General features: G+C 43.7%; 3 protein-coding genes and 1 pseudogene across 7 annotated transcripts; 2 read left to right on the top strand and 2 right to left on the bottom strand.

The window, feature by feature from the left end:
- Positions 1 to 15741: 15741 nt before the first annotated feature.
- Positions 15742 to 83590, bottom strand: vps35 (VPS35 retromer complex component). Its single transcript, XM_070898058.1, has 17 exons — positions 83470 to 83590; positions 70660 to 70758; positions 65844 to 65940; positions 64262 to 64385; positions 63324 to 63506; positions 53500 to 53713; positions 50598 to 50681; positions 41559 to 41668; positions 41337 to 41433; positions 36093 to 36241; positions 35707 to 35914; positions 33335 to 33490; positions 29857 to 29979; positions 23577 to 23756; positions 23008 to 23247; positions 21950 to 22093; positions 15742 to 19205 (listed from the first exon to the last, which is right to left on the bottom strand). Exons 1-17 carry the CDS (start codon positions 83470 to 83472, stop codon positions 19026 to 19028), a joined length of 2391 nt encoding a protein of 796 aa, XP_070754159.1. The 5' UTR covers positions 83473 to 83590; the 3' UTR covers positions 15742 to 19025.
- Positions 83591 to 83819: 229 nt separating this feature from the next.
- On the top strand, positions 83820 to 110982 carry orc6 (origin recognition complex, subunit 6). 2 transcript variants are annotated; one of them, XM_070898057.1, is made up of 7 exons: positions 83820 to 83908; positions 98379 to 98508; positions 99409 to 99572; positions 106034 to 106123; positions 106844 to 106956; positions 107047 to 107118; positions 107660 to 110982. In XM_070898057.1, exons 2-7 carry the CDS (start codon positions 98461 to 98463, stop codon positions 107785 to 107787), a joined length of 615 nt encoding a protein of 204 aa, XP_070754158.1. In that variant the 5' UTR covers positions 83820 to 83908; positions 98379 to 98460; the 3' UTR covers positions 107788 to 110982. The 2 variants fall into 2 exon arrangements, with proteins under 2 accessions (XP_070754158.1, XP_070754157.1); XM_070898056.1 differs by lacking the exon at positions 83820 to 83908 and adding an exon at positions 83918 to 84098.
- A 253-nt stretch (positions 110983 to 111235) lies between these two features.
- On the bottom strand, positions 111236 to 222873 carry mylk3 (myosin light chain kinase 3). Of its 4 annotated transcripts, none has more exons than XM_070898055.1 (13): positions 222714 to 222873; positions 161125 to 161218; positions 158676 to 159174; positions 156072 to 156574; positions 155850 to 155955; positions 153836 to 153929; positions 145227 to 145336; positions 142949 to 143090; positions 139112 to 139182; positions 124856 to 124984; positions 121319 to 121471; positions 117802 to 117934; positions 111236 to 116504 (listed from the first exon to the last, which is right to left on the bottom strand). In XM_070898055.1, exons 1-13 carry the CDS (start codon positions 222804 to 222806, stop codon positions 116430 to 116432), a joined length of 2202 nt encoding a protein of 733 aa, XP_070754156.1. In that variant the 5' UTR covers positions 222807 to 222873; the 3' UTR covers positions 111236 to 116429. The 4 variants fall into 4 exon arrangements, with proteins under 4 accessions (XP_070754156.1, XP_070754153.1, XP_070754154.1 ...); XM_070898052.1 differs by lacking the exon at positions 222714 to 222873 and adding an exon at positions 171391 to 172176; XM_070898053.1 differs by lacking the exon at positions 222714 to 222873 and adding an exon at positions 171391 to 172176 and having other exon boundaries at positions 117802 to 117931.
- LOC139279044 (transcription initiation factor IIA subunit 2 pseudogene) lies at positions 148094 to 148410 on the top strand (annotated as a pseudogene).
- Positions 222874 to 233354: the final 10481 nt, after the last annotated feature.

The following is a 233354-nucleotide window of genomic DNA, read 5'->3' as shown; positions in this document are numbered from 1 at the left end:
GTATATCACCATTTCTCAACGTTGCTAGGTCAATATCCTGGAATTCCCTAGCTATCAGCATTGTGGGAACACTGCCAGAGTTCAAGGAGAAGATCAACGACCACGTTCTTGGGACAACTAACGTTGGGAAATAAATGCAGCTCTGCTAGTATCACCCATATTCCAAGAAAATAAAATCTTCGAGCTATATTTTCTGCAACTATTGTGGAGTATTTTTTCGCCTTTTAATCTATATTTTATTTGTGTAAATAGGTACCATAATCATATAATTTCAGGGGGCATTTCGTTTGCAATTTGATATACATGGACCATTTTCAGAAAAAAATACTTTCACTACAAATTATCCATGTAGGAAAATGGCTTGAATCATATACAGAATGTAAAAGGCAATTTGAGAAATCACATTGCTCATAAGAACCAGCATATACGCGACTGATGAATGTTTATCTTGAGGATAGGTTATATTATCTGAATTGGATTATTGGATCAAACATCAGCATAATCTGTGTTGATATTGTTTCATTAAGAGAACAATTCTAGACTCAAAAGAAATGGATAGAGAAGGGGTAACAGTATTTGGAAATAAAATCAGAGCAGCCACAATCTAAATTTATTGCTGCCTTTTAGATCTTGCGATTATCCCAACCCTCAGGTAAGATAATAACCAGACCTTCAAAAACATAGAAACATAGAAAATAGGTCATTCGGGAATGGCAGGAATCAGCCATTCGGCCCTTCGAACCTGCACCACCATTCAATAAGATCATGGCTGATCATTTACCTCAGTACCCCTTTCCTGCTTTCCCTCCATACCCCTTGATCCCTTTAGCCGTAAGGGTCATATCCAACTCCCTCTTGAATATATCTAACGAACTGGCTTCAACAACTCTCTGCGGGAGGGAATTCCACAGGTTAACAACTCTCTGAGTGAAGAAGTTTCTCCTCATCTCGGTCCTAAATGGCTTACCCCTTATCCTAAGACTGTGACCCCTGGTTCTGGACTCCCCCAACATCAGGAGCATTCTTCCTGCATCTAACCTGTCCAGTCCCATCAGAATTTTATATGTTTCTATGAGATCCCCTCTCATTCTTCTAAACTCCAGTGAATACAGGCCCAGTCGATCCAATCTCTCCTCATATGTCTGTCCTGCCATCCCTGGAATCAGTCTGGTGAACCTTCGCTGCACTCCCTCAATAGTAAGAACGTCCTTCCTCAGATTAGGAGATCAAAACACAGTATTCCAGGTGAGGCCTCACTAAGGCCCTGTACAGATGCAGTAAGACCTCCCTGCTCCTATACTCAAATCCCCTAGCTATGAAGGCCAACATACCATTTTCCTTCTTCACCACCTGCTGTACCTGCATGCCAACCTTCAATGACTGATGTACCATGACACCCAGGTCTCGTTGCACCTCCCCTTTTCCTAATCTGCCTAATGAGGAAGGACATTCTTGCTATTGAGGGAGTGCAGCGAAGGTTCACCAGACTGATTCCCGGGATGGCGGGACTGACATATCAAGAAAGACTGGATCAACTGGGCTTGTATTCACTGGAGTTCAGAAGAATGAGAGGGGATCTCATAGAAACGTTTAAAATTCTGACGGGTTTAGACAGGTTAGATGCAAGAAGAATATTCCCAATGTTGGGGAAGTCCAGAACCAGGGGTCACAGTCTAAGGATAAGGGGTAAGCCATTTAGGACCGAGATGAGGAGAAACTTCTTCACCCAGAGAGTGGTGAACCTGTGGAATTCGCTACCACAGAAAGTTGTTGAATCCAATTCACTAAATATATTCAAAAAGGAGTTAGATGTAGTCCTTACTACTAGGGGGATCAAGGGGTATGGCGAGAAAGCAGGAATGGGGTACTGAAGTTGCATGTTCAGCCATGAACTCATTGAATACGGAGCAGGCTCGAAGGGCCGAATGGCCTACTCCTGCACCTATTTTCTATGTTTCTATGTTTCTATAATTCTTATGTAGAATTCATACAGGAGAGAAGCTGGAAAGGGAAAACTCCAGTGACTAACATCAACATAATAATCCCCTTAAAATCCATTATTACAAAAATATAATATATAAAATCTGTGCAGATTCGTGCACTGGATGACTATTTGGGTCAAAAAGGTTGAGTCATTCATCTGTTCACTGATCCAACTTGACTCAGCCATGCATAACTCAGACAGACACAACACCCATACTACAGCGTGACGGCCCCGACCTTCAAGACACCATCAGCGATAGGTCAGGGCCATAAAAGGAGCGGCGAGCGGTGGCGGCCATGTGCAGCGTGGCGACATGCTACTGCAAGGTACAGCAGGAGCTGGTGCAGGACAGCAACGGCAGCGAAGAGGACAACTGGATTGGATGTTATCAAGGTCCAGGTTGCTGATTGGGCCGTGGGCAGGTACAGCAGGAGCGGTGAGTGATCGTGGAGCGACGTGATCGGAGCCCAGGAGAGGCAAGAGTACGGGGCCAGAAGAGGTGAGGGCCCAGGGGCAGCATGAGCCAGTCCACACTGGAATATGTGTGTGCAATAGGCCCGTGCAGCAGAGCAGGTCTCCAGTCATCTTGGTTAATCCTTGTCACTAGACCAAGACATAGAAACATAGAAAATAGGTGCAGGAGCAGGCCATTCAGCCCTTCTAGCCTGCACCGCCATTCAATGAGTTCATGGCTGAACATGAAACTTCAGTACCCCCTTCCTGCTTTCTCACCATACCCCTTGATCCCCCGAGTAGTAAGGACTTCATCTAACTCCCTTTTGAATATATTTAGTGAATTGGCCTCAACTACTTTCTGTGGTAGAGAATTCCACAGGTTCACCACTCTCTGGGTGAAGAAGTTTCTCCTCATCTCGGCCCTAAATGGCTTACCCCTTATCCTTTGACTGTGACCCCTGGTTCTGGACTTCCCCAACATTGGGAACATTCTTCCTGCATCTAGCCTGTCTAAACCCATCAGAATTTTAAACGTTTCTATGAGGTCCCCTCTCATTCTTCTGAACTCCAGTGAATACAAGCCCAGTTGATCCAGTCTTTCTTGATAGGTCAGTCCCACCATCCCGGGAATCAGTCTGGTGAATCTTCGCTGCACTCCCTCAATAGCAAGAATGTCCTTCCTCAAGTTAGGAGACCAAAACTGTACACAATACTCCAGGTGTGGCCTCACCAATGCCCTGTACAACTGTAGCAACACCTCCCTGCTCCTGTACTCAAATCCCCTCGCTATGAAGGCCAACATGCCATTTGCTTTCTTAACCGCCTGCTGTACCTGCATGCCAACCTTCAATGACTGATGTACCGTGACACCCAGGTCTCGTTGCACCTTCCCTTTTCCTAATCTGTCACCATTCAGATAATAGTCTGTCTCTCTGTTTTTACCACCAAAGTGGATAACCTCACATTTATCCACATTATACTTCATCTGCCATTCATTTGCCCACTCACCTAACCTATCCAAGTCACTCTGCAGCCTCATAGCATCCTCCTCGCAGCTCACACTGCCACCCAACTTAGTGTCATCCGCAAATTTGGAGATACTACATTTAATCCCCTCGTCTAAATCATTAATGTACAATGTAAACAGCTGGGGCCCCAGCACAGAACCTTGCGGTACCCCACTAGTCACTGCCTGCCATTCTGAAAAGTACCCATTTACTCCTACTCTTTGCTTCCTGTCTGACAACCAGTTCTCAATCCACGTCAGCACACTATCCCCAATCCCATGTGCTTTAACTTTGCACATTAATCTCTTGTGTGGGACCTTGTCGAAAGCCTTCTGAAAGTCCAAATATACCACATCAACTGGTTCTCCTTTGTCCACTTTACTGGAAACATCCTCAAAAAATTCCAGAAGATTTGTCAAGCATGATTTCCCTTTCACAAATCCATGCTGACTTGGACCTATCATGTCACCATTTTCCAAATGCGCTGCTATGATATCCTTAATAATTGATTCCATCATTTTACCCACTACTGAGGTCAGGTTGGCCGGTCTATAATTCCCTGTTTTCTCTCTCCCTCCTTTTTTAAAAAGTGGGGTTACATTGGCTACCCTCCACTCCATAGGAACTGATCCAGAGTCAATGGAATGTTGGAAAATGACTGTCAATGCATCTGCTATTTCCAAGGCCACCTCCTTAAGTACTCTGGGATGCAGTCCATCAGGCCCTGGGGATTTATCGGCCTTCAATCCCATCAATTTCCCCAACACAATTTCCCGACTAATAAAGATTTCCCTCAGTTCCTCCTCCTTACTAGTCCCTCTGACCCCTTTTATATCCGGAAGGTTGTTTGTGTCCTCCTTAGTGAATACCGAACCAAAGTACTTGTTCAATTGGTCTGCCATTTTTTTGTTCCCCGTTATGACTTCCCCTGATTCTGACTGCAGGGGACCTACGTTTGTCTTTACTAACCTTTTTCTCTTTACATACCTATAGAAACTTTTGCAATCCGCCTTAATGTTCCCTGCAAGCTTCTTCTCGTACTCCATTTTCCCTGCCCTAATCAAACCCTTTGTCCTCCTCTGCTGAGTTCTAAATTTCTGCCAGTCCCCGGGTTCGCTGCTATTTCTGGCCAATTTGTATGCCACTTCCTTGGCTTTAATACTATCTCTGATTTCCCTAGATAGCCACGGTTGAGCCACCTTCCCTTTTTTATTTTTACGCCAGACAGGAATGTACAATTGTTGTAATTCATCCATGCGATCTCTAAATGTCCGCCATTGCCCATCCACAGTCAACCCCTTAAGTATCATTCGCCAATCTATCCTAGCCAATTCACGCCTCATACCTTCAAAGTTACCCTTCTTTAAGTTCTGGACCATGGTCTCTGAATTAACTGTTTCATTCTCCATCCTAATGCAGAATTCCACCATATTATGGTCACTCTTCCCCAAGGGGCCTCGCACAATGAGATTGCTAATTAATCCTCTCTCATTACACAACACCCAGTCTAAGATGGCCTCCCCCCTAGTTGGTTCCTCGACATATTGGTCTAGAAAACCATCCCTTATGCACTCCAGGAAATCCTCCTCCACCGTATTGCTTCCAGTTTGGCTAGCCCAATCTATGTGCATATTAAAGTCACCCATTATAGACCTAGCTCTGTCAAGCCCGTGTGGTGGCTGATGTGCAACAGCCACCACACGTTAAAAAAATCCACGCACAGGCATCTTCCACCTTTCAATATGTAGTTCAGGACCTGGAATATTAGGTCCTTCATTGAAACACCTGTGAACTCATCCCTTTTTGGTGTGGAAGAAAGTCATCCTCGTTTCGCGGGACTGCCTATGATGATGTTGACTACAGCCTACTTGACGCCACCACCATCAGATCAGAAATTCTACTTCAGATATTAAGAGACGATTTTAGTTGTCCACTGTATGTCATTGAGTATCCTTTATTTAACAATTTTGTCTCAGATTTTAATTTGTTTTAAAAAGTTAAGAATAAGCTTGGATTCCTAGAAACAAGAAAATGCAGACACTAAATCTGAAACAAAACAGAAAATGCTGGAAACACTCAGCAGATCAGCCAGCACCTGTGGAGAGAACAGATGAGTTGTTCGTTGTTCATGGCACCTGAGGCTCAAACATATAATACACCTAATACCAGTAACTGATGAATAATGCTTCTTGTTCTTGCAGTCACTTTGTTAGAACATTCTATCTGAATTTGATGGTTTAAATGAGAACAGCCAGTTGATTAACAATGGCCGTGAATTGCTTCTCCAGCATATTTAATAGAACATTTGATAGCAGTTAGTTCCTTGTTTTTTTTACTTGATGTGCAATGTCTCAAGATAGTAATTCAACAGATTCCATGCAGGTGGAATAGAAATTTAATTGATATTTAGATCAGTGATTGATGTAGCTTTCTCTAGCAAATAAAATGTGGTTTCTGTTCTCCTGAACTGAGGAATATTCCAAGAATGTTGTATTGGAATTCAAATTAAATTTGTTCTGCTTTTCACTAGACTTTGTAAGAACTGATAGCAATAAGTAGATCTGAAAAACACCATAGGGGGCATTCATGAGAGATGCTCCCTACTCTGCCTTTGACCTGAGGTCTTCACCATAGATGCCACAAACTCCATGGCAGACTGCAGTACAGACAACCGTTGCTTCATGACATCACTCATGGGAGATGCCAGCATGTTTCCTGCTTATGGACTCCCTATGCTAGATTTTCTTCCACTGTGCCACCCAAAGTCAGGCAGGATAATAGATGAAAACAGGCAAAATTGAGTGGTGCAGCCTACCACCACATTCCTCTCCAAGCTCAATTTCCTTCCTTCTCTCCCTTCCCCACGTGCTTATTGCTGCTGCTCTGCCAACCCCAAGGACTGCCAAAAGGAAGGTGGCAGTGGGCCCTGCAGAAGCTAAGGCCAATCATAGCTTAAAGATAATCAGAAAGCTCTTTCTAGTATGATTGACATGTGTGATTGCCACTGTTATATATTAATGTAAAAAATATCTAGCCCAAAATAGCTTTGACTGATCATGACTAGGCATGGAGGGGGAAAAAATAATTGAGACTTCCTGTTTATCATCACTGCCAGTGACCCCATACATGAAAATTCTTACATGCAGATGTCAGCTGAGGACAGGATCCCTGTCAGCAATCAATGTCTGCACTCACACATTTGAAAAATGGCCACTAAGGTGAATTTGTAGGGCTGCTGCCACAAATAGAAGCGTATCCATCAATGGTTTCAGAAGTGGATGAGAGAAACGGAGCTGGAAATGGGTTTGATACTGGGGGCTAGCATCTACCATCATAGATTAAATCCTTTCTGACTCTCAATGTTGTAGGTGACAATATTAACTGACGGTATTTTACAAATTTAAAATTCATAGTTGAAACTTTATTCTCTCCTCAGGTGGGAAATATAACATGGTAAATTAGGTGTTAGCCTTGGCTCAGTGGTAGCACTTTTGTCCTGTCAGAGAGTCATAGGTTCAAGCCCAGCTCTAGAGGCTTGAACACAAAATCTAAGCCAAAACTTCAGTGCAGTACTGAGGAAGAGCAGCATTGTTGGAGGTGCCATCTTTTGGGTGAGATGTTAAAACGGGAGCCTGTTTGCCCTTTCAGGTGAACAAAAATAGATTCCATGGCACTATTCGAAGAACAGGAGAGTTCCTAGCTAATATTTATCACTCAACTATCAGAAAAAAAAATTATCTGTGTTTCTCATTGCTATTTGTGGGACCTTGCTGTACGCAAATTGGCTGGTGTATTTCCTTACATTACAATAGTGATTCCAGTTCAAACATACAGTACTTAATTGACTGTAAAACACTTTGGGACATTCTGAGGTTGTGAAAAATGCTATATAAATGCAAGTCCTTTACAATTAGAGTCCATTACAGGAAGATCATGCCCAGTAACTGATGAGGTCTCACTGCCAAATACAAATTTGACCCAATAATTTGAGAGAATTATTTGAGACTTAGACATCGGTCCAGCTTTTTAAATATGCTGTTTTAATTAAAATGCCTGCAAAATAAAAACATAAGAAAAAATGGAACAAGAAAAGGCCATCAGATTATCACGACTGTTCCCTTTATAAACTGTGTATAACCTACCCCATTAAGGACTTTACCCCACTTGTCCGATTTGCTGAGGAAAAGTTCTGCACAATACCCTGTCTTCCTCAAAAGTAATCAAGCAAAACTGCAGAATATTTATCCACCTCTACATTTCCATGTTCAAACCTGATGAATAAAATAAAGCAAATTAATTAAGCTGGTATTGATGCTGTTCACTTTCGGAATTGTAAATTCAACGTTAGTTTTTTGTTGGACTAATGTTTATTCATCAATCAATTCATGGTCTAATTACAAAAAATTACTTCAGTGGCTTTGTTGATATCAACTCCCAAAAGGTTTCCACTGACACATGTTTGGTGATTTGATAGTCTGATGTATAGAATTGAGTGAATATTTACAATTAAATATATATTCATGGAAAAAATAAAGTTCAAGTTTCCAATTCTATCTAGGTTTTATTATCTCTGACTAAATATGTTGCCTTTCAACAAAGTGACACAAAGCAGGAAGCTATGCTAGCACCATTGGTGGGTCTAGTGGAAGCTGACGCGGCTGCCATTGCAGACTTTGGGCTCCACAATGGAGATATTGGTAAATGAAATGGAAACCGGCTTTGAAGGGATTGGTCATCTTCTGGAACCTGCTCTCCCAGATTACTGTAAATAATGAGCCCCACCACCAAGTGAGTGGTAGGGACACAATAAGAGCAGGAGGTCAGTATATCTGCACATCCATTCCCCCTCAACCAGTCCCCACCATGGTGACAGCAAGTCAGCTGGGCCAGATTGCACCCAGGCCCGAGCACCCAAAAGTCACTGGCCCCACTTGAGGTACAGCGGTCTTCCACCAGCTCTGGGGAGCACCTCGTAGGATTAGTAGATTTTGGAAACCTTCTTTAAAGAAAAGCTCTCTGGCTTTATCATCTGGGTGAGTAATGAACAGAAGGCATTTACGTTTGGTATTAAATAAATCACCATCATCACATTTGACATTTTCATCTGCAGTGTGGTTGAATAACAGCTGAGTCTGCATGGTCAGAATGTCATCAACATAGACATGTTCTGAATGGTTCTTCAAAGCAGGATGAAGGGAGTGGGGAAAAATGTAATAAGGATGGTTACACAGCGGGGCTCTGTGCAATTTCTCAGGGGAGGGGGGTGAGAAACTCAACAGATTTGCTCAGCTAGGAGCTGATCCTTGGCTTCTCTAGCTGCAAGTTACAAATGTGACCCTCCTTTCTCTTTGCCCAGGGATTGCTTGTCTGATGACTAGGTCTGATGACTAGGACCTCATCTGATGAGGTCTTCCTCCTCCAAATGCAAATCCACCCCCAAGGTGGTCCAGACATCTAAACCGCTGCTTGAACAGTCCTAGCGTGTGCTCGATAAGGAGCTCGGTTATGTCCTCACTTTGATAAAACTGTGCTGCTTGGGTGTGGTGGGGTTGCACAGGGCTGTCATCAGCCAAGCCTGCAAGGGGTATCTCTTGTCTCACAGCAAGCATCCTGTGAAGTTCCTCCTAGGATCAAATAGCAGTGGGAATGGTACATGAAGTATAAAAGCAAAAATTAAATTGCAAATAAAAGCAAGTTATTATTTGAATGGAGAAAAATTGCAAAGTGCTGCAGTACAGAGACCTGGGGGTCCTTGTGCATGAAACACAAAAAGTTAGTATGCAGGTACAGCAAGTGATCAGGAAGGCAAATGGAATGTTGGCCTTAATTGCAAGGGGAATAGAGTATAAAAGCAGAGAAGTCCTGCTACAACTGTAAAGGATATTGGTGAGGCCACACCTGGAGTACTGCATATAGTTTTGGTATTTAAGGGTATACTGGCATTGGAGGCTGTTCAGAGAAGGTTCACTAGGTTGATTCCGGAGCTGAGGGGGTTGACTTATGAAGATAAGTTGAGTAGGCTGGGTTAATACACATTGGAGTTCAAAAGAATGAAAGGTGATCTTATCAAAACATAGAAGATAATGAGGGGGCTCGACAAGTTGGATGCAGAATGGATATTTCCACTCATAGGGGAAACTAAAACTAGGGGACTTAGTCTCAGAATTAGGGGCCGCCCATTTAAAACTGAGATGAGGAGGAAGTTCTTCTGTCAGAGGGTTCTGAATCTATGGAATTCTCTGCCCCAGAGAGCTGTGGAGGCTGGGTTATTGAATATATTTTAGGCAGAGATACACAGATTTTTGAGTGATAAGGGAGTAAAGGGTTATGGGGAGCGGGCAGGGAAGTGGAGCCAAGTCCATGATCGGATTAGCCATGATCTTATTGAATGGCGGAGCAGGCTCGAGGGGCCAAATGGCCTACTCCTGCTCCTATTTCTTATGCTCTTATGCAAGTCTGCAACAGCCTGCCAGGAGAAACACAGCCTCATCCTGAACTGCTACTCAGTTAGGTCCAAGAAGGTGAGTCTTGGCCTGCAGCGCCTGTGTGGTGGGTATGAGCTCCTGTATGCAGCCCCTTCACCTGTTGGCTTCTGAGCAGCAGTGGTTGCTGCTCCTCCTCCTGCTCCTAGTCTTGCTTCACCCAAACAAGAATGGCACCTGTAAGTCCAGAAAGGTAACAAGTGTAGAAGTCATAATCTGGAAGCTTGAATCAATTGAGTCCTGTATCCCTTGTACCACTTTAGCTTTTATAACAAAATTGTGTCCAAGGCAGGTGAAAATCTAGTCGTACTCCTTTTCCAAAAATGATTAAATCAAGTAATCATGCTTTAATTAAGCTCAGATTCTCCAACTTTCCATTTCTAATCCTACCTTTGGAAACTTCCAACAGCTCTTCTGATTTCCCCTCTCCCCCCACACCCAAAACTGTGGCATATAGATTTCAATGTAAGCAAATGCAAGGTTATCCACTTTGCACCTAAAAAGGTTAGAACAGGGTTCTTTCTAAATGGTGAAAAGCTAAAAACAATGGATACCCAAAGAGATTTGGGGGCACAGGTACATAGATCATTAGTTCATTAAAATGTCATGAACAGATAAAAGAAAGACGGATTTATATAGTGCCTTTCACGATCACCAGACGTCTCAAAGCACTTCACAGCCAATGAAGTACTTTTGGATTGTAGTCAATGTTATAATGTGGGAAACACGGCAACTAATTTGCACGTAAACAAGCTCCCACAAACAGTAATGTGATAAAAAACAGATTATCTGGTCATTGTTATGTTGATTGAGGGATAAATATTGGTACAACAATTTGTATTTATATAGCACTGTATATAATAATACATCCCAAGGCACTTCAAGAGTGTCACAAGACCCACCAAAAAATTGACACTGAGCCACACAAAGAAATTACGGCAGATGACCAAAAGCTTGGTCAAAAAGGTAGATTTTAAGGAGCGTAATAAAAGGAGGAAAGTGAGGCGAAGAGGTTTAGGGAGGGTGTTCCAGAGTTCCAGAGCTGAGGGCCCAGGCAGCTGAAGGCACAGCCACTGATGACTGAGCAGTTATAATCCGGGGTGCTCAAGAGGGCAGAATTTGAGGAGCACAGATATCTTCTGGGGGGGGGGGGGCGTTGTGAGGCTGAAGGTAACAGATAGGGAGGAGCGAGGTCATGGAGGGAATTATAAACAAGCATGGAAATTTTGAAATCAAGGCGTTGCTTAACCGGGAGCCAATGTAGGTCAGCGAGCACAGGGGTGATGGGCGAACGGGAGTTGGTGCGAGTTCGGACACGAGCTGCCGAGTTTTGAATGACCTCAAGTTTACATAGGGTAGAATGTGGGAGGCCAGCCAGGAGTGTGTTGGAGTAGTCAAGTCTAGAGGTAACATAGGTACATAAAATAATCAAAAAGGCTAATGAAATGCTGGCCTTTATATCTAGAGGACTAGATAGAATACAAGGCCTGGGGCGGGGTGGGGGGGAGGGCATAGAAGGTATGCTGCAGCTATACAAAACCCTGGTTGGACCACACCTGGGAGTATGAGCAGTGTTCTGGGCACCACACCTTAGGAAGAGTATATTGGCCTTGGAGGGGGTTCAGCATAGGTTTACCAGAATGATACCCGGCCTTCAAGGGTCAAGTTACAAGGAGAGATTACACAAGAGCTGTATTCCCTATAATTAGATGGTTAAGGGGTGATCTGATCTAAGTTTTCAAGATATTAAGAACAGATAGGGTAGATAGAAAGAAATTATTCTAGGACTAGGGAGCATAATCTAAAAATTAGAGCCAGAGCTTTCAGGAGTGAAATGAGGAAACATTTCTACAAAGGGTGGGAGAAGTTTGGAACTCTCTTCCGCAAACAGCAATTGATGCTAGATCAATTGTTAATTTTAAATCTGAGATTGATAGCTTTTGGTGTAGTCCAAAGGCGGGTTGGAGTTAGGTCGCAGATCAGGCATGATCTCATTGAATGCCGGAACAAGCTCGAGGGGCTGAATAGTCTACTCCTGTTTCTATGTTCCTATGGTGTGCACTCATTATCATCGGCAGTCCCTTGGAGTCAAGGATGACTTGCTTCCACATTAAAAATGAGTTCTCGGATGACTTAAGTCCAATGCAGGAGCTACAATCTCGGTTGCAGGTCGGACAGAGGGTGGTTGAAAGTACATTGGTTGAAGTGCCGTTTTTAAAAAATTTTTTTAAAAAAGTGTTTGGGTTGTCAGCGCTCCTTCTGCCGTATGAGTTTGGTCTCCGCTTGCTCCCGGCGAAGAGATTCGAAGTGTTCGATGCCCTCACGAATTATTCTTTTCCATTTTGAGTGATCTTGGACTTCAAGGAGACCTTGAGAGTGTCCTTGAAACGTTTCCTCTGCCCAGCCCACCTGGGGTTCGTTTGCCCTGTCAGAGCTCAGTAGGGCATTTGCTTTGGGAGTCTTGTACAGGCATACTGACGATGTAGCCCGTCCATCGGAGTTGATTGAGCATAGTCAATGCTTCGATGCTGAGGATGTTGGCCTGCACAAGAACAGTGATGTTGGTGTACCTATCCTGCCAATGGATTTGCAGGATCTTCCTGAGGCAGCGTTGATGGTACTTCTCCAGTGCTTTGATGTGCCTACTGTATATAATCCATGTCTCAGAAGCAGATCAGTTTCTTAAACAATAAGGGGATAAGGGGTTATGGGGAGCAGGCAGGGAAGTGGAGCGGAGTCCATGATCAGATCAGCCATGATCTTATTGAATGGCAGAGCAGGCTCGAGGGGCCGTATGGCCTATGCCTGCTCCTATTATGTTCTTATGAGGGCAGTTATCACTACTGCTCTATAGACCATGAGCTTTGTGTCGGTTTCAAAGTTCTGGACTTCACTCTATTCCTTAGGCGACTAAAGGCTGCGCTGGCACACTGAAGGCTGTGTTGGACCTCATCAATGTCGGCCCTTGTTGACAGTAGGTCCCCGAAGTATGGAAAATGGTCCACGTTGTCCAAGGCCTCATCATGGATTTTGTTAATCGGGGGGGCAGTGCTGTGTGGCAGGGGCAGGTTGATAGAGCATCTTTGTTTTATGGATGTTTAGTGCAAGACCCATGCTCTCATACGCTACGTTGTACGTATTGATGGTGGTTTAGAGTTCATCCTCCAAGTGAGCGCAGACACAAGCATTATCTGCATATTGCAATTCGATGGCAGAAGATGGCATGACCTGGGATCTGGACTGAAGGCGACGGAGGTTGAACAGTTTCCAGTTTGTTCGATAGATTATTTCCACTCCAGCAGGAAGCTTGCTGACGGTGAGATGTAGCATTGCATTATCTACCACCCTGTAAAGTGCTGCGATGTGTCTCTGAACATGAATACTACAGCAACGACATTTTTAATTGCTTATTTCTCAAGTACTACACATTTCTTCATTATATTCATGGATTACAGTAGCTTTAATAACATTTAAACTTATTTTATATATAGGTTTCCCAATGGCATATTGACAGTCATAAAATTTTACTTTATCCTTATAGTAACAGATTTTATTCACTAACCAAGTTAACATTGAAGAATTATCACACCATACCACACAAACGGTACAATTCACTAAGTTAGAGCTCCTGTGATATTACTCACTATAAAAGGAAGGACTTGCATTTATATACGTGCCTTTCACCTCAGGGCATCCCAAAGAGCTGTACAGCTAATTAAGTACTTCTGAAATATGGTGCGCACAGCAAGGTACCACAAAAACCAATGAAATAAATAACCAGATCATCTACTTTAGGTGTTAGTTGAGGGGTAACACTTGGCCAGGACAATTGGAGAATTCCGCTGCTCTTCCTCGAATTGTGCCGTGGGATCCTTTATGTCCACTTGAAGGAGCAGACGGTGCCTCATTGAATCTCTCAAGAATTCAACATCCAGCTGCAGATTTTGGAAATGCCATTGAAGAGAACAAACACATCAGCCATGACATTATCCCACCGCCCACAATGGGTGGAGGAGTCAGGGTTAAAGACTTAAATATGGGGAATGAGTCCACACGCCACACTCACCACTTTTTTTTTTAAAAACAGCTGCGGATATCAAGGCGTGCAAGCGTCCGAGTGTGGAGAGGAGGGACACTTCATCAACATTTCTAAATCGAGCTCCCACAGCTCGATTTAAAATTCACTGCTGCTGCCATGGGTTTCTCAGGGGTTGCGAAATCCGGCAGTGACAGGAAGCCAAGAAGCTGCCGGTTCCACAAGACAAGTGTCTTTTCCAGAACTCCTTGTGGACCAAGAGCGCTTTCCCAGCCAATCAAGGAAGCCTTCGGTTTTCACCCTGCCAATCACGGCTTCTCCTCCCCCCCACAGCCTGGATGGCCTCTCTCACCTGCCCCCACCGTGGTCTGACCTTCACCCCTCCAAGCCGCGATGTGCAATCTCTTTCTCCTGGAACACAAGCTGCGATGGTCGACCTTCAACCCCCCACCCCAAAGTTGCGATGACCGACCCAGATCCCAATTGCCAGGGACCATCCCCAAAGTTCTTCGGCTGTGTCCTCCTGCCGCTGGTTTTCCCTCCAAGCCTCCAACCAGGCTGTCAATTTGGCCAATCGCCAGGCAGGAAACGGCTCAAAAAAAATTATATAGTGATCCTGCTGTTAAGTTCATCCGGACGGCCAACTTCCCAGGCTTCCTGGGTCCTTCGCCCATTTTAAGCCTCCCCTGCACCTTGGCTACAAATATAGAGATCACCACCACCAGTGGGGGGGTGGGGGTGAAGACAATAGAGGAATTAGCCTCAAGAAACAGTGCGTTTGGCTCCAGCCTATCTTGTCAGAGCTTCCAGAGGTACTAGGCTTCTTCTGACAATCATTTACACCATTCCAAATTTCTGCAGTAGCAGAAGGCAATGCCTCACTGTACAAACTTGGAGGTGAGAGTAATGGAAAACCTGTATTAAGTGATTAGTTAACTGGATCTTGCTCATTCTTCCATTCATTAGTTTCAAGGCACTTGGTCAAAACTATTCCCATGACGGGTTCCTAGATTATGGGAGAGTGACACAAGTCTGCAGAATGGTTCTTCAAAATGTTTTATCTTGGAATGATGCCATTTCATGGGCCAATGCCCCAGTGGTTATCTAAATATAGGGTTGGTTGTTGAATTAAATTTTCCTTTCAAGTAGGCACTTGCACACAAAACACTTCAAAATACGATGATCTGCCACCAAAGGTAGCCCCTTGGAAATCAAGACCACTCTAAAAGGGGCACACAGATGATTATAACCAGACAAGACATCGAGTACCACAAGACCTTTCCATCACACTCGCCACCCCCACCCCTCCCCACTATTGTCAGTCTTCCATTCAGATTTTCCTTTTTAGTCTCACCATTTCAGCTTTGGGTTTCTATTACAGCTTTCCCAGCTGAACCTATATCTGAGATTACTAATCAGTCATATAACACACATGACCTGCTCACATGCTGTAACATTGATTCTCACTACTTCAGTGTCAGGCACTGTCCTGCCAAGTGATATCCAACATAATCCTTACACAGTACATTCCAAAAATATTCAGCATGTGCTCCTGTGCTTTTATCAGGATCCAGCTCTCAACACCATAAAGCGTCGACTAGACCCTAGCCTTGTACACTCTTCTTGCATTCTAATTTCACACTAGTTTACTCAACTGTAGTCCTTGTCTTATGCGGTCAAGAATGGTTTTGGTGGAAATATCCTTATTAACAGAATTTAATTCTAAATGTTATCAAACTATATTTTAGGCTTTTTAAAACAATGAACACTGCCAGCACTTGGTCAAGCATTTTAATAGGCTTTTTGTTGAATACATTGACCATAATACTCCAGTTAATTTACAAAGGAATTATAAAGCTTACAAGTATGTTACAGTGATTTCAAAAAGTATATTTCATTTCTCAAGTGGGGAAATGAATACATGCTCAGTTGCAAGGATACATGTATACAAATACATCATAAACCTCTGAATACAGGGAACACCACCCTTATCTCAATTTAGCAGCTCAAGATTTTACATGAAGTACGTGATGTGCCTAATTTTAGAATAAAGTCTTTATAGCTACTATAGAATTCAACATTACTACTACACCTACAGCAGAATAAGGAGTACACATTCTAGGAAAGAAGCAGTACCAATATCTAAATTAGACAATGCAATAGCTTTCAACATAGATTAAGGAAACTGACCGACAAATTTAGGAAGAAAAACACAAATTAGGGCATTAGAAGCAGTGTAATTCATGTTGAGTAACTCTCATCATCCTGCTAATCAAGACTTCCCTACCTTTTAAATGTGTGAAGTCTCTCAACCTAGCTCACCTGCTTAACTGCTGTAGAGTACAAGGCAGATACTGAAAGTGTGCCATTTGTAGACGTAGACAGACAATTGGAAAGCTTTAAACAAAAGTTGTTCTCAGGTGTTCAAACCTGTGAATTGCTATAGTTTGAGAACCTAGTTTCCAATCTTCCCAAATTGACCAATGTGACCCATCTGTAGTGACGTTTGAAGGTGTTTTTTTTTATATATACAGACACAAAATGTTGATAAGCTGAAGTCTCTGATCTACATTGTGTAAACTAGTTAATCCATCACTTGTTCTAGAAAGAACCATTTAGCACATTCAATGGGGTAAATTATTCATTAGTTTTGTAATCTCAAACTACAAGATTGCATCTTTTTACAGTGGTATGCAGCCTGCTATACTGTGGAATGAATTACTACTAAGCAGAACCCTTTGTCCTTTAGGTGGCAAACCAAAATGAGGGCAGGCAGAAACAATCGGCCGGGTTATGAATTGTCTCAAAAGGTGTATATATAAAAAAAAAAGAGATTTACATGAATTAATCAACGCTTTATACAAAAAATTGCCTGCCTGTAATCAAAAGTCACCAGAAACAGAATCTAATCTCTGCTGGTATGATTCATAGCTCCAGAAGACAATCGCCTTTAATTTTCTTATAAATTGATCAGTTTGATGTCTCATGTGGCACTGAACAATCACTAAGACAGCTGGAACATAACACTTTTGCAGTCAATCCTTGAGATCAAAAAAGGACAAGGTTCACATTGCTCTTGGCTAATGTAACGTTGGAGTGTTGGTCCTTCTTTTTGGAGGGTGTTCAACTGCATACAATACTCAGGTAAAAGCTAGAATGTTGCATCACCATCCATATTGTAAACTTTATACCACATTACAACTTTTATATTTCACACAATATTAATGGTTTCAATTAGGTTTGAATTAAAAAAAAGGTAGGGTCCGCTTTGTTTCCCCTCCCCCACCCCTGCCAATTTCTTCCCCAACTCTCCCAAAGTAGTCTACTCTTCATTGAATCATGGTTCAATGAGCTCCAGTTGCCTTTCAGTACCCCGTCCAAGTAGCCTTTAATCATGTGTGAGCATAGATAGTTAATGTTTAGCAGGTCATTTGACCACAGAGACATTAATCAAACCGAATCTTTTCTCACCAAAGTCCAAATATGTGCACTTCCAGCAGAGATTGTGGACAGCAACCTGGAGCAGGAAACCCTGCCCAATTTTTCTTTCCCCTAACCCAGGGAGCCATGGTTAATAGTAAAACTTCACCACTATCCCAGTGGAGAAAAGACTCACCAAACCAGGAACCTTCCTAGTCTGTATGGCTAAGCTACTCACTGGATAAGCGTGCTGAGCTTTGGCATTCTCCAACCCGTTTATTTTTGTTATGCACGAAATATTTTAAAGACTGAGATGAGCAAAAGTGATATGCAATGAACCATACTTGAAAAATTGGGTATGGAAAATTCATCTTTGTGAACTTTAGTTTCTTTCAACTGAAACACTATTTTTAAAATTTCCTTGGTTTCCCAGACAAAAACAAGTTGTGAAATATTCACTGAATGCTTCTTTAGATATCATACACACTATTCCCAATAAAAAGCAGAGGCAAAATACTTAGATAGCTCTTCATTATCCCAGAGAGAATTTTAGCTGGTTTTGCAAAATGGAACACACAAAATAAGACCAGTTTTAGTTCCTTTAATAATAGTTTGAGAATTTTGTCCTGAGTTCCAGTACACTAATCTCAATTGGCTAAGTTGTTCCACATGTTACAATATATTGCGTAAAGTAGGAGAAATGTTGCAACAAATCATGGCCAAGGAGGGTCAACACTTTAACAATCTAGTTTAGTGCAGTGCTGTTATAAATCTCTGGATTCCAAAGAGCAGTTATATTAACATATTATGAAGGATTGATGACTAATTAATAGTTAGTATAGAAAACTTGTTTAGAACACTTTCTGATTAAATACAAATTCTGACATGTTTCCTTACACGTTTACTGGGCAGATGTAATTTCTTGCTTTACAATTAGTACAGTTTAAATTTTTGAATTTTGAAAAATCAGATATAGTTACAATTGTTACACTGTACTTTCTGGAGCTAACTGGACCCATTAACCTAGATCCATATGATCTAATCCACACACTCCCTTCCTTCACAAACATTTATTGCTCTGTTCAACGGGATATTTTATAACTTGTATCTTGGGGAGAAAACATTTTCACACGTGCAGATAACTCACTCAAATAAAGCACTGGCTTTTAAATAAAGTGGCTCATACACAAAACTTGGTGAACCACTGCAAACGTTTAATGAAACAGCTAACTCTTATGCAATTTTTAGGCATTCAGCTATAGCGATTTTACAATTAAACTGCAAAACAGATAATTTAGTTTTTAAAAAACAGATCAATTTAGTCATCTTGATTCATCTTTGCTCAAGTTGAAATGCACGTGAATAAGTCATGCTGTGGAAGATAAAATAAAATCTTCCTTACTCACATCTTGAAAGATTTTTAGTTTCACTGGCTAAATTCAAAGGAATGTCTTCCTTGAAAGAAGTATTGGTCAATAGATAGAATATAATATATATATATATATGATACAATTCAATGGCAATCCTATTGTCTTGGCATGTCTAAAAGGCACATTCCATAACCATCTACGACAGAGAAGGAGGTGTGATAGTGATTTTAATTTGTTTTCTGGAATCTGTATAATTTGTGTGGTGCTAAGTTACAAGACAAGACCTTCATAAATTGATCCATCAGCTTCAGGTGATTCTCTCCTCAGACGCAGATGCTCCAGTGTGTTGTGAAAATGTTTGTTAATTTGCTCGGTTTCTTCACTGGATTCTAAGTTTGGAAGATCTTCTCTTATTTTTTGAATAAGCTGATTTAAGACTTGAATAGTCACCTGCAATAAAAGTTTGTAGGAAAAAGTCTGTAGTATCTACATTAACAACTTTGAAATATCACAAATTTAAAAAGTCTAAACAGAACATTCCATTGAGAAGCACCAGCCATATTTAAAAGGGACATCATCCATATTGTTGGATGGTATCGTCAAGGGGCAGCAGGTAATTAAGGAGGAAAGAGCCAGAGGTTGATCCTTTGGGACTATCCAGAAGAAACAGTATGCGTGGGAATGCTCTGGCTACAATTGGATAGATACAAGCAATGCTCTGGCTATGATTGTACAGGTACAAACAAGGGCAGTCCCATTGAGTTAGACAATGGAGGATGATGATGTTGTCAACTGTGACAAAGACTACAGAGAGGTAGAGAAGGATGATGAGGGTTAGTGCACCAGTCAGAGAGGAGGTCACATTTGACTCTGGAGCTGAGGCAGGGACAGAAACCCGATTGGTCAGATTCAAACTCCACTTACCCACAGTGAATCCATCCCCCTCTCCGACTACTCGACCTGAATCAGACCATTTCTGCAATCTTGGCATCCCATTAAGCCAAGCTTTAACCCCCACATTCTGCGCATCAGCAAGACCACTTTACTTCTACCTCTACACCATTGCCTACCACATTACTGAAACCATTTGGTACCTCCAGACTCAACTACTCTTACTCTTTGCTGAACTCCCATCTCCCACAATTTCCAGTTTGTCCAAAATGCGGCCACATTTTTCCTGTCCCACATACTGAGCCCTAACTCACCTATCACCCTCAACTCCCAATGCATACAATACAAAATCCCTCGCCACCACCTATAATTCCTTCTATAACATTACCTCATCCTATCTTTGCACCCTATATCACCTCTTGGTCACACCATTCCTGTGATGTCAGCCACCATTGGAATTCAGAGCCTTCAGCTGCCTCCATTCCAATCTTTGGGAAAATCTCTCTGCCTCTAAGCGTCTCTCCAGCTTTAAAAAAAATTATTCTTAAAAAAAAATCGCTCTTTGAACCCCTCCCAATTTCTTCCTTCCTGGTGCCCATTTTCATTACGCTTATTTATGAAGTGCCTTTGGTCTTTTTCTTTAAATACTAAAAACGCCATAGGCAAACTTTTGTACATTCTCAAATCTTTAAAGGGTTTGGAGGTGGGGAGAATTGGTGCAAGAATTAGAAGATTAACAATGCTGACTGAAGATTGTACTTTCCTCCCATTACCTCTTCTCTTCAATGCAGTGGCTCATGTTAAGGTATGGTTTAATTGGTGCTGGCAGCCTTGTCCAGGCAGCCATCGTTCATGTATGAACCAAGAAAATGACTGTCCACAGATTATACAACTATTTTGTTGTATCTGTAAAACAATAAACCGTTAAATCAAGTGCCCCATGGCTAAAAAGGGCAGGGGGGGGGGGGGGGGGGGTGCACTAAAACCGACAAACTTAAACAAATTAAACTTTAGTCAGTCAACTGGTTCAAATTAAAATTTGGTTGCCAGGGGTGATGATGAACTGCAGTCCCTCCGGCGCCCATCTCTTGCCACAGATTATACAACCAAGGGGGATGAGGCACAGCTGAACCGAATTCTGTTGTCCTATCTGTAGGGCTCAGTGGATAGTGATCAGGAATAGGAACCCAGGCTAATTCTCCCCACCCCGCCAAAAAATAAGTTCAAAGTGGCCAAATACTGCACTGCCCCGGCTGGAAAAGAATACACAACAGGTTTGTCAGCACATGGAGAGAAAAATTGATTGACTTTTTTTTTTATTCGTTCATGGGATGTGACCATCGTTGCCATCCCCAATTGCCCTTGAAGAGGTTGTGCTGAGTTCCTTCTTCAATCACTACTTCAGCAATTAAAAGTCAACCACAATGCTGGAGTCACATATAGGCCAGACCAGGTAAGGACAGCAGATTTCCTTTCCTAAAGGACATTAGTGAACCAAATGGTTTTATAAGACAATCCGGTAATTTCATGGTCACAGACACTAGCTCTTTATTCCAGATTTAGTTAATTAACTGAACTAAATTCCACAGCTGCTGAGATAGGATTTGAACTCAACTCCGGATCTTTAGTCCAGACCTCTGGATTGCTAGCCCCGTAACATAACCACTATGCTACCGTACTCATCACGCAGCAACTCCATCAGAACTGAAAAGGAAAGCTCGTTCTTAGGATTGACCAAAAGAGGGGAAACTACTTTGGAGGGGTTTACACCCCTCGTTTTCTATGACCTTTTCACAGCTTACGGCTCATTTATTACCTTCACTTATCAGCAAGTTTTAAAAAAAAAAATGCTTAAGCCATTAAACCTATTCTTTGTATTAGTATATACATATTTGACCAGTGACCTTTACTGCTTGCTCTCCCTTCTATTTATTTCAGCTATTTAAAGGGACTTGTCTGCCTTCCCTTCTCCATTTTAATGAAGGTTTCTACCTAAAATATTAACCCGCCATTTCTCTTTCCAGATGCTGATGGACATACTGTGAAATTTTCAGCTACTTAATTTATTCCAACATATGCAATGTTCCTTCTCATCATTATGATGGGTGAGATTAGCGGAGCACAGCCGCGTAGCAAACACAGCTCACACCTAGTCTGTATGACTCATTACAAGAGGTACTGCAGTTACCCAATTGACTGCCATTTGAAAAAGACTATACATGTTAGCACAAATTATCCTCCATTAAAGAGAGAGACAAGCATCGATGTAAATTATAACACAATAATCATTAGTTTAAGCTTACCGCCTCATTTTCTTTTTCATAAAAGTATATGTATCGATTAAGGATTTCAGTGAAGAGTTGTACTTGTAGCGATGGATCCATGCACTGATTGGCTATCTTCAAAGCCTTCTTGAGGCATTCCATCACTCTCTTGCCATCATGGATCTTTATGGGAAAAATGGGAATTAAACAATCCAATATTTTAAATTTAAACACATATCCAAAAATATTAGCAAAGTAACAATTTAATATTTTGGTCTACCAGTACTTTTTGTGTCCTTGGGTTATCCAAAAAATACACACCATTAGTGAACATTACTCGGAATATTCCAATACAAGAAGCATTTTTCCTCTTATCTCCCAAGGTATAGTTTTTATAAAGTCTCACACTTATATCCATGTAACAATTGAATTCCTGAAGATCAGTTGCAGTCAAGTACATAGCCTATAATGGGTAAGAAGAATATGCATACACTAGATGTTGCTAGACAAAGGTTGAACGACAACCAGGGCCCAAAATGCCAGGTTTCCTCAAAAGCATGGCAAAGGGCTCCAGTTCTATATTCTAACCAACACCTATATGTTTGGGAAAGATCGAGGTTGTGAAGAATAGTACTTCTGCAAACTATTCTCCTTGAAGGGAGTAAAGGGTTATGGGGAGAGGGCAGGGAAGGTGTTGAGGCCAAGATCAGATCAGCCATGATCTTGTTAAATGGCAGAGCAGACTCAAGGGGCCAGATGCCTACTCCTGCTCCTATGTCTTATGTTCTTATGTTCAATACTAATGCAACCTGAAATTTCAGTTTATAACAGAGAGGGTGACATCTTGAGCACAAAAATATGAGCATTTTGGAGTATGCAATCAAACTGACAATATTCTTGCACTGTTCAAATATTACTTCTTGTAGAAACTAAATGCAACTATGCACATGATGAGAATGAGATGCAATAAGCCTCTCCAATTTTTACAGCAAACTCTGAAACCAGGTTAATAAAAATGGTCACATTACATTTTAAGGAGATTAATAACCAGCAAACATTCAATGCTATACAAGTGTAATATGATGCTTATATTGTACCTCCTCTCCATTCTTGTCAGTGTTCCGCCCAGACCAAAACAAATGAGCACAGATGCTAACAGCACGGCACTGATCTGGCTTTTTAAGCAACTTAGAAGCAGCCAGTGCACATTGTGTCCTCAAAGGCTCATGGTTCTCTTCACTGAAACATTTCATTCGCTCAAATGTTCCAATTATCAATGTGATCGCTGCCAGCTGTGCCTTGGAATCGCTGATTTCATCTTCATACAAAGAGAAAGCCTAGAAAACAACATCAGTTTTAAAAAAAAAACACACCTCATCAATACAAGGTTTTGAAAACAGGTACGGCATATTATTCAGAATGCAGGGCTTCAGTGTAAAATAATGCATCAATGGTTGTTGCAAACAATTGTGTGCTACCATCAGTAATGCACCATACATAGGATCTTATTTTATTGGGAATCCTCAAGCGTCCTGCAGGAGGAACAGCCTGTCAAGTCATTTTACTTTAAAACTATAACCTAAAAATCTCAATCTCACTCATTTCCCCCCGCCGCCCAATATTTTTAAAATTCCTGTCACAAACATGAACAAGGGTTAATCTTTACCTGTGACATAAACTCGTAAGCCACGGTTTCATGATTCTCAAATCCAACATCCCCAGCTGCAAGTGCTCCCTGCAGAAATAGACGAAGAGGTAACTCTGCAAGCTCCGCTTTAATCAGGGCACTGATGGTCTGGTGGGCAAAAGAAAATATCTTCTGGCACTTCTTTTCCCATTTTTCATCCTGGCAGAAGAGATTAAAAAAAGTAAAAGCTCCAGTTATTTGAAGAATTAAGCTTTGTATCCAAAATTTAGAAGCTAGTCTTTTTAAAAATGGCGCTTTTCTTTGTGCCTTTATTCTGGTCGCAGGACTAAAAGTTAGGGAAAAGACTGCCTTTTGGCAATAATTCTGACATCACTGGTTTATTGACCTGCTATTTTTGCTCAAGGAGCTGGGTCCAAATCAATTGAAGTCACAAATTCTCAGTTTCAACCTCTGGAAGCATTACAGGAGAAAGACAGACTGAAATAATATCCCTACAATGAACAGGTCTAATCTTTAATTTTGTTATGTTTAAAAAAATGTATTTAAACATTTTTATTAAAGTGATAAAGGCAAACTGCAATTGACTACATTATTGAAACAAAACAACACACTTAATCCTCTTACCCACTTTTCTCGAACAGGTTATTGATCTTAAATGAAACATAGAAAATAGGTGCAGGAATAGACCATTTGGCCCTTCGAGCCTGCACCACCATTCAATATGATTATGGCTGGTCATGCAACTTCAGTACCCCATTCCTGCTTTCTCTCCATATCCCTTGATCCCTTTAGCCGTAAGGGCCACATCTAACTCCCTTTTGAATATATCGAATGAACTGTCATCAACAACTTTCTGTGGTAGAGAATTCCACAGGTTAACAATTCTCTGAGTGAAGAAGTTTCTCCTCATCTCGGTCCTAAATGGCTTACCCCTTATCCTTAGACTGTGACCCCTGGTTCTGGACTTCCCCAACATCGGGAACATTCGTCCTGCATCTAGCCTGTCCAGTCCTATCAGAATTTTACATGTTTCTATGAGATCCACTCTCACTCTTCTAAACTCCAGTGAATATAAGCCTAGTCGATCCAGTCTTTCTTCATATGTCAGTCATGTCATCCTGGGAATCAGTCTGGTGAACCTTCGCTACACTCCCTCAATAGCAAGAATGTCCTTCCTCAGATTAGGAGACCAAAACTGAGCACAATATTCCAGGTGTGGCCTCACCAAGGCTCTGTACAACTGCGGTAAGACCTCCCTGCTCCTATACACAAATCCTCTCGCTATGAAGGCCAACATACCATTTGCCTTCTTCACTGCCTGCTCTACCTGCATACCAACTTTCAATGACTGATATACCATGACACCCAGGTCTCGTTGCACCTCCCCTTTTCCTAATCTGTCACCATTCAGATAATAGTCTGCCTTCTTGTTTTTGCCACCAAAGTGGGTAACCTCACATTTATCTACATTATACTGCATCTGCCATGCATTTGCCCAATCACCTAACCTGTCCAAGTCACCCTGCAGCCTCTTAGCATCCTCCTCACAGCTCACACTGCCACCCTGCTTAGTGTCATCTGCAAACTTGGAGATATTACATTCAATTCCTTTGTCTAAATCATTAATGTATATTGTAAATAGCTGGGGTCCCAGCAGTGAACCATGCGGTACCCCACTCGTCACTGACTGCCATTCTGAAAAAGACCTGTTTATTGCCACTCTTTGCTTCCTGTCTGCCAACCAGTTCTCTTGCACGTCAATACATTACCCCCAATACCATGTGCTTTAATTGTGCACATTAATCTCTTGTGTGGGACCTTGTCAAAAGCCTTTTGAAAGTCCAAATACACCACATCCACTGGTTCTCCCTTGTCCACTCTACTAGTTACATCCTCAAAAAATTCTAGAAGATTTGTCAAACATGATTTCCCTTTCATAAATCCATGCTGACTTGGACCGATCCTGTCACTGCTTTCCAAATGCGCTATTTCATCTTTAATAATTGATTCTAACATTTTCCCCACTACAGATGTTAGGCTAACTGGTCTATAACTCTGTTTTCTCTCTCCTTTTTTTAAAAAAGTGGGGTTACATTAACTACCCTCCCATCCAAAGGAACTGATCCAGAGTCTATAGAATGTTGGACAATGACCACCAATGCATCCACTATTTCTAGGGTCACTTCCTTAAGTACTCTGGGATGTCGACTATCAGGCCCTGGGGATTTATCGGCCTTCAATCCCATCAATTTCCCCAACACAATTTCCTGACTAATAAGGATTTCCTTCAGTTCCTCCTTCTCGCTAGACCCTCAGTCCCCTAGTCTTTCCGGAAGGTTATCTGTGTCTTCCTCATTGAACACAGAACCAAAGTATTTGTTCAATTGGTCTGCCATACCTTTGTTCCCCATTATAAATTCACCCGATTCTGACTGCAAGGGACCTACATTTGTCTTCACTGATCTTTTTCTCTGCACATATCTAAAAAGCTTTTGCAGTCAGTTTTTATGTTCCCTGCAAGTTTACTCTCATACTCTATTTTCCCCCTCCTAATTAAACCCTTTGTCCTCCTCTGCTGAATTCTAAATTTCTCCCAGTCCTCAGGTTTGCTGCTTTTTCTGGCCAATTTATATGAGTCTTCCTTGGATTTAACACTATCCCTAATTTCTCTTGTTAGCCACGGTTGAGCCACCTGCCTAGTTTTATTTTTACACCAGACAGGGATGTACAATTGTTGTAGTTCATCCAGGTGATCTTTAAATGTCTGCCATTGTCTATTTACCGTCAACCCTTTAAGTATAATTCGCCAGTCTATTCTAGACAATTCACCTTTCTTTAAGTTCAGGATCCTAGTCTCTGAATAAATGTGTCACTCTCCATCTTAATGAGCAATTCTATCATATTATGGTCACTCTTCCCCAAGGGGCCTCGCACAACAAGATTGCTAATTAATTCTCTCTCATTACACAACACCCAGTCTAGGATGGCCAGCTGTCTGGTTGGTTCCTCGACATTTCTTCTAGAAAACCAGCCCTTATACACTCCAGGAAATCCTCCTCCACCATATTGCTACCAGTTTGGTTAGCCCAATATATATGTAGCTTAAAGTCACCCATAATAACTGCTGTACCCTTATTGCACGCATCCCCAACTTCACTACTATTGTTTGGTGGTCTGTACACAACTCCCAATAGCGTTTTCTGCCCTTTGGTGTTCGCAGCTCTACCCAGAGTCCACATCATCCAAGCTAATGTCCTTCTTTATTATTGCGCTAATCTTCTCTTTAACCAGCAACGTTACCCCATCTCCTTTTCCTTTCTGTCTATACTTCCTGAATATTGAATATGCCTGGATGTTGAGTTCCCAGCCTTGGTCACCCTGGAGCCATGTCGCCGTAATCCCAATTACATCCTATCCATTAACAGCTAGCTGCACAGTTAATTCATCCACCTTATTACGAATGCTCCTCTCATTGAGACACAGAGCCTTCAGGCTTGTTTTTCTTTAAACATTCTTTGTCCTTTTAGAATTATGTTGTAATGTGGCCCTTTTTGATTTTTGCCTTTGATTTCTCTGCCCTCCACTTTTCCTTATCTCCTTTCTACCTTTTGCTTCTGCTCCCATTTTACTTCCCTCTGTCTTCCTGCATAGATTCTCATCCCCCTGCCATATTAGTTTAAACCCTCCCCAACAGCACTAGCAAACACTTCAGTATGCCACTGAAAGCTTCAAGTACCTAGACATGGTGCTATTATTAGCCTGTTTGCTCATTACCCTCTGTTCTCACTGACCTACATGCCTTAAAGTATTATTCACTTTGGAAATTCAACCACCTTCCCGCAACAAGCTTCACAGATACACATGACACGAAGACAGGAACAGAGAGGTTAGGAGAGAAGACTGAAAGCTTTAAGAGATGGATTTTGAAAAGGATTTGTTCGAAGGGAATGAGGTATAGGGGTTTAGGGAATTTCAGAGAACAGCTGAAATCAATGCCACAAATGGTGGAGCAAGGGGAGAGTGCATACACAAAAGATCAGAATCAAAAGAATGGAGTTTTTGGGTGGAAGATGGGGTATATAGTGGAGAAGATTCAACAGTTAGGGTGAGCTGAGTTTTTGGATGGAGGGCCGAGTTCTTGGAGAGATTTAAAGACAAGGATTTTAAATGTAATATGTTGAGGGATGGGGAGCCAATGTAGACAGAGGGTGATAGGCAAACAGACCAGGATATATGCAGCTGAGTTTTGGACAACTAAGAGTTTATAGAGGGTGAAGGATAGGAGGCTAGTAAGGAAAACATTAGAGTAATTGATCCCAGAAGTGAAAAAAGCATGTACAAGGGATTCTGCAGCAAATGGACAGAAATGGGTAATGTAGCAGTGTGGGAAGTATGTAATCTTTGTGCTGGAGAGGAAATGTGGTCTGAAACTAAGCTTCAAGTTGAACAGGATGTCAAGGTTGCCAACAGTCTGGTTAAGGTGGACAGTGACCAGGAAGGCAATTAATCCATTTACTATTTGCTTTCAAAAGGGAATTGGATAAGTACCGGAAGGAAAAAAAATTGCAGGACTATGGGGAAAGGGCAGAGAAGTGGAACTAGCTGACATGCTCTTGCAGTGAGCTGGCACAGGTTCAACGTGCTGAATGGCCTCCTTCTGTGCAGTAACCATTCTATGATTCTACTACATACTAAGATACAACTGGGACTAAGTTGGGGGTTATAAAACTAGATACATCAATCCAGAGTTTGCACCACTCATACTTGTTTCAGGTTAAGTCCTCAAATTGAGAGTCGGACTGCACATTCATGCTACATTAACTCCTATAGAATAACTGGTGCCAAAGCAGTGTGTGAACTATGAATTGGTCAAGCTATTTACCAGTGTAAGTCAGATCACTGCTCAATTTAATAAACGCAACAGTGCCACTTAAGTACCATTCCATTTGCAACTCCTCAGATAATGAAGCAGTCCATTCCTGCATGCAGGAAGACCTAGACGACATTCAGGCTTGGACTGATAAGTGGCAAGTAACATTTGCGCCACACTAGTGCCAGGCAATGACTATCTCCAACTAGCGAGATTCTAAAATCTCCCCATGACATTCAATGGCATTACCATCATTGAAATCCCCCACCATCAATATCCTGGGATAACCACTGACCAGAAACTTAACTGGACCAGCCACATAAACACTGTGGCAACAAGAGCGGGTCAGAGGCTGGGTATTCAGCGGCGAGTGTTTCACCTCCTGATTCCCCAAAGCCTTTCCACAAGGCACAAGTCAGGAGTGTGATGGAATATTTTCCACTTGCCTGGATGAGTACAGCTCCAACACTCAAGAAGCTTGACACCATCCAGGACAAAGCAGTTCCTTGGATTGGCACCCCATCCACCGCCTTCAACATTCATTCCCTCCACCACAGCATGGCTGCAGTGTGCACCATCTACAAGATGCACTGCAGCAACTCGCCAAGGCTTCTTCAACAGCACCTCCCAAACCCACAATCTCTATCGCCTAGAAGGACAAGGGCAGCAGGCGCATAGGAACATCATCACCTGCAAGTTCCCCTCCAAGTCACACACCATCCTGACTTGAAAATACATCGCCGTTCCTTCATCGTCGCTGGGTCAAAATCCTGGTACACCCTCCCTAACAGCACCGTGGGAGTACCTTCACCATTATACTTGATGGTGCTGGCAATGTGAGCGAGACATCTTTAGTAATGTTTCAGGTTGCACCTGGGTTGTACTTTTTTTTTTATTCGTTCCGGGATGTAAAACCCAAGCTCTCTGTTCATCCACACCTCTGTGTCTTTTTCCAGTCCCCATCTCCCCCGAGCTCCTATTTCCCAGTCTCCATCTCATTCCTCCTCAAGTACACTATCTCACAATTCTCCACATTAAGTTGCATCTGCCACCTACCTATCTCCCCAATCCAGTAACCTGAAGTCTTTTACACCCTCCTCACGGACTGCCAGCGCTCTTATTTTTATGTCTTCTGCAAATTTTGAGATTGTGCTCCCTGTAACTGTTCAAATCATTCATATATACATTGGCCACCTGGACTTCCACACCCCCTACTGTATTACTTTAATAAACTGCTCAAGAAGATCTACCCTTCAGTATAATCATCTAAATCAGCAGCTTTTAAATCAGAATGACCAAGGTAGCATATGTCCTAGTCTAGGAAAAGGTCAATCTTAACCTGAGGTCTGATAATATAAACAGTGGGAAATATTTCTTCCTTGCTCATTAAAGTAACAGTTTTACATGCATTAAAAGCTTCTAGCTTACCACTTTTGAATTCTCTTTGTAGCAGAAGGCCAGCTGATAGGCAGCAAAGACCAATGGTGGTAAAGTGAAACGAATCCTTTGATTACCACCAGCACCAAAGTGTTTTCTGGCAGTGTTCAAAATCTGTTCAAAGAAAGATGAAGTTAAATAGAAATTTGTATGAAATACTATTTCATTTGAAACAAAGATGTACAACACTAGCTCTTAATTTGTACAGTACCATTTGATCTGATACCATACATTAGGTATGCACACAATTTTGGGAATAGCAAATTTACTTGGATTTCTGGGATGGCAGCTTGAACAGTGACGAAATAGAAATGCCATTTTTCAATTTTAAAATTTTGTTCAAAAGTGCCAACATTTCAGTTTTGTTGGTGGTCTGCAATTCTCCCACAATAGATTTACATGACATGCAACTACACCTACAAGTACTTTTATTTGAATGAAACTGTACATGATCTGTTGCTTTGTACTTTGCACCAATGACCCTAGACGCTGTCAGAACTACTCAACTGAATAAAGCATCTAATGAGGACAACACAATTATTTCTTAATTTAAACAGTAAACTACAGCTCCTGTGATTGCAATCGTACTGAGCCCACCAGCACCATTCTACAATGCTCTAAGTGACTGCAGCAAACACAGTGGCGTTAATTCAACAAACTCGATCTCACCATTGATTTTAATGGGGGTTGGAGCAATGATAATTACATGTTTAACTTTCTCGGCAAAGGTCTTTGTGGAGCAGCACAAAAGTCCCAGCAAATTATGGCATGGCGTATGTAATGGCATAAGTCACTCGTGCAATGTAGCTAAATGTACTGATGATACAAAGATAGGGGGGAAAGCAAATTGTGAGGAAGACGCAAAGAATCTACAAAGGGATATAGACAGGCTCAATGAGTGGGCAAAAAATTGGCAGATGGAGTATAATGTGGGGAAATAAAAAAGCAAAATTATTTAAATGTGGAGAGATTACAAAATGCGGTGGTACAGAAGATCTGGGGGGGGACGGGGGGGGGGGGTCCTTGTACATGAAACACAAAAAGTTAGCATGCAGGTACAGCAAGTAATTCGGAAGGCAAATTGAATATTGGCCTTTATTGCAAGGGGGGATGGAGTATAAAAGTAGGGAAGTCCTGCTACAACTGTACAAGGTATTGGTGAGGCCACACCTAGAGTACTGCGTACAGTTTTGGTCTCCTTATTTAAGGAAGGATATACTTGCACTGGAGACAGGTCAGAAGGTTCACAAGGTTGATTCCTGAGATGGAGGGGTTGTCATATGAAGAAAGGTTGAGCCTATACTCATTGGAATTTAGAAGACTTATTGAAACATATGATTCTGAGGGGTTTGGACAGGGTAGATGCAGAGAGGATGTTTCCCCTCGTGGGGGAATCTAGAGCTAGGGGGCAGAGTTTCAGAATAAGGGGTCACCCATTTAAAACTGAAATGAGGAGGAATTTCTTCTCGGAGGGTTGTGAATCTTTGGAATTTTCAACCTCATGAGAGCTTTGGAGGCTGGGTCATTGAATGTATTTAAGGTGGAGATAGACACATTTTGGGGTGTCAAGGGTTATGGGGAGTGGGTGGGGAAGTGGAGTTGAGGCCAGGATCAGATCAGCCATGATCTTATTGAATGGCGGAGCAGGCTCGAGGGGCCAAATGCCTCATGTTATGTTCTCATGTTATGTTCTCATGTTATGTTCTCATGTTATGTTCTCATGTTATGTTCTCATGTTATGTTCTCATGTTATGTTCTCATGTTATGTTCTCATGTTATGTTCTCATGTTATGTTCTCATGTTATGTTCTCATGTTATGTTCTCATGTTATGTTCTCATAATTTCCTGGAATTTCTGCAGAACTTGTATTCTAATGAAAGGTCACCAACCTGAAACGTTAACTCTATTCCTTTCTCCACAGATGCTGTCTGACCTGCTGAGAATTTTCAGCAATTTTTTGTTTTTATTAAAGACTAAAAGCCTCCAGTTTCTGTGTTGTACAACATCAATGGAGAGAGGGGGGGTAATCACTGTTGCCGCGCAGGGAAGGGAGGGGAAGGAGACAGTGGCTTGTTGCCGTGGAGGGAGGGGAGGGAGGGGAAGGAGACAGCGGCTTGTTGCCACGCAGGGGAGGGAGGGGAAGGAGACAGCGGCTTGTTGCTGCGGAGGGAGGGGAGGGAGGGGAAGGAGACAGCGGCTTGTTGCCGCGGAGGGGAGGGAGGGGAAGGAGACAGCGGCTTGTTGCCGCGGAGGGGAGGGAGGGGAAGGAGACAGCGGCTTGTTGCCACGGAGGGGAGGGAGGGGAAGGAGACAGTGAGAAGGGAAGCCTCAGTGCTGATGGCAATGTGGTTTTATTAAAAAATGTTCAAAAATTAAACAGCTACAAAGAACTACAAAAATGGCCGAGTGCCAATGTTTTTTTCCACTGAGCATGCGCGAACGCTCCAACGCGCACGCGCAGCGTTGCCGGCAGGAAAAAAAACTAATTTAAATAGTACCCGCCCCCTCCCACTTACAAAATCGGCGCGAGTGTAGGCTCCGCCCCCCTGGGCACCGTGCCAAACAGACAAGGAGCTGCAGAGCGCTTGAGAATAGCGCGTTTTTTTTCTGGCGCCGTTTTAGGCGCGAAAAACAGGCGCCCATTTTTTATCCTGTGGAAACTTGGGCCCATTAAGTCAGTTCAGGGTTTCAAATTCCTCATTATAATAATTGTCCACAACCACTCCATAATATAGTTCTGTAATTACACAACTAGAATCTTTAGCTACAAGTTATCTATCAGTCAAACTACCTGGCTGGCGTAGGACAGTGAATCTCAGTTAAAGTCCTAAAAGATAAGATTCTGAAAGTTACTTCAAACTAAACTGAGAGAGTAGCATAAGGAGACAGGGGTTCAAATAAATAAAATGCAAATTCAGGACTAATGTCAGGAAGTTCTTCAAACAGAGTAATCACTATATGGAATGTATTTATGGGTGGAGCAGTGGGTGAAAACCATAGAATCTTTTAAATAAAACAGTATAGGCAGTGATGGGGGAGGGGAGGGAGAAAAAGGGAACTATACAGACTTTGTGTTGGGTCATCTATATTTATCTTGGGAATCGCAAGCTGCAGCCTTAATTGGTGTTAAAACTTCTCTACTTTTAACAGACAAGCTTCAGCAGTTCAATTAAGTTAGTCTGCTCTACCTGGAGAGAACAATTTCTACAGGTATGCACAGCCCATCAACCAAATACTCACGAGCATTAAAATTGGTTAGCCAGCATCCAGATTGCCCTGACAGCTGGAAAGGAAAATCTTGTGGCAAGAAAATAAGAGTGGTATTTTATTGTGAGGAGGAGTAAAAGAAAAGATTTAACATAAAAGCCTCCTATAAAATCACGTTAAAATTCCTAGGTGTAATTAAATCACTCCATTAATTTGTTAATGGAAAGAAAGGTACAAGACTTGAATTCGGCAAGTTACATACCAGATACTGTTGGTCAGGATCTTCAGATTGAAATAAATGAATAAATCTACCAACAAGACTTTGCTCTTCAGCAAAATCTTCTGGGTCAGGATCTTCTGCTGGCTGATCTGGTTGATCCTGAATCAATGTTGACACCAGGTTCAATATAGCATCCACCTATATAAAGAGGAAGGCATCTATGAGTGCAGCATAGAAAATTCTACACAAGAACTTCACTTAATATGCATCACAATCACTATCCAAAAATAGACTCAAAATGCTGGAAACATTCAGCAGGTCAGGCAGCATCTGTGGAGAGAGAAACAGAGTTAACGTTTCAGGTCGATAACATTTCATCAACCTGAAACCTTAACTCTGTTTATCTCTCCACAGATGCTCCCTGACCTGCTGAGTATTTCCAGCATTTTATGTCTTTATTTCAGATTTCCAGCATTCACAGTATTTTACTTTTGTCTAAAAATTAACTGTCAGATAGCTTGATGTTCTTATGAAGAGCTGAGAAACATCTTTCACCTTCTCTCCAAGGAATCAAACTTCTACATCTGGCTGGGAATCAATTAACAGGTAATATTCATTTAGTAGCACTGATTTTGAAGTGTGTTCATAGACATGGCATTGAAAAGCAACATCGACATACATTTCCACAAAGCCCAATAATTCAATGCTTTCTCAATTTATCAGGCAATGACAACAAATAAGGTTCTTCATTTTATTATATTTACTTTCTGCCCCACCTACAAAAAGTCCAGATTTTGAAATAATTCCTGACCAGCTTTAAACTGACTGATTTGCCAACTATCACAATTTCCTGTCGCTACATCAGATTTAGTTTTGAGTTTAGTCAGTAGATCTTCCCTCATCTGCTCTCCAATAAATCAAAATATAAACATTTGTAGAGCCTTAATATGAAATTAGTGGTTTAATACTTCCTTCCCCCCCCAATTAGGAAAACTGTAAATGAGCAACTATTCAACTGTTGTGATCTTTCTTTAAACTTAAAAATTCCCCAAGACATTTTTAAAAAGCTGAAAAGAACCCATGAAATAAATAATTTTCACTTAAAAGTACTGAAATAGGCACTCTTCCGTGCTTTAAAAAGTTAACAAAAAGTTATTCAACATGGGCACAATTTTTACGAGTGGAAAAATAATAGTCGTGTAGTGAGCAAATCATTACAGCAACTGATGGGGATAACTGCATGCTCATTGAGGGGAGAGAGAAAGAGAAAAGAAAATTCCTAATTTTCCTTACTATTAATATTTCTTTGCACCATGCAGACACGTTTTATTAAGAAAAAAAACTTATGAAATATCAACAAATCTTACTGAATGAACAGCACTGCATTTTGCTGAAACAAATTTCACATCGGTTGTTAAATAATAGGGTGGATTATTTTCAGGTTGTGAAATGTAATTGCCGAAGTAAATAACTTATTTTCTATCGTGTTGCTCCACTATTTATTGGTGTATATATCATTAGAAATTTAAGAATGTATATATGATTTTATTGAGCACAACTGGCTAATATAACTTTCTAAATAGTAAATAAATGTGCCGTGATTACTGTAATTCTCAGAGGGAATCAATAATACTTTCAAAATTTAGAATTAAGGAAAATAGTGTTCAAAATGCTGAAAGTCTCATCAGGGAAAAAGTAGACTTACATTTATCTAGTTTGAATAACTTCATGTTAACGTTACAAAGCACGCAAGAGTGCCTATTTCAGTGCTACTGAAGCACTGAGGGGGAAGCAATTAGACTAATAAATTAGACACTGACACAGGTAATCCAGTAGATTAAATTCACCAGCCCTTTACTGACACTTCCCTACTTATTTCCCCAAAAGTTACAAACTCTTGTTTTTCAAGTTAGTTTGGATGGTCAGAAAACTCCCTAGGAGGATATTAAAGTTAATAACCTGTAAGCAACCAATTTTCAAAAATTGATGCTAAGAATCCTTAAAATTAGAAAGTATGACATTTGGTAAACACAACACAAACATATTTTTTTAAATGACTGATTTGCCAACATAAATTCAACTTGGGTTGTAAAAAAGTTAACCAGCTTTGGAGCGTTGTACTTTAAACACTTGTTCACACCAAGTGCAGATTTATCACCAATTTTTTTTTCAAAGTATCCAAAGTATCCCATTGTACACTAATATTTCCATTAGTCACTTTCTGAAAATCATCAAACTTCTAGATGAGCAAGCAATATTGAAAAACCCATCCTTCAAAAACAACAGCCAAGATACTTTTTAAATCAACAATTTTCTACAGTACCTGCTTTTGTCATCATTTTAACTCATCATAGTATTAAAATAAATTAAGTTGCTCCTCTTAACGATAGCACAGTATATACATTAAATCTTACCTGTTCTTGTCCGATTATCTCCGTATTGTACTCAAGCGCGTTGCTTAGTATATAACAGCTCATATTTTTGCGTGACTCATAGTCAAAGTATTCAAACAAAGGATGAAAGTGTTTCAACTTCAGTACAGTCAGGATGTTGTTATATGTGTCGATGGGAATCTTTAGAAGTCTTGTTAACTCTTTAGAAACAGCACTGCTAGTAGCAATACTAAACATGACGGGGGAAAAAAAAGGAAAATTTGATAATGAACTAATTTTCATGGCTATCGAAAGTCCCCATATTTTCTGTGTAACTGAAGAGAGCTACAGTTTAGAACAATGTGATATAGAAAACTTAAATTCTTAACATATGATAAAACTACATTTACAAATGAGAAAATACATACTGTTCAAGATTGAGTTTGTTGAAGATCTCCACAGTAGTTTCAAGAACTTTATCAACATAGTCCACCCGTTCAGGATAACACTTCATGGCCAAGTTGATAAGAGACACTTGTAAAGATACCACATCTTCAGATGGCATATCTTGTCTTGACTGAAAATGTAACCAAAATTAAATGAGAAAATATTGTCTTTTTTAGAAATAAAATTTTGGACAGCTTTTTAGTATATTGACTACTGGCATTATCTGCAGGAGAACATGTCAGACAGAGGAGAGTTTGATATGGTAATTGAACAGGATGTACTTCAATCTTGCACAAAAGGCTTATGTTCATGTTCATCAAATTGTCACATTTCCTTTCCTATTTTTATCTTTTTAGTGCACAAGGCAATTGGTGTAATGAGGTATAAGATTACACATTTGGAAGTAGTGCTGCATCGCTTTTCTTAAAGACATTCCCAAACATGTGGGTGCGTGGCCGTTTTAATTACCACACGTGCGCATATTACCACTAGAACACCATGGAGCCGGCTGCGCGAGACCTGCAGATAGCTGTGTGGCAACGCAACTAAACGTGAACATTGGCAGTCACCATGGCAAAGCATTCCATGCTCCAACAACAACAACTTCTATTTATATATCACCATTAATGTAGTAAAACATTCCAATGCGCTTCACAGAAGCGTAATCAAACAAAAATTGACACTGAGCCACGGAGAGATTAGGATGGGTGACTAAAAGTTAGGTCAGAGGTAGGTCTTAAAGAACATCTTACAGGAAGAGAGGAGGGCCAGAGAGATTTAGGGAGAGGATTCCTGAGCTTAGGGCTTAGTTAGTTGAAGACACAGCTGCCAATGGTGGGGCGAAGGAAGTGGGGGATGCACAAGAGGCTATAATTGGAGGAACAAGTTCTTTGAGGATTTTCAGCAATGTCCCCCTTTTTTGGGTACACGGTCCCTTTAAAGGGCTGTGTGGCCCATTCAAAGTTTCGAACATGCACAAAATTTCACATTTGAAAAGCCGGTCCTGGACTGCACAGCTTAAGGGGAACGTTGGTTGTAGGGCTCGAGGGGCTTACAAAAATAAAGAGGGACGAGGCGATGGAGAGATTTGAACACAAGGATTTAAATTTTTTTTTTAAATCAAAGCAACAACCGCCGTGCAAAAAAATTTATCCTCAATCTGTGATAATTATAAATTGATGATTCCTTGGCATTGATTCCCCAACCAAAGGTAATAGTCTTTAATTATTTACTCTATCAAAACCTCCAATAAATCTCTTGGCATTCCCTGTACCAGTGAAAATAGTCCCACCAGTATAGTCAGCCTTTCTTCATAACTATAGTTTAATTCTGGTGAATCTACACAGGACACTGCATTTAATGTCCTTTCTGTAATAGGGTGCCCTAAACAGCACACAGCACTTTAACTGTAGTCTAACCAATGTTTTGTATAAATTCATTATTACTACTTAACTCTTGTACTCTGTGCCCTATTTATAAAACCCCAAATTCTACTGACTTAAGTATGGCTTTATCTATCTGCACTCACACTTTCAGGTAATCACGTATTTGAACTCCCAAGTCTCTGTTCATCTACATCCTTCAGAATCTTTCCTTTAAATATAAATTGCCACTGACATTTCTACCAAAATATTGCTTACTTTTATGTCAAGAACAAATTTTGAACGTGTTCCCTGTATACAAGTCCAAAATCATCCCAGAGAATAAACGTGGACCCAGCACTAAGCTCTGGGGTACCACTTTCAACCCTTCAGTCTGAACATAGATTTACCACAAATTTGTTTTCTGTCCAATTTTCAATCCATGCTGCTATATTTCCTCTCAAGAGGCTCAATTAAAAAAAAATCAGTTGCATGTTTTATGAGAATGCCTTCTGAAAATCCAAATAAACTGTAGCTACTGCTTTTCCTTTCCCAATTCAATTGGTCACCTTAAAAGATTCCAGTATTTGCCAAACCAGACTTGTTTTCAACAAATCCACATTAGCTATTCTTGATTAGTCTGTTAATTTCTAAATGCACACTAATTTTCTCAAATTATGGATTCTAAGATCAAGCCAACCATGGCACAAAGCCTTTTCTCGCTCCAGCTCACACTGTATGAAGAATCTTCCGTTGATGAGGCTTGTTCAGCCCACCTGCGAGGTACCCGGCCGATTAAAAGGAAGCAGGTCTGATGACGTCATTAGACGGGTCATCAGCCGGTTTCCTTAAAAGGGACCATGGCCATATTGATTTCGACAGTTGTTCAGTTAGTATTCTACAGCACTGAGGTGCTGCAAACACTGACAAGCACTGCACAAAGGTGCACGGCTGCACTCAGGCTCTCCCGTACTCCCTCCAGATGCTTATGGAGGGAGTCAGAGCACACAGGGAGGTTCTCTTCCCTTCCAATGGGCGGAAGAGACCTCCTCAGGTTGCACAATGCACAGGAGGGCACCAGCAGAGATGTCGTCAGGAGGAGCTTGCTGCAGAGGTGCAAACCTTTCAATGATCTCAATAGATCACGAAACATTACTGAAAAGCCACTCAACCTTATCCTGCTATGCCATTCATCACAGCCTCATCACTGCATTCCCTACCCTACTCCTGCACATTCTGCACAACTTACACACCAACTTACATTGCATCTCCACCCATCCCTCTCTCTCTTTCTCGATCTACATGATCACATCCCCATCTCACTAGCCACACCTCACACTCACCCTTGTCCAATCATACCAACTAACAACATACAAGGGTAGGCACTTGTGTCTTTTAGCCAATGTTCATGTAGAGTTTCTGCTATCGTGTTGTCAAACATTGAAATCTTTATTTTGAACACTTTGTCTTCTTGGACAGATTTCTGTGCATCTTTGGAAGTGGCTTAGTTAGTTGTAGTGAATGGCGAGAAATAAGGATACCCCCCACAATGGTGATGAGTGTAAAAAATAATGTCTTGGGCATTGCAGGGATGCCTCATGGCGCTGGTACCAACCTGACGCTGCATGTGGCAGCCAGGGTGTATAGCGTCAAGTGAAATAAATGTGGCCATGGTGAGGCCATCCCTGGCAGCAATGTGGACAAGTGCTGATGCCGTGTGTTCTGTGCAGCATCCGGTGATTGCAGAGAAGTTTGGTGTTGTTGGTGATGCTGGTGTGTTTATTGATGTTGGTGTTGGGGCTGATCATGATGGTATTCTGAGGACCAAGGTAAGATTTACTCAAGGGCACCAATGCTGCTGGAATAGATGGCAGCTGAAATGGAGATGACAGAAGCAATCTGTCAATAGTGAGAGGTTGTTCCAAGGAGGTGACAGTGCAGAGAGAGTTCACTACAGACACTTCCAATCTGCATACAACTCAAAAGTGTCTTCCAAATCCTGAAGGCTTCAGCCTCTGAGATTGGAAAGTGAACAGCTGTGAAATGGTAGCTTTTATACCATTCCTGCAGCTGTCAACTAGTCAAAGCAAAGAATCATTGAGAACGCGATACACGTAACTGACATGAAGCCCGAGCAATGGGAAGCTGCTGAAACACTTGGAAAAATGCCAAGTACCTGGTAAAATTATTTCTAAACAGCTCTAAACTACCTCTTAATGATGTTAATTGGCTGGCCCACTGCTTGGTGTCGGGTCTGTGAACCACAGCCAGACCCGACACTTTGGAAACTAATAGGGAGACGAGTTCAGAGCGGGATCCTGCCCCGCTGTCAATCTCTGTCATTTTGACTGCGGGCCAGCCTCCAAACCCGCACTCGCAGGGCTGATAAGATTCCAGCCCAAGGGTCTGTCAACAACTGACAGACTGGTCTTCAGTTAGCCAGGTTATCTTTCTGCCCCTTCTTGAAGAAGGGTGCTTCATCAGCTATTCTCCAGTTCCATGGTAAAATTTGCATACTTGAGTATTGTAAAATTGTGGCCAGAGCCTCTATGTTCTCCGTGACTTCTTTCAACAGCCTTGGGTACACATGCCATCAGAGCCCAATGACTTACCTGGATTTTTGCCTATTTTTCAGAAACAATTCATTTTCTAGTTATTGTTAACAACTGCTCCATATCCTTCACTGGAACACACATAGCCTCACTTCCAAGTATTGTTAATACTGATTCAAAATATTTAATGGACTAAATTTTGCTATCAAAACTGCAGCAAGGCTAATGGTGCTTGACGTTATTTATGGGTAAATCGTGCAGCAACTTCAGGCGAGGAGCACATACGTGTTTAAATGTGAATATCCAAATGCTGCTGTCCGAATTGCGGCGCTCTGCCGTTAGCTTTGTGAAAACGGCATCTCGCCTTAGCCTCCGTGTTTTTTGGGAACTTCCAGTATTTGCCTATTAATTGTCCATTAAACGTGCCATGGAAAGTTGTCTTGTCATTACAAGTGCAAGTACCCGTTTAACGTGATGTGTGTTATTGACTGCCAATCAACCTCTCTGGCACCAAAAATTATCTATTGCAAATGCGGAGACTCATTCTTTCAGGTTTTGAATTTTTCAGGAGGATTTTCAAAATGTCAAGATTCTAAATTTTACATTTTTCTTATTTTTTCCTTTGTTTTTTTTTGCCCCTCCCTCTCTTAATCAAGTCTTTCTTTTCTTTATTTCTTACTATGCACCTGATTTGACATTGAATTCACCCTCTTTAATTCACTCTCCTGCTCAGTCCTTCCTGTGTCATTAAATTTCATTGGTTAAGGAGATACCCTGTTGGTTACCCTGTTCACTCAGGTCCCAGATGCCTTGTTTCCCTCACTACACCGTTATCAGTTTGCATTTTCAGCAACTTTGTGGGCAAAACATTTTTGAGCTGAAGGGTGCAGGGGAAAGTCTTAACTAACGGCATGTGCCGTTAAGATGCTTTGTTTGAGCAAATTATGGCCCAATATCTGTGTGACCCACAAGTATATATTGCTGCTTAGTAATGGCTGAAGACATAACTTGCTAAATTTCACCCTCCAGTAAAGACATACAGTAATTCTAGATACTTTACCAGTTTAAATGACTTTCACATTTCAGTTGAAAGTCAAATTATTGAAAAGGGAAATATCCAAACACCAGATTAAAATGCCACAGTTTTTTGAAAATCTAAGTGCGACTCTGTTAATGAAATGGTTAACAACCAAGTTTAGGAAATGGTAAAATTACAATAGCATCCAACATTTATAAATTACTGATATTCCTAAATAAAGAGCATGGACCAAGAATAGCTCTCAACAATAAAAGCAGAAGGCTGTAGCTTTACCTGTATGACTGTAGCTACTTGTTGGGAAAAGATGTCAAATAGTTTTATATCAGCAGGGATTCCGGGGCCATCTTCACGATGCGCAAACAAAGCCAACCTAAAAATTGTAAAATGGCTATTGAAAACAATTCAAATAAGTGAAATGTAAAAAGCCACTGTTTACTGAATGAAACTACAGTTTAAAGAAATCTCCTGGGATCCAATTCATGTAAGCAGTCTTACCGATCAATCAATGCAATGATAATGTTTTTAACATTAACACTTTGGTGGAGCTCTGCACAAGAACGAAGGAATGGATTCAGCGTCTGCAGGTGAAACTCATCAGGGAATACCTGTAAAGTAGATAACTTAATTACTTGAAAGCTTCTTTTAAAAATAAGTTATATACTTAACATAACAAAATACATGGGATGTTTACAATAAAGGTGCAATATAAATGCAAGTTGTTGTTTCAACAGAGAGGAGCAGTGCGTTGGTAGTACAGCTGAGAAATCATTGTGCCTGTTACTCAAAGGACTTGGAGAACTTGATACTTCCAGGTCACTCAAAGAGGATCCTTTAGTTCTTAAAAAAAAATTCACAGCCCAATGCCTACAGTAAGATCAGCATCTTAAGAGTCCAGACATCTGTGACATGCCACTTTTCAGCTAAAATTCAGCACCCATTTTTCACACCATCAAGGGGACTGCACTCTCATAAGTTGTTACTTATTGAAGGCCACATTAATTCCCAGAATTTAGGAAGTCTGTATGGGCTCTATGAAATCACCATATTTCTGTTAGTTTATATCCCATACAGAAAAGTATGAAAATCACAGCATCAGTGAAGTACCTCTGAACAGGATTGGTAGACAGATGGAAAAATGCAGCCTAACTTGCCTAAAAGCAAGAGTTCTCAACTGGGGATCCACAAGAAGGTTTCAGGGGGTCCACCAGTTGGTTTGTCCCATCACTATACAGGGGAGACTACTAATGTTTATGGCCATGTAGCTTGGGGGGGGGGGGGGGGGCGGGGAGCAACACTTTCCAGTCTCAGGGCCTCCAGCAAGGCTGTAATAATCAGGATCTAGTGTAACTCTCTCTTTCAATGTCTTCAGTCGGAGTTAATAAAATAGCTGCCGACGTTACCACAATTTTCCTCGTACCTCAGACTTGGAGCTTTATATTCATGGCCATGTGCTTCCCTGACAGACGGAAAGACCTAGTCTGGGTGCTCACATCCTTTGCGATACAGCTGACTATTTATGAAAGGGGTGGGGAGGAGGGAAGAGGTGGGCTGCTTTGTCACTAAAGGATTTATGGTGATGAGGTCGGGTGCGTAAAGTCATGTTGATTTCTCAATTTCCCTCATGTGCCATCCGCCTTACTGGTTCTGTTAATTCAAGTTGCTGGCTTTCACTGCTGTGTTGGGGGTTTGGTATCAAGATACTTCTGTTTCCGGAATGGAGGACGTGGAGCTAGACCTGGAATTTTAGTCCAGTCCAACCGAGCGTGCACAAAACGAGCTTGTAGTGAGCACTGCGCTTGTTGCTAGTCTCAACTACTCCTTGTGGTAGCGAGTTCCACATTCTAACCACTCGCTGGGTAAAGATGTTTCTCCTGAATTACCTATTGGATTTACTAGTGACCATCTTATATTTATGGTCCCTAGTTCTGGTCTACCCGTAAGTGGAAACATCTTCTCTACATCTACTCTATCAAACCCTTTCATAATCTTAAAGATCTCTATCAGGTCATCCCTCAGTCTTCTCTTTTCTGGAGAAAAGAGCCCCCAGCCTGTTCAATCTTTCCTGATAGTTATAACCTCAGTTCTGGTATCATTCGAGTAAATCTTTTTTGCACCGTCTCCAGTGCCTCTTATCCTATTTATCCTGTTCAAAGTACTCCAAATGTAGTCTAACCAATGTTCTATCCAAGTTTAGCATAACTTCTTTGCTTTTCAATTCTATCCCTCTAGAAATGAAATCCAGTGCTTTGTTTGCTATTTTATGGCCTTATTATACTGCATCGCTACTTTGTGATTTGTGTATCTGTATCCCCAGATCCATTGACTTCTCTATCCCATTTAGACAAGTATTTTCCAAGGCATAAATGATCTTATTCTTCCAACCAAAATGTACCACCTCACATTTATCTATATTGAAGTTTATTTGCCAATTACACACCATTCTGCAAGGTTATTAATGGCTTTGTGCAGCTTGTCGCAGTCCTCCTCTGTATTAACTACACACCTCAACTTGGTGTCGTCCGCAAATTTTAAAATTGTACTTCTGATACCAGAGTCCAAATAGTTTATGTAAATGGAAAACAACAGTGCTCCCAGCACCAATCCTTGTGCACATTGAAGTTCCCCACGCAGGGTATATTCTGTACCCTTGCTACCCCCAGTGCTTCTTCGTCATAGAGTACTGATTCATCAGCTGAGGGAGAGTGGTAGGTGGTAATCAGCAAATGGTTTCCTTGTCCATGCTTGACCTGAAGCCATGAAACTTCATGGGGTCCATAGTCAATGTTGAGGACTCCCAGAGCCACTCCCTCCCGACTCTATACCACAGTGCCATCACCTCTGGTGGGTCTACCTGCCGGTGGTGATGGTGGAGAAATCTGGAACATTGGCTGAAAGGTATGATTTTGTGAGTATGACTATATCAGGCTGTGGCTTGACAAGTCTGTGGGACAGCTCTTCCCAATTTTGGCACAAGTCCCCAGATGTTAGCAAGGAGGACTTTGCAGAGTCAACTGGGCTGGGCATGCAGCTGCCAGTGCAGAGGTCGATGCTGGATGGTCCGTCCAGTTTTATTCTTACTGTATTTCATAGCGGTTGTGTACAACTGAGTGGTTGAGTGACTTGCTAGGCCATTTCAGAGGGCAGTTAAGAGTCAACCATGTTGTTGTGGGGTCTGGAGTCACATTTGGAATGTCTTCTCTGAGGGTCGTAAATGTGTGCAATTCTATTTCCCCAGAGAGCTGTGGAGGCTGGGTCATTGAATATAGTTAAGGTGGAGATAAGACAGATTTTTGAATGATAAAGGGAGCGAACAGTTATGGGGAGCGGGCAGGGAAGTGGAGCTGAGCCCAAGATCAGGTCAGCTCTGATCTGATTAAATGACGCAGCCGATTCAAGGGGCCAAGGACCTACTCCTGCTCCTGCTCCTATTTCTTATGTTCTTATATAGGACAGACCAGGCAAGATGGCATATTTCCTTCAATAAAGGACATTTGTGAACCAGATGGGTATTCACGACAATCCAGATTTATTTAATTAACTGATTTTAAATTCTCCAGTTGCCGTGGGATTTGAACTCAAGTCTCTGGATCATTAGTCGAGGCCTTTAGATTCCAGTAACATTCCCATTCTCTATGTAGCCATGTTTCAATTATTCCGACATCATCTGGTTCCTCACTATGGATTATTGCTTCCAGTTCTCCGTTTTATTTTGGATACTGTGTACATTGCTGCACGGGCAGTTCAATTTGTTTAATAGTTGTCCCGTTTACTTTATTTTTAACAGTCTTTTCATGCTTCTGTTTTACAACTGTATTTGTTCCCTGGTCGTTTGTGTTACCCTTGTTCCTTACCTTGATCTGGCCTGAAGTGGGATGATTGGGGCTAACATCATAATAGCAATGCTTGAATTGTTAATAAAGTAAATCTTTGAAATAAATGCTGTAAACGGGATTAGACGACAAGTTAGTAGGTGGTAGCGGCTCCTCGCATAGGCATGATGAGATACTTGACCAAGGGTATCTTTAGAGACAGCTAGCTCGTTTAGAAGCTTTTTAAAAACATATTACTCACTGTTATGCTCAGAACAAGGAGACAGGGAAAATCAAAGGATAGACAGGTGGTCATCCCCCACCGCTTTGAGTACTATTGAGGGGGATGACTCATCAGGGGAGGGCAGCAGCAGCCAAGTTCATGGCACCGTGGCTGGCTCTGCTGTACAGGAGGGCAGGAAAAAGTGTGGGAGAGCAATAGTGATACAGGGATTCAATGGTAAGGGGAATAGATAGGCGTTTCTGCGGCAGCAACCGAGACTCCAGGATGGTATGTTGCCTCCCTGGTGCAAGGATCAAGGATGTCTCGGAGCGGGTGCAGGACATTCTGAAAAGAGAGGGTGAACAGCCAGTTATCGTGGTGCACATTGGTACCAACGATATTGGTAAAAAAAAGGGATGAGGTCCTACGAGACGAATTTAAGGAGCTAGGAGCTAAATTAAAACATAAGACCTCAAAAGTAGTAATCTCGGGATTGCTACCAGTGCCACGAGCTAGTCAGAGTAGGAATCGCAGGATAGCTCAGATGAATACGTGGCTTGAGCAGTGGTGCAGCAGGGAGGGATTCAAATTCCTGGGGCATTGTAACCGGTTCTGGGGGAGGTGGGATCAGTACAAACCGGACAGTCTGCACCTGGGCAGGACCGGAACCAATGTCCAAGGGGGAGTGTTTGCTAGTGCTGTTTGGGGGGGGGGGGGGGGGGGGAGGAGAAAGAGTTAAACTAATATGGCAGGGGGATGGGAACCAATGCAGGGAGACAGAGGGAAACAAAATGAAGACAAAAGCAAAAGATAGAAAGGAGATGAGTAAGAGTGGAGGGCAGAGAAACCCCAAGGCAAAAAACAAAAAGGGCCACTGTACAGCAAAATTCTAAAGGGTCAAAGTGTAATAAAAAGGCAAGCATGAAAGCTCGGTGCCTCAATGCAAGGAGTATTCGGAACCCAGGAGAGGGCTCTGAGCTAGTTAGAGTGGGTAAGAGCTCAGATGAACAGGACCCCAAGAAAGAATGCAAAATGCAGGAGGCAACAGAGCAGAGTAGCACTGGGGTAAGTGTAAACCACAAGGTGATAGGAAGAGACAATATGTATGAATATAAAGGGGCTGCAGGAGGGGTCAAAACTAAAAATCATGGTTTAAAAACTAGTATTAAAACACTCCACCTATACACACGCAGCATTCGAAATAAAGTAAATGAGTTGACGGCACAAATCATTACAAATGGGTATGATTTGGTGGCCATTACAGAAATGTGGTTGCAGGGGGGCCAAGACTGGGAATTAAATATACAGGGATATCTGACAATTTGGAAAAATAGACAAGAAGGGAAAGAAGGTGGGGTAGCTTTGTTAATAAAGGATGAGATCAGGGCAGTTGTGAGATGATATTGGCTCTAATGAACAAAATGTTGAATCATTGTGGGTGGAGATTAGAGATAGTAAGGGGAAAAAGTCACTGGTGGGCGTAGTTTATAGGCCCCCAAATAATAACTTCACGGTGGGGCGGGCAATAATCTAGGGAATAATGGAGGCATGTGAAAAAGGAACGGCAGTAATCATGGGGGATTTTAACCTACATATTGATTGGTCAAATCAAATTGCACGGGGTAGCCTTGAGGAGGAATTCATAGAATGCATACGGGATTGTTTCTTAGAACAGTATGTTACAGAACCTACAAGGGAGCAAGCTATCTAAGGTCCTGTGTAATGAGACAGGAATAATAAACGATCTCCTAGTAAAAGATCCTCTCGGAATGAGTGATCACTGTATGGTTGAATTTGTAATACAGATTGAGGATGAGGACGTAGTGTCTCAAATGAGCGTACTATGCTTAAACAAAGGGGACTACAGTGAGATGAGGGCAGAGTTGGCTAAAGTAGACTGGAAACACAGACTAAACGGTGGCACAATTGAGGAACAGTGGAGGACTTTTAAGGAGCTCTTTCATAGTGCTCAACAAAAATATATTCCAGTGAAAAAGAAGGGCGGTAAGAGAAGGGATAACCAGCCGTGGATAACCAAGGAAATAAAGGAGAGTATCAAATTAAAAACCAATGCGTATAAGGTGGCCAAGGTTAGTGGGAAACTAGAAGATTGGAAAAATTTTAAACGACAGCAAAGAATGACTAAGAAAGCAATAAAGAAAGGAAAGATAGATTACGAAGGTAAACTTGCGCAAAACATAAAAACAGATAGTAAAAGCTTTTACCGATATATAAAATGGAAAAGAGTGACTAAAGTAAATGTTGGTCCCTTAGAAGATGAGAAGGGGGATTTAATAATGGGAAATGTGGAAATGGCTGAGACCGTAAACAATTATTTTGCTTCGGTCTTCACAGTGGAAGACACAAAAACCATGTCAAAAATTGCTGGTCACGGGAATGTGGGAAGGGAGGACCTTGAGATAATCACTATCACTAGGGGAGTAGTGCTGGACAGGCTAATGGGACTCAAGGTAGACAAGTCCCCTGGTCCGGATGAAATGCATCCCAGGGTATTAAAAGAGATGGCAAAAGTTATAGCAGATGCATTCGTTATAATCTACCAAAATTCTCTGGACTCTGGGGAGGTACCAGCGGATTGGAAAGCAGCTAATGTAACGCCTCTGTTTAAAAAAGGGGGCAGACAAAAGGCAGGTAACTATAGGCCGGTTAGTTTAACATTGGTAGTGGGGAAAATGCTTGAAGCTATCATTAAGGAAGAAATAGTGGGACATCTAGATAGGAATAGTGCAATCAAGCAGACACAACATGGATTCATGAAGGGGAAATCATGTTTAACTAATTTACTGGAATTCTTTGAGGATATAACGAGCATGGTGGATAGAGGTGCACCGATGGATGTGGTGTATTTAGATTTCCAAAAGGCATTCAATAAGGTGCCACACAAAAGGTTACTGCAGAAGGTAAAGGTACGTGGAGTCAGAGGAAATGTATTAGCATGGATCGAGAATTGGCTGGCTAACAGAAAGCAGAGAGTCGGGATAAATGGGTCCTTTTCGGGTTGGAAATCGGTGGTTAGTGGTGTGCCACAGGGATCGGTGCTGGGACCACAACTGTTTACAATATACATAGATGACCTGGAAGAGGGGACAGAGTGTAGTGTAACAAAATTTGCAGATGACACAAAGATTAGTGGGAAAGCGGGTTGTGTAGAGGACACAGAGAGGCTGCAAAGAGATTTAGATAGGTTAAGCGAATGGGCTAAGGTTTGGCAGATGGAATACAATGTGGGAAAATGTGAGGTCATCCACCTTGGGAGAAAAAAAAACAGTAAAAGGAAATATTATTTGAATGGGGAGAAATTACAACATGCTGCGGTGCCAAGGGACCTGGGGGTCCTTGTGCATGCATGAATCCCAAAAAGTTAGTTTGTAGATGCAGCAGGTAATCAGGAAGGCGAATGGAATGTTGGCCTTCATTGCGAGAGGGATGGAGTACAAAAGCAGGGAGATCCTGCTGCAACTGTATAAGGTATTGGTGAGGCCGCACCTGGAGTACTGCATGCAGTTTTGGTCACCTTACTTAAGGAAGGATTTCCTAGCTTTGGAGGGGGTACAGAGACGATTCACTAGGCTGATTCCGGAGATGAGAGGGTTACCTTATGATGATAGATTGAGTAGATTGGGTCTTTACTCGTTGGAGTTCAGAAGGATGAAGGGTGATCTTCGAGAAACATTTAAAATAATGAAAGGGATAGACAAGATAGAGGCAGAGAGGTTGTTTCCACTGGTCGGGGAAACTAGAACTAGGGGGCACAGCCTCAAAATACGGGGGAGCCAATTTAAAACCGAGTTGAGAAGGAATTTCTTCTCCCAGAGGGTTGTGAATCTGTGGAATTCTCTAACCAAGGAAGCAGTTGAGGCTAGCTCATTGAATGTATTCAAATCTCAGATAGATAGATTTTTAACCAATAAGGGAATTAAGGGTTACGGAGAACGGGTGGGTAAGTGGAGCTGAGTCCACGGCCAGATCAGCCATGATCTTGTTGAATGGCGGAGCAGACTCGAGGGGCTGGATGGCCTACTCCTGTTCCTTGTTCTTATGTTCTTATGTAGGAGTTACCATGGGAATCGGAGGCCCAAGGCTAGAAAGTTGAGATAACAGGGAACATTTGCTGGGTCTGCATATTGGGTTGTGAAACTCGTCATGTAAAATAATTGCTGGAATTGTGTGGGTAATGATTTATGACTGTCGCAAAACCAAGTTACAGGAACTTGCATATTATAAATGTATGCTGCAAACCCATGTATAATTGAGTGAGGCACTTCAGGCAACTGAGACCTGCTTCTTTGCATATGCTCATATAAAATCTTTACTTGCTTAGACCTTGCAGACTCGAGAGTGGTTGTTTCACCACAACAGGCCTTTACTCTCATGTACTATTTTTTATCTTCAGACTTATGTTATTTTCACCAGATGCCTCCACACCCCTCACCCCTGCAACTTACCAGTTCCCAAGTGTCCAAAGTGTACTACTTCACACTGTTACATTAAAGAGCATCCGCCATCATTTGCACACATTCCCTTAAATTGCGCCCTGTGCAATTTCCTGTTCTCTTCTTTGCAAGTCACTAAAATTCATAGCTCATCATCTGCAAATATGGATATATCCCCTCTATTCCCAACTCTGGTTAATTTCTCATTCTTGCATCCTTAAATATTGCTTTGAAAAATACTCAAGCTTTACTTCTCCTTCCCACAGTTTAGTTAAAACTAAACAAACAATTAACACTTCACAAATTGAAAGCAGTTGCTGATTTCTTCTTGTTCCTTTGTTTCTCAGCAACCTTTAAATAAAAACATTTAACCAATACGCACCCCTGAATTCCCACTCAGACCAAACTCCCTCCTTCGGCCAATCTCTCTGTTACTCATCATAAGAGCTGACTTTCTTGTATACTGCTGAGGTGTATTATTTGAGAAACTAGGAAGTATCTTCAGTTTGTTAGCATATCGTCACTCCTGTTTACACCTGGTATTTGAAGTGTCCAGTATTATCCAGATCCGCTTCAGTAAATGCAAATTAGAGCTCAAATGCAGGGTGTCTGAGCTACTGAAGCAGTTGCCCCAGATTCATGCACCACAACGAACAAGTGAACATCTGTGATTAAAACAACTTTGGGGTAGCCATAATCATGATTAATGCCCAATACAATCCCTTCATTTCCAACAAAATGTTGCTATATTTATTGGGAGAAGCATTCTTACAATCTCAGCTTGAGGGGGGAGAGGGAGAAGCAAAGAGAAACAGTACATTGTACTGAAAACATTGCCCTCTAGCCTTTTGTTTTTCAACATAACTTCATTACTACAAATAATACTTAATTGCAATCCACAAACCAAATACACAGGAATTGTGATTCATTAGTTTTAAAATCAAATCAACATTTTTTTCTCAACAAAAAATGCTTTTATTAAAATGTAAGTTCAACACTCTGATTTGAAAAGCAAACCATCTACAGACCAAAATAAATAGAACTTTACCTGAATAATACATTCCATGAGATACTCCTGAGCCAAACCGTCCCTACAGTTTACAACTTGCTCCAGTATTCCAGTTAACACAATCTGGAGAAAAGAAAAATGAAAATTAGAAGCGTGGGTCAGCATGCTCACCTCTATGCTCAATAGCAAATATTCCAGGTCATAATCTAGGCTGATACACCCGCCACACAAAGAAAGTGCTGCATGGTCAGAGGTGGATGAAATGTTAAAACTTAAAAAACATTCATTCATGGGATGTGGGCATCGCTATCAAGGCCAGCATTTATTGCCCATCCTTAATTGCCCATGAGAAATAGGTAGTGGTGAACCTCACGTGCTGGGCTTGGCCAGAGGATGGAGATATTTTTGGAGCCTCCCACTAGTTGTTTAATTGTCCACCACCATTCTCAACTGGATGCGGCAGGACTCCAGAGCTTTGATCTGATTTGTTGATTATGTGATCGCTTAGCTCTGTCTATAGCATGCTACTTCTACTGTTTAGCATGCATGTAGTCCTGTGTTGTAGCTTCACCAGGATGGCACCTCATTTTTAGGTATGCCTGGTGCTGCTCCTGGCATGCTCTCCTATACTCTTCATTGAACAAGAGTTGGTCCCCTGGCTGGATGGATATGTCGGGCCATGAGTTTATGAATTGTGGTGGAGTACAATTCTGCTGCTGCTGATGGCCCACAGCGCATTTGGAATGCCCAGTTTTGAGCTGCTAGATCTGTTCGGAATCTATGCCATTTAGCATGGTGATTGTGCCACACAACACGATGGAGAGCGTTCTCAGTATGAAGATGGGACTTTGTCTCCACAAGGACTGTGTGATGGTCACTCCTGTCGTGGACAGATGCATCTGCGACAGGTAGATTGGTAAGGACAAGGTCAAGTAGGTTTTGCCCTTATGTTGGTTCTCTCATCACCTGCTGTAGGCCCAGTCTGGCAGCTATGTCCTTCAGGACTCTGCCAGCTCAGTCAGTCGGGGTGCTACTTAGCCACTCTTGGTGATGGACAATGAAGTCCCCCACCCAAAGTACATTCTGTGCCCTTGCTGCTCTCAGTGCTTCTTCCAAGTGGTGTTCAACATAGAGGAGTACTGATTCATCAGCTGAGGGAGGGTAGTGGGTGGGAATCAGGAGGAGGTTTCCTTACCCATGTTTAATCCAACGCCATGAGACTTTATGGGGTCCAGAGTCAATGTTGAGGACTATCAGGGCCACTCCCTCCCAACTGTATACCACTGCGCTGCCACCTCTGGTGCATCTGTCCTGCCAGTGGGACAGGGTGCACCCAGGGATGAGTCTGGGACGTTGGCTGAAAGGTATGATTCTGTGAGTATGACCGTCAGGAAATTGCTGGACTAGTGTGTGGGATGGCTCACCCAATTTTGGCACAAGTCCCCAGATGTTAGTGAGGAGGACTTTGCAGGGTTGACTGGACTGGGTGTGCCTGTGTCGTGCCTAGGTCAATGCCGGGTATCCATTTGATTGTGTTTTTAGTACCAAAATCGCTATGAGAAACAATAATGAGTGGCTTGCTAGGCCATTTCAGAGGGCAGTTAGGAGCCAACCACATCGTCACGGGTCTAGAGTCAATAAGCCAGACAGGGTAAGGACCTGCATTCCCTCTAAGCTGCGTAGCCGCGCAGTTCTCTGCCTGTCCTGCGCATCGCAAGACTGGCTTTTCCCAAGTTAAATTTCTCGCTTGTGCTTAACCATGTTTGGGCTATGTACCGAGGGGAAAAAATTGGCGGGGGGGGCAGCAACATTGGTAAGGACGGCTGATTTTCTTCCCTAAAGGACATTAGAGAACCAGATAGGCTTTCACAAGAATCCGGGTGCTTCATGATCACCATATAACTTTTTATTCCAGATTTCTTTAATTCGCTGAATTTAAATTCTCCAGCTTCCACAGTGGGATTTGAACACATGTCTCCGGATCATTAGTCCAGGCCTTTGGATTACTACTCCAGTAACATACTCCAGTAACTGTACCCTCAGACACAATTTGCCTGGAAATTGTTTGTACTCTGAGTAATATTCCTCCCTCAATCATTACCACCATAAAACGGACCTGTTTAATGTGCATCTTTGTGCGATCTCGCTGAATTCAAAATGGCTACCACATTTTCTTACATAATTCAATGCACTTCAACGCATTCCATTGTATGTAAAGTTCTTCAGGATGTCTTATAGACGTTACATAAATTTAAGTCTTGTTGAATATTAGCCACTGCCCTAGTGAACCACTTCCTTTTACGACATTTCCTCATACCATTCCAATTTCAAATGTACATCAGAGCTATAAATAGAGTTGCAATGTATTCTACTTGAGACTTCTGAAACTGCTTCCCCAATTCAAACAGCACACTGCAGGTTGAAAGACATTCAGAAGCCAACAGCAAAACAGATATCGGGGATGAGAAAGAAGAAAATGTAAACACTGAGGCACGATCATTTAAAAAAAAACATCACCAGCTTTTGAGACAATATGTTCAATTCTGCCAGAGCAGATTTTTTTTTTAAATGAATCCCTCATTCCTTGGAGTTTCTGGGACATATCATTACTGCAGGTAATCTTTTCCCTGGTGTCACACATGCTATTCTGAACTAGCAACTTAGAGGTGCATAAAGCAGCCTGGGAAATTACCTGGATTTTCCCTGATTGAGAATTTTGCCACAAGTACAAATCCAGACCCCAGCACTTTATATTAAGCTGATCATTCTGTTCATTAAAGGGTACATTCTTCATAAAGTTAAGTAAAAAAAAAAAATCAAGAGTCCTTGCTATACTGGACTTTTCATTGAATCTAGAACTACATCATCGGATTTCTTTGGGCAGATATTACAAATAGTCACATCAAGATCTTGTAAACACATACCGAAGCAGATTTCTTACCTGTTTGTACCGCTCCACATTAACCCCTTCCAACTGACTAAGTCGGACTAGGTTTGTACCAACGAGGATTCGCAGTTCTTGACGTTCACGTTCACGTTTTTCACGGTCTCGGCTATGACCCTGGTGCTGCATTCGCACCCAGAGTTTATTCATTTCTGCAAAGTTCAGCAGCACAAAGTCCATGGAATCATTGATGTCTCCAGTAACAACTTCTCTGCAATTTAAAAACACAAGTGAGTTGAAACCTGCGATACTTTTGGATCATCTGAAATCTTGCTCAGTATTAATCTGAAAACCTCTTTTTAAATTGTCATGATTTTTAAAAAAACTGGTTCCAACTAATCTCAGAAGAAAGCCTCGTTTTACATTTTTGTAATATGTTCAGTGTTTAGTACTTTGTTTATGAATTGTTCCAGTATAGAGTATAGAAGAAGCCGCATCAGTGTCACATCGAGTGCACAGCACTGAATCAGGCCATTCGGCCCAACTGGTCCACGCCAGGCTTTATGCTCCACACAAACCTCCTCCCACCCTACTTCATCTAACAGTACATCATTCTATTTCTCTCTCCCTCATGTGCTCAGCTAACTTCCTCTTCAATGCTATTTGCCTCAGCTGCTCCTTGTGGTAATGCAGACCACATTCGAGACACTCTTTGGGTAAAGTTTCTCCCGAGTTCCCTATTGGATTTATTAGTGACTATCTTATATTTATAGCCCCTAGTTCTGGTCTACCCGTACATGGAAACATCTTCTCTACGTCTATCCTATCGAACCCTTTCAAAATCTTAAAGATCTCAATCAGGTGGTCCCTTCAACTTCTCTTTTCTAGAGAAAAGAGCCCCAGCTTGTTCAATCTTTCCTGATAGTTATAGCCTCAGTTCTGGTGTCATTCTAGTAAATCGTTTTGCTCCGTCTCCAGTGCCTCTTATCCTATGTGTAATATGGAGACCAGAACTGTTTACAGTACTCCAAGTATCAAACCCTTTCATTATCATAAAAGACCTCGTCAGGTCACCCCTCAGCCTTCTCTTTTCTAAAGACCGCCCCAACCTGTTCAGCCATTCCAATAAGTATATTCTCTCAGTTCTAGCATCACCCTTGTGAATCCTTTTTGTACCATTGTTTAAAATTCATTCACGGCATGCGGGTGTCGTTGGCATGGCCAGCATTTATTGCCCATCCCTAATTGCCCCTTGAGGTAGTGGTAAGCTGCCTTCTTGACAATTGAGTTGCTTGCTAGGCCATTTCAGAGGGCAGTTAAGAGTCAATCACATTGCTGTGGGTCTACAATCCCATGTAGGCCAGACCAGGTAAGGACGGCAGATTTCCTTCCCTAAAGGACATTCATCAACCAGATGTGTTTTTACGACAATCCACTTGGGAGTGCTGTACACAGTTCTGCCTTGATAGTCTTTCTATAATATGGAGACCAGAATTGAAGAGGCAGAGAGATGGATGGCATATTAAGGCTAGCTGAGCACATAGTATAGGGAGCAAACACTACAAGATAGCATGCAATTGTTTATTAAAAAGTACTTTCTTTATATATTCATATAGGTAATTACAATTAACTTATGAGCCAAATGAATATTTCTAAATGTTTTTCTATTGCATCTTTAAGTAAGGATTCCATTATCTTTCCTGCCGGTTACATAGAAACATAGAAAATAGGTGCAGGAGTAGGCCATTTGGCCCTTCTAGCCTGCACCGCCATTCAATGAGTTCATGGCTGAACATTACGCCAATAGGTCTGTTGTTCTAGATTTGTTCAATTTCCCCTTTTAAATATAGTTCCTCTATCACGATTCCCTTTTTTAATTAATTTTTAGATATGTGTAATAGTGCCTCTGCTATCTCTTCCCCAACTTCTTTTAATATGCGGTTTGCAATCTATCCGAAATAGGGGTTTTATTCTTTCTAAGTTTCATTAGTTTATCAATTATTTCCTCCCCTTTCCATCTTAAATTTATTTATATTTGTTTTTGATAACAGTCCTCTGAAGTGCTTTGGGATGTTTCATTACATTAAAAGCGCTATATAAATACAAGTTGTTGTTGTTGATTTCCTCTTCTAATGTCATGCCCACCTTGTTAGTTTGCCGGGTAAATGCTGAGGCAAAGTAACTATTATCTGCGAGTTTATCTTGTGCATCTTTCAGTGGCCCAATCCCCATTTTCCTGTTATTTATATGCCTGTACAATGCTTAACTATTTTGTTTTATATTCCTCGATAATTTAATTTCGTAGTTCCTTGTTGCTTTCCAAATTATTTTACCTCTTTCCTAACCTCATTGTTTAGTTATCCTCTCCTTTATTGCCTAGTATATGCCTTTTTCTTTAGTTTAAATTTAATCTCATTGCCAAAGGAAATAGTTTGTCCCTACTTGCTCTATCAAAGCCCCTCATAATACTGAATAGCTCTATTAGATCTCGCTTTAACCTTCTCTGCTCCAAGGAGAATAATCCCAACTTCTCAAATATCTCCACATAACTGAATTCCCTCACCCAGGTATCATCCTAGTAAACCTCCTTTGTCTCCTCTCCAGGACCTTGACATCCTTCCTCAAGGGTGGTGCCCAGAATTGAAACATAGAAAGTAGGTGCAGGAGTAGGTCATTCGGCCCTTCGAGCCTGCACCAACATTCAATATGATCATAGCTGATCATTCACCTCAGTACCCCATTCCTGCTTTCTCTCCATACCCCTTGATCCCTTTAGCCATAAGGGCCACAACTAACTCCCTTTTGAATATATCTAACGAGCTGGCTTCAACAACTTTCTGTGGTAGAGAATTCCACAGGTTCACAATTCTCAGTGAAGAAGTTTTTCCTCACCTTGGTCAAATGGCTTACCCCTTATCCTTAGACGGTGACCCCTGGTTCTGGACTTTCCCAACATCGGCAACATTCTTCCTGCATCTAACCTGTCCAATCCTGTCAGAATTTTATATGTTTCTATGAGATCCCCTCTCATTCTTCTAAATTCCAGTGAATATAAGCCTAGTCGATCCAGTCTTTCTTCATATGTCAGTCCTGCCATCCCAGGAATCGGACGGGAGAACCTTCGCTGCACTCCCTCAGTAGCAAGAATGTCCTTCCTCAGATTAGGAGACCAAAACTGCACACAATATTCAAGGTGTGGTCTCACCAGGGCCCTGTACAACTGCAGTAAGACCTCCCCTGCTCCTATACTGAAATCCCCTCGCTATGAAGGCCAGCATGCCACTTGCTTTTTTTACTGCCTGCTGTATCTGCATGCCTACCTTCAATGACTGATGTACCATGATAGCCAGGTCTCATTGCACCTCCCCTTTTAAAAATCTGTCACCATTCAGATAATAATCTGCCTTCCTGTTTTTGCCACCAAAGTGGATAACCTCACACTTATCCACATTATACTTCATCTACCATGCATTTGCCCACTCACTAACCTGTCCAAGTCCTCCTGCAGCTTCCTAGCTCTCACTGCCATCTGCAAACTTGGAGATATTACATTCAATTCCTTCGTCTAAATCATTAATAGCTGGGGTCCCAGCACTGAACCCTGCGACACCCCACTAGTCACTGCCTGCCATTCTGAAAAAGACCCGTTTATTCCCACTCTTTGCTTCCTGTCTGCCAACCAGTTCTCTATCCACGTCAATACATTACCCGCAATACCATGTGCCTTAATTTTGCACACTAATCTCTTGTGTGGGACCTTGTACACAATACTCCAGCTGAGGCCTAACCAGAGATTTGTAACGATTTAGCATGACTTCCTTGTTTTTGTATTCAATGTCCCCATTTAAAAACCCAAATATCCCAAACGTCATATCAACTTGCCCTGCCAGCTTCAAAGATTTGTGAATATGCACCCCCAGGTTCCTCTGCTCTTGTACCTCCCTCAAAATAGTACCATTTATATTATACTGCCTCTCCACGTTGCTTCTCCCAAAGTGCATCACTTCACACTTATCCGCATTAAATTGCAACTGCCATGTGTCTGCCCATTTCACCAGTCTGTCTATATCTTCCTAAGGTCTGCTACTATCATACTCGCTATTTTATGTTACTATGTTTTGTATCATCCACAAACTTCAAAATTGTACTCTCTATACCAAAGTCCAGGTCATTTATATACAACTGGAAAAGCAATGGTCCCAATACCGACCCCTAGGGCACTCCACTGTATACTTTTCTCTCCAGTCACAAAAACATTAATTCACCACTACTCCTTGCCTCCTATCCCTTAGCCAATTTCATACCCAAGATCCCACCATTTCTTAAATACCATGTGCTTCTATTTAAGTCTGTTATGAGGTACTTTACGAAATACTTTTTTTGCTGTCATCGCCACTCTCCTCAAAAAGCCAACCCTTGACCCCCTCAGTCCTTGCAAATTACCGCCTCATCTCCATCCTTCCTTTCCTCTCCAAACTCCTTTAACGTGTTGTCGCCTCCCAATTCCATGCCCATCTTTCCCGCAATTCCATGTTTGAATCCCTTCAATACGGTTTCAGCGCCTACCACAGCACCAAAACGGCTCTTATAAAAGTCACAAATGACATCCTTTGTGACTGTGGTAAAGGCAAACTATCCCTCCTCTTCCTTCTTGACTTGTCTGCAGCCTTGTTGACTATTCTATCCTTATACAACGCCTCTCCACCGTCGTCCAGCTAGGTGGGACAGCACTCGCCTGGTTCCATTCTTATCTACCTAATCATAGCCAGAGAATCCCCTACAATGACTTCGCTTCCTGCTCCAGAATCATTACCCCTGGTGTCCCCCATGGATCTATCCGTGGCCTTCTCCTATTTCTCATCTATATGTTGCTTCTTAGCGACATCATCTGAAAACACAGCGTCAGCTCTCACATGTACGCTGATGACGCCCAGCTCTACTTCACTACCACTTCTCTCAACCCACCTATTGTCTTTAAATTGTCAGACTGCTTGTTCGACATCCAGTTCTGGATGAGCAAAAATTTTCTCCAATTAAATATTGGGTAGACCTAAGCCATTGGTTTCGGTCCCTGCCACAAACTCCGTTCCCTAGCCACTGACTCCATCCCTCTCCTCAACCTCTGTCTGAGGCTGAACCACACTGTTCGCAACCCGTGTGTTATATTTGACCCTTAAATGAGCTTTCAACCACATATCCGTAGCATAACCAAGACTAACATCGCCCGTCACCGCCCTTGCCTTAGCTCATCTGTTGCTGAAACCCTCATCCATGCCTTTGTTACCTTAAGACTTGACTATTCCAACACACTCCTGACTGGACTCCCAAATTCTATCCACCGTAAACTTCAGGTGATCCAAAGCTCGGCTACCTGTGTCCTAACTTGCACCAAGTCCTACTCACCCATCACCCCTATGCTCGCTGACCTGCATTGGCTCTCGGTAAAGTAACGCCCCCATTTCAAAATTCTCATCCTTGTTTTCAAAGCCTTCCATGGCCTCACCCCTCCCTGGAACTCTAATTCCCTGCCTTAACCTCGCCCCCTCTTTCCTCCTTTAAGACATTCCTTAAAACCTACCTCTTTGACCAAGCTTTTGGTCACCTGCCCTAACTTCTCCTTATGTGGCTCAGTGTCAATTTTTTTGTGTCATAATACTCCTGTGAAGCCTCTTAGGACATTTTGCTACGTTAAAGATGCTATACAAATGCAAGAAGTTGTTATTTTGAAAGTCCACATATACAACAGCTACTGCACTACCTTCATCAACCCTTTCCATTACTTCAACGAACTCAGTCAGGTTAGTCAGATACGATTTGCTTTTAATAAATCTGTGCTAGCAGTCCTTTATTAACCCATGCTCCTCCAAGGGAGAATTAATTGTGCCCTTGACAATGGTTTCGAATAGTTTTCCAACCACTGATGTTAGACTGATTGGCCTGTAGTTACCAGGTTTATCCCTCTCTACTTTATATAAAAAAAACATTCACAGGATGTGGGCGTCACTGGCAAGGCCCGCATTATTGCCCATCCCTAATTGCCCTCAAGAAGATGATGGCGAGCCACCTTCTTGAATACAACCAAGTGGTTTACTAGGCAATTTCAATGGGACAGTCAAGAGTCAACCACAAATACCATATACGCCAGACGGGGTAAAGACAGATTTTGTTCCCAAGTAGTAATTAGTCACTAATTAGACATTAGTGAACCAGATGGGTTTTTACGCTAATCATTATTAATACTAGCTTTTTATTCCAGATTTATTTAATTGAATTTAAATTGAACTCACGTCTCCAGGCCTTTGGATTACTAGTCCAGTAACATAACCACTATACTACCGTACCCCTGACGCAGGGGTGTAACATTTGCAACCCTCCAGTCCTCTTGCACCATTCCAATGTACAAGGGGGATTGAAAGATTGTGGTCAGAGCTCCTGCTATTTCCATCCTAACTTCTCTCAGCAACATAGAATGTATCTCATCCATACTGGGTGTCTTGTTAACTTTGAGTGATACCAATTGGCTTAGCACCTCTTTTCTATCTTTTTTTATCCTACTTCTACATTAACTTCATCGGTGAATTTATAAAGAATACACTTGCATTTATATAGTGCCCTTCACATCCTCAGGATATCCAAAAGTGCTTCACAGCCAATGAAGTACTTTTAAAATGTAGTCACTGTTCTAATATAGAGTCAGAGGAAAGGTATTAGCATGGATAGAGAATTGGCTGGCGAACAGAAAGCAGAGAATTGGGATAAATGGGTCCTTTTCGGGTTGGAAATCGGTGGTTAGTGGTGTGTCACAGGGATCGGTGCTGGGACCACAACTGTTTACAATATACATAGATGACCTGGAAGAGGGGACAGAGTGTAGTGTAACAACATTTGCAGATGACACAAAGATTAGTGGGAAAGCGGGTTGTGTAGAGGACACAGAAAGGCTGCAAAGAGATTTAGATAGGTTAAGCGAATGGGCTAAGGTTTGGCAGATGGAATACAATGTCAGAAAGTGTGAGGTCATCCACCTTGGGAAAAAAAAACAGTAAAAGGGAATAATATTTGAATGGGGAGAAATTACAACATGCTGCGGTGCAGAGGGACCTGGGGGTCCTTGTGCATGAAACTCTTTTAGGGAGTTAACGGAAAAAACATTAAACCGTGCCCCCCGATCTGGGGGAAACACCAACATTTACAATGCATGAAACTCTTTTGGAGAAAATTACAGTGACCCCGACGTGATTTGAACTAACAACCTTCTGATCTGGAGTCAGACACGCTATCGTTGCGCCACAAGGCCTACAAAATATTGGCCAGGATAGTGCTCTTCTTCGAAATTATGCCATGGGAATTTTTACATTACCCAAGAGCAGACGAGCCTCAGTTTATCGTCTCACCCAGCACTGCACTGGGAGTGTCAACCTAGGTTTTTGTGCTCAAGTCTCTGGAGTGGGATTTGAACCCACAACCTTCTGACTCAGAAGCGAATGTGCTGCCCACTGAGCCACAGCTAACACTCGAACAATGACCCCAACATGATTTGAACACACAACCTTCTGATCTGGAGTCAGACACACTACCGTTGCACCACGAGGCCTACATGAAACTCTTTTTGGAGTTCACCTGCAAAACATAAAACATTAAACGGTGCCACCCGACCTGGGTGACACTCCAGACATTTACAAGGCCCTTTTTTTTTTCCCTTTTTTTTTGTTTTTTTCTTTTTTTGGGTTTTTTTTTTGGGCACTAAATTCACAATTTTCCCCAGTGCCCCCTATAAAAAGGGAAGGGGGACACTAAAAGCACCGGCAATGAAAACAAATTAAACTTTAAAACGTAAAATCAAATTAAAATTTGGTTGCCGGGCGTGATGATGCACTCCAGTCCCTCCGGTGCCCACCTCTCGCGGAAGGCCGCGAGCGTACCGGTGGACACCGCGTGCTCCATCTCCAAGGACACCCTGGACCGGATGTAAGAGCGGAAGAGAGGCAGGCAGTCAGGTTGAACGACCCCCTCGACCGCCCGCTGCCTGGACCGGCTGATGGCACCCTTGGCCGTGCCCAGGAGCAGTCCTACGAGGAGGCCTTCGGACCTACCCGCTCCCCTCCGCACAGGGTGCCCAAAGATCAGGAGAGTGGGACTGAAGTGCAGCCAGAATTTCAGGAGCAGCCCCTTCAAATAATGGAACAGGGGCTGCAACCTCGTGCACTCAATAAAAACATGGAATACGGACTCCTCCAGACCGAGGCCTACATGAATCCCAAGAAGTTAGTTTGCAGGTGCAGCAGGTAATCAGGAAGGCGAATGGAATGTTGGCCTTCATTGCGAGAGGGATGGAGTACAAAAGCAGGGAGGTCCTTCTGCAACTGTATAGGGTATTGGTGAGGCCGCACCTGGAGTAATGCGTGCAGTTTTGGTCACCTTATTTAAGGAAGGATATACTAGCTTTGGAGGGGGTACAGAGACGATTCACTAGGCTGATTCCGGAGATGAGGGGGTTACCTTATGATGATAGATTGAGTAGACTGGGTCTTTACTCGTTGGAGTTCAGAAGGATGAGGGGTGATCTTAGAGAAACATTTAAAATCATGAAAGGGATAGACAAGATAGAGACAGAGAGGTTGTTTCCACTGGTCGGGGAGACTAGAACTAGGGGGCACAGCCTCAAAATACGGGGGAGCCAATTTAAAACCGAGTTGAGAAGGAATTTCTTCTCCCAGAGGGTTGTGAATCTGTGGAATTCTCTGCCCAAGGAAGCAGTTGAGGCTAGCTCATTGAATGTATTCAAGTCACAGATATATAGATTTTTAACCAATAAGGGAATTAATGGTTACGGAGAGCGGGCGGGTAAGTGGAGCTCAGTCCACGGCCAGATCAGCCATGATCTTGTTAAATGGCGAGCAGGCTCGAGGGGCTAGATGGCCTACTCCTGTTCCTAATTCTTATGTTCTTATAGGCAAAAGCAGCAGCCAATTTGTGTACAGAAGGGTCCCACAAACAGCGATGAAATAAGTGACTAGATAATATGTTTTACTGAATTTGTTGAGGGATAAATGCTGGCCAAGATTCCAGATGAATGCTACTGCTCCTCTTTGAAAAGTGCCATGGAATCTTTTACAGCCACTCGAGGGGGCAGACCGAGTTTTGGTTTAACATCTCAATCTAAAGACAGCATCTCTGAAAGTGCAGCACCCCCCAATACTGTACTGAAGTGTCAGCCTAGATTACATGCTGAAGTCTCTGGAGTGGGGCTTTTTAAACCCATGACCTTCTGACTCAGAGGCGAGAGTGCTAGCACTGAGCAATGGCTGACACCATCTAATGAGCAGCTGTTCAATCCAGACGAGGAATATACCAAGCTCAATCCTCAATTTGTATTACGTCAGCTGGTCACACCAGCGGAGGCTACAATTGGCCTCAGCACTCCTGGGTTATGGGAGGCTGGGGGGGGGGGGGGGGGGGGGGGGGGGTGAAGAAAGTCAGTCAGCATTACTATCCAGCATTCTATGCTGGACACATGTGGGCAATGGGCCAGGATGTTATCAGGAACAACTGTGATGCCCCCTCAGAGTGTTCAACAGTGTGTTGTCACTCACTGTCAATGCTCACATCTGAATAATGCCAACGTGGAGGAGGGGCTGGAGAGCAACCAGTGCCCGATGAGCCATATGCGAACACAAAGTAAACATTTGAGAGAAAAATATAGATGTGTCACATTTACATACATATAGACGTAACTATACAATTTGTTGGTTACTTCAATTGTCTTTCAAACACAACCCTTGCTCAGACAAGCCAAATTCAAAAAAAGGTATCCACATTATTTAAGTTTTGCAAGCCACAATGAACCATGCTGTTTTAACATTAAAAAAATTACAACTTACTCAGTCTCCTCCCCTTCATCTGGCAAAATATTTCTGGTACATTGAAGCAGATAGTTCCTGAGGAAGAGCCCTCGCAACGGATGCTGCACCCCACGACACATTTCCACTAGATCCTTAAGAATATCCTTCCTGGACTGGGAAAATGACTTAATGTAGACAACTCCAACAGTGATGAGCAAGTAGCTGAACATGTTAAAAAAAAAAAGACACAATTAGCTTTGATCGAAATATAATTTCATGTTCTACCTTGCAACAATTTGGGGCCATGATTTTTCAACATTTTCCAATCACCAACATGTGTTGAAGTCCTATTTGCAAATTTTAAAAAGAAATTAAAAAATGATCTAAATTACAATAAAATATGTTGAAATATTAAAAGTAGTTAATGCAAACTGAAGATTTGTGATCAGTGATTTTCAGCATTTGTATTTGATGCATTTTAATCAACTTAAAATCACTGAAAGCAACTTAATATACAAAGTAATAGATGGTTGCCTAAGCCTTACGAGAAGGCGAAGAATCAAAATGCATCACAACTAGCAAAAGCAGAGATGACTTACAGTAATTCAGCTAATCAGACCTACTTGCTCAAGTAAAGAACACTATTTTCCCTTGAAATAGTCAAATATTAAATGTAGACATTATTACTTATAAGTCCCAAGAATCAATCTTCCAGAAACGTCTCTTTAATATTGATTGTTAGACCTACCACCAAACTAGAACCAATTAATAAAAGTCTGGCATATATAATGGGAACTTTAACTAAATACAGAATTTAATATAAATATATAGGCCAGTCACACATTAAACCATGGTCACAGGTTAAAACCAGCTCCCAACACACAAAGCAGTTTTAAGATTGTAGGCTGGCACAGACATTACTGTGTATGAAGTATGCAATCTACTGGCCAATTATCCGCAGATGAGAGGATACTTACAGTCTTGGAATAATATTGCCAGCATACTGAACAAGTTCATACAGGTCAGCCACCTTTCTCCCTTTGGCAAACTCATCAGTCAGATAGACTTCCAAATAATGCAGTTCATCTGAAATGGCCATGTCTATCTTTGAGTTAAGGGTTACTCACTTATACACCCACAAAAGTTTTATGCATAAAGAACATGGAAAAAATGAGCATCTTATTTTATAGTCTTAAAATATCAATGAATCTATTGAGCATGGTAAGAGTACTGATCAAACCAATTCAATTTTTAAAACATAAAAGCATAGATTTTATTATCTTTTACTTAGAAAAATATGGGCTTTTGGTGGTGGGGTGGGGTGTCTAGTCTAGTCTAGTCTAGGCTCAGTCCTCATGTTGATCAATCTCCACAGATCATCAGTTACACCTGAATTACATTTAATTAGAAAGATTGTAAATGATTCCTAACTGTGCAACAGTTGGTGGGGCATTTAACTAAATGAAATATCGTCAGTCACAAAAGGTTAGTTACAACTGTCATGCTGCCTAACTCTTACTGATTGGCAAGGCTACCACGTCCTTGCTAATCATTTCTTCCTCTTTGCTGGTCAACCACTTGCTTTCTGGGCTAAAGGAATAGCTGCTCTCCTCGTGGTGTTCCAAATCAATCTCTGAAAAATGAATCAGTGACCCTGGAGCACAAAAGAAAAGTGTAAGAGAAGTTTTCTCAACTCCCCACTACTGCTACACACTGTTCTTATAAGCTACTCCTGCATCTAACGCTGTATCCTGGGTTTTAATGAAAAAAAGAGGGGCAGCACGAGCCAGTCCACACTGCTGTATGTGTGCGCACTAAGTCCGTGCAGCAGAGCTGGTCTCCAGTCATCTTGGTTAATCCTTGCCACTGGACCAAGACCCAGCTGTCAAGCCCGTGTGGTGGCTGGTGTGCAACGGCCACCACAAGTTAAAAAAAATCCAAGCACAGGCAACTTCCACCCTCCAAGATGTAGTTCAGGATCTGGAATATTAGGTCCTTCATTGAAACACCTGTGAACTCATTCCTTTTTGGCGTGGAAGCAAGTCATCCTCACTTTGAGGGACTGCCTATGACAATGAAAAAAAGGTAAAATTAACTATAGTTAAACAAACTTAATCATAATCAAGTGTTTTGATTTATAGTTTCCATGCAAATATTCATATCATGATATGAATCGAGCCAAAAACTAACACTCCTATAATACTTCAATGGAGATGTCATTTGACTTATTTGTTCACCATATAATCAGTAACCGAGATAAACATAGCATAAAACATATCCTCCAATTTACCATGACCACGATCTGTTGAAATAAGTTTCCAGGTATACTTAATGAAGGGATCAAATTTACAATAGTACTGTTAGAAATACTTATTTTGCAACAGTAATTATATGATCTCACCTAGTTGCAGAACAAAAGGGTCCCCTCCCCTCAATTATTACTCTGCCTTTTGGAATTGTTGCCAAGTTCCTTAATTATATACTGCAATGTTGAAACAAGTTTATTCAACAAAATATTGTTCACAATTGCTAGAATTCTATACAGCATTAAAAGGATACAGAGTTCATAGTAACTCTTCGGTGAGAGCATGGAAGTCCGTAGCTCACCAAGCATATTTGAAGCATGTTTTAATGCATCCATCAACTTATTCTTGTCCTGATTCACAAAACATGAGATGTTTAGTTATCAGAAATTTTGAGCAAGTAATAAATCATGGGCTTTTATTATAAAACCTTTCTATTATTGAAAAAAACAAGCTGGCACTGCCTGGGCTTTGCTATAACCATTACCTGTTCCTGAAAATAAAAAGGATTAAAAAAAAAAGATGTTCTGTATAATTTGGAAAACTACATGTGCCAATATATGAATGTTAAATGCATAAAATTGCTTTGGTTATACAAGTTTAAATATCACCGATGACATGCTTCAATTAAAACCACATACTGTATTTTGTAACCCGAGTCACAGCTACAATTACCATTATCATTATCATTCAACCAGAGAGAAAACATCATTTTGAGTCCCCATAACTCAGTTTTATATACATAAGAACATAAGAAATAGGAACAGGAGTAGACCATTTGGCCTCTTGAGCCTGCTCCACCATGGCTGATCTGATCATGGACTCAGCTCCACTTACTTCTAGAACACTCCATTGATATGTCCAAACAGGCCTTAGGTTGAACTTTTCCCCATATTGCCAGTCATACTCATTCACTCAGAACATTCTATGCTTGGATTGCAATATATAATTTTAAGCAAAATTGTTTATCCACCAATTGAGAATTTTCCACTGCAATTATAATTTTAGCTGGCTGTTTCTGGCACAGACCTAAAACATGAAAGGATAGATGCTGCTCATATGGTGCATTTGTTTTTTTTTCTCTGAATTTAATGTTAGACTTGCGGTTTAAATACTCCCGATTGCTCAATAGGTAACAGACCTGTTGGCGCCCACTGAACTATACTTTGGTACATGTTAGTGGCTTGATGAGGGGTTAGAGAGTTTAAAAAAAAGGAAATAAAAAGTATTTTATAAGCAAGATTAAGAATGTGACATCTGTAAAGATTATAATGCAAATGTTGAAGTCCTGCTGCATCCCATGACACAAAGCATTGGAAAATTGTAAATATCAATCCATTATTTAAGAAGGGAGAGGGAAACCAGATAACTACAGATGTCAGATTAACATAATTTGTGGGGTGGTTACTGGGATGATAGTGACTGAACACTTGATCAGGCATTAGCTGCTCAGAGAGAAGCAGCACGGATTTGTGAAAGATAAGTCATGTCAAACTAATCTGGTTGAATTTTTGGGGAGGTCACTAACATGGTAGGTATGGATGTTATGTACATGGATTTGGTAAGGTTCCACACAAGAGATTAGCAGCAAAAATGAGAGCACAGAATTGAAGGTAACCTTGTAACATGGGTTGGTTTCTGGTTTTATACCATATATACTAATGATTTGGATGAAGGAACAAAAATTTGTATATCCAAGTTTACAGATAGCACCAAATTAGGAGGCAGAGTAAGTTGTGTGGATGGGCGCAGGAAATTAAATGGAGACATAGACAGATTAAGTGAGTGGACAAGACTATGGCAGGTAGACTTCAATGTGGGGCAGTGCGAGGTCAACCACTTTGGATCTGAGAAAGACAAGTTGGAATATTTTATTAATGGTGAGCAACTAGGAGCTGAGAAAGAGCAAAGAGATTTAAGTGTCCATTTTTATAAATCACAAAGCTATAGCAGTTACAAAAAGTTATTAAAAAAGGCTAATGAGATGTTTGCCTTTATCTCAAGGGGCTGGAATTCAAAAGTGAGGAAGCCTTGGTTAGATTCAAAGCCTTGGTAAGACCCCATCTGGAGTACTGCATTCAGTTTTGGGTACTGAATCTTAGGAAATGTGCATTAGCCTTGGCAGGGATACAGCGCAGTTCACCAGAATACTACCAGGGCTTAAAGGTTTAAACTATGAGGATAGATTGCATAAAATTGACTTGTATTCCCTTGAGTTTAGAAGCTTGAGGTGATCTAATTGAGGTATATAAAATGATTAACAGATTTGATAGGGTGGACACAGAGAAACTATTTCCTCCAGTGAGGGAATCCAGAACAAGAGAGCATTAGAGCTCAGCCAGTCAGGAGTGAAATCACGAAGCACTGTTAGAAACTAAGGATGCCTAAAAATGTATAAAACTGATATGTAATGCTGTGTTTTAAATCATTGCTCTGAATTGGAGACGAGGTGTCTACTTAGAACGAGAGAGAAATGCTCATTATCTGTGGTTTTCAAGTAAAAGCTTCAGTTTGTTTATGTATCCTAAGACAATTTGAATGGAAAGGCTTAGGATTGAAGGATGTTTGTAGCAATTAGTATAAACACAGGCATTTTGCTATGTTTTAAAGACTTATTGAGGTGACAAAACTCTGGTTTGGGCCTGATAGTTCAAAGGACTAGGTTTTGTATTGAGGGAAGAGGGACAAGATAGATGAAATGTTTTCCACAGGAAGAAAACCTGGGTTAGTATAAACAGAGAGATGAAAGGAATTCTACAGAAAAGCGACTTCGATAAGGTATAAACGATGGCATGTGACCAAAATTGTAAGCCATCTGGTTCTTGAAAAAAGAATGAGACAAAAGAACTAAAAGTCTTATTGGATATTAAGTTTTATGGGGAAACTCTATAGGTCAAAAAGTCTTGTTAATATTCAGGTTTAGGCCCATCCCTAAAAAGAGGTTAAAAGTGACCTCCTGGAAGCTTGTAGTCACAGACGAGAGAGAGAGAGAGGAACAGAACTGCTCACGTGTAACAACCGTCTGTCCAATCAGATTGATTCTAACTATTGTTACAGCAGTCATATGTTTTTACTGTATAACTAATGTGTTATATTCAGTCTTAAACTCTGATTAAACACAATTATCCACCATATTGGTTTGCATTCGAACCCGATTATTAAAGTGAAGAGGCAATTTCCAGCAGCACGAAGGTAGTGAAAATCTGAAGCACAGTCCTCCAAAAGGCTGTGGATACTGGGTCAATTGACATTGTCAAGACTGAAATTGATAGATTGTGAGGCAAGGGTATCAAGGGATATGGAGCAAAGGCAGGTAAATGGAATTGAGGTACAGATCAGGCATGATCTAACTGAATAGCAGAACAGGCTCGAGAGGCTGAATGGCTTACTTCTGTTCTAATAAATTCTGAAACCTGATTTTGAATCCTACCCAATAAAATGCAAGCAAGAGTTGCTAATACTTCATTCACATAAAATGCATTTTTTATGTGCAAGTATATAGAATTCACATGCCATAGTGAATTTCTGTTGACACAATCAAATACCGTCTACAATCAAGAAAGTTCAACACCACTGGTAACTGTAATTCTTTGCTTTCCTCAATGATATGAAGAAGAATAAAGAACTGGTCAATGCAAGATCTATTCTGGCAGAAACCAGCTTGCTCTTTTCAGAGCCTGCCATCAGTGGCCACCCGAATTCTATTGAGGAGAATAGTACAGAAGAGTTTGCCCAGGTCAGAGAGTACTGTAATACCACACCAATTCGAAATTGCAGGTTAGTGAATAAAAGCACAAACAGAACTCTAAGGATCCAATTAAACTGAAACTGGGATTTCTCTTTTCTAGAAATATGCACCTTTTATTGAAAAAGAAAAATTCTTCCCACCACTATCTATTATGAAACTATTTTTTTTTTCTTATAGTAACTGCCAGAAACAGTAAGGACCCACACCTGAAGATCAGCCATGGGAAAAAGCAACCATATCTTCAAAGTTACTTCATAAGTAAAAAAACATCACTCTCTGCAGAATAGAGGCTGTGAGAAGAATTGCCTGCAGTGCTGATAGGTCTGGCGCCTACCCAGGTAAAATATAGCATTAACTGTAGAGCATTGCAGCGCTCACTTCAATTCTTTTTCTTTAAACATGGATCTGAACAAATGGACATGGATCTGGTGCTCCCCGAGTGATGGTATCCAATACCAGGATCTTCTTTTTCTGCTAAATTCCAACTAAAGGATGTATAAATATTTCCTTCAGTGGAGCCAATAGTGGCTTGGATGAAACTGGTTTCTTTGCTTTTTTTAAAAAAAAAGTGACATATGCATTTATTACTGCCTTAGAAAAATTAATTAGCTCAATTTGTCACTGATTTTGCTAGTTACAGAAAAATGTACACAAGTTTCTGAAGACCTGGATTGACCTATAAAATAAACATGAGTTTTTTTGAAAATGTGCTCTAGGGTTCTCAACGTAACATTTGTATTTTTAAATAAATATGGGACTGAACAGGGAAGTCATTTCACTTCTGGAACCAATTTTGAATCCATTCCAGACAATGGGATGTTAAACTTTTTAATCAATCTATGTCAGTAATGCCTATTTATGTTGACTGAACATTTTGATAGCAGTGCAGAGAGATTAAGGGAAAAAATGAATTGTGTAGTTTGTGGGAGCAATGAAGCCTGGGACTTTCTCTGCTTTCCATGGTATTGAGTTCACATACACCAACAGAGCTCCATAAACTCATGTACAAGCCTCAATGAGTTTTGGGGGACAATTTGATCATATCACAACTGATCCTGACCCCCATTCTCAAAATATCCACACTGGAGTCACTAGATAGAGATCAAAGCTGGAACAATGGCCAATTTTCCCATACCTAACCCAAACCCAATTGTAACACCATACTGTCACCTCAACTGAGATCTGCTAACTCAGCATAAATTCCCAGTTTGTATGGCATATCTATTCATTGGATAAACTTGCTGAGCCATTGGGCAGGTCCACATATTTTTTCTATCCTTCAACAATATTCATCATTGCACGAGTTACACAGTAGCTTTCTTACCAAGCATCGTTTCATCTGGAAAGACTGGACCTTCACAGTCTGAACAGCTTCATCAAGAAGCTTTTCCTGCTCATCCTGAGGCGACTGTTGAGTTGTAGGCTGAAAGAAAAAACATAATTACTCAAAATAAATTGTACTTGCTTGGAGGGTAAACACTGGCATGGACTGGGTGGGCCAAATAGCTGGTTTCCATGTTGTAATTTCTATGTAAAAAATTACATACTCAAGAAGCTCCTTGACAAATAGAGAAAGCAACAAACTGCGATACAGACTGTAATTATTCTAACTAGACATTCACATTGCAAAAAGTTGTTTTAAAAATCTACTCAAAATTGATATTTTATAACCAACTAGAAATCAATCATTTTGCATAAAATCTTTACAGTAAATCAGGAATGTTTTCAGCAGCTTAGTTGGCATTTCACAGACTTTTCCCCCCAGATGACCAACATCTTGCTTTTGAACTAATGGGGAGCACTTGTACCTGTATTGCAAATTAACTACAGGATGTGATTCTGCATGCTGCCTACAGCTTCTGGTGTTGCAGAAATCATCCAAACCAAACTGAAGGACAGTTGGTTCACGACAAGATCCAGATTTAAATTGCATAATTTGGTAAAAGTCACTGTTTAAAAATGTTGGGCTTGGACTAGGGAGAATCTTGGAACAAAACTGCTTCGCTGGTTCGCATGGGACAGGAATAGAGAATCTTGTGCTCTCTGCTAGCACAATGCATTGGTTTACTCTGCCAATTATGATAGCAATATATTTTTAAGGGGGCATCATGTTAAGTCAAGGAGAGGCCTAATATTTTTTTTTAAATATGGCTGACCAGAGCCTCATTCTTCAACTAGGTCTTAAACTGCGCACATAACCGTAATGATTTCAGATGGGAATACCGTGTACTGGTAACCTACCTCACTGTACTGCTTTAGAAACCACCAAGACATTGGCACGGATTTTGCGGCAGGAATTACTGTGAGGCTATCACCATTATTGAGTAAATGGGACAGCAACATCCGATGTCCACCCAGGCGCAGTTAAACAAGGAAATCAGGAAGTTGCTGTCCAAGTTACCCTGCTCTTCCACAAGCTTCACTACACTGGTACATCTGGATTCGCCGTTCAAACACATGAACAGCATGAATTTGAGGTACTTACCCACTCAATAACCACCAAACTCGCCAGAAACAGTTAGGGCTTGTCCATTCAAGTGCAAGAGATTTTTTAACAGCGTAATGACTCTTAATTACTGCCAAACAACCTCTCTAGCACTGAAAATTTACTTTTACAAGTATGAAGTCTCATTCCTTCATATTCATTTCTGACTCTTATCTCTCAATTCCATCTTCCTTTCACTTTCTGTACATGATTTTATGTTGAATTAAATATTCTAACATACACTTTCTGGTTTAGATTCTGCAAGCCTCACAGTAAGGAATCTTCAATTGGATTGGGTGAAGAGACACGCAGTTGCTTGTCCTGTTCACACAGATCCCAAGTCCTCCGTAGAGGGTGCTGTAGCGGATTCCTGATGACCATAAGTTGCTGTGTAAAAACCCACGAAAAGTCTGTGAGCAGCTGTAAGAGTAATGAACGGCGAATGCCATTTGCTCGCCGGTGACCACAAAATCTGGGACATTTTGAGAAGTGTAGATGAGCAGAGAGATGTCCATATACACAAATCTTTAAAAGCTGGCAGGGCAAGTGATAAGGTTTTTAAAAAGCATATGAGTTACTTCGGTTTATAAATAGAGGAATAGAATATAAAAGCAAAGAGAACATGTTAGAACTTTATAAATCACTGATTAGCCTTAGCTGGAGTATTGTGGACATTCTGGGCACCACACTTCAGGAAAGATGTAAAGGCCTTAGAAATGGTACAGAGGAGATTTACCAGGCATAAGGGACTTCGGTAATGAGGAGAGGTTGGAAAAGTTAGATCTGTTCTCCTTGGAACAGAGATGGTTAAGAGGTGACCCAGTAAAGGTTTTCAAGATGACGGAAGGTTTTGATAGAGTAAAATTATTCCCTCTCTTCTTCTTAGACAGTCCCCCAGAGTTGAGGATGACTTGCTTCCACACGAAAATGAGTTCTAAGGTGACTGATGAGACCAATGCGAGATCTACAGTCTCTGTCACAGGTGGGGTAGATGGTGGTTAGAGGGACAGGTGGATGGGATGCTTGATTTGTCGGATGCTCCTTCCGCTGTTTGTACTTGGCTTCCGCGTGCTCCCAGCAAAGATTCAAAGTGTTCGGTGCCTTCACAGATGCTCCTCCTCCACTTTGAGCAGTCTTGGGCCAGGGATTCCCAAGAGTTGGTGGGGATGTTGCATTTTTTTCCCAAGGAGACTTTAAGGATGTCCTTGAAGTGTTTTCTCTGCCCCCCTGGGGCTTGCCTGCTGTGACTTAGCTCGGAGTAGTCTAGCATCAGGCATGCGATCCGCGCACCAGAGCAGCTAGAGTGTGGTCGATGCCTCGATGCTGGGGATATTGGCCTGAGAGAGAATGCCGACGTTGGTGCGCCTATCCTGCCAATGAATTTGCAAGATTTTGCGGAGGCAGCGTTGCTGGTACTTATCCAGTGCTTTGAGATGCCTACTGTACATAGTCCATGTCTCTGAAGCATATAGGAGGGCGGGTATCATTACTGCTCTGTAGACCATGAGCTTGGTGCAAGGTTTGAGATCCTGGTCTTTGAACACTCTTTTTCTTGGGCAGCCGAAGGCTGCACTGACACATTGAAGATGGTGTTGGACTTCATCATCAATGTCTGTCCTTGCTGATCGTAGGCTCCCAAGGCATGGGAAATGATCCGCATTGTCTAAGATCTCATCGTGCATCTTGATAACCGGGGAGCAGTATTGTATGGCGGGGGCTGGTTGGTAGAGGAGCTTTGTCTTACTGATGTTTAATGTGAGACCCAGACTCTCGTACGTTTCAGTGAAGGTGTCAACGATGGTTTGGAGTTCGGACTCAGAGTGTGCACAAATGCAAGCGTCATCTGCACATTGTAATTCAATGTATTCTCTCTGGCGAGTGGCTCAATAACTAGAGGTCATAGATTCAAAATCATTGGTATAGATCAAGAGGGGAAATGAGAATGTTTTCAGTCAATTGTCAGGGTCTGGAACGCTCTTCCTGAGGTGGTGGTGGAATCTGATACCATAAATAATTCTAAGACAAAGTTGGACAGGTAACTGAGGAGAAGGAACTTACAGGGTTACTGACAAAAAGCATGGAAATGGAACTAAGCACAACTGCTCTTTCAAAGAACTAGCACAGGCCTCTTTCTGTGCTGCAAGTTTTTAGAATTCTATTGTGGCACATCTGGACTGGACAATGAATTGTGAAAAACATGCCATATTCACAAAGTCATATTAGAAAAGAGGTCAGTGAGAGTAGAGAGAATAAGTTTTGTTCATTAATTGCTATTGGGTCTCACTCTCCTCTGCCAAAAATTGACCATTACTGTCAGATGATCCTGGGAAGCAAAGATAACCCATGGCTTTTTTTCTCCACTACCAACCAGCTCCTTAACTCCTCTTCTCTGCCCCCACCAACAAGTGCAAGGAGCTATCACTAAGATTGAGACCATCCATTCAGCTCTTCCGTTTCGGATGCCCCCAAAAGTACGTCACCATACTCCGCCTGCTCCACGACGACATGCAAGTCGTGATCCTTACCAATGGAGCCATCACAGACCCAATCCACGTCCGGACCGGGGACAAGCAGGGCTGAGTCATCACCCCAACCCTCTTCTCAATCTTCCTCGCTGCCATGCTCCACCTCACAGTTGATAAGCTCCCCGCTGAAGTGGAGCTAAACTACAGAACCAGTGGGAAGTTGTTCAACCTTCGCCGTCTCCAGGCCAGGTCCAAGACCACTCCAACCTCTGCTGTTGAGCTACACTACACGGACGACGCCTGCGTCTGTGCACACACAGAGGCTGAACTCCAGGACATAGTCGACGTATTTACCGAGGCATATGAAAGCATGGGCCCTACGCTAAACATTAGTAAGACAAAGGTCCTCCACCAGCCTGTCCTCGCCACACAGCACTGCCCCCCAAACATCAAGATCCACGGCGTGGCCCTGGACAACGTGGACCACTTCCCCTATCTCGGGAGCCTCCCATCAACAAGAGCAGACATTGATGATGAGATCCAACACCGCCTCCAGTGCGCCAGTGCAGCCTTCGGCCGCCTGAGGAATAGAGTGTTTGAAGATCAGTCCCTCAAAACTGTCACCAAGCTCATGGTCTACAAGGCCGTAGTAATACCCGCCCTCCTGTGTAGCTCAGAGACATGGACCATGTACAGTAGACACCTCAAGTTGTTGGAGAAATACCACCAGCGAGGTCTCCGCAAAATCCCGCAAATCCCCTGGAAGGACAGATGCACAAATATTAGAGTCCTCGTCCAGGCCAACATCCCCAGCATTGAAGCACTGGCCACACTTGATCAGCCCCGCTGGGCAGGCCACATAGTCCGCATGTCAGACACGAGACTCCCAAAGCAAGCGCTCTACTTGGAACTCATCTACGGCAAACGAGCCAAAGGCGGGCAGAGGAAACGTTACAAGGACACCCTCAGAGCCTCCCTGATAAAGTGCGACATCCCCACTGATACCTGGGAGTCCTTGGCCATAGACTGCCCTAAGTGGAGGAAGTGCATTTGGGAGGGCGCTAAGCTCCTCGAGTATCGTCGCCGAGAGCATGCAGAAATCAAGCGCAGGCAGCGGAAGGATCGTGCGGCAAACCATGCCCCCTCTTTCCCTCAACAACTATCTGTCCGACCTGTGACAGAGACTGTGGTTCTCATATTGGACTGTACAGCCACCTAAGAACCCATGCTAAGAGTGGAAGCAAGTCTTCCTCGATCCCAAGGGACTGCCTATGATTTCTTCCTCCTTTTGTTTGCCAAAGCCAAACTTCCCCCTACCCTAGCTCTAGTCTCTCTCCCCTCATGCCCTCTATAAGCACATCTCATTTCCTGCTCCATTAACCCCCATTCGCATTAAACTGCAGACTATCCAACTTGCCTACCTGTTCTCCAAGTTACCTTATGTTGTAAGTGGTTTCCTCTCCTCAGGTAATGTCTCCATCCCTTTCAAAACCTTCATCATCACCCTCCTACTCCAAAAAAAAATCCACGCTTAGCCCCTCTGTCCTTGCAAACCACCACCCCATCTCCAACTTCCCTCTCCAAAGGCTGTGAATGTGTGTCACCTCCCAAATCTGTGCCCTTCTTTCCTGCAAATCTCTCCAATCAGGATTCTATCCCTGCCACAACACTGAAATGGTCCTAACCAAAGTCACAAATGACATCCTCTACGACATAATATCCCTCCTCATCCTCACCACAGCCTTTAACACGGTCAACACCATCCTCCTTCAACACCTCTCCTCTAATGTCCAGCTCAGTCGGACTGCACACACTTGGTTCTTTTTTACCTATCCGATTGCAGCCAAACCATTTGCAGAAATGGCTTCTCTTCCCACCCCATCGCCGTTACTGCCAGAGTCCCCCAAGGTACTATCCTTAGCTCCCTCCTCTGTCCCAATCGCATGCTGTCCCTCGGCAAAATCTTCCGCAGAAATGTGATCAACTTCCACAGATATGCTGATGACATGTGTCTCAACCTCTCCGGACCCCTCCACTGCCTCTGATGTCAGACCACTTGTCAAACATCCAGTTTTGGATGAGCTACAATTTCCTGCAGTTAAACATTGGAGAGACTGAAGTCATCGTCTTAGGCCCTTGCCATAAACTCATCGTCACCCATTCCATCCCCCGCCCACGACCATTAGCACAGCCTGAACTAGACCATTCCCAACCTTGGTGTCCTATTCAGCCTCGAGCTGAGTTCCCACTTCCAAATTCTCTCCATTACAAAGACCTACTTCTGTATCAAACGCCTCTGCCCTTACGTCAGCTGATCTATTGCTGAAACCCTCTTCTATGCATTGGTCAGCTCAAGACTGGACTATTCCAATGGTCTCTGGTCAGCCTCCCATCCATTCCCCTCTAAAAACTTTAAATTATCCAAAATTCTGCTGCCTGTATCCTAACCCGCACATCCAACACCGACCGCCATCCTCACTGACCTACATTGACGATTGGTAGTCCAGCATCTTAAATTTTAAATACTCACTCATCTTTAAATCCCTTCATGGTGTGGTCCATCCCAATCTCCAATCTACAACCCCTCCCATAACCTTCAGGGGTTCTGACTGACTTCTTGTGCATCCACCTCCCTTTTACCTCACCATTGGTGGCTTTGCCTTCACCCACATCGGCCCACACTCGAATCACCATCATAAACACCTACCTCTCCTCCTTCGACCGAGTTTTTGCTCACCCCTCCCATTACCTACTTTAGCTCGATGTCCATTTTTGGCTGATTACATTTCTGTGAAAGGTCTTGGGGCACTTTTCTATTTAAAAGCCCTACATAAAATGCAGGTTGCTGATGTTCTTCAAAAATTCTAAGCTTCAAGTCAAAGGGTTGTAATAAACCAACCCGAGACAGATTTACAACATTTTATGGGGCGAGAGGCAGCTGAAATGAATAGGTTAAATATTGCTCATCATAATCCTGCTCATCCGACATGGAAACAGAAGCCTAGTTGCCTCACTAATAGCTGATTGAGTAATTTAATCGCAGTTTGTCAAAGGTTTATAGGCATATGAGTTATATAGCACAGCTGAAACCACCCATACCTAACCCATCAAAAAAAATTCTAATAGCAAGAAATTAAATTTGCTGAAAAAGTTGCATTTCTATTTTTGTCTGAGGTCTGTATACAAAAGGAGAGCCGTTAAAATATTAAAGGTTTTTTGAAGCAGGACCCATCTTTAGGTAGTTGTTGCAATTTTTTATAAATATATAGGTGTGCGAAGGAAACAATACTAAATCGTGACACACAGCTCAGTTCACTTTAAAAGTGCCCCATAAGGGAGCCCAAACATAATTCCAATTACAACATTCCCATGCATTTGGCATAGCAATAAATTTGTCAACAGCCTAGTCACTATGGAGTATGAGTGGTTTGATATCCTACCTTGTTTAACCAGCATTGCCAAAAGCATTTTGAGAGATTTAAAAAATACATTTTTAACATTTCAAAAATCTATAATTTTCCATCAAAAAACTACTGCTAACCCAAATATAAAACCATAACCATTTCTATCGGTATGTTTAAACGGAGCAAGTTGTCAGAACTTCTGTAACAATAACCTAATTCAATACACTTGCATTGCAATATAGATTATAGAGCTATAAGAGTTCAGAGTTTGTGATTGAAGGGATGTTTGAACAATGTGAATGAGCCTAACCTGCTTGTTTGAGCAGATTACACTGTCCGTCTCAAGTGAAAAAGTCTAAAATTGGATGAATTCTTAAGCCAAGAGGTTGCAGACATTGTGGCTCCAGAGTTGTGTGTTTATGGAGAGTTCCTTCGTAACTTTATATTTTGAAGCGTGACAGAGATCCAAGTGTGGACAGTAACTGTACACTGGACATGCCACACAAACATACAAATTTCCAATGGCATTACGCAAGTTGGACAATGCACACTATATTATTCTGCCTGAAAAAGGAGATGCATTAAGGCCACGCATTCGAATCAAAAATTAATTGTTCAATAGCAAAATACTGCAGATACTGGCTGAGGAAAGTGACAAGGCTGCGAAAACGAGATTTGGTAGACACCTGATGTTGTTTAGTGAGGGAACAATGCAGACTGAAAAATACTTATGCACCAGGTTAGAAGCATTAAGCATCAAGGTCCAATCTTCCATTTAAAAAAGTTTCACATCTGTAATGAGGTATAGCATCTGGAGACACAGACAAAACATGCACTAGATGCTATATGTATTTATTATCAGATCTCCTGTAGAATTTAGTGGCTACACTGTTGCAAAGGGGTGCTGGGGAATGCAAGAGAGGTGATCAATTCCAATGAAAGAATTTAAAAAGAAAGCTTCCAAGACTTCTGCTCAGAGACAGATGAAGTGTGTTGCAATTGGTTTCTGTAAAATAACTGTTTCCCTTACCAACTGTACACTTGCTTAAGCAAACCTTTATGAAATAATGATTATACTGAGAATTCAAAAACAAAGACGAAGCACAGGTGCTCATTGCAATCTGCTCTCACAATTTAAGAAAATGGAAACTCATAGAATCATAGAATGGTTACAGCACGGAAGGCGGCCTTTCGGCCCGTGCCAGCTCTCGGCAAGAGCACCTCAGTTGGTCTCACTCCCCCGCCCTTCCCCGTAGCCCTGCAAAAAATGTCTCACTTCTCCAACTCCTTTTTGAAAGCAGTGAATGAGTCTGCCTCCACCATCAGGCAGTTCATTCCAGATCCTAACCACGCACTGAGTAAAAACATTTTTTCTTATTGCACTTTGGTTCTTTTACCAATCACCTTAAATCTGTGTCCTCTGGTTCTCGATCTGCTGCCAATAGGAACAGTTTCTCTCGATCTACTCTGTCCAGACCCCTCATGATTTTGAGCATCAAATCTCCTCTCAATCTTCTCTACTCTAAGGACCCCGGCTTAGAGAGAAGCAGGAACTGAAGGATATCCTTATTAGGCGGGAAATTGTGTTGGGGAAATTGATGGGATTGAAGGCCGATAAATCCCCGGAGCCTGATTGTCTGCATTCCAGAGTACTTAGGGAAGTGGCCCTAGAAATAGTGGATACATTGGTGATCATTTTCCAACAGTCTATCAACTCAGGATCAGTTCCTATGGACTGAGGGTAGCTAATGTAACACCACCTTTTAAAAAAGGAGGGAGAGAGAAAATGGGTAATTATAGACCGATTAGCCCGACATCAACAGTGGGGAAAATGTTGGAATCAATTATTAAGGATGAAATAACAGCGCATTTGGAAAGCAGTGACAGGATCGATCCAAGTCAGCATGGATTTATGAAGGGGAAATCAAGCTTGACAAATCTTCTGGAATTTTTTGAGGATGTAACTAGTAGAGTGGACAAGGGAGAACCAGTGTGGTGTATTTGGACTTTCAAAAGACCTTTGACAAGGTCCCACATAAGAGACTGGTGTGCAAAATCAAAGCACATTGTATTGGGGGTAATGTACTGGCGTGGATAGAGAATTGGTTGGCAGACAGGAAGCAGAAAGTCGGGATAAACGGGTCCTTTTCGGAATGGGAGGCAGTGTCTAGTGGAGTGCTGTAGAGCTCAGTGCTGGGACCCCAGCTCTTTACAATGTATATTAATGATTTGGATGAAGGAACTGAATGTAATATCTCCAAGTTTGCAGATGACACTAAACTGGGTGGCAGTGTGAGCTGTGAGGAGGATGCTAAGAGGCTGCAGGGTGATTTGAACAGGTTAGGTGAGTGGACAAATGCATGGCAGATGCAGTATAATGTGGATAAATGTGAGGTTATCCACTTTGGAGGCAATAACACAAAGGCAGAATATTATCTGAATGGCGGCAGATTAGGAAAAGGGGAGGTGCAACAAGACCTGGGTGTCATGGTTCATCAGTAATTGAAAGTTGACATGCAGGTACAGCAGGCAGTGAAGAAGGCAAATGGCATGTTGGCCTTTATAGCTAGGGGATTTGAGTATAGGTGCAGGGAGGTCTTACTGCAATTGTACAGGGCCTTGGTAAGGCCTCACTTGGAATATTGTGTTCAGTTTTGGTCTCCCAATCTGAGGAAGGACGTTCTTGCTATTGAGGGAGTGCAGCGAAGGTTCACCAGACTGATTCCAGGGATGGCTGGACTGACGTATGAGGAGAGACTGGATCAACTGGGCCTTTATACACTGGAGTTTAGAAGGATGAGAGGGGATCTCATAGAAACATATACGATTTTGACGGGACGGGACAGGTTAGATTGGGTAAAATGTTCCCAATGTTGGGGAAGTCTAGAACCAGGGGACACTGTCTTAGGATAAGGGGTAGGCCATTTAGGACTGAGATGAGGAGAAACTTCTTCACTCAGAGGGTTATTAACCTGTGGAATTCCCTGCCGCAGAGAGTTGTTGATGCCAGTTCATTGGATATATTCAAGAGGGAGTAAGATATGGCCCTTACGGCTATAGGGATCGAGGGGTATGGAGAGAAAGCAGGAAAGGGGTACTGAGGTGAATGATCAGCCATGATCTTATTGAATGGTGGTGCAGGCTCGAAGGGCCGAATGGCCTATTCCTGCACCTATTTTCTATGTTTCTATGTTTCTCCAGTCTATCCACGTAACGCAAATCCCTCATCCCTGGAATTATTCGCGTAAATCTTTTCTGCACTCACTAAGGCCTGAACATCCTTCCTGAAGTGCCATGCTCAGAATTGAACACAATACTCCAGTTGATGCCGAACCAGTGTTTTATACAAATTCGTCGTCATTTCCACGTTTTTGTAATCTATACCTCTATTCATGAAGCCCAGGATCCCGTAAGCTTTTTGCGCCACTTTCGCAACCTGCCATGCCACCTTCAACGATTTGTGCACATAGGCCCCTGGGTCTCTGGTCATACATCCCCTTTAGGATTATACCCTTTAGTTTATGTTTCCTCTCCTCATTCTTTCTACCAAAATGTATCACTTCACACTTTTCTACATTAAATTTCATCTGCCACGTGTCCGCCCATTCCAACAGCCTGTCTATGTTCTCTTGAAGTCGATCACTATCCTCCTCACTGTTCACTATACTGCCAAGTTTTGTGTCATCTGCAAATTTTGAAATTGTGCCCTGTACACCCACATACAAGTCATTAATATATATCAAGAAAAGCAGTGGTCCTAGTACTGACCCTTGGGGCACACCACTGTATACTTTCCTCCAGTCCAACAAACAACCGTTCACCACTACTCTCTGTTTCCTGTCACTTAGCTAATTTCATATCCATGCTGCCATTGTCCCTTTTATTTCATGGGCTTCAACTTTGCTGGCAAGCCTATTATGTGGCACTTTGTCGAACGCCTTTTGGAAATCCATGTACACCACGTCAACCGCATTGCCCTCGTCAATCCTCTCTGTTACCTCATCAAAAAACTTGATCAAATTGGTTAAACACAATTTACCTTCAACAAATCCATGCTTGTTTCCTTAATTAATCTACACTTGTCCAAGTGATTGTTGATAAAATTGTCTCTAAAAGCTTCCCCACTACCGAGGTTAAACTGCCAGCCTATAGTTTCTGGGTTTATCTTTACACCCTTTTTTTGAACAAGGGTGAAACATTTGTAATTCCCCAGTCCTCTGGCACCATTCCTGTTTCTGAGGAGGATTAGAAGATTATGGCCAGTACCTCCGCGATTTCTTCCTTCATTTCCCTCAGCATCGTAGAATGCATCCCATCTGGTCCTGGTGACTTATCTACTTTACGTACAGCCAGCCTTTCTGGTAACTCGTCTATCAATTCTTATCCCATACGTTATTTCCTCTACCTGCTCCACTATGTCTATGGCAGCATTTTTCCTTTAAAATTTCATATCAAAAAACCTTCTAAAATTCATCTTCCAGCTCATTTCCAAATCCTTGTTGTAAGCTGAGAACATGTGCTTTGAGTTTTGCACTCAAAAGAAAATCTTGAAGGAAACAATGATTGCTTTCAACTTCTCAGTACCAACAAATATAGATGGCAACACCTGAAGTGTGATAGATAAAATGCATGCTACATTTTATTGAAATAATTATAAAGCAGTAATCCACTCGAGGAATATATGCAAGACAAACTGCATAATATTCAGCTTTTATCTGCATGTTAGGTCTGGTGCAATTTTCTACCACCTAGATTTATTTTTGAGAATTGAGATAGAAGAGTTCCATTGAATTGTTTGAGACTGAGTCACAAATGAAAGCACTATCCTCCACATAACATTTAGAGCTTAAACAGGCATTCTGATGTAAACATGTACATTCTGCACACATACACAGATAAAAATGTGATACCAAGTAAAAATGGGAGGAATGGAGGGTTACTAACAATACAAGACCATCCCTTTAAGATCCAGCTTGATGTGCACTATCAGTCTGTCACTGGCTTGGATCACTTACTGGACGTGATAGAGATAAAGCTCCAACCGAACTCATAACTCTGCTGCTATGTGAATTAACAACAGTATTTCACAGTACTCAAGACGCCTCGGGGCTCATTATCTTAGTTGTGCCAATGTCTCACGTCAATGGGCTGTATCGATAAAAATCAGAATACAAAATGAAATTATTGATCACTTCAGATCCAGTGCATTCTAGCATGAGGCTGTACCAAATTGCATGGTGTGACTTGGGCGGGGAGGGAGACATTTTGATGAGTGAAAAAGACGATTTGCAGGTCACCCTCTCAACAGCATTCGCTCTAATTTCATGACGAGTTTATTTGGTCTTATGGGAGAAGAAATTAAGACGAGGCCTAGCTATATAATCGGTATCATTAAATTAAATCGCGAATCCCTTGTCGGGGCTTCAGGGGAGAAAACGGTTCAAAATTAAAACAAAAAAACGCTCACAACCCCGAGGCCTCAATCCTTTATCTCCGCAGTCGGAGCTTTTAATAACCGGCCATTTGCACTCTAATCGCACCCCCCTTCGTCTATAACTCATCGGGTTCCCTCCCACCTCCTCCTGTCAGGAGTAACCGAGTTGTTCCCTGAACCACAGCCAACAGCAGGCCAAGGCCAGGCCCAGCAACGCCCATTCACAACAGACTCTCTGCAAGGCAGAAAGCCAAGAGTACAGTGGCCGGCGCTCCCCGCATTGGGCCCGGTGGGTTTCGAGGCAGACTGCAGCGGATCCCATAAAACTTGACGCGCTAACACTCACCATGATTAGCGGCTCAATCCAGCAAACACGGCCCCAGTCACCTGACACTTACTACTTTAGCCCCTCCAGGAACAACCTGAATAATTAGCTTAGCAGTGCAGCCAGGAGCTCCGCAACGTCATTTGACTGAAGGCAGGAACGGACCATACACAAACCGCGAATGCCCATGCGTCACCGAATGTTCTCCAATCAGCGACAGAGACGGGACAATAATCCTGGCTCTTAATTGGACGACCCGAGCAAGTGGTGATGAGTTCCGGTGGAATCAGTGTAGCCAATGAAAAGACAGCTCCTGGTGTCTCGTGGAATGATTGCTGGTTAAAATGCCCAATCAACGGCCGCGCTAGGAAAGGCCGTGGAGTTGGCTCAGTTTTATAGCCTGTAATCGCGGCGGTGGGCGGGACGGTGGAGCGCGCGGGATTTAGAGCGGTGCTAATGAGTAAGTCACCCCGGGTTTAGAGCGGTGGTTGCTGTGGGTGAGCCCCGGGTTTAGAGCAGTGGTTGCTGTGGGTGAGCCCCGGGTTTAGAGCGGTGGTTGCTGTGGGTGAGCCCCGGGTTTTGAAGATGGAGCGGGAGTTGATCGCGAGACTGGCCGTTAAACTGGGAATCGAATCGAGCAAAGTGATCCGGTGAGTGCGGCCACCCGACCGATTCCACCTGACCAGCGCCCCTCTGAGCTCCTTTCTCCTGGGCCTTGCTTTAGGCCGGGCTATGGGCACCAATGCGGACTTGTACCGCCGCCTTGTTGCTCAGGAAGGTTGCTGGGATTGGCTCGGCCCTCAGCCCTGCCCTCCCGATGTTCCCCGCCTGAAGTGCCCGCTCCTGTGAGGCGGCTACTCGGGAGTTTGGCTTTGATCCGGTGCACCCAGCAGATCAGGCACCATCGCATAAACACAGTTAATGTTTTGGGTGACAGAGCGAGTTCCAGTCGTTCCCCTCTCCACACATGCTGCCTAACCTGCTGAGCGTTTCCAGCACTTTCTGCTGTTATTTCAGATTTGCAGTATTTTACTTTTTGTTTTATCAGGTATACACCCAAAACATCATAACCTATCTTTCCTCTTTGCAGATGCTGACCAATAAGTGTATTCTCAGGAGTTTTTGTTAGGAAAATTGTTTATTTTTAGTGGCTATCAAGCAGTACTCAATCTTTTACTGCCATCTGATCTTGCATTATCTTGAAAATGTTGCTACATAAGAAATAGGAGCAGGAGTAGGCCATACAGCCCCTCGACCCTGCTCTGCCATTTAATATCATGGCTGATCTGATCATGGACTCGGCTCCACTTCCCTGCCTGCTCCCTATAACCCCTTATCTATTAAGAAACTCTCTATCTCTGTCTTAAATATATTCAATGTCCCAGCTTCCACAGCTCTCTGAGGCAGTGAATTCCACAGATTTACAACTCTCAGAAGAAATTCCTCCATCTCAGTTTTAAATGGGCGGCCCCTTATTCTAAAATTATGCCCCCTAGTTCGAATCTCCCCTATCAGTGGAAACATCCTCTCTGCATCCACCTTGTCAAGCCCCCTCATAATCTTACATGTTTTGATAAGATCACCTCTCATTCTTCTGAATTCCAATGAGTAGAGACTCAACCCTTCCTCGTAAGTCAAACCCCTCATCTCTGGAATCAACCTAGTGAACCTTCTCTGAACTGCCTCCAAAGCAAGTATGTCCTTTCTTAAATATGGAAACCAAAACTGTATGCAGTATTCAAGGTATGGCCTTACTGATGCCCTGTATAACTGTAGCAAGACTTCCTTGCTTTTAACATCCCCTTTGCAATAAAGGCCAAGATTCCATTAACCTTCCTGATCATTTGCTGTACGTGCATACTAACCTTTTGTGTTTCATGCACAAGTACCCCCAGGTCCTGCTGTACTGCAGCACTTTGCACTTTTTCTCCATTTAATTAATAACTTGCTCTTTGATATTTTTTCTGCCAAAGTGCATAACCTCACACTTTCCAACATTATACTCCATCTGCCAAATCTTTGCCCACTCATTTAGCCTGTCTGTCCTTTTGCAGATTTTTTTTGTGTCCTCCTAATACGTTGCTTTTCCTCCCATCTTTGTCTCATCAGCAAACTTGGCTACGTTACACTCTGTCCCTTGTTCCAAGTCATTGATATAGATTGTAAATAGTTGAGGCCCCAGCACTGATCCCTACAGCACCCTACTAGTTGCTGAATATATATTTTTTAATATATATTTTATATATATATACAAGTACAATACCTCGGGACCGAGATCGTGCAGGTTTTCGGATTTTTCCGGATTTCGGAACTCGCTGATGACGCTCCTCGCCGACCCTCCACTTCTCGCTGATTCTCACCATCCGTCATTCCCTCCGTCCGCCGATTCCCTCTGCTCCTTGCTGCCCGCCAATTCTCACCGACCATGGCCCCCCGGCACCGTGTTTTTTACCGGTTTCCTCGTCCCTCACTGCCCGATGTCGCCATCTTGGCCGTCTCAAAAATGGCTGGTTTTCGGACAATTCTGGTTTTGGGACAGCCGGAGTCTGGAGATCTATACATTGCATTTGCATTCTCGGAACATTTTCAAATGCTTCACAGCCAATTAATTATTTTTGAAGTGCTATCACTGTTTTGTCTGCAATCATGGCACCAATTCACACACAGCAAGATCTTGCAAGCAGCAACAAGATGAATGACCAGTCAGTCTGTTTTGATCATGTTGGGTGATGAAGAAACATTGCTCTAGACACTGGGAGAATTCCCTTCTCCTCTTCAAATAGAGCCATGGGCTGAATCGGCAGCTCGTGTCTCATCTTAATGTCCCATCGAAAAGATGGCACCTCTGACAATGCAGCATACTCGCGACTGCAGTGAATTGGTCAGCCTTAGATTACATGCTCAAAGTCTAAAGTGGACTTCAACATTGCCTCGTGCGATTGTGGTTGGGGATTATTAGCCTAAGTTGAAGAAAACTGTGAAGCAATAAGAACAGCCACTTGAAGTTGGCGTTTTGCTTGGTTGGGAAAGGAGAAGCGTGATGGAGTTGTACAGCCTAGAAGTTCACGATTTTAATTTCTGGCCTGTGCTGAGTGTTGTGGAAAAATATTTCCGAGACTGTATAATATATATAAAGAGAGGTTTATTAAATCGGAGACAAAGCTTTGGGAGAAGTGTTAAAGACCCCTGTCTTTGAACCATCTTCTCAAATTGGTACCTGCAGTGAAGTTCTTTTTTACAAATTACGTCACTTTACAACACATGCTTTAGCACTACAAAGCTTTGACTATTGAAGGCTAAGCTTTTGATATAACCCATCCTGCATTGTGACAGGGCAGTATAAACAAGTGCAGGCTTTTGACACCGGTATAAACAAACATATCCAGCACTTAACTCTCCAGTGTTCATTATCTCACTTTCTTATCTCCATTAACTCAAGGCCAACATACCTTTAAAGTCTAACTGGTTTTTTTATATCGAGCATAATGCATCAGTATTGTCATTTCAAAATTCATTTAAAGGGGAAAATAAAACAAATGTTTGGTCCCGTATACTAGTCCAGTTTATGTCCAAAAATCCGCTCCAACAATATTCCCCCTTTTGGTCCTGGAGGATGTTTATGAAATCCAGATGACCACAATGATAGTAGCATATATTCGTCCTTTGGGGTATGTTACTTCCCTGATGTTCCATATGTCCACCTTGCCTGTAGCTCTAGGCTACCCTTCAAAGATAGTGGTCGGTGTCATTGTCGTCTGTTTCTTCATCCTTGGTGTCTTCAGGTATTTCCATCAGATGTGCTTCTTCGGCGATTACACTGGCTACTGGCATCAGTCGAGCCATCATAACTTTACAGCAGATATTAAAACACCCGATAATCAGACAGCAAGTAATTATTATTACAACCAGAATAATTACTCCATGCATAAGATAGGACCCCCAGGATCCCCCTAACAGCCAGTCAAATCAGCCAGATCCTCCTGCTGTCGTGGATAACTTCTTTACCTCCCTTCTTATGTGATCAGCGAGGTTGGTTATGTTATCTGAATTATCGGAAATGTAAGTGCAACATTCAGCTCCAATTAAGGCACATGTGCCCCCACTTTGTGCTAGTATATAATCTAGGGCCATTCGGTTCTGGAGTACCATTGCTTCAGCAGTGTCGTTAACTATCTGTTCCAGTACCCTCTCTAGGTTACGTAATTCATCCATGGTGTGTCCTATCCCGAATGGGAGCATCATGACCCCAAATAGCCTCTCTACCGGGGTAAGATCTCGTCTTAATCGACCTGGTGTCTGTATTTCTGCTAAAGTACGTACCCGTCTGACAAAAGGGACCACATATCCCAAATAACAGGACCCCCTCTAATTCTGAGGCAACCAGTGGTAGGCCTTATGCCCGCACACAAAATAAGTGCCATTGTATGCTGTTAGATTCGATCCCAATCTCTCTTTCAGCCCCCGTCGCCACCTAATCTTAGGGTCCCAGTCCTGGCTACTTGTCTGATTCTTCAAACCCTCTATTTCAAAAAACCCCTGGTTTATTGTTTCGGTGGCTATTATGTTCCACCTGGTGAGGTTAAAGTATTGCGTACAATTGCTATATCCTGCTACAAAACCTGTTTCCTCACCAGTCAGGTCTCTAGTGAAACAAATGTCAGCGGTGGGCCTTCCAACTTCTGAGGTGTTGGTCAAAACCAGGAACGGGGGTCGTACCGACCTATTGTATTCCGGCTGGTACCATCCGTCAATGCATCCAAAAGGTAACCCCCCGATCTCCACGTTTCTTTATTCCCACTCTGGTTCCAAGTATCATTTACTTCCCCTGTACCGTTTTGTCGCATTACCCACTCTGCTACTTCCGAAATGTTAAGGGAGATTGACCTCAAAGGGATGCCTCCTTTGCTATGTATGGGGATGTGCGAACATACCCAGCAACTAGAAAAGTTCTCATTTTGCGCATAAACATAAGACATGTACAAAAAGGTATTCACATGTAACTCTCGTTTCGGTCTAGCTAGCAGGCCGGACCTAACACAAACTATGATAATCGCACCAATCGCAATATATAGTTTCATCTTATTACTCTATAATTAACAAATAGTCAACGGCAAAATGGCCGTATGGCTTGCTCGAAGAATCTCTCGCTGTCAATCTGTAAATAGACAAACAACAACAACTAATACGTGTGATAAACGTCTGGTTCAAAAACCTTAAGCTGGGTCCGATGCTTCCATTGTCTGTTCCCTTTAACATCGATGCAGGCACAAGTGTCCCTGCTGATTGTAGCCTCATACGGTCCTATCCATGATGTTCTCTGGTAATTGCATCGCCCTTCCTGTCATTAGTTCATAAGGAGTTAATCCGGTTGTCCGGTTTGTCGTGACTCTTAACTTCATCAATATAATGCGTAATACTTCTGTCCACGTTTTTCCTGACGTTTGCATGGCCTTTGCCAGGGCGTTCTTAAGGGTATGGTTCATGCGTTCTACCATCCCAGAACTCTGCGGGTGGTAGGGGATGTGGAATTTTTGTTTTATGCCCATCAGCTGGCATATTGTTTTTACAATTTTTCCGGTGAAGTGGGTGCCTTGGTTGGAATCTATTTGAAGAGGCACTCCCCATCGGGGAATCACCTGCTCGGTCAATATCCTTGCCACTGTTGAGGCAGTGCAATCACGTGTGGGGAAAGCTTCCACCCACCGGGTAAATTGATCTATAATCACTAGGCAATATCTTTTTCCATGGGATGGGGGCAAAGGACCTGTGAAATCAATTTGTACGTGTTCCCATGGCCCCCGTGGACGGGGATTGTGTCCCATTTTAATGGGCCTGCCTGGATTATATTGTGCGCACGTAACGCATCGATGGCAATATTTGGCAATATCTCTCCCCATCCCTTTCCACCACCAATCTCTCCCAAGACTCCCGGTCATGGCCTCTCGTCCTGAATGAGACAGGCCATGATGCAACTCCAATAAGGTATTCTGTATGCATTCAGGCGCCATTACCTTGTCGTTTCGTCTCCAAACGTTATCCTTCCCTTGCGTTGCGCTCTGCTTTGTCCACATACCTATTTCCTCCTCCACAAGTGTCCTGGTGTAGTTTCTCAATACTTATCTGTTCGTCTCGGGCCCCAGCGGCACTGACTTAATTTTAATAATTTAAAATCATTATCAATGGAGTGTTTTTTACCTCTTCAAATTCTTTTTTTTTTCAATTCAACCAATATCTTTTTCACAGCTGATATCAACTGGTATTTAGTAAGTTATGTCTTTATCCATTGCAAACACCCCTTCTCCCCCATGCTGTCATATAATCATGTACTACCCCGAATGCATATCTACTGTCCGTATAGATATTAACAATCATATTTTCCGATAATTCCAGTGCCCGGGTGAGGGCTACCAGTTCTGCCACTTGAGCTGACGACCCCCCATTAATTCGCCCTGATTCAACTGTCTCTAGATCCTGGTTAACTACGGCCCATCCGGTACGAGGTAGTCCCTCTACGTATTTTCGTGAGCCGTCCACAAACAAGGTTTGTTCTGCGGTTTGAAGGGGGGCGTTTTTTATTCTATCCTCTTCCATATCCTCACATACCTCTTCGCAAAAGTGGGGTTCCCCTTCACCCATCATACCTTCTGCGGGGTTGTTTCCTACATCCCTAATTATGGTTACCGCTTTGTTGGGTGTTAAGAGGACTGCTTCCCACTTTGCCCGTCTCATATTAGATACGGTTCTCAGTTTTCCTGTGTTTAACATTTCTACCAATGTGTGTTTAGTGTGGAGAATGATGTTTCCAGTCATCACCACAGGCTCGCTTAATTTTTACCGCCCAAGCTGCGCAATCTAGCGCGGCTATACATCTGGATAACCCAGTCACCACCAGGCTTTCGGTGGTAGAGTAATAGCCTATGGGTCTCCTTTCATCAGGGATAAAGTTCCGGCTGTAATTAAAGAGGCCCAGTACCTTCCTCACCCCCCTTACCGTTACTGGTCTAGGCATGTCCTTGACAGCCTTTTTCCTATCCGAGGGCATTTCTTTCAGCCCCTTGAGAGGCAGGACCTGGGATTTCCCTATCTGGGCCTTTTTGGGGAGTTAGTGGTGCTAACTGTTTCTTTTAAGATACCCTAGCTACAACCGCTGTTCTAGCTTCAGGTCTTATAGGGTATTATGGCAAGTCCCCCTTTTCTGCCCTCCTGTTCCCGTGGCAGAGACCTTTTCCTGCTTATCTTTTTCTTTTCTAAACTGCTAAAGCTTACTGTTTTAGCCTTTTTCAAAAGTCCCTTTTACACCTTCACAGATAGCTCACCACTCGCCCAGGAGTTTGACCTGATCCCTGAAGTATTTCTAAATTTAAAACTTTTTTTTTTACTGAGCTAGAACCTTCGTGTCAAGGTTTTACACAAAGGAAAATGGGAGCGTTTTAAAAGGCATTCTTTATCTCATTCCTAGACTAAATTTATGTCTTTCAACCCAATTGCATGTTTTCTTTCGACAAGTAAGTGAGCGTGTCAAATTCTTTTTTTGTTACTACCGGGACCATGTATTTTTATCTTTTACTCAACAAACCTATCCTTTGTGCATTTCCTAGCTCCGTAACTTATCTTCAAAATATTTCCACACCTTCGTTTCTAACTTAAAATGTAATACCATAAGGTTCACAGTTTCTTAAACTTCCCACATACAGGACAACACTATGAAGGGTTTAAAAAAAAAACATTTCACTCTGTTTGGAAAGAGTGGGTGGAGCTAAAACAGGCAGGCAACTCCACACCTTCTTAAAACAGGCTTTCATTCATTTCACAGTCAAAATTACTCGAGTACTCTCTTCATTCAAAATAGACACTCACAAAAGTCTCTCTTCTTTCAACAAAGCTTATGTCTGGATCCATATGTCACTTAAGATAGTCACTATCAGCTTTTTTTATGGCATTACGTAATTACGCAAGTTACAATTAATGATAGGAATTAATTAATGACCCGGGCAGCCTGCGTTTTACATTCCCTTCCTTACCTTCCATGTTCGCCACTCTCGGACGTTTCCCTTTGTTTCTGTAATACTCATGGCCACGACTACTCTGTGGAGACCCTTTGTCTTCGCAACAAAGCTAGCGTGTTTCCTTACCACCGGAGTTTTCGGCTCTAGGTTGGATCGATCAGTTCCCTCTGCACCGACCTTATTTACTAAAGGGACAACTCAAACTGGTTAGTCAGCCTCTTCCCGCTATCTGTTTACTCGTATCTTATACACTATCCCGTCGTGCCCGTACACCTCTCTTTTCAGTCTCTAACACCAGATTCCAGATACTGTCTTAAGTGATCACGTCTGATCAGACAGTATCCTGCCGACTACGCCATTTTGTTGTGGAAAAATATTTCCGAGACTGTATAATATATATAAAGAGAGGTTTATTAAATCGGGAGACAAAGCTTTGGGAGAAGTGTTAAAGACCCCTGTCTTTGAACCATCTTCTCAAATTGGTATCTGCAGTGAAGTTCTTTTATCTTACAAATTACGTCACTTTACAACACATTCTTTAGCACTACAAAGCTTTGACTATCGAAGGCTAAGCTTTTGATATAACCCATCCTGCATTGTGACAGGGCAGTATAAACAAGTGCAGGCTTTTGACACCGGTATAAACAAACATATCCAGCACTTAACTCTCCAGTGTTCATTATCTCACTTTCTTATCTCCATTAACTCAAGGCCAGCATACCTTTTTAACTTTTTTTTTTTATATCGAGCATAATGCATCAGTATTGTCCCTTACAAAATTCATTTAAAGGGGAAAATAAAACAAATGTTTGGTCCCGTATACTAGTCCAGTATATGTCCAAAAATCCGCTCCAACACTGAGTAAGCTGATCTCAGTGGGGTGCGAGAATTGGCTTTAGTGCCCCTGGTGTTGCGAGGGGGAAATCACTCGGGATTCCTGCTCCTGATTTATTTTCACGTGACCCCACTCCCATCCTCCTTGCTGGGTGGGACAGGTGTGTCTGAGTGAAGACAGAATTGCATTTAAGTGCTCTCACTATGGTTGAACAGCCACTTGGCGAGGTACTGAAGGACAGCTAGAATCCATGGAACTGCACCCCATCAGGAGTCGGTTGCTTCAGGAAAGGAGGAAGCGAGAAAATAGGCAAAAATGACCAACGTGGGGAAATTTTGAGTGGAGGTCTCATTTAAATGTTGCCAGCATGCTATGATCTTCAAATGGATGCTCATTAACCCTTTGTTCTTTTTTGCCTTTCACAGGCTGCATTACCAGTGATTGAAGGTAGTGCTCGTGGTGTATACAGAGGCGACACTGGGGAAAGAATTTTACACAGCGAGTTTGTATCTGGAATGCACTGCCTGAAGGGGTGGTGGAAGGGGATTCACTAGTAACTTTCCAGGGGGGATTGGATAAATACTTGATGCGGAAAGATTTGCAGGGGAGAGGGACTTATGGACAGCTCTTTCAAAACACAGGCATGATGGGCCGAATGGCTGCCTTCAGTGCTGTATCATTCTATAACATTGCACCATCCAAGGGGTAGGGTGAGCATATGAATCATAGAATCTTGCAGCACAGAAAGAGGCCAGAACCAGTGGTCACAGTCGAAGGATAAGGAGTAAGCCATTTAGGACTGAGATGAGGAGAAACTTCTTCACTCAGTGTTGTTTACCTGTGGAATTCTCTACCACAGAGTTGTTGATGCCAATTTGTTAGATATATTCAAAAGGGAGTTAGATATGGCCCTTATGGCTAAAGGGATCAAGGGAGAGAAAGCAAGAAAGGGGTACTGAGGTGAATGATCAGCCATGATCTTATTGAATGGTGGTGCAGGCTCGAAGGGCCGAATGGCCTACTCCTGCACCTATTTTCTATGTTTCTATGAATGCCAACCTGAGAATGAGCCATTTATCCCGACTCTCTTTTCTGTTAGTTAGCCAATCCTCTATCCATGCTAATATAGCAATCTTGTTGTGCGAGGCTCCTTGGGGAAAACTAACCATAATATGGTAGAATTCTTCATTAAGATGGAGAGTGACACAGTTAATTCAGAGACTATGGTCCTGAACTTGAGGAAAGGTAACTTCGATGATATGAGACGTGAATTGGCTAGGATAACCTGGCGAATGATACTTAAAGGGTTGACGATAGATAGGCAATGGCAGACATTTAAAGATCACGTGGATGAACTACAACAATTGTACATCCCTGTCTGGCGTAAAAATAAAACTGGGAAGGTGGCTCAACCGTGGCTAACAAGGGAAATTAGGGATAGTGTTAAATCCAAGGAAGAGACATATAAATTGGCCAGAAAAAGCAGCAAACCTGAGGACTGGGAGAAATTTAGAATTCAGCAGAGGAGGACAAAGGGTTTAATTAGGAGGGGAAAATAGAGTATGAGAGTAAGCTTACAAGGAACGTAAAAACTGACTGCAAAAGGTTCTATAGATATGTGAAGAGAAAAAGATTAGGAAGACTAATGTAGGTCCCTTGCAGTCAGAATCAGGTGAATTCATAATGGGAAACAAGGAAATGGCAGACCAATTGAACAAATACTTTGGTTCTGTCTTCACGAAGCAAGACACAAATATCCTTCCGGAAATACTAGCGGACCGAGGGTCTAGCGAGAAGGAGGAACTGAGGGAAATCCTTATTAGTCAGGAAAAGGTGTTAGGAAAATTGATGGGATTGAAGCCGATGAATCCCCAGGGCCTGATAGTCTGCATCACAGAGTACTTAAGGAAGTGGCCCTAGAAATAGTAGATGCATTGGTGGTCATTTTCCAACATTCCATGGACTCTGGATCAGTGCCTATGGATTGGAGGGTAGCTAATGAAACACCACTTTTTAAAAAAATAAAGGAGGGAGAGAGAAAACGGAATTATAGACCAGTTAGCCTGACATCGGTAGTGGGGAAAATGCTGGAATCAATTATTGAAGATGTAATCGTAGCGCATTTGGAAAGCAGCGACAGGATCGGTCCAAGTCAGTATGGATTTATGAAAGGGAAATCATGGTTGACAAATCTAGAATTTTTTGAGGATGTAACTAGTAGAGTGGATAAGGGAGAACCAGTGGATGTGGTGTATTTGGACTTTCAAAAGGCTTTTGACAAGGTCCCATACAAGAGATTAGTGTGCAAAATTAAGGCACATGGGATTGGGGGTAGTGTATTGACTTGGATAGAGAACCGGTTGGCAGACAGGAAGTAAAGAGTGGGAATAAATGGGTCCTTTTCAGAATGGCAGGCAGTGACTAGTGGGGTACAGCAAGGTTAAGTGCTGGGACCCCCAGCTATTTACAATATATATTAATGATTTTAGATGAAGGAATTGAATGTAATATATCCAAGTTTGCAGATGACATTAAGCTGGGTGGCAGTGTGAGCTGTGAGGAGGATGCTAAGGCTGCAGGGTGACTTGGACAGGTTAGGTTAGTGGGCAAATGCATGGCAGATGCAGTATAATGTGGATAAATGTGAGGTTATCCACTTTGGTGGCAAAAACAGGAAAGCAAATTATCTGAATGGTGACATTAGTAAAAGGGGAGGTGCAACGAGACCTGGGTGTCATGGTACATCAGTCATTGAAAGTAGGCATGCAAGTACAGCAGGCAGTAAAGAAAGCAAATAGCATGTTGGCCTTCATATCGAGAGGATTTGAGTATAGGAGCAGGGAGGTCTTGTTGCAGATGTACAGTGCCTTGGTGAGACCACACCTTGAGTATTGTGTGCAGTTTTGGTCTCCTAATCTGAGGATGGACGTTCTTGTTATTGAGGGAGTGCAGCGAATGTTCACCAGACTGATTCCCGGGATGGCAGGACTGACATATGAAAAACTGGATCGACTAGGCTTTATATTCACTGGAATTTAGAAGAATGAGAGGGGATCTCATAGAAACATATAAAATTCTGACAGGATTGGACAGGTTAGATGCAGGAAGAATGTTCCCGATGTTGGGGAAGTCCAGAACCAGGGATCACAGTCTAAGGATAAGGGGTAAGCTATCCAGGTCCGAGATGAGGAGAAACTTTTTCACCCAGAGAATTGTGAACCCATGGAATTCTCTACCACAAAGTTGTTGAGTCCAGTTCGTTGGATATATTCAAAAGGGAGTTAGATGTGACCCTTACGGCTAAAGGGATCAGCGGGTATGGAGAGAAGGCAGGAGTGGGGTACTGAAGTTGCGTGATCAGCCATGATCATATTGAATGGTGATGCAGGCTCGAAGGGCCGAATGGCCTGCTCCTGCATCTATTTTCTATGTTTCTATATTACCCCCAACCCTGTGAACTTTTATCTTGTGCAGTAGCCTTTCATGTGGCACCTTGTCAAATGCCTTCTGGAAGTCCAAATACACCACAATCACTGGTTCCCCCTTATCCACCCTGTTCGTTACATCCTCAAAGAATTCCAGCAAATTTGTCAAACATGACTTCCCTTTCATAAATCCATGCTGACTCTGCCTGATTGAATTATGTTTTTCCAAAAGTCCTGTCACTGCTTCTTTAATAATGACTCCAACATTTTCCCAACCACAGATGTTAGCCTAACTAGTCTACAGTTTCCTGCTTTTTGTCTGCCTCCTTTTTTAAATAGGGGTGTACATTTGCAGTTTTCCAATCTGCTGGGACCTCCCCAGAATCCAGGGAATTTTGGTAAATTCAAACCAATGCATCCATTATCCCAGCCGCTACTTCTCAAGACCCTAGGATGCAAGCCATCAGGTCCAGGGGATTTATCTGCCTTTAGTCCCATTATCTTACTGAGTACCACCTCCTTAGTGATTGTGATTGTGTTAAGTTCCTTCCCCCGCCCCCTATAGCCCCTTGACTATCCACTGTTGGGATATTGTTAGTGTCCTCTACTGTAAAGACTGATACAAAATATTTGTTCAGAGTTTCTGCCATCTCCATGTTCCCCATTACTAATTCCCTGGTCTCGTCCTCTAAGGGACCAACATTTACTTTAGCCACTCTTTTCCTTTTTTATATACCTATAGAAACTCTTGCTATCTGTTTTTATATTTTGTGCTAGTTTACTTTCATAGTCTATCTTCCCTTAATAATTTTTTTAGTCATTCTTTGCTGGCTTTTAAAAGCTTCCCAATCTTCCGTCTTCCCACTAGTTTTGGCCACCTTGTTCGCCCTTGTTTTTAATTGGATACCATCCTTTATTTCTTTAGTTAGCCACAGATGGCTATCTTTTCTTTTACACCTTTTCCTCCTAACACTGGAATATATTTTTCGATTTGTGAAACAACTCCTTAAATGTTTGCCACTGTTCATCAACTGTCCTACACTTTAATCTATTTTCCCAGTCTACTTTAGCCAACTCTGCCCTCATACCTTTGTAGTCTCCTTTATTTAAGCTTAATATGCTGGTTTGGGATCCAACTTTCTCACCCTCCAACTGAATTTGAAATTCAACCATACTATGATCACTCATTCCAAGGGGATCCTTTACTAGGAGATTGTTTATTAATCCTGTCTCATTACACAGGACCAGATCTAAGATAGCCTGCCCCTTGGTTGGTCCCGTTACATGCTGCTCAAGGAACCCATCCCTTATGCACTCCATAAACTCTTCCTCAAGGCTCCCCTGACCAATTTGATTTGTCCAATCACCCATGATTATTGCTGTTCACTTTTTACAAGCCCCCACTACTTTTATATCTCCAAATGTTATTGGGGTTAACAGCGCAGTCATGTTTGCTGTCATCTCTATTCAGTCATGGGATGCATGGAGTGCTAATCTCACCTGAGAACTCTTTACGTTTCATATAAAACCTTTTAATTTGGGTTTTGAGAACAGGGTCCTGGAGCTGGGTACTGTATTGATTAATAGTGTCCCTGTTAAAACAATTCAGTTGATTCATTAACTGACAATGTGTGATGGTGCATGGATAGCATCTTGTTGGGTTGTGTGTTTATCTAGCTTTCCCTCGATTACTCTCAATGGTTTGTTCAGGAGATTATAGCTTGTAGCAAAACAAGATTAACAAAGCCCTTGCTGAATGTACATGAATTTACTTCGAGCTGAAACCAGTACTTCAAAGATGGTAGTACGGTTGATATAACAGCATTTAACCATAGAGCACAAAGCTTGCAGTGCAAGAAGGGTTTGTGTTTTAAAAGGTTAATTAAATCCCACCAGATACATTAGGATCTCTTCAGTACTGTCTATGTTTGGATCTAATGAACATGCCTTTTTAACACACGAGACTTGTAGTCAGTATCCTGATAACTTGTCACGGAGTCCCTGCTGTGCTCTTTACCTTACACTGGAAGCAATGCTGCAGCTGCCTTGTTATATGTAGCCATGTGTCTTGATTATCTCTTGGTGTTGTGCAATTCTGCTCTGCAAGCTTAATACTTAACGGGCACTTAAAGGACATTTTCCCAAAAGAAAATAAATACATTTGCAGAAATTGGGCTCAAAATGCACAATGTTCTGTGATTTCTTTTCATTTAAAAGAAAATCTTGAATATGGTAACATTTCTGTGGGAGTTACATGAAATTTAAAAACATAAGCAAATTGTGTCTGAAATTTGTAATCTCATCATTTAATGCTCAGTAGGCAGAGGCACGCTGGTCCGAATGGCCTCTTGTGCTGTATCGTTCTATGAATAGGATGGATCTTTTGGTGTTTGTGTAATTTCAGGGGATTGAGCAATGTTTTGTGTGTTAACTTAAAAGCTTGGCTTTAGTTTGATTTATAAGCCTGAAGAGCTGTAGTTTCTTGTAACACTGGAGTGAAGTCTAAACATTTTTGAAGTTCTTTATCTAGTATGTAATGAATTAAAGCTTACATTTCCATTGCATAGACAGACATACATCAAACTTTGATATGAAAGCTTTTTGCTTTCCTTTTATTTATTCTGGTGTGAGGGCATCTTTTACATGACCTGTCTTATTTTTCAGGAAAGCAGAAGAGTACTTGCGCTTGTCTGAGGTGAAGTGCACAGGATTTTCTGCACACATCACTGCAACCAGCAGCACAGTGATGTGCCTCGACCTTGCAGCAACTTCTCTTAAACATCCACTTGACAGAGTAAGCCTAAATGGTTAAAGCGGTTGGAATGTTACAAGTTGCATTAGGAGCTCTGCATGGAGGAATTGAGTCAACACTGTGTCATTAGCTACTTGATAACTGGTAAGATCCAGCAACTTGCTGCTGCTGTGGTCATTCCACTGTCTCTCTAAATTGTCACACTACCTGTCTGACTTCCAGTACTGGATGAACAGAAATTTCCTGCAACCAAGTATAGGGAATGCCAAAGTGATTGTCCTCGGTCTCCACCACATGCCACCGGCTCCATTCCTCTCCTGGGCAACTGTCTGAGGCTGTACCAGAATGTTCGCAACTTTGATGTCATATTTGACCCAGAGATGAGCTTCTGACCACATATCTGCATCATCACCTAAGACCACTTATTTCCACCTCCGTAACATCGCCTGTTTCAGCCCATGCCTCAGCTCATCTGCTGATCCCACAGCACTATACAACTAATAAAGTACTTTTGAAGTGTAGTTACTATTGTAATATAGGAAACTCAGCAGCTAATTTGTGTGCCGAAACTCCCACAAGCAGCAATGAAATAAATTACCAGATTATCTATTTTGGGTTTGAATAGTGCTGTAGGATCTTTAATGTCCACCTGAGAAGGCAGGCCGGGACTCTGACGAGGCACCTAAAAGACTAGTGGAGGGCAATGTGTTGCTATATTGACTAAGTTGTGCAATTGTAGTTTCACAGCTCTAGTTGCAAGCTTATCAAATGGGACTTTTTTTTTGTGTTCATTTTAAGATTTCACGACCCATGTGTTTAATTAAATTTGCTTCAGATTCTGCTTTTGTCAAATTTGCAGAGGGTGTGAATAAACCAAAGGTGTGATTTATGTTCTGTGACTGAAGAAGGTGCTTGTAATTTAAATTCTTACATCTTTTCAAGGATTTTGTTCCAAGACTATCTGGATTGAACAAGAAGGTTTACCAGACCCATTTGAAAGCTTTGGAGAGTATCCTTGGTCTACACTCTCAGCTAGGAATTCGAGACCTGGCAGTTCAATATGGCTGCACAGAGGCAGTAGACACATCAGTCAAGATTCTGCAGAGGTAAAAATTCTATTTTTTAAAAACATTCTACACAATTTTCTAAAGCCAGCTAATTGCTGGCCTTTAAGTAATTAATTACTTTGATTGTCTAAAGCTTGTAAACTTGTATCTCTCGATGCTGGTGCTTACTTCACATAGATATTTCAATCATAAAGTAATATCTATTTGAGATGTGATTGGTCATTTTAAAATAAAATTTTATTTGTTCATGGAATGTGGGCATCACTGGCAAAGCCAGCATTTATTGCCCATCCCTACTGGCCTTGAGAAGATGGTGGTGAGCCGCCGCCTTGAACCGCTACAGTCTGTGTGGTGAAGGTACTCCCACAGTGCTGTTAGGGAGTGAGTTCCAGGATTTTGAACCAGTGACGATGAAGGAATGGCAATATACTTCCAAGTCAGGATGGTGTGTGACTTCGATGGGGAACGTGGAGGTGTTCCCTTGCACCTGCTGCCCTTGTTCTTCTAGGTGGGTTTGGGAGGTGCTGCCAAAGAAGCCTTGGCAAGTTGCTGCAGTGCATCTTGTAGGGTGGACACACTGCAGCCACGGAGCACTGGTGGTGGAGGGAGTGAATGTTGAAGGTGATGGATGGGGTGCCGATCAAGCGGGCTGCTTTGTCCTGGATGGTGTTGAGCTGCTTGAGTTGGAGCTGCACACATCCACGCAAGTGGAGTGTATTCCATTACACTCCTGACTTGTGCCTAGTAGATGGTGGAAAGGCTTGGAGTCGGGAGGTGAGACACTCGCTGCAGGATACCCAACCTGTGACCTGCTCTTGTAGCCACAGTATTTATGTGACTGGTCCAGTTAAGTTTCTGGTCAATGGTGACCCTCAGGATGTTGATGGTGGGGGATTCGACGATGGTAATGCAGTTGAATATCAAGGGGCGGTGGTTAGACTCCCACTTGTTGGAAATAGTCATTGCCTGGCACTTGTGTGGCACGAATGTTACTTGCCACTTATCAGCTCAAGCCTGAATGTTGTCCAGGTCTTACTGAAGGTGGATATGGATTGCTTCATTATCTGAGTTGCGAATGGAGCTGAACACTGCAGACATCACTTCTGACCTTATGATGGAAGGAAGGTCATTGATGAAGCAGCTGAAGATGGTTGGGCCTAGGACACTGCCCTGAGGAACTCTGCAGCGATGTCCTGTGGCTGTGATGATTGACCTCCAACTATCACAACCATCTTCCTTTGTGCTAGGTATGACTCTAGCCAGTGGAGAGTTTCCCCCTGATTCCTATTGACTTCAATTTTACTTGGGCTCCTTGATGCCACACTCTGTCAAATGCTGCCTTGATGTTGCCTCACCTCTGGAATTCAGCTCTTTGGTCCATGTTTGAACCAAGGCTGTACTGAGGTCTGGAGCCGAGTGGTCCTGGCGGAACCCAAACTAGGCATCGGTAAGCAGGTTATTGGTGAGCCGCTTGCTAGCACTGTCGATGGCATCACTTTGCTGATGATTGTGAGTAGACTGATGGGGAAGTAATTGGCTGGATTGGATTTGTCCTGCATTTTGTGGACAGGACGTACCTGGGCAGTTTTCCACATTGTCAGATAGATGCCAGAATTTGGTTTCTGCTTGCTGGGAGTCTGTGCTGACCACCTTTCTCTTTGAGAGAATTCGCATCACTGTCTAGTGTGCAAAGGCAGATGATCGTTGTAGTTTAGAGCGATGCCTTAAAGGGGATTTATTTCACATTGGTAATAATCACTTAATATTGTTTACCTCGGCACAGGAGTCAAAGTTAAATTGGGTTGGATTGTTAAATCATGAGATTCTAATACCAAAACTCCAAAACAAAAGCAAAATACTGCGGATGCAGAAATCTGAAGTTAAAAACAAATTGCTGGAAATCTCAGCAGGTCAGACAGCATCTGTAGAGAGAAAAACAGAGTTAACTTTGTTCTTTGAAGTTCATTGGACAGCTCTAGTTGGGAGCTGCTGATTCTGAGAATAAATATGACCGACCACCTTCTGTCAGTTTTTCAATCCATCTCAGCCTTGGAAATGGAGGCTGAAGGTTCCATGGCGGAAGGAGCAGTGTAGCGGCCTAGCCCAGCAGGCTTGAGTGGCCCCCAGCCTGCGAGCACCATCAGAGCAGGTTGGGGAGCAGAAGGAGCAGTGTGGCGGCGTACCACTCCAGGGAGCAGCGCGTGCTGGAGCAGGAGAGCAACGGCAGGGAAAAGGGACATCAAGGTCCAGGTCGGTGATTGGAGCATGGGCAGGTACATCAGGAGCGGCAAGGTCAGGGCGAAGGAGTAGCGAGAGATTGTAGAGGCACGTGATCGGGGCCCAGAAAAGGCGAGGGCCCAGGGGCAGCACGGGCCAGCCCACACTGTGATATGTGTGCGCACTAGGTCTGTGTAGCAGAACTGGTCTCCAGTTGTCTTGGTTAATCCTTGCTACTGGACCAAGACCTAGCTCTGTCAAGCCCGTGTGGTGGCTGGTGTGCAGCGGTCACCACACGTTAAAAAAAATCTACGCACAGGCATCTTCCACCCTTCAAGATTTAGTTCGGACCTTGAATTTTAGGTCCTTCATTGAAACGCCTGTGAACTGTTTGACATGGAAGCAAGTCATCCTTGATTCGAGGGACTGTCTATGATGATGATGGTGGTCAGATGAAACCTCGCGTGTAAGTTTTATGTTACTTATGCTGATTGACGTTTAGCATTACTAGAAAGGTTGGTCAAGTCATTTCTTTTTTTATATCTCCAAAGAAGTTAAAGTTTAAATATATTGTAATCCAGTGAAGTCTGCCATTTTGATTTTTTACTGTTCTTTTTACTTTTAATAAATCTGGTTTGGAATTTATAATCCCATTTCTAGTTTACAGCCTTGGTTGCACTGTCTGATCCCATTTATTCTTCTGTTGCCCAAATCCAAGGAGGACACCAGAATGCTTGTTAATTGGAGTCCTTACCAGATATTGTGCAGACAAAGTCACAATCTAGTTTATTTGGTAGTGAGAGCTTGATTACAGGAATGGTCTTGGGTTGGAGCGCAAAAAATATCTAATGATGCTAGTATATGTAGTGGGAAAATGTTATATCTCAAATCAATAATACATACTACTAAAAAGGATGCCTTGCATTCATATCTCAAAGTGCTACAGATGCAATGAATAATATTGGAGTGTGGTGACTGTTATTTGGGATTATTGTCAGGTAATTGCAAAACTTCTGTTTGAAATGACATTTAGTTACCTTTAGGTGTGAGCTGTTGCTTATCTTAATGCCCTGAGACAAAAGGGATGATGGGCTGAATTGAAATGGTAATGACAGAAGTTAGAAAAAGGTTAATCTGGATAGGGTGTAAATAGCGGAGTAATGGCCAGCTGCCATATTCCTCGAGCTTGTGTTGAGTTTCATTTGGAACACTGGAGGAGTCAGAGGACTGAGATAGCAGAGCGGGAGTGCAGTGGAGAATTAAAGTGACAGGCGACCGGAAGCTCAGGGTCACACTTTTGCTGAACACCTCAGTTCAGTCCATAACAGTCACCCAATCTACGCTTGGTCTCCCCAATGTAGAGGAGACCACATTGTGAGCAACGAATACTTCTTTCAATTTAGTATACTGTAAGTAAATTGTTTCACCTGGAAGGAGTATTTAGGGCCCTGGATAGTGGTGGTGAGGAGGTAAAAAGGCAGGTGTTGCATCTCCTGCGCTTGCACGGGAAGGTGCCGTGGGAAGGGGAGGGGGTGCTGGGGTTGACTGCAGAATGGACCAGGGTGTCGCAGAGAGAGCGGTCCCTTCAGAACGCTGGGAGGGGAAGATGTGATTGGTGGTGGGATCACACTGGAAATGGCGGAGGATGATCCATTCAACGTGGCGGCTGGTGGGGTGAAAGGTGAGGACAAGGGGAACCCTGTTGTGGTTTTGAGAGGGGGGAAGGGGTGAGAGCAGAGGTGCGGGAAATAGAATAGACACGGTCGAGGGCCATGTTAACCATGGTGGTGCCGAGCTCGAAATTCATTGAGGTGGGGGCATGAAGACTGCATGTTTGAGGTCGGAGAGAGAAAGGTCCGCAGGGATAGTGAACGCAGCAGGGGTTGAGATTGGAAGAAGCGATGGGATCAGAGGGAAGTGTAGGGGAAGAAGGTCCGGAAGCGTGTTAGTGTTCAAGAATTGTTAAAAGTTTACTATCCTTGACGCCTAAATGGAAGTAAAGTTTTTGGTTAAAGCGCCGGATGAGGCGAAGGATGAAATGGAACTGCTGACCAGGACCGTTTAAAGATAGTGAGTTGGTGCTGCTGAAGAGAGGTCGAGAGCATGCATGTGGTGGCGCATAGCGTTGTGTGGATCCCGGGATGCGGTGAGAGCAGTGGTTGGAGGAACGCTGAATATCTGAGATATCTGTAATCCTGTGTGGATCCAAAACATGGAGGGGTGGAATTTCAGTTGGAATCCACGTGGATTAAATCTGAGGCGGGGACAGTTACTGAAGAAAGATGTGGCTATGAAAGCGAGTCTTGGCAGATACTTGATCAAAAACACACTGCAGAACTTGACCTCACAATATACGCTGACATTTCACTGCTCTAGTGGAGGAGCATCATCTCATAAGATTCTATGGCACTATTTGAAGAAAAGGCAGTTTCTCCTGGTGTCTTGGCCAACATTCATCCCTTAACCAATACCACTAATTATTTGTAAGACATTGTAAGCGAATTGGTGAGTTTGCTTATAAAATAAATGTGACCATAGTTCAAAAACAATTCAATGATTGTGAAGTGCTTTGTGATGTCCTGAGGATGTGAATGGTTCTATTGAAATACAAGTTTTTTTCCTTTTGTGATTATCTTAAATTTGTGTCCACTTATCATCTAACCAACCAGTGGAACCATGACTATATATACAATATAACACTTCATAATCTTGGCAAGCTCCATGAGGTGACCCCTTAACCTGCTCCATTCTAGTAGTGGAGAAATAGTCTGAACTTCTCGAGTCTCTTCACAACTATTCCCTTAACCCTAGTAAATCTACATTGCATTTTTCCATTATGTACCCATTTCTCTCTTCCTCTACTCCATTTAAGGTGTATTTCCTTTCCTACTCTTGCTTCTGCTAGCCTATCAAAATGGGCAGGTGGTGTCAGATGCTGCTCAATGTTGAACACTGTGTCAATCTTTTTTGTAATTTGCTACATCCCCCAATTAGGTGACCTCCACAAATGTCAATATTGTTCCCTTGGCTCTTGTATCCAGATCATTTAAATATAATGAGCAACCCAACTTAGACACTTGTGGAACACCACCTCTCTCCAGTCTAAAAAACCTTTTTTTTTTACCCTTGCCTTTTATTTTCCTAACCATCTCTATGCATATGGCCTAATTCTGCTCCATTCCATGTGCCATTATTTTTGCCAAATGGTACCGTATCAAATTCTTCTGAAAATCTATATAAGCCGCGTCCATTGCATTTCCTTCATCTATCCTGTTCGTTCTTCAAAGAATTCTATAAAGTTAATTAAGCACAACATGCCTTTTAGAAATAATGCAAACTGGCCCTAATTAATTCATGTTTCTTCAAATGCTTAGTAATTTTATGCCATAATGACCCTGAATTTGCGGTCGGAGGAAATGCCTCTGATCCGCAATATAAAATACCTGCGTTCCTGGTGGTCCAGGAGGTACGGAGATTCGTGGTCCCGGGCCTCTCTGCGTACTTGCGGGAAGAGGCCCAATAATCTTTGGGTCGCATGCAGTTCGCAAGCACTCCTGGGATCATGTGGGCCGACCCAATGAATGACAGAGGGGATCCCCATTCATACTTACAGGGATTCCGAATGCACGGAAACCCCATAAGCATGAATGGAAATAACCAAAAAAATACATCTACACATCAAATTTAAAATCACATATATTTAAAATGGCATTTAATTAAATATTTAAAACCAATTAAATTTTTTGCAAAATAAATGTACAAGTTTTAAAGGGGCTACATGTTTTAAAGGTGTGTATGAGAGCACACCTCGTACACGCACGTAGGGGCCACAAATTAGGCCCAATATAGATTCTGGTAGTTTTCTAACTTGAAGTAAGACTAACTGGCCTTTAACTTGCTGGCTTATCTGTTTTTTCTTAAAATAAGAGTAGTGATATATTTGCTACTTTCCAGTCCCCTCCACGGTTTTTTTCTCAATTGTAGTAAACTATTCAGAGCTTCCACAAATTCTTCCCTTCTGAGAATGCTTGGATCTAAATGTCAATCCCAGTGATTTGTCAATCTTGTGTTTGAGTAACCTTTCCATTTCTTTGAATAATAAATTGATCTACACTCATCTCTGGTTGTTCCAAAATCTTAATCTCCTGAAAACAGGGTCTCAAATCTTTGTTAAATAATGCATGTTCAAAGCAATATGTGTGTCTGCTGGTTTAACTGTCAATTTACAGTTGCTTATTTCTGTTGGATATTGTAAATAATTACATTTTATTTTGCTCCTTTAGATATGAAGCCAGTCTGTCAGAAGTACAACAAGGTGATCTTGATTTCTCAAAGCCTCTCTTCACCACTGCAGCTCTATTTACTGCATGCAAGTGAGTAGATGTGGGGTAATTAAGACTTCATCATTTTAATGTGCCTAATGCTTAGTGAAGAGCACAGTATATTTCAACATCTTCTGTCTGATATGAATTATTTTGTTTGCAGTGTACAGGAATTTAGTAGAGGAACTAACTTCCTGCAACACTGCAAACACAATAATTCATATCACTGGTGTTCAGTGGAGAAGCCAGACTGGCTGGGTGATAGTTCTGACAGAAAGCCTGGTCCATTTTGAAGGCCGGTCATCGGCATTGGGCTGGCAGGCTGTGGACAATGAGTGCCCTGGGGCAGCCCACCAACTCTGGGCTGGAAGGTAGGAAGTTAAGTTTGGGGGTTGGGGGTGGGGGTTCTATGCATGTCACAGGACCCTGATTTTCATATTTAAAAAGCCCTACCGCCTGACTTGGCAGTAGGCCCGGGAGAAGATGGGGGCGGCCACACTGTTGGCAGGATTAGCATGGTAAGTCATTCCCTATCCTTTTCGGATCGCTAATGGGCGCCTCTAAATCACTGCCGTTGTGTGGTTTTATAAATGAAGGGCAGGGGTACTGGTTGAAACTAAAGCAACAAACAAAAGTAATATGTCTCTTTAATTCCTTCAAATTTTAAGGCCTTTGAAAAGATCCATTATGATTTTCAGTAGTAGTATGATTGTTTCATCACTTACTTCACTGATACCAAAATACGTTGTGATTTGTTCTGGTGTCGTATAGATGCTTGAAAATAAAAATTGATAAGACCAAGCTCGTTGCCTCATCTGGTGTGAAGAAGACCATCTTTGACCGACTCTGCTCTCAGATGGAAATGTTTGGACAACTTATTTGCAGTAAGTTTTAAACCCTGCTTGGTCAGATTAGTTTGGAAGAGCATCAGCAATGAGTTTCAATAACTCTTACTGTCTGAATTATTTTCAAAGCTGAATCTACTGAACAATCTAAACCGAATAAGAGGCAGAGGACATTGCTGGAGTTAATAGAAAAGGAGGAAGGTATGAACTTAGCTTTTTTTTATACTTGTGTAAAATTCAGCCCATTATTATTTTTATTGCTCCAAAGCCATTTATATTCATATATATTCAAACTTCACTGCCCCACATGTGTGCATAAACTGTTTTCAGCAAGGTGAGTCACTCATGATACTATCATCTGTTTTTAATAAATATATGTTTGCATCAAAATATTTAAAGCTTGACTTCTGCTGTGATGCCATGCGCTGCATATGTATCTGTGAGTAGGGTTTATTATCCACTGTGTTGTCCATGAGAAACTGGGTTTACTAACCCAATCAAGTTCAAATGTGGTCTTGAGTCACAAGAAATAAACTTGTGAAAGAAGCATTCACTTCACTTCTGTCCAGTATTTATTTTCTTCAAGCAGACTTGTCAAATTACTGAAGTGTGATGGTCTTGAACTGTCTGTTATAATGGACAACATTAATTCGAGTGAAACAAGTTAAAATACTGACCTAATTAAATTAATCTTTTATTTTGTTTTTAAAAAAAAAAGTAAAGCTGTTCTAATTATTTGCAGATGAAGAGGTTGCAACTGAACCCAAACAAGAAAAGCCTGAATCTAAAGCAACAAAGAAGCAGGATTATGAAGACTGGAAAAGGCAAATTCTAGAAAATGCAGCCAAAGTCAAGAAGATGAATTCTTAGTATCATTTGTTTATTTTTTAAAACTGCAGTGTCACTCGAGATAATGATGTATAACTTATTGGGGGCAGGAGAGAAATATATATTGATTTCTTATTGGCTTTGCTTTGGAGACCTAGCTTTCAAACTTTGACCTTTACAATATGTGCATCCCAGTCTGTAAATGGGAGGCCTGACTTTGATTACAGAGACCATTGGGATGCATAACTTAAATGGACTTAGCATATTTTGCAACTAATAATGGTTTTACTACCCTTCCCAGCCTACCACAGAAGGCAAGAGGGATTTGTGGCTTCTGAAAAAACTGAAACAGCCTAGTGTATGAAAGGTACCCAAACCTATTTTTGAAAAGTAATTTTTACAATCTTAATTCATTTTGTGTACATTTTAGGAAAACCATGCCTTTTTAAATTGTTACTTTTTTTATCATGTATTGATACTTTGAAGTAGAATTCATGTTTTCAATTTTTTAACATTTTCAAAGAAATTAAAATGTCTGAAGTTTGTCCTGTAAGTGCTTAGGAATCACTTCTCTTTTTCACAACGCCACCAAATAAGATGCAGTCTGGTGGAAATGACTGTAGTTTGAGTCAATCCCTTGTGCACAAATAAGGTACTTTGTCCACTGAGCATACATCAGAAAATCACAGGCCTGCAATTCTCTGCAGGACGGGCACCTCCCCACGTGCAAGAACTCACATTAACGGGTAGGTTTCTAATGTTGGCCATTTTGGCACTACCAATAGAGAGGGAAAGATTACAATTTAAAATCCACAATGTGCTGGTCATGAAAAGAAGTGGTACTTCAAGTCTTTTACATGTTGCAAATTTTTTTAAATGTTGGGTCACAAAGCTGATCTTGTCAGTAGTTAACAGAATTATGAATCTGTTTGTAGCTACAAGGAGGAGCAGCATGTCCAAGTGTGTTTTCTTTAGTTGTCTGCCTTTTCTCAAATGGTGACAGCACCTGCTTATCTAGGAAGAACATGTATAATCTCGCATGAGGAATTAGATGTTGCCAGTAAGTTGCTACTGCCTGATCTCCATGTGCACTTTCCATCAGGAATAGAAGTCAGAAGTAGAAAGCTTGACTGTCTTTTTGTTTAATGTCCTTTACCATGAAAAACATGGTCCGATTGTAATGTCTTTATTGCTATCCAGCTGAGATTAGTTAACTTGTCTTAGATTAGCATATGAACATTCTGGTCTATATGCTTGTAAATGAATGTAGTCTCAAGCCACATGGGTCAGAAAGTCTTAGATTTGATCCTGATCCTGAGTCTTTTATCTTTACCAAATGGGATTATTGGAAGCCATAGGCTAATACCTACATACAACTTGCATTTATATAGCACCTAAAAAGAAAGACTTGTATTTATATAGTGCCTTTTGCTATCAACGGATGTTCCAAAGCGCTTTACAGCCAATGAAGTGCCTTTTAATGTAGAAAAATGTCTGCAGGCTCTTGGGCAGTTTTGTTTTGCTGTAATAACCAGACTACATTAACTTAATTTTTCCTCTTGGCAATTATTTTTGTTAGTATTTCATAGACTCCTTGCGCCTACTCTGACATTCATTTAGATCATGGCTGGTCTGTAACTCTACTCCTGCCTTTGCTGCATATCCCTTGATACCCTTACCTAACAAAAATCTATCAATCTCATTCTAGAAAGCATAACTGTCCCAGTATCCGCAGCCTTTTTGGGGTGAGCATTCCAGATTTCTACTAGCCTCTGAAAAGGTGCTTCCTGGTGTCACTCCTGAATGGCCCAGCTCTAATTTTAAGATTATGTCCCCTTATTCTTTATTCCCTCATTAGAGGAAATAGTTTCTCTGTATCTACTCTATCAAATCCTTCAATCAGAACGCTTCAATTAGATCACGCATCAATCTTCTATATTTAAGGGAATACAAACCAAGATTATGTAACCTGTCCTCATAATTTAAGCCTTTAAGCCCTAGTATTCTGGTGTGCTTGCACTACTCTCCCTCCAAGGCCAATATAACCTTCCTGGGGTACAGTTCCAATGCCTGATCGCTCTTACTGACATTCTTTCAACTGCTGTAATAGTCTTTTAGCAATATTACTGCTACTCCTTTCGCTATTTCCCTGTTCTTTCTAAAGACTTTATGGGCCCAAGTTTCCACAAGAAAAAAACGGGCACCCCTCAAGCTGGGCGCCCGTTTTTCGCGCCTAAAACGGCGCCTAAAAAAAAAATCGCGATTCTCGAGCATTCTGCAGCTCCTTGTCTGCCTGGCGTGGCGTGCAGGGGGGCGGAGCCTGCACTCGCGCCGATTTTGTAAGTGGGAGGGGGCGGGTACTATTTAAATTAGTTTTCCCTGCCGGCAACGCTGCGTGTGTGCGTTGGAGTGTTCGCGCACGCGCAGTGTGAAAAAAACATTGCCTGCCCCTCCCTCTCTTTCCCTCCCCCTCTCCCGTTCACGGGAACATCGCTGAGCTGACGAAGGCTTCCAACTCAAGTGGAAAGCTGTTTGCTGCCTCGTTACTGCCTGCCCCTCCCTCCCCCCCCGTTCGCGGGAACATAGCTGAGCTGACTAAGGCTTCCAACTCAAGTGGAAAGCTGTTTGCTGCCTCGTTACTGCCTGCCCCTCCCTCCCCCCCCCTGTTCGCGGGAACATCGCTGAGCTGCCTGAAGCACTTTCACACAGGTAGGAAGATGGTTTATTTAATCTTTTCTTTGCTTATAAATGTTTATTCAGGTTGGAAATATTTGTATAAGTATAAATAAGGATTTATTGTCGAATTTAATGAGTTCCCCCCCCACCTCGTTCTGGACGCCTAATTTGTAACCTGCGCCTGATTTTTTAATGTGTAGAACAGGTTTTTTCAGTTCTACAAAAACCTTCACTGGCTCCATTCTACTTTAGTTTGGAGTACATTTTCACTGTGGAAACTTTCAAATCAGGTGTCAGTGGCCGGACACACCCCCTTTTGAAGAAAAAATTCTGTTCTAAAGTAGAACTGTTCTACCTGACTAGAACTGCAGAAAAAAAAATGTGGAGAATTGCGATTTCTAAAATAGTCTGTTCTCCACCAGTTGCTCCTAAAAAATCAGGCGCGAATCATGTGGAAACTTGGGCCCTATAGCTGGAATATTACGCTCCCTTTCATGCCCAGTTGGTAGCCAGGTCTCTAATAGGTACCACATCATACCCTTGGAGCTGAATTTGTGTTTCATTGAGGGAGGGGGGGGGGGAAATCTGCTGTCAAATTAAAATAACTAGTGTGATATGTTTTAATTGTGAATATTGAGTTACATTTCAAAGTGAGGTAATGCAATATGTGTTTACCAATAAAGCCAGTCTTGTTATTTCTTGGTATTTAAGTTTGCCTTCATGGAAGGTCATATACACCACATTTTGCACTGTACTATGGAGGCAGTGATGGCTGAAAAAAGTAAATATTCCATATTCAGTTACAAAGCATAAATTTCATGCAGTTCACATTTTAATTCTCAAAATTGGAGCATCTATTCATACAGAAACTTAGTTTGTTTTAAGTGGATTTGTCAAACATGCTTGTAGATAAAACTCCATTTTTGAAGTGTTCAAACTAAAACATGCTCTTGCCTCTGTCGCAGAAGAAGCTATCATGTTTCCCCTTTAACCCCCACTCCTTTGCATACATAACCTTAGCTCTATTCTGAAATGTTGGAACTGATGAGTTCAGCTAGCTTGTACGGGTGGCTTCACAGTTAATTGTAGTACCCGCTCATGGTGATTTAAATAAATGGGAAGCCCAGGTTTATACGAGAATGTCACTTTGCAAATCACAGTGTATTACCATTACAGTGACTTGTGTGCAGTTGTGCAAAGCTACTGCTGTCACAACCTCAAATGTTCAATTGTGGTGTTATACATGGGAGGGTGAAATATTTTACCTTTCTGCTAAGCTTTGAAATCATTCTGAATCTAGGAGTAATCAATTAATCTGGCAATTTAGAAAAGCAGTGTATCATAAAGTCGCTGCACTAAACAATCTGAAGAATGAGACACAAAGCATTTGTGTACTGGCCTGAAGAATGACACCATGTCATTTCTTTGCAGTCCAAAAATATTGAGTAACTACAATTCTAAGATGAGCAGTTCTTCTGCAATCTCAGTCTGTCCAAACCAATCTATGTGGGCTGTCAAATGCAGCTTCCAATGAGTACAATTTTTTCTACCTCCAAGACCATAAAAATCGATGCTTGTTGGTGCATATTTGCCCTGAAATTCCTTGGGGCCTGTGGAGAGGTTGGACTCAGGGCAGGACTTCCACCTGGCAATGATGTGTCGCAATAGGCAGGCTCAGCTAAGTATTATAATTGTGGATGGGACAGGGGCTCATAATTTCTTGGATGCTGTCCCAGAGGTGCTATTGGAGCACGTGATCATGCAAAGAGAACACTTGCAAGGGAGGAAGCCGTTGAAGGGAGTTCCCAGAATAATGTAGGGAGAGATGGCAGTGGCTGAGAGTGCCACCTTGCTCACACCCAGGGTGGAAAACTAGTGCTGAAGTAAGTCCAATAACCTGATGAGAGAAGGCAAATGAACTGCAACCACCCACTATATTCATTCTGACACCATGGGATCCACTCCTCGTGCTCATTTTTTTGATGGATTGCTAAATCATCATACATAGTGCACTGTGGTTCAATGGCTTTTCCACTTGGAACCTGTGTCTGACAACTCCAACCTCTTGTTACAGGGTCCTTCTAACACTTGCCCTCCCTGTAACTAAAGCTGTCTGTTGGAACCTGGGAGATATCCTTCAAATGCCTGTCCTCATCAAATATGACTCTTGTAGGAGAAAATGGCACACAATGTCCAAGCGAGGCGGGCCATGGGTGAGTGGATCCCTGACACAAGGTAGCTCACTCCTTATGAGGAATAAACACTGCAGCTGCTAGCCCAGGGGGGGAGAGTGGCGTAGTAAAAGAAAGATTTGCATTTAAATAGCGCCTTTTACCACTACCAGACATCTCAAAGCACTTTACAGCCAATGAAGTACTTCTGGAATGTAGTCACTGTTGTAATGTGGCAGCCAATTTGTACACAACAAGCTCTCTCAAACAGCAACAATTACCAGATAATCTATTTTTGTTAAGTTGATTGAGGGATAAATATTAACCAGGACACCAGGGATAACTCCCCTGCCCTTCTTTGAAATAGTGCCATGGGATCTTTTACATCCACCTGAGAGAGCAGACCTTGGTTTAATGTCTCATCCAAAAGACGGCACCTGCGACAGTGCAGCCTCAGAGGCAAGTATGCTACTAACTGAGCCACAGCTGACACTGCATATTATCTTTGTGAACGGTGGCTGTAAAGTACAGCCAGGATCTGCTGCAGTACTTTACTGAATCCAGCAACCATAAACTGTCAGCATGTTGTCTTTACTTGGTTCCTCTCTCTGGATGGTCCACACCTATTAGCTCATTTGCTCTGCCACAGACCATTCACAGCATAGAGAGAGGGTAACTGGTCCCTCGTCTACCCACAGCATCGCTCGCCCTATCTCCTCCTCACCAGTTCAGACTTTCACACCAGGGAGATAGTGGGAATGAGGAATTAACACTAGGAGAGTCCGAGCACAGAGGACCCAGAGGGGTGAAAGAAGGCACTGCCCTGCCTGAACAAAGGCTGTGAAGAATACTGAGGAGCTAGTGGACTCGTGTCCCTTGGGTCCTGTTCTGTAAAGAAGGATGATGAGCATTACATGTATGTTTAGGCGCTGAGGTCCATCTCCCAGGATGTGCAGCGGATGTTAAGGGTGACAGTGGAATCCAATGCCCTCGTGTAACAACATCAGGGAAGCATTTTCCTCACTGTAGATGCCAGTGAAGTATATGGCAGCTCCATTGTAGTCTGTGACTGTTTCACCCCACAGAAGTGGCTGAGTACAAGTCAGTGTTTACACATCAGAATCATAGATTGCAGCCTTCAGGACAGAGCTGAGAGAATGCTGTATTCCATATTTCAAACACTTGAGGCCAGATTACAAAAGACACTCTTTTGGGGCTTTCAGGATCTTGTGAGACCATTAAGTCAGCCCTCCAATTGGTCAGTGGCCACTATGAACCTATGTTTGGTCACAGTTCAGGTTGTTCTCTTTCAGGATAGTAGCACATATCAAACCTCACGCAAAATCCCTGAGGGGCCTACTCAAATAGCACAGAGCTCATTAGTTTTCTTGAGATCTGGTTGGAGTGAAGTGGCATGATTAGTTTCTGAAATCAAAGACAGCTGTTTTCACGTGAAGGGATTGGAGCGGCCATGAATGCTGGGGAGATGTTGTGATGGATATGTATTCAGGACAGCGCTGTTAATCCACTGAGTGTCTAATAATCTGCCTACCTATTTCTCTGGCAGCTGGGATCAAGACCCTTCGATGTTGAGCTCCAGGTGCTTTTGCCTCCACATCAACCAGGCCTTTCTCAGGGATTCCAGCTCCAGTTTTTTTGAATTGTTAGCTGTGCAGAGCACAGCAAGCACCCATGAGCCTGCTATATAACATTGCTCTCCTGATCTATCAAGGGACCTTCCTTTCAGAAGCCCAATTATCATTCGAATGGCTGAAATTTCGGTGCAGAATGGGGCACATATCATCCCAGAACTTCCTCAGTGAATATAAGTCTGTGGAAGTACATCTCTTCGCCCATGCCTTTGTAAGAGCTCTGAGACCTATAAACTTGATTAAAGGAGGGAGTGGAAGGTACAGATTTGCTCCTCTTAGCCTTTTCCTATGCTGACACACTTTCCAGAATTGAAGTTGGGAGTCCTCCTCTTCTATCAGCATGGCATATAAAGAAATTTCCCAAAGGAAAATGTTTGGTTTTAATTTGTGTACTTTATTGTAGGTGAAGATCAAAATGTTGTAGGTGACCAGAGGGTCCCTTATTCTGCCAGTTTAAAAAACAAATTAACAGCTCCCCAGGGGGAAAGATGCAGGCTGAACTGAGATATCAGCAAAAATTCTCCAGACTCAGATCTCCATTAAATTAAGCACTTTCACCAAGATTAGCTAAACCTGGCATGCAACAATGCTTCTTTTATACCTTCAAAAGTAGTACACCATGCAAAGAGGGTAGTGAGGGCAGGAATTTTAATGTATGATGTTATTACTAATTTCTTTGCATGGTAATATGTCAAAGCAGCAGGTGCCTGCCCCACATCCTACTTTGCAACAGTGACTGCTAACCCAACTCTTCGATAATCTGGCAACTAAAGGTCAGCACTATTGAGAGTCCTTGGATATCGCAATATTCTAATTTATTATTGTGTTAGTTGCAGTGCCTTTATTTATGGCAAGAGACATCTTTTGCGACCAAAGTTACTATTTGTGGAATTTTCCAGTGCAGTGCATATTTGGTTTTACATTTGAATAGGTTAGTGAGTGTCATCACCGCAGCTATTTTTCTCTACTTATTGTCAAGAGTTTTACAATCTATAATCTCAATGCTGAGCAAGCAGCAAAATGCTACTGACTGCATGGATTTAAACAAAATACTATTACAGAAGGCTGATAGCTGTAATTTCACAATGCTCAGTTCAGACTGGTTGAGGACGTGCTCCAGCTGTGGTGGGAAGGTGAGGAGGGGAACAGTGTCCTTTTTTTTTTTGAAGAGGCTGATGAGTTGATGAAGCCTGCATTGTTTTTCCCTTATCCTCACAACTGTTGCCAAACGATACTATTGAAAACTCAGTTATGATACCTGGAAACTTGCACCCACAATCCTTTTTTAACACATAGACAAGTGATCTTACAATATTATGGTCAGATTACTGGAATGATCACAAATGCAAAGCTACAGTTAATTTCATTTGAAGGTTCCTCAGACATTGGCCATAAATACATTTTCTAAAATGTTATAAAATTAGCAACTAACCGAATTTCAACCAAAGAAAAAAATCTTTAAAAACATTAACAGGAGTCAATATACTTACTTTGATCTAATACAAAAGGATCTTGAGATTCAGAGCCATGGCTTGACATTCACAGTAGTAACAGTTTGTTTATCACCATAAATATTTAAATAATAAAGTTTTAAATGTTTTTTAAAAAATCAAAAAAGTTAATGCAGAATTTGTTTGCTTGCGATTCATCCTTCAAGGGATTTCATTTCACTTTACACTACTCAAAATCTGTTGCTATTTGCTAGAAATACATTTGACAATTTGCAACTTGCTGTAGGATGAAACATACTTTTTGGAACTCAATCTTATCAGATTCTTATATCATCAACATGTCAAATGTGTATATTTGTCAGCGGTTAAAAGGTTCATTTTGTGTAATTCTCAAATATAATTTTGTTTAGAGATCAAATAAATATCTATACAGAGACTGCTTTTCATTAGAATGGTAAAGGTACCACTGTCAGCCCTTCACCTTATTCTGCTAAGCCTCAAAGGGGAAAAAACTGCCACGTTTCTGCAGTTAATGGATAACATTATTATTTTTATCAATCACTTTGGCCACAACATTAAGAACAGTATCAACAATATTTAAAGTGCAGCATCTGGATGCAGGCAACAGCAAATGGAGTAAATTCATTGATCCTCCACTCCTCCAATGATAACGTGCTGCATTTTTCAATTATCAGTTGGCTCCATTTCTTCTGTATTTGGATCCCAGTCATAGGCTAAACAAATTTGGATAAACTCTGCTGGTTCATCTTCCTGAACCTGTTTGCAGCTGCAATTGCATAAAAGTTTTTCTGTAAAGATAAATGAAAATGCGCTGTAAATTTCTATGTTTCTATGTTTCAATGTTTAGCTTACCTGCTCTTTAAAAACAATGATAGCATTTATTTCCCCCTTTGGCACCTTCATTTGCTATGAGGTTTCCAGCTCTTAGAAGATGTGTAGTAGCATCCTGTGGAGATACACTCTATAATTTCACTTCCCAATGGGCAAGTATCTAGCCTCCTCAGCTTCTCTTCATCTTATCAATGTAATCGGATGAGGAGTTAAACCAGGTATTTTGATATTTAATAATCATTCTGAAATGGTGTACCTTCATCATTTCATAGTATTCCATTCTGGAAATTGTCAGTACTTTCAAAACTTCCTTACTTTGGAACCACATAAGGACTGCATTCTAATGAGAACCACATTCTGGAAAAATATTTTCACTATTAGTGAGAGTGGTGGGATCGGTCCTAATAGAGTCGGGTTGCTGGATACAACAAAATGCATGATTTTCAATCTACTTATTTTATAAATGTGTACAATTATCTGAAAGAGAAATACAATTGTCAAGGCTTGGTGGGTAGATACACCACCTGGTGTATATAAAGGCAACCAGCACAGTTTGTTCCATAATATGGGCTTAATCAGCTGATCTCAGCTGGGATAACAGTGGGAACACTCAATGTCCTAGGCCAGAGAGGAGAAAAAAGCACAATTTCCTATGATCCGGGTTGGAAAGATCAAATGTGTTGACTAAGGGAAGACAGGATTAGGATGGGCTGTACTGTTCCCATTGAGATTCAGTGCATAACTCACACACAAAGAACAACCACTTGGATGAGGTACTAGAGGATTGCCAGCATCTGTGGAACTGTACACCAAATCCCTGACTTTAGAAAAAAAAAGAAAGTTGGGCAGAAAGCACAGAATATGGATACTGTTCCTAAACACACAACCCTTCTCTATATAATTCCAGGTGGACCAAAAGTCTTTGATTAGTGTAGATTGTTGTAATAATAAAATTGTATATAAAGCAGAATATGCTCCTTGTTGAAACTTATTTTAAGTTATGTTCCCAAAGGATATCTTATCCTCATACTTATTGAAAGTTTTAATATGTAGAAGATTAATCCAGTCCCACCTATAAAATGAGCATATCCAGGACTGACTTTAGCTGCTTCTTATAGACAGGGGATCATCTGACATTTTAGATCTGAACCATGAATGGATTTTTTGTAAATGATATAAGCATTTTGCACAGGGTTTACTAAATATTATACACGCAATAAAAATGACTTAAATGAAAGCAAATCAACATATTACCCTCCATAAACGCTGTGCGATGTACTTCTGCAGCATCACTTGAGATCTCAGTCGAACCCTACACTTCTTTGCTTTTTCTGCTAAGTTGTTCAGCCAATTGTGTTTCAGACACTGTGCCGCACTGAATCTGCTACTAGTAACATTGAAAACATGCAGTATTAGTATTGGAGATAAATATATACTAGCCATTTTGTAATGTAGAGAACATTGCCGAATTAAATCTAGGTTTATTTAACATGATCTTCCTGTGGTTCTGGCATCAGCATGTTCTTCTCTGGCTGGGATATTGCCTCAGAATCAGCAAAATGGAGATGCAATTACAGATTCTTAACCTTCATTTGAAAAGTAACACATTGATTTCTGTCGAAAGGCTACATTCAGAAATTCAGCCATGAATGTCGAAATCTTATCCAATGTGCAGCAGACAGGCCAGAATCATAAACCCCTACCAACCTGCTCCACAATCTTTTGTGTAACCAACATTTGCAAAATCCTTTCAATGAAACTCAGGATGTTTAAATCAAATGGTCTCACATCATTTTAATCAGATACAAAAATAGATTAGGTACTTTCCAAATGATGAACAGTGCAAAGGGTGGAATTCTACCATCCCCAGAAGCAGCAGCTACCGACATAAAATATATTTTCATCCTTGCTGATTTATGCGGGGATTGGGAAGGGGAAATTTGACTTCTGTAAATCTACAAAGATATGCTAAATCAGTTGTACAACTGAGAATAGTGAAGTTTACATCATCTGCTTCCAAGTGCAATCATATTTGTATAACAATTACTGCAGCAGCCAATAACATTATGACAGAGGGAGTTTGTCGCACACAGAATCACAGTTTAAATACAGGCAGCACTCAACTGGGTCATAGGGATAATAGATCAATGAACCCATCTAGGCCATTCCCTGGGTGTTCACCTTATCTTAGAGGGGTGCTTCTGGTAACTCAAGTCCAGCCTTTGGTTTTATCAGCAGCTTAGCTGTTGGATAAGATGCTGAGTATGACTGTCAAGATAGATTGGCTGACAGCCTTTGTGCTGCAAAGGATTGGGCTAAGGGGTTCAGCCAGAAGAAGGATGCTGCTGGCCATGAAACTTAGGACCAGGTCTAAGTGACTGCTGATATTGTGGACTTGATGGCAGATGATGTAGCCAAATATTTCCTTGCCTAAACACTAATCCTGTTAAGGTTAAGAATAACTGTTAAGGGGAGAAGAGCTGTTAGACAAAATCAGAGGACCCTCAACGCAATGGTTGCAGCTTCTTCACAACAGCAAGAACTGCTGCATGCATAGTGAGACCAGAAGGTTCATTTGGCCCACTGAAAAAACAGAGCATGTCCAAGAAGGGTAACAATATGACTGGTGTGCAGAGTTTTTATTTAAATTATGATCCCTGGGATGGGGGGGATTGTCCTCGGAGGAGAGTTTGAGTAGACTAGGACCATATATCCTAGAGGTTAGAAGAATGAGAGGTGATCTTATTGAAACATACAAAATTCTTACATGGCTTGACAGGGTAGATGCAGGGAGGATGTTTCCTCTGACTGGGGAGTCTAGAACCAGGGGTCACAGTCTCAGAATAAGGGGTCGGCCATTTAGAACTGAGACGAGGAAAAATTTCTTCACTCAGTGTGTGGTGAATTTTTGGAATTCTCTATCCCAGAGGGCTGTGGAGGTTCAGTCTTTGAGTATATTCAAGACAGAAATCGATAGATTTTTGGATATTAAGGGAATCAAGGGATATGAGGATAGTGCAGGAAAGTGGAGTTTAGGTAGAAGATCAACCATGATTTCATGACTCGAGGGGCCAAATGGCCTACTCCTGCTCCTAATTCTTATGTTTTTATGATTTACAAACAAGATATTAATACTTGTATTATTATTTCACAAGGACAGACCATCCTTGCTTAAATATGGTTGATGCTGAATATGTATCTGTATGGATGTTTAAAAAGACTGTTCTAATATTTTGCATAAGTATCATGTTACATCTGCTAAAACTGAAATGATACTCAAAGTGATACACTCCGCTTCGAATTTTGACAACTGAGAGACATCTGCAGCTTTTAAACTCTTTCCTTTCAAATAATGTCAAAATTATTTTGTGCACTTCTAATTATGTCTATTATAAAGTAGAATTGGAGTAAAACACATGAACGTTGTTTAATCCCTAGTAATCTGAAATCTAACTAGAGAGCAAATTTAACTCCCAGAAAGAGTGGTCAGCACCTTGTCGAATGCCTGGCAGATTTTAAATGTTGGGCCTCAGTTGAATGTCACCCGTCAGCTGCTACCCATTTTGGGTAGAAAGTGGCTGCAGGCTGCAGGGGGTTGAAGATAGGATGGTTCGGAGGCCACCTGCCAGCACCAAGAGAAGGCTGTTGACAGTCAGGTAAGTCCAGGGATGAGGTGGATGATCTTGCAGCTGGGAAAGGGAGGAGCCCTGGGTAGCAGAGGCCCAGGCTTTCCTTGTGGGATCAGGAGAACTTCTGCTCCTGGCCCCACTAAGCAAAGGTTTTTTTAATTTACCTTTAGTGGCCCAGTTGGCTTCATAACAGCTCTAGCTGATGTCGGAGGGCGAGGGGGCGGTGGTTGCTCGCTCACTCAGAAGCTGGTCATCAGTGTGCCACGTCCACCACGAGACCCCAATTTACATTTATTAATGAGGCTCCTGCCGGAGTCTGTCAGGAACCTCATCTGCTTCCGGAACTAACGCCGTTAAAATGGGAAATCAGCATGTCAGATCATGAAATGGAGTTGCACAATTTTAACAGCTGACCCACTCCTCTCCCACTGTTGAGGGAAGAGTTAAAATCCTTCCTCTGTGTCTGGTTTTGATGCTGGACAACTTCTGCAATTCTGAAAGGGTTCTTTAATAAACACATCACCTATTGGATGTATGAGTTGAAAATTGGAATTTCCAAAATAATGAACGGATAAAACAAACTCCGGTGTTTGAGTTGCATTAGAAGAACTCTCTGGAAATAGTCTTTTTAAATAACTGACAGGTACACTTTGTACAGGAGGAATTAATTGGTTCCATTATAAGTGAAGCAAAGGGGAAAGGACCCAGTTCTTTTATGTTTTGAACATAAATCACTAGCTTCTACCAGATTATTTCTCCTCATTACCCAGCGGGAAACTTGCTTTGTTCACAGGATTTCCACTTAACTTACTGTCGGATTTGTACACCGGCATTTATAAGGGAGGCTTATTCTGCAAATCATTGGCGAAGTCCTCTAAATGAAGAAATGCTCTTTGTCTCCAGACATTTCTCTATTTTCTTTAGTAGAATTTTTTTATCATAAATCATTTTTAGGAGCAATCATACACAGGAAACTTGTAGATTTAGGAAACTGAAGAAATTTGGCCTTGGATGCAAAAGAACTGACATAAATTGAAGTACCTTATCACTGACTCAGACACAGCACTAATTTAAATTTAGTTCCTCATAAACTTTAAAATGGGGAAAATGCTTCAGGGACAATTATATTTTATTTGTCATACCTCTTTTCTTTCACAAGCAAGTTCGAAACAAATTCTTTTGATTCTTCAGTTACATTTTCAAATCCTTCTGTATCAAAGTTCCAGTTTGCATTGATAATATTGTTCATAGTTTCAGTGTCATGATCACCCAGAAAAGGGGACATGCCACTCAACCTAGAAAAGTAGACATCCATCAACTTTATGTGCATAGAATCAACAATTAGAGTTATCTATTTATTTTAACTGTGAATGAAAGAGTGTTTGGCCAGAATTTCCCGGGGGGTCAGCGGGCAGGATCGGTGGCAGGTCGGGTAGGAAAGTGTATTTTTTTTACAGTGGGTCAAGACCCCGCTGCCATGCGCCTTTTCCAATGTCGGGTCTGACAGCACTGAGCAGATCTGACACGCAGTGGCAGGGGACCCAATTAAACTCATTATGATCTTGTTTAGACATCATTGAGAATAATTTTAGCTGACCTTTTGATTTTACCTACTCGCCCACAGGATCCTCGCAGTTCGAGGATCACATATGTTAAGCTTAGGTGGGAGTTGAATGGCCATTGAATCAGCTGATTACTTGACAGCTTGAAATGTGCTATGAAAGCTCCAACCTCACAGCTCTTCGCTTTCCAAATTCAGGAGCTGTTGCTTACTGCATTTGGAAGACAGATTGAGCTGTATGCAGGATGCAAGTGTTTGGAGCAAACTCTCTATCCAGTTTCATTGGAACGATCTCTCTCACCATTGATGGAATGCTTCTGTCATCTCAACTTCACCTGCCGTCTATTCTGTGAACATGGGTGCCCTTTATACTCTCTCACATTGGTCCTCAGAATCCTACCACGATCAGTCCCAACACCAGCAGCACCAGGCACACCAACAGCACCAACAACAACACCAACATTCTCTGTAATCAACTGATGCTGCAAAGGACAGAAGGCATCAGCACCTGAGCACATTGCTGCCTGGGAGGCCAAGAATGGCCTCACCATGGCCAGATTTGCTTCACTTGATGCTGTACACCTTAGCTGCCACAGGCTGTGCCAGGTTGGCACCACTCCACACCAACACCATAAAGCATCCCTACAAGTCATTCCTTTCACACCCATGACCATTGCAGGGGGGACCATTATATCTCACTATTCACTGCAACTCACTAAACCACTTCCAAAGGTGCACACAAATCTGTGCAAGAACATAAAGTGTTGAAAATAAAGATTTCAATGTTTGACACCACATTAACAAAAACTTTACATGAACATTGCAAAAAACACCCAAGTGCCTACACTTGTGTGTTGTTAGTTGGTATGATTACACTAGGATGAGGGCGAGTGTGAACTGAGATGTGGATGTGATAGTATAGATAGAGAGGGATGGGTGGAGGTCCAAGGTAAGTTGGTGTGAGTAAGAATGTGCAGGAGTAGGGTAGGGAAGGCAGTGATGGGGATGTGATGAGAGGCATCGCAGGATGAGGTTGAGTGTGGCTTTGTACTAATGTTTCGTGATCTAATGAGATAATTATAATGTTTGCAGCACTGCACCCAGGTCCTCCTGACCACATCTTTGCTTGTGCCCTCCTCTGTGCAACCAGGCTGTATTGATCTCCTGGGAATGTCTCTTCCACCCATGGGAAGGAAAGAGGTCCTCCCTGTGTGCTGTGACTCTTTATGGAAACTGGCTGATGACGAGTCATCAAATTATGTCACCAGACCCGCTTCCTCTAATTGGCTGGGAAATGCGCTGGGCGGACTTAACAAGCCCCATCAAGGGAAATTCATTTCACAGAGCGGGATGGAGCCAGCAGCGGGGTCGGGACCTGCCACCGATATCACCCGCCATGGACCCACCGATGTCAGCAAAATCGTGGTCGAAAGATCTTTTCTCATTCTTGTGTAATACGTAGACTGAATTGGGACCTCAAGTTTCCATTAATTGTTAAAGGATTCAACATTAGATGGCTAAGAGCCAAAATAATCTGCAGTGCCCACTATCAGAAAATAATAGTGATGACCAATGTAAGCCCCATTCCTGACAAACTTTACTTTTTTCCTCCTTACCCCATGTTTCCCTCTTTTCTCTTGGAGTACACACACAGGAGGCATTAATATGATTGCTGGCACCCACTGATCTGTATTGGATGCCAGCATCTGCATAATGGGGTGCAAAGGCCTGAGGCCTACTCCCCATAATATGGCTGCAGTGCCTAAGAAGCACTCCAGTAGCCCAACACCCATTATAACCAGGCACTGCATGGTAAAGTCACATGAAGATCTGTACATTTTTAACCTGGGTGGCTCTGCTTGCATTAGTGTTGCCCAGTTTAACAGCTGCTGAATTGTTATTATGGAACAAAGCCAATTTATTTGTGCACAGGTGCATTGAATGACTGAATAGGGACTGCATTCTTGGCTTTACTGTCTACTATTTTTGTACTTAAGCCGCAGTTGCACCTAACACATGCCCAAAGCATAGTAAGGGGGTTTCTCTTATGTAACAGCCACACAGATTGCAGCGGTTCAAGAAGGCGGTTCACCGACACCTTCTCAAGGGCAATTAGGGATGGGCAATAAATGCTGGCCTTGCCACATCCTGTGATTTTTTTTTAAAAAACACTAGAATCACAAAATGACAGTTTTCTATAGAAGCTAATAAAGCTTGCCTGCAATCTTAACACCAGCTATTTATAAAGATATTTACATATCACAGTAAGAATTATCTACTTATATCATAGTCAGAACCTGGGGCAAACATGGGATTAACAGTGTGGGTACACAAACTGCACAGAACTGAAACTGACTTCCATCACAGCAAAAATGTAAAGAATTATCTGTATTCTATTGAATTGCCCTATGTCCCTCAACATTACAAAAGGGAGTATATGCACAGCACCATTTACTGTTGTCTTTTAATTACCCTTTGTTATTACGTGAATTTCCTTTCCAATGACATCATGAACAGTATTTGTACACCCCACTGTTCCAATGAATCAAGTCTCTAGATTGAAAAGTAATAATCTTGTATCTTGAATAGATGGTGAATAGAATGCACTTGATCCCCAAGTAACTCTGTGACAAGGAGTGCTGCAATTCTTTCAGAAATACCTGGAACAGACACTCCAACACTGCTCTTTGTGATCTTATTCAGCACATCATAGATGAAGACAGAATAAGATGGGTGAACAACATTGCCTCACTCCTCTTCTCAGTGAGCTCATCTATCATGTGGATCTTGGAACTACTGTATGACCAGGATTCCTGATGCCGTTTGCCTCTTGGTGCAGAAGACCAGCTGACTATAGATAGCTCACCACCACCTTCTCAAGAGCAATTAGGGATGGGCAATAAATGCTGGCCTTGCCAGCGATGCCCACATCCAAGGAACTAATTTTTTAAAAATACTGACAAGAAATTATCAGTTCTGACGGTATGGATATAATAATCCTTCCCCCTCCTCCACTGTTTAATTGACTTTCACCAATATTAATCATAAGTCACTTCTGAACATGCTCTCCGTAACCTATCTGAGATAGAAGATACTCCGCAAACCACTGTCTACATACAGCATATAGGTGATGACTCCCACACTCCACATGTCCGTGGAGAATGAAACATAATCATAATTCACCACTTCTGGAGCAAGGAATTCTGGGGTACCAAAATGAACTTTCAGCTTCTCTCTTGGCTTATATCTGAAAGAGAAAAAAAATTATATCAGCAACCATTAAAAGTCAGATCTGTTCTGTGTATTTTAATAATTGAAAGTGTCCAATGTTCCCTAAACAACCCAATGTTGCGGTGATGGAGTGGAGTTAAAGAAAACAGAACAGCACCTTGGGTGCTCCACCATACTGCACCATTGGAGTGATAAGGTCTAGGCTGCTGCTGCAGTTCCACACACGTTACATTCTGGATTCTGCCATGCTGTAACTGATTAAAGCCAACAAAGGCAGGTAGAATGGGAAGGTAAGTGCTGCTGGAATGTGCTCGCAGATTGACATCGGGAGAGACCTTGGAATAACTTCCACCAACTCAGCTGGAGGAGGGTGAGTGACACGAGGAAACAAACGGGAATTTTTTTTTGCTCGTCAACAAAGCATGTTTCAATTTTGGCAGATAAAAACAGAAAATGTTGGAAATACTCAGCAGGTTAGGCAGCATCTGTGAAAAGAGAAGTTAATGTTTCAGGTCGATGGCCCTTCATCACAACTGAAAGGTTGGGCTCAATTTTGCCCAAACCCGTTTTTTGGCATATTACCAGAGTTAAGCCCATTTTTCTAACCCAGAAATGCAGCAAAAATATTTGTCCAAAGTTTCCCCGCTATATTTTTCAAATTTGGGGCCGTGTAATCTGTCCAGTCGCCTCGGCAGGCGGAGCCTGCTGTCTGCGCTGAAAAAACAATGCCGCACCTTCTGCACATGCGTGGAAAAAAAAGGCCGTTTTTGACGTTATTTCTATGGGTGCACATGCTCAGTACAGCTCCGGGTCTGCAATCGGCCATTTTTAAAGAGCCAGTTGTGTGATGAGAACGTTGAGTGCTGTTTGAGAGCATTGGAAAAATCGGAGTTACAAAGCAAGATGCAACGAGGTGCAAGGACCAAGAATTTCTTACAGGATGAAGGGGAGGCACTAGTTACTGTGATTGAGGCCAGATGGCAGGAGCTGGACACCAGCAGAGGTCACATAAAAGTTCCACCCAAAGAAATGAAGAAACGCTGGAACCAACTTGCATAAAATTATTGTGCAATGGTGACCACCCCGAGGTCTGGAGGCCAGTGCAAAAAGAAGTGGCAGGACCTTGGTCAAGTAGTTAGTGTAAGTAATATTTTCATTTATTCACTGGAATTCCAATTGTAAATGTGACCAGCTGTATATGTCCCATCCAGCAGAAAGATACCTTCTCCAAAAAGTTGTATTTTCATCTTTGCAGAGGAAGGTGACACATAACAAAAGGGAAAGAACTCGAACAGGAGAAGGCCCGGCAAATCTGCACCCATTGACACCCTTGGAAGAGAGTGTCACCGCTTTGATGGGTCCTGCCTGGAGAAAAGCAACCACTACTGCACAAGCTGGGCCCACACTCGAGGGAGAGGGTAAGTCCTGCAAATTCCACAGTTTGACTTGGCTAAATGTTAAGTACTGTGCAGCTAGCCATGCTTTGGTTCCTGGGGATGTCTCCATCAGCTACGCTTCAGTTGATACAATGTGCTATCATTCATCATGGTCCTTCAAATCAGCCTGCTGCCTGCACTGTGTGAGCATACTCATGCCACCCACCCTGCCTCCTCCTCTGCTGCTAACCATTTGTCTGTGTTCTGTTATATTTTGCAGAACTTGAGGCCAACCCTGACGATGCAGAAGATTCAAATGAGGACGAGCCTGAAGAAGAGAACATCTTCAAATCCAACCCTCCAACCAAGAGCATGGGGGGGTAAGGGGGAGGAGGAGGGGGAGGGGATGGAGATGGATGAAGTCCCCATTGTTTTACTGACTTTGGTGGAGGTGCAGGTGCCGCCAATTGAGGTGCCAGCCCCTTCCGTGACTATTGGTTTAAGTGTTGGTGGGACATTCCATAGTTTCCTACCGTCCGAGGCTGTGGGTCCCAGTGGTGTGGTGCAGTGAGGCACATCCAGGGCCCCACCGTCCGAGGTTGCGAGTCCCAGTGGTGTGGTGCAGTGAGGCACACCCAGGGCCCCACCGTCCGAGGTTGCGAGTCCCAGTGGCATGGTGCAGCGAGACACACCCAGGGCCCCACCTTCCGAGGTTGTGGGTCCCAGTGGTGGGGTGCGAGCCACACCCGTGGGGAGGAGGGGAAGGAGAGCTCGACCGCGCTCTCCTGAGGTGCAGGATCTAACAGATGTGGTTCAGATGATGGCAATGAGTGAGGAGAGCATTGACCTTACGCGATCACTCCTGGACACCATCAGTGGGGTGGGTGATGAGGTAGCAGGACTGTCGGGAGAAGTAACAGCACTCTCACAAGAAATGGGAACGATGTCTGGGACCATGAGTGAGGGAATATCTCAGTCAGCCGAAACCATGTCAGTGACCATGAGGGAGGGAATGTCACAGGTAGCTGAAACCATGTCAGTGAACATCAGGGAAGGAATGTCAGAGATGGTGCAAACACTATCAGTGAACATCAGGGAGGGAATGTCAGAGATGGTGCAAACACTATCAGTGAACATGAGGGCGGGAATGTTGCAAGTCGTTGAGACACTGTCAGGGCGCATGAGGGACGGCATGTTGGAGTTAACTACTGCAATAAGGGAACACACCCAGACCCCGCGCCCATTGACACAATCAACTGTCACTCCCACTCCAACCCCTACACCAGCCTCTGAAGAGCCCCAAGCCAGGCCCTCCACATTGCCGCCTGGGCCCTCCACATTGCCGCCTACCCCTTACCCCGCCCCCCCTCAACAGGTGCACACTACCTGAGATCCTGAGATCTTAGAACGAATAAACTTGGTACTAACCTGAGAAACACTGCGCCACTGCCTGCGGGCAGGGGTGGAGTCACCAAGACCAAGCACGGCGGTTGGTCTTAATAAGAACATAAGGACATAAGAATTAGGAACAGGAGCAGGCCATCTAGCCCCTCGAGCCTGCTCCGCCATTCAATAAGATCATGGCTGATCTGGCCGTGGACTCAGCTCCACTTGCCCGCCCTCTCCCCGTAACCCTTAATTCCCTTATTGGTTAAAAATCTATCTATCTGTGATTTGAATACATTCAATGAGTTAGCCTCAACTGCTTCCTTGGGCAGAGAATTCCACAGATTCACAACCCTCTGGGAGAAGAAATTCTTTCTCAACTCGGTTTTAAATTGGCTCCCCCGTATTTTGAGGCTGTGCCCCCCTAGTTCTAGTCTCCCCGACCAGTGGAAACAACCTCTCCGCCTCTATCTTGTCTATCCCTTTCATTATTTTAAATGTTTCTATAAGATCACCCCACATCCTTCTGAACTCCAACGAGTAAAGACCCAATCTACTCAATCTATCATCATAAGGTAACCCCCTCATCTCCGGAATCAACCTAGTGAATCGTCTCTGTACCCCCTCCAAAGCCAGTATATCCTTCCTTAAGTAAGGTGACCAAAACTGCACGCAGTACTCCAGGTGTGGCCTCATCAATACCCTATACAGTTGCAGCAGGACCTCCCTGCTTTTGTACTCCATCCCTCTCGCAATGAAGGCCAACATTCCATTCGCCTTCCTGATTACCTGCTGCACCTGCAAACTAACTTTTTGGGATTCATGCACAAGGACCCCCAGGTCCCTCTGCACCTCAGCATGTTGTAATTTCTCCCCATTCAAATAATATTCCCTTTTACTGTTTTTTTTCCCAAGGTGAATGACCTCACACTTTCCGACATTGTATTCCATCTGCCAAACCTTAGCCCATTCGCTTAACCTATCTAAATCTCTTTGCAGCCTCTCTGTGTCCTCCACACAACCCGCTTTCCCACTAATCTTTGTGTCATCTGCAAATTTTGTTACACTACACTCTGTCCCCTCTTCCAGGTCATCTATATATATTGTAAACAGTTGTGGTCCCAGCACCGATCCCTGTGGCACACCACTAACCACCGATTTCCAACCCGAAAAGGACTCATTTATCCCGACTCTCTCCTTTCTGTTCGCCAGCCAATTCTCTATCCATGCTAATACATTTCCTCTGACTCCGCGTACCTCTATCTTCTGCAGTAACCTTTTGTGTGGCACCTTATCGAATGCCTTTTAGAAATCTAAATACACCACATCCATCGGTACACCTCTATCCGCCATGCTCGTTATATCCTCAAAGAATTCCAGTAAATTAGTTAAACATGATTTCCCCTTCATGAATCCATGCTGCGTCTGCTTGACTGCACTATTCCTATCTAGATGTTCCGCTATTTCTTCCTTAATTATAGTTTGAAGCATTTTCCCCACTACAGATGTTAAACTAACCGGCCTATAGTTACCTGCCTTTTGTCTGCCCCCTTTTTTAAACAGAGGCGTTACATTAGCTGCTTTCCAATCCGATGGCACCTCCCCAGAGTCCAGAGAATTTTGGTAGATTATAACGAATGCATCTGCTATAACTTCCGCCATCTCTTTTAATACCCTGGGATGCATTTCATCAGGACCAGGGGACTTGTCTACCTTGAGTCCCATTAGTCTGTCCAGCACTACCCCCCTAGTGACACTGATTGTCTCAAGGTCCTCCCTTCCCACATTTCTGTGACCAGCAATTTTTGGCATGGTTTTTGTGTCTTCCACTGTGAAGACCGAAGCAAAATAATTGTTTAAAGTCTCAGCCATTTCCACATTTCCCATTATTAAATCCCCCTTCTCATCTTCTAAGGGACCAACATTTACTTTAGTCACTCTTTTCCGTTTTATATATCGGTAAAAGCTTTTACTATCTGTTTTTATATTTTGTGCAAGTTTACCTTCGTAATCTATCTTTCCTTTCTTTATTGCTTTTTTTAGTCATTCTTTGCTGTTGTTTAAAATTTTCCCAATCTTCTAGTTTCCCACTAACCTTGGCCACCTTATACGCATTGGTTTTTGATTTGATACTCTCCTTTATTTCCTTGGTTATCCATGGCTGGTTATCCCTTATCTTACCACCCTTCTTTTTCACTGGAATATATTTTTGTTGAGCACTATGAAAGAGCTCCTTAAAAGTCCTCCACTGTTCCTCAATTGTGCCACCGTTTAGTCTGTGTTTCCAGTCTACTTTAGCCAACTCTGCCCTCATCCCACTGTAGTCCCCTTTGTTTAAGCATAGTACGCTCGTTTCTGACACAACTTCCTCACCCTCAATCTGTATTACAAATTCAACCATACTGTCATCACTCATTCCGAGAGGATCTTTTACTAGGAGATCGTTTATTTTTCCTGTCTCATTACACAGGACCAGATCTAAGATAGCTTGCTCCCTTGTAGGTTCTGTAACATACTGTTCTAAGAAACAATCCTGTATGCATTCTATGAATTCCTCCTCCAGGCTACCCCGTGCGATTTGAGTTGACCAATCGATATGTAAGTTAAAATCCCCCATGACTACTGCCATTCCTTTTTCACATGCCTCCATTATTCCCTTGATCATTGCCCGCCCCACCATGAAGTTATTATTTGGGGGCCTATAAACTACGCCCACCAGTGACTTTTTCCCCTTACTATCTCTAATCACCACCCACAGGTGGAGGAGAGCTGGGTGCAGCCTTTCTTTGCCGCTGTTGTTGTTGTTGTTATTATTACTGTTACTGTTGTAACTGTTGTTCTCAAATTAAACGTTTTTTGTAAGTTTATTTACAAGTTTAAAATTTAGTAAGTGATCTTAAGTTTTTAAGTGATCTTAGAGTTTGTAAGGGATCATAACTGAAAACTTTAAAGTTTGATACAAGAATAATTTTATTAAATTTACATTAAGTACAAAGAACTGTTTGTTAAACTTTTGAATCAGCTCTGGGAGACTAGAACTAGGGGGCACAGCCTCAAAATATGGGGGAGCCAATTTAAAACCGAGTTGAGAAGGAATTTCTTCTCCCAGAGGGTTGTGAATCTGTGGAATTCTCTGCCCAAGAAAGCAGTTGAGGCTAGCTCATTGAATGTATTCAAATCACATATCGATAGATTTTTAACCAATAAGGGAATTAAGGGTTATGGGGAGCGGGCGGGTAAGTGGAGCTGAGTCCATGGCCAGATCAGCCATGATCTTATTGAATGGCGGAGCAGGCTCGAGGGGCTAGATGGCCTACTCCTGTTCCTAATTCTTATGTTATGTTCTTGTGTTATATTTTCATTATTTGTTCAATTACTCACACAACTTTTGAAGTAAACAAGAATCATTTCCATCATTTGTTCCATTAACACAACACAACATTACGGAACATTCCAAACAGTAAACATGAACTATTTGGAATAGTTGTCACTGAGCCTTCAGGCAGTAAAGCGTTCACGGATGAGCTGCTGGCGCAAGGCTCGAGCAATCGTTAAAGGGGCACGACGGCCCGCCCTCCTCCGCCGTTGTGCTCCGGGTTCAGGTAGTTGCATGGCTTCCTCGTCCTCGCCCTCCTCCTCCTCCTCGTCATATGCATCTTCCTCATCATTATCATCAGCCACTCTCACCTCAGGTGGGTCTTCTCTTATCAGCTGCTGCTGCCTCATGATGGCTAATTTATGCAGCATGCAGCACACAACAGTGAACTGACCAACAATCTCAGGGGAGTATTGCAAGTAGCCTCCGGAATTGTCCAGGCATTGGAAACACTATTTCAAGATGCCAATGGTCCCCTCTATGATGCTGCGCGTCGCAATGTGAGACATACTATATTCCCAGTCAGCTTCCGTCCGGGTTACGCGTAGGGGCGTCATGAGCCAGGTGGTGAGGCCGTATCCTTTGTCTCCTTTGGCTGCTGCTGAAACATGGTTGATATAATGCTCTCGCGTAGAATGAACACATCATGGGTGCTCTCAGAGTATCTTGCATCGACTGGCATGATGCAATGCATGTTCAACAAATCGTTCTAAAATACCAATGGCAGCCATGGTCGCATGAAAGTTCGCATTTCATCATACATTAGTGGAGTGGAAGCTGTTATGTATGTAGCTATATATAGTTGCCACCAGAGGGAGTCCTACGGGTCACCCACACCTCGTGCTGTGCTGGTATAAAAGGCTTGCTACCTTGTTGTTTAGGCACTTTGGAGTTATAATAAAGAGACCAATGTCATACTAGTTTCAGCTTACAGTACTCAGCCTCATGAGATTATTTCATACACTATAACTGGCGACGAGGAAAGAAATGCAAACTTTCATGCGATCATGGCTGCCATTGGTACTTTAGAACGACTTGTTGAACAGGAAGATTGGGAAGATTTTGTCGGTTGCCTCGACCAGTACTTTGTGGCCAACGGATTGGAAGGAGCCGACAACGCCATTAAACGCAAGGTTATCCTCCTCACCGTTTGTGGGTCCAAAATATACGGACTCATCAAGAATCTCCTCTCCCCAACGAAATCATCACAGAAGGATTACACTGAGCTGTGTACGCTGGTCCGTGACCACTTAAAACCGAAGGAGAGCATCCTCATGGCCAGGTATCGTGTTTACACGCACCGTCGCGCTGTGGGCCAGGACGTGGGATTTGTCGCCGACCTGAGACATCTTGCTGGGCACTGTGAATTCGGAGCTGTGTTGGGGCAATTGCTGTGAGACTTTTTCATGCTGGGAATCAGCCACGAGGTCATTCTTTGCAAGCTGCTGGCTGCCGAAAACCTAGACCAGAGCAGAGCCATCACGATCGCCCAGGCATTCATGTCCACGGACGACAACACTAAAGTGATCTCTTCTTAACATCGAGGCTCAACGGGACCGGCAAGTACTGTACACAAACTAACGTTGCCAGCAGGCAGAACTGCTCATGGCTGAGTCAGTTTGCCTGCTGCTACAAGACCTGGAGTGACTCAGAGTCCACCACCATGGGTGAATGCGAATCCATTAGCACCTTGTTGGCACTGCGGGGGCAATTATCGGGCCCATCAATGCTGATTCAAGCACGATGTGTGCAAAGGCTGTGCAACTATGGGGCACCTCCAGCGAATGTGCAGACGTGCTGCGACACACCATGTGGTAGAGGATGATCGATCCGGCGTGGAGCACGCAGAACAGGCAACTCAACCCGAGGAAGAAATGCTTGGGGTGCACATCTTCACCACTAAGAACCCTCCTATCGTGCTGGAAGTAAAGCCAAATAGAGTTCCAGTATCTATGGAGTTAGACACGAGTGTGAGTCAGTCAATAATGAGCCAGAAGGCTTTCAAAAAATTGTGTGTCAACAGGGCACAGAGACCTAAACTGAGCCCCATCAATGCAAAACTTCGTACCGACATCAAGGAACTCATTCCAGTCATTGGAAGTGCGGCTGTGAAGGTGTCGTACGACGGAGCTATGCATGATTTATCCTTATGGATTGTTCCAGGCAATAGCCCAATGCTGTTTGGCAGAAGTTGGCTCCAAAAAATCAAATGGAAGTGGGACAACATCAAAGCCTTGTCATCAGTGGATGACGCCTCATGTGCTCAGGTCTTGAGCAAGTTCCCTTTGCTATTTGAACCAGGCATTGGCAACTTCACGGGAGCCAAGGTGCAAATCCAATAGCCCCGGATGCATGGCCTGCCCATCACAAGGCTCGGGCAGTCCCTTATATGATGAGGGAGAAAGTCGAGATCGAGCTGGACCGACTTCAACGTGAAGGAATCATTTCGCCTGTCGCATTCAATGAATGGACCAGTCCCATTATCCCGGTTTTGAAAAGCGACGGCACGGTCCGAATTTGCGGGGACTACAAGGTGACAATCAACCGAGTCTCGCTACAGGACCAGTACCCACTACCGAAGGCAGACGACCTATTGGCAATGCTGGCGGGCGGGAAGTCGTTTTCCAAGTTGGACCTGACCTCCGCCTACATGACTCAAGAGCTGGCTGAATCCTCGAAAAAGGTGACGTGCATTAACACGCATAAGGGACTGTTTATTTACCACTGATGCCCCTTTGGGATTTGTTCGGATGCTGCAATATTCCAGAGGAACATGGAGAGCTTGCTAAAATCAGTCCCAAGGACAGTCGTGTTCCAAGACAACATCCTGATCACCAGTCGTGACACCACAGAACACCTACACAACCTGCGTCCTCTGGACAGAGTGGGACTCAGGCTGAAACGCTCCAAGTGTGTTTTCCTGGAGCCAGAGGTTGAATTTTTGGGGAGGAAGATCACAGCTGATGACATCAGGCCCACGGACTCCAAGACGGAGGCCATCAAGAATGCACCTAGACCCCAAAATGTGACAGATCTGCGTTCATTCCTGGGACTCCTCAATTACTTTGGTAACTTTCTACCTGGGTTGAGCACGTTGTTAGAACCTTTGCACATGTTGCTACGTCAGGGTAATGACTGGGTTTGGGGTAAATCTCAAGAGACAGCCTTCGAGAAGGCTAGGAACCTGTTATGCTCTAATAAGTTACTTGTACTATATGACCCATGCAAACGATTAGTGCTAGCTTGTGGTGCCTCATCGTACGGGATCGGTTGTGTGCTACAGCAAACCAATGTATCGGGGAAGCTCCACTCAGTTGCATATGCGTCCATGAGCCTTTCCAAGGCTGAAAGAGCCTATAGTATGGTTGAAAAAGAGGCCTTAGCGTGCGTTTATGCAGTTAAGAAAGTGCACCAGTACCTATTCGGCCAGTGATTGGAGATCGAAGCTGACCACAAGCCACTCATTTCACTGTTTTCTGAAAGCAAAGGTATAAACACCAATGCTTAAGCCCACATCCAAAGATGGGCACTGACACTATTCACGTTTGACTATGTTATTCGTCACAGACCAGGCACCGACAACTGTGCTGATGCACTCAGCCGGCTTCCACTACCCACCACCGGGGTTGAAATGGAACAGCCCGCAGACTTGGTAATGGTCATGGAGGCTTTTGAGAGTGAGGGGTCACCCGTCACGGCTCGCCAGATCAAAATCTGGACCAGCCAGGACCCGGTGCTATCTCAAGTAAAGAGTTGTGTCCTAAGCGGGAACTGGTCAGCCATTCACGGGGAAATGCAGGACGAATTTAAGCCTTTTCACTGCCGCAAAGATGAAATGTCTATTCAGTCTGACTGCTTATAATGGGGTAATCGTGTAGTTTTGCCAAAAAAAGACACGGAAACCTTTATACGTGACCTCCACAGTACACACCCAGGCATAGTCATGATGAAGGCCATTGCCAGATCGCATGTGTGGTGGCCCGGCATCGACTCAGATCTTGAATCATGTGTGCACCAATGCTACAGTTGCTCACAACTGAGCAATGCGCCCAGGGAGGCTCCCCTGAGCCTGTGGTCATGGCCCTCCAAACCATGGTCCAGGATTCATGTGGATTATGCTGGTCATTTCCTCGGGAAAATGTTTCTCGTAGTTGTGGATACCTACTCTAAATGGATTGAATGTGTGATAATATCATCCAGCATGTCCACAGCCACCATTGAAAACCTCAGGGCAATGTTTGCCACCCATGGCCTGCCCGACGTCCTTGTCAGTGACAATGGACTCTGTTTCACTAGCTCCAAGTTCAGCAAGTTCATGACCTGCAACGGCATCAAGCATGTCAGGTCTGCTCCTTTCTAGCCCGCCTCCAACGGCCAAGCGGAGCATGCAGTCCAAACGATTAAGAAGAGCCTAAAGCGAGTGACGGATGGCTCCTTGCAGACCCGCTTGTCTCGCGTTCTGCTCCCTTATTGGACACGACCCCACTCGCTCACAGGGGGCCCTCAAGTCAAGGCTCTCCATAGTCCACCCAGACCTCAATGAGTATGTGGAAACCCGACAGCAAAAGCAGAGCATGTATCACAACCGCGCAGCTGTAACTCGTGGTATTGATGTGAATGATCCCGTGTTTGTGCTCAACTATGGTCCAGGTCCTAAGTGGGTTACTAGCACTGTTTGGGCCAAGGAGGCGAGTAGGGTGTTTGTAGTCAAATTGACAAATGGCCAAACGTGCAAAAAGCATATTGATCAGACCAGGTTGCGTTTCACCGACAATCAGGAACAAACGGAAGACATCAGCATTGACGACCCACCACAACACACACAACCAGCAATCGACCCTGTTGCCAACCATGAAGAAGAACCCGTCCCCTGGGACAGTCCAGCCAGACCCCCTGCACCGCAGTGCAGCGATGCCCTGACCGGCTCACCCACGCCCAACTTCGAACTGAGACAATCAACCCGGGAGCAAAGGGCCCCCGACCGTCTCAACCTGTAAATAGTTGTGTCAAAGTCTTTGGAGGGAGTGATGTTATGTATGTAGCTATATATAGTTGCCACCAGAGGACGTGGCTGCGGGAGACCTATAGGTCACCCACACATCGTGCTGTATAAAAGGCTTGCTACCTTGTTGTTTAGGCACTCTGGAGTTATAATAAAGAGATCAAGGTCATACTAGTTTCAGCTTATAGTACTCGGCCTCATGAGATTATTTCATACACAATAGAAGCCTTTTCTGTTCCTGTACATCTCGGAATCCTCCAAAGGTGCTCACAAGGCGATGTGGGTACAATCAATGCAGCCCTGTACCTTTGAGAAACCAGCAATCCTGGAGAAGCCACAGCCCTGACATGCATTGCCTGGGCAGTCATGGGGAACTTTATGTAGTCATTCCTCTGGGCATATAGTGCAGCTGTCACCTAACGAATACAGACATGTATTGCATGTTGAGAAATGGCGCACACATCCCCAGTTGTAGCTTGAAATGATTAGGAGGCATAGAATGAAAGTGCAGCTGTAACCTTCACTTCAACTGACAAAGCAGTCCTCCTGTCGCTTCTAGGTTGCAGGTCTGCTTTCACCAACTCAGATCTCAGTTACAACTACTTTGCGGAAACGCAGCCTTCTGACACAGTCTGCATCACTCAGGTGCAGGTACGGACGCCTATACCCGAGGTGGGTAAGGCCTCCCGCCCAGCACCTTACGGGCTCTGAGGTTCCTCATGCGATGACGTCAAATCATTTGTCTCCTCCGTATCACCATCATGCAGAAGGCTCGCACAAGGTATGGCATTGTCAGTATTGTCTCCATGGTTACATTTTACCTTTGCAAGAAGCTCAAAATGGCAGGAAGGCAGGAAGGCAGGCAGGACAGGTTCTTTGTTGTCTCTACCAAGGTCTATATGGACCACACCCAGGTCTCAGCAGCCTTGTGAATTCTCACCGCCCCCCCCCACCCCACCCATCCCCAGGCTCATTGCAGTCTTGTGACTTCTCCTCCTCCCCTGGGCTCATTTGCTGCCTAGTGCAGTCTTCCAATCACCACCTCCCTCTCTCTCCCCCCCCCACCCGGCTTGTTTTGCAGCCGAGCCCCGAGCCCCTGTGTCTGGGTGCGGGACCAATTCTGCCGGCTGACGCTGCGACCCTCCAGCCCTGTTTGAAGATGTTCGGTGGTGGCGTGTGAGTAAAAAGACAATAAAAACTTCAGAATTCCATGAAACGTCCATGTACTCCGTTGAAAGGTAAAACAAAAATCATCTTTATTATGGATATTTAAAGTGTTCTTCACTCCCTCCAAAAACTTCGATGAGAAACAATGGCATCTTTCAGCGCTGGTTTCTCAATGTGCGCTGCTTTCTGTTAACTCACCAGAAGGTCTTTCAGGAGTGGCCAGATAGGCCGACCTAGCAAAAAGATTTTGGGGGCAAACTGTGAAAAATCAGCAAAATTGGCGCAGCCATGAGGGAACGTCAAAAAAGCCTAACGTAAAAAAATCGTAACCAGCTCAGTTACGCCGGCGCAGATTCCTGGGGAAACTTTTATTTAAATACTTACGCAAAAAAAACGACGCGCGCCAAAAGAATGGCGCAAATTGAGCCTATTAACTCTGTTTCTCTCTCCACAGATGCTGCCTGACCTGCTGAGTATTTCCAGCAGTTTCTGTTTTTATTTCAGAGTCCAGCATCCATAGTATTTTGCTTTTGTTTCAATTATGACAGTGATGTTTTTACCATTAGAATTTCAAATTCAATTAATCATCCTATTGTCATGTGCACATTGCCACCAAGCTTACGCCAGAGTCTTACCACTGCCTGTCATAGATGTTGAAATAGTAATGCTGACACTGAACCACTTGTTCTACCATAATCAAATAAAACAATTCCTATAACAGCTGGTGTGGTGCATGGTGCATGATAGCCCGGGGTTGGGTTTCAATTCCTTGTTACTGAATAATGCATTTGATATTTAAAGGGGCGGTATCTTCATGACAAAGTGTTTGAATTTTTGTTGTTGTTTGGAATAGTAAAAATCCATAAATCATCAACATCATAACAACGTCACCGTTGTGTTTTTATATGATTTACATCTTCACATTATGGTTTGCAGGAAAATGCCAAAAAGTTTGATAAACATATTTTCATGCAGGATCTCAAATTTATACCCCTTTTATTTTACTGAATCATGTCATTGGAAGCTGTTCAATAGTATGTGCGAGTTTCTATTCTGCTAAATCACCCCTTTGATGCTCTGGGGGAGGTTTCGACAACAATTTGAAATGGTTGCTCCAAAGTTAGTTGCAATTGTGGCTTTAGCACTACTGTGCATGTGCACATTGCATTAGGGACTTTCCCAAGTCTCAGGGAAGATCTATACAGGTCATCAATGCTGAAAATGAGTGGTCCACCAGCCAGACCCAAAGCGAGGCCCCGAATGTGAAATTGTGTGGATGAAAGCTGTTTATATTTGCCACCACTGGGAGTTTCGATTGGAGGCAGGGAGTGAAAATATTGCAGTAGAGCATCACTGCATCCAGTAGAAATTTACACATGCCGAAAATCAAAATCAGCCCCAATCATTAGACGTTTCACAGAAAATTTTATTTTATTTCACCCCTCCTCTGTGTGACTCTAGTCAATGTGGGCAGACTATTTGAACCAACCCTGATTCTGTCCTCAATCATATGTGCGCACTTTCCAGTATTAGTCACTAGATGGTGATCAGGACCAGGAACCTTGCCTGATTTTTCTTCTCCCTTGTTTAGAAGCACTGATGCCAAATTGAATGCTTCTGTTACCCACATTTATTCAATATGGACCAAGGATCAAACATTCTCATGAGTTTCACAGGTGTTTGTAAAATCTATAATATTAATTTATTTTTGGACAACTATTTTTCACATTACAACTATGATTTACCAGTGAACTGGGCTATTGTTGGCAATTCAATGTATTTCATTTTAGAATGTTTGAATCAAGTACTTTATAATTAAACGGAAGTAGCTCTTACCTTCGAGCCAGACCAAAGTCAATAATTTTGATCTGATTTCCCGTGTTGTTTACACACAAAATATTTTCTGGCTGTGGGACACAAGAAAGGCATTTTCATGAAAACTCAGATCCTGGTGCATGCAGAAGCCTCAGGCCAGTGGCTTTGTTCATGCATCACCCAGCTTCTCATAACACTAGCACAATCCAACTATTATCATAAGAACATAAGAATATAAGAAATAGGAGTAGGAGTAGGCCATGTGGCCCTTCGAGTCTGCTCCGTCATTTAATAAGATCATGGCTGATCTGATCATGGACTCAGCTCCATTTCCCTGCCCTCTCCCCATAACTCTTTACTCCCTTATCGCTCAAAAATCTGTCTATCTCCACCTTAAATATGTTCAATGATCCAGCTTCCACAGCTCTCTGGGGCAGAGAATTCCATAGATTTATAAGCCTCTGAGAGAAGAAATTTCTCCTCATCTCAGTTTTAAATGGGCGGCTCCTTATTCTGAGACTACATCCCCTAGTTTTAGTTTCCCCTATGAGTGGAAATATCCTCTCTGCATCCACCTTGTCGAGCCCCCTCATTATCTTCTAAGTTTCAATAAGATCACCTCTCATTCTTCTGAACTCCAATATGTATCGGCCCAACCTATTCAACCTATCCTCATAAGTCAACCCCATCATCTCCGGAATCAACCTAGTGAACCTTCTCTGAACAGCCTCCAATGCAAGTATATCCTTCCTTAGACCAAAACTGTACACAGTACTCCAGGTGTGGCCTCACCAATATCCTGTACAGTTGTAGCAGGACTTCTCAGCTTTTATACTCTATCCCCCTTGCAATAAAGGCCAACATTCGATTTACCTTCCTGATTACTTGCTGTACCTGCAAAGTAACTTTTTGTGTTTCATGCACAAGGACCCCCAGGTCTCTCTGTACTGTGGCACTTTGCAATTTCTCTCCATTCAAATTATAACTTGCTTTTCTATTATTTCTGCCAAAGTGCATAACCTCACATTTTCCCACATTATATGCCATCTGCCAAATTTTTGCCCACTCACTTAGCCTGTCTATATCCCTTTTATAGACCACTTCCCTTGGGAGCCTCTTATCAACAAGAGCAGACATTGACGACGAGATCCAACACCGCCTCCAAAGCGCCAGTGCAACCTTCGGCCGCCTGAGGAAAAGAGTGTTTGAAGACCAGACCCTCAAAACTGCCATCAAGCTCATGAGCTACAGGGCTTTAGTAATACCCACCCTCCTGTATGGCTCAGAAACATGGACCATGTACAGTAGACACCTCAAGTCGCTGGAGAAATACCACCAACGATGCCTCCACAAGATCCTACAAACCCCCTGGGAGGACAGACGCACCAACGTTAGCGTCCTCGTCTAGGCCAACATCCCCAGCATTGAAGCACTGACCACACTTGATCAGCTCCGCTGGGCAGGCCACATAGTTCACATGCCAGACATGACACTCCCAAAGCAAGCGCTCTACTCGGAACTCCTTCATGGCAAACGAGCCAAAGGAGGGCAGCGGAAATATTGCAAGGACACCCTCAAAGCCTCCCTAATAAAGTGCAACATCCCCACTGACACCTGGGAGTCCCTGGCCAAAGACCTCCTTAAGTGGAGGAAGTGCATCCGGGAGGGCACCGAGCACCTCGAGTCTCGTCATCGAGAGCATGCAGAAATCAAGCACAGACAACGGAAAGAGTTTGCGGCAAACCAGTCCCACCCACACCTTCCCTCGACGACTGTTTGTCCCATCTGTGACAGAGACTGTGGCTCTCGTATTGGACTGTCCAGCCACCTAAGAACTCATGTTAAGAGTGGAATAAGTCTTCCTCAATTCCAAGGGACTGCCTATGATGATGACTATATCCCTTTGTAGATTTTTTTGTGTCCTCACAATTTGCTTTCCCATCCATCTTTGTATCATCAGCAAACTTGGCTACTTTACAACTTGGTCTCTTCATCCAAGTCATTAATATAGAGTGTAAATAGTTGAGGACCCAACACTGATCCCTGCGGCACCCCATGCTTACTATCGCTTATCCTACCCTTTACAAGAAAATGTTAACTACATTTTTTTAAATTAATCATTATTTAGTGTTTTAAAAAAATGTATGGTTAGGTGAGCTTCCTCCCAATCCCAGTCCCCCTGTCCCACCCGCCCCCCACCCCCCTTCCCCCCATTTCCCAGCCAAGAGGGCAAATACATGGCCTCCTCCCAAACACCTGCCACTATATAACTGACTGGTTGCGAGAGGCCTGGACAGACCTAAATGTCGGTTTTCCCTGCCTCAGGAAGCATATTGCCTACACTTGTACGTGTGGAACTCATGATGAATGGATGGTATGGACCTTTATCTCATCATTCTATGGAGGCATCTGCTTTTCAGGAAACTATCTCTATGTCATTGACAACGAAACTGATCTGCTTTTAACGTCAGAATTACATTTTGAATGAAAAAAGGTAATTTTAAAAACAAAGATTATCCAGAAGAGTTCAAGTGAGAAAAGCTGAGCTTTTGGTTTTTTTTGGCGAAAACAGTAATGAAACCTCAAATTGACCGTTTTCGCTGCACTACCGTTTTTAGGCCGAACTTTCAGACTTTACATCAGCGTATCAGTAAAGGAGGCATTGCACAACTGTTTGCAGCGCAAAACGTGAGTTTCGGCAACTTTAGTCCGTGGTTGTTTGCGTGCAATAGAGGCCTTGGGAGGGGGGACTCAGAAAGCCCTTAGTTACCAAATCATTGAAAAAAATTTTAAAATAAAAACTTTAACTTACCATTTTTGCAGGTTTTCATACTTACCGCTGCTGGTAGAGCTGCACCAATAGGTTTGACCTGTCAGTATTCTGGGCATGGTGTACGGGTCGGGAGAGTGCCGGAAATACGACAGTAACGCAATCCGCATCGTTAAACGTCAGCGCACCTCTCCCCGATGGTATTTCCCATCGCCGCCGCAAACAACGAGCCCAGGATCCCGCTCGGGGTTTGCGACCTGGTTTTCGCCACAGAGGGTCAAAACGTGACGAGAACCCGGTCGCAAACCTGCCGAAAATCCGGCCCTTTATGATATCTAAATGATGGTTAATGAGCAGTTAACTATGACTAGAGGGAGCAGTGTGCGGCGGCCCAGCCCGGAAATCGGCGTGGTCCCGGACTACAAGACCATCAGCAGGCCGGGGCAATTAGAGGGAGCAGCGTGCGACGGCATACCACTTCAGGGAGCAGCGCGTACTGCTGCAGGAGGGCGACGGCTGATTGCAGTGTGGGCAGGTGCAGCAGGAGCGGTGAGATCGGGGCGAAGGAGCGGTAAGAGTTCGTAGAGGGATGTGATCGGGGCCCAGGAGAGGCCTGAGTTCAGGGCCCATAAGAGGCAAGGGCCCATGGGCAGCATGGGCCAGTCCACACGGCGATATGTGTGGGCACTAGGTCCATGCAGCAGAGCTGGTCTCCAGTTGCCATGCTTAATCCTTGCCACTGGACCAAGACCTAGCTCTGTCAAGCCCGTGTGGTGGCTGGTGTGCAACGGGCACCAGACGTTAAAAAAATCCACGCACAGGCACCGTCCACCCTTCAGGATGTAGTTCGGGATCTGGAATATTAGGTCCTTCATTGAAGCACCTGTGAACTCATCCCTTTTTGGCGTGGAAGCAAATTATCCTCATTTCGAGGGACTGCCTATGATGATGAACCATGACTAGTTTACAGCAACAAGATAGATCATTGAAAATAAAATGCAAGTTCAGTAATCATGAATTTAGATATAAACAAAGATGGTTAAATAAAAGATCATTTATAAATGGATAAATGTGGATATAAAACATACCTTAAGATCTAAGTGAAGGACGTACTGCTGGTGTAAGTATTGGATACCTTCACAGATCTGCTTCACAAAGATGATCGTATCCAATTCTGTCAGATTATAGTTTTCATCAATGATTCGGTCAAACAGCTCACCACCTCCAACACTGCAATCAAAATAATGTTCTGATGTAATTTAAATTAACAGCATATTCAATTAGTTTTCTCTGCTTTTAAACAGATATTCTGTAAAAGTTCCTTCTCAGAAGATTTGTTCCCATTGGTTGGCCTTTTGGTAACTTGGTGAGCACACGATAGTGAAGAAAGTCACTCAGAGTTTCCCTCTCTCTCTTGCTTAGCATTTGCCCTGACAACCTATTCTTTATTTGGTGCTGTGGGAACTTTTGAGCTGGATTTTCGGCAGGTTTGCGACCGGGTTTTCGCTGCGATTTGACCCTCCGCGGCAAAAACCCGGTCACAAAGCCTGGGCGGGAACCTCGGGTATCTGTTTGCGGCAGTGCTTCCAAGTACCGCCGGGGAGAGGTGTGTCGACCTGCAACAGCGCGGATTGTGTTTTGTGTCGGCCTTTTGGCTCTCTCCCGACCCGTACGCCGTGCCCAGAGTAGCGACAGGTCGAACCTGTCTGTGCAGCCCTGCCAGCAGATGTAAGTATGTAAACCTGCAAAATAGGTCAGTTAAAGTTTTTATTTTTTACTTTTATTTTCAGCGATTCGATAGATAAGGGTCTTGTAAATGTTTTTGGAATGTTTTTTGGAATGTTTACCCCCTCCCCCTCCCAATGTCTTTCTCGCAGCGCTCCCGGCCCCAGACTAAATTTGGCGAAAGTCGCGTTTTTGTGCCGTGAATGCTTGTGCAATGCCTCCCTTACCGACACAAAGGCCAAAGGTTCGGGCTAAAAATGGTAGTGCAGTGCAAACGGTAAGTTTCACGTAACGCTACCGTTTTCGCCGAGAAACCACAAAAGCTGAAAATCCGGCCCATAATGAGAGGGAAGATGGGACCTTAGTTTGATGTCTCATCGAAAATGGAAAATGAGATATTTCCTCAGTACTGCACCGAAATGCCAGCTTAAATTATGTGCTCACGTCTCTGGAGTGGGACTTGAACTCACAACCCTCTGACTCAAAGGCAAGAGTGCTACCACTGTGTCAAGGCTGACACATGAGTGTAGACAAGTTTGAGCTATAAATGTATCTGCAGTCACTGCTCCCTCACTCCCAGTGTGCATATTTAAAGCACCCTGAAATCAGAAAACTCAATTTCGTCTCCTCCTCACAATGGAGTACTGAAGGGCCACTCGACTTCATGAAGTGGCTGAGACCTAGAACTGAGAGATTTGAGTGCCAAGCAGCCTGGCGACATAAGCGTGGAGCCTTATTTATAAGTGCTCTTATCTCTAAAATGTTTTAAAATACATTTTCTAGTAGCATTGGGGAGAGTTTTGCTGAGGTTCACAGAGTATTCACATAATACCCAAGTCTGTGTGCACATTGCAATTAAATCTCCATCCGGTCATCTCAGTGAGTCCCCTTAAAACCTACAAATGAATTAAACATAGGGTAAATTATAATAGGAGCAAGGACTAGAAAGTCATGTGTTGAGTGCCCAGAATTGGGCATGCTGACCTTCATATCTAATTCTGCAATCCACCCTCCCATAGAGCAAGGCTCTGTTATGGGAATAGAGCAAAATTCTTCCTTACCTACCTATCTGATCATGTTATTGTTGTTTTTGCAGGTATATTAATCATTATGCAGGGTAATTCCTGAGCTTTCTGATTGGTTCTGACCTGTTTCATTGACAGAGCTGTTTACCAACGCATTGGGGGATTTGACAGAGGCCCAACCAATGAAACAATCCACGGTACCAGCAGCTAACAGATTTCAGGCAGTAAGATACAAATTTTGAAGAAGAGGTTGCAGACTCAAATTACTTTTATTGAAACCAGAGACAATTTTTTTTAAACTCCTGGAAAATTCTGAGTTCCAACCACTCCACCATCCCCAGCCACTCCACACCCAGAATCTAAGGCCCGAATTTGTAAACAGCCCTATTAACGATTGCTACGTCAGCCTCTTAGCCGTACTCGATTCAATATTTTTGTTTCTCTACGCATGATACCACAGATGATGTATTAGTGTTGTAAATAATTACAGACAGCAATGAGTGATTTATTCTAAGGTCAGGGTTCAAATGACTTCAAAGTGTAGTGTACAAGGAGTCTCAGAATCTTAAAAGGACATTTCCATCTATTTTTCTGTGCAGCTATCAAAACCACTTACTATTCCATAATCAAGGTGACATTGTTCTTGGCTTCAAAGGCATCATAAAGCTGGATCAGGTTGACATGATTTAACTGATTCATGACAGTTATTTCATTTTTTACTTCCTCCTAAATCAGAAGAGAATTCAAAGTCAGAACAGGATATTTAGTAACTGATAAACAATTACTCATGAATTAAGTTAGGATGTTCTACTTAAAGGCTAGGAATATACACTTTGGCCTCGAAATCAGGTAACACGTGAAAACGGGCAGTGCCACAGCGGGGCGAGGTTATCTTGCACCCTTAAGAAGAGCGGTACCGTTATTTTGGTGCTGTCTGCTGTTTTAAATGATTGCAGCACAGAATCTACCATGCAACGCGTTGTTTCAGGTGGTTAACTCAGCAGAAGGCCCAATGTAGCATGGCCATAGAATCCCTGGAGCAAGGCAACATTTTATTAAAGATAAGCTGTCATTTTAGAAAGCAGTCTCGAGTCCTTAAAAGGGAACTGCCTTCTAAAATAAAAAAATTAAAATCATTCAAAAATAGGCAGTCTTTAGCCTTTAGAGCTGAACTACCTTCTGAAAAAAACATTAAAAATAATTCCAAAATGGCAGTCTTCAGCTCAAAGCTGAACTCCTTTCGGCACATAAAACAATGGTTAAAGCACTAACACAAATGGCTCAACAAGCCAGGGAAAGGGCACCCAGCGTCCCGCATGCAACACTCCAGCTTTGTGCAGAGGGTCAACACTAGAATAGAGATCCTCTACTCACATAGGGCCAGGAGGCCCTCCAGAAAGGAGGACGTGAGACCAGATCACCGAGGCTGTCGGTGTCACCCCCCAGGACCTGGCTCCAGTGCCCAAAGAAGTTTCATGACCTCAGACTAGTGGTCAAGGTCAGTGAATGCATCTTCAGAAGCCGTCTCATACCAACTGCACCACTAGCCTTACACACTGATCAATGCATGAACTGGACTCCTGCAATCACCTACCAACAATCTGTACAAAACACAAGGCACACTTCACATTCCTAGCTTCACCTTATCCCCTTGGAGGTGGCGGTACTGGCCATTCTTGGCAGGATCATGGCTGAGACTTTGGCCAGCGCTGGGGCTGAAAGTGTACAAGATGCCAGTATCCTCATATGTTATCCTCACAAACTGCTCAATTCACCACACCCCCATCATTCACCTACCAACAATCGCTATCATTCACATGCTCCATCTCACCCTCACACACTTAGCACTGCTGTGAGCCTCACATTCACAGCTTGCACACACTGCCAGCTATTCAACCATGACAGCCACATCACCCAAACACATTATACCACACTCGCTGACACACTTCTCTTTCTTTTGCAGGAAGAGGTGTCGCATAACTGGTGCCAGCACAACCTAACTGACGGGGGAAAGGCTTGCCCACATCACCTCACCCCCATGGGGGAGACAGTACTGGCTATTCTTGGGAGGGGCATGGCTGAGCCCAGGGCCAGCGGCAGGGCTGAAAGAGTACAAGATGCCGGTATCCTCATACATTATCCTCCTTCTCCTACCCATTTCTCCTTCATCCCACAATCTCTTCTGATTTACAAGCTGCACATAGTGTAAGCATACATTTCTTGCTTTCCTCTCCTCCCCTCACCACAATCCTATCCTTGTGCATTTTTCATATCAGAGACCCAAGAAATCCAACCTGACCAGCCAGAGGTTCACGAAGCGGGAGAGGAGAGTGATGAAGAAGAAGAAACACGGTTACTCAATCTGACAGTTGCAGCCACCAGCTCAGATACTGGCACTGCGCTGAGTTTAGAGGGTAGCTTAAAGGTGGGATCTCCACGTGGTGCGTCACCGGGCACGAATGGGCTACAGCCAGGGCAAGGGGAAAGGGAAGCGCAGGTGCCAGTTCCCCGGAGGGAGAGGGCGCACACGAGTCCTGCTGCAGAGGATTCAGTTGAGGACTATGATGGGGTGACCTACAGAAGAACGCTGATGGACATGCACAACAAAATGCTTGGTGCATTGGCAGGCTTGCCAGAAAGTCTGAGTGTAATGTCAAGGAGTATGGAGGGGTCTGGCACCAACCTTGCACAGGGCTTTGCGCAGAGCTTGGAGCCCATCCTTTCCAGTACGGAAAGTGTGGGAAGATCCATTAACGCACTTGTTGTCCCAACCATCAGGCTGTGTCTGATGGCCGATGTCTTAGCTTCCATTGCAGCACAAGCACAAATCACCCTACATCTGAGTGCTGCAGTGGAAGCTCAGACCTCTACCATCGTGGCTCGGTTTACGAGTGTGGAAAGTGGCTTGCATGGTCTCACAGCAGTCCAGCAATTTGTGCTCCAACAGATGGCTAGGAATGCTGAGGAAATGCTTCAGGGGGAGTGTCAATGGCTCCATGGAGCAAGAACCTGCTGTCCTCTCTCAGGATGACAACATTCATTCTTCCATCGCTGGCATTCCATCAGTGCCCTTGCTATTGTCTGTCAGCCAGCCAGCCCAGATTGCTGCTGCCCATGTCGAGGTGGTGCATTCTAAAGCTGCTCAACATTGTCTTGCAAGGCCATCTGCAATCTCCCCCACTGAAAGTCAGCAGTCTTCCACTAGCAATGCTGCAACCACTGGAGTAGCACTGTGTAGGAGCACTAGCGTAGGCAAAGGAACACGAAAGACAGACACTAAGTGAGCGAGGTCCTGCGGGAAGGAGAAAGAAGGACAGTAGGAGTATGTGTGTTTATAAGTTCTGCGCCCATACAGCAGAGCCTGGTCTCTAGTCGTCATGGATCCCCTTGCCACTGGACTAAGACCTTGTTTCGTCAAACCCGTGTGGTAGCTAGTGTGCAATTCTACGTTAAAAGAATTCACACTGTAGCTGGGCCGTGGCAATGGCACACCAGCTGTACTGGAACACCACCCTGGGCAACAGCCTACAGGAGAGCCTGGACAAGCTGATCCAGTCCCAGCAGATCACCCCTCAGCTGGCGCTGCAGGTCCTGCTCCAATTTGACAAAGCAATCAAAAAATGCCTTGGCTCAAAGAGTCCGCAACTGAGTCAACTTCAGGGGCTCTTTGAATACGTACAGATTCTGTGATAATGTTTGGACATTTGTGCTGAATGATGTGGAATTTCGAGAGGTCACTGAACTAGTGAAACATTGTAGCATGCGACGGCAAAAATATTAGCTCGAATGCTGCAGAATGATCCATAACTGGATGAGGGTCTATGTGAATCAGCATCCAGACCAGAAGTATTGTGAATGTTTCTAATTATTTGACAGCACCTGACTGAACTGTAACTGCTTCATTCAACATAGAACAAGTAATGGGGGCTAACTGTATCCTCAGGGTCTACACTATCAGTGAGAATATTACATTTTATAAACTCAACTTATAGCTCTTTTTTATGTTTGAGAGATAAATCTGTAATAAAGTTTTACTTAACTGTTTAAAAAAAAAAGAATTCACGCACAGGCAGCTTCCACTCTTCAAAATGAAGTTTGGAACCTGGAACGTCAGGACCCTCATGGACAATCCCAACAACAACAGACCAGAATGCTGTACTGCTAACGTTGCCCAGGATCTCAGACGTTTCGACATCGACATCGCTGCCCTAAGTGAGACCCAGCGGGTAGGGGAAGGCCAGCTCAAGGAAGAAGGTGGTGGTTACACGTTCTTCTGGAAAGGTAAACCAGAAGAAGATCGCCGCCTCCACGGGGCTGGCTTCACCATAAAAAATGAATTAGTTGGCCGTCTCAGAAACTCCCTTTGTGGGATAATGTCTCTTTGGATCACCCTAGCCTGGAACCAGTATGCTACGGTCCTCAGACGAGATCAAAGAGGAATTCTACTCCAGCCTCGAACATCCCTATCCCAAGTAACAACGGACGACAAGCTGATACTCCTGGGCGACTTTAACGCTTGAGTTGAAAAGGACACAGACGTCTGGGGAGGTGTGATTGGCGGAGAGGGGGTAGGGAAATCCAACTCCAATGGTACCCTGTTCCTGATGAATGCTTAGAACATGGCCTCGTCATAACCAATACCCTTTTCTGTCAAAAAGACAAGTATAAGGCTTCATGGCAGTACCCTCGCTTCACGTACTGGCATCTGCTAGACTCCGTCATCGTCCGAGCGAGGGACCGCAAGGACGTGTGCATCACCTGTGCCACGGCAGGAGCTGACGACTGCTGGGCTGATCACCGCCTAATCCGCTCTGTCATCACCATCAACGTGGCCCAAAACAGCGATGGCAACAGAAACAATGCCACAGGAAAATCAACGCTGGAGCATTCCAAGACCCAGCTAAGAAAGCCCTATTCAGCCAGCGCCTCACTGCCAACCTTGCGACTCCCAGTGGCCCAGAGATGCAGAATGTCCACAGAGCCTGATCTGCCCTCAAGGCCTCCATAATTAGCACCTATGAAGAGACATCGGTCACTCGACCAGGAAACACCAAGACTGGTTCGACAAGAATGAACAAGAGATCCAGGAGCTAATAATCAGCAAGCATAAGGCATTCTTGGACTGGAAACAGCAACACAACTCGAGAGCAAGAAAGCAGTTCTACAGATGTCTGAAGGCTGAGGTCCAACAAAAAACTCGCGACCTAAAGAACAGATGGTGTGTGGAGAAAGCTCAGGAGATCCAGCAACTAGCCGACGACCACGACGTGCGTGGATTCTTCAGCGCAGTCAAGACCACCTACGGCCCAAGCACCCAAGGCCCTACCCCACTACTGGCCAAGAACGGAGAGGTACTCATCAAGGACAGAGAGGCAGTCAGTGCTCGCTGGAAGAAGCACTTCGAAGACCTCCTCAACCGAGACTGTCTTCGGCACGAGTGTCCTCGGCGCCACCCCACAGCAAACCACCCGCCACCATCTCAGTACAACCCTAGCCCAGCATGAGGTAGAAAAGGCCATCCGACAACTGAAAAACAACAAGGCCTCAGGAGCAGATGGAATACCCGCCGAAGCACTAAAATATGGCGGAGAAACACTTTTGGCACGAATACACAACCTAATTTCTCGTATCTGGAAGGAGGAGAGCATGCCAAGGGATCTCAGAGACGTGGTAATTGTGACCATCTTCAAGAAAGGCGACAAGTCCAATTGCGGTAATTACAGAGGAGTTTCCCTGCTGTCTGCCACAGGAAAAGTCTTTGCAAGAATCCTCCTCAATCGCCTTCTCCCTGTGGCTGGAGAGCCCCTCCCAGAGTCACAATGCGGACTCTGCCCACTAAGGGGCACAATGGACATGATCTTCTCCGCGCAGCAAATCCAAGAGAAATGCAGGGAACAGCACCAACCCCTGTACATGGCCTTCTTTGACCTTACAAAGGCTTTCGACACTGTCAACTGTGAGGGATTATAGAGCATCCTTCTCAAATTCAGATGCCCCCAAAAGTTTGTCACCATCCTTCGCCTGCTTCACGACAACATGCAAGCCGTGATCCTGACCAACGGATCCACCATAAAGCCAATTCATGTTCGGACCAGGGTCAAGCAAGGCTGTGTCATTCCACCAACGCTCTTCTAGATCTTCCTTGCTGCAATGCTGCAATGCTTCATTTCACCCTTAGCAAGCTCCCTGCTGGAGTGGAGCTAATCTGCAGAACAAACAGAAAACTGTTCAACCTCTGCAGCTTCCAGGCCAGATCTAAGGTTATCCCATCCTCTGTCATTGAATTATATTATGCAAATTACGCCTGTGTCTGCACACACTCGGAGGCCAAACTCCAAACCATCGTCAACACCTTCACCGAAGCGTACGAGGGTGGGCCTTACGATAAACATCCGTAAGACAAAGGCCTTCTACCAACCTACCCCCGCCATGCAGCACTGCTCCCCGATTATCAAAGTCCACGACGAAGCCTTGGATAATATGAACCATTTTCCATACCTTGGGAGCCTACTGTCAACAAAGGCTGACGTTGATGATGAAGTCCAACACTGCCTCCAGTGCGCCAGTGCAACCTTCAGTCTCCTGAGGAAGAGCGTGTTTAAAGACCAGGACCTTAAACCCGGCACCAAGCTCATGGTCTACAGAGAAGTAGTGATACCTCCTATATGCCTCAGAGACATGGACTATGTACAGCAGGCAACTCAAAGCATTGGAGAAGTACCGCCAACGCTGCCTCTGCAAGATCCTGCAAATCCATTGGCAGGATAGGCGCACCAACATCAGTGTTCTCGCTCAGGCCAACATCCCCAGCATTGAAGCATTGACAATGCCCGATCAGCTCCACATTGTCTGCATGCCCGATATGAGACTCCCATATACCTCCTACTCGGAGCTCCGACACAGCAAGCAAGCCTCAAGTGGGCAGAAGAAACGCTCAAAGCCTCCTTGAAAAAGTGCAGCATCCCCACCGACACCTGGGAATCTCTGGCCCAAGACCGCCCAAAGTGGAGGAAAAACATCCGGGAAGGCGCCGAACACCTCGAGTCTCTACGCCGAGAGCAAGCTGAAACCAAACGTAAATAGCGGAAGGCGCACACGGCAACCCAAGCACCCCACCCACCCGTTCCTTCAACCACCCTCTGCCCCACCTGTGACAGAGAATGTAGGTCCCACATAGGACTCTTTAGTCACATGAGAACTCATTTTTAGCATGGAAGCAACGCATCCTCGATTCTGAGGGATTGCCTAAGAAGAAGACATAAGGGTGATTAGTTGACTTTGTTATGTAGAATTGGATTAATTTATTTATAAATTATGTTTGGAATATTTGTTTTGTCGTACTCTCATTTCAGCTTTGTGCCCAAGAAGATGCTGTGATGTTCTGTGACAGAGGGATGGTAAGGTGGGGAATGAGGATCTGGGGTTTCATTGTTTGGAAACGGGGTCTGATGAGGCACTCACAGACAGATCGTCTGAAACAGGAACCTGCTGCCCCCCTCTCCCTTGCTCCTCCTCCTTCTTCTCTTTCTTTTCCTCCTCCTCCTCCTCCTCCTCCTCCTCCTCCTGAGATGGCTGCAGAACCTGTGGTGGCATTGGCTGTGCCCTCATGATGGCCAATTGAGGAGGATACAGCAGATGACCACAAAATGGGACATCCACTCTGGCACGTACTAGAGGGCTCCTCCCAAGCGGTTAAGGTAGGGAACCATTGCTTTAGCAGCTTGATGGTCTGCTCGAGGAAGTTCCTCATAGCAGCATGGCTCTCATTATATGAGTGTTGGCCACGAATGTTGGGGTTACAGAGGGGAGTCATCAGCCAAGTGTAGAGCGAATAGCCCTTATCTCCGAGCAGCCACCCTCGGGTTTGACATGGTGACTGGAAGATTGCTGGCACACCGGACTGGCGCAGGATGAAGGCATCATGATTGCTGCCTGGATACCGGGCATTCACCATCATAATGTGCTGGGCGTGGTCGCACATCAACTGCTCATTAAGTGAGTGGTAGCCTTTGCGGTTGTGGTACATCTCAGGATTGATATGCGCCGCCCGCAAATCCACGTGTGTGCGGCCAATGGTGCCCTGCACCATGGGGAAGACCAATATCCTGGCAAAGCCACATGCCTGCTCCTCCTGCTTCTCTCTTTTCAGAGAGAAGACAATGGACTCCCTTTTCCTGGAGTACAGAGCCTCTGTGACCTCCCAGATGCAGCGATGGACAGCGAACTGGGACGTGTTAGCTATGTCTCCTGTTCCAGACTAGAAGGATCCGTGGCAAAAATATTGAGGGCCACTGGTAGCGCTATCTGGTTTGAGGAGGTGTTCGAGTTCTGTGACCATGTCCTTGGTAAAGTGAAGCCTCTGAATACACTGCTCCTGGCTTAAGTGCAGGTAGGAGACGTGCTCTCAGAAGCCCTAGGTGGGTAAGGCCTTCTGCTGAGAGCCCTCCTCTTCCTCCCCTTCCCCCTCTGCAAGCAGCTTGTCCTCTTCTTTGCTGCCTCTGCTCCATCTCCCTGTCATGCTCCAGCGCGAGTGGGACTGCAAGTAGAGCCCCCATGACTGGGAGCAAGTGGTGTGAGCAGAACCCTTGAATTTAGATGCAGGGCCTTCTCCACTCGCAGCGCCATTCCCTGTCACCTCCCCAATTTTAAATAACTGTAGTAAGCTCCACTCAGTTGCACAAACTTACATAGAGCCAGTAAATCAAAAAGCAAGTCAGCTGCAAGTTGTTGGTGATCCCTTTTAACACCACTGGTGGTGGGGGTCACTCATGTAGCTGAACGCACGTTCTGCTGTGCGTAATTTAGAGAGGGTGTGCAGTTGAATGGCAAAGTCCAAAATAGCAGGTCGTGCGTCAAATCAGCGGAAGTGGACGGAAATGAGGCGAGCTCCATTTTTTTGCCGAAACAGGCCTGAACAGCCAGCGCTAAGGTGACGAATTTCACGGCTCGTGTGTTTTAACTACGTTAAGGTGCACACAGAGCTGCCTGGATATACACGCAGACATTATTCATTGCAGATCATGACCCTGGGAGGTAGTTGTGCTGTCTGGGCTCTATTAAGAAAAGCCAAGCAACTAATGTGAAAGAAAAAACACTGTAAATCACTGGAGAACCTACGTCATTCACCAGGCTTTCAGCATGAAACACTCCCCAGGTGACGGTAGTTAATCAAAATTAGGCGAGTGACAAGCAATATTGGGAAGTTATTTTAAGTATGGAATTTACCCTTTCCTTCGGTCCTTTTACTTTTATTGTTTTGGCAGCGAGTTCGAGGCCCGTTGATATTTCTGCACATTTATGAACTTGGCCAAACCGACCCCTGCCATTAAAAAATACAAGAGTAAAAACATTAATTTGAATAGCACTGGAAATCATCATACCAGATTACTGCATAATCTTCTTTATTCACATCATTGCTATGTTTATAATTCACTAAACTAACTAAAAGAATTTTTGGCTCTATATGGTGTGTTGCATTTATCATGAGTATGATATGAATTGGAATATGAAAGTTAGATGGCAAGCAGTGGAACAAAATCAGTTACTTAATTAAAACTTCTGCTGTCTTCAGTGAGTTTCAGAATAGGCCAATTGCTCCAACCAGTAACACATACTGTCCAATGCCCAGTAACAACATTTTTTAAAAATCAAGAGAATAAATGGGGGAATTTTAAGACGGGTGAGTGGGAGGGAGTGGGTGCGGGTGGGGATTAAAAGAGCAAAAGTACCAAGCACGGCGGGAAGCCAGTTCCAACCCGCCCACATCCGGGTTGGACTGAGGTAGGACAACAGGCGGGTAGCCAACCCGCTCCCAGAAGGCAGGCTGGTATTTTAAATATGTTAATGAGGCTGGAAGCCTCGGATTTGACTGTGGCCGGCCAGGTCTCCTGAGCCTCTGGAAACCCAGCCGCTGCAGCCTTGGGGAGCATACCTTGTGGGCCGAGAGCAGCAGGAGTGTTTCCTCCCATCTCCCCCCAAGTTCCCCCACCATCAGACCCCCACACAAACCTCACCCTTCCCCAAGGTCAGGAATCGGACCCCCCTCTGATATCAGACTCCTCCTCCCCCCGGGGTCAGGAATCGGACCCCTGAAGTCAGTGATCGGACCCCCTTCAGGACCAGACCACACCGGGGTTGTGGATCGGTCCTACCTGCTCCAGAGGCCTCCTCCCGAGTTCTCCCTGCCCAACTGGAAGCTGAGACTGTCAATCAGGCTGACTACTGGGCGGGGAACCTGTCCGGGCCAAAAGTCACACACTGTAGCGTTAAACCTGCACAGCACGTGGTGAAACCCATCCTTCTGGCTTTCCCATATGAAACTCCGCCCCCTCTGGGTACGCAACCCACCCCAGTAAATATCCAGCCCAAAGTGTCCAATGCCATTTTTTCCCCCCCGGTTTCTCCACTTTTCTACCCTTCTCAACTGGAGGCATTGGTTCTTGTTGGAGTGAGGTTCCACAGGTGTTGCTAGCCCTACAGTGCCTCACCCAAGTGGCCATTCTAGAAGTAAGTGTGAGCAGGCTATTTTAAGATTGGGGTGAGGTGGGGGGTGTTGCATAACAGCCCAGCCTGATTTGGTCTTCACTGGACATTTACACATGTACACTTCCAGCAGAGGGTACTAGATCGAACCCTGGACCTTTTGTCTCCTACCTAGCTCAAGGATGATGAAGCCAATTAAAGCGATCTACCATCCCCTAGCCTCCATGGTCAGCACAGGCCCGAGAGAGAACCTGACCAGTACGCTTCAGTGTGACAGCGCACAGTCAATTTACCCACTAAGGTACCAGTGAAGCAATTGTGTGTAACCTCTGCACCTGTGTCATTTTATGGTAGTAATATTCATATAAAATTATAAAATTACAACAATTTTAAAGTGCCAATAATTTGAAACAGTCAATACAAAATCATTATTAATTTTTCACTGAGCTCCTGAGAAGTGAATAGATGTTATGTAATGAGGTTAATAAAGATTGACTGGAGGTTGTTCTAGACCAACTGCTTTCTCAAAATAATAACTATTTAAAAGCCCTATACTTAGCATTGTGCATCTTTACATAACTATTGCTATCCTTCTTCATTTATTGTTTTAAACTGCAGGTTCTGGGATTGTACTCCTCAATGCTACATAGTGAATATTTGCACAGTAATCAAATGCCTTTGTGGGTATCTCACTTCCTCAGGCTTTTATTTGTCAGTAATTGGCCAAAATGGCTGACAGGTCTGAAGAATAACCTACCCTCCCAGCACCTCATTGTGATGAACTGTGTATGAGGAGGTTACATGAATTTGCTTTGTGGTCACTATGCGATGACTGAAGGGGGCTGGAGGTGATGGACTATCATCTGAAAAAGAAAATCAAAACTTTACAACTGGCATTGCGTTATGGTTTTACACATATGGTTGAAAGTGAAACATTTGAAATTGGAAGTAATGACTGGATTATGAAATATCAACTCACCAATAATGGTTTTGGAATCTTCTGGCTTCTCAGCAGGTCCTGTGGTTTCTTTCGCTTTGTTTGTGATCTCTGCAGAGTCATTCACCTCTGCAATTTTCTCAGGTTCTTGGCTTGCTTTCTGAAGCTCTTTTGAATCCTTTGATTCACTACCTTTGTCTGATTTGCACTTGTTTTCCACTTTATTTTGACAGCTCTGAGCGTTTTCCTCACTTTGCTGGCCTGTTTGTGTTTTGATGTTTTCGATCACTTTTTCCTGGGTTACAGATGCTTTGGATAATTTGCTGATTCTTGCATCTAGTGCTATGTTGGGTTTCTTTTCCTTTGCTGTTTTCTGTAATATATTAGGTCGCATTTCTTCTTTGGGTTTTTGCTGTTCTTTGTACTTTTTGTGGGGTTCTTTCAGCCCTTCACATGCTGCAGGCATAACCTCTTTGGTGGCTCTTGTCTCTGGATTGGCCTTTTCAGTAGAACTGGATGGCATTCCCTGCTTTGTGTCAGAAGTCCTGTAAATTAATTGCAGCATTAAATAAACAGCAGCTTTTCTTTGAGTGATCACTCAGTTTGTACAAATGTAACTCCTGAACTCTTTTATTAGTGAGTTCCTGAAACATCGTTTTTTTGTAGCTTGGAATGCCCAGAAATCCCGATTTTTAAGGCAAGGGTACAGCAACTTTCACAAACCATGACACTGCTTTCAGTGACTGTTAAGCATGTTGACAAGGCAGGGTTTCTATATCACTAATTATGCATGTATAGAGACTAGATGGTGCCATAGTTTGCACTTGAGACCTAAGTTTCAATGTAACAATGTTTCCTCTCTCTAATATCTGTGATATTCTATTTATATGGCATTGGAAGTGGTGTTATAGCAAAACAGACAAGTGGTGTTATAGCAAAACAGACAAGTGGTTCACTCGGCTCAAGCGTGGATGAAGAACGCAGCTAGCTGCGAGAATTAATGTGAATTGGAGGACAATTGTTCCCAAATCTGTCCCATATCTGCCTCTTTATACTTCAGAGTGTGAATTACATTGCTAATGTAGCAGTAGTTGTAGCTAGGCTGTGTAGTGCTCAGGTCTGACCATATTAGTTCTGGCCGCCGAGACATAAGGGAGACAGTTAAGCACTGGAGGTAGTGCAGAAAAAGCCACAAAGCTGATCCCTTGGGCTGAAGATCTCAGTTATGATGAAAGATTGGAGAATCATGAGGTTGTCAGCCTGGAAAAGAGGCGTCAAAGAGAATGGCCCAGAATTTGCTTCAATGGCGATATTGGCGCCGAACATTGTACTCCTTGACTCTCCAGTGGTGAATTCACACCACAATTTGCTGGAAAAATAATTAGAATACTGCGCAATGAGCGCAGTGAAGGATCGGGAGTGGTGCAGCCAATGTCTAATACAATCCAAGGTACTGAGGCCCAACACACAATAGAACAACAGGTTATTTGACGGACATGTTTAGAAGCAATGGCCCCAATCTGATAACATGGGAATGGTTCGCAGTACGGACAGAATGTTCAGGAAAAAAATCAGAGCATGACTGGCAATCAAAACACTTACTGAGGTTTAAGATTTCAATAAAACTATTATCCTCAGATAACCTGCTGAGCGACTGAATACCTTACTGACTCTGAGCCCTCCAGCACCATCCTGCAATGCTCTAATTGCCTGTGGCAATCACAGTGGCGTTAATTCAGCAAACTCGATCTCGCCACTGATTTTAATGGGGAGGGAGGGAAGCTTTGATAATTAGTTGTTTAACTTTTTCAGTGAGGGTCTCTGTGGAACAGCGCAGAAGTCCCAGCAAATGATGGCGTCACGTATGTAATGGCATAAATCGCACACCATAATTTGCCGGAATCTCTGCACCATAATATTGGCGCATGCTGTAAATGGCGCAAGTGTTCAGCAAATTCAGGCCCATTATCTTATCTTATAGAGCTTTGTAAGATAGTTAAGAGAATGGAAACAATAAACCGGAATATTATTTTAAGTTAAATAGCGAGTGTTGGACAATGGGACATAGATTCAAATTGGAAACAGGCAAATTATAATTCATGTCTTAGACCTTCTTTACACAAAGAGTAATCAATGTATGGAATAGATTTCCAGGAAAATAGTAGGTGGAAAAAAAAATCCCAAAATCTTTTAGGAAACAACTGAATTCTACAACAGGAGAATTTTGGGATCTTTTAGGATAGATGAAAAAAGATGGGCCGAATGGCCGTTCTTGTCTGTAATTATCTTGTGGTAAGCAAGATCAGCACTGTTTTGTTTTTAAACCAGGTAAAAAATAGGCTATTAATAGAGGGTGGTAATCTGGTTGAAAAAACAATTATAAAACAAAAATGCAGCTCATACTTGATATTTTTCTTTCTAAGGCAGCAAAAGTAATAGTAATAAGAAGAAAAGTTGTTAATTTTCTTTAGGTAACAGGTTCAGACTTTGTATTCTTATTGCATCTGTTCAGTTCCATGCTATTTGTTTACAGATATTTTCTATTCTAACCAGGATTTATCAATGATCCAACACTGGAAGAAAAGCATACATTTTAAAGCTGAGGATAGAGAACAGATTGATGAGTTATTAACGTTTAAATGTTACCTCTCGAGAATTAATGTGCATCTTCCATCAATCTTTGACTGGGTAGCAACCAGACTGACCTCAGGAACTCCAGTCATGACAGTGAGTATTATCTTGGCAGTCTCTTTTCCCTGACTTCTTTCAACTCCCTGTAGTTGATATGCCTCATTGTCTGTGCTAATTTTAGTCATTTTTTTCAGGTTGTCTTCTGCAAAATTCCAACTCTGTGCGTATTCTTTATTTTCCCGAGGAACTTCTTTCACTTTTTCTGTTGCAGCAGAGACCAGTTTTCTGCTGGCACCACCAAATTTATTTGTCATCACTGGAGCCCCCCGAAAGTCAGAATGTCCCAATTCTTTGCATTTGGCAGCAGTCTCTGGAGGCTGATGTGGTGAGATTCCTCCTTCAACATGAAACGTTGCCTGTGGTCCAAGTAGAATGATGCTGCCTGCATTTGTGTGCTCATCTTTAAGTTTCTGAACGTTTCCATAGGATTGAGCATCTTCACAGCCATTGTCCTCTAAGTAAGGATGTTCAACAAAGAACAAAAATACATTTCAATGCATTAATAAACAGGGCTATCGTTTTGTAAAACCCCATTTAAAACTTAATTATATTGTCATTGTTACAGTTACCAAGTTATCATAAAGATTACACGGCTAGATTTGTTATCCTATGTGGAAACCTATATAAGAAATAGGAACAGAAGTTGGCCATATGGCCCCTCGAGCCTGTTCCGCCATTTTATATGATCTTGGCTGATCCGATCATGGACTCAGCTCCACTTCCCTGCCCGCTCCCCATAACCCCTTATTCCCTTATCGGTTAAGAAACTGTCTATTTCTGTCTTAAATTTATTCAATGTCCCAGCTTCCACAGCTCTCTGAGGCAATGAATTCCACAGATTTACAACCTGAAGAAATTTCTCCTTAAATGGACGGCCCCTTATTCTAAGATTATGCCCCTAGTTCTAGTCTCCCCTATCAGTGGAAACATTTTCTCTGCATCCACCTTGTCAAGCCCCCTCATAATCTTATACGTTTCAATAAGATCACCGCTCAATCTTCTGAATTCCAGAGAGTAGAGGCCCAACCTACTCAACCTTTCCTCATAAGTCAACCCCCTCATCTCTGGAATCAACCTAGTGAACCTTCTCTGAACTGCCTCCAAAGCAAGTATATCCTTTCGTAAATATGGAAACCAAAACTGCACGCAGTATTCCAGGTGTGACCTCACCAATATATAGTGCACTTCTTACCCTCGCACCTAATTCCCAATCATAAGTGGAACGAATAAAAAAATATAAAAGCTAAATAAAATAGGTATGTTTAAGAATGTAAATTAAGTAAGTGGTGCTCTAACAGGCTGTGCCCTGGTGGGACATGGGTTTATGTTGCGTTAAGAGTACCAGCTAAGTCACTTTAATGTATGAAACATTAAATCAAGGACACAGAAGTTAATAGAGGTTTAGACTGATATAATGGTATAATAAGGCAAGTGGAGAGTATTCCATCACACTACTGACTTGTGCCTTGTCGGCGATGGAAAGGCTTTGGAGTGTGATGAAGTGAGCCATTCACTGCAGTTTACCCCGCCTCTGACATGCTCTGGTAGCCATGGTTGGTCCAGTTGAGTTTATGCCCAATGGTAAATCCCAGGATATTGATGGTGAGGGACCCGACAATGATAATGCCGTTGAATGTCAAGGGGAGGTAGTTAGGCTCTCTCTCATTGGAGATGGTTAAGCCTGCCACTTGTCCTTGCCTGCCATTTTAGCAGGCAAGCATAGGATGTATTTTCAAGGATTTTATGAAGCTGTGAAATGTTTTATATAACTGCAAGTTTTTTTCTTCACAATTCTCCTCAAAACTCTTCTATAATATCAGTGCCTATATTGGCTGTAGTCTCCTTGCTGCAGTAATTATGAACATTTAAATACATGTTGTATAAGATCCTTCAGTAAAAGGGTTAGAAAACAGTTACTGTATAAAGAAGACACATTTATAGTAGTATAGTAGGAGATGTATGTTGTAGAATCTACATCAAACATCAACAAGTAAAAAAAAGCATAGGTGCACTATTTTGCTGAGAAATACAACAATCTAAAAGCACAATATTAGGCCTTCAGTGCTTAAACTGGAGATCTGTGGTTCTTGTGACCTGATACAAGCAGTAAAATGGGCCTGGTCCAAGTAATGATACCAGTTAGTACACATAATAGGACTAGGCTAATCTATAAACCAGTTCAGAGCAAGGTTGCTACACACACTGTAACAGACCTGTCTGTATGTAATGACATGGGTCTGGTATATACAGTGGTATAACCCTAGCGCATGTGATGACTGGTTTAATACACATACCAGATAGGCACGTGTAATGGGTATAACTCTACAAATGTATTGCCAAGGCACACTCAATCTCACACTCACAACTGCCGTTACTGCTCAGAAAGTGGGTAATTTTTCTGTACCTTCAAGCACTTCTCTGTTTATCTGTACCTGGACCCCTCTGTTGCTAAATCCATGCTTTGGTTTGGCACCCTTTTCTTCAACTTTATTATTTGCCTGTTAACAAAAAAGTTTAACAAAATTTTAAACGGGCATAAAAACTAATAGCACATCAATTTAATATTGTTCATTGATTGTTGTGGAAGGTTGCGAGCTTCTGTCATAAGAACATAAGAATTAGGAGCAGAAGTAGGCCATTCTGCCCCTCGAGCCTGCTCCGCCATTCAATGAGATCATGGCTGATCTTCTACCTCAACTCCATTTTCCTGTACTGTCCCTGTTGTGTATGCATGCTTGTTTTCTGTGTGATATCTGTAACACTGTTATGCAACACTGAATGTACCCTTACACTGTACACACCTTACCTGTACACCAGAGGGTGCTGCTGCTGGAGACCTAAGGGTTACCTGTACACTGCAGGGAACCCAGTATAAAAAGGAGCTCACAGCTTGATGTCCTCACTCGAGGAGCTGCAAATAAAGGACTACAGGTCTACACAGTTTAAGTATCATACTCTGCCTCGTGGAGTCATTACTAAAGGTGCCGACATACACTACAACTGGCGACGAGAATATGAGGTCACAAACTACACGCTCAACATGTCTAACCTCAGCAACTTTCAGCAATTTACAGAGGGGAAAGATTGGGACGCTTTTGTGGAAAGATTGGAACATTTCTTTATAGCCAATGACCTGGATGGGAATACACCGGCTACACGACTGAACAAGTGCAGGGCCATCCTGCTTAGCAGTTGTGGGCCCTCCATCCATTGTCTCGTCAGGGACTTGCTAGCCCCAGCGAAGACAACCACCAAAAGCTATGAGGAACTTGTAACAACCATACACAACAATCCCCATATCCCTTGATTACCTTAATATCCCTTAGTAACTTCTGTCATTATAGACTTACATACTTTATGACAAGAAGACAAGAGCTTTCCAGATCTTGCAAATGCCGCATGTATTATACACTCTCTACATTAGATATGTATTGTGTGCGGTAAAGCATGGTGTCGAACTGGCAGCCCTGGGACTAGCTGTGGGGTCTGAGCTCTGGCAATCTAGCTCTCGATGCTCAGTTCTATTATTTATCACTTGCGACTTCGTCCCATTTTAACTTAATAGACCTGGAACTCTGGAAAGGCCTGTTTGATTCATTGATGATTAAATCCTAAATACAAATACCAAGATTGGTTATCAGCAATCTGAAATATGTACAAATTAATGGGAACTTTGATTTAACAATAAGACTGCATGTGGCTCACTACAGTAATAGGTTAGACATCCCTATGATCATATATACAAAATCTTCATATGTATTAGGGTATGTATGCTTATGTACCTGTAGTACTTACAAAGTGTGAAATATTTGCAGATTGAATTTGGGCTGCCCAGTATCAATTTGCACCAATAACAAGCACTACACTGTGTTATCACTTGTTCAGACATAAAAGTCACCATCCAGGTCATTGGCTATAAAGAAGTGTCACAGACCCGAAACATTAACTCTGTTTCTCTCTCCACACATGCTGCCTGACCGGCTGAGATTTCCAGCAATTTCTGTTTTTATTTCAGATTCCAGCATCTGCAGTATTTTGCTTTTGTAAAAATCACAGAAGTTCTGTGTTCCTGGTTTTGGTCCTGGAAGGAGGTAGCAGTGATCGGGGTGGGGGATCGGCGGCAATCTTGGGGGTTGGGTGATCAGTGGCGATCATGAGGGGATCAGTGTCAATTGGGGAGTGGCAGCGATGGCAATGGGGAGGTGAGCCTGTGTCCGGTAGCGGCCCGCGTTCTATGGATGTGGGGTCAAGAGAAGCGCTCCTGCTCCTCCCAGCTCCACATTCAGGTAAAAACGGTCCCTTTAAAAAACGGCTGCAAGGCCACATGTAGACCTGGTTTTCCTGCGTGCAGCATATGCAAAAGGCCAAATGCCTATTTCTGGCATAAGCACTGCTCACTAATTTTTTTGCCCTTTATCAATATGGCGTGTGGCGCACTACTGGCTCGTAATGAGCCTTCACTTTCTGCCTGCCATATTGGAGGCTTCGGAGCACCCGAGAAACAGGTGCTGCATGGCCAACTTTCTAGGCCACGATCACGAGCTGCATTATACACAGGGCAGTGCTAGTACCAAACAGTGCAGGAACACATTCAGTTCAGGTCATCTGATGCTGTTATTATAGGGACTGACTATTTGTATTGCACTTTTTCTGCCCTTCTGCATCTGCTTCCTCTCGAGACTCTGCCCCCAATGCTTCCCGCCCGAGACCCGAACTGGAAGTGGGACCCTGCAATCAGTCCGACCATGTTGTTGCTTCACGGGTTGTTCGACTGGGCCTGCTGCTCCTCCCGCAGGCCACCTACTGCTCTAGTGACCGCTGACCAGGCCTCCCACTGAGCCACAAGCCACCCCGAGCCTTCAATCGGGCCCCGAGTCTCCCGCTGAGTGGCGGCGGGCGGCCGAGGGGGAGAGAGAGAGTGACCCTGGGGGGAGAAGAGAGAGATGCTGGGGTTGGGGGGTGGGGGGTGAAGAGAGAGAGAGAGCCAGGGGCGGGGGGAGAGAGAGAGCCTGGTGGGGGGGGCAAAGAGCCTGGGGAGTGAGAGGGTGAGAGAGAGGGAGAGAGCCTGGAGGGGGGAGGGAGAGGGAGAGAGCCTGGAAGGGGTGGGGGGGGCGGGGGAAGAGAGCCTGGAAGGGGTTGGGGGGGGGGGGGAGAGAGAGACATATGTGGGGGGGTCGAAGGGGAGAGCGGGATCTCAGGGAAGACGGATCATGTCCTTCCAACCCCCTTCAAAGGACATTGTTGGAGTGGGTAAAATCCAGAAGTCACGATACTCACTATTCACTTCATACCCAATAAACCTGTAAACAATCCACACACAATACCCCATCAATGGCCAGGGGGTGGAGGTTGGCAGGCGGTAAGGTTGGCGGGTGGGAGGTTGCACTGGGATAAGGGACTTTGGCTGAAGAAGGGATGCATTTCCGCTAGGGTAAGGGACTTCGGCTGGAACTTGCTGGCTTCTGAAGTCAAAATAGATCGAGTTACAATTTGCAAAGTAAATCAAAACTTGGGCTGGGCGGTTCCAGTTAGACATTCCAGAGAAACTTCAGGGTGTGGCTTATCCTCTCAGGGGACCAATCAGAGACAAGGACGGCCATTTTGGCAGTACAAATAGACACATCCATTATTATGCGATGGATTTGGCATCAAATTCATGCTGGTGCATAATTTCTAACACAGTTATAGTATATCACCACCAAATCAAATGGCTAGATCATGTCCAGCAGGACCCATCTATTTCTCATGATGGGATAGCATTGTGTAACAACTGGAATTGACAGTGGGTAGAACAGTGGGAAATTAAATTTAATGCAGACAAGTGTAAAGTACTGCATGAAGGAAGAAAACAAGTCGTGTGATGCATACTACATAGATGGCGTTCAATAGTTAAGGGTGAAGCCAAAAAGGTTCCAGGAGTCTTAATAGACTCAATGCTCAATGTGTCCAAACAATACACAGCAGCAATCAACAAAGCCAATAAAGGTTAAGATACATAGCCAAAACTTTAGAATTACAAGTGGGAGGAAGTTGTGACCAAATTGTGACATCTTGAGTGCTGAGTCCTGTTTTGGTCACTGAGACACAAGAGGGATATTCAAGCACCAGGGTCAGTTCAGAGAAGAACTTTTGTTGGCCGATGCAGTATTAATGGTAAGTACTGCAGGGAATCGAATACGCCTGGATGGGTCGGAGAGGAATTTTCCCAGATTTTTTTTGTCCCTAAATTGGCCTGGGTTTTTCCCAGGAGATCACAGGGCTCCGGTTGAGGTGGAATGTAGAATGTTTCAGTATAAGGGGTGTCGCAGTTGTCTGAGGCGGACTGGTTGGGCTGGGTGCTCTTTGCCTTTCCGTCATTGTTCATAGGTTTATGTGTAACCTTCAGGGCTGCTGACCAAGGGCCGTGCGGCTCTTTGTCGGCCGGCGTGGACACGATGAGCCGAAATGGCCTCCTTCTGCGCTGTAAATTTCTATGTTTCTATGTTTCTAGCTATAGGGCGGATCCCTAGTGTTGGGTCTGAGTTGAGGAAAGACTGAAGAAACAAGGGGGTATTTTCAGCTGGGAATGGAGATGTCTGAGAGGTGTTATATAGAGGGATGTAAGATAGTTAAGGGAAAGGTACAGGTAAATCTGAAATATTATTTCTGACATTGCTACATTGTAATTAAGCTGAATAAAATGTCTGGCTTCCTTGTTGCCTGACAAAATCAAGGGCTTTTGGGAGCAAAATATGGAAGCTCATGGGGGAGGTAACAGCTGCGAAGCGGGGGTTCCTGCGCCAGACACGGAAGTCGCACCCCATTCACAATATTGGGGTTACCGTCCCCGAGAGCAAGTGGAGTTCAAAATAATGTGCTCCACTTGCTCTGTGGGGTATGAGAGGGATGGAAACAAACAGAGAGGAGCGCAGTGTTACACACTGGGATGCGTAGTGCTACCGCATAGGAGGAGCCGTCCCTTTCATTAACGGGGAGGGCCAAGCTGCCAACTCTGTGGGTCCCTACCTGGACCATCGGGGAGCGGGGTGCCGTGGCATCAGTCCAGCACTCAAGCACAATTTCCCCATTAACTAGCGCCCCGTGAGCGGCCTACAGCCTGGTACGCGTCCCCTGAGACTGTCGCTGTCATTGCCCAGCGCAGCTTCAGAGGGCGCTCCTTAATTTTTGCTCTGGGGCGGAAACGGGTCGCTGCGCATGGTGATGACGTCCCACGCATCAGAGTGGGGCTATACGCTGAATTTAGCGGGAGTCGTTAGCGTCCTAATGGGAGGTGCAAACGACTCCAATTTCTCCCCCATGTTTTTTTTAAAAGAACTGTTGAAAAGGTTTAAGAATCTGAGAAATTAATACTTTACAACTGGTTCAAAAGTTAAAATTAAATCATTGTTCCAGCCTGTGGTATCAGTCACTAACAATTTAACAGTCATCTTACATTACATTTGACAATCATTATAGTAATTAACATTGATTTGTTAACCAACAAAAATAATTCTAAAATCACAACTCTAACTTTTTTTTGAGAAAATAACTCATATTTTTGTTTAGGCTTCAGGACACTCAATCTTTTTGTTATGTATGTAACCCTTGGCAACCTGTATCATACCACCACCAGAGGAATCTACCTGTTGGCCCCAAGGGATCCCAGCATCCCTTGGGAGCACTGTATATAAGCAGGCCTCCCATGCTGTACCAACACGCTGGCGTTTAATTAAAGGAGGTAAGGTCACACTTACGCATTGCATACAGTACTTAGTTGTATCACTTTATTATGAGCGTAACACTTTTATTCTTCTATTTAAAAATACATGGCCAGTATATGGCTCATTGAACACACAACCTGTTTATTTCATGCTATCTTGGGGGAATTCAACATTGTATCAAGCTGGACGTTTTCGGGCCAAGTTTCCACCGACCCTTAGAACGGCGCACCTCCATGAGGTCCGCCGACTTTCTGGAACAAAAAGCGTGTCTAATGATTACCGTGGTATTCTCCATGCTCATCAGGCCTCCTTCGGACTTGACGGAGCACAGCAGAACCAGCGGAGGGCGGAGCCAGGTCCCGGCGCTGAAAACAGTGCCGGGACCTCTGCACATGCGTGCTAGAGTGTGCGCGCATGTGCAGTAGCTCCTCGCCCCAGATTCTGTGTGTGTGTGCTGCAGGCTGTGTGGGAGTGGCCCGAAGCACGCCGCCGCTATCCCTGGCCGAATGGGCTCCCCCGATGCCGCGTTCATGTGAGCAGGCCCCCAATGGCCCTCGCAGCATTATTTCAGTGGTTGTGCCTATGTGTGGGCGCACGCTTTGATTTAAAGTATCTTGAATATTTTATGACATTGGAATCTTTACAGCATAACTTGCCAAAGGCATTATTATCAACCAGCAAGTCAAAGGCAGGAGATGCTCGGCAACAGTGTTAAAGTGCGTGTGGGGCACATGAAGCATTCAGAGAGCGGGAACGGCTTCATGCAGTGTGTGAAAGCAAAGGAACAGGCCAAGAGGAGGCAAGGCAGATGGGGACCTGGCTCGAGCTGAGTTACCAAGCTGACTGAGGCCAGAAAAGCAACCTTTGAACAAACCAAGGCAAACAACCAACAGCTGCTGGCACCAATCCAATATCGGTTCATGGCTTTATTTTGTTGACCAAATCGAATACATTTCGTGCGTGTGTGTCTCTCTCTCTCTCTAGCTAAAAAAAAAACCTTCCCCTCTCCCCCGCTCCTCCCCACTCCCCCCTCTCCTGCCCCTCCCCCTCTCACCCCCACCCCTCCACCCTCCCCCTCTCCCCACCCCTCACTGTCAGAAACACAGAGAGACACTGACAGAAACAGAGAGAAAGACACTGACAGAGACACTGACAGAAACACAGAGAGAGAAATGGACAGAAATACAGAGAGAGGCTGACAGAAACACCTTCCCTTCACATAAAGGTAGGACATCTATTTTTATTTGTTATTGATTGGTTGCTTATTACTTTGGTCTTGTTGCTTTGTGTGCAGGGTTCCTTCTATTTTTTATTTGTTAATTAATTGTTTATTACTTTTTGTGCTTTGTTTAGTGCTTGGTGCTTTAAATGTACTTATACTTCTTTAATGTTGTTGTGAAGGTGTTTAGTGCTTTGGAAAATCCTCTAACTTCCCTTCACCTCCCCGCCCCCATCTCTTGCTACCTGCACCTGATTTCTAAAGTGTCCACAAGGTTTTTTTGAGCGTACAAAAGTGGACACGTACTCTGGCCTAAGTTAGTTTGGAGTAACTATTGGCTGTCTAAACTGGTAATGCCCACTTTGGAAAAAAAAACTGAACTAAAAAGAAACTGAACTAACACACTGAAACTGGAGCAAACTAAATGTGGAGAATTGTGATTTTTAAGATACTCCAAAAAAAACTAGTTGCTCCAAAAAAAAAGGAGCAACTCTTGCAGAAACTTGGCCCCATTGTTACATTTCATGGTGAACTGGCTTCAAAGGCCTTTCCCAACCTATTGTCGCTCAACACTGAATGATGGAAGCCATGGAAAGATACAGTTCTTTGCAAAATGCTCTTGCCATTTGCAAGTCATTGTGAATTACAGCAATGATTTAGATTACAGTGCCTTCCTAAGTTAAAGTATGGGTTATCATCTGTTTTACATTCCATAGATAATTTCACCCTTGAAATATGTATTGAGTGGCATATCCATTCTGAGCCCAGGGGCCTATGATTAGAAAGAAAACAAAATTCCAGTTATGTACAGGCCAGTTAATATGTGAAAGAAAAAGACAGTTCTGGGTGGGGCCCTTCATCAGAGCACTATATAATATTAGGCTTTTCCCCTCATCATTAATAGATTTTTTTTCTTAAGCCGGTGATATGTTTGTTCTATGTATACCACAACAAAAGTGCTCTCTTTATGGTCTGGTTGAGTCCACAATGACAAATCTGCCAATGGTAGATTGCAACCAGCTCAATTCTCTATGGGACACTCACTGGTCTGATACCGGAGCCAGACAAGATAGCAGTGTTTCAGGACAATTGACCATCCAGCCTGGCTCACTGATGGATTCTGGAGGGTTAGACATGTCACTGGAGGTTGCGATACTTCCCACTCAGCTACGGGTTACCGTTCGAACCAAAACTCTAACAGATAAGCTGGGCCTAGCTGGACAAACAGCAGAAAACTTACCAATGTTCCATGCATGCCTTTAGCTGGTAAATGTCTGGGCATACCTGAGGGCCTAAAATCTCGGTACTTTCTAGCTTGCACTTAGGACTTTTCAGGTTGTCATAAGCTATTTTTGTGGGTGCCACGTTTCATTATTTTTTTTTGTCTGTTTTTCCACAGAAAGGATTTGGAACAGAGAGTTACTTTTACATTTTTTTAAAAGCAAACTGTACTCACAGGTTTTTTTTAAAAGCACTGTTACATGGCTAAAATGCAAATTTTCCCCAAAGACTAAAAAATTAAGGTTTTTTTTTAAGCTTGTTTTTGTAATTGATAAGCACCTCACACTCATTATATTGCGAGATCTTTGGTCCCAGGTGCTTAGCAGTGATTTTCTCGCAGGCCTTCCCTTCTGGCTGTGAAGAGTAAGAGATAAAAACTGAGGCAGAGATACAAGTAGTCAATCCGGTTTTTACAGCAGACAGCTGAGAGGGCAAGCTTTGTCTATGCTGAGGAGTGTAGCATGCAGGAGGGCAGTTAGGAGTTATTTTGTCGAAGTCAAGTAAGATGGCCCACTGATGTGAGGAAGCATAGTATGTTCATTATTTTGTACCGTGTGAAAACAACTTGTACTGATTGAATTAAGTGAGTCCGATCCTAACAGTTGCTGTGTATGTTTACTTGCTATGAAATACAGCAGCTTAACAATTTGTATCTGGCTTTGTCTTACTATGTGTTTACTTAGTTTACCTTCAAGAAGACCGGAGAGGCAGATGGCAGACGTACAAAACACACAAATATCTGGTTCAAATCACATGGAGGCACTATTTTATTATCCCTGGATTACACTATTGTGTAGTTAGATATTGAGCAGTATGGGCACAGCCCTAAACATAAGATGCTGAGACCGCTTATGGGAGTTTCAAGCACCACTGTACCTAAGAAAATACTTTGAGAATGATCCTAAACTTGTAACAGTGGGTCTCAGTAATTTGGTGTGGAGACTCTTAAACATAATGATTGGTTTCTGCAACTGGCTAGCTGAAGAAAATCTAGATACTATTCATATCTATCGCTTTTAAAGGCTCACAGCCTTGGCCCCCTCGCAAAAAGTGCAGCACATCAAAGGTCCTGGAGCTGCAAAGACACAGTCCTATCACACCCCAAACTGGGGAGCAGCGCAAGCCTCCTGTGCCCCTTGCATGGCGCCATGGCAAAAGCCAGGGCTGGTGCAAAATCACAGATCCAGGCTTTCCACCCTCTCTGCACACGACACACGCTTACGTCACAGGCAAATGGAAGAGGAATTCCAGCCCCTTTTAAATGCACAAAGCACTGTTATAACATAACATGTTATATAAATCTCCAGTCATGAGGCTTGTTAGTTTCAGGATACAATTCATTTGAAAAATTACAGTGAAACTTTGTATTCGATAATAATACTGTACCAAAGGAAAAACATATCACTGTTTCCAACATAGCTGTGGAAGAACTCAGAAATATTTTAACTAAACAATAAAATTAAGAAAATAGTCACAGGTATTGCAATACTGTCACAAAGTACTTACACCACCCAATGGTATAATTAGAATACTAGTCCCACATAATATTTTTCTGACATACAAGGAGGCAGAAAAGATATTGGTCTGTTAAAAGCATTCTTCCTTTAGAAAATGATTGCGCTTTTCACAATCAGGATTGGTTTAAATGCTTGAATTTTAATGGAATACTGTTAAGTTCTGGTTTTCATCCTCAAGCTCTACGTTTGTGATTAACAGCACACTGGAGCACTAAGCAGCGATCAGTGGAGTACATAAACTCTGCATTCATTAAATTAATTTTGTTGCAAACACTTTTCATAATAGGGTATGAGTAACAGCATTTCATTAACAAAACTTCCTTTGGCTCTTATGTGTATGTTGAAGGAATACAAAGTTAATACAAGGCAACTGTGGACACTATGGGATAATTTTGACTTTCTGCAAGAGTGTAAAACGGATCGCATTTTACACAATTGCTCAAAGTCAAAATGATTCCCCTGTGGCTCTACTACATAAGAACATAAGAACATAAGAAATAGGAACATGAGTATGCCATAAGGCCCCTCGAGCCTGCTCCGCCATTCAATAAAATCATGGCTGATCTGATCATGGACTCAGCTCCACTTCCCCGCCCGCTCCCCATATCCCTTTATTCCCTTATCGTTTAAGAAACTGTCTATTTCTGTCTTAAATGTATTCAATGTCCCAGATTCCACAGCTCTATGAGGCAAAGAATTCCATAGATTTACAACCCTCTGAGAGAAGAAATTTCTCCTCATCTCTGTTTTAAATGGGCGGCCCCTTATTCTAAGATTGTGCCCTCTAAGAGGTGAGCAATTTTTTTTCAAAATCAACAAGCAGAGGAAGAATGGGTAATTGTTAACATAGACTTTCATTCTAAGCATCGCTTGTTCCAGTCATTAATAAAATTATAATTCTATTACAATTCTAACTTTTATTTCTAAATTATGATTTAGTTGATAAGACTGACCTCTGAAGATTCTATTAGACTTCCCTTTTTCCAAGGTACAATTCCTTTAAGAATAAACTGTACTATGTTGGAATTTTTAAAGGTTTCGCCCACAAAATGAATGGCTTTATCCACAGCTGACAGCATTTTTTCTATGCCGTTTAATTTCTCGTTTTGTTTTGCTGTGTCTTGATGTACAGATGTCACCAATTTGAACAGTTCCATGAATAAAGGCTTCATCTCAGGGTGACTTAGGCAGTCAGTAGGTTGCGAGTATTTAACTTCATTATTTTTCTCAGCTACTACTTCATCAGTGTCTTTTAATATTTTCAGTACTTCAATGTTCTTTTCGAAGTCACCCATTCCGTGAGACATATCTTCCAATTTCTTAAGAACTTCTCCTTGAAAGTTTACTATTTGATCTACTTTTTCATTAAGAAGATTCAGTTTGCTGTCTATCGTACTCAGGTTATTGACAACACTGCTTTGATTTGCACCAGACGGCTTCTTTGCTTGGCCAACGGACCCACCTTTATTCTGAGAGTCACAATTACCTCCTTCATACATTCTGGCCAAACAAGTGGCCAGGGAAACTTGCTTACTCATCTTGTCAAAACTGAATATGAAATAAAATAACCGTTCAAAAAGAATCAGCTCAGATCTTATGATACCACTTCCTCGCTTCTTAAACAATTTCCCAAACAAAAGAATCCATTCTGTTCATGCAGATGATTTTTGTCTGACAATCTCTAGCTTGACTATAATATCAGAGGAGGTCTGTCTATCTGCTTCAACTTTGTCATTCTATTTGAGCTTCACACTCTTCTGTCACTCTTACCCCTCACAGATTTTTAAATAACCCATCCTGCTTGATGTATTCTGAATTCTTCTTTGACCCTTGACGTCACAGAAATATTTCTGGGTGATTAACATATTTTTCTTGAGAATCTGATGATAAGCATGCCATCTGTGAAAGTGACAAAGCAGGGCACTTATATTCATTAAGATTATAAATTTATACACATATAAAATAATGTATTGTGAAATATTCCATTAATCACAGCTGTAAGCTTAGGACTTGAAGTACAAAGGATTAGTTGACTCACATATGCATCTATTTACAACTGATGGAGAATGTATGTTCTGAAATGGTAATGCATCAAGTGACCTGATACTAGCTGTCAGATGAGACAAAAATAGACTGTGATGACAATTGCATAAATTTTTTTACTGGCACATGCCTTTAGCATTTCAAACTCTGTTATAGGATGAAGTTATATAAACCAGTATTCTAAGCATTGCCATTAGGCTCCTTTAAAGCAAACCTCATGGTCACACAGATACCAGTACCATAATTGAATATAACCTTGGACTGAATAACATTTAACTTTCAAAACTCTTTTGAAATAACCCACAATTGTCTGTTTCTTAAATAAGACAAACATTTAAACAGTCTCTGTAGTACTGTAGTAACTAACACTCTGAATTACACTTATATTACAACTGGATCATGAAACATGTCTTCTACTGGGCCTCCAATGACAATGCTTTGTAATTAGAGTCTGCTAAAAAGGGGTTCTGCCATTAAAGTAGTATCCAGGACTAAGGCGGCTATCAAGGATGTGTGCTTGATGTCCAATAAAACCCCTCAAAAAGCCAATGTTCAGTTAGCACCTACTTCCGACCTTCTCATAATCTGGCTGTACCTGCAATAGAAAAGCTAGCAAAGATTTGGTGCCTTAAAATCACTATAGTTAAGGCAAAGTGCTAAAGACTTCAACAACAACTTGTTTTTATATAGCACCTTTAACATAGTAAAACGTCCCAAGGAGTATTACACGGGAGTATTATGAGTCACAAAATTTGACACCGGGCCACATAAGGAGAAATTAGGGCAGGTGACCAAAAGCTTGGTCAAAGAGGTACGTTTTAATGAATGTCTTGAAGGAGGAAAGAGAGGTGGAGAGGTTTAGGCAGTGAATTCCAGAGCTTAGGGCCTAGGCAACAGAAGGCACGAACACCAATGGTTGAGCGATTATAATCAGGGATGCTTAAGAGGGCAGAAATAGAGGAACGCAGATATCTCGAGTATTTTGGGGCTGACGAAGATTACAAAGATAGAGAGGGGCGAGGCCATGGAGAGATTTAAAAACAAGGTTGAGAATTTTGAAATCGAGACATTGTCTAACTGGAAGCTAATGTTGGTCAGCGAGCACAGGGTTGATGGCTGAGCGGGAATTGGTGTGAGTTAGGACTCAGGCTGCCAAGTTTTGGATGACCACAAGTTTACGTAGGGTAGAATGTGGGAGGCCAGCCAGGAGTGTGTTGGAGTAGTCAAGTCTACAGATAACAAAGGCATGAATGAGGGCTTCAGCAGTATATGAGCTGAGACAGGGGCGGAGACAGGTGATATTACGGAGGTGGAATAGATGGTCTTAGTTATGCTGCGGATATGTGGTCGAAAGCTCATTTCAGGGTCAAATATGACACCAAGGTTGTGAACAGTGTTGTTCAGCCTCAGACAGAAGTTGGGGAGCGGGATGGAGTCAGTGGTTAGGGATCAGAATTTGTGGCGGGGACCGAAAACATGGCTTTGGTCTTCCCAATATTCAATTGGAGAAAATTTCTGCTCATCCAGAACTGGATGTCGCATGAGCAGTGTGACAACTTAGAGATCCTGGAGAGTTTGAGAGAAGTGGTGGTGAGGTAGAGCTGGGTGTCATCAGCGTACATGTGGAAACTGACGCTGTGTTTTCGGATGATGTCGCCAAGAGGCAACATGTCGATGAGAACTAGGAGGTGGCCAAGGATAGATTCTTGGGGGACACCAGAGGTAACGATGCGGGAGTGGGAAGAGGAGCCGTTTCAGGCTACGATTGGATAGATAAGAATGGAACCAGGCAAGTGCAGTCCCACCCAGCTGGATGATTGTGGAGAGGCGTTGGAGAAGGATAGAGTGGTCAACCATGTCAAAGGCTGCAGACAAGTCAAGAAGGATGAGGATGGATAGTTTGCCTTTGTCACAGTCACAAAGGTGACTTGAGAGCCATTTCGGTAATGTGGCAGGTGCGGAAACTGGATTGGAGCGATTCAAACATGGAGTTGAGGGGAAAATGGTGACAGCATGTTCAAGGACTTTGGAGAGGAAAGGGAGGTTGGAGATGGGGCTGTTGTTAGCAAGGACCCAGGAGTCAAGGGTTGTTTTTTGGAGGAGAGAGGTGATAACGACCGATTTGAGGGAGAGGGAAACAATACCGTTAACAATGTCAGCTAACATGCCAGAAAAGGAAGTTGGGTGATCAGCAGTTTGGCAGGAATAGGGTCACGGGAGCAGGAAGTGGGTCTTATGGACAAGATGAGCTCAAGGGCATGAGGGGAGATCGGAGAAAGCTGTGAGGTCAGGGCGAGGGCATGGAGCATCCTTAGAGGAAGTTTGGCCCGGTGGGCTAGGGGCAGGAAGGGAAGAGGTAGAGGCAGCCAAACAGATGGTCTCACTCTTAGAGACAAAGAAATCCATGAGCTCCTCACACTTATTATCGGATGTGAGGGTGGAGGCTGGGGAGAGGGATTTAAGAAGATGGTTAGCAGTGGAGAATAGAAGCTGGGGTTTATCTTTGCATTCCAGAATGATTCTGGAATAGTGAGCGATTTTGGCAGACGAGAGCAGGACCTGATAATGCTTTATGTGGTCCAGCCAGATCTGGCGGTGAATGGCTAAACCAGTTTCCGCCATATCCATTCAAGTCTGCATCCTTTGGACTTAAGGGAGCGAAGATGAGGGCCATACCAGGGGGAACGGCCAGGTGAGAGAGAGTAATTGTTTTAATAGGGACCAGGGCATCGAAGGTGGTAGTGAGGGTGTGATTGAGCAGATTGGCAGCTGCAGAGATGTCATGGTGAATGGAGAGCCAAAGACCGGGGGTTGGTAAGTGCATCTGTAAGAGAGTTGGGAGAGAGTTTTTTTCCAGGGGCGGAGACAGAAGGAGGTCGGTTTGTGGAGGTGGGGTGGAAGGGGGATGTGGGTGGAATGCGATACAAGGAAGTGGTCAGAGATGGCCTTTTCTGCGACTGACACGATGGGAGTAGCGAGGCCACGAGAGGGGGTGAGGTCGAGGAGGTGGCCGTGAATATGGGTTGGAGAGTTTACATGGAGAGATTAAGGGAGGATAGGAGGCTAATGAGCTCAAAGGAGAAAGAGCATGATGAATTTATCACCATTTTCAACATATGATCATCGCATCTCCCACTTACAACAAAACTGTGCCTGTATAATACTTACATCACTCTAATTCTCCTGTATGCATCAGAGACTTAGACAGTCTTGCAAGCAGACCAGGCAAAAATTGATGCAGCAGACCAGTGATGTTATTGCCACATTTGCCACATTCAGTGATACGATCGTGTCACCAATACTCCCAACCTCCCCTGAGTGTCACAATTGCCAAAAGCCTATCCTCCAAAGACCCATTTGGAAGGCCAAGAAGCATCTGGCTCTTGACCATTACAGCTGACCACAGGTCCCAAAATATAGGGACCTTCTCCACCATAAGGTGAGCTGAAACCCACAAGAGATGAAGATGTATGATCCACCAAGCAACACTCTGAAGGAATATGCTGCAATAGTGATACATCAACTATTGCTGATCTATGATAAAACACATCAGTAATTGCTGATCTCTACTAAAACACACCAGCCATTGCTTGCTCTCAATTTGAACTGAAATATAAATAATGGAGATGTCTAGAGGATGAGTAGCATTGTCAACCTTCGTTTATATTTATTGCATAGATGCAGAATGCAAAAGGTTGAGATGGAACGAAGACTATATCAAACTATGATAGCTCCTGCCAACATATACCATTGCCAACAATGTACCACCATTCATTCCCACCCATAACCTAACATTGTGTGTCATCTTACCATGCATTAAGCAGAATGATGGCAAGGTCAGTCTAAAGGATATAACAACACACAGATTACATATTGCCTATGTTATGTCGTGAATAAAAAATCTGACCAGATACTGTAAGCTCAAAGTAATGTGTGACCGTAGTCCTTTATTACAAGTCTCCAGAGTGCCTCTCCAGCCTCTGAGGCCTCCTTATGTACAGGTGCTCCCAAGGGATTGTGGGATCCCTTGGGACTCCAGGAGATAAGCCCTCTGGTGGTTAAACAAGGTATTTACAGGTATATAACAACACTCCCCGCCACCAGCCCACCCCCAAAGTCAATAGTGTAACTATTTACAATGTGTGTCGATCTGGGGCCTTCCGTTCCCTGGTCGATCGCCTCGGTGCAAATGCTGGTTTTGGTGAGTCGTTTGTTGGGTCTTCGCTGGGCTGCTGCGCAGCTGGCTTTGCAGAACTGCTGGGTGTGGTGAGTCCTGCTGGGCAGCTGCAGGTGATGGGTTCTGCTTCGTGGTCAACCGTAAGGTCGGTTGCCATTTGTGTGTGTGTTGGGGGGTCAAAAAAGGTAGAGTCTATTGTGGGTTGTTCTGGATAGTCCGTGAACCTAAGTTTGGTTTGGTCCAAGTGTTTTCTGCAGGTGAGTCCATTTGAAAGTTTGACCAGAAACACCCTACTCCCCTCTTTGGCCACAACAGTGTCGGGAAGCCACTTGGGACTTTGTCCACAGTTCAACACAAATACAGGATCATTAATCTCGATTTTGCGTGACACATTTGCGCGATCATGATATGTATTCTGTTGAAGCCACCTGCTCTCTACCTGTTCGTGTAGATCAGGGTGGACTAACGAGAGCCTTGTCTTAAGTGCCCTTTTCATGAGCAGTTCAGCCGGGGGACCCCCAGTGAGCGAGTGTGGTCTTGTGCGGTAACTAAGCAGGACTCGGGATAGATGAGTCTGCAGTGAGTCTTCAGTTACCTTCTTCAAGCTCTGCTTGATTGTTTGCACTGCTCGCTCTGCCTGACTATTGGACACTGGTTTAAAAGGGGCAGATGTGATATGTTTGATCCCACTGCGGGTCATGAACTCTTTGAACTCGCCATTGGTGAAGCACGGCCCATTGTCACTCACAAGGACATCAGGCAGGCCGAACGTGGCAAACATGGCCCGCAGGCTTTCAATGTTGGCAGTGGACGTGCTTGTTGACATTATCTCACATTCAATCCATTTGGAGTACGCATCTACAACCACATGAAACATTTTTCCCAAGAATGGGCCTGCATAGTCGACATGGACCCTAGACCACGGTTTGGAGGGCCAGGACCATAAACTTAGTGGCGCCTCCCTGGGTGCATTGCTTAACTGTGAACAGGACTCTAAGACTGCATTGATACCGGGCCACCACACGTGGGATCTGGCTATCGCTTTCATCATTGCAATGCCTGGGTGGGTACTGTGGAGATCACTAATGAAAGTGTCCCTGCCCTTTTTTGGCACCACTACCCGATTACCCCATAGGAGGCAGTCTGCCTGTATGGACATTTCATCTCTATGCCACTGGGATGGCTTTATTTCTTCCTGCATCTCTAATGGGACACTAGACCAACTCCCATGTAGCACACAGTTTTTTACTAAGGACAGTAAGGGGTCCTGGCTCGTCCAGGTTCTAATCTGTCGGGCGGTAACAAGTGATTGCTCACTCTCGAATGCTTCCATTACCATAACTAAATCTGCGGGCTGTGCCATTTCCACCCCCGTGGTGGGCAATGGCAGCCTACTGAGAGCATCGGCGCAGCTTTCTGTGCCTGGCCTGTGGTGGATGGCGTAGTTGTATACGGAAAACGTGAGCGCCCATCTCTGGATGCGGGCCGATACATTCGTATTTATCCCCTTACTTTCAGAAAAGAGGGATATCAGTGGCTTATGGACAGTTTACAATTCAAATTTGAGCCCAAATAGATATTGATGCATTTTCTTTACACCATAAACACACACTAACGCTTCTTTTTCGATCATGCTGTAGGCCCTCTCGGCCTTAGACAAACTTCTGGATGCATAAGCAACCGGTTGCAATTTCCCAGATTCATTAGCTTGTTGCAATACACACCTGACACCGTATGACGACGCATCACATGCTAGTACCAATCGCTTACATGGATGATACAACACAAGCAATTTGTTTGAGCATAACAATTTCCTAGCTTTCTCAAAGACATTTCTTGGCTTTTACCCCATACCCATTCATCTCCTTTACGCAGTAAAGCGTGCAGTGGTTCTAACAGTATGCTAAGACCCAGTAAGAAGTTACCAAAGTAGTTCAGGAATCCTAGAAATGACCGCAGCTCCGTCACGTTCTGCGGTCTCGGTGCGTTCTTGATTGCCTCCGTCTTCGAATCGGTGGGCGTGATGCCGTCCGCCGCGATTCTTCTCCCCAGGAACTCCACTTCAGGCGCCAGAAAAACGCACTTTGAGCATTTTAACCTGAGCCCTACGTGATTAAGCCGACTAAGAACCTCCTCCAGGTTCTGCAGGTGCTCAACGGTGTCCCAACCTGTAACCAAGATGTCGTCCTGGAAGACCACGGTGCGCGGGACCGACTTCAGCAAGCTTTCCATGTTCCTCTGGAATATCGCTGCGGCTGATCAAATCCCAAACGTTGTAAATGAAGAGACATTTGTGCGTGTTGATGCAGGTGAGACCCTTCGATGATTCCTCCAGCTCCTGCGTCATGTAGGCCGAGGTCAAGTCCAGCTTCGTGAACGTTTTCCTCCCGCCAGCGTCGCAAATAGGTCATCTGCCTTTGGTAGCGGGTATTGATCCTGCAGGGAGAAACAATTGATAGTTACTTTGTAATCACCACAGATTCTTACGGTGCCGTCTTCCTTGAGGACTGGATCAATTGGACTGGCCTACTCGTTGAATTCGATCAGCGAAATGATGCCCTCTCATTGCAGCCGGTTCAGCTCGATCTCCACACTCTCTCATAATGTACGGTACCGCTCTCACCTTATAGTGGATGGGTCGCACCCCTGGAATCAAGTGGATTTGCACTTTTGCTCCTTGGAACTTCCCGATGCCCGGTTCGAACAGCGAGGGGAACTTGTTTAGGACCTGGGCACATGAAGTGTTGTCAAAGGACGAGAACGCTCGGACGTCGTTCCAGTTCCAGCGTATCTTTCCCAGCCAGCTGCTGCCGAACAGCGTGGGGCCATCGTCCGGTACCACCCAGAATGGTAAATTGTGCACCGCTCCATCGTAGGAGACCTTTATGGTAACACTGCCGCTTACGGGAATCAGTTCCTTTGTATACGTTCTCAGTTTAGTACGAATGGGAGTCAGGACTGGCCTTGAGGCCTTGCTGCACCACAATTTATCGAAAGTCTTTTTGCTCATTATGGACTGGCTCGCGCCCATGACCAGCTCCATTAACACCGGGAGTCCATTTAATTCAACCTTCAGCATTATCAGGAGACACTTTGTGGTAAATTTGTGCACCCCATATACCTCTGCCTCCTCAGTCTGAGGCACCGTGGATCTGTCCTCCTCTGCAACATGGTGGTTTGCAGGATTAGCAGGGTTTGCAGCACGCCTGCACATACTTTGGAGGTGTTCCATTGTTCCATAGCCCTTGTAAACGTATCCTTTGAAGTGGCATGAATGGAAACAACAATCACCTCCGCAGCGCCAACAAGGTGTTAATGGCCTTGCATTCGCCACCCTTGATGGTGGACTCTGAGACATCTGCAGACATGAAGCTGCAGGCATGTGAGTCCTGCCCTGTACGTTACGATTTGAAAACAACATTACTTTGTTCACAGTACTTGCAGCAGCACTCATGTGCTGAGAGATTTATTTGGTATTGTAACTGGTGGCGATGAATGCCTGAGCTATCTCTATGGCTTTACTCAAGGTTGGGGTCTCTACAGTCAAAAGTTTGCGATGTATTATTTCATGGCCAATGCCAAGTGCAAGGAAGTCCCTGAGCATGTGCTCCAAGTGTCCTTTAAAATTTCAATATCCTGCAAGGTGCCTTAGCTCGGCGACATACCTCGCCACTTCCTGGCCTTCAGACCTCTTGTATGTGTAGAACCGGTACCTTGCCATCAGAACACTTTCCTTCGGGTTTAGATGTTCCCGGACCAGTGTGCACAAATCATCATACGACTTTCCTGTGGGTTTTGCTGGAGCGAGCAGATTTTTCATGAGGCCATACGTTGATGCACCACAAACGGTGAGGAGGATTGCCCTTTGTTTGGTAGTGTTCACTTCTCCTTCCAGCTCGTTGGCCACAAAGTATTGGTCGAGTCACTCCACGAAGGTTTCCCAATCATCTCCCTCCGAAAATTTCTCCAGGATGCCCACGGTTCTCTGCATTATTGCAGTGGGATTCATCATCTGTATCTCATCGCCAATTGTTATGTCTTGAATAAAGAATCTGACCAGATACTGTAAGTTCAAAGTAATGTGTGACCGTAGTCCTTTATTACAGGTCTCCAGAGTGCCTCTCCAGCCTGTGAAGCCTCCGTATGTACAGGTGCTCCCAAGGGGTTGTGGGGTCTCTTGGGACTCCAGGAGATGAGCCCTCTGGTGGTTAAACAAGGTATTTACAGATTTACATTTATAACAGCCTATATTTGGCTAAATGTCTGATACTTATACAAACTATCCTGTAACTTCTCACACAGTTCAATTTTACTGTTTATTAGTTTCATTAAGCCATACAGTTCTATAAAGAATAGCTCTCCTTCCACAATATTCCAATTATATTATGCTCTCAGATATAAGGTCTGGGTCATCAGAAACTTGGGCTTGGCCAAGAGATCTTATAGAGGTACATAGGATACTTAAGGGAACAGGAAAGGTAAATGTAGAATTTTACTTTAAATTGTGAGACCGGGACAAAAGTCACAGTTTAAACTGGTATCAGGACATTCTTCTTCACACAGAAAATAATCAACATATGGAAGAGATTTGTGGAGGAAGAAAACTTTGAAAGTATTTAAGAAACAATGGGATTCAATGAGAGGCTCTATGATCATTTTGGATAAATAAATTTAGATGGGCCAAATGGCCTTCCTCACCCATAAATATTGTAACTTAATGAGGTTTGATTTAAAGGTATTCTCAACATTTTGCTGCAATCAGTTTTAACAACCTTGATGCTCATTCATTCAAAATCAAACAACATTTTATATGGGATGCCTTTGTGAAGACAGCATAATTTTTTTAAATTTCAAAATATACTTTATTCATATAAAAATTTGCACAATACATTGGAAAGCAGTTCAGTACATTTGGATGCGGTCAGCAATTCCATACAATACATTTGGATGCTAACAGCAGTTCCGTTCAATACATTTGCTTGCTTTACATTTCGAGGTACATTTCAGTACAATCCAGGATACATTGTAATACAGTCATCAAATTACATTACATGTGGCACTATACGGTACACGGAATGGGTGATGGTACAGTTACATTTCTTTGCAACATACATTACTAAACTGAACTTGCATTATACATGGCACTACATAGGTTTTTTTAGATCATGGTGCTCTATGTATACACAAAGTTTACAAGTACAGCTCGAGGGGAGTTTTATACTGATTCCAGCCCCTAGGTTTACCATGGCGTAAGAGCTTTAAACTGTGGCTCTTCCCCACCATGCCTTTGCGGCGACTGCACCAATTTTAGTGCGTCCCTCAGCACGTACTTCTGGATTTTGGATTGCGCCAGTCTGCAACACGCAGACATGGACATCTCCTTGCTCTGGAAGACCAGCAAGCTTCGGCAGACCAAAGTGCGTGTTTCACTGAGTTGATGGCCCTCCAGCAGCAGATGATGTCTGTCTCAGTGTCTGTCCCTGGGAACAGCCCGTAGAGCACAGAGTCCTGTGTTACGGAGCTACTTGGGATGAACCTCGATAGCAACCACTGCATCTCCTTCCAGACCTGCCTTGCAAAGGGGCAGTCCCAAAGGAGGTGGATGACAGTCTCCTCCGCACCACAGCCAACTCGGGGGCAGAATGCATTGTCTCTAAAACCCCGGCTGTGCATGAAGGATCTGACAGGTAGGGCCCTCCTCACCGCCAACCAAGCTATGTCTTGGTGCTTGTGTGAAAGCTCTGGCGATGAGACATTCTGCCAGACAAGTTCGACAGTCTGCTCGGGGAACCACCCGACAAGGTCCACCCTCTCCTTCTTTCGTAGGGCGTCCAGGACCTTACGTGCAGACCACTGCTTTATGGCCTTGTGGTCAAAGGGTTTTTTTCTGAAAAACTTTTCCACGAAGGACAGGTGGACAGGCATGGTCCAACTGTTGGGGCGTTTCGCGGCAGCATGGCCAGACCCATCCTTCGCAACACCGGGGACAGATAGAACCTCAGCACGTAGTGACACTTGGTGTTTGCGTACCGGGGGGTCTGTGCACAGCTTGATGCAGCCGCACACAAAGGTGGCCATCAGGATGAGGGCCACGTTCGGAACATCCTTTCCTCCACTGTCCAGAGATTTGTACATCGTGTCTTTGCGGACACGGTCCATTTTGGACCTCCAGACATTATTGTGAAGACAGTATAATTATTTCCTTAGGACATACTGTACTCATTATCTTTGGCTATAGTAACTGGATGTTTCTGGGACAAATAATACTATTTTGTTGTGCCTTTTTGTTATAGTATCTCCATGGTTAAAACCAGGTTGACTTAAAGAAATAATCAAATCTAGGAACTGTGCATTTCACTATACCAGTTTTTTCCATTTTCAGAGACAAACCGTCTGGGATAAGATCTGTGACTTTTATATGTTAATAGTGGTTAATTCCAAAGCCATTTGGGTTGATATTATGAGAAGCATTTCCTGATAGAAGTTGGCTTTGTTCTGTTAATGTTCCATTAAGCCAAAAAAGATTTTCAGTCAGATGATAGATTTGGGTCTGACACTTATCAGGTGGACTATTCTAGGGATAGTCCATAGAATTATATACTGTGAATGTAATTATATGTATGATTGGCAGGTTTGTTTTTGAAAAATACAATTTAAATTTCAACAACAATAGCTTGCATTTATATAGCGCCTTTAATGTTGTAAATCATCCCAAGGCGCTGCACAGGAGCATTATCAAACAAAATTTGACACTGAGCCATGCAAGGTCAAACAGTAAGGTTTTAAGGAGCATTTTCAAGGATGTGAGAGAGAAAGGTAGAGCGATTTAGGACTGGAATTCCAGAGCTTAGGGCTTAGGCAGCTGAAGGCACGGCTGCCAATAGTGAAAAGATGAAAATCAGGGATGTGCAATGTTGTGTACGCGTAAATAACTGACAAATTGAACCAGGAGTAACCTAACTTAACTGTGCTTTATACACTCCCAAAATGGAGTCCCCAAACCGGCATGAACCAGAATGAATACAGCAACTGTGAATAGCTCCCATAGGTCCTAATGCCCGTCCTGTGAGAGTTCGTGCAACAACCAGAGTATGAACACAACATGCAAGAGGCCAGAATTGGAGGAGCGCAGAGATCTCAGAGTGGAGGAGGTTACAGAGATAGCGAGGGGCCAGGCCATGGCCAGATTTGAAAACAAAGATGAGAATTTTTAAATTGAGGCATTGCCGAACTGGGAGCCAATGTAAGTCAGCGAGCACAAGGGCGATGGGTAAACGGGATTTGGTGCAAATTAGGATACGGTCATTTCCTTTGAAAGAAGAGCAGGAGAGCTCTCCCCCATGTCCTGGCCAATATTTATTCCTCAATCAATTAAAAAAAAATGTATTACAGGGTATCTGGTCGTTATCTCATTGCAGTTTTTGGGACCTTGCTCGGACTATAATTCAAAAATACTTAATTGGCTGTCAAGTGCTTTGGGACATCCTGAGATCATGAAAGGCGCTATATAAAAGCAAAACGCTTTCTTTCTTTTCTTTGGTCAAACTTCAAAGATTACTGGGAAATATCGCATGCTCCCAGTTTACCAATTCTCCTGAGGGCAAGAGAAAGGCACGGGGAAAAGACGCACAACCTGGTGTAAAATTATTGTTAAGAAATGTTATTACAGTTCTTTTTATTAGCTTCCATGCTCAAGGAGGGATAAATATATTCAGTAAACTATTGCAATCTGCTTTATTGTACTTTGCTACTGTTTATCTGTTACCTGTATTAAACCTATTCATAGGTTTTACACTAAACCATGGTCTGATAAGAGTATTTATTTGACTGTCTTCCAAAGTTTAGGAAGTCACGAGGTCTTGTGATATAGCTAGTAAGTAAGCTAAAAGTAATCACAAAGATTTCTGTTCAGCCCCTTGACTCACTACATTAACAGATAGTGGGCATATAAAAGCACAACCAGATTTCTAGGAAGAGAAGGCTCACTTATCGTGGTACTTTTGAGCATGAGAGAAATACCTGAGGAAAATCTAAAGACATATCACTTCTGATTCCAAAAGCTAACCAAAGAGAGGAATTGTTATAAATTCGGGTCTGCCGTACATACCTTCTTGGGTTCAATGCTGTCAGTCACTCCCGTAAGTGATCTGAGTATCTTAGTTTCTATAGGATTTGACTCACACTGCCCTAATTCTATTTGCATAAAAACATAACACAGTGCAACAATAATACCCCCTTGTGACCTGGATGGATATTCATGTCTTTCACTCGCGTACTTCTATAATCTTTCTGAAGGCAGACCGAGCAAACATTTTATGAGACGAAGCTGGATACAAGTTGTTAAGCTGTTTTATTTCACAGTGAGTAAACATGCAGAGCAACAGTTATCATCAAATTCACTTAGTTCAATCGGTACAAATTGTTCTCACGGAATAAAACAACAGTAATGAACACGCTATGCTTCCTCACATTTGTGGGCTGTCTTACTTGACTTAAACAAATTAATTTCCAACTCTCCATGCACTGTATCCTTCTTGGAACCATTTTCGGGGCCTCACTGCTTTGTAGCTTTCTGTTTCTAAAATCCTGCCTGCACAGCATCCCGTTTTTGTGTTTTATCTGTTACTGTTCTTTTTAATTAAAGACTTTCCAATACAATGGGCATGAATAGTTTTATTGGTTGCTGAGACAATCTCATGAATTGTTTATTATTTAAAGTCAACAGAAAAAGAACATCAAAGCTAACACATTAGCATTTTAACTATCTGTTTTAACTATCCTGCAAATCTCCTGGGAGGATAAGTGCACCAACATCAGTGTACTCGCCCAGGTTAACATCCTCAGCATTGAAGCACTGACCACACTCGATCAGCTTCGCTGGGCAGGCCACATAGTTCGCATGCCAGACACGAGGCTCCCTAAGCAATTGCTCTATGCGGAGTTCCACGGCAAACGAGCCAAAGGTGGGCAGCATAAACGTTACAAGGACACCCTCAAAGCCTCCCTGGTAAAGTGCGACATCACCACTGACATCTGGGAGTCCCTGGACAAAGACCGCCCTAGGTGGAGAAAGTACATCCGGGAGGGCGTTGAGCTCTTCGAATTTCAATGCCACGAGCGTGAAGAGGTCAGGCGCAGGCAGCGGAAGGAGCGTGCAGCAAATCAGTGACACCACCCCCCCTTCCCCCGACGAATGTCTGTCCCACCTGTGACAGGGTCTGTGGCTCTCATATTGGACTGTTCAGCCACCAAAGGACTCACTTCAGGAGTGGAATCAAGTCTTCCTCGATTCCAAGGGGCTGCCTATGATGATGATTTCTTAGACCCTTTTTTAACGCATGAGAAAAACTACGTTTTGAAAGTCAACATTTAAAGTAACTCTTCAGTTTTGTTCAGTGGAAAAAATGGCAAAAAAAGAAATCCTGACTTGATATGACATGGATCCTCTCGCTCGTGAAGTTCAGTGTAGAGTATTGTTTGCAATTTATTCACTCACTTTGTGACTCTCTCAATGTCAATGATTTTATTGCGGGCCTCCTTTACTGAACGTCAAGTAGTGCATTCACTTGGGCAACCTCCTCCCAAGCACAGTATCAATGGATGTTGGTGTTCATATTGTTTGTTATCTATCAAACTTCTTAATCACAGCTTCTGACGCACCATCAGTGAATCAAGCTTTCCCGCAATGTTTGCCTTTCATTTAGTTGTGTGAACCTTTATTCTCCATAATTGCTTCCATAGCCAAAACCATTTTTTATCTCAGTACTAAATATTGGGCTCAATTTTCCCCAATTATCTGCTGTTTTTTTGGCGTGCACCATTTTTTTTGGAGTAAATTAAAATCTCCAAGTTTCCGCAAAGTTTCTGTGCTAGCGTAATAAGATTTTTTTAGGCTACGATTTTTTTTTACCTCATTGGGGGCGTAACCTGCCACCCGCGCCAATTCTGATAATTTAAGCAAGTTTGGGCAGCTCCAATTTTTCTTAGCACGGCGAATGTGACCACTCTGGAAAAACCTTCTGGGCTGTTAACAAAATCGGCGCAGGCAAGAGAATCAGTGCAACAGATGCAGTTCCACGGCCGGACAGCGGGGGGAGGGGGCAGTGTGAGGAGAGGAGAGGAGAGGAGAGGGGGAGGGGAGGAGAAAGGGGAGGAGGGGGGGGAGAGGAGAGAGGGGAGGAGAGGAGAGGGGGGAGGAGGGGGGGAGGAAAGGGGGGGAGGAGGGGAGGAGAGGGGGGGAGGAGGAGAGGAGAGGGGGAGGAGAGGAGAAGAGAGGGGAGGAGAGGAGGGGGTAGGAGAAGAGAGGGGAAGAGGAGAGGGAGGGGGAGAGGAGAGGAGAGAGAGGACAGAGGGGAGAAGGGGGGAGGGCCTTTCGGCCAGGGTTAGGAGCAGCACCGGGAGGTGGGGTGGGGGGGTAGACTTTTGGCATAAACACTAATAATTTAACGCTGGTAAGCCGCTGCAATGTACAAGGTGCTTGTGCAGGTTGTTGTGAGCTGGCCAGAATGTGTTATATGTTTTACTTTCCAGTCTCAGTCTGCAGTGTGTCCCTCGTTACCTTGGCAACCCGATCTTTTTGGCACAGATCTTAGGCTCCACCCCCAAAGCTAAAGGACAGGCTACGTGGCGCCAAAATCAACAAATCAAATGGGGAAAGTTGGATGATTTTTTGGGGGGGCGTAGTTGGGCCCCAAAAAATGAGTGTAACTCTTCAAGTACGGCAAAAAACGACATTGGGGAAAATTGAGCCCATTGTTATGGCCCTTAAGAGGTAGCAAATAGCCAGGCTGGTGATGGAGCAATTTGTTTACTGCTATGAGTTGCATACAGAGAGGGCACAAGCCAGACAGATGGTCACTAAGTTTTACTACTATCAGCATCGTGGACGGTCACAGCCCCTTCTCACCATCCAGAAGTGACAGCAGTAAGAGTGCAGTGTGACGACTGGGTGATGATAGAATTGGGCAGGGCATGATTTCCTTCATTGTTTATTCTTGACATTTGTTACCTAGACTCAGTCACCAAACATATGCCAGAGCAAGAAAGACGAGTACATTGGATGGAAAATTAAAGGCAATTTTTTTTTTTATATAAGGACAGTACTAAATTTATTGCGGTTAAAAGTTCATACTGAAGCAAGAGTGCTTCTGTATTGGCAGATTATCTCCCTCTGCGCTCTGGTTTATGGCACAGGCTGTGCCTCGCTGTCACAGGAAACATATTTTATCTAAATAATTGAGTGTGCGCACACACGCATACATACAAAATAATGCTGGTTGGAATGGAACTGTTTTGTAGCAAGCAGTGGTTTATTAATAAACTTGCTCTGAACACAATTAGCTTGGCCTGGTCTACTTCTCACTGTTCGAACTCCTATAATACCAATCTTCCATAGAAATAAATATTATCCTACCACATTGCAGGATAATCTATTTTGTTACGAAACATATTTTTATATAGGCAGTCAACCCAGCCTACAGAAACTGTGGTTTCCAAAGGAAGCATTAGTGATGGAAAAGAATTTCACACTTAACTAGAGCAAGGCAAGAGCGAGCATGTGCAAAATGGGACTATTCAATATATGCAGTTCTTCAATTAGTCACACACTCAGAGGTCAACATTCTTATCTTACTTGAGAAATACTTTGGAAATGCAGAATCCGAACCACTTGCATTGACGTGACTCCTGCATTCCAGCCTGAGCGATCTGAATGTTAACACTGAAAGCAAATCCCTTGAAAGGTCCCAGGTGATTATGAGGAACCATCAGGTTTCAGTCCTCTGTATTAGTGACCTGCTGTGTCCATTTGTATTTACTCAGACTTTACAATAACAGAAATCATTACAGTTAATTCTTCAAATTTTTAAGGTCAGTATCTCAAATGAAAAAAAAGATTACTATTGATATGTTTTCTAACCAGGTAATCCATCTCCCCTTTCCTCTCCTGAAGATAATGGCTAGACAGGGAGTGTTGGTAGGCTGTTTGGCTGTGGAGAGCATCACAGCTGCAAGCAATTCTATTTTCAACAAATGTGATTACATGCACACTTTCCTGCAAGGATTGATCGATATCCATCAGTGACTAAGGTGCATTATCAGTTCCACACTTCAATCTACTTCAAACTATATTGTTGAGAGAGAGTAGATTACTCATAGCTCCACAACTTAGCTAAAACTTAACATCTACATAGCCTCTTTTATGTTGCACCAGGATTTCTGGGGCTTCTCCTAAGGAAGGGGGAAGACAGACAGGGTAATTTTAATCTGTTGGGAAACTGATGGGATCCGGTACCATGCTGATTGTACCCCACCCGATTTCACTCTCCATTGAAATCAGTGAAGAATAATATTGAGCGTGGTGCAAAATTGGCATTCTACCTGATCCCATGGGTTTCTCACCGGGTGAGTTAAGTCAAAATGACCACCTGGGATGAATTTTAACACCAAGGTCGGGTAGGTTGGGGGCGGGTGGGAAGGTGAAAATGTTTAAATTCTCAAACCCGACCCCGACCAGTCTCCAATCCATGCACTTCTGGTTTTAGCAGGGGCTGGTTGGGGAACGGGCGTCCATTCTCAGGAGGCGAGTCAGTCACAAAATCTTTTAAGGGGGCTACATGTCTCCATTTTAAGTGTATTTTTATTTTTAACACATGAGGCCTGGATTCTCAGGCCTCGGCAATGCCGGCAGATAAAAGGAGGCGAGAAGGGCCGGATCCAAGGGATAAGAGTCTTTATTGCACTGCTAGTGGGCCAGGAGGGGCAGGAGTATGTCCCCTAGATCCAACACACATCACAAACATCTTTCTTAGAAAAGTATTTTTTCAGAGCCTCCATTGCTTCAATGATGCACAATTGCAATTCTGCAACAGTGTGCTGATTTTTATGTTCCTGTCTCTCTGTCTTGCATTATTTTAAATCACACTTATATATCTGTCAAAATACTGGGCATTAAAGAGGCAATTTTCTGACTTTGAGCTCCCAGAAGGGTGCCTCACCCAATGAGAGTGCATATTAGAAATTCCAGCATGTTTTGTTAATGGGTGGAAAATCTAGCCCCGTATATCCTATTTCAGAAAATGGAAAGATAGAATTATCTGAGCCAAAAATTTCTCTCTCAGTGCTGCCCTTTGGTTAATAAATGAAAAACATGCTGCTGTAAAATGGGTTTCATCAAGTCACTTTTCTCCTCAAGAGATAAAGCACTGTGCCATCAAATAGCATTTCAACAACCCAGCCAAGAGACTTGGTACACTTTGGGCTAGAAATCGTTTGAGGCTATAACTTTTGCGGGAGCACAGAAGTATTGCCAGGCGCTACACAATTGAATCTGATGCGAACTTCTGGTTTAGCGCTCCAGGAAGGAAATGGAGCGCTAATCAAGCGCTACCACTTCCTTTGGAGCGCTACAGGGAGCAAGAGGAGTGCTTGTGGCAAAGCGTTGCACAATGTCCCTCCCGCTGCTGAAATCACAGGCTCCTTCCCTTCCTTAAAGGGAAGGACCAATGCTGAGGTCATTAGAGGCTAAGGTTGTGAATTGTCTGAGAGTGCAGGGCTGATCAATCGCATGATTGAAAAAATTCAATAAACAGCACACTGGGGTGATAACATTTTGGCCGACCTGACCACCACTGCCTTTAATTAGCGGCCAGCCGAGGTCACAGCGCCTCCTGCAGCTGCCGTTGTTGATGCCCGGCGATGCTGCAGGGGGCGGGAGCGAATTTAACATCTGGGCAATAACGGGGTGCTGCACACCGGATGACATCATGATCTGCAGGGTGCAGGAGATCGAGGTGGTAAGTTTTAGCATCAGCGCTAACCCGCCATGCAAGTTCGCGGGCGTCGGTAATTCCGCCGCACCCGGTCGGTAAGCTGTTCGTGCCCCGTTATTGCCCCTTGGAGATGCCAATGGGTGGCGCAAAGGAGGTCAATTTCTCCCCCTTTAACTTTTATCTCTGGAGAATGTATCAAACTACAGTAGGTGCAGTTTATTTTGAAGTGATTTTTCAGAATTAAGTACGACTGATAAATGAGGTTATGAGACATTCTATCCTCTCTCCACAAACGCGCACATCAATTTCTAACTAATTCTGTGTGTGAGCATTAAGAACTGCTCCTGTGGTGTTTAAAGGCTGTGCCAAGATCATTTATATAGTTTACACATAGCTTCCGAGTCATTTATGTAAGTAACAATATTTATAAAGGACTCATCAGGTTCAAGTTGAGCAATAAGTTAAAACATTTTTACAAGGTTGAGTAGTATCTGCAATGGTTACGTCTGTCCCTGCAGATATTTCTGTGACTAATTCAAACCAAAGAAATGTAAATAGCAGAAAAATACTGAAAAGTCTGCTCATTTATCCTGAGCTCCCAAAGCCAATTTCTGGTGACTGGATATTAGACCAGAACTGCAGTGAATTCATTTGTTGATAAAGGAACTTACATTGAATCTGAGGGGAAATGCTATCTACATGCATCAGAAAAGGAGGATACAGAGTTTGTGACTTAGGACTTCCCAATGTTTGGCTGGAGAAATCTGCGGCTGAACCAAGAGTGGATATTGGACAAGCAGTCTGACAACACAGAGGCAGTAGAGAAGTCAAGAGAGATGGTGAAGAAGTAGAATTGGATGTCATTAGCGCATATGTGAAAGTTGATCCCATATCTGCGAATGTTGCCAAGGAGCAGCCTGTAGATGAGAAAGAGAAGGGGCCGAGGATAGATCCTTGGGGGACTCTGGAATTAACTGTGCAGGGATGGAAAGAGTGACCATTGTTGGGAATGCTGTAGCTACCATTGGATAGGTAAAAGTGGAACCAAGTGAAGGCAGGCCCACCAAGCTGGAAAATGGAGGAGAAGCATTCTTAAATGATGGCGGTTGGCAATGCCAAAAGCTGTAATGGGGATGAGGAGGGATAATGCACCATGGTGACAGTCATTCGCGAATTTGGTGGGGGCTATTTTGGTGCTGTGGGAGGGGAAAAAAACCTGGAGAGACCGAAGCAAGGAATATTGGAACAAATAGACACAGATTTTGGAGGCAACAATATGTTCAAGGGGCTGGAATTTCAGTTGTCTATAGCCTCAGTTAGCACCCAGAGGGGGCGCTAATGCAAGCATTAGAGCAGCTTTTAGCGCCCCGATGGAAAATTCATTAGAGGTTTACCGGGGGCGCAAACTGCTAACACCTGGCTGCTGATGATCACTCCGATCATGACGTCAGTCCTGGTGCAACGCCCACGCTTACACCCTGCTCTTTAAATTAGATACTGCTGCCTCATTTAGTGCCCACCAATAACAATGTCTGGAAAAACAGTCGGTACAGGCTTGCAGAATCGTTAACTGGTGGCTACTTAAAGGGATGAGGAAGAGTGTCCCTCGGAGATCACAGTCAGTGCAATGTTTACACACAGCACGGTGCGTGAGCCTCTGAGTTTAAAGCGGCAGACAGACTTAACAGTTCAGCTTGAGAAAAAGTCATTTCGAAAACTTTAATGAGAGCATTACTAATTCGCCAGCATCGCATTCTACATGTTCTAGCAAGGCGACGTGAAGAGAGAAGGGCTGTTAGCCATTTCAGCGGCTGAAGGAGGAGATCCCCGAGACATTGGGGCAGGAGTCCTTACCCAGGGAGCTGAGGGATGCAGCTAATAAAGAGCGCGCATTGTGCCACGAGAATGCCACATCTCTGGCTGCGGCACTGTCTGTTCCCGGTCCGACTGTGGGGATGACAGACAGGATAGCGGCAGAGACTGCTTATATGGCATCACTCTGAGACTGCATAAATGCAGGGAGCGGTTGAAACGCTGCAGTCTGAGTTTGCACGCTAGCAACCAATGTCCGCATGACATCACAAAGAACTTGTGTGGCTTTGGCCTGTGATGTCATGGCTGCTGTCACGTCAACCGTGGCACTGCTATCACCTCTGTGACCTCACTGTCACTTGTTGAGGCCGCTTTCTGGTTTAGATGGGCAAGGATGGGCTCAGTGGACTGCTGAGAGGCATGGGCAATGCTGGAGGCGGCCCACACCACACTCACAGCAAATACATCCATGCTCTGCAGCACTCTCCCCAATGCACCCATAATCTCATGGTGCATCTCCGTGGACTCCCTGGACAGAGTCTCCCAATCCAGGTCCTCATCTGCCTGACTCTGAGCAGGAGTCCTGGGCTGACTTATCCTCCGAGAGCTGGCTCCCAAGCTTCCCCTCATACTGCGCGTTGTGCAGGCCACTGGGGCCAGGAGCATCAGGATCAACAAACCCCATAAACGTGCCCTCCTCCACCGAGCTGGTCGCCCCACTCGCTGGCTCTGAGGGTGGGTCCCAGTCTGTGGCCACACACGTCTCCACATCCTCCTCATCCTCACCCTCGTGGGATGACGGCAGCAGACGGACAGGCTGCGGCTCATTATTTGTAAGCATAAAGCAACACAAGTGTGGGTAGCGGTTGGGGAGGGGGCAGGAAGGCAAGAATGAGGGGCATCATTATTTTGAAGCGACATGTTGTAAGTCATTCTGGCTCAAGGGTCAGGGCTCTCAGAAAATGGACATCTCATTCACAAACCGTCACTGTTATGCGGGGGCTCTGCCTCGCCAGCCACCATCGCCATGACTGGTGCGCCCGTGAGGGCGGACACTCGCTCCTCGATGACAGTAAGGTCCTGGAGGTCTGGCTCCCCACCTCCCGTCCACTCCTGCCCTCACCTGTTGTGGGCGAGTTTGGCCTGCAATGGCCAAAACAAGAAATTGGCAGTGGGTCTGTATCTATTCGCATGCCACATGTGTCTGCAGTAAATGACTCGATACTCATGTCATGAGGTGTGAATCTTTGCATCTCAGCCTGCGTGGCAGCCCACAGTGGATGTGTCAATGGTGGGATTTGGGGACAAAGAGCTATGACTAAGTAGGAGGCTGAAGGCCTGTGACTGCATATGAAGAATTTAAAGGTGTTGGTGGGTGTCCTCAGGCTGAGTCGGGAGCTAGAAGGGGAATGCTTGAATGGGCGGTGTTACGTTCATAATAAAGCAATGCAACTGAGTACTGTAGACATGAGTAAGTGTGACCTTAGCTCCTTTATTCAAACTCCAAAGTGTTGGTACAGCATGGGAGGCCTGCTTATATACAGTGCTCCCAAGGGATGCTGGGATCCCTTGGGACTCCAACAGGTATGCCCTCTGGTGGAGGTATGATACAGGTTACCTAGGGTTGCATACATAACATCACTCCCTCCCAAAGTCAATAGTACACTTATTTACAGGGTGAAACTGTCATGTATTCAACTGTCATTGTAATCCATGTATAAACTGACCTAAGTTGTACACCGTGGGAACACTGACCACTAGGTGGTGAACTTGTGGGAGGCACACCTAACCTGAACTTTCAGGTATAAAAGGAAAAGCTCCACCCAGCTTCTCCACTTCAGTGCTGGTAAATAAAGGTTACTGGTCACAGAATAACCTTCTCTCTAGTATGGGCCTCGTGTGCATTTGTACTGTATAGTAAGGACATATTATTGGCGACGAGAAACTGGGATTTAAACCACGCGAGCATGGCCACTAGCAGCACAGATGAGAGGTACTGTGTTGGTGATGATTGGGACTATTTTATTGAGAGACTACAGCAAAGTTTCGTCACTAAGGAATGGCTGGGACAGGATTCGGCCGACAAACGCAGGGCTCATCTCCTGACAGTTTGTGGATCCAGGACGTACTCCATGGTGAAGGACCTTCTAGCGGCAGAGAAGCCGGCAGACAAGACTTTTGAAGAGCTCAGTAAGTTGATCGGGGAACACTTTAAACTGGCGAGCAGCATGCACATGGCGAGACACCGGTTTTACACACACCGGCGGCGAGAAGGGCAAAGCGTTCCAGACTTCGTGGCAGACCTCCGACGACTGGCGAGCCTATGTAAGTTCCCAGATGCATGCAGAGCAGAGATGCTGTGAGACTTCTTTATTGAGGGCATCGGGCACGCTGGGGTTTTCAGGAAGCTGATTGAGACCAAAGACTTGACCCTGGAAACGGCGGCTTTGATGGCCCAGACATTTATCTCACTGGAGGAAGAGACCAGAATGATGTTTGACAAAAATCTTGGTTTAAATGCAGCAAATGGACAGGGAGTCAACATTGTTAACGCGGCACACAGTTCTCCAAGCAGACAGGGGCAATCGGATATGCCCGAGCATGTAGTCGAACTGAAAGGGGGAATTCAACAGAGACAATGTATGCTGAACGGCGATTCATGCCATCGCAAGGGACAATGCGGCCATTAATGGGGCCTTCAACACCTGTCAATGATGCGTTTAAGGACATTTACAGAGACAGTCAGAGACGATTGATTGGTAATGGGCCTTTTGTTTCCAACAACGGCTCATGTTGGAGGTGTGGAGGCAAACACATAGCCAGAGCTTGCAGGTATCAGCAATATACCTGCAGAAATTGCAACGTCAGCGATCACTTGGCGCATATGTGCAGGAAGCCTGCAGCCAGGTTGATGTCCAAGGAGGACGGGCCCGATGTAAGCCCTATGAGGCCAAATGGACACGGGGGGGAAATCGCTGGAAGCTGAAGTTCAGCGAGTTCATGTGGAGCACATATACAGTTCATACACCAGGACACCACCGATAATGATGAAAGTGCTCCTCAATGGCATCCCAGTATTAATGGAGCTAGATACGGGGGCCAGCCAGTCCCTGATCAGTATCAAACAGTTCGACAAGTTGTGGGTGTCCAAGGCCAGGAGGCCAAACTTATTGCCGATTGACGCACAGCTACGGACATATACAAAGGAGATCATTCTGGTGCTAGGCAGCGCCACAGTAGTCGTGACCCACAAAGATTCGGAGAACAGGTTGCCACTCTGGATTGTCTCTGGGGACGGTGATGCACTGCTGGGGAGGAGTTGGCTTGCTGTCATGAACTGGAAATGGGGCGATGTCAATGCAATTTCTTCTGTGGAGCGAATATCATGCTCACAGGTCCTGGACAAATTTGACTCACTATTTTAACCTGGCATTGGCACTTTCATGGGGACCAAGGTAGTGATTCACATAAACCCGGACGCCAGGCCAGTACAGCACAAGGACAGAGTGATGCCGTACGTGATGCGGGAAAAGATAGAAGGCGAATTGGACCGCCTGCTGAGGGAAGGCATCATCTCGCCAGTCAAATTCATTGACTGGGCGAGCCCGATTGTGCCGGTGCTCAAGACGGATGTGTCAGTCAGGATATGTGGTGATTACAAGGCCACCATCAATCGGGTGTCACTCCAAGACCAGTACCCGCTACCGAGAGTGGAGGACCTCTTTGCGACGCTATCCAGTGGCAAACTTTTTTCAAAATTGGACCTGACCTCAGCTTACATGGCCCAGGAGCTAGCGAGTGAATCGATGAAGCTGACCACCATCACGACACACAAGGGGTTGTTTGAGTACAACAGATGTCCGTTCGAGATTCGCTCGGCCGTCGCGATCTTTCAACGAAACATGGAAAGCCTCTTTAAGTCGATTCCAAGGATGGTGGTTTTTCAAGACGACATCCTCATCACAGGTTGCGACACTGAAGAACACCTCCACAACCTGGAGGTGGTGCTACGCAGACTGGACCGGGTAGGTCTGCGACTGAAAAAGGCGAAGTGCATCTTCTTAGCTCCAGAGGTAGAATTCCTGGGGATGAGGGTAGCAGCAGACGGGATCAGACCTACTGCGTCCAAAACGGAAGTGATCGGAGTTGCGATCGTTCCTGGGGATCCTGAACTATTTTGGTAACTTTCTTCCCAAATTGAGCATGCTGTTAGAGCCGCTACATGTGCTCCTACGCAAAGGTCGCAAATGGGTCTAGGGGGACAGCCAGGAAAGGGCTTTTGATAGAGCACGCAATTTATTATGCTCCAACAATCTGTTGATGCTATATGAGCCATGTAAGAAACTTGTTTTAACGTGCGATGCGTCGTCCTATGGGGTCGGGTGTGTGTTGCAGCATGTTAATGCCAAGGGTCAGTTACAGCTGGTAGCTTATGCCTCCAGAAGTCTGTCCCAGGCAGAAAGAGGCTACGGGAAGGTAGAAAAGGAAGCGCTTGCATGTGTATATGCATAAAAAAAATGCACCAGTTCCTGTTTGGCAGGAAATTTGAGCTGGAGACAGATCACAAACCCCTAACGTCCCTTTTGGCCGACAACAAGGCCATACATACAAATGCGTCAGCCCGCATACAGAGGTGGGCACTCACATTAGCCGCCTATGACAATACAATTCGGCACAAACCGGGCACTGAAAACTGCGGCGATTAACTCAGTAGGCTCCCACTAGCCACCACCGAGGGGGCAACCGAGCATGCTGCTGAGATGGTCATGGATGTGGAAGCTTTCGAAAGCGAAGGCTCACCCGTGACAGCACGTCAGATCAAAGTCTGGACAAATCGAGACCCGCTACTGTCTTTAGTCAAGAAATGTGTCGTGAATGGGAACTGGGCAGCCGCAAGGATGAACTCACGATTCAGGCCGATTGCCTACTATGGGGAAACCAAGTAGTCATGCCCCAGATGGGCAGAGAGGTGTTCATCTGAGAACTCCACAATGAGCACCCGGGCATTGTCATGATGAAGGCAATTGCCAGGTCACACGTTTGGTGGCCAGGGATAGATGCAGACCTGGAACTTTGTGTTCGCAGGTGCAACACGTGTGCCCAGCTGGGCAATGCGCCCAGGGAAGCCCCCCCTTAGCCCCTGGTCCTGGCCCACCAAGCCATGTCATGCATCCATGTGGACTACGCAGGTCCTTTCATGGGAAAAATGTTTTTGGTTGTAGTAGATGCATACTCCAAATGGATCAAGTGTGACATTCTCAATTCAAGCACATCCTCTGACACGGTAGAAAGTCTACGGGCAATGTTCGCCGCCCATGGTCTACCGGATGTCTTGGTCAGCGACAATGGCCCGTGCTTTACAAGCATTGAATTCCAGGACTTTCTGACATGGTTTATACCATTTCCTGCCATAACGGCACCATTCAAGCTGGCCTCAAACGGCCAGGCAGAACGAGCAGTGCAGATAATCAAACAGGGGATGCTTAGAATCCAAGGGGGTTCCCTACAAAGCCGCTTATCACGCCTCCTGTTGCCAATAGATCCCGACCACACTCACTCACAGGGGTTCCACCTGCAGAGCTGCTAATGAAAAGGACGCTCAAATCCAGGTTATCCCTTATACACCCCACCATGAAAGAAATTGTTGAGAGCAGGCGCCGGTCACAATGTGACTACCATGACGGGAATGCGAGGGCGCGATGTATTGATGTCAATGACCTTGTCTTTGTCCTCAACTACACTGCAGGGCCCAAATGACTCGCAGGCACTGTGATTGCCAAAGAGGGGCATAGGATTCTGGTAGTTAAACCTACCAATGGACAAATCTGCCGCAAACACGTGGATCAAACAAAAAGGAGGTTCAGCAACCCCATAGAAGAAGCAGAGGAAGAACACGATGTAGAGTTTATTCCACCACAGGTGACCGAACACCGGAACCAATTGGAGGAGAGCCCAGTCACTGTGGGCAGTCCAGACAGGCCTGAGGCACCGCAAACAGCAGACACTCAGGCCAGCGTCCAACAACCGGAGCCCCAACTCAGGCGCTCCACAAGGGAGCGTAAACCACCAGAGAGACTTAACCTGTGATCCAATAAGATTTTGGGGGGGGAGGTGATATCATGTATTCAACTGTCATTGTATCCTATGTATAAACTGACCTAAGTTGTACACCGTGAGAACACTGACCACTAGGTGGTGAACTTGTGGGAGACACTCCTAACCTGTACTTTCAGGTATAAAAGGGGAAGCTCCACCCATCTTCTCCACTTCAGTGCTGGCAAATAAAGGTTACTGGTCACAGAGTGACCTTCTCTCTAGTATGGGCCTCGTGTGCATTTGTACTGTATAGTAAGGACATATTAGAAATGATCTGGGGCTTTTCGCTCCCTTGTCGATCGTCTCGGTACAAATGCAGATGTGAATGAGTTGGTTGGTTCTTCGCTGGGCTGCTGGGCAACTGGCCTTGCTGGGCTGCTGGGGATGGTGGGTTCAGCTTCATGGTTGACCATGATGTCGGTTGCCACTTGTGTGTGTATTGGAGGGTCGAAGTTGGTGGTGTCCTCTTCGGGTTGCTTGTGGCTGTCTGTGAATCGCAGTTTGGTTTGGTCCAAATGCTTTCTGCAAGTTAGTCCATTAGCAAGTTTGACCTGAAACACTCTACTCCCTTCTTTGGCAATGACAGTGCCAGCAAGCCATTTGGCACAATGTCCACAGTTGAGTACAAATACAGGGTCATGTACTTCAATATCGCGTGACAAGTTTGCGCGATCATGGTACATGCTCTGTTGATGCCGCCTGCCCTCGACGTGATCCTGGAGATCAGGGTGGAAAAGAGAGAGCCTTGTTTTGAGCGCCCTTTTCATGAGCAGCTTGGCTGGGGGAATCCCGGTGAGCGAGTGGGGCCTGGTGCAGTAGCTGAGCAGGACTTGGGACAGGCGGGTCTGCAGGCAGCCTTCCGACACACGTTTCAAGCGGTTTGGACTGCCCATTCTGCCTGGCCATTGGATGCGGGCTTGAACAGGCAGATGTGACGTGCTTGATTCCATTGCGGGTCTTGAATTCCTTGAATTCAGCACTGGTGAAGCACAGCCCATTGTTGCTGACAAGGACATCAGGCAGGCCGTGCGCGACGAACATAGCTCGTAGGCTTTCGATGATGGCAGTGGATGGGCTTACAGACATTATTACACACTCAATCTATTGTGTTCCTAACACAGATGAGGCTGCACACAGAGAGGTTAAAGTAACAGTGACCTCAGTCTTTAATAAGACACTCCAGAGTGAGGAACAGGCCTTAGGGACCAGCTTATATACAGTGCTCCCAAGGGATGCTGGGATCCCTTGGGACTTCAGGCGATGAGCTCCCTGGTGGCGGAACATGGGAGTGCATGCTTTACAAATATACAACATCACTCCCCCACCCAAAGTCAAAGTGAAAACTATTTACAAGGTGAGGCGGTTGGAAGCCTTTCTTTCCCTGGTGGACCGCCTCGTTACAATTGTCTGTTCTGGTGTGTTGGCTGTGCCCTCGCTGGGCTGGCATGTTGTTGGCCCTGCGGGGCCTGGCCTTGCTGGGCTGTTGGGCGTGATGGGTTCGATTTCCTGGTCCGGCATGGTGTCGTTGATCCTTTGGGTGCGTGTTGTGGGCTCGAAAAAGATGGTGTCTGCTGTGGGTTGTTCAGGGCAGTCTGTGAACCGCAGCCTCGTTTGGTCCAGGTGCTTTCTGCAAATTTGTCCACTGTCTAGTTTGACTACAAACACCCTATTGCCTTCTTTAGCTATCACCATGCCCGCGATCCACTTGGGACCATGTCTATAGTTTAGCACATACACAGGGTCATTCAGATCAATTTCCCATGACACAGTGGCGCAACCATTGTTTACATTTTGTTGCTGCTGCCTGCTCTCTACCTGATCATGCAGGTTGGGGTGAACCAGCGAGAGTCTGGTTTTAGGTGTCCTTTTCATGAGTAGCACAGCTGGGGCACCCCTGTGAGCGAGTGGAGTCTCGTGCGGTAGCTGAGCAGTACTCGGGACAGGCGGGTTTGGAGTGAGCCTTCTGTGACTCGTTTAAGGCTCTATTTGATGGTTTGTACTGCCCGCCCATTGGAGGCTGGTTTAAACGGGGCTGAGGTGACATGTTTGATCCCATTGCGGGTCATGAATTCTTTAAATTCGGCACTGGTGAAACATGGCCCGTTGTCACTGATCAGTATGTCAGGCAGACCGTGGGTGGCAAACATGGCCCTCAGGCTTCCAATGGTGGCGGTGCTTCCCGACATTATTTCACATTCAATCCATTTTGAAAAAGCATCCACCACCACCAGAAACATTTTACCGAGAAACGGGCCCGCATAGTCGACATGGATCCTCGACCATGGTCTGGAGGGCCAGGACCACAAACTTAGTGGTGCCCCTCTGGGCGCGTTGCTCAACTGAGCACATACGCTGCATTGCCGTACACAGGACTCTAAGTCAGAGTCGATACCGGGCCACCACACATGGGATCTGGCTATCGCTTTCATCATTACTATACCCGGGTGTGTGCTGTGGAGATCCGAGATGAACATCTCCCTGCTCCTTTTTGGTAGCACTACGCGGTTACCCCACAGGTTACAACTTCCCCGCAACGTTAGCTTGTTGTAATACACACCTGACTCCGTACGACAATGCGTCACATGCTAGCACAAGTCTTTTACACTGGTTATACAATACAAGCAGCTTGTTGGAGCATAAAATGTTTCTGGCTTTCTCAAAAGCAATTACTTGTTTTTTTCCCCATACCCAGTTCTCACCTTTGCGCAATAATACATGTAGGGGCTCTAAAAGGGTGCTTAACCCAGGTAGGAAGTTACCAAAATAGTTGAGTCCCAGGAACGACCGCAGCTCCGTGACATTCTGTAGCCTGGGCGCGTTCCTGATAGCCTCTGTCTTGGCGTCTGTGGGCCGAAAGCCATCCGCTGCGATCTTTCTCCCCAAAAACTCCACTTCTGTTGCCATGAAAATGCATTTCGACCTCTTCAGCCCAGCCCTACGCGATCCAGTTGCTGGAGGACCTCCTCCAGGTTTTGTAGGTGCTCGGCAGTGTCCCGACCCGTGACCAATATGTCGTCCTGAAAGACCACCTTGTGTGGTATCGACTTGACTAGACTCTTCATGTTTCTCTGGAATATCGCTGCAGCCGACTGAATTCCAAACGGGCATCTATTGTACAGTCCCTTGTGCGTGTTGATGCAGGTGAGGCCCTTCGAAGACTCCGCCAGCTCCTGCACCATGTAGGCCGAAGTCAGGTTGAGCTTGGTGAACGTGTGCCTCCTGCCAGCATCGCAAATTGATCGTCTGCCTTAGGTAGCGGGTATTGGTCCTGCAGCGAGAAACGCTTAATAGTTACTTTATAATTGGCGCAAATCCTGACCGTGCCATCACTTTTGAGTACTGAAACAATCGGGCTGGCCCACTCGCTGAATTCCACTGGGGAGATGATGACCTCGCGTTGCAGCCTGTCCAGCTCGATTTCCACTCTCTCGCTCATCATGCTAGGATCCCTTGGGACTTCAGGGGATAAGCTCCCTGGTGGCGGAACATGGGAGTGCATGCTTTACAGATACACAACACAATCCATTTTGAATAAGCATTCACAACAACCAAAAACATTTTGCCTAGAAATGGGCCCGCAAAATCAAGACCACGGTTTGGAGGGCCATGACCACAAACTTAGCGGTGCCTCCCTGGGTGCATTGCTCAGTTGAGAGCAAGTGTTGTATTGGTGCACGCATGACTCCAGATCTGATTTGATGCCGGGCCACCACACATGGGATCTGGCTATAACTTTCATCATTACTTTGCCTGGGTGGGTACCGTGTAGGTCGCGTATGAACGTTTCCCTGCCTCTCAGGCAAAACCACGCGATTGCCCCACAAAAGACAGTCCGCCTGTATGGACATTTCGTCTTTGCGCCGCTCGAACAGCTTGATCTCTTCATGCATCTCCACTGGGATGCTGGACTAGCTCCCATGGAGGACACCGTTTTTTACAAAGGACAGTGAAGGATCCTGGCTGGTCCAGGTCCTGATCTGGTGGGCCATAACGGATGACTTTTCATTTTCAAACGCATCCATCAGCAAGAGCAAGTCTGTAGGCTGTTCCATTTCCACCCCCGGTGGTGGGCTATGGTAGTAGGCTGAGAGCATCAGCGCAGTTCTCTGTGCCTGGTCTGTGGCGGATTACATAGTTATATGCAGACAGCGTAAGTGCCCACCTTTGGATGCGAGCAGAGGCATTGGTATTAATCCCTTAACTCTCTGAGGATAGCAATATAAGCAGCTTATAGTCAGTTTCTAACTCAAACTTAAGACCAAACAGATACTGGTGCATTTTTTTCACCCCGTAAACGCATGCCAGTTTCTTTTTCCATCATGCTGTAGGCCCTTTCTGCCTTGAACAAACACCTGGACACATAGGCGACCAGTCGCAATGTTCCTGATTCGTTAGCTTGTTGTAACACACACCCAACCCCGTACGAAGACGCATCGCAAGCTAGCACTTAACGTTTACATGGGTTGTACAGAACAAGCAGTTTGTTGGAACATAACAGATTTCTGGCTTTCTCAAAAGCAGCGCTTTGTGATTTCCCCCATACCCAGTCATCTCCCTTGCGTAGTAACACATGTAGGGGTTCTAGCAAGGTGCTTAACCCGGGTAGGAAATTACCAAAATAGTTGAGGAGTCCCAGGAACGACCGCAGCTCAGTCACATTCTCTGGTCTCGGCGCGTTCTTGATGGCCTCCGTCTTGGCGTCGGTGGGTCCAATGCCGTCTGCCGCGATTCTTCTCCCTAAGAACTCGACCTCTGGCGCCAGTAAAACACATTTTGAGCGTTTCAACCTGAGTCCCACGCAATCTAGCCGACTTAGAACCTCTTCCAGGTTCTTCAAGTGTTCGATGGTGTCCCGACCTGTGATCAATATGTCGTCCTGGAAAACCACGGTGCGCAGAATCGACTTTAGCAGGCTCTCCATGTTCCTTTGAAAAATTGCCGCGGCTGATCGAATCCCAAACGGACATCTATTGTAGATGAACAGACCTTTGTGCGTGTTTGATGCAGGTGAGGCCTTTCAAAGATTTCAAAGATAGGTCGTCTGCCTTGGGTAGCGGGTACTGGTCCTGTCGCGAAAAATGGTTAATCGTTACTTTATAGTCCCCACAAATTCTGACCGTGCCATCGCCTTTGAGAACCGGAACAATCGGACTGGCCCACTCGTTGAACTCCACCGGTGCAATGATGCCTTCTCGCTGCAGCCTGTCCAACTCAATTTCCACTTTCTCTCGCATCATATATGGCACCACACGTGCCTTGTGGTGGATGGGTTGTGTACCGGGAACCAAGTGGATCTGCACCTTCGACCCCGAGAAACACCCGATGCCTGGCTCAAACAACGACGGGAACTTGCTCAGAACCTGGGCACATGAGGCATCATCGACAGCCGAAAGTGTTCGGATGTCGTCCCAGTTCCAGCGGATTTTTTCCAGCCAGCTTCTGCCGAACAGTGTGGGGCCATCTCCTGGTACAATCCATAGTGGGAGTTCGTGCACTGCTCCATCATAGGAGACTTTTACTGCTGCACTGCCAATTACAGGGATCAGCTCTTTAGTGTAAGTGCTTAGCTTGGTATGAATGGGGCTAAGTTTGGGCCTGTGTGCCTTGTTGCACCACAGCCTGTCGAAGGCCTTCTTGCTCATGATAGATTGACTCGCACCCGTGTCCAGTTCCATGGATACTGAAATACCGTCCAGTTCGACTTTTAGCATGATCGGTGGACATTTCGTGGTGAAGGTGTGTACCCCATACACTTCTGCCTCCTCGGTTCGAGTCTCTAGTTCAGCCTGATCCGCCATGGATCGATTCTCCTCTGCAACATGGTGGTTTGCAGGGTTGCAGCTCGTCTGCACATTCGCTGGAGGTGTCCCATTGTTCCACAGCCTTTGCACACATAGTGCTTGAAGCGACATTGATGGGCTCGATGATCACCTCCGCAGTGCCGACAAGGTGTTAACTGCCTCGCATTAACGTTTGATGGTGGACTCTGGGTCATCTGAGGTCATGCAGCTGCAGGTGTGTACGTTCTGCCATATGCATTCCTGCCTGAAAATGACGTTACTTTGTGTACCGTACTTGCCGAAACCTCTTTATGCTGAGAAATTTGGTGTTATCGCTGGCGGACATAAATGCCTGGGCTATCGTTATGACTTTGCTCAGGTTCGGTGTTTCAACAGTCAATAGTTTGTGAAGGATAACCTCATGGTCAATGACAAGAACAAAGAAGTCTCTTAGCATTTGCTCAAGGAATCCATCGAATTCGCAATGACCTGCAAGGCGCCTTAGTTTGGCGACGTAGCTCACCACTTCCTGGCCTTCAGACCGTTGACATGTGTAAAATCGATACCTTGCCATCAGAACATGTTCCTTCAGATTTAGGTGCTTCCGGACCAGCGTACACAGTTCTTCATACGATTTGATTGTTGGTTTTACTGGAACTAGAAGATTCTTCATGAGGCCATAGGTTGTTGCCCCACAGACGGTGAGGAGGATCGCCCTTCGTTTGGCAGCGTTCTCATCACCTTCCAGCTCATTGGCCATGAAGTATTGGTCGAGTCGCTCCACGAAGGCTTCCCAATTGTCCCCTTCTGAGAATTTCTCCAGGATGCCAACAGCTCTCTGCATTTTTGCGTGATTGTTCGTTATCTCATCGCCAATTGTTACATTCATAATAAAACAATGCAACTGAGTACTGTAGACATGAGTAAGTGTGACCTTAGCTCCTTTATTCAAACTCCAGAGTGTTGGTACAGCATGGAAGACCTGCTTATATACAGTGCTCTCAAGGGATGCTGGGATCCCTTGGGACTCCAACAGGTATGCCCTCTGGTGGCGGTATATAAGAACATAAGAACATAAGAATTAGGAACAGGAGTAGGCCATCTAGCCCCTCGAGCCTGCTCCGCCATTCAACAAGATCATGGCTGATCTGGCCGTGGACTCAGCTCCACTTACCCACCCGCTCCCCATAACCCTTAATTCCCTTATTGGTTAAAAATCGATCTATCTGTGATTTGAATACATTCAATGAGCTCGCCTCAACTGCTTCCTTGGGCAGAGAATTCCACAGATTCACAACCCTCTGGGAGAAGAAATTCCTTCTCAACTCGATTTTAAATTGGCTCCCCCGTATTTTGAGGCTGTGCCCCCTAGTTCTAGTCTCCCCGACCAGTGGAAACAACCTCTCTGCCTCTATCTTGTCTATCCCTTTCATTATTTTAAATGTTTCTATAAGATCACCCCTCATCCTTCTGAATTCCAACGAGTAAAGACCCAGTCTACTCAATCTATCATCATAAGGTAAACCCCTCATCTCCGGAATCAGCCTAGTGAATCGTCTCTGTACCCCCTCCAAAGCTAGTATATCCTTCCTTAAGTAAGGCGACCAAAATTGCACGCAGTACTCCAGGTGCGGCCTCACCAATACCCTGTACAGTTGCAGCAGAACCTCCCTGCTTTTGTACTCCATCCCTCTCGCAATGAAGGCCGACATTCCATTCGCCTTCCTGATTACCTGCTGCACCTGCAAACTAACTTTTTGGGATTCATGCACAAGGACCCCCAGGTCCCTCTGCACCGCAGCATGTTGTAATTTCTACCCATTCAAATAATATTCCCTTTTACTGTTTTTTTTTCCACGGTGGATGACCTCACATATTCCGACATTGTATTCCACAGGTTACCTAAGGTTGCATACATAACAGGCGGGGCATGTCTGGTGAGGCCAGAGAGAGCGTTTAGGGTGCCTCCAGTAATGAGGAGCATGGTCTGGTTGACATAGAGAAGGGGTGGGCAGTGTAAAGCCTTTACATTGTGTAAGACAGTGATGCTCACATGAAGGCATTGCAAGGTTAATGTAAAGGGTACTCACCCTGATGACCCTAGTGAGGTTGTTGTATTTCTTGCGACATGGAGTCGCTGTTCTGACCATCGTGTCATGGGCAGAGACGTGCTAGGCCAGCTCCCTCCATAGCCTCCTGAATATCCTTGGCGGTGGCCTTCGTCCCCCTCCAGGATGTAGCGTATTGTTGCGCCTCTCCACACCCTCCAACAAGGCCTCAAGGGCCGTGGCTGAGAAGCGGTGCGCTCTCTGCCTTCCTCCCTGCTCCTTCATTTTCCCGCTCTACGGTCAGTGAGGAGGTGGAGCTGCGCATGCGCATACTTACCGTGCCGCGCCTTTAAGATTCGGCTTTTCCCGGGATCGGAATCGGAGATTGGCGCATGCACAATGGGTCGGATAAATTTAGTGGCGGCATTTTCGTTCGAGCCCCCCCCCCCGAGGTCAAGTGTGTAATGGCTGATTTTGCACCATCTTCAGCTCTTCTCCGATTCCGACAAATTTCTCGGCGGGAGGAGCAAACTTTTTCAAGGCGCTAATATTACCGCTCCGCCTGGGTTAATGCTGCAACAGAGCTGCGACCGAATTTACACCCCAAGAACTTTGGAGGGGAATGGGAGGAATGGTGATGGGGACAGAGGAGTCGAGGGTGGGTTTGATGAGGGGGCTGATGTTCTTGAAAATTACTCGTAGAATGGCCATACTTTCTAAATTACTATTCAGTATAGAATATCTCACTGAAATTAGCAAATGTGAATCCAAGCCAATGTTTACACTAAAAGAGCAGGTTTAACATTGAACATAGTGCAGATAAGATGGAATTAGTAAACACAAGTTTTCTGCTGATACCCATCGCATTGTTGTAAGCGTGCAATGATTTTGGTTCTCAAATTATGGTAACTCAATGGGGTAGAGTTTCTGCTCGATTGCGCAGGTTTTTCCGCTGCAATTCCTCTGATATTGGCATAACCAACGCAAACGATTACATAATTCTAAGCACAAATTGCGTTCAGTGCAAATTGAGTTTCCGCGCTCTCTTGTGCTAGTTTTAAAAACATTGCACTATAAGCAGGTCCTGCTCACAAAACTGGCCATGCTCCCAGGGTGAATATATATTGGGAGGTTCGTGAATTGTGTTCGTTTACAGGCCTTCTAAAAGGCTGCAAAAATTAAATTGGTTCTTTTGGACGCAAGGACACTAATAGGTATGTTTTGAATGAATTTAAAAAAATTTATTAAGGAACTGACTACTGTACCCCAATCTCATTAGAAAATAGTTTTGTGTGTTTTTCAAAAACAATTTTCTGTAATTTAATGTTATTCACAGGTGGTGGATTGACATTATGATTTAAGATGTTTATTTTTTGTGATAAACCTATTTCAGTTGTAATAATCAAACTTTACCAAGTTACCAGTTAAATATATCAAGGAACATATTTTATAGCAACATTTTTTTTTTAAATTACGTTTTAAAACGCTGCCCGATTGTGCCGGTTTATGGCAGATTTTGTGTTCGGTGATAGGCAAATGGGGGTTTGAGCGGATTCTCAATTTTGGGTGCAACTTGCGCCATAATCGCTGATTGAGTCCAAAGCAGAAACTCTACCCCAATGTTTTACCACAAAGATTGGAGCCATGAATCTTGGGGCTAGATGTTCCACTGATGATCACTGCCCATCTATCGCCCAAATTGGCAGGCTATCGCCCATTTTACTTAAACAATGGAAAGTTGGGCCGGGACATCACCCAAAGATCGCTGGCCCAACTTTCGGCGCACAAGAATTTCACATAGCCGAGATGATCGTCCATCGCAACTTTCGCCACATCGCCCACACATCGCGAGGTTGATCGCTCGTCGAGAAGATCGCTGGAGATTGCTGGAGAAAATCCGCTCCTACCTGGCACTGTTCACAGGACTCGGCACTGCAGACGCCATTTTGAAAGTTGGAGGAAGTGAGAGGCTGCTTGAAGAAGGGGCTTATCAGGATAATTTTAACTAGTGAGTAATTTAAGGGCCTTACTGACTGACCTGCTCACATTTATATTTATTGAGGACCATAAAGGGCATTTATAGCATTAGTGATGGGGTCTGTAACATCTCTACCATTATTTGTAAATGCTCACATGCTGGAGACTGAAGTTGTGTTTAATGAAGAGCCCAATCAAAGAGATGGCAGACTGATGCGGAGGAGGAGACCTTACACCCGACGAATTTACAGGGAAAAGCAATCATACCTGAACTTGTCTGATAACACGTGCCTTAGGAGGCTGCGCTTCCAAAAGGAGGTCATCGCTGAGATATGCCAGCTAATTAAGGGAGATCTGCAGCCTACCAGCACCATCAGGACCGCACTGCCTGTTGAGGCAAAGGTTACTGCGGCACTTTCCTTCTACACAACGGCCTCCTTTCAGGCTTCAGCTGGCGACATCTGTGGTATCTCTCAGCACACCACACATTGCTCTATTTGACAGGTGACTGAAGCCCTTTACGCATGCAGGATGGATTTTATAAGCTTCCCTATGACCAGGGAGGCACAGACCGGGAGGGCTTTGGGTTTCTCAAGAATAGCAAACTTCCCCAGGGTGCAGGGAGCAATAGACCGTATGCACATCGCCCTGAAAGCATCTTTACAGGATTCAGAGGTGTTTCGTAACTGAAAGGGATTCCGCTCCCTGAATGTGCAGCTCGTTGTCGACCACAACCAAATTATCATGGCAGTAAATGCTAATTTTCCAGGCAGCATCCATGATGCACACATCTTGCGTGAGAGCACTGTCTCTGACCTGTTTAACAGTCAGTCACAAGGTCATGGTTGGATGCTGGGGCATAAAGGATATGGCTTTTCCAGCTGGCTCATGACCACCCTCCGTAATCCCCCAGATGGAAGCTAAGAAGCGATACAACGAAAGCCATGTAGCTACATGCAATATCGTTAAAAAGACAATTTGAGTGCTGAAGCAGCGCTTCAGATACCTGGACCACTCTGGAGGCAGCCTGCATTACCACCCTGACCAGGTCGCTGAGTTTATTGTGGTGTGCTGCATGTTGCATAATCTAGCTATAAGGAGAGGACAACAATTGCCAGATGGGGCTGCCGGTCCACCTCAGGAAAGAATGGAGGCAGAAGAGTCAGACGAGAAGGAGGAGGAGGAGGAGGAGGATGATCAGGACCTCGGGGAAGACAATCAGCCTGGAGATGAACCCATGCCCCCAAACCCCCCCAGCAAGACTGGAAAAACCCTTTGGGAGCTACGCAGCTGCAAAACTCTTGCGTCGGCAGTTCATAAATGAACGCTTTGCATGAACTTATATTGCTGACAGTTACAGTTACAGTTATGGAAAGACAAAACTTGCAGTTGCGTAATGTTTCATCCTTGCCTGGCCTGGCCATTGTTTTCCAACAGTTGTATTCATGTTTTACCTTAACTTACATTATTATAAGTTATTATAAGACACTGCACCACAATTGTAAAACTCAATAAAAAATTTTAATAATTGAACACTTTTAACTTTTGATTTTTAAAATGTGACTCCACCCCCTCCCCACCCCGCCACCCAAACGGTCACAATAATAAATGTAAAAAATACCAACAACAATAAGAACAACAGATTAAAACACAATAATAACACCCTCCTCCCTACCTGCGGCTACGCTTCCCCCCCGTGTCTTAGGCCCCGTTTGAATCCCCAGGTAGCGGGACGAGGCGGACATGTAGTGGGCGACCTCCTGCTGTGGGGGAGGGCGACGGTGGCAGGATCATCTCAGAGGGTGGTGGAGGGGAAGGCGTTCCCCAGGAAACGACTTCCGAGCCAGACGGAAGTTCTTCCTCCTGACTTGCAATGTGCTGGCGGTTAGTGGGACAGCACCCTGGGGTGCAGTGCCATCTCCCACCAGTCTCGAATGCCGCTAGGCGGTCTGCTCACGCATCTCCCGGATAATCTGCTGCATATCCTCCGATGAAATGTTTCCCGTGAACACACCAAACGCCTGGAGGACCTTGCGACTTATCGTGATACACTCCACACACAGCCTGGTCAAGGCCCTCAATCTGACTTGCCAGTGGAGGCATGTGCTGAGCTCACTGACTCGACCTCCGTGGGGTCGGCGTGAGCACTAATAAACGCCTTGGCGTCGTCAGCTGCAAGCCGCTTGGTCCCGCTACTTCTTCTGTCGAAGATGACAATAAAGAAGTGGCCACAGGTATGACTTCCAGTTGGATGCAAGGGGCATCCTCCTCCCTTTCCATAACGTTCTCCTCCTCCTCTGGTTCTGGTTCCAATGTGTCGGCCTCCTCGGCACCTGTGGTGATGACCACCTGCACGTTGACAGGTGCAAGTGTGGCCTCCCTCTGCACCATCGGAGTTGTGGGACCTGCAAAACACAAGTGAGCTTATTGAGCTTATTAGAACAGAATGGATTCTTGCGCTGCGCTGGCATACATAGGAAGAGCAGCACTACTACAATAAATGTGACCGAGAGACGTTACTGCATCATATGGTAGTACATATGGTAGTGCATCTATGTGGAATTCACTGCCCCAGAGAGCTGTGGAGGCTGGATCAGTTGGAGATAGACAAATGATAAGGGAGTGAAGGTTTATGGGGAGTGGGCAGGGAAGTGGAGCTGAGCCCTACATCAGATCAGCAATGATCTTATCAAATGGCGGAGCAGGCTCGAGGGGCCAGTTGGCCGGCTCCTGCTCTTATTTCTTATGTTCTTATGTTGTTAACCTGAGAGTAGGACAGAAGCTGCATGCATAACATGACATCATTTGTATATGAATTGCCGTTACATTACTTTGAATTAACACTGCTTTACACATTACTCACGTGACGCAAGGAAGAGCCTCTGCTTCACCACGGGTGGTGGCTGAATGACTGTGGCTGCTGACCAATTCCGCAGCGTGTTCTTCAAAGTCAGTCATAAACTGAGCTGGGCAGGGCCTCCTCCTGTGCGCCTGCGCTCAGCTTGATTCTTAGATATCTTCCTCTGCAAACGTGACAAGAGCATGGCATAAGCTAATTGACTAGGTAATATCATGGAAAGACAAGTTTCCAACGTTACATGCTAATAGGGTTTGTATCCACAATTGATGCATGGTTATAATAAAGATCGTGTTTAGGATCTAAGGCTTGACACAAACATCTCGAATACAATCTCTATTGAAGGGCCCCCGGGGGTGATGGGAATCAGGATAGCTGGTGAACTCGGCAATGACAGGAGCTAATGTCCCAAAGTGTCCCAGGGCAGACAGTGAGCCAGGGCAGCTCTCCCCCAGTCCAGGCTGGGTCACTGTGTAAGTGACAGCAGCCGGAGAGACTGACACAGTCTGGGTGAAGGTGACCGGACACCTCAGTGCACAGTCGTGCTCCATCCACCAACATAACCCAAAAGGAGATGGTGCCAAAATTAAACTTAAAAAGGGCACAGGTTCCGAGCCCTGTCCAGATCTTAGCAGGGAATATATACAAGAATAACCAGCTTAATTTCAATCTGGGAGATTTACATATTATGTGGGTCATTACAATTTAAAATCTATTTCATACTTACTCTTGTCGAAGCAACCAGGCTGTTCCAACGCTTGCGGCACTGGTCGGACCCCCTTGCCTCGTGGGACGTCGACGAGACCATGTCGGCCATCTCGCCCCAAATTTTCCTGTCAGCCCGGACTGGAGGTTTCCAACGCCCAACCCGGGTTAATTGGGCCCACCAGGAGTGCACCTCCTGGATGAGAGCCTCGTTGGCCTCATCGGAGAAGGGTTTGGTCCTCCTCCTCCCCTCCACATCCTGGCCACTCTCCGCCGATTCATGCTCCAGGTTGGACATATTGATTTATTGATTGATATATTTTGATTTATGATTATGATATATTATTTCTCTCTCTGACTGTCTGTCTATCTGTGACTTTCTCTCTTCTCTTTTCTGGCTCTCCTCTCCTTTCTCTCTCCTCTCTCTCTCTCTCTCTCTCCCCCGCCCTTTGCCTTCTGCACATGCGTGGATGACCCCTGACCTCCCGAATCTCAGGAAAACTTGTTTGCAACAAAAAAAAATGCATGCGCAGAAGGCTGTTGCTAGACAAGCCTTGCCTTCCACATTGGTGTGGCCCATTTTGTATTGCTAAGGCCCAGTCCACATCGCTGAGCTATCGCTGGGCTATTGCCAGGAAAAAAAAGTAGTGATCCGAAAAATGGGCAATGTTCCAGCGATCATGAAAGCTAAAACATCGCTAAGGCTGGAACATTGCCCATTTTTTAGGCCCTAGCGATCTGAGTGGAAAGTCTAGCTCCTAGTTTATTTGCATGGTCAATCATGATATTTTGAGGAATGGTCCTCAAATGGCTTTGACTCTGAACTGAAGAAGTTTGATCCGAGGCAAATATTTTGTAGCACCAATTCAGTTGGTCTCTACAACTACTACTATAACTATAACTTGCATTTATATAGCAGCTGTAATGTAATAAATTGTCCCAAGACAATTCACAGAAATGTTAGCAAACAACATTTGACACTGAGCAACGTAAGGAGGTATTAGGACAGATGACCAAAAGGTTGATCAAAGTGATAGGTTTTAAGGAGCGTCTTAAAGGTGGAGAGAGAGGTAGAGAGATGGAGAGGTTTAGGGAGGGAATGCCAGAGCTTAGGGCCTAGGCAGCTGAAGGCACAGCCACCAATGGTGGAGTAATTAAAATCAGGGATGTGCAAGAGGTACAAATTGGAGGATGCAGAGATCTCAGAGGGTTGTAGGGCTGGAGGAAGTTAAAGAGATACAAAGGAGCGAGACCATGGAGGGATTTGAAAACAAGGATACAAATTTTAAAATCGAGGAGCAGGAGCCAATGTAGGTCAGTGAGCACAGGGGTGATGGATGAACGAGTCTTGGTACGAGTTAGGATACAGGCAGCAGAGTTTTGGATGATCTCAAGTTTATGTAGGGAAGAAGATGGGAGGCCAGCCAGGAGAGCATTGGAATAGTCAAGTCTAGAGGTAACAAAGGCATGGATGAAGGTTTCAGCAGCAGATAAGCTGAGGCGGGCTCCTCAACAGCAACATCAGTTGAAGTTAAAATGAGTTTAATGGCTCCAGTTTTCCATACCGGATGTACTTAATATAACCAAATTCTGTCATAGTTAGTTAACCTTATTTAATGATGCTCACATGTCAGAGTTCGTATGTTCATACATTTCTGAGTAGAAATCGGATTGCTTGAAATGGATAGAAACAAAGCATGTCAAAAGTAACAGTTTACCTCCTGTACAGCGCAAGGAACATTTTACATGACAAAAAGCCACAAGCATTCATGGGCTTTTACATTACAGCTTATGTCCTGGGAAGGCAGGTACAGTACAAACATTATCGTGCTGGTACCAATTTCTCTGCTGTGCAGAAATTATTGAATTTTGTTTCTTATTGCTGGTTGCTCGGATTATTGCAATTATTGGAATCTAATAACCTTCATAATTAAAAAAAGACTGGAATTTGTTGCCACAACTGCACTCAACAAAGAAAATGTCCCAAATACACATGAAAATATCCATACTATTATATTCTAATTTAAGGCATTTCCACAGAGTGCCATGGATTCTTGAACATTTGGAGACTCTCCTGAACACAAAAGGCTGGACCTACATAGTGCCTCACCACTGGAGTTCCATTGCTTTCCCTTGACCTAAGCTATAATGTAAAGGAGCCAAAACATTTGCTCTTCTTTGCCAAATACAATTTTCTGTTCTGGCTCTTGAACTTTGAAAGGTTGCCTTCCTCGATATAGATTAAAACCATTGCATTGTTTAGGCTCCTTTTCCCATGATTTATCTTGCATTGAAAGCAAACTATAAATATGTTTTATTCATACTTCACTCATAAATAAAATGAAAGCCCTTTTAAAATTCTTGCCAACATGGACTGTCAGTTTTTCCGCCTGATTTTTAATTCATTTTGAAGAAAACAGGACTCACAGAGTTGTAACCTGACAGGAAATCAGTTTTTTTTTTGTTATGGTAATAAAACAAGCTCCTCTTTGTAAGAATAGACTTTCTGAATTTTAGTTCAAAACCAGTCTGCTAATGCTTTCAAATCAGCTCTGGCTCTACAATAGCACAATTGAAAATCTCTGCAGAGTTTCAGAGACATCATTTCATATTTATAAAGTATTTATGAATCAGATATTTTTGTACAGATTTTCCAGAGAAAAAAAGAGAAATTATAATAACAGTGACTTAATTACTAATTGGTTTCATTTTAAATTATAGCCACACCTTCTCTTGCAATTTGGCTATAAGAATGAAAGAAATTTCTTTTAAGCCACATTAATACATTTCAAGGCAAAATTCCTTATTATAACCGTAATAGTGAAGTATGGATACAGAACTAGCACAGAAGTAGTTTCATATTCTGTTTAGATGAGATCATTTTTACTTACAGAAGGTCCAGTTTATAGCTGTACGGCTATACTCAGCCAAGAAAATAAACAGCCTGTACAACCCGGAGTATGTAGTAAAATAAGGTGGTAGTGTTTTAGGGAATAAAATAAAAACTAAAATCATGTTTGTAACTTTCAGCTGCTGCTGTGTAAACAGCTGGCATCAACAATCCAAGGCTGGGTCTAAGCAACCCACATCTGGAAACGGAGCATTCATTCACTAAACTATTGTCACTAACATGCAATTGTTTTCTGCTGCCTAAAAGTATTCCTAATGTCATTGTGCCATTTATCTCCAGCATCTGGAAGACCATAGATTTTGTTTTACAACTACATGGCACTCTGCTCCTGTTTATATTCTAAATGGAGTCTCCTAGATTTATGACAAAGGGTCATCAACATGAAACATTAACTCTGTTTCTCTCACTACAGATGCTGCCTGACTGTTAAGAGCCAAAATACCATACCAGACCCTTTCAGCCAACTGAACCCTTGGCAAACCTTTCCACTTACCTATAGGAACATGAAGTACTGCTGTAGGAGTATTTAATGGATTACATCATCAGAAAATAATCACGGCCCCAGTAACATATCTATTTTATCCATCACTCAATGTTATTGCCCAGTACTGAAGCACTGTGCTAGGGCACAGACTGTAATATATCAGTTCCTATAATTAAACAATTCAGTTCTAGTACAACTTGTTAAAAAAAAATCATCAATTAGTATAAAAGATTGGCTTTTTTGCTATAAATTGGTCTTATTAGAACCATCCCTTTGTTTATTTTCTAAGATCTTGATTTCCTCATTAGCATCATACTCTTTCTTACAACAGCATTGCTTGTTTAGGGAAGTGATGCCCTGTGACCCACATATATTGCAATCCTATTCACTTCATTGCTCACAACATGGCCTACATTGTGCCATGGTGGGATATGTCATTAAACCCTATCCCTTTCTTTTCCATTTTGAGAAAGGTATTTTATGCTGTGATAAGTTTCCAGCACCACCGAAGCAGCCCATTCATCAAGTGCTGCAGCTTTCAGAATGGCACATCCACAGCGGGTGGCCCCTGTCATGCATATCTCCCAAGTGATACCGATTTCATGGCATGCCGCACATTGCCTGGGGGACTTCACTCTGTTTTCTACCTCTGCTACATATTTCTTCAGAATCAATGCACACCATCTCCATCTGCTGATCTTCGTTTTTAAAGATTTATTTTCTAAAATAGTGATTTAAGAGTTAACTCTCTATAAGCTTTTTATTTTTCCTGTCAGCACTTAGTAAAAAAATAATCAGTATAATATGGAAACTTTATTTTCCACATATTAACCACCATGAATTCATGGGAAAATGTATAACATGCTTTGGTTCTGTGCCACATATTTTGTTTCACACTGGACCTTTAGGAAGTTGATGTTATGAGCTTAATATAACATTAAGACTAGGTTTTGCCAGAAATCTGCTGATCCATCCAATGGTTATCTCAGCATCATTTCGGATACTAGTGGTGGATTTAGCTTGTATCACCCAGGCAGCTGTACTGCATTGCATGTCTCAAGTGATCAAAGCTAATAAAATAAGTATATCTTGGTACCTGAATCAAAACAATAGCACCAATTTTGAGGTGGAGTCACTGTTGTATTGGGGCAAATGCAGCAGTCTATTTATGCATAGCAAGATCTCATAAACAGTAATGAGATGAATGGCCAGTTAATCTGCTTTTGGTGATGTTGGTTGAGGGATCATTTGGCTAGGATACCAGGAGATCTTTTCTACTCTATTTCAAATCGTGCCATGGGATTTTTTACATCCACCTGAGCAGGCAGTGTAATGTTTCATCTGTAAAATAGCACCTCCAACATTCCTTCAATACTGCATTGAAGTGCCAGCCTAGATTATGTGCACAAATCTTAGAATGGGATTTGCATGCACAATCTCATGACTCAGAGGCAAGAGTGTTACCACAGAGCCAAGGCTAACAGTAACAATGTATGCACTGCTTTTTCTCCATATTGTTCTTATGATTACAAGAAAGTTGCCCTCTACAGAAACTCCCTCTACAGAGCCAGCTAATGTCCAGAGCCTATAATTATATTGTGACAGTGGACACAGCAAAATTCACTGGAAAATGTTGACGTAGCAATTTGCAATGGTAAATGTTGAGTCAATAACATGACCAAAAATCCTAACAACAGGAAGTAAGGTTTGTGGACAGGAAGTGAATGCCCTTCGCAAGATTCTCAATAAGATAGTCAATCTCCCATGGCACTGCACATAAGAACATAAGAACATAAGAATTAGGAACAGGAGAAGGCCATCTAGCCCCTCGAGCCTGCTCCGCCATTCAACAAGATCATGGCTGATCTGGCCGTGGACTCAGCTCCACTTACCTGCCCGCTCCCCGTAACCCTTAATTCCCTTATTGGTTAAAAATCTATCTATCTGTGATTTGAATACATTCAATGAGCTCGCCTCAACTGCTTCCTTGGGCAGAGAATTCCACAGATTCACAACCCTCTGGGAGAAGAAATTCCTTCTCAACTCGGTTTTAAATTGGCTCCCCCGTATTTTGAGGCTGTGCCCCCTAGTTCTAGTCTCCCCGACCAGTGGAAACAACCTCTCTGCCTCTATCTTGTCTATCCCTTTCATTATTTTAAATGTTTCTATAAGATCACCCCTTATCCTTCTGAACTCCAACGAGGTAACCCCCTCATCTCCGGAATCAGCCTAGTGAATCATCTCTGTACCCCCTCCAAAGCTAGTATATCCTTCCTTAAGTAAGGTGGCCAAAACTGCACGCAGTACTCCAGGTGCGGCCTCACCAATACCCTATACAGTTGCAGCAGGACCTCCCTGCTTTTGTACTCCATCCCTTTCGCAATGAAGGCCAACATTCCATTTGCCTTCCTGATTACCTGCTGCACCTGCAAACTCACTTTTTGGGATTCATGCACAAGGACCCCCAGGTCCCTCTGCACCGCAGCATGTTGTAATTTCTCCCCATTCAAATAATATTCCCTTTTACTGTTTTTTTTTCCAAGGTGTATGACCTCACATTTTCCGACATTGTATTCCATCTGCCAAACCTTAGCCCATTCGCTTAACCTATCCAAATCTCTTTGCATCTTCTCTGTGTCCTCTACACAACCCGCTTTCCCACTAATCTTTGTGTCATCTACAAATTTTGTTACACTACACTCTGTCCCCTCTTCCAGGTCATCTATCTATATTGTAAACAGTTATGGTCCCAGCACCGATCCCTGTGGCACACCACTAACCACCGATTTCCAACCCGAAAAGGACCCATTTATCCCGACTCTCTGCTTTCTGTTAGCCAGCCAATTCTCGATCCATGCTAATACATTTCCTCTGACTCCGTGTACCTTTATCTTCTGCAGTAACCTTTTGTGTGGCATCTTATTGAATGCCTTTTGGAAATCTAAATACACCACATCCATCGGTACACCTCTATCCACCATGCTCGTTATATCCTCAAAGAATTCCAGTAAATTAGTTAAACATGATTTCCCCTTCATGAATCCATGTTGTGTCTGCTTGATTGCACTATTCCTATCTAGATGTCCCGCTCTTTCTTCCTTAATGATAGCTTCAAGCATTTTCCCCACTACAGATGTTACACTACAGATGTTGCACATGGGGAAGGAAGAGGCGAAAGGGGGTTAGAGGGCAGGAGATAACTGGAGCAGGGCACACAAGGGTAATTCAGTCCCTATTATATATGTTATATATTCTGTTTTTATTTTTATACAATTTTTTGAGAGAATGGAATGTAAGTTGAGAAGTAGAATTGGCTGGAACCTAGGGGTCTGAATTTCCCCAGGGCTTCTCCCAATCCACTGCCATAACTTCAGCAGAAAACGCGTTTTTACATGGGTAAATGAGATTTCCGCTGAAGTCACGGCAACAGAGTGTGAAAAGCCCCAAAGAAATTCACCCCAAGAAGTTTCTCTGCTGTACAGTATGAGAAGCTGAGATATGCAACATTGAGGCATTACAACACTACCACTGGTGGGAGGGTGTAATTTCAGCATTACAAATTTACATTGGCTGTATTAGGAAATGTTTTTATTGGTCCTGAAATGGTGCTGTCTGCGACGGCGTACTCTCAGAAATACGGAACTTGTGATCTGTCATCCGTTTCGCCTGAAAACTGTGCAGAGTTGGGCTATTTGCCCAACAACTGCTTGGCAATTGACCACGCAACTCGCATAGGGCCTGCTTTCATCAGAGTCAAGGTATATATAAGGCTTAAATAAAATATTTAAAAATCCAAAATTATGTACATACACATTAAATGAATTTATGTAAATATTGGCCTGGATTACAGTAAATGATGTTTAAAAAAATGAAATTTTATTGAGTTTGGTGCAATGAAGGAACTTATGGATAAAATTGCAATTCAGTACCTTGTATAATGTTAGAATTCTGTGCATTGTATAATTATTTGGAGATTCCATTGCATATCATATGGGGATTCGCTTCATAAATAATTGCAATAGAATTCTCCTTTGTGATTGGAGGACCAGGCCCACGTGATCCCAGGGACGCTTCCAAACTGCCTGCGTCCCTGGGATCCATGGGCCTTTATGCTGCCCTCCGCCTTGAAGCCCGAGACTTTTCACAGCCTGGGCGCCAATGTTTTGCGGGTCAGAGGTATACTCCGGAGGTACACCTCCGACTGCAATTTCTAGGCCGTTATAAATGTGAACATAGGAATTTATCATACATTAAATGTTAACAACAGGAAGTAAGATTTTGTACACAAGTAGTGCATGAAAGCATAAGATTTATAACATATTATAGATGGATGTTCACTTCATGCTAACAGTGCACTGTGGTAAAACTGTGGTAAAACAAACTACTATGAACTTATTTTTTCTCTTTCAGAGAACTGTTATGCATTTCCACAAAGTTTTATTTTTAATTAAAATTTCCAGCATTCATATTTTTTCTTTTTATCTCTACCCTGTATAAAGAAATAATGACATACATTCCGTTCCTGTGGGCAGTATTTGTACTGAATCGATATTCAGCAGCAAATCTGCCAGTTTCAACACCACGTGACTGGCAGTAACAAAGCCCATGCAGGTCCATTATTTACACACTGTTACTGTAACCAGTGACATTCTTTTGCAACATGATATCAGAGCTGAAAAATTTCCACGAGTCTTGAAATTATTCTTTTCGACTCACAAAGAAATGCCATCTCTTTCTCCTTGTCCTACTCCCACAGTTTAATTAAAAATAGTATTTCAGATTAACCTTTTCTATACCAATTGCTATCTTATACACATCTATAAGACCACATTTCAGGCATCTCCTTTTCAGACTGAAAATCCATTTTTTGATCACAACTCTGTGAAACATTTTGAGATGTTTTTCTCAGTTAAAGACACTATAAATGCAAGTAATTTTTGTTGTAGTTGAATGCCGCCCATGTTTCTTGACAACCAGAACTGGACCCAGTGCTCAAGGCATGGTCTGACCGGAGCATTGTATATTTTGGTCACAGTTAACTCTCAAAATATTTTTTGGGCTATGTGGTTCAACATTCTGTTGGCTTTGTTGATTGCTGCACTGCATTTGTGAGATATACTGGGGCCTAAATTTGTAATTGGCTGAAACCAGGAGCAAAATGGTTACCAGGCTCCGATGGTGCACTTGTTGATGTGGACTCAGGGACCATGCTAATTTGGTCCCTGTGCCTGCTTAGCATGAAATAAGTGAGTTGCCAACACTACTCGCGCTCTTCATTGGCAGCTTGTCTAACAGAGGGGCGGAAAATCAGATGTCACTGGTGTCAGTTAAAAGCACCCAGGACCTCTTCGGAGGAAGGTACACGATGGCTGCAATCAGCTTCATTCTGAACACCACTGAAATGGCAGGCAGAAGAGATACTGGCAGGGCTCCCCACTTTTTAAATGCAACTTTGGAGAATGCTTGTGGAGATCGACAGGAGGAAGGACATCATTTTTCCACCCAGTGGTAAGAAGGTATCCCGGCTAACTTGGAGGCAACAGTGGACAGAGGTGGCAGAGCAGGTCAGTGTCAAAAGCATTGCTCCAAGGACCTGGCTGCAATGCAGACAAAGTTCAATGATCTGACAAGAGATACGAAGCTAAGACTCTTAATTCTTGTCTCTCATTACTCTCTGCTTAGCCTGCATTACCAGCCACCTCAGCACTCGCAACCCTCCCCTCCCCAGCTTCCTACCTCTCTTCTCCAATTACTGCTGTGCACTTCACTTCACTGCTGCTACTGTCCTCATTATCACTTTCCTCACCTCCACACACCTCTACCATCTTTCACACACCAGCAACACTATTCTACCCTGACATGCACATCTTCAAAACATCTCACTAGGTCAACACTAACACACTCCCCTCTTTCTTGTAGGGTAAGCTGGCACACAATAACAAGAAGCAGGCAGCCAAAGCATCTTTACACATCCTGTCTTCTCTGGTAGAGATTGTCATGGACATTGTGGGCAGGGAGTGCATCAGGATCGTGACTTCTGGAGAGGCTGGAGGAGACATCCCACAGGGTTGTTTAGCCAGCTTACACTCTTTCCCTTCTGACTGAAATCTCACCCTCACACACAATGCATGACAAAGGGCTGCTGCTTGCATCTGTCTCTGCTTACCCTTGCCACCAATTGCTAACCTTTGTCCCGCTCTTCCCCTTCAGATCCTGAAACTCTGGAACACTCAGTGAGACTGGAGGAAGAGCAGGACATCCTTCCAGATGATCCAGTGTCAATCAACCATACCCAAGCGAGCACCAGCTCAGAGACTGGCACCTCGCATACTTTGGAGGCTAGAATGGGGAGGTCTGCACTGCAAGCTACATCGAGCACGTATGCAGGAGCAAGGGCAGATGGATAGGACATCCCGTGAAGCAATTTGCTGGAGGACGACCTCGTATCCTAGCCCTGCAGCAGGAGGCAGAGATGAAGTCCTCAAGAATCCAGCCGACAGAAAAGAACTGCAGGCTACGAAGCACAAATCTTTAAGTGCATGAGACAGCCTCCCAGCGAGCTTCCGCACAATGGCCGATTCCATGGAGGAATCCAACTCCAGCTTGCATGGGGTCTTCGCGTATGGCATCCAGTCCGTACAGTTAACGATAGAGCGAGTGTTCAACTCTATCAGCACTGCATTGGGACTCTGAATAATGGAGACTTTGATGGTAGTTCTGACAGCTTTGACGGCACCTCAAACTTGGCTCAGGGCTCCAGTATGTCCGCTGGCTTGCAAAGCATGAAGGACAGTATTGATAGGGCCCGTTAGAGCATCTCATCACTTCTGTACTCTCTCGCAGAGCAGTGAGAATGCTGAGATACAGACCCATGAGAGTGATATTCGCTCCATGCGAGAGGCAGATGTTCATCAAAAATCACCAAAACACTCTCCAGTAGCATATCAAGTCCATACAGCAGCGTATGGAGATGGGTCTCCCTTTAGATAGTACTTCAGCAGCATGCTTCCCGACTGGTAAGGTAATGACTTCCTCTTTGAGAATCAGGAGTTTCCAGGCACACATTTAGCAAACTGGTCCTTATTCAGTTGCAGGACCCTCATTTTAATATTTAAATTAATGTTGCTTCTTACAGGCAGCTGTCTAAAAAAAAATCTCAGGATCAATTTAGCAGTCGACCTCGCGCACACACAAATCAGGCCATCACACTGCTAAATCCGTCATTTGCTGGGTTTTACCAAAATACACCTTAACTCCAATTTTTTGTCTAGTTTTCCATTTGTTAGGTTTCAGGGACTGATGCCAAAAACATGTTTTATTTTATTCTTTATCATTTCTATTTTAATCAAGACTTGAAGGCATTTTATTAATGACAGAACTACAATATAACACCCCAGATAATCCTGAATCAACCATCTATGTTACTAAGCAGAGATTCTCTTATCAAAAAAAGTCAAATAAAATTGTAAAGGATTAATCATCAGACTTTGTGATTGTATTAATTTATGCTTCAAAATGGTTTTCATACCGCATTAGGCACCAGATCATCTTCAACAGGTTTACTTATTTTGTTGTATTCATTTTTAAATAAGTAAGTTCAAACTTTGATAATCTTACCGCAAATCTCTTTATATAGTCGGAGACATTAAATCCTCCAGTACTGAGACGAACAGTTCTATACAACTGTGAATCTTTACACAGCATTTCCATTATTCCTTTTGTATTCAGAAACCTGTACAGGGCAGACAGCAAGCTATAACAAAGGCACTCTCTTCAAGTCCATGACGGATGTTTACTTGATTGGCCCTATTGTGACACACCAAGTATTTCATCTTATCAGGCACTTCACTTGGCATTTCAAAAATTCTGCTTAAATATCGTCAGGCTTAAGTGCGTCAACTCATATCTACAGCTCAGATATATCCTTCCTGCAAGACGGCTCTAAGTTTGCTTTCACCATCGGAAAACACATTGTGGTATGTGAGTATAAATAATTTACTTAGGTTAATTCCTGGTATTAAATATGTGGTATTTAAAGGATCCTTTCTTTCTGGTTATAATAGAGAAATTAAGCTATAATTACACAATACTATTAATCAGGGCCTTGCTAAGATATTAGTGAATAGGCACTGGCTCTACTGGGAATTCAACAGATAGTGGCCAACACAAGGAATTTACTATTGTATTCCCATCCTGTTGGTAAGGAGACTAACATTCCTAGGATTGTTAAGGCAGATCCTGTTCACTAAATCATATGGGCTTTTTTGGAACAATGAAATCCACTTATCCTGGCTTTCGAGTTTTTATTCATCTTCCAGTCTAGGCTCCTTCCTACCTTCCAGAACCAATTTTCCAAACAAAAAAATAGGGCCAGAAACTCTGAAACAACATATTTACCATGGATATTCCCCATTTTATCATGTTGGCAGCTCTAGAAGCCAGGTAACTGAGAAGGCTGGTTAAGTTCAAAATGAGCTCTTTCTCAGTATCAGGTGATTCTCCCCAGTGAACCTATTTTGCCTGTATATAGGGATACTACCACCACAATGTACAATTATACAAAAAATGCATTGTACACAGGAATATCCAGATCATAATTATTGTCCTGTCTGAGGCTGAACCAGAATGTTCACAAACTTGGTATCATATTTGACCCTGAAATGAGCTTTCAACCACATATCTGCAGCATAACTAAGACCGCCTATTTCCACTTCCGTAATATCGCCCGTCTCTACCCTTGCCTCAGCTCATCCATTGCTGAAGCCCTCGTCCATGCTTTTGTTACCTCTAGACTTGACTATTCCAACGCACTCCTGGCTGGCCTCCCACATTCTACCCTCTGTAAACTAGAGGTTATCCAAAACTCGGCAGCCCATGTCTTAACTCGCACCAAGTCCTGCTCACCCATCACCCCTGTGCTCGCTGACCTATATTGGCTCTCAGTTAAGTAACACCTCGATTTCAAAATTATCATTCTTGTTTTCAAATCCCTCCATGGCCTCACCCCTCCCTATCTCTGTAATCTCCTCCAGCCACACAACCCCCGGAGATATCTGCGCTCCTCTAATTCTGCCCTCTTGAGCATCCCTGATTATAATCACTCAATCATTGGCAGCCCTAGGCTCTGGGATTCCCTGCCTAAACCTCTCTACCTCTCTTTTCTCCTTCAAGACGCTCCTTAAAACCTACCTCTTTGATCAAGCTTTTGGTCACCTTCCCTAATTTCTCCTTATGCGGCTCGGGGTCAAATTTTTTGTCTCCTAATACTCCTGCTAAAGGCTACAAGTTGTTGATGTTGTTGTTGTTGAAAAATAATTTAAAATTTCACAACCTAAGTGAATCATGGTTTTTTCAACTCATTGCATAATCCTCTCCCTCTGCCCAGTAGAAAATGGACAGCAGCAGAATTAAAATGAAGGTGATGGAGCGACTGGTCATTTCGACTCCAGCACAATTCATCCCAGGGCCTTCTGCGTGGCCAAATCAGGGATCCAATGATGCATGTGGGACATCGATGCCAATTTAGCTGCCTAGTGGGTGGATGCTCCACTTAGTAAAACCAGGCAGAACATCAGAAGAGGCCTGAAAAGGAAAGTGCTGAAATTATTTTTGTGGGGCCAGGAGAAGCAGGAGTGCTTATCCGGGCTCCAAAACAATAATGTGGGGTGCTGCTGCCCGGGCTCCCCCCTTTTCCATGATTGCAAGCTTCCCCCTTCCCCAGGCCTACGTTTCTCCCAGTCAGGTTGACCTCCAGTTTGCCCAATATTGTGCAGGCCCAGAGCCAATGGGCTAAATTGCAATGTTGATTTTGCCATCCACAGCCCACCAAACATATGTTAACGAGGCCCGGCCCACAAAACACACCGGGCGACCCACCGACACTGGCTGGCCGGCACATTCGGCCGGCTGGCTGCTCGATAGTTAAAATCTACCTCATTGTATTATTCACTCATTGTATCATCCAGTTCAACAGTTCAGGAGGAAAGAAGGAAGGAACATCATTTTGTCAATAAAATTTAAAATGTAGAGCTATGAGGTTGGACCTTGCAAACGGTAATTTAATATGGAGCTTATTATCTGCCAGAATAATTTTAAAGTACAGGGTCATAGCGGTATACATTAGGCCTAGAGATTGTAAAGTAAAAGAAGCAGCTGAATACAATTCAGATTTAAGCAAGATAATCCACTTCAAGAGAATTCAGCAGGCATTGGTGTGTACTCAATGAGAACATGACAAACAATACCTGTAACCAGACAAAGGCAGAACGAGGAAATGCAGGTGATTGAATCGCAGGTATTGTTGCCCCAGGAGTGACTGTAATATGAGCCACGAACAGAGTTCTACGTCATTCCAATCATTTAAATTAGTTGCTCTATAGCTGTCAATTAGTCAAAAACATCTAGAATTTCCAACATGCAGATCAAAAAGATTAATTGTAAATTAGCGTTAACTATCAGCATTATTCAATCAATAAATAATACATTTCTCCCTCACTTTTTAGACATTTTCAGTGTGATTAATTCATCCAAGCATCATTTTCTTGAGGAAAACTGTTCTGTTTAACTTTTTTTCTCTCAGTTACTCTGCATCATTATCTTAAAACCAGGTCTCAGAAATAAATTCTGGGGAATTAAGATTCAATAAATTCATATAAAGTCAAATATTCATGATATGTGCCCTAATTATCTATCTTTCTGATTATCCACTAGAATTCTTGAAGGACAAAGCCTCAAGTCCAGTTACACCAACCTCCTACAAGTCTGATATAAATCTACCCAACAGGTCAGGAAAAATTACATTAATTTGTGGTATTTTTTATCACATTTTTCTTCATTCCCATCAAGGAATGACACATATGCATAGGACTAAATGTGGAGACTCTCAATGATCTGCTAAATTCCATTATCCACAGAAAACCAGGTCCCCTTCATTGTGGCAGGTATTGGCAATGCCATTGTCTAACCTGATACGCCATCTTTAATTTTTTTACACCTAGAGCAGTTGTATTTCAGACATTTCTACATATTATGAAATAACTTTTTGTCTCATAATACTCCTGTGAAACACCTTGGAATGTTTCACTATGCTAAAGGTGCTATATAAATACAAGTTGTTGTTGTCATTGTCCTTATTTTGTCTTCTGTTTAAATCAAATAAAGGCCTTAACTACAATGGAAATCTGATTCAAGGTCACACAATGGCACAGTTGTGACTGGGCCATACAAACCAGGAAACTCCCAAATTCAATCCCCATCTATGCTGAGTAAGCTGTTCTCATTTGGAGCAGTAATGGGAGCGGTACTCTTGACCTCACCCCCATAGTCCGGGGTGATAAAACTCCCCTAAGGTTTAGGCAGTTAATCATAAAGAGCTGGATTTTCCGGTCCTGTCCGTCTCTAATTTCATCCCGGAGGGGCAGCAATGGTGGCAGCGAACCCTTCTGGGCGGGTGGCCAGCGTCCAGCGCCCAGGTTTTCAGGGTCAGCCTCAGCGGGGCCCGGAAGAGGCGAGCCAGTGTGCAACGCCCCTGGTTGCGACACAGGCTCGATTTTTGAGTCCCGCCCGACCGGTAGCACTCCATAGAGCGCCCTGCTGGGACCGCCTGTGAAAGCTGGCAGTCCGACCTATACCGACTGCAGTGAGGTAAGTAATGTCCACCCCAGGTAAATGTGATTGTTTTTTGGGGTTTTTTTGCGATTTATGTTGTGGTTGCGTGGGCTATGTATTGGGAATGTTGTTGGTGGGTCTTTTTCAGGTTTTTTTTTTCTCCCCAAGCCTCTCTCAGAGCCCTCCCATACCGGCTGTTTAGCTTAGGATTTTCACATGTTCAGCCAGCCTTGCACCTAAGGGAGGTGTGCAATGCCTCTGTTAGCTCTCTGCCCCACACTCAGGACCCAGCTGCCCAATTTTGCTGACTGAGCCACAAACTATTCCCGGGTGCAAACTTTACAGCCCCACCATCATTACTGCCCCAAAATGAGCAAAGCCCTATGATTTCTGCTGGAAAATGGTGCATGTGTAGAAGTTGGATGAGAACAGATTTAGGCTTGGATGTAATGTCCTCATGATCAAGAAGCTTGCCTTGACTCAAACATGGAGATTGGACACTTGGACAAGGTATTACAAGGCAGCGGTGACTGTGGAACTGTATCTCATCATGAGCTAGCACATACAACTGAGGAGTTAGTGAGGGAGAATCAAATTCAAGAAACCAAGTATAATTAAATACCATCTTGGCTGACATCCATATTCTCATTTGCCCCAGATAGCAAATTGCAGTTGTTAAGTTGCTACATCACAGAGCTGGTGAGTCCAGTACCAACAGAAAATACTAAAAATCAGCAAGCGATGGACCACGTTAGGCTGCATCTCCTTCCAAGTGGCCATGGAGTATCACTAGCAGCAGCCATAGAGATGGCCGCAGTTGCCAGCCTGTTCTCGCAGTCAGTGTTCGGGATAGAAAGCCCAGGGTGATGCAAAGAAGAAAAAGACACAGACAAACATTTTTAATTAAAAAGATATAAACGCCATTCACGATTAAATGTGGATGTAAAAGATCTCAAGGCACTACTTCGAAGAAGAGCAGGAGAGTTATCCCCGGTGTCCTGGCCAATATGTATACTTCAATGAACACAACAAAAATAGATTATCTGATCATTATCACATTGCTGTTTGTGGGAGCTTGCTGTGCGCAAATTGGCTGCCGTGTTTCCCACATTACAACAGTGACTGTATTCCAAAAGTACTTCATTGGCTGTAAAGCACTTTGAGTCATCCAGTGGTCGTGAAAGGCTCTATATAAATGCAAGTCTTTCTTTCTTTCTTTAAATCTAGGACAATAGCTTCAACTCCCAGCAACACCAAGACATGAACTCCATTGACTTGATATTAACCCCCACCCCCCCACACCGGGTGGGAGTGTGCAACCATCCCGATCATCAAGGAAGCCTTTGGCCTCCCCTCTGCCAATTACAGCCTCTCTCTCTCTCTCTCCTCTCTGCTGCGATCGGCGACATCCACCACCAAGTCCCGACCTCGCACTCCCTCCAGACAATCGTAGCCGATCCCACCCCCAAACCCCGATCGCCACCCTTCCCCACCTCCCGACTGTCGAGGACTGCCTCACGGGTCCCCGACTGCGGCCTCCTGTCGCTGGTGTTCCCTCCTGGCCACCAGCCTGTTAATTAGGCCTGCTGCCATGCGGGAAATGGAAGAAGAAAATGCAAATGAGGTCCTGTCGTTAAGTTCGGCAAGACTTCCGTTTCCCCGGCCTTGCAGGGTCCTTGCGCCTTCCCCGCACCCTCCCCGCCTTTCCGTTAATATCGGGGCCTCAGTGTCCTCCAAGGAATATAAGGTCATGAAACAGTGAGCAAGCAAACATTAAGATACTGCATTTCAGGCAGAGAACATTTCAGGACCGGGGGGGGGGAAATAGAAACCAGAAGCTGTGTGTAATCTAATACCTTTTTATAAATAGTACAACTAATGTGTCAACAAAATCATTGCAGTCGGGATATCTCAATGCCAGATTGGACTTGATAACACAGCAAATAAGACCTGGCAACAGCTAATACTGAAATTGTTCATTTTTGGAGGCAAGCATTGACAAGTTTCAGCCTACACACAACTACAAAATCTCGAACTACAACAAACGAATCTGCCATTCCTGTAGGAACACGCCTGACATTTACACTTGCAGCTCCCAAAGCTGGCCTGACTGCATATCATTGAGAATAAGAATGATTCACATATTATTCACCAATCCAGCTGTGTATAAGCGACTCAACTTGACAAACCTTGTTTCAAATACAAAAGGTTAAGATGTACAAAAATAAATGGCTGTGAAAACTGAGCCTGTCAAAACAAAGTAAATATTATCTGCTCTCTGTTACTAGCGGAAAACTTCAAACACATTACACACGGGCAAAGTTTAAGCACTCTGACACCGTAATAAGTCTGTTCATTTCCAACACGGCTCACTAAACTGTTACCATTTTGGTATTATATTTTTATACATTGTTACATTTTTGGTCATGTTGCACAAACTGTTTCAAATGTTGCCAAATATTCTTATTACTGTGCTGTTTATTTGACAGATTCCAATAAGAGATGTACATGTGTAAATCTTAGTCAACTGACATTTTTCATTTTGACAGCTATTTTGTTTAAATTAAATTGCCATGAAGAATTCTCAGACAGTTCAATTTGATGTGAATTTTCTCCATTGTACGTTCTTGCAGTCACACAAATGCACATTCAACTGTGATGCCCTCCATAATCAGATAAACTTACAACATTCACTGCCTAAGCTCACACATGAAGTGTGGTCAGTTGATGAAAGATACCAAAGGGTTACCAGGACCTGTGAACCTATAACCAAATATCAGTTCCTATAAGAGAGGAGAAAATTAGCAAAAATAAGTTGGTAGTGATATAGGACCTTGAGGTAGACAACATCATGTTGCTGATACAAGAGTAATCCCCGTTTATAAATATAGAAAAAGTACACTATTGTGTATTGATATTGATAGATTAAGTGAATGGGCAAAACTGTGGCAAATGGATTTCAATGTAGACAAATGTGAAGTCATCCACTTTGGACCTAAAAAAGGATAGAACAGGATACATTCTAAATGGTGAAAAGCTAAAAACAGTGGCGGCCCAAAGAGAATTGGAAGTCCAGGTAGATAGATCATTAAAATGTCATGAACAGGTACAAAAAAATAATCAAAAAGGCTAATGGAATGCTAGCCTTTATATCTAGAGGACTAGAACACAAGGGGGTAGAAGTTATGTTGCACCTATACAAAGCCCTGGTTAGACCACACCTGGAGCTCTATGAGCAGTTTTGGGACTGGGCACTACACCTTAGGAAGGATATATTGGCCTTGGAGGAAGTGTAGCATAGGCTTATCAGAATGATAAGCAGATTCCAGGGATTAAATTACATGGTGAGATTACACAAACTAGGGTTATATTCCCTGGAATGTAGAAAGTTAAGGGGTGACATGATCGAAGTTTTCAAGATATTAAGGGGAGCAGATAGGGTAGATAGAGAAAATCTATTTCCGCTGGTTGGGGAGTCTAGGACTAGGGGCATAGTCTAAAAATTAGAGACAGACCTTTCAGGAGTGAAATTAGGAAATACTTTTATACACAAAGGGTGATAGAAGTTTGGAACTCTCTTCTGTAAATGGCAATTGATGTTAGATCAATTGTTAATTTTAAATCAGAGATTGATGGATTTTTGTTAACCAGAGGTATTAGGGGATATGGGACAAAGGCGGGTATATGGAGTTAGGTCACAGATCAGCCACGATCTCATTGAATGATGGAACAAACTCGAGGGGCTAAATGGGCTACTCTCGTTCCTATGTTTCTATGTACACTGTAGAGAGCATATTTACCAAAAAGTGATAAACATATTTTCAAATAATAATATTAATTAATTATATTAATTTAAGATGATAATATTGAAAATCCAGTCTTTTCTCAATTCAAAATAACTGTTAGACAAACATTGGCACCATGAGGGCTGATGTTCTACTCTTGGTTAAGTTCAGGCTTTTCTGCCCAGCTACTGGCACAAAGCTAGTTGAAGCACAGTAAGCTGTCTGTCTTCAATTTTCAGTCGTGAGCTCATTTGAAAACATGGGGCAAGAACCTCCACTTTTTTTGTATGCTTAACGCCCACTTAACACCCATTTTCCTGCTGAAATGGCGTATAATGTCCATATATATCACCCATTTTGGCACAAAATGGAAACTGACGGACATTTTTCGGCAACTTATCGCCGAGCATTACTTTCCCCATGTGCTTAACGCCGATAAAAAATATTACCACCCGCCCACTTTTTGGGGGCAGAATCAGCAGAATCGGCGAATTCATCGCCCATAATATCGCCCAGCGTTACTTTCCGGATGGATTTAACGCCGAGATTCAATATTAACGCCCGCCCACTTTTTTTTGTCGTAAAGAGCATATTTACCGAAACTAGCGTCAATTTCACCACCTCGCACACATATCGCCCACAATGTCGCTCGCCCACAAAACCACCCACAAAAAGTGGAACTAACCGGAATGAATCACAGCGTTATGGACGCCATGTCCGAGATCACATGGCGCATCCTTTAAAAGGCTGCTGTGCATCAACCTCGGCGGAGTTCAGATGTACTCTGCAGGTCGTTGCAGTTGATGTGAACATCTGTAAAAACATCTTGACCATACTGTGACCGATTGGAATTGAAGGGGTGTCTTCATCGGGACATTCCTTGTTTGTGACCAATCGGTGGAAAACAGAGAGCAACTGCAATTTCTCACCCTCTCTTGGTGAGCAGCAGACTCGACAGCACCGAAGGAACGCTCCACTGCATTATGTGCCAATGTAAGGCGTGACAGACAGATGAGGGGACCAGACGTTACACCCCCCGCAAGTACAAGGAAAAGCATTCTTACCTCGACTTGCCCGACACCACTTGCCTTCGGAGACTGCGCTTCCACAAAAGAGGTTATCATTGAGGTATGCCAGCTGATAAGGGCAGATCTGCAGCCTGCCAGTACCATCAGTACTGCACTGTACATCGCGGTCAAAGTCACCGTGGCACTGTCGTTCTACGCCTCGGGTTCTTCTCAGGCCACAGCTGGTGACGTTTGCGGACTTTCTCAGCATGCCACACATTGCTGCATTAGTCAGGCCACTGAAGCCCTGGACACATGCTGGAGGGACTTGATCAGCTTCCCTTTGATCAGGGAGGCACAGAGTGAGAGGGCTCTAGGATTCTCTAGAATTGCAAACTTCCCCAAGGTGCAGGGAGCAATAGACTGTACGCACATCGCAATGCGGGCACCTTTTCAGGATGCTGAGGTTTTCAGGAACTACAAGGGATTCCATTCCCTGAATGTTCAACTGATTGTTGACCACCAGCAAATTATACTGGCAGTGAATGCTCAATTTCCGGGCAGCATCCATGATGCTCACATCCTGTGTGAGAGCACTGTATCTGACTTGTTTAACAATGAGCCACAAGGTCAATGCTGGATGCTTGGTGACAAAGGATATGGTCTCGCCACCTGGCTGATGACCCCCCTGCGTGACACCCACACTGAGGTCGAGAAGCGATACGTGAGCCACAGAGCAACTCGCAATATCGTGGAGAAAACCATTGGAGTGCTGAAGCAGCGCTTTTGATGCCTGGACCACTCAGGAGGCGAGGTCCAATACCACCCTGAGCAGGTAGCTCAATTCGTGGTGGTGTGCTCCATGCTACACAACTTGGCTCTCAGGAGGGGACAAGAATTGCCTGAAGAGTCTGACAGTCCACCTCATCAGAGAGAGGAAAAGGAGGACGAGGAGACAGACGCTGACATCAGCCCAGACAATCAGGCTGACACTGAAGCCATGCCCCCGCCCCCTGTTAGACCACATGAAAGGGCCCATGGTGGCATGATAGCTGCAAGAGCCTTACATCAGGTGCGCATCAATGATCGCTTTGTCTGAAAGAACGTTGGTGGTATTTACAAGGCTGACAAACTGCTGGGTGTGCAGGTCATACATCAATGGTGGGCATCACCTTGGTGACAGTTAAAGTTTAAGTTGATTGAAGTTAAGTGTGATTATATCCTTTGATGTAAAGGAATCACCAAATTACAAAATTAATTTTAACTATTTGTTGGACTTTCCAAGGCTGGGGAAGGGAAGGGGTTGGAAAGAAGAGCCAAGCAAAACTGAAATATAAGTAAGCCCAGTTCAGAGGCAAGTGATAAGAATGGTGTAGCACCTGACCCCATTTGATTGTTGGCCAAATGGGCGTGCAGCTGCAGGAGATGGGTGGTTTTTAGCCCAGCCTACTCATCATTTCTGGTAGCACCAGTCCTAGTAGCAGCCTCTCTGATGAAGTGTAGGTGGCAAACACCGTACCCAAATAGCTCTGGGGAGATCTGTGGATCCACATACTTGAGTAATGATCAGTCTGTGCAGCACCCCTCAGGTGCAGGTAGAGTTTCTTCTGCCCATTTCTGTGGATCTCCTCCTTCTCGTCTAACTCCATGAAGGCGAGAGGAATACACCAGAGAAATGTCCATGATATCAAAGAAGGCTGTTTCAATTGACAGCGAAAATCCCTTGATGGTTGTGGTGGAAAAAGAAAGTTAAATGCACAAAATAATATTTCTAAAAGCAGAATACTAACAATGCACCAAACAGAATACAACTAAAGCAAACCATAAGGCAAAATTAATAGTAGCTCTCTCTCACTCAG

Source organism: Pristiophorus japonicus, chromosome 13, assembly GCF_044704955.1.
Source record: "Pristiophorus japonicus isolate sPriJap1 chromosome 13, sPriJap1.hap1, whole genome shotgun sequence".
In the NCBI taxonomy this organism is placed as follows: domain Eukaryota; kingdom Metazoa; phylum Chordata; class Chondrichthyes; family Pristiophoridae; genus Pristiophorus; species Pristiophorus japonicus.
This window is presented reverse-complemented; position numbering and strand designations above follow the sequence as displayed.

Bases quoted from the DNA above. Each gene is read 5' to 3' on its own strand.
- vps35 (XM_070898058.1), bottom strand. The intron at 35,915-36,092 runs GTATGTATTTTC...CGTCATGTTTAG, and splicing joins AACAAACTCAATCTTGAACA to TATTGCTACTAGCAGTGCTG. The intron at 19,206-21,949 runs GTAAGCTTAAAC...CTTTTATTGCAG, and splicing joins ATGAAAAAGAAAATGAGGCG to GTGACTATTCAAGTCTTAAA.
- orc6 (XM_070898056.1), top strand. From the start codon at position 84,034: ATGGAGCGGGAGTTGATCGCGAGACTGGCCGTTAAACTGGGAATCGAA. The intron at 106,124-106,843 runs GTGAGTAGATGT...GGTGTCGTATAG, and splicing joins GCTCTATTTACTGCATGCAA to ATGCTTGAAAATAAAAATTG. The intron at 107,119-107,659 runs GTATGAACTTAG...AATTATTTGCAG, and splicing joins GTTAATAGAAAAGGAGGAAG to ATGAAGAGGTTGCAACTGAA.
- mylk3 (XM_070898052.1), bottom strand. From the start codon at position 171,975: ATGAGTAAGCAAGTTTCCCTGGCCACTTGTTTGGCCAGAATGTATGAA. The intron at 161,219-171,390 runs GTCAGTCTTATC...TTTTGTTAACAG, and splicing joins GTCTAATAGAATCTTCAGAG to GCAAATAATAAAGTTGAAGA. The intron at 143,091-145,226 runs GTAAGTGGTTTT...TTTTGATTGCAG, and splicing joins GTCACCTTGATTATGGAATA to TGTTGGAGGTGGTGAGCTGT.